Source organism: Chlorocebus sabaeus, chromosome 11 (genome assembly GCF_047675955.1).
Source record: "Chlorocebus sabaeus isolate Y175 chromosome 11, mChlSab1.0.hap1, whole genome shotgun sequence".
NCBI classification, from domain to species: domain Eukaryota; kingdom Metazoa; phylum Chordata; class Mammalia; order Primates; family Cercopithecidae; genus Chlorocebus; species Chlorocebus sabaeus.
In genome coordinates this window covers 37,794,346-38,082,703 of record NC_132914.1, presented here as the reverse complement: position 1 = coordinate 38,082,703, position 288,358 = coordinate 37,794,346, and the positions used below count along the sequence as shown (strand labels likewise).

Genomic DNA, 288,358 nt, shown 5'->3' with positions numbered 1-288,358 from the left:
TCTCCAGCACCTGTTGTTTCCTGACTTTTGAATGATCGCCATTCTAACTGGTGTGAGATGGTATCTCATTGTGGTTTTGATTTGCATTTCTCTGATGGCCAGTGATGATGAGCATTTTTTCATGTGTCTGTTGGCTGTATGAATGTCTTCTTTTGAGAAATGTCTGTTCATATCCTTTGCCCACTTTTTGATGGGGTTGTTTGTTTTTTTCTTGTAAATTTGTTGGAGTTCTTTGTAGGTTCTGGATATTAGCCCTTTGTCAGATTCACAATAGCAAAGACTTGGAATCAACCCAAATGTCCATCAGTGACAGACTGGATTAAGAAAATGTGGCACATATACACCATGGAATACTATGCAGCCATAAAAAAGGATGAGTTTGTGTCCTTTGTAGGGACATGGATGCAGCTGGAAACCATCATTCTTAGCAAACTATCGCAAGAACAGAAAACCAAATACCGCATGTTCTCACTCATAGGTGGGAACTGAACAATGAGATCACTTGGACTCGGGAAGGGGAACATCACATACCGGGGCCTATCATGGGGAGGGGGGAGGGGGGAGGGATTGCATTGGGAGTTATACCTGATGTAAATGACGAGTCGATGGGTGCTGACGAGCTGATGGGTGCAGCACAGCAACATGGCACGAGTATACATATGTAACAAACCTGCACGTTATGCACATGTACCCTAGAACTTAAAGTATAATAATAAAAAAAAAAGTCACCTGCAAAAAAAAAAAAAAAAAAAAAAAAAAAAACCATTTATGCTGGGGGAAAAAAAAAAAAAAGTAACCATGCAAGAAGACACAACTCTTTGCTGCCATCTGGTGGCAGCCCTTTTTGCCATCAGACTGTCTCTTGAGGTCCCGCTTTTAAGCCCCTGTTAAGAAAATCGGACAGTAAAACCAAGAGTTAAGCAGTTTCTTGAGAACCCGAGAGAAATTGCTCCATCTGGGATAAGGCTTCTCTGGTCACTGTAATTCTTGAAATGCTCAGTGGTTCCCCTACTTCTTTAACAACTAGGAGGTGGAAATACAGTAAGATTCATAATACAAGGGATCTTAACAAACTCCTTTGACATAAGGCAGGGCTGACTGGGAATCTTGATTGTAAGCCCAAAACTCATTGAAAACTCCCTCTGACCAGAGAGGCTTCTTCTGGTCTATCTTCTCAAATTGCTTCCTTGTATGAACAAAATAGGCTCCTTGACTATTCATCAACTCATTAATTTAACAGATGGCTGGGATAATGTAGTAAACAAAGGAGTTATGCAGCTTGCATTGTAGTGAGGGTGGCTGACAGACAAATAAATGAAATAGATAAATAAGCAGTTGCAAACTTTAATAATAGTTTTGAAGAGAGCAAGGTTCAGTGGTCATGGAAGGCCTCATGATGATATAGCACTGCAGTTGAGACCTAAAGGAAGATGACGAGCTAGTCATGGAAAAAATTTGAGATGAGTGCATTTTAGACAGAGGAGATAGCATGTGCAAAAGCAGTGAGCTAGGATAGAGCTAGAACACTCAGTATCTAGAAATATTAGAGAGCTGTGGTGGGAGTGTATCATGGTGGGAATAGAGAAATATGCAGCTAGGCCTGGATAATGCAGGGCCTTTAGGCCACTGAAAAGACTTAGGATTTTATTCCGAGTTCAATGAGTAAACATTGGAAAGCTTTAAGCAAAAGAATGGCATGATGGAATTTACATTTTCAGTTTAGTCATTGCTGGCAATGAATGTATTGTAAGAGGACAGGAAAGAAAGTTTATAAAAGTGAAGTAGGAATTTAACACCATGATCTAAGAAACAGGTATTGGTACTTTGTACTTTGTGATGACAAGGGACTTTCAGAGCTATGAGTAGATCCAAGAAATCTTTTGAAAGTCAAATCAATGGGACTTAGGTGAATAAAGAAAAGGGAAGACATTTTGATCATGAGCAATTGACAGGAGCGTGGTTTTGTCACTTGTTGAGATGAAGAAAAATGAAGCAGAAAGATGAATTGGTGGAAAATGAAAGATGTCTGTTTTGCAGACTGTGCCTTTGAGACACCCTAGTGAAAACACTGTGTAGGAAGAAGTTTTTGAGAGTGCTTCCCAGAAGGAAGATCTTGACTTGAAATGTAAATTTAGTAGTGACCAGCATAAAGATATTACTTTAATCCACAATTATTGAAAATATCATCTAGGGAAGCTATAGCAAAAGAAGACAAGACAAGCCAGACTATAAGAATCATCCCTTGTTAGATGGCCTTAACATGTTTTTTTTTGTTGTTGTTGTTTGGGTTTTTTTTTGGGGGGGAGAGTTGTTTTTTTTTGTTGTTTGTTTGTTTTTGTTTTTGTTTTTGCCTTAGCCCACTAACTGTGACCATACAGTATCCCATTCATATTATTTCTAAAGTCCCCAGTTCTATACCAAAATGCAATCTCTATCCCACTGTAGGGGCCATGGGAAAACATCCCCTTTGCCTCTGAAGTTTCACTGAAAATCAACAGACAAAAGACAGATTAATAAGAGAAAAAGCACACAGATTTATTAATGTGCGTGGGGTAAAAGTCACAGAGTGATTGCCCCCTGTCACACACAATGGGGTACAGATACTTATATACCCTTCTTCTTAGAAGAAATTGAGGTGGGGAAATGTGGATTATTTTAGGCAGGTAGTACGGGATTTTTAGGGAAATTCAATAGACTTAAAAAACATACAGTGGCCTGGGACAAAGTCTGTTGGACCTGCAGAGCAGTAGTTTGCAAATGTGTGCAGGTGTGTTGAGACTTTCATCTTTATTCTGGCCAAAGGAGTTCAGTTAATGCAAACTCAGGAAGGTACCAGAGATAATTGCTTTCTTCTTTGGTGTGTCTGGACTTTTGCCAGATAAGGGAACTTCAGAGAATATTTTTATTATGCATATTGGGAGAGAGAGAAGATTTAGTGACAAGGGTTGGAAGAGAGTCAGAGAGACCTTGAGGCTTCTTCAGTTTTGCATGTCAAAGTACCATATTCTTGGGTATCAGTCTCTGAGCCCCAACATCATCTTCCAGGTTTGACCTCTAACCTGCTCCCGTCTAAGAATCCATCAGTAGCCAGTTCAGGCTTATTGGATTTTCTCTCTGTGAACCCTGAATCCTGGGTATATTGCAGAGAGAGGTTTGCATTGAAGCAAATGTTCCTTCTGACCTCTGACTGGGATCAGCAAAGCTTAAGACTACTTCAGCAAATTGAGTGACCTAGAGATTTCAGTGAAGAAACGTTATGCAAAAGCTTCATAAAAAATGAAATTCCTCAGATTCCAATCTTAGAAGTCTGCTCATTTTAAAAACTAGGAATTTGCTAGTAGAAAGAAAATAAGTTCGTGAAACTGGTACACTCTGTTCATTATTTTACATTGTTTCAATTAATGCCATTATATTATGTGGAGATATATATATATATATATATGAAATAGGACAGAGATACATAAAATAGGATATATATATATCCACATGGTATCTATCTCCACATATTATATATCTATATCTATATCTATCTATCCTTTATGGATATTTATATTTTCTGAAAATTATCTTAATCACTCTGAAAACAAAGGTAATTTCTACATATTAAAATTAGAATGGTTTGAAAAAACATAGAAAGAAAGCTTTTTATTTTAGAAACCACATAGAAAACAATGTGTGTTTTTTTAACATTATATACAGCATACCGCAGAAAATGACTTCTCAAATAATACTGTAGGAGTTCACAGCCAGGAACGGTGGCTCACTCCTGTAATCCCAGTACTTTGGGAGGCCGAGGTGGGCAGATCACCTGAGGTCAGGTGTTTGAGACCAGCCTGGCCAACATAGTGAAACCCCGTCTCTACTAAAAATACAACAATTAGCTGTGTGTGGTGGCACACGCTGCCTGAAGTCCCAGCTACTCAGGAGGCTGAGGCATAAGAATTGCTTGAACCCTGGAGGTGGAGGTTGGAGTGAGCCGAGATCACATCACTGTAGTCCAGCCTGAGTGACACAGCAAGACTCTGTCTCAAAAACAAAACAAAATAAAACAAATAATATTGTAGGCGTTCTAAATCATTCACTTGGTTTTTCAACTGGATAATTAATACTAGAAATTGTAAATAAATATTCTTGCTGTTATACTTCAAGTAGGTCTGATTCAACCAACAATAAAAATGAGAAGGTTAAGTTTAAATGTACATGAAGTTTGCAACCTATAAAATCCCTGCAGATTGGGATTTTAAACACAAGAGGAGTTCACTTCTGGAAACCTTTATTCTCTAGCTGGGATAGTAGCACACCTAGTTATAGCCTCCTTTATTTTCTGACTGAGGCTTTTCATGTGAGACCACCAAGCAATTTGAACTAGAGAATACTTTTTTTTCCTTTTTAGTCACATTTACATACTTCTTAAATTTCCCTTCTTACCAAATGAATACTGATGAGTTGGCTTTAAACATTTTGTCTCCAAGTAAGTCAACAAATCTTCGCAACTGAGAAGAGCCAAAGTCAGAAGGATGGACATGTTATAGTAGAAAAGTTAAGAAAGCAGTTCAAGGATTCTTCCTTCTTGGCTTTGGAAAATGTTAAAGGGTATGTACTGTTTTGTTTCATTTAAATTCAAAGCTTGTTTATTACTTCAGGAAAAAAACATTACAAATAGTATATTCCAATTTATGAAAACCTATTGACTTCTTCAGAGCACAGTATAAAAGAACGGCACAGAGGCAGGAAGAGTGACGCTGCAGCTGGGATTAGATCGTGGAAAAGAAGTGTATGCAGAGACCACAGTACGCATGCAGGTTTGATTCCAAGATGCACTTCTGCCGGGCTGTGCATCTTGGGCATCTCATTTAAACTCTCTTAGACTAGGAACATATCTATTACATGGGGGAAATAAAATGTACATGTGGTTTTTGTGAGTAGCAAAGATAATGAATATAAAACATCTGGCATTCCATATCTGGTATTAGACTGATGATTTCCTGGTCAGCATACGTGGGTAAAATGAGCTAAGGATGACTTCAAAGATGTGTCTTTTTACCTTTCAAAGGCAGTCTTTTCATGATTGTGTTTTGTGCTGCAACATAAGAAAGATTTACTACCAATTCTCTTTGAACCAGTAAGCCATGACCCAATTTCCTAAAGCCAGATGGCAAAGCCACTTCCGATGGGGCAGACGGGCCTATTGACTTTCAGTCCCATGAAAATATCAGGCTTGGAAGATACTCTGGGACCCAGTTAATGCCCCGAGAACATAGAGGGATGCCTTTGATATTGGCCTGGGTATCAGAGAAGCAAAACACTATCAGAAAGACATGTGTAGTTTTAGACACTCACACAGTATTTGGGGCATGAAACAGAGTATTCAGAGGAAGCCAAGTTGCTTTCTTTGGCACATGGGATATTCAGCAAGCTTCATCAACTAACCCTCTTTGTGTGAGATTGCAGCAATTCTTCTAAGTAACAGATGTGCTTGCCCTGAAAGGAAATGGAAAAACTGGACACATTCATATTCATTAATTAGGTAATATCAAAGTCAATTTATAAGGGCAGTTATTTGTTGGAGTCACACTGGCAACGAACATTTAAGAGAAACATTACTTCAATGGAAAACATTTCAGGAATTATTTTTCCCTTGAAACAAACATGAATTATATTGAAAATAATAATAACCCTTAAATCGCTAACACTGCAAATAAAAAATGTATCTATTTATCATGGAATGTGTTTAAATTCCAAGGGAAGTTCTACCTTAGTAAGAGCCTTGGTATAAAACAGAAGACAAATTTGAGTCAATAAGGCAAAGAACTTTTCCACAGTAAGATGTCTCTATAAATAGAATTAATTTCCATAGGACACAGATATTCCTAATACAATAGAAAGAGAATTAGAGTGAGTTCCCTATGAATGGCTAAACCATATGACCTTTTTTTTTTTTTTTTTTTTTGGTAAATTCAACCCTTGATTTATCTCTCTTTATATATAGGTGACACTTCATAGTCCTTATTCTTTTTAAGCATCATAAAAATAGGTATTATTTCTACTTTTTTAGAGTAACAAATAAAAATATTAAACATAAGATTAGAACCCAGGTCTGAATCCAGGCATGCTTTTCCACCAAATCATGGTTCTCTGATCTGTTTTATGTACAAACTAACATATAACCATCGTATATACACTATGCATATAACCATGTATATACACCTATTTATGGGTCATTCTTTTAGGCAAATTACAGCTGAGTAATCATTAAATACAAAATTCAGCATACATTGCATCTACAGTGGACACCGTCATTTGCTAGCCCAATATACATTCTTATTTACTATCAAAACCCCAATTTTATTCAGAGCAGAAATATTTACCTACCCACGTTCTTAGCAGTTATGAGTGACCAGGTGACTCAATTCTGGCCAAGCTGTATAAATGGAAGCATATTTATTGAGGCCTTTTGGAAAAAGTAAACTCACCCCTTCAAAATAATAACTTTCATTGTATGTTTTCATTATGAAAGAAATGTATACTATTACAGAAAATACAGATATACAAAAACAAAACTAAATTCATCTACAGTTCTAATCATACAGTAGTATCCCCTTATCTGCAAGGGGATGTTTCAACAACCACAGTAGATGCCTGAAATCTCAGATAATACTGAATACTATATATATACTATGTTTTCCCTGTATGTTTATAACTATGATAAAGTTTAGTTTATAAATTAGGAACAGTAAGAGATCAACAGTAGTAACTAATAATAAAATAGAACAATTATACTATACCAAGAGTGGTATGAACGTAAAGATCCATGGGAGAAGTGTGGTTTCTCAGGAGGGGTTGCACAGTCACTCACCACTTCCCCTGGCTGGGGGTGGAGGAGTTCCTCACACTCCCTCCCTTTCTTTCTCAAAATATCTTAATATTTTTGGACCATGATTGGCCACAGGTAACTGAAACCACAGAAAGCAAGACTATGGATAAAGGGGAACTACTGTACAGATAAACACTGGTTGTCTCTTAAAGCATAATCTGTTAGCGTTTTGTACGTACATGTATACATGTACTCTTTGAAGATAGTATTATAGAACCAGAGCTTGGGGTTAGGTCTTCACTGCCGTGTGTTCTCTGCTTCAGGAGGCTGAGGTGATTCTGCCACAGCCCCCATCGTCTGTGATCTGCTGGTATTGGAAGATCCGTATTTAAGATTCCAGAACACCTGTGAAGCCAAGAAATGAGGCCAAGATGGCTGATTAGAAGCAGTTGCAGTCTGTAGCACCCACGGAGAGGAATGAAAGGGGCAAGTGAATTTGACATCTTCAACTGAAATATCCAGGTTCTCACATTGGGACTGACTAGGCAAACTCAACCCATGGAGAATGAAGAAAAGCAGGGTAGGGCAATGGCCCACCTGGGTGCACCACAGAGCCAAAGGAACCCCCACTCCCAGCCAAGGGAATTGCTGAGTGATTGTGCAACTCCTCCTGCAAAGGCACACTTCTCCCACAGATCTTTACAACACAGATCAAGAGATCCCTTTATGAGCCCTTGCCACCAGGGCCTTGGGTTTGATACACAGAGCTGTGTGGAGTCTAGGCAGAGAAGCCACTCAGGCACACACAGAGACACAGGAGTTTTACATACTTCTGCTCTGGGATCCCTGGCAAGACAGGAGATCCATCTGTACATATCTCTAGGAAGGGGGCTGAGTCCAGGGAGCCAGGCAGAGTCATTCTGTAGGCTCAACTTCCACTGCACCTCACAAGTTAAGACCCACTGACTTTGAATTCCAGCCAGCCAATGGCAGCAAGAGTCTGCCTGAGACTGGACTGAATTTCCAGGGGAAGGGGCGGCCACCATCTCTGTGGTTTGGTCAACTCAGCCATTCCAGTTCGCTGGCTTTGGAGAATCCAAACAATCCAGAAGAAGGGTCCCCCTCAACACAGCATAGCTGCTTTGCCAAACCGTGGCCAGATTCCTTTTTTAAGGGGCAACCAAATCCATTCCTCCTCACTGGCCTGAACCTCCCTGCTGGGGTTGCAGCAACTCCAGCCAGAGTTATATGGGCAGAGTTCTGATCTCTCCCTGAGATGGAGCTCCTGAGGGGAGGGGTGACTGCCATCTCTGCAGTTCAGCCAACTCAGCCATTCCAGCCTGCTGGTTTTGGAGAATCCAAACATTCCAGATGAGGAAGGGTTCCCCCCATTGCAGCATACCTGCTCTACCAAAAAGCAGCCAGATTGCTTCTTTAAGTGGGTCCCTGATCATGTCCCTCCTGACTGGGTGAGACCTCCCAACAGGGGTCCCCAGTCACCTCTGATAGGCACATGTGAGTTGGCAACAAGTCACTACCCATCTGGATCAGAGTTTCCAGAAAAGGCTGCCATCTTTGCTGTTTCACAGCCTTTAATGATGATATCTCCAGGTATGAGAAAAATTGAGGCAACTGGGGCCTGGAGTGGACCCAAGCAAACTGCAGCAGCCCTATGGTAGAGTGGCCTGACTGTTAAAAGAAAAACAAACAAATCGAAAACAACAACATCAACAAAAAAGACCCCACTAAAACCCCATTCAAAGGTCAGCAACCTCAAAGATCGAAGGTAGATAAGCCCACATGGATGAGAAAGAATCAATGCAAAAATGCTGAAAACTCAAAAAGCCAGAGTGCTTCTTCACCTCCAAGTGACTGCAACACCTCTCCAGCAAGGGCACAGAACTGGGCTGAGGCTAAGATGGCTAAATTAACAGAAGTAGGCTTCAGAAGGTGGGTAATAACAAACTTCACTGTGCTAAAAGTGCATTTAGTAACCCAATGCAAAGGAGCTAAGAATCATGATAAAATGATATAGGAGGTGATAGCCAGAATAGCCAGTTTAGAGGAACATAACTGACTCAATGGAGCTTAAAAACACAACACGAGAAGTATATAGTGCAATCATCACAAGTATCAATAGCATAATAGACCAAACAGAGGAAAGAATATCAGAGCTTGAACACTATCTTTCTGAAATAAGACAGGCATGCAAGAATAGAGAAAAAAGAATGAAAAGAAATGAATAAAAAAACCTCAAAGAAATATGAGATTATGTAAAGAGACTGAACCTATGACTGATTTGGGGTACCTGAAAGAGACAGGGAGAATGGAACCAAGTTGGAAAACATGTTTCAGGGTATCATCCAGGAGAACTTTCCTAAACTAGCAAGACAGGCCAACGTGCAAATTCAAGGAATGCAGAGAACCCCAGTAAGTTACTCCAGGAGAAGATCAACCCCAAGACACATAATCATCGAATTCTCCAAGGTCAAAATGAAAGAAAAAATGTTAAGCCAGAGAGAAAGGCTAAGGAAACCCATCAGACTAATAGTGGACCTCTAATTGGAGACCCTACAAGCCAGAAGAGATTGGGGGCCAATATTCAACATTCTTAAAGAAAGCATTTTCAACCCAGAATTTCATATCTGGCCAAACTTCCTACACGAAGGAGAAATAAGATCCTTTTCAGACAAGCAAATGTTGAGGGAATTTGTCACCCCCAGGCCTGCCTTGCAAGAGCCTCTGAAGGAAGTACTTCATATGGAAATGAAAAACCATTACCAGCCTCTAGAAAAACACACCAAAGTACACAGACCAGACCAGTGACACTATGAAACAACCATATAAACAAGTCTGCAAAATAACCAGCTAGTATCATGATGATGGGATAAAATTAACACATAACAATACTAACCTTAAATGTAAATAGGCTAAATGCCCCAATTAAAAGACACAGAATGGCAAGCTGGATAAACAGCCAAGACCCATAGGCATACTGTCTTCAAGAGACCCATCTTATGTGCAAAGGCACACGTAGGCTCACAATAAAGAAATGGAGGAAAATTTACCAAGCAAATGCAAAACAGAAAAAAACAGGAATTGCAATGCTATTACATTAATGCAAAAGTAATTGTGGTTTTTGCCATTGTTTTTAGTGGCCAAACCACAGTTACATTTGTACCAACCTGATTGTTTCTAACAAAACAGGCCTTAAACCAACAAAGATCAAAAAAGACAAAGGGCATTACATAATGGTAAGGTGTTCAATTCAACAAGAAGAACTAACTATCCTAAATATATATGCACCCAATACAGGAACACCCAGAATCATAAAGCAAGTTTTTAGAGACCTACAAAGAGACTTAGACTCCCATACAATAATAGTGGGAAAATTTAACACCCCACTGACAGTATTAGACAGATCATTGAGATATAAAATTAACAAAGATACTCAGGATCTGAACTCTTTGAACTCAGCTCTGGATCAAGTAGACCTAATAGATATCTACAGAATGTTCCAACCAGAAACAACAGAATATATATTCTTCTCATCACCACATGGCACTTACTCTAAAATTGATTACATAATCAGAAGTAAAACACTTCTTATAAAATGCAAAAGAACTGAAATTGTAACAGCCTCTGAGACCACAGCACAATCAAATTAGAACTCAAGATTAAGAAATTTACAGAAAACCACATAATTACATAGAAATTGAACAACCTGCTCATGACTCTTGGGTAAATAATGAAATTAAGGCAGAAATCAAGAAGTTATTTGAAAGTAATCAGAACAAAGAGACAATGTACCAGAACCTCTGGGATGCAGGTAAAGCAGTGTTAAGGGAGAAATTTATAGCACTGAATGTCCACATAAAAAAGCTAGAAATAGCTCAAGTTAATAACCCAACATCACAGTCAAAAGAATGAGAGAACCAAGAGCAAACAAACCCCAAAGTTAGCAGAAGACAAGATATAACCAAGATCAGAGCTGAACTGAAGGAGATAGAGACACACAAAAAAAAACCCGTCAAAAATTCAATGAATTCAGGAGCTGGTTATTTGAAGAAAGAAAAAGAAAAAAAAAAGAAAAAAAAAAAAACAAATAAAATAGATCGCTAGCTAGACTAATAAAGAGAAAAAGAGAAGAATAAAATAAACACAATCAGATCTAAGGGGGATAGCACCGCGGACCCCACAGAAATACAAACAACCATCAGAGAGTACTATAAACACCTTTATGCACATAAATCAGAAAAATTAGAAAAAATGGATAAATTCTTGGACATATACACCCTGTCAAGACTGAACTAGGAAGAAATTGAATCCCTGAATAGACCAATAATGAGTTCTAAAATTGAGACAGTAATAAATAGCCTACCAACCAAAAAAAAGCCCAGGACCAGATGGATTCACAGCTGAATTCTACCAGAGGTACAAAGAAAAGCTAGTACCATTTCTACTGAAACTATTTCAAAAAGTTGAAAAGGAGGGACCCCCCCCCCAACTCATTCTCTTAGGCCAGAATCATCCTGATACCAAAACCTGCCAGAGATACAACAATAACAACAACAACAAAAAAAATTCAAGCCAATATCCCTCATTATCTTCAATGCAAAAATTCTCAATAAAATACTGGCAAACTGAATCCAGCAGCACATCAAAAAGCTTATCCACCACAAACGTGACTTCATTCCTGGGATGTAAGGTTAGTTACACATATGCAAATAAAAAAAATGTGATTCATCATATAAACAGAACTGAAGACAAAAACCACATGATTAGCTCAATAGAGGCAGAAAAGGCCTTTGATAAAATTCAACATCCCTTCATGTTAAAAATGCTTAATAAACTAGGTAGTGAAGGAATATACCTCAAAATAATAAGAGCCATATGTGACAAACCCACAGCCAATATCATACTGAATAGGCAAAAGCTGGAAGCACTCCCCTTGAAAACCAGCACAAGATAAGAATACCCTCTCTCACCACTCCTATCCAACATAGCACTGGAAATTCTGGCCAGGGCAATCAGGCAAGAGGAAGAAAGAAGGGGTCCTCAAATAGGAAGAGAGGAAGTCAAATTATTTTTATTTGCAGATGACATGATCCTATATCTAGAAAATTCCATAGTCTCAGCCCAAAAGCTTCTTAAGCTGACAAGCAACTTCAGCAAAGTCTCAGGATACAAAATCAATGTGAAAAAATCACTAGCATTCCTAGCATATTGTTGATGTGTAGCATTCCCCTACACATCAACAATAGGCAAGATGAGAGCCAAATCATGAATGAACTCCCATTCACAATTGCTACAAAAAGAATAAAATATCTAGGGATACAGCTAACAAGTGAAGTGAAAGACCTCTTCAAGGGGAACTGCAAACCATTGCTTAAGGAAATCAGAAAGGATACAAACAAATGGGAAAACATTCCATGCTCATGGATAGGAAGAGTCAATACTGTGAAAATGGCCATACTTCCCAAAGTAATTTATAAATTCAATGTTATTCCCATTAAACTACCACTGACATTATTAATTGAATTAGAAAAAATATTTTAAAATTCATATGGAAGCAGAAAAAAGCCTGGATAGCCAAGACAATCCTAAGCAGAAAGAACAAAGTTGGAGACATCATGCTACCTGACTTCAAACTATACTATAAGGCTTCAGTAACCAAAACAGCATGGTACTGGTACAAGAACAGACACATAGACCAATGGAACAGATTAGAGAATTCAGTAATAAGACTGTACACCTACAACCATCTGATATTTAGCAAACATGACAAAAACAAGCCATGGGGAAAGAATACCCTATTTAATAAATGGTGCTGGGAAAACTGGCTAGACATATACAGAATATTGAAACTGGACCCCTTCCTTACACCATATACAAAAATTAACTCAAGATGGGTTAAAGACTTAAATGTAAAATCAAAAACTATAAAAATCCTAGAAGAAGATCTAGGCAATAACATCCAGGACATAGGCACAGGCAAAGATTTCATGATGAAAATGCAGAAATAATAACACACATCTACAGCCATCTGATCTTTGACAAACCTGGGAGAAACAAGAAATGGGGAAAGGATTCCCTATTTAATAAATGGTGCTGGGAAAATTGACTAGCCATAAGTAGAAAGCTGAAACTGGATCCTTTCCTTACTCCTTACACGAAAATTAATTCAAGATGGATTAGACTTAAACATTAGACCTAATACCATAAAAACCCTAGAGGAAAACCTAGGTAGTACCATTCAGGACATAGGCATGGGCAAAGACTTCATGTCTAAAACACCAAAAGCAACGGCAGCAAAAGCCAAAATTGACAAATGGGATCTAATTAAACTAAAAAGCTTCTGCACAGCAAAAGAAACTACCATCAGAGTAAATGGGCACCCTACAGAATGGGAGAAAATTTTTGCAATCTACTCATCTGACAAAGGGCTAATATCCAGAACCTACAAAGAACTCAAACAAATTTACAAGAAAAAAACAACCCCATCAAAAAGTGGACAAAGGATATGAACAGACATTTCTCAAAAGAAGACATTCATACAGCCAACAGACACATGAAAAAATGCTCATCACTGGCCATCAGAGAAATGCAAATCAAAACCACAATGAGATACCATCTCACACCAGTTAGAATGGCGATCATTAAAAAGTCAGGAAACAACAGGTGCTGGAGAGGATGTGGAGAAATAGGAACACTTTTACACTGTTGGTGGGATTGTAAACTAGTTCAACCATTATGGAAAAGAGTATGGCGATTCCTCAAGGATCTAGAACTAGAAGTACCATATGACCCAGCCATCCCATTACTGGGTATATACCCAAAGGATTATAAATCACGCTGCTATAAAGACACATGCACACGTATGTTTATTGTGGCACTATTCACAATAGCAAAGACTTGGAATCAACCCAAATGTCCATCAGTGACAGACTGGATTAAGAAAATGTGGCACATATACACCATGGAATACTATGTGGCCATAAAAAAGGATGAGTTTGTGTCCTTTGTAGGGACATGGATGCAGCTGGAAACCATCATTCTTAGCAAACTATCGCAAGAACAGAAAACCAAACACCGCATGTTCTCACTCATAGGTGGGAACTGAACAATGAGATCACTTGGACTCGGGAAGGGGAACATCACACACCAGGGCCTATCATGGGGAGTGGGGAGTGGGGAGGGATTGCATTGGGAGTTATACCTGATGTAAATGACGAGTTGATGGGTGCTGACGAGTTGATGGGTGCAGCACACCAACATGGCACAAGTATACATATGTAACAAACCTGCACGTTATGCACATGTACCCTAGAACTTAAAGTATAATAACAATAAAAACTAAATTAAAAAAAAAAAAAGAAAATGCCAAAAGCAATTGCAGCAAAAGCAAAAATGGAGAACTGAGATGCCATTAAACTAAAGAGCTTCTGCACAGCAAAAGAAATTATCATCATTGTGAACAGACAACCTACAGAATGTAAGAAAATGTTTACACTCTATCTATCTGACAAAGGTTTAATATCCAGAGTCTGCAAGAGATTTAAATTTACAAGAAAGAAGCAAGCAGTCCCATTAAAAAGTGGGCAAAGGATATGAACAAATACTTCCCAAAAGAAAACATACATGTGGCCAAAAAACATATGAAAAAAAGCAGCTCAACATCATTGATAATTAGAGATGTGCTAATCAAAACCACAATGAGATACCATCTCATGCCAGTCAGAATGGTTACTACTAAAAAGTCAAAAAACAACAGATGTTGGCAAGGTTTTAGAGAAAAAGGAATGCTTTTACACTGTTGGTGGGAGTATAAATTAGTTTAACTATGGTGGAAGACAGCGTGGTTATTCCTTAAATACCTAGAGGCAGAAATACCATTTGACCCAGCAAACTTATTACTGGGTACATACCCAAATGAATATAAATTATTCTATTATAAAAATACATGCACATGTATGTTCATTGCAATATTATTCACAATAGGAAGGACATGAAATCGACCCAAATGCCCATCAATGATAGTCTGGATAAAGAAAATGTGGTCCATATACACCATAGAATACTGTGCAGCCATAAAAAATGAGATTATATCCTTTGCAGGGACATGGATGGAGTTGGAAGCCATTATCCTCAGCAAACTGACACAGAAACAGAAAACCAAACACCACATGCTCTCACTTATAAGTGGGAGCTGAATGATGAGAACACATGGACACTTTGGGGTTGGGGACAACACACACTGGGACCTGTTGGAGGGTGGGGGGTAAAAGGAGGGAGAGCATCAGGAAGAATAGCTAATGGATGCCAGGCTTAATACCTAGGTGATGGGATAATCTGTGCAGCAAACCACCATGGTACACATTTACTTATGTAACAAACCTGCACATTCTGCACTGTGCACCTGGACTTAAAATAAAAGTTGAAGAAAAAAAATTATTTTTAGTAAATTTATTTTTTAGTAAATTTATGGAGTTGTACCACCATAACCACAACCCAAAAAGATCCTTCCTGGTCATTTGCAATCACTTTCTGTATTAGTTTTCCATTGACTGTAACAAATCACCACATATTTTAATACAACACATTTATTGTCTAATAGTTCTGAAGGTCAGAAGTCCAAAATGGGTCTTATATGACTAAAATCAAGGTGTTGACAGAGTTGCTTCCCTTATGGAAGCTCTAAGGGAGAATCTGTTCCCTTGCTACTGGCTCTTACAGGGATGATCGGTTCTCTTGCCTTTTTCTAGTTTCTAGAGGCTGTCAGCATTCCTTTGCTCTTGACCTCTTCCTCCATCTTCAAAGCCAGCAGTGCAATATCTGCAAATCTCTTTCTCTAAGTCTGACATTCCTGCTTCCTTCTTAAAAGCACCCTTGCGATTACATTGGGCCCACCTGGATAATCCAGAATAATTTATTCACCTCAAGATTCTTAGCTTAATGACATCATTAAAGTCTCTTTTGCCATGTAAGGTAACATAGTCACAGATTTTGAGTTTTAGGACGTGGACATCTTTGGGGCCATTATTCAACTACCATATTTCCACACTGAGTTCCATGCAACCACTAACCTACTTTCCATTTCTATAGACTTGGTTTTTCTGAATATTAACATAAATGGAATCAATCAATCTGTAGTCTTTGTGTCTGGCTTCTTTCACTTAGTGTAATGTTTTAAGTCATTTATGCTGCAGCATTTCCCCCTTTTATTGCCAAATAGTATTCCATTGAATGGATACACCATGTTTGTTTTATCTGCTTACCCGTTGACGGATTGTTTCTACGGTTTGGTGATTATGAACATGCTGCTGTGATCATTTGCACTGAGTGATCATGCCCACTTTGTGTGGACACACGAGTTCATCTCCATTAGTTAGGTATCCAGGAGGACAATTGCTGGGTCATATGGTAAATTTATGTTTAACTTGCTATGAAACTGCCAAATTGTCGTACAAAGTATTTGCACTTTGATTTCCATTAGGAAGTCACTTAGGAGTAGAATTACTGGATCATATGGCAAATATATGTTTAACTTGTTAAGAAACTGCCAAATTGTTTTAGAGTGTTTGCAACATTTTATATTTCTACTAGCAATGGATGAGGGTTCCAGTTTCTCTACATTTTCACTGATACTTATTGTTGTTCTTTATGATTATCAGCATTCAAGTCAATATAAAGTGATATCTCATTGTGGTTTTAACTTAGACACTTCCCTAATGAGCCACCATGCTGAGCATTATTTCATGTGCTTATTCATAAATCTTTGGTAATATGTCTATTTAAATCTTTTGACCATTTTTTAAACTGGATTCTTTATCTTCTTGAGTTGCAAAAGTTCTTTTCATATTCTGCTTACAAGTTCTTTATCAGATATGTGATTTTCAAATGTTTTATCACTTTCTATGGCTTTACTTTTTACTTCCTGTGGTGTCTTTTGAATCACAAAGGTTTTAATTTCATATTTTTTAAAAAACATTTGGACTTGGTGTCACACTTAAGAAAATTTGGCCTAACCCAGTATCAATAAGATTTACTTCTATGTCTTCTTCTAAATGTTTAGCTTATACAGTTAGGTATATGGCCAATTTTTAGTTAATTTTGTTGTAGGGTGTGATGTAAGGGTCTAAATTCATCTTTTGCATATGGCTAGCCAATTTTCTCAGCACTGTTTAAAAGACTATTCTGTTCCCATTGAATTGACTTAGCACCTTTATCTGAGTTCAATAGGCCAGACACATAAGGGTTTATCTCTATCTCTAGTAGTCTAAATGAGACTACTTGCCTAAGGGAAATTATTCTGTTCCATTTAAGTTAATTAAACAGTAATCCAAGAAAAATTTAAGGGAATTATTATCATTTTACTAGATTTTTTAATACCGTAATGAGATTTTTAAGTAGAAATTGAAGCCATTAATACAATTAGGCCATTTTAATTTTTAACTTTAATAAATTGAATATTAGTTTAAACCCTGATAACCTTAAATAGTCCTTTATATGAACAAAAACTCTGTTTGAATATTAAAAACAACAATAGCTCACATTGATCCTGTTGAAACAATTTCTTTTTAGGTTGCCTTTTGAACGCATTATTTAGATATTTTTGTATATTTGTGTAACGCCTTCCGTTGGCATAAAAAGTAACTTTAGGTATATATCACCACTTAGAAATATTAAAACTGATACAATATTGACAAAGAGGATTTATAAGAGCACACAGGAAATTCCATTTTGCATGGCTTGCTGATGTCTTTTTACCACTCTGTCTTCACATTCTCCACTAATTTTCTTCATAATTTATGTTCAATCACACTCCTTAGATGCTTAGTAACATCTTGATGTTAAGAGAATTCTTCCGAGTGTACCCTTCTGCTTTCCCAGAAATAACTTTTGTAAAGCCCTCATATTTTATCATACCTAATAAAATTGTCCAAAAAGATAAAGACACTAACCATGGCAAGGGTCAGTGACTTGCCTCAGGCTGTTCAGAAAACCAGTGGCAGCACTCTCTTTGATAACTATTCCTTTCGTAGCAGAAATGTTCCTGGCAAAACTAATTTTATAAACATACCATGTGTGGAAAATGATATGCTATTCTTGTTATGTTTAGGATTGGACAGAGAGTGATCAACATTGAGCAATGATAATAATATGCTCAAAAAGAAGCAACTTTGTAAAATACAATGTGGGGTTATGGGAAATTCTAAGCTAATATCTTACTGTTAGAAGTAAGAATTTAGTTGTGAATTTTAAAATCACTAGTGTGTACTATGGGAACATGCAGATATAAAAAATCTTCAGTATTGTACTGTTATGGGAAATGTAACATACACTAGGTGCTAATACTATTTAAAGCACTGGATCAGATTTATATTCTTTCCTTAAATTAAAAGTGTTTTAATTGTGCCAATTCTCACTGCTGCCACAATTCCTCCAGGAATCCTGGAAGTGTATTTGAGTGATGATTTTCATTTCACCATTTGCCCTGCTTAGCTTTTCCTGCTAAGAAATTCACAGCATTCTCAAATCCCTAAAATTAAATGCATCATTTAAATTATTTATTGGACTTTCTAATCTATTCAGTGTTTCCTTTTTTGGCTGAGATGTGTATCTGTAAGTCAGTGAAAACAAACTGTAAGCATCTAGGGAAATAGGGTCATGTTTATGATTATTTGCTTAGGATACAAAACTCAGACATGAATATTCAATAATTAGAATTGAAGAAACAGAGTATCTCACAATCTAATTTTAATATCATCTATAATTAATGGATTATATACACACACACACACATATATATATCCACATATACTTAATGAATAATATTTTTAGAAAAATAATATTTGACATAATTTGACAAAGCATTTTGCCAACTATAAACTCTACTTTTCTAGAATTTAGTTTGGTAGCATAATTATTAGTGTAATTTCCAAGTCAAAATTGATTGTTTTAAAAGCAACACATTTATTTTTCTGACATGGCATATGAAGAGGCAGTGAGGGGTAGGGTCAACAGGTCAATAGTAGGAATGGGAGTGGACTGTCTATTCTCATAGAAACAATCATACCATATTACAATTATTATTTTACCTACTTTTCCTCCCATATTGTCAACTCTAGTGTATTATTTATCTTTAAATTTTTGTCACACATCAGAAAATTGGCATATATAGTACCCTCTCAATAACTGTAGAATAAAAACGAAACAAAATTTTAGAACTTTCTCTATTGTGAGCAAACTGTATGGCTTTGGATGAATCATTTAATCTATCCTTACCTGAAAATTACCAGAAAAATTGATAAAATGTTCCCTAAGTTCCCTTTCAACCCAATAATTCTGTAAATGCAATATATATACATTTCATGCCCTCTCACAAACATCTTCATGATGTTATTGCTATTTTTATTTCACTAGCATTTTAACTCTTATCAGATTATGCCATAGATAACATTAAATCAGCTGTCTAGCCCTGAAACTAATTTGCTTTATAATATCAGGCAAGACCATTATATGTCTAGGTTTTCAAGAATGATTGCCTGTATGATATGGCTGGTGATGCCTGCCACTTTTCTTTAATGTAATAACGTTTGTTAAAAGCTCTTTGAAGACCAGCAAAGAACACTATTATGGGCAGCAGAGAATTAGTAGTATAAAAGCTCATCATAGAGCTATTTCTAAAATAACCATGGCAGAATAATCAAAATGGTTTTGAAAGAAAAAGAGAAAGATAAAAGACACATAAAAACATGCTTTGTTCCCTGTTTTGATGTGAGCAATTTTAATGAAATTGTTGCTACTATTTTACTCTTAGGCTATCCAGGGAAGTTCATAATAACATAAAACGACAGACACTTCATTTATAATAGAAACTCCCTAATTGAATTTTAAAGTTAAAAATTCCTGAATTAAGTCAGATATTAAGACAAATAAAAAATATCCCCCCAATTTAGAGAAACCTGGCTTACCCAGGCTGCCTCTAATCTGGTCCCCACCCTCTCCTTAATTCTATCATCTTGTACGTTAAACATCTTTCTTATGTGCAAGTACCCAGGGGCTGTTCACTGAGACCACCTTGTTATCCCAATTCAGCAATAAGTAATCAAATAAATCACTAGCTGTGGAGGTCCTTGAAACACAACCATTGATCACTGCAGGAGAACCTGGTTATTGAAGGAATTGTATGTTTAAGAGCCACTAGAGCTAATAATTAGTTATTTAGGGAGAACTAGAGATTTCTTTCTTTAACTCTATGTACTATACTCTTTTTTTTTTTTTTTTCTAAAAGTTACCTATAAGCTAGAGACAAAGATGTAAATAAATGATCTAGGTAACATGCTGATTAAGAGGATGGGCTCTGAAATCACATGAGTTTAAATCTCAACTCTGCCACTTCCCAGCTGAATGACCTTAAGCAAGCCATTTAACAACAGTTTTTCCTCAGTTTTCTCATCTGCAAAATGGGGATGCTAACTGTATCCTACTTCATAGTGTTGTTGTGAGAATTAGGTAAGCTAATATAATATCATTACAATAGTGTTTGGCATAGAGTAACTGCTCAATAAATAAACATTGTTATTTTAGTAATTATTATTGGTAAAAAGAGCTTAGAAGATGTCACTGGAAATAGAAACAGTAACTAATATAAAATTTCAAAATATATAAGGTGAGCAATGAATTGGATATGACTTAAATGCTTAGCACAGTTAAAGACTGGTGAAAATTGGCAATATCTGAAGGATAGATATTTCTGCCTTGGAGATACACGTGCAAACCAGATTTTAGGTCCTCTACAGTAATGCACTTTTTTAACAAAGCAGATTAATTTTAATGATATTCTAATGTCTCACATTCTCTTGCCAAAAATAGGAATAATATAGTGGCAGAGAGTTCAATCTGGGATAACAGAAATTAGAGTAAGAGTTACAGATTTCAAAAGTATATTTTCTTTCTTCATGTAATTCTAAAAACTTTGACACATCCTTAATGCTGATTTTTAGAATATGTTGAACCCAAAAAGCCATCTCAGCTATGTGAACGTATATTTTTCCATTTTGAATCTATGTTTCCTAAAGAAAGAACCTTTATATTCCTAAAGAAACATAGATTCAAGATGGAAAAGTATATATTCACATAGCTCAGATAACTTTTAAACCATCCAAATGTATTACCTGTCTACCTATACTATAAAAAATTGCTATACCTGGAATCCAGCAGTGCAATTTGAGGTTACATGATTTAAAAAAAAAAAAAAAAAAAAAAAAAAAACCCATACATCCATCTAAGCTCATGTAGAGTGAGGGAACCAAACCTAATTTTATGATATTTTGTTTTGCTTTGCTTTGCTTTGCTTTACAACTCTTTGAATGACTTGGGAGTAGAAATCATGGATTCTAATTTGCCATCGTATGTGCAGCAGGTATTTTCTAGACAGTATAGCCTTCTTCCATTGGTGAGAAGTAGTTGGTCATTACCAATAAACTGGCACATCAATGGCTACCATAAGATACATTACACTTAAGTGTAAGACCTGAAACTGTAAAACTACAAATGGAAAACATAGGTAAAATGCTTCTTAACATGGGTGTGATCAATGATTTTTTTAATACAACCTCAAAAGTGCAGGAAACAAAAGCAAAAATTGATGGACTGCATCAAACTAAAAAGCTCCTCTTCAGCCAAAGAAATCATCAACAGAATAAAGAGACAATCTATGGAGTGAGAGAAAACACTTGCAAATCATACATGTTATAAGGGGTTAATATTCAAAATATATATGGAACTCAAACAACACTATAGCAAGAAGAAGAAGAATAATAACCTAATTAAAAATATGGGCAAAGGACCAGAATAAACACTTCTGAAAAGAAAACACACAAATGCCCAATAGGTATATGAGAAAATGCTCAAAGTCATTTATCATCAGGGAACTGCAAATTATAATCACAATGAGATAACACTTCATACCTGGTTAGAGTAATTTTGTCTAAAAGACAAAAGATAAGTATGCACGAAGATGTGGAGAAAAGGGAACTCTTGCACACTGCTGGCAAGAATGCAATTTGGTACAGCCATTATGGAAAATAATGTGGAGGTTCCTCAAACTATTCAAAATAGAACTACCATATGATCCAGTAATTCCACCAATTCTATTTCTGGGTATATATCCAAAGGAATTGAATTCAGGATCTCAAAGAGGTATCTGCACTTCCATGTTCATTGCAGCACTATTCACAATAGCCAAGCTATGGAAGCAACCTAAATGTCCACCCATAGATAAATGAATAAACAAAGTATAGTACACCCATACGATGGAATATTATTCAGCCTTGAAAAAGGAAATTCTGTCATTTGTAACAACACGGATGAATCTGGAGGACATTACGCTAAGTGAAATAAGCCAGGTACAGAAGGTCAAATACTGCATGATTTCACATATATGTGGAATCTAAAAGTCAAACTCAGAGACGCAGAGAGTAAAATGGTGGTTGCCAGGGGCTAGGGGGTTGATGGGCAGGGAAGACGAGGAGATTTTGATCAAAGGGTACAATGGTTTAGTTAGAAAGGATGAATAAGTTCTGGAGATGTATTGTATAGGGTGGTACCTATAGCTAATAATAATGTATTAAGTAATTGAAATAGGTGAGAATCTTAAAGGTTCTCACCACCAAAAATTAAGTATATAAAGCAATAGATATGTTAATTAGCTTGATTTAATCATTTTACAATGTATGTACATGTCAAAACATCATGTTGTGCACTATAAATATATGCAATTTTTATTCATCAATTATATCTTAATAAAGTGGGGACAGGGAAGACACATAACAATAATTTTCAAGTTTTAAATTAACTTGTTAAACTTACTTGCCCAAAAAGAAAAATAAGGGGAATTAAAAGGGAGAATTAAGGTGTTCAAAATTTTTTCATAGTTAATATTCCTACTAACGTGTATTCTCATAATTCTCTGGGGATACTTTCTTCAAATAAGATGATTTTAATAAAGCAAATGACATCTTATCAGTAAAAGTGATATTTTTATGAATATTTATATAATTTCCAGTGGAACCCTCTGTTCATTTTAGGAGATTTAATGGCCCTTATAACTAATTAATTCCTTTCTCAGAAACTTCCTTCTATTTAAAAAATCAGTTTACTCTGATGGACTGATTAAAATTATTTTTTAATCTCTTCAAGGGGATGTGACAAAATTTTACATTTTAGAAATAATTAGCCACAGTTTTTAGTATATATTTAACCTTTAAATTTTGTTTTCAGCTTTTGTCATATTTGACATGTTTGCTTCTATTAACATTTCTTTAAATAAAATCTGGTAAGTCCACTGGAAATTCCAGAAATGGAATTTGGGCGCCAGTGGTGGGACAGTCTGTAAGGAAAAGTCAGACTTACTATATGGTTTTTAGTTATTCTTTGGAAGAGTGAGATAAGCAAGTTGATATCTCAATTTATTACTAATATTGTATTAATACCTATTGATATAAATATTGCCTCCTAATGTAGTGATATTTAGAGAAACCGTGATCAAGGAGCCTTTCAGATATTGGATTAGCAGAAACATTCTGGGCATATGGTGTGAAGACTCATGGAGGAGACTCGGGATTTCCTCCTTTCTCACAAGGCACTTGTAGGCCCTGTTTCTGCACTTGTTGGAATGAGCCAGGGATCCAGCCTTCAAACCCTGCCCTGGCTAAACTCAATCCTATAGGTAAACTTATCAAGTACCATGGTTTTAAGATTATCTAGGGTTCAGAAATGACTCCCCAATGTGTATTTCTAATACAAACCATTCCTTGAACTTCAGACTCAGTTACCCAGCCCTCTCTATGGGATCTCTGTTTGATTATTCAGTAAACATCTTTAAGTTAATATATGTAAGCTCTTCCCCACAAACTCCTCTCCCAGTGTTTCCCATCTCAGAAAATGGTCACGTTTCAATTATTCAGAACCAAAACCTTGGAGTCATCACTATGTCTTTTCTATCCCATCCTTTCCACATCTCACTTCCTCGCTGCTACTGCCACGGCCCTCACCAACATCATCTTTTGCCTGAACTACTAAAACATCCAAATGATCCATCTGCCTACTTTCTCTTTTGTAGTCCTCACACTACCATGCATACTACAAGGATTAGTAGTGATCCTTGTAACATTTCAATCTGGTCATGTCAATCTCCTGCTCGAGACTTAAAAATAACTCCAGTGTCCTCCTCATGGCCTTCAATGTCCTCTACAGCTGACCCTTGCCTCCTTTCCATACCGTATTTCCAACCATTTCCCTCTCATCCACTCCTCTAGCAACCATACACACTTGGGAAAATGTCAACCGTACTCCCAAGTCAGTGCCTTTGAACTCAAGTTTGCATTGCCTGGAATACTTCTTCCCCAGGCATTTATAAGGCATGCCTTCTCATTCTTTTCATGTCTAAAGTCCATAACCGCTTTCTCAGAGAGGCTAGCTCAAAAACTCAATCTAGAATAGTCTTTTCCTGCCTGGTTCCAATTCTGTCTATCCCTTTCCCTGCACTTTTTTCTGCTTGTATCAGAGTATAATAGTATGTTATAGTAGTTTGCTTAACTAAAAGCAGTCTCGCTCATCATAATATAAGCTCCATGAGGGTACAGACTTAAAAAAAAATACTATCTCATCAATACTCAGAACAGTGTCTCCTACATAGTAAGCACTCGATAAATACTTGTTGAAGGAATCAGTGAGGTTCCTCAGGACCCATACTTCTAATACAATACCCTTAACACATAACAGATGAAGTGAACCATTCCGAACCACCTCACCTATTAGATCCCAGGAACATGTATTATAAAGAACTGTGCTGCGTACCCAAATTCCAATGAAGGTACATATTCAAAGTCTCACTTTAGCATATATAGCAACATTGACATATCCAAAGAGCAGAGCTGACACAGGATCACCAGATCACATGGTACCTACGAAAGGAAGAACAGATACAAAATGTGGTCAGTAGCTAAAGCAATCACTTTTCAGTGAAGGAAACATGGGTCACGATTTCAAGTTTCACAATTGCATTGACTGGGTTTTTTTTGTGGTGGAAAATACTGTTTCAAGACACCTCAATTCATTTGTTTTGGCACAATACTTCCCAAATAGCGGTTACATTATGGGTTCCCATGAAGCCTGTTTATGATGAGAGACTGATAATCTCGTGAAATAATCTTAATGAAATTTTCTCAACAGTTGATCATTTTTTATTCCATTAGTCAAAATCATACCGTGTTTTTAGAATCTGTCACATGAGGACAATGAAGGACCCATCTCAAAAGGCCCCAATGGGACCAACATGTATAAATAATCACAACATTGAGTAAGGTATATGTGCCTTATTCTCATTATTGGGATTTAACACAGAATTATAAGAAAGTGCAAATCCATTAACAAAGTGTTTATTTAGTTTTAATGGTCTACCATATTCACATCCATGTTTCTCTTTTTGTTGATGACCTGGCACCTGAAATATTGGACTATTACTGGAGTTCTGAGGAGCTAGACTGGGGCTGGAATGCCTAGGTATGGATGTACGGTCTGCAGCAGGTGGATTTAAGGATGTCCTGAAAAAGGGCTTTCAAGGGAATAAAGAAAATTATGTACTGGGCCTGAATACAAAGTGACTATGAGGAGGGTACAGGGTAATGAGAAAAAACCAAAAATCCAAGCAAGAATGTTCAGAGAGGAGGCTAGAGGCAAAACATAGGCACGCTTCTTGGATCGCAAGGGAAAATCTGCTAATCTCTTTTATGGGGTGCTGTTCACCTTGTCTATGCATAATAAGGGGACAGTTAAGGGCCCTGATGTGGCTTCTTATATCTCCTCCTAAAGATATAATAGTTTAACCTATAGAATTTTGAAACCAAGATCAGCCTCGACAGGCTTGTATTAAGCAAACATGGGAGGGCAGACATCTCTTCAAGCTACTGGTTTCATTTCCTTAGGATATATGCCCGTTAGTGGAATTTATGCCCAGTAGTGGATTATATGATGGTTCTAATTTTTCCTTTTTTGAGGAATCTCTATACATTTTTCCAGAATGCAAATACCAATTTACATCCCTACCAACAAAGTATAATAATTCCCCTTTCTCCACATCCTCACCAGCAATTTTTTATAGTAGCAATTCTAACGGGTGAGGTAATATCTCATTGTGGTTTTGATTTGCATTTTCCTGATGATTAGTGGTGTTGAACATTTTTTTCCATATACCTGTTGGCCATTTGTATGTCTTCTTTTGAGAAATGTCTATTCATATCTTTTTGCCCATTTTTAAATTGAATTATCAGGTTTCTTTGCTATTTAGTTGTTTGATTTCCTTACATAATCTGGATATCAACCTCTTGTCAGATGCAGAATTTGTGAATTTCTCCCATTCTGTAGGTTGTTTCTTCATGCTGCTGTTTGTTTCCTTTGCTGTGCAAAAGTTTTTGAGTTTGATGTGATTTCATTTGTCTATGTTTGCTTTTGTTGCCTGTGCTTTTGAGGTCTTATTAAAAAAGAATTCTTTCCCAGACCAATGTCATAAAGTTTTCCCCTACATTTGTTTCTACTAGTTTAGAATTTTCAGGTATTACACTTAAGTTTTCCATCTATTTTGAGTTTACTTTTTTGTAAGTGATAAGAGATAGGAATCTACTTTCATTCTTCTGGAAATGGATAGCCAGTTTTCTCAGTACCACATATTAAAGGGACTGTCCTTTCCCCAATGTGCATTCTTGGCAACTTTGTAGAAAATCAATTGGCTATAAATACATGAATTTATTTTGGAGTTCTGTATTCTGTTCCATTGGTCTATTTTTATTCCAATACCATACTACTTTGGTTAATATTGCTTTGTAGTATATTTCAAAGTCAGGTAGTGTGATGCCTCCAGCTTTTTTCCTTTTTCTTAATCTTGCTTTGGCTATTCAGGGTCTTTTGTGGTTACACACAAATTTCAGGATTATTTTTTCTATTTCTGTGAAATATCTCACTGGTATTTTGACATAGATTGCATTGAATCTGTAGACTGCTTTGGGTAGTATGGATATCTTGGCAACATATTAATTTTTTAATCTCTAAACATTGGATATCTTTTTATGTATTAGTGTCCTCTTCAATTTCTTTCCTCAGTGTTTTGTAGTTTTCATTATAGAGATCTTGGCTATTTTATTCATGGTTTTTTTTTGGTAGTGACTGTAAGTAAATAGGATTCCTTTCTTTATTTGTTTTTCAGATAGCTTGCTGTTGATATACAGATGATTACTGAATATATTTCCAAGGGAAATGAAATCAGTATGTCAAAGATACATCTTCACTCCCATGTTTATTGCAGCACTATTCACAATAGCTGAGACAGAAAATCAACCTGAGTGGCCACCAACAAATAAATGGATAGATTTTAAAATGTGGTATATACACACAATAGAATACTCTTCAGTTATTAAAAAACATGAAATCCTGTCATTTGCGACAATATGGATTAACCTAGATAACATTATGTTAAGAAAATAAGCCAAGGACAGAAGGACAAATATCACATTGTCTCACTTATATGTGGAATGTCAATTATTGATACTACAGAAGTAGAAAGTAGAATAGTGGTTAACAGAGGGTAGGAGAGCAGGGAGAAGGGTACAAAGGTATAGTTAGGAGAAAGAAATTCTGGTGCTCCATTGCACAGCAGGATACTATAGTCCAAAACAACGTATTGTATAAAATATTTTAAAATACCCAAAAAGGAGGATTTTGAAAATTCTGACCACAAAAAATGACAAGTGTTTGAGGTAATGGATATGGTAATTACTCTGATTTGATCATTACACAATGTATGTATGTATCCAAACATCACAATATACCCCATAAATATGTACAACTATGTCAATTAAAAACAAAATAAAACTAAACTTTTAAAAACAAAATAAAACTTTTAAGAAGAAATAATGGCATAAATCTGTTCATTCTTCTGATAGTTTGAGTGTATATTTTGTTTTTTAGACATTTATATAAAGTAATGGTTGTCTGCCTTAAGAATATTTTCTTGAAATTTATAAATTGCTGTTTTAAAATATATCCTGGCTAACACAGTGAAACCCTGTCTATACTAAAAATACACACACACACACACACACACACACACACACACAGAGAGAGAAATTAGCCATGTGCAGTGGCACGTGCCTGTAGTCCCAGCTATTCGGGAGACTGAGGCAGAAGAATAACTTGAACCCGGAAGGCGGAGGTTGCAGTGAGCTGAGATGGCACCACTGTACTCCAGCCTGGGCAACAGACGGAGATTCTTGTCTGAAAAAAAAAAAAAAAAAAAAAAAAAAAAAAAAAAAAAAGCTACACAAACAAAAAACATCATCACTCCTAGTTAATTCCTTACTAATCAGATAAACAAATGAAACTATTTTTCCTTGGCAATTGCATCTCATTCCTATATTCTTTCTTGCATGACAGTTTATAGTTTCCTTCTTGGGTCCCTGAAGGTCTTATTCACTCTGGCCTAGCCCAAAGCCCATATTTGCCTTCAGTGTTGCTTTTTTATATAAGGCAAGATAAATATTGTAAATTAATTTTTGGTCACAATTCTCCACTTCTTCCTGTACTCATTTTCATTTTCATGTAACTTTACAATTCCTTCCATAAAAAAAAAAATGAGTATACTCTGCTGCCCCTTGAGTTTGGATTTGGCCATGTAACCTACTTTTGTCAGTGCTTTAACAGACTTGATGCAGGCTATGTGCATGGGTAGTTAGGCATGCCCCCTTGTGCCTCTGCCATCACTGCGAGAAGATGCTGAGGACACGTGGAGGAAAGCCATCCAGCTAATATGAAATATGGAGCTAAGCTACCTGGGATGACCTGCAAATGTGTGATCTAGAAAGAATGTTGTTGTTTGCCACTGAAGTTTTGAGTTTGTTATGTAACAATAGTTGTCTGTTACACAGACCAAGAGTTGACTCCTTTCCACTCTCAATTCATTCAATTCATTCATTCATTCATCTATTCAAAATTCTTTTTTTTTTTTTGACATGGAGTCTCCCTCTGTCACCCAGGCTGGAGTGCAGTGGCATCATCTCGGCTCACTGCAGCCTCTGTCTCCCAGGTTCAAGCGATTCTCCTGACTCAGCTTCCCAAGTAGCTAGGACTACAGACAGGTGCCACCATGCTCAGCTAATTTTTTGTATTCTTAGTAGAGACGGGGTTTCTAGCCAGCATGGTCTCGAACTCCTGACCTCGTGATCCGCCCACCTTGGCCTCCCAAATTGCTGAGATTACAGGCATGAGCCACTGTGCCCAGCCTCAAAATTCTTATTTTCTACTCTGTGCCATTCACTGTTTGATTCAGATATTGTGTAAAAATGTGTATAAGCATATATACGCACTATATATCTTAATGCATACACACATATATACACACATATATGTATGTGTATAAATTTCATGGTTCATACATGTGTGTATCTATATATGTATATGTAATATACATATATATGTATTAGTTTCTTATTTTTGCCATAACAAACTACCAAATTACTACCAAAATGGGTCTCACTGGGCAAAAATCAAGGTGTAGATAGGGCTGTATTTCTTTCTCAAGGTGCTAGAAGAAAACCTTTTTCTTGCCCTTTTTAAGCTTTCAGAGGCTACTTACATTCTTTGGCTTATGTCCCTCTCTCTTCATCTTCAAAGTCAGCCATGTTGGGCTGAGTCTTTCTCACACTGCTGTCTCTGGTTCTCTCTTTTCTGTCTCCATCTTCACTCATAAGAACCCTTGTGATTACATTGGACCCACCCAGTTAATTCAGGATTATCTTTCATCTCAACATGAGCTAATTGGCAACCTTAATTCATCTGCAACTTTAATTCCACCTTGCCATGTAACTTAACATATTCACAGGTTCCAGAGTTTAGGATATGAATATCTTTGGGGAGTCTTTATTTTGCCTACTGCAATACCTAAAGTCATATATTAAATCCTTAGGACCAGATGTATTTTGCAGTTCAGGATTTTTAGGATTTAAAGATAACACTCTCAGTAGTGTCTGCAACAGCATCCCATAATCAAGCACATTAATCTTTCTGCAGGAAACGTGTGAATATTCACCCCAAGTGAAATAAATAAAGACTATAAATAGCCTCATGTCGGTTGAGGTCAGGTTTTGTCACCAAATGAGTTCAGTTCAAGTCAGGATTTTGTTGCCAAATAAGCTATAAAAAACACTTGGGTTTTGAACTTTGGGGATTACAAAAGTGCAGATAGTATACATGCATAAAATATGATGGGAAATATGCAAAAATATTAATACTCATCCTACATTCTACATATTTCTTAGTCTTGATCCCTGGCTTCTTTTCTTAACTTTCAAGTGAATGCCACTCAAAACCTACATACTAGTCCAAAAAAGCCATGAACACGTTTTGCCTGTTTTTGAACTTTTAAAAATTAGAATCATGTAGTACATATTATTTTGTGTCTGACTTATTTACCTTCATAGTATTTTGTGTACAATTCATCTACATTCTTGCATGTAGTTATAGTTTTTTTCATTCCCATCAATTTATTTAGTATTCCATTTTGTGAATGTACCCTAGTGTATTCATCTACTCCAGTGTTGATGGACATTCAAGTTGTCTCTATTTGAGACTACTATTATTAGTGCTGCTCTGAACATTCTTATTAAACATATGGGCACATTTCTGCTGGGTATATACCTAAGAGTAAAATTTCTGGGCCATAGAGTTCCAGATGCTTTGTTTTAATGAATACTCTAAGCAGTTTTCCAAAACTATTGAATTCATGTATTGTTTGTTTAATCAGGGGTGAGGGGACAAATAAAGATATAAAATAAAGAAAAATTCTGTTTCCTGGAAAGAACACTGGATTGTACCACCAGTGACTTACGTTTCAGGTCTGACCTTGCCACTAACCAACTGTGTGGCCTTGGACAGTCACCTAATTTATCAAGGCTGAGTTTTCTTATCTTTAACTTCGACAGTTGGAGTGGAAGGCTGCATGTGAATCTTCCAATCTCTGAATCTAGCTTTAAGGGACAATACAGTAGAGATTCTAAAATAATTTTATTCGGCCGGGCGCGGCGGCTCATGCCTGTAATCCCAGCACTTGGGGAGGCCGAGGCGGGCGGGTCACTAGGTCAGGAGATCAAGACCATCCTGGCTAACACGGTGAAACTCCGTCTCTACTAAAAATACAAATAATTAGCTGGGCGCGGTGGCGGGCGCCTATAGTCCCAGCTACTTCGGAGGCTGAGGCAGGAGTATGGCGTGAACCCGGGAGGCAGAGCTTGCAGTGAGCCGAGATCGCGCCACTGCACTCCAGCCTGGGCGACAGAGCGAGACTTTGTCTCAAAAAAAAAAAAAATTATTCACTGTTTCATTCACTCGTTCACTTATTCTACAAATATTTATTAAGTATCCAACATGATGGAGACAGATACAAAAAAGTACATTTAGCAAAGGTTAATGGGGGTTGTAAAAAAAAAAAAAAGCACATATAGGACATATGAGTGTCGTAAAGTTGTTTAATGAAGTTGCTGCCTCAGCATCCACTTTTAGGCCCGACATGAGTTGTTTGAAACCCAGTCCTACCCTGTCACTTTTGGCCTAGTTAAAATTTCTCCCACTGCGGTTGTTTGAGATATAGCCCACCTATTCCTTATCTCACTAACTCAAAACCCAACACACCCCACAGCTGCTACCATGATAAAATCTAATGGTCAACACCAGAGTCATGTAAATAGGTTTCCACACTTGCTCGTGTTTTCTTAAACTAGCCAATCCACAACCTCAAGGAAGAGCCTCAAAGGTAACACCATGGACCTTAATAAAGGCATAGTCCCACAAGTTTCATTCCCTTTCACTCCCCATCCACTGGTTGAGCTCCTTGTCACCTCCAGTCTTCCTGTCAGCCTCCTGCCAGTGCCCCTAGCCTCTCTGGGATCTGTAAGTAATACATTTCTGTTTCATATATTTTGGTTTTACCTGCGAATGTGTCTCACCTGAAGGACACACTGGAACCTAACTTTCCCTCAGTAAGGGCTCTCCTAGAGAGTGTATATCTTGGCTTATGCCAACTCTTGACAGAGAGACCTCAAGACCAAATGAGAAAGGAACTATAACAATGGGAATCACAGCAACGAGGCATCTGAAGACAGAGGGGCCCTTCTACTGAGGGAAGGTAGGAAAAGATAGGCATTCTGGGAGAGAGAGGGCTGTCAAAGAAAACTGCTTCAATTAGCTCAAACTGAAAAAAAAAAGATCCAGTAAAAAGGATGGAAGGAAATCTCTCTCTTTGCAGGAATAAAACAGCTTGGGCTCTTGAAAATGGCACATTTGTGGGTTTATTCTCTCTGTGACTCTTTTTCCATAGGAAAATGTCTCTCAATTCTGCTTCTTTCCAGACTTATTTCTCTTCTTTAATACTCTTAGTTCCTGCTTTCCCATTATTTCCATTTTCATGTGTGCTTGGCTTGCTGGTGTCAATTATGCCCACTGTTATCTGGTCTTTTCATTCCCATCACCACCATTGGTTTGTCCCGTTCAGTACAGTATCTGCTTTTGCACTTCCTGAAACTGTTTTGTATAGCCCTTCAGTATTCCAAATCCAAATTCCTGGGAAAGAGAATCTGAGGAGCCTTAGCTGAACCAGTTACTTACCCTGATCCAGTTATCTGTGCCCAGGATGGAGCAGAGATTCTTGATAAGTAACATTTCTTTTCCAGGAGGCAGGCATTCTCATGAGAAAGGGCTTGTGGCACACAAGCAATGATAGGTGAGTTTGCTGGATCTGACCAGCAGACCCTGGCCGAGTGATGGATGGAAAAAAGTACACAGACATAGCTTTTTGCCTGGCTGCATATCTAGGGGACTGGGCCACTTACAGACACCGAGGAGGGTGCCATAAAGAGTCACAGCAGCGGCAGCCATGACAAGTCAGAACTGCAGGCATTTAGTTAGCACAGATTGAAAGATAAAGGCTTTGAGTCAACATACCTTGTGGGTAATTAACGTGGTCGCCCCCTACCCCCTACCCACCTCCCACCCCACAACCGCCCCCTAAGAGACCAGTCCTGCTTGCAGATGATTAAAGACCAGGTTCCAAGGTCTAAGTAAACTAACTTATCCAAACCAATTCCTTTACACTTCCTTGTTATCTACCTTTTGCTCTCAGGGTCCGGATAAGAGAATCTGGCTACCTTCAGCCAAATTATCTTTCGAAGCTTTTGCAAAACCTCGGCCTTCCAAGAAGATTTGCATTTTTCCTATAATTTCTCCCACTACCTTGACTGATCTCCTACATGAGTTCATATTTATCATATGGACAAGGTAGGGAAGAAAAAACTATAAATGATAACACAGATGAGATAGAAGGACATGTTCAAGCAAATGAAAGCACTTGAATATGACTATTTGGAACAAAGCATGCTTAGATATTTAGGGAAATTAAGAAATAGAAGAAAACTGAAAAGATTGAAGACAGTTGTGGTCTCTTCCTTCACATACTGTGACGAGTGAAGAACACCCAGCATAAAGAATCTTTTCACAGAAGGATGGGCACCAAAAGGAGTAGGTTAATGAATTTGCACTGAAACAAAAAATAGAAAGCATAAAAGGTGACATTGAGGGCGAAATCATGTGTATATCCTAGACTAATTCTTTAATTATTTGATTGTGGTTTAGGAGAATTACCTGCTAATTCTACTATTCTTTAATATGCAAAATGTGGTGTGCAGAAAGGCATTGTTTTCTATGCTACTATCATGATGAAATTTAACCATGGATTATAAATTACCATTGGTACTTGCTAATTTGCTGTTGTGTCTATGTTTTCTTAGTTTTTAATTAAACAAAATAAGTTTCTCGTAACAAGAGAGAAGACCTCTGCAGAAATACATGTCAAATCTTTCAGAGAATGTTGAAAAAGTACTGAAGGTTCAAACCTCAGGAGAATTCCTCCTACTTAGCCCTGCCATAGCAATAGACAAAAGTTTCCATAATACTGTATACATTAGTTGCTGGGTCAATGGTAAATAAATTAACCTGCCATACTCTTGCTCTAGAGAATTTGTTAACTTGTCCAAGCAGTAGATAAAATAGTTTCTAAAGTCCTTCAAATGTACATTTACTGGTCTTCTGTCCTTTTATAGAACTGAATGTCATAAAGGAAGAACCTATTTGCCCATACTTACTCTTAATTCTTTTAAACGTCTCTGTTTAAGAATTGAAAATACATACATTGAAGAAAAAGAACTTGGAAGTACTGACTGTTGTGTTGTGTGCTGGTTGTTTACTTTTGATTACTAGTAAATTTGATTACTAGTCACTCAAGATTTAGATCTGGGATGATTTGGATCCTACTTTCTCTTTACACTACAGTTTAGGTATTATTATGTTCACTTATTCCTTGAAATCCAGTCTCCTTAGGAAAATGTTACCGAGCCTTGATTATTTTAATTGATTTTATTCTGCAAATATTTTCTCCCTTTTCTAATCAATCAAATTGAGAAAATGAATTATTAGCCCTATCTTCAGCATAAAATATTAAACAGTTTTTGACAGTTTGTTCAGATTTAAATTTGATCCACATACTAAAGTAAAATAACTCACATAAATACAGGACTAGAGAAATCTAAAATATTATTATTATTTATAGACATTTACAATAATTCATCCTCAGTGGAGCAAGCATCAGTTATGCCCCACTGCCCTTGTTCCACATTTCTTCATGACAGAGATCATGACTAATTTGGATTGATTGTGTCAGCTTGAATTATGACCAACTCATCAGCTGGATTACTGACCTAAAGGTAGGTAAATGCAAGTTGAGAGTTTAGAGAAGACAAAAATGTATTTGGATAATTTGATAGTTTTCATATTTAGCTGCAAGCAATCATGACTCAGTTGTGATCTGTATTCAGGAATACTTCATTGAGTAACAATATGAAAAACTCGTCTGTAAACCAAATGATGCATTTCATAAGTTTCTTCCTTATGAATACATAATATATAAATGCTAAGTTTAACATTTGATATTTCTTCTCTTACCCTTTTTCCAATCCATTTTCCACACAGCCGCCAGTAGGTATGTATATAGGTAGATAGATGAAATTATAATTATAATAAAATTAAAAAGCCATACTTGACATATAACGCCTTATACATTTGGCACCTGCCTGCTCTCCAACCTCATCTCAGGACATTATCTGACTTAATAAATTGAGCAACATGAGCTATTTGCTGTTTTTTGCTTGTTTGTTTGTTTTCTGAAGACGGCAAGCTTTCCTTGTTTCTTCTGCCTGTAATTCTTTTCTCAGTACTCAGCATACCCTGCACTTTCTCATCTTTCAGGTCTTATCTGAAATCTCTTCTCCTCAGAGAGGCCCTGTGTTGTGTGTCATATTTAAAGTAGGTTCCTTTTGATCTCCTTTGTAATCACATCATATAACCACCGATGAATGTAAGAACATGCTCATGGCCCACTTACAGGGCATGAGACACAGATGCTTAACTGAAAGTTGTTGAATAAATGGATATTTAGTAATTATGATGATGCATAAACAGAATGAGTATTCATCTGCTTTCTTGAGATACATTTATTCCTAGTAAAATGTCAGAATAACTTAAATAAGCACAGTTTTCCCCATTATCTCCTTTATAATATTTACATTCTCCATGCCCCTTTTTTCCAAAGGTATTAAAATGAACTCTAAAAATCTGACAAAATTTCTTCTCACGGTACAAAACTAGGACAAAGCTTGTCTCTTCTCAGATCCTGTATAATTTTATATCAAATGGTTAGAGCTATAGAATTCATTGTTTATCTTTGGTGAGACAGCCAAGTAACTTAGATGTGAGCTTGGGCATAATTATTATCTATGTCCTGTCTTTCTTGTTCTGTCTTTTGTATTTTGGTTGTTTGGCACTAGTACAGAAATGTCTAAACCAGACCCTGGGTATGGCTTTTCAAAGATTATGAATGAATGGACAGGGTCCTGACCTCCAAAACTCCCACTTTGGCTCCTAACTCAGTTCACCCACTTGTCAGGCCCTCAGTGTATATGATAGTGTTTTCTTACTCACAGCTGGATACTCTTGGTATTGAAATCTGTTCTTACTCCTTATCCACCCTTTCCAACATTTGCTAGGATCTTACCCAAACCACACATAGGCTTTTTATTGAAAGCTCTTGTAAATAATCTTATTGCAGGAAGATGGGAGTATAATTAAAGTTTTTAAAAAAGAATTATTACTAAAGGATTCATGTATACAACAGTAATTTAGGCTTCTCTCCAAAAAATATAAAACAACTGAGAAATAAGTCTCTCCAATATGCATTTATAGATTTAAATATCATATAAAATATTTGTGTCTCCCCAAAATTCATATGTTGGAATCCTGACCTCTACAGTAATGATGTTAGGAGGTGGAGACTTTAGGAGGTGATTAGGTCATGGGGGTGGAACCCTAATTAATGGAATAATCATCCTTATAAAAGACACCAGAGGCCAGGCACGGTGGCTCACACCTGTAATCCTAGCACTTTGGGAGGCCGAGACAGGTGGATTGCTTGAAGCCAGGAGTTCAAACCCAGTCTGGTCAACATGGTGAAACCGTGTCTCTACTAAAAATACAAAAAATTAGCCAGGCGTGGTAGTGGGTGCCTGTAATCCCAGCTACTCGGGAGGCTGAGCCAGGAGAATCGCTTGAACCCAGGAGGTGGAAGTTGCAATGAGTTATGATCATGTCACTGTGCTCCAGCCTCGGCAACAAGAGAGAAACTCCATCTCAAAAAAAAAAAAAAAATCACCAGAGAGAGACTTGTCACCCCTTATACCAGGTGAGGACACAGGGATAAAGTGCTGTCTATAAAATGGGAAGTTAGCCCTCACAAGACAGCCAATCTACCAGGACCTTTCTTCATAACTGTAGGCAATAAGTTTCTACTGTTAATAGTCTATCCAGGCTGTGGTATTTTGGTACAGGAGCCCAGATGAACTAAGATAGTAGTATTTGACCATTTGATCCACAAAACCAGAAACTTGGTATAACTAAACCAAAAACTTAACACTTCCTCTATGCAAAGTGCTTGCAAGATTATGTTGTGCCCATAGGACATTAACTTCCAATGTATCATGATTTTTAAAGTAAATAACCTACAAACTATTCCAAAGGAATTTTTTGATCCAATTATCATGATCTTCCAAAGAAATAGCCTACAGACTATTCCAAAAGAATTTGTTGAGCTTCAACCATGTCACAGACTCATTTCCCTTCAATATTTTGGTGAAAGGGAAATAGAAAAAATATCTAAGTAGCTATGTTGTTGGGAATACCCACCAAAACAGGTGTAGTAAATGTGACTGTGGCACTTAAACTGTACATCTCAAACTCCATGGGCAGGCTTGCCCATTTTTGCTCTCTGTAAATTAATCGAATATGCCTATTATGACAGCAATGTCAGACAGCGAAACTTTGAAGATGGCACCAAAAATAAATCTCATTTGTATTGAAATATGCAAGAACCTTTGACTTGTGAATGTACAAGCACATAATCAGGGCAATAAAGCAGTCTACAGTGCTGAAGGACAGTCAAGGCACTGGCGTAGTAACAGTAAGGGTAAGATGCTCTCCTCACCCTGTGAGGTGTTGTCACACTGAGTGTGAATATCCTGCAATGTTAATGGACTCGTTTCGTATCTTCTCGGGTCTTTAAATCCCTTAAAGTGTTCAGATAGTAACTATAATAGTTGAAATGTCAAATGTGCACAGAAATATTGAGAACCTAGTATAAGTTTCCTATAAAAAGAAGAAAACAGTCTGGGCGTTTCTCTGAAATTTAAGTGATTTTATTTCAAGTCATTGTGTAGTCAAAGCCTGACATTATTCCACTTGTACCACATTGTCTCTAGAGAATCCCTTTTGCCAAATTCCACCCAGCATGTGACATAAGAAGCACACAAGAATATCACTGTTTTTTGTCCTAGAGTATACTAAAGCAAATGATTTTACTACTAAATAGGAAAATGAATATATCTAACAGATAAGGATTAAAAAAGCATAATCACAATAGCATCATTACAACCAATGTAATTAATACCAGTTCTTTCATATCACTTAGTATACAATCTATGCTCAATTTTTTTTTGTCTCAAAAATATCTTATTATGGTTGATATATTCGAATCAGAACCCAGACCACAGCTACACACACATTTAATTTGTGATTCTTATGTCTGTTTTAATATATATCATTTCCTCCTCCTTTATAATTCTATTACTGAAAAATCTGGGTCATTATTTCTGGTTTCTTCACTACTTGTAATATGAATACTAAAAAAGTGTAACAGGAGGTGTCAGCCTTTATAAAGTCATTCTCAATCTTTTACACAGTGGTATAAGCAGCCATTGGTGGTCATTGTCTAGATTCATTTTTTTACTAGGAGCCTAAAATGCCTATTTTTGCATTCTATCATTTCTCCTACATGTGTGTGTTTCCATTACAAAGAAATTTCTCTCATCAACTATTTGGTTTCTTACCTGTACATATAGAACTGACTGTGAAAATATTTGATTCTTTCTGCTTATCAGTTTCTAGAAAAACAAATTGATACCCAGAAACTGTTGAAATAGAGACTTTATATTAGATAAATTTAACAGAGTTTTTTTGAGCAGCACTCAAAAGTGGAAAAGGTTCAGTGAGTTCTACTTCAGCAGAGTGAGCAGTGGGGCTTTTATGGGTTGAACACAGAAGTAAACAAATTGTCCTATTGGCCACAGCTAGGCATTTGCCTTATTTGGGTACATAACAGGATGAGAGGCATTTGTGATCTTTTCTGCAATCTACCACACCATGCATGGCCAAACCACTACTCTCATGTGGGTGTTTTGCATTAATAATCTGCTTCTCCTTTTGCCTTCATATAAACAATTGTCTTTATATCAGTTCGTTTGTTATTTTAAAAACATAAACCAAAACATGTCACTTCTCTTTTTAAACAAGCTTCAATGGTTTCTAATCATAGTGACGATAAAACCGAACTACTTGCTACATTGTGCCTTACATGGTCAGTTCCTTGACTTCCTCTTTGACAAAAACTCATATCATTATTTCCTTAGTGCACTGATCTTCTTTCTGTTCCCACGTTAGAACCCTTACTGATATGGTTTGGCTGTGTCCTCACCAAAAATCTCATCTTGAATTATAATCTCCATGTGTCAAGAGCAGGACCAGGTGGAGGTAATCAGATCATAGGGGTAGTTCCCTCATGCTATCAGTTTTCATGATAGTGAGTGAGTCTCATGAAATGTGATGGATTTATAAGCATCAGTCATTTCCCCTGCTTGCACCCACTCTGTCCTGCCATTCTGTGAAGACGGTGTCTGCTCCGCCTTTGCCTTACACCATGATTACAAGTTTCCTGAGGCCTCCCCAGCAATGTGGAACTGTAAGTCAATTAAGCCTCTTTCCTTTATAAATTACCCAGTCTTGTATATTTCTTTATAGTAGTGTGAGAATGAACTAATACAGTAATTTGGTATTGAGGTAGTGGGGCATTGCTATAAGATAATTGAGAATGTGAAAGTAGTTTTGGAACTGGGTAACAGGGAGAGGTTGCAACAGTTTGGAGGATGCAGAAGAAGACAGAAATATGTGGGAAAGTTTGGAACTTCCTAGAGATTTGAATGGCTTTGACCAAAATGCTGATAGGTATATGGACAATGAAGTTCAACCTGAGGTGGTCTTAGACAGAGATGAGGAACTTGTTCGGAACTGGAGTAAAGGTCACTTTTGCTATGCTTTAGCAAAGAGACTGGTGGCATTTTGCCACTGCCCTTGAGATCTGTGAAACTTTTAACTTCAGAGAGATGATTTAGCATATATGGTGGAAGAAATTTCTAAGTGGCAAAGTGTTCAAGAGGAAGTAGTACACAAATGTTTGGAAATTTTGCAGCCTGATAATGCAATAGAAAAGAAAAACCCATTTTCTGGGGAGAAATTCAAGCCCACTGCAGATATTTACATAAGAAATGAGAAGCATAATGTTAATCACCAAGACAAGGGGGAAAATGTCTCTAGAGCATGTCAGAGACTTCACAGCAGCCAGTCCCATCACAAGCCTGGAGGCTTAGGAGGGAAAAATGGTTTTATGGGCCAAGCCCAGGGCCACACTGCTGCTGATCTGGGCAGCCTCAGGACTTGGCATCTGGCATCCTAGCCATGGCTAAAAGGGGCCAAGATATAGCTGGGGTCATTGCTTCAGAGGGTGCAGGCTCCAAGCCTTGGTGACTTACACTTGGGTGTTGGGCCTGCAGGTGAACAGAAGTCAAGAACTGAGATTTGAGAACCTCTGCCTAGACATCGGGATGTGTGGAAATGCCTTGATGTCCAGGAATAAGTCTGCTGCAGGAGTGGAGCCCTCGTGGGAACCTCTGCTAGGGCAGTGTAGAAGGAAATGTGGGGTTGGAGCCCTCACACAGAGTCCTCAATGGGGCACTGTCTAGTGGAGCTGTGAGAAGAGGGCCACCATCCTCAAGACTCCAAAATGGTAAATCCACTGAAGCATACACTTGGCACTTGGAAAAGCCACAGGTACTCAACACCAGCTGTGAAAGCAGTCAGAAGGGGATATGTACCCTGCAAAGCCGCAGGGGCAGAGCTACCCAAGACCATGGGAGCCCAACTCTTGCATTTGCCTGATCTGGATGTGAGACATGGAGTCAAAGGGGATAATTTTGGAACTTTAAGATTTAATGACTTCCCTACCAGACTTTAGACTTGCATGGGGCCTGTAGCCTCTTCATTTTGGCCAGTTTCTCCCATTTGGAATGGGTGTATTTACCCAATGGCTGTACCCCCATTTTATCTAGGAGGTAACTAACTTGCTTCCAATTTTAAAGGCTCATAGGTGAGAAGGACTTGCCTTGTCTCAGATGAGACTTTGGACTTGGACTTTTGGGTTAATGCTGGAATAAGCTAAGAGTTTGGGGGACTGTTGGAAAGGCATAATTGTGTTTTGAAATGTGAGGAGATTTGAGAGGGGCCAGGGGTGGAATGATACGGTTTGGCTGTGTCCCACCCAAAATCTGATCTTGAAATGTAATTTTCACATGTCATGCACAGGACCAGGTGGAGGTAATCAGATCAGAGGGGTGGTTTTCCTCATACTGTTCTTGTGATAGTGAGTGAATCTCATGGGATCTGATGGTTTCATAAGTATCTGGCATTTCTCCTGCTTGTGCTCTCACTCTGTCTTGCCACCTTGTGAAGAAGGTGCTGGCTTCTCCTTGGCCTTCTGCCATGATTGTAAGTTTCCTGAGTCCTCACCAGCAATGCAGAACTGTGAGTCAGTTGGACCTATTTCCTTTGTAAATTACCCAGTCTCAGGTATTTCTTTATAGTAGTGTGAGAACAGACTAATGTGCTTACTCTAGCTTCTTCTACCTGCACTGTTTATCACATTTATCTTCAAATGTCTCCTTTTTTCTTGTTATTCAAGCATCAGGGAGACCTTCTGAGGTGGGGTACATATCACTAGTGTTGTGGCTTTTTTGCTCCCATATTTCAGTGAGGGGAGGGAGTGGCACCCAGCAGTCCCTTCATTCCCATAGCTTGGCAAGTGGGCATGTGTGGTGCCCAGTGCCTTTTTCAATCCCATATGTCAGCAAGCAGGAGAGAGTGGCACCCAGTGGCTTCTTCCCTCCTGTTGTTTGGCAAGACAGTTACAGTTAATTTATTCCTGCTGTCTGCAGCTTGGCAGTCAGTAGCATTACAGCTCTTTCTCTCCCACCATTTGGCGAGTTCCAGGTTCTTGCCCCACAACCGAGAGGAATGAGGTACATGGACACTGTGGAATGAATAATGCCAATAGAGTTTTACTGAGTGAAAGAAAAGCCCTCAACAGTGAGAGTGGACCTGAAGTGAATAGCTGTCTGTGAGCCTGAGTCTGACGCTTTTATGGGCTTAGAATAGGGAATTGGATGCTGATTCATCCATGGGTGGTCTTGGAAAAGGCACTAGTAGATTGGTTAAAAGACATCATTCAGAAGGAACCAGTTAAGAGGGAGTAGGTAAGACAGGGAAGTTCTCACTTCAGTTGTGGACTCTATCTGGAATTGGCAGTTTGGTTTTCAGGCTTTCAGCTGCCCTTGACTTGAAGGTTAGGTTTCACTGGAGATCCATTTCTGTCTGCCTAGGAATTTGCCTGTCTCCTGTTGCTATCACTAGCACATACCTCTTTTTGCTAGGCACATGGATGATCATATGTCCAAACTCTGCTGAAAATGACAAGGACATTGGATCAGCTCTGGTTACTAGACTGTGAGCAGAAATAAAATGTGTCATTTCTGGGTTGAGTAACTGGGAATATTCTAATCTCACTTCTTTCTTTCCATCACAACTGGATGGTCTTATATTGAGATGTCAACAAGATTAAAGTGATCTTGATTGCTGAGTCATTACATGGAGGATTACTGTCTTGGAGAGTTTACAAAACTCATAGTAGACTTTGCATGAGTGAGAAACTTTTGTAATAAGCCACTGTGATTTTGGAGTCAATTTTTTTATGACAGCATATCCTAGCCTGGCCTGATATATTTAGTACACAGTATTAAGTTGTTTGTTTGTTTGTTTGTTTGTTTGTTTGTTTGGAGACAGGGTGTTGCTTTGTCCCTGAGGCTGGAGTGCAATGACCTGATCATGGCTCACTAGAGCCTCAAACCCCTAAGCTCAAGCAGTCCTCCCACCTCAGCCTCCTAAGTAGCTGGGACTTCAGGTGTGTGCCACTATGCTTGGCTAATTTTCTTTATTTTTAGTAGAGATGAGGTCTCACTGTGTTGCCCAGCCTGGTCTTGAACTTCTGAGCTCAAGCAATTTCCCACCTTGGCCTCCCAAGGTGCTAAGATAACAGGCATGAGCCACCACACCAGGTCTGTTTTAAATAACTTCATCATGCTCTCACTTTCTGTCTTAGCAATGTGTTTCATTTTTCTCAGAGCTCCTATTTATTTATTTCCTATTATTCCCACTATATGTAAATTACTGGATATATTTATTATATATACTAGTAGCATATAAACTATATGTAAACTGTACTACTATTCTGAACTAGAAGTAAACTCTGTATAAGGAATCTTTGTTTATGAGTCATTGTATTTTCAAGGTCTAGAATAGTAGCTGTTCAGTAAATAATTATTAAACAAATAATGTGGTGTCTATTACATAATACTCTCTGGTGCAGATTGGATTTTACAACTGGACATGATTTGAAAAGCAAAATTGAACAGTAGGTGAATTCTCAGCCAAATATATTATGGGACATTAATGCTAACTTTAATGATGTCTTTTGATAACTTTCCAATTACAAAGTGTGTCAAGACAACTAGAATGCTCATTTCATTATTAGAAGCAGGTGGATACATAGGCATAATGAAAAACGTAAGAGAAATAGCTACACGAACATGCAGGCAGTATTTCACTGACACTCCATTTATTTCTTTTCTGAGACAGCCATACAATAATTGACCATAGACTTGGTATTCAGTTCACTGAAATAGATTCAAATATAGGGAATTAGGAAGATAGGAAAACATTTTGTTTCCTTGTCTGACCTCTATTACCATCCAAAGAGAAGGGAATATTTCATATATGCCACTGGGACAAGCCTGGCTAACAGTATCAAGGCAGCTTGTATCCCACTCTCATTTTTCCTTAAGCATGTAGCTCTCTCATGACCCTCATAAAAGTAATAGTTGATGCTTCATGAAGATTCTGGCATCAATAAGACCTCAATCTCAAATATAGTTAAATGTAATTCTAACCCACAAAGAAAATAGGTCTATTTATGCCTGAAGTCCTTATGGACAAGCTTATATTCTTTGTCACAAGACTTCAGGGCCCCATGCAAATCAAACAATATGGCTGGACAACTCTTTCAATGACCTTCAATAATCTATAACAGCAAAGGTGTTTCGTGAGCATTGTATAATGGGGGAGTTATTGCCCAGGGCAGTAGAATTCTTTTGAGGGCAGTATTGCCTAAGTAACGTGCTAGTTTAACAAAATTACCTGAGTCAAAATACGTTGGGAAATCAAGGCACACTACAGGTAAGAGAGAAGAAGAATGTTTCCTAATAGCAGAATCCAAGACCCAGAGAGTGAGGTGGAGGGGAGAAAAGGAGGAGGAGGAAGGGGAAGGAGGAGGTGAAATAGCAAAATAATAAGGCCAACCCTCTGAGATGGTGCTATTTGGCGAGTGGCCAAGAAAGAGGTTCAGGCTCTAGAAAAATAGAGCCAAGAAAGATGTTCAGGTTCTCAGAGGTTCTATTTTCCTAGAGGTTGAACCTCTTTCTTAGCCAGTCACCAAAATTGGAGAACAAAATGAGTCTAGATTTCAGGAACAAGACGAAAGTTCAGGTAGCAGAGTTGAGGCACAAAGTCAATGCCAAACTAGCAACAATTGTGTAGAAAGTTGGGTGGGAGCTGGTGCTAGAGGTGGAACTGACCCTGTTGATGCAGGACTGTAACTGGAGGTCGGCATCAAGTAACTCCAGCCCTGGAGAGGGTAAGAGAGAGTCGGAGAACCAGCCAGGGTCTCTGAGAGACAAGAGAAGTAAAGCAGGGAAAGCAGTAAGAATGGCATTACATGTGACTAGCTAGCATTTTCTAAGAAAATCCCAAATATCAAGGATCTCATTTAATCCTTACAACCACCCTATGAATTAGCTGGTGTCTTTATGCCATGGATAAAAAGAGAGAATGAACGATGATGTTGGTCCCTTCCTTTATCCTACACGGTAACAAATTTGGAATTTTCTTGCTGGCAAGTTTGGATTCCTACATATAGGTGAAAGAGAAATTGGCTTTTGATAATTCCAGAAAGATGGCATTTCTATCTCAATTATTTACCAACCAGCCTAACAATAGAAATAAAATGAACAAAAATGATTTCCAAAACAAATTACTTCAATTTTGAAAATAGAACCATGGAACATTGTTTACAGGGACATAATAAAATTATTATAAAAGTAATTTAAAATTTTTAGATAGTTATTAAAATAGTGATATTAGCAAGACTGTCACATTTAGAGCATAATGAAACTTTGCGTTGACCTGTATTGCTACCATCTTCTCAATTCCCAAAGTTTGACATATTTCTTTATGACAAAACTTGATTATGATAATACCCTTGTCTAATTGTAGATATTCTTATGAATTACTATCATGAAATAGTTATTTCCTATATACTTAAGAATGTTACGTCTATTTCTGTTTTGTCAATTTCTCTAAGTAGAGATAAAGTAAGCAGTACGCAAATCAGTTCATAGAACTGTCATAAGCTGCTTTGCAAGGTTGAGGAAAAGCAGAATAATCACAGATTGCAAAAATATGATAGCAGATGTTTATACAACCTCAAATCTCAGAAGTAAATATTCTTATTCTGTTTTACAAATAAGAAAATTGGGTATAAAAGGATTAAATAGCCTATTAGAATGGCTACAATTTAAAAAGACAATAATAAGCATTGATACGGATGTAGAGAAACATTGCTAATGGGAATGTAAAATGGTGCAGTCACTTTGGAAAACAGTTCAGCAGTTCCTCAAAATGTTAAAGATAGAGATCCCATATGACCCAGCAATTCTACTGCGAGATATATACCCAGGAGAATTGAAAATATATATCTACGTTAAAACTTGAACATGAATTTTCATAGAACATTACTCGTAATGGCTAAAATATGGAAACAATGAAATATCTACAAATGAATAAACAAAATATATATCCAAATAATGAAATATTATTTAGCAGTATAAAGGAATGACATACTGATGTATACAACAAAGATGAACCTGGAAAACATTATGCTAAGTGGAAGAAGCCAGGCACAAAAGGTCGCATATTGTATGAGTCCATTTATATAAAATGTCTAGAATTGGCAAATCTGTAGAAATAGAATGTAGCTTAGTGTTTGCCAGAGACTTGGGGTGTGGGAGGATGGGCAGTGCCTGCTAATCAGTATTGGGTTTACTTTTGGAGTGATGAAATATTCTGGAATTATATAGAAGTGAGGGTTGCACAACCTTATGAATATGCTAACACCCACTGAATGGCACACTTTAAAAGGATGAATTTTATGGTATGTGAGTTACATCTCAGTAAGTACGTTATTTTTTAAAGCAAGGCTAAGTTATATAGCATTAGGTAGGGGAAACCGATATTTGGACCAAGGCAGTCTGGCTCCACAGCCTGCATATTTAACTGCTCCACATTCTGTATCTCTAGTGAGAAGACATGTACTAGGAGATGTCACCTTCTCATTTATTTACTCCAAGAATATAATTTAGTATATGAAGAATGGCCAGCCTGAATGCGGGCAATTTTCCATGAGTAGTTTTCTTAAAACAGAGTTTTTGACAATAATTAATTAGTTATAATTAATTTTAATTACTAAATAGAACCTTCAATTTCACTGCAAAAAAAAATTTGATGAGTATATTCCTAGATAAGTAACTGAATTGTTTAACTGGCTGCCTTTGCTAGATTTTTTCATTCAAATCTCAACAAAAGTTTATTGATTACCTACTCTATGCCATGTCCTCTTCTAGGTATTAGAGGCAGAGCTGTGGGATAGAGATACAAACTTACTGCCCTCTGAAAACTTACTTTAAAAGGGATAATAAAAACAAATAAATGTTAACAATAACTGTAATTAAAAGTAGATATAGGGCTACCAACTGTAGAAAGGCAGATGATGAAAAGAGAGTGACTAGTATATGGGGGGTGGATTATAGGCAGAGAAAAAGATAGAATAGTCAGAAATATTGAGTTTTCAAAGTGTTTCGACAAAATTACAGTTCTATATTTTGAGTATCAGTAATCAACTTTACTCCTTGTCATCAGTTTTACAGTAGGATCAGTTGTCTTTTGAGCCTATTAAAATAGTCTCATTGGCATATAAGAAAGTAAATATTTTTTATTTGTACAACCGAAGGGGGAAAGGGAATGAGAGATAGGGTAGTAGAGGAGGCTTCACACAATTTAGTTCATTTCAAAGCCACCCTCAAAGACTTGAAAGACATAGGTAGGCCGCTTTCTCTATCCTTCCCCGTTAAATTCTCAGACTTGAATGCTACAAATAATTGATGGACTCTAGAAAATGATGTTAAATTCCTATGAGCAGCACAGGTTGTCCTCCCTAGGAGCAGATTCTACGATGGAGATTTACATGCAGCAGGTTCGTTATAAAGTGTTATTGGAATCCAAATTTGTGGAAGAGAAGGAAGGAAACAAGATTGGGAGGAGGGAGAAGTCAAGGCATTGTGCATCTTCAGTGAAAGCCCCAGCAATTTACTGAGTAGAGAATTCGTAGACCAAGTTGGGGAGAGAGTGCTCAGCCTTTCTACTTTCCCCTACCATTCACTTGATGCCCCCTTTTTTCTCCAGAAGGTGGACATATCAGTGGGGGATGTGTCTGTCTTTAGCTGAGGCAAACCCCTAAGGAGGCTGACGACTGAAAGCAGTCTTCTGGCAGCACTCTCAGCAGCTGTGGAATAAACCCTGTTTTTCTGAAGGGGAATCTGAGCAGTGCATCACAATATCCCTCACAATAAACTTAGTCTGGTGATGACTCAAACTGTAGCTGTTTTTCTAGATGTTTCTGTTACTAAATGGAACAATATGGCCCCTGGAATTTTACTTGCAAAAACTGATTTAGCTACCTGCTTTCTGATCTACTGAAATGGACCTCTCAGGATGAAATTCATAAATCTGTATTTTTATAAAGATCCCCAATGATTATAGACCCTCATTCTGGAAGCATTTGTTGTGGTTCCAGACAGTTGTGTCTCTAATTCTGGTCAATGGAATGTTAGTGGAAGTACGTGTGCCACTTCTGAGTTTTGCCCTCAGAGGAGGAGGAACACACACTCACCTCTCCCATTCTACTTTCCTGTTGATTGGAATAAGAATGAGATGGTAGCAGCTAGTGGGAACCATTGTGGGTCAACAAGATGGAAGCTGGACAGTGCATTCTGCAATAAGACTGAAGAGACTAGGCACAGTCATGCCCCTCTGGGTCACCTACCCAGTTTTGTGTATGAGAGAGAAATACCTTTCTATCTTTTTAAAGTCACTGTTATATTGGCTTTTTCTGTAATCAGCTTAAATCTTAGTAATATGAAGATAGTGGGTCCTCATCATTGAAGTGAAGGACATGCTCTCACACTTTGTTCACCTACACTAGGAAATAGACCCTAGTGGATTTTGGAAACATCAAGATTGATGGATTAGTGGATTTTGGATTTTGGATTTTGGAAACATCAAGAAACCTATACGGATATAAATGTCTTTCTTAGGTCTACTCACTGGATGACCTAAGACCTGATAACTCTAGAGGGACTCAGACAAAGTATAAGATCAGTTCAGATTATCGAGGTTTTGGTAAAAGCTACCTCAATGTTTAACTCATAATCTGTGTTGATCCAATGGTTCTAGAAGAATCTGTAACAGAAAAGTAAAACCTAGCAGAGGGGCCAGTGACAAGTCGTAAAATGGTCACAGCAATAGCAGCTTCAGAGCTTTGGGAGCAAGACCACGCTACCTCCTGAGGCAGTTTTTCTATTTTCAGCAAATACTAGCTTTCTATCAATACTAAAATAACAGATGACTGTGAACCAAAACCCCTCATCCTGGAGGGGGCATTAGCTTTTCTATGTTGCCATAGATTTGGGCATTCTCAGCAGCAATCCATCATCAATCCAAAGTCATATATACAGAATAGAGTCCATTCAGGTCTCAAAGGCACAAGTCAGAAGGTCAGATCCAAGCAACCATTTCTTAAGGCTCACAATGCACTACTATCTGGCTGCCACATTTCTCTGAATTAATGCCTTTTGCTTAGAGGAGGAATTGCTTATAACCATTTAACACAGGATGAAAAGAATCAAAGCTAGATTGCCTACAGACCCAGTGTCAGTGAAAAGTGAGCCTACCTTAGGAGTGCTGTGAACAACAACTGTAAAGGAAAATTCTCTATAGCCACTGTGCTTGGCAGAAGGTTGGCCTGAAGTCAGGATTCACACTGATTTCTTAGACACAGCAAATAATTTGTATAGATAGCCCAGGACTTGAGGAGAGAAAAAATGGAGAATGTCAAGAAGGGTTGGGGGAATTATATGAATAATTCAGAATATATCCATACCTGAACATAAGTGGATGCTTAAAGAAGAAGGTAGCAATTGTAGCAGGAATGAGGGTCATACATAGGTTCAGCAGCCTAAATTCCCTCCACTGAAGCCACTTGGGATACCACCATGCCAATAATCACGGTACTGTGATATAAATGGAAGACAGTGATCTTCCATTTTCATACTATCATGTCACTCAGATACTTGGTAAAAAGGAGACAACTATGATCCTTTTCTGGTGGTGGGAAGACAGCATTTATTTTCTCTGAGATACCCAAGTATGGACTGGCATTTCCTTTTTGTGTCTAATATGCCTAGACTAGCACTTCTATCTATAGGCTTATTGAATAGTTTATTCATGCCGTGAAATGCTGTGCAGCACTGCTTCTAACCAAAGGAATTTATTTTCAAGTGAAGAAAAGAAAAGTTCATACAGCATCAAATCAAAGAAAAAAAAGTTGCGTACATACATCAATAAATGTATTATACCTTATTATTCACAGATGGTAAACCTTAAAGATTAGCCTACTGAGCCCTCCACTCTGATACCAGCTGAGGGATACTACCCTGTGAAGTTGGTGTGCTGTTGGCAGGATGTAATATATTAGCTGGACCAGAAATCAACATCCATTTTATCTCCCTTGTTCTGAAACTCCCAGCTAGCCATTTGGGGTCTCTCATAAGTCTAAAGCAGGCTTACTAAGCAGAAAATGCTGTCAGCTTATTACCTGGGATGATCAATTCTATTAGGTGAAAATAGAGCTGCTACCACGTGGTAAGGACTGTAATATGGGTATAATGTTGACTCTGTGCTCTACTATTTCCCGAGGTAAAAGCTATTAAAGAAACTCCTGCAACCGCACCCATTTGGATTTTCAAGGGCTCAAGCTCCTCATAATTTTGTGAGATGATGAACTCTGGTATGCATTGAGAGGAAGGAAAGCCTGCAACCAGTGATAGACATAGAGGAAAGCCAAAGGCCCTGGGACTGGCTGTAGAAGTGAGACCTGTAATGCCCACTCATAAGGAATTGTTATCCACCTTTGGTGGCAATTACCAATATACTAACACATCTATTTTCTTCTCCACCATTAGACATACAGTGTTTGATGATAGTTAAATTTACCACTAGTCAAAGTGATATAGAAAAGTAAGAACTGGTTCATCAATAGGTTATGATAATTTGGGTTTGCCTTCATGTTAGGAAGGGGATAAGAGTGTTAATAACTGCACACATTTTACCAATGTAAATCATTTATCCAAGGCACATTTGAATATATATGTTCAGGAAGAAGGATGTGTGTGAGATAGCAAGGCAGTAGAATGTATTAAAGATGACAGCCATAATATTAGTCAACCTCAACCTCTCCATTTTTTATTTTTTTGGATGGAGACTTGCTCTGTCACCAGGCTGGCATTCAGTGGTGCGATCTTGGCTTACTGCAACCTCTCACCTCCTGGTTCAAGTGATTCTCCTGCCTCAGCCTCCTGAGTAGCTAGGACTACAGGCGTGTGCCACCATGCCCAGCTAATTTTTGTATTTTTTAGTAGAGATGGGGTTTTACCATGTTGGCCAGGATGGTCTCGATTTCTTTGACCTCTTGATCTGCCTGCCTCAGTCTAATCTCTCTTTTTAGCTACCTACTTCACTGGTATACAATATACAAGCACAGGACTGAGTTAGATAGAGAAAGATATTTATTTTGGTTTTGGTTTTGATATTTATTTTGCTGAGTTTATGGTACCTATAGAGCATCCAGTGAGAGGTGTTAAATTCAAAGTTGTATCAATGTGTCTGAAACTCAGAGGTTGAGGTTGGTGATACAGACTGGAAATCCTAAACGTGTAAATACATCTGCTTAAATTGATGAAATTGGACAGGGACTGAGTAAAATGACAAGCAGAACAGGATGCGACTGGAAAACTAAACTTTAGAGGACTGGCAGAAATAAAGCTGTCCACACAATGTAGGAGCATTAATTTTAAATGATGTCACAGAAAGAAAAAAGAAATGATGTCATAGAAACAAGGAGAAAAATGTCTCAAGAAAGGAAGAATGGAAACGCTGTCAGACCCTGTAGGCAGAATTATAAGAAGGTCACTAGTGTCCTAGCAGGAGGAGTTGTAGTAGGATGGGAGGAGTGATGCAACTGGCATAGGAAGTGAGAAAAGAAAACTAAGTCTACATTTTCAATAAGTGAAGGAAATGAAACAGGAGCAGGGCATAAGAAGCTGAAGGATAAAAGGAAAATATATTGAAGAGTCATGATATGATCCAGTTTCTGCTAGACTTGCAGAATTCGTTTTGCTGTAAAATAAATACCCTTGCTCATGAATTGCTTGTCAGGTTGTGTTTATTTTTCAGATCCAGTCCACGAGAGAGCAAAATTCCTCATAATGAGAACTCATTGTTTTGAGTGAGATATAAATGTCTAGTTATTCCCACTATTTTAATGATTATTTTTCCTCACTTATAAAATAAATACCAGGCCTGTTAAAACTGGGAAGGTGATGTCAGCATTAACTGTACATGGAAGTCGTATATGGTTGGCATATGTCTAAACAAGAGCAGGTTGTGATATGCCTGTATTGGTAAGGGATCGTACTCCCATCAGGACAGTCAAGTACAATGTCTCTGAGTTCATAGTTTTCTTCTCGGCAGCAAAGGCATGAATGTTCCAAGAGTAAGGTATCATAATTGTACCTGAAAGAAAAATTCAGTAATAAACATTTTTAGAATTTTAAAGATAAACTGACATCATTACTCGAACAGTAATTGTCTAAGTGACTTAGCAAGCCTTGTAACCAATTTATTCTTTTTCTAGACCTTGCATTTCCCCTGTCACTGTAAAGCTCTGATGTTGCTCAGTGATAAGAAATCTGAAAAGAAGTTATAATCTCATAATTGGAGCATTATGGTGAAAAAGTAAACTAAATAAAATGTTAAATATAACTTAATATGAGATTATTATCTCTATATTAATCTATACATAAAAGTGTACATAAAGGAAAAACATACTATCTAAATTTCAAGTGTAAGTAATTCAAGAAATTCACTTCTTTGCTTAAATATTTTCTGTAGTCACTGTATGAAGATGAGCACATTTGTTACAAAGGTATCATGCTTAGCATATTTAGAAAACTACTTCAGAATGACTCATCACTATTTTAAGTGAATATTTTAGTTCTCAGATCTTAATATCTTAGATTCTTCTTTCATTTGGTCCTTATAACAAAATAGTATTGCTCTCACATAAAAGTTTTTCCATGTAATATTTTAAAAAGTTTCATTTTCTCCACAAGGTTACAAAGTTAACACACGATACACATTCAAAGAACTCACTTGACAGTCTTTTCACATTCCCCTGCGCATTTTGCCATCTGAACTCTTTTCTTGCAACCACTGTAGATAACCGTCACATTCACAAGGGAAGATCTGCAATTATTCTTACCTAAAACGAAAAGGAAAAGAGAGTCAGAAGTGAGGTTTAACATTAACAGTTGCTAACCCTCCATTTTCTTAGCCTATAAATAATAGCAACTACTTCACAACATGATTGAGGAGATTAACCATCTCAGTGCCATTACAAGGTAGTTGGTTAATACTCAGATTACTGATATCTTGTTCCTGTTATCACTACCACAGGTGAAGGGGTTGAGTGAGGGGAGAAGTAAGAGGAAGGGAGAGGGGAAGAAGTGGGCAGCTGGATTATTTTGACATCCATCCAAAACAGGGGTGGATGAATTATTTTTGACATCCATTTTCTCATCACTGATTATCCTTATGATCTAATACACCATTTACAACACAACTTGCTGATGTCAAAAGAACAAGCTAATCTTTTCCATGAAAATTACATTTGTTCCCTTGTAAACATTGTTTTTTACTGAGAAGAATGTTGCAGTCAACATGAATACATAGCCATAATACATTATGTACAAATATCCAATGGAAGTTTACACAGATAGGCTAGGTTACCTGTTGTGTTAAAAATACAAGATACTTTCTCTTAATGATCTGCCGTTTTGTTTTAAAGAAATTAAACGTTTGTCAACAGCTTACATTTTTCTCTGTGCAGAACTTAACTTTACTCACATGTATAGCAACATTTTTTTGAATCATAGATTCTGTCTTCCTGTAGGGGTAAGAAAAAAAGAGAAAAACGGGAAACGTTGTTCTAAATTTTTCTGCAAATAATACAACACTTCTTAGTTGGTTAAAATGCATCACATCACAAAGAGGAAATGGAACAGATGGACAAACTTACCCCAGATCTAGTAAGCAAAAGGCAGGAAAGGAGAGACATCAGCTTAGTAATAAAAATATGACTAAAATTTTTCAACAATGGGTAAAGGAAAAATAAGCTTTAAACTAAATTCTTGTTAAAGATAACATTAAATAATATTAGATTATTTCTCACTTACTGAAAAATGCTTTAACAATAATATTACTACTACATACTAGAAACTCACAATTAGAAGCTGCACCTTTGAGAAATTGATAGGTTTAAAATTATAACAAAGTAAAAGCATGATAAATATTGAAATCCGGTATTAGAGCTCGAAAATAAAACATTAAACCATATTATCAATTATATCTTCAGAAAGAAAAATGATAACTTAAATCTCCCTTAATAATTGAAACTTAAGCATTCATTAGTATAAAACTCAGCCATACTTGGGGAGCACAGAAATGGAGAAAACTGTGACACAAAGAAAGATCTAAAGTACCCAGACATGATTATATAGAAAAATTGGTATCCTTATAGATAATTATTTGAGCTATTTTTAAAAGTTAGTGAGTTTTTTAGTTTAGAAATAGCAAAATGCTTTCTATAATAACTGACTCCTTCTAGATGAGCACTAAATTAAGTTTTATAAAGCCTGCAAAACATGAGAGCCTTTCTTGATATGAAAAAAATATATACTTAACAATAAAAGATGAGCATATCTGGAATCACCTGGGCTCTGGATACAATGCATTTGTTTAAAGACCTATACAATCTACCAGATATTTATGTCTGCTAGCCAGACACAAATATTTTCTAATGAGATTGATGACAGGTTGATTTTTCTTTTTTTGAGAGGAAGTCTTACTCTTGCTCCCCAGGCTAGAGTGCAGTGCTCGGCTCACTGCAACCTCCGCTTGCTGGGCTCAAGCGATTCTCCTGCCGCAGCCTCCTGAGTAGCTGGGATTACAGGCGCCTGCCACCACGCCTGGCTAATTTTTATATTTTTAGTAGACATGAGGTTTCACCATGTTGGCCAGGCTCGTCTCGAACTCCTGACCTCAGGTGATCCGCACGCCTCGGCCTCCCAAAGTGCTGGGATTACAGGTGTGAGCCACTGCGCCCAGCCAGGGTTTGATATGAGAACTGAACCTCAGTGTTCGTTAGTTAAGATGACTTACTTCTGCACACCAGGTCTGCTTTGGGCAGTCCTGGACTACTGCAGCAAAGCCAGTGTCTTTGCAGGAATAGGAGACACAGGGGTTGCTGGGGTCATCGAATGAAGCACCAATCTGGGAAGAAAAGAGAGGGATGAAAACAAAATAATTATTCACCTTGATTTCTTTTAGAGGTTTGCAAGAATATCAGTTTAAAAATTCATATTCATGTTTAGTGATTTTCCAGAGGCACTTTGTCATTAGGTTAATAGTAAAGAAAAGATGGTTTGAAAGTCTTCCACTTCCATGAATAAACCAAATTTGTTCATTGAGACACAAAATGTGTCAAGATTCTCAATCCTCAAATTAAGATTCACCAACAGATACTCTATTATATGTTCAAGAAATTTTCAAGACAGGTTTTTTTTATAGTGATCAAGCACTTAATTGTTATGTTCTAAGCTTAAGGGGAAACGAGAAATTTAAGTGGGGGAAAAAATGGCACAAAATGGACTTATCATATTAAAACAAATGACAAGTCTCACAAGATGTCTTACTTCTATCTTGGCCTATATTCCTATACTTTTAAAGCTCTCTGCTGTTACTTTATAATTAGCTTATGTTAAATATTCAAACAACAGTTTGAGAAACTGCATTTATTTCATGGCCTCAGACAAGATGAACTTTCTGATAAATTGGAATTTTACTATAAATGATCAGAAGAAAACTTTCCTTTTGTTTCTTAAATATCATCATATTTTTTGTTAAAAAACTACCACAGGTTCAAGTTAGAGCAACTTTGGAAACTAAAAATTTAGGAAGTCCATGTAGAAATGTGAGTGTGATAAATGGGTTATCACAGTAAAACTCTCATAGGATGTTTTATCTATTGCCTAATATACCACACATATTTCATTTTAGATTTTTTAATATTTACTATCACCATTTCAAGTGTGTTAATATCAATTTGAGAATCATCTGATTTTTATGGCTTCGTTATACTTTTTTCTAAAAAGTTAAATTACTGTCCAAAATGTCAAATTAGTTGTCAAAATCCAGCCTTGAATATGTTGTGTTGCTGTAGCTGCATAATAGGGTTCTAGCCCTTTGGGTTTTCTTATTTGATCTCTGACAGCTTGACCATCTGATCTTTCTGGTTATAATTACAGTTTGACTCTGTTCATTGATTTGAATGTTACAAAGTATGTCTTCTCCATCTGGCAAGGCCCATGGGAAATTTTGTTCAGAAGCTCTACTGCTGAGTAGTTAATGATCAAGAATTATGTTTTCCTCCTTTGAAGAGTCCTGGTGAGTGTTACATTTGATATTCCTTTGGAAGTGGGTGTGGGGAAAAAATGAATGGATTCCAATCCGTTGTTACTAGGGTTAAAAATATATATACACATACATATATATTTATTATATAATTTATTTTATATATAATATATATACTTACATATATTATATATATATAATAGGCTGAAAGTCCCTTAATATAGCCGAGTATTAAATTTATTCATATAATTAACAAAAACATTTTAACGAAGAAAAGACCTTACCTCATAGTCAGTATTGTTAAACAAACATGTTCTTGGTTCTGAAAAATAAATATATTGTTTTATTCTAAAATACTATAATTTCTATTTATAAAACAGAAATTGTAGATGAGATCATACATAGCAACCAACTGTAATGTTTCTACCCATAATATCATAGTCTTCCTTTAATTTACTGATTATATTCATAACTTAATTCTGGGTGTCCCCCATTCTGAAGATGGTAAGTTTTAAGAACACAAATATTATTATACTAATTCTGTACTATTTATTACACTTGTCTAGTATTATGTTTGACAAAACTGGTAGCTCAAAAAGTATCTCTTGAATATGTTAATAAACAACCAATGAACATATTCAATTAAAATAATATATTATGAATACACACCACAGTATCCAATTTCACAGCAGGTGTCATTATATTGGAACTTCACAAGCTTTTCACCGGTTTTGCATGTGGGTGGAGAAGGGCACTCCTCAGGTTTACAGTCTATAGTCTTTGCATCAGTACAGGTACATCTGTGGCAATTGGCAGTCCATATGTCTCCAGGCTACATATACAAACCAAGTTTAGACTTCTATTCAAATACAGGAATTAGAGCACATTTGGATTAAAGTAGAGCAAAACTGTGTACTTACAGATTTCTCTTCTCCCAGTGGACCATGACAAACTGTTAACATAAATGATAAATGGTAATTAAATTTGGCAAAATATAGCCATCTGTTATTTATAGATAACCACCAGGTGGCCAGTACTGTAACTGGCATTAGGATTTCAGAGTCACAGAATTATACAAGATTTTATGGTGCCTTAAGGTGAATAAAATCAAGTCCACCTGCTTTAAGCAAACTGTTACCAACAGGCATATCCTATTTTTATAATCCTCAGCAAAGCATAATTCTTAATTTCTCCTGGCAGTGGTCAATCAATCTTATGGCTACTAACTGACTTACTGTTTTGCAGTCTGACTTCTGCTTTTCCAATCCTACAAGTCACCATGGCTTCATAATTACCAGACCCAAGGGCCCTTTCTCAGTTTAAGTTATCTGCCATAGTTGACATTGTTCATTCTTACCTTCTTGAAAAATGTTCTCCTTTCTTCAGATTTAATACTTTGAAATTTTTGTCTTCACTGGTAGTTTGTCTTACTCCCTCTCATTTTGCCTGTAACTCTTTCCCCTATCTCCACAATGTGCACCGTAACATCAAAAGAATGACTCTAAATGTCCAGCTCCAGCCCAGACCTCTCTCATAGCTTTGGAGCCAGTTCTCTCTACCTCTAGACAGAATCCTGGCAGACCTATAGAAACCCAAAACTCGATGTGCACACAACAGATTGTATCATCTTCCCCCCAAAACCAGCTTCTCTTCTAGACTGGCTTCCTTCTCTACAGATAGAACTATATCATTCAAGCTTAAAATCAAGGAGCCATTTGAGTTCTTCCTTCTATCACTGGCATCAAATCTACTGCCAAATCCTATATCCCACATTCATTTCTTCCTTTCCTTATTCTACTTGCTACAATGTCACTCCAAGATCTTACTATGTTTTTGATCTAGCATATTCTACTGGTTTTTTTTAGGGGATTACTCTGACTCATATCTCGTTCTGATCCAATCAGGTAACGTGATTTTTCTAAAGCCCAATTCTCATCTTATTACTACTTTGATGGTCCCTTATAGTTGTGTAAACAAACATTTTATTCTAGCAGTCTAGCTTTCGAGGGCTCTCATATCGTGACTCAAACTGACCTTCTCAACTTTATCTCACTTCTCTCATTTACATGCCCTGGACTGGTCTGTTTGTGTTCTCAAATATCAATATTGTAAAGAAATTCCTGGAGATACCTTAAAATATACAACACAAGTGACAGACAATATGCACTCTATATATAATGCATAGTTTATATTTTTACTTTGAAATTTATTTTCTGCCTGATATGAAATTTGCCTATTTCTCTGAAGACCTTCCTTTTCCCACTATGTACTAAGGTCAGAGAATTATTTTTTAGTAATTTTTTTTGAAGATCTGACTACTTTTTTATTTTATTTATTTTTATTTTTTTATACTTTAAGTTCTAGGGTACATGTGCACAACGTGCAGGTTTGTTACATATGTATACATGTGCCATGTTGGTGTGCTGCACCCATTAACTCGTCATTTACATTAGGTATATCTCCTAATGCTATCCCTTCCCCCTCGTGCCACCCCATGACAGGCCCCGGTGTGTGATATTCCCCACCCTGTGTCCAAGCGTTCTCATTGTGCAATTCCCACCTATGAGTGAGAACATGCAGTGTTTTGTTTTTTGTCCTTGCGATAGTTTGCTCAGAATGATGGTTTCCAGCTTCATCCATGTCCCTACAAAGGACATGAACTCATCCTTTTTTTATGGCTGCATATTTTTTAGTAATTTTGTTTACTTGCTACAAAGTTCCTTAAAATTACTTAACTCTGCTAAACGGATTTTTTTCTACTATAGCTCATCCCTCAAGTTGAAATTATCTAGTTTAAAAAGATGCTTACTATCAAGTGACAATATTTTGGTTAAGGTATCATAATTATATGAAACATTTAGTAGGTAAACCTTGTTTTGATCTGAGTAACAAGGTATATTTGTTTGGTTTGGTTTCATTGGTTTGTGAAGGAGGAAATGAACTATTTACTCACTATTAGGGGAATAAAAGCTAAGTTAATCCAATACATGTTTTCCTATTTTATAACATTTGATTGATGAGAGGAGCCATTAATGCAGAGCAATTCTGAAGTCGTGGTACTCTTACCTGGAGCGGGTGGAAGTGAGGCTAGACATTCTGTGTAAAGACAGGAACCTTAAGTTAGTCTCTGAAGTTACTGGAATAGTATTGTGGTAAGTATAGTTATCTAATTCATTATTCTATTGCTGAAAATAATTGTCTACATAGCTAGTCTTACAAATATATATATTCCCATCTATCTCCCCGTCCTGCTCCTCGCTGCATTTGAAATTCCATTGTACAGTGTTTCCTTTGGACCTCATATTTTAATGAGAGAAAAATATAAGTATCAAAAGGAGAAAACATCAAAGTAAACTCTTCAAAATTTTTTGAAGGCAGTTCTAATGAATAGGACAAAAAGATTTAAAAAGGGGAAATGATAATTCTGCTACAGTATAAAATGAATATTAATTACCCAGTTTTAGTCATTTGAAAACCTTTATTCTCCTTGTCTTCTTGAAATACTTCAATTTTGCTCTATCTTCTCCCCCAACAAATGCTTTAAACTGGCAATATGTATCTTTTTTAGCCTTTACACATCATATATTTTGATCAATCCAACAATTCACTCATAAATTTCAAACTCTATTCCGAAACTTCTAAAAACAAAATGAATATTTTATGCAATCTGGCCAGTCGCAGTGGCTCACGCCTGTAATTGCAGCACTTTGTGAGGCCGAGGTGGGCAGATCACTTGAGGCCAGGAGTTTGAGACCAGCCTGGCCAACATGGTGAAACTCCGTCTCTACTAAAAATACAAAAAGTAGATGAGTATGGTGGTGCTTGTCTGTAGTCCCAGCAACCAGGGAGGCTGAGGCAGGATAATCGCTTGAACCCAAGAGACAGAGCTTGCAGTAAGCCGAGATCATGCCATTGCACTCCAGCCTGGGCAACAGAGCAAGATTCCATTTAAATATGTATCTCTCTCTCTCTCTCTCTCTCTCTCTCACACACACACACACACACACACGTTTTTCTTGGTAGGTTGAGATATGTATGTGTGTGCATATATATATACACACACACACATACACACACGTATATGTATACATATGTGTGTGTGTGTGTGTGTGTGTGTGTGTGTGTGTGTATATCTCAACCTACCAAGAAAAAGGCTGACCTAGGAGCAACAGAATATATGAAGAGAACTTAAAATTTCTACATGTTTAGGTAAAGTGATCCCAACAACTAATAGGCCCAAAATATAGATTACAAAATGAATTAAAGGTATGGAAATTTGGGTAATCAAATATTTCCAACTCTTTACGTAGGGAGGCTAAGCCAGGTGCTAATTATGGATGCTTAGCAAAGTAACAGAAACCAGCACCAGGAGAGAAAAAAGATCAATTAGGCATAAATACAAGAGAAAATATTCCCTGACCAGGATTGCAAGCGTTCGTTGGAGATATTTGTAAGAGGAGCCATAGAGAACAGTCTCCTAATCACCACATTTGTATCAGAGTAATTTCTCAACTATCTGATCATATCAGGCTCTTGATCAAATCCTTAATGGTATCCCATTACTATAAGGATAAAGCCTTGTTGAAGTTTGGTTCTTCATAAAATTTCCTCTACTTACGTTTTTGCTCTCATTTCCTCCCTGAACCTTACGCAGTCATTGCCAATATCTGGTTGATTCCTGAACTCCCCCATGAGGTCTTATATCTTTATCTTTTCCAGGGCTGTTTGGCAGGAATACCGTCTCCATCCATGCCAATTTTAAACTCAATCATGCCATTTCTCATGCCTTTACTCCACACTACCAAGTAATAAGCAGAAATTAACACTACTCTCACTCCACCCCCGGAACCACATATTTTGTGCATATTTTTGGTATCACTAAATATATACTATCTGTGCCCAAAATAATCTCTTCCTCCCACACACACAGAATAAAAAATGGCAAGTGCTGCATCCTGCTGATGTTTTTGCTTTTAATGTCTGCTAGAGAGTTTAGCACATATAAGGTACTAAAGAAATATTAGTTGACATAGTAACAAAGAAATTAGGGCTTTTCCTATACTGACCTGTTTTATTTTCAGTTTCTACTTCTCTGGTTGCCACGACAGTGGTTTCTGAGAGGAAATAAATGGATGGTATTGTGATTTTAAAAATTAGAATAACCTACACATATCAAGTCTGTGTTTATGTACATGCCCAAATGATGGCACAAATTCATACTCAAGGAAAGCTTTGTGTGGAACAGACAATTTATTCCAGTTCATTTGGGTCATCTGATTTTACCTGACTGGGGTACTTGTGGTCTTGTTGGCACTCCAGCTGGAACCAAGGTGGAGCCTCGCAAAAGGAAATATAAGACATTTTAGGACTAGCACCCTTCATAATACCCTGCTCAGAATTCTCAATCTGCATGAAGAAGTCTTTAGGAGGGGAGCCCCAGTGAAAACCTAAACCAAAAACTCCCAGAGGGGGGGGAAAAAAAAAAAAAAAGGTATCCTTAGTGTAATTTCAAAGTTGTGTTCTAAGAGGAAGTTGAATGCCATCATCCTGGCCTCGGTCTTTCACTTCTCTCCTACCTCTCTCCTCCTAACTCAACTTCTTATGTATAATCAAAGCCACACTGAATACTCACTTGTTTGCACTCCAGTTCCAGAAGTTATTTTGACTCCTGTGGAAGCAGTGACTGCTTAAAAAGGAACAAAAGTGGTGAGTACAGGGGACTGGAGAAGCTAGAGCTTAACTTCATTTTTAAAAAATGTTTTATTCTTCATGTTTTAGATGGACAGAAAAAAACTATGTATTTTGTACATGATGTTCTGAAGAACTACATTATGCCACCCTCCTAGCACTTTTCAAGAATATATTATTAACTATAGTCACGATCTTGTGCAATAGATCTCTTGAATTTACTCCTCCTGTCTAAATGAAATCTTGTATCCTTTCACCAACATCTCCCCACCATACCCCTCCCCATATATACAACTACCCCAACCACTGGTAACCATCATTCTACTCTTTACTTCTGTGAGAACTGCAGATAAGCTATCCTGTCTTCTGAGGGGCCACCGAGACAAATGCATTTATTACTATTTGACTTACCTGTGGTAGGAGGTCCAGGAGCAGTGGTTTCGTTAGATGCTTCCTTGGAAGGACCTAAAACGAGCAAGGGAAGAGCAATACACTTTTTCTGATCTCAGAAGAGCATTTACTTAAGACACCTCCATGTGGAACAAGAGTCTCAAAGCAGTTGGAATACACTAACACGTCTACTAATGCTAGCTCACGCCCCTGCCGTGGAAACACTAAGAACTTCCTATTGTAGCAATCCCTTGTTCATAGAGGTGAAGTGAAGGTTCTTCTTTGACCCTGATACATGTTTCTCTTGTGGGTTTCCTTTCTCTAAGTGATGAGAGCTTTTCTCACACTTTACTCTATACATGTTTCACTTCTGGTGCCCCTTCTCTAAATGACAAGAGTTTTTCTCACGCTTAACTCTTCATGTAACTTGGTTTCTTGGTTCTCCTGTATTAATTTTGGAGGGAGAGAGTGGGAAAAAATGAGAAAATGAGAGACCTAATGTTGCCCTTAGCTTAACTACATTTTAGACAGGTTTGTTCCTAGCTATTGGCTCTTAACCTCCCTTTTCTTATTTACTTTAGAAAACTTGCCTTACTTTTAAATTCTTCCTCTGCCCCTTTGAGATGTAAATCTTCTCCCACTCTCTTGTCAATCTTACAATTCATAAATATCTTTCTCAAGGACCTGACAGCCACTCTTTTGAAATATAATTATCAAGAAAAATAATGTCTCTATCTCCCAATCTCTGTGGGAGGGCAGGGGCCTAACTTTGACCTGATTAAGTGCCAATTACCAAACACAGATGGCCTAATCGTATATGTTAAAGTCTCTCCAAACATTCTTCATTACTTTTCCACTAGCTTAGCCAAGTACTAAACAATTCTCCTGCCTTTTGCTTTATCAGAGCTGAGTTCAGTCTCTCTCCCCTATTGCAATGGTTTTCACACTTATTGTAATAGTCTTGAACAAAGTCTTCTTTGCCTGTTTAACTACATCTGGTGCAATTTTATTTTACAGTTGAAGTGTGACATTCATTCATAGAGATAAATACTGCCTATCTGTATTGACTTTGTAAACAGTATTTACTTTGGTGTTAAAGACACAGAAATGTTGAGCATGTAGTCTTCATTTGAGCCAATAATTTATATTACCTGCGATGGAAGTTTCTGGGATTCCAGTGATTCCACTTGATATTAAAGTGCTGCCTGCAAAGGAAAATGAGGGCAAATTCATATCAGCCACAGGCCTTATTCCTATCCTCAGAGATCAACATGAGGAAGAGAAAGCAACTCAGATGACATTCTGGGCCAGTGCTGCAGCTAGCCCACAGGGCACCTTGTGAATTACAGACACACAAATAACTCCTCTGGACAGATGAGAATTCATGGATTTCAGTGTCTGCTCTCTCCTTTAGTGGTGCCCTGTGTGCCTTCACAGCCTGACCTGCGGACTCTGGCATGAGCCTGAGAACCCCAAAACAAGAAAACAACCGTAGATGGCTAGGAAATGTAAATTCCCTAATGGAACTTCCTGAGTCTTATCTTTACCCCCAATATTTCCCTATGCTGAAGCAATGGATAGGAGTCATTAATGAGAACCCAGTGGAGTTAAACAGATTTAACTACTGACAGACACTCATTTAACCCTAAGAAAGGCAAAGAAGAATGAGGTAGGAATTGATGTGTGGATGCTACAGTCAGTTTCACAGAAGGGATCTTAGTTTTCTAGCCTTAGGTTCTTGTAGCTACCTACTAAATATTTACATACCTGTGTTTGAACTTCCAGAAATAATTATGCTAGAGGCTACCTCAGTGGTGCCTGTAATAAGAGGGAAGGACACAATGCCTTTCCCATCATCAGAAATGTATGGCTTTTCCACATAATCTGGTTTCTCTGAAGCAACAGAAAACAATTTAACAAGTTTTCTTGCACTAAATGCTAAGCCTAGCATGTTTTCCAATTGACTCTTTCATAATTGTATGTTCAAGGGAAATATGGGAGAGGAAAGTCACAATTGCCTCATATATCTCATTTCTCTAGATCTAGAATCATCCAGACTTCAATTACTAAATTTGAGAATGTGTTTCTTATACGCACATGATTTACCTCCAGTAAAAATTTTCTACAGTAAATGTAAGAAAAGGGACAAGTACTCCAGAGAAAGAAAACCAGAAAACAAAGTGTGTGTAAACTTGTGATCAAAGGTTAAATATCTAAATCAAAGCCTTAATCAGCACAATTACCTGCATCTATTGAATAATCTCTTAATCAGCAAAATTACCTGCATCCATTATAGTAATCTCACCTTCTTGGCTGCTGGTGACTCCTGTTGATCCTGGGGTATTGCCTGACAAGACCAAGAGAGTAAAGAAAGGACGTGTCTAGATAATTATTAATACATCTACAATATATCTTGGAAAAATCAGAGAATTGATCTAGGTTGGCCTCACGATCTCTTATTAAAGGGAAAGCAACCACTTTCCAGCCACATTCATTTTCATTCAAAATCTGTATGTAGCAAACTCAAATGGAAAAATCGTGGAGAATCTAAAATGTGAAAAAACTTACCTGATGAAATTTCTGCTTCAGTGGTTCCAACATAACCTTTAAAAGTTGTGGCCTCTGTAAGAGCAACTTAAGAAAAGTGGAAAAGATGGAGAGTTTGTCAACATGAAAATTATATGGCAATAGATGATGTTGTTATGAGATAATTTACTAGTTTTATTAATGTTTTTAATTTTTGTGCATACATAGTAGATGTATATACTTATGGGGTACATAAGATGTTTTGATACAGGCACACAATGTGAAATAAGAACATCATTAAGAATGGGGTATCCATCCATTGAGCTACAAACAATCCAATTACACTGCTAACTGAGAGCCATTTAAAGGAGAATTCCTTTCACTACTTGACTTACCTGTTCTGAAACCTCCAGGTAAGGCTGTTGTCCCAGAGCCTGTTACAGTGTAGCCTTGGATGAGAGGGAGAAGGAAGAGGGGGTAATATGAGCAGTGTCTGATAGGATGGAAATCATGGTTTAGAACAAATCCATGTGTTTCCGTGAGACAATGCATTCCTTCTCCAGGATTCCTTTCCCAAGAGGTAAACTAAACATGGTTTTCCCCATTTTATAGTGTTCATTTTGGTTAGCTTCAGTCCTCTGGGATCTTTCTTTTCCAAGTTAGCATCATGAACGAGGGCCTTTCCCATCCTCACCTTTTTCAATTCCCCATGCTCACCTGTTTTACTTTCAGTAGGTTGGCTTCTCCCTGAAATTATGTTGATGATCCCTAAAGGTTAAAAAATGAAAAAGATTGAGAATCTTAATATTTTAATTCTTTCAAGAGAGTTTCCCCCCTTCTACTTTCTACTTTCAAAGTTTCATAACTATGAGGCTAGGTTCTCTGAAAAAATGAAATATTAAAAAATATGTCCCCAGCAAATTCTGGCTGATCCTGTTTGAGATTCTGAATCCCAAAATTAGAGGCAATATGGTCTCCTGGTATAACATGGCATATCCCAGTACTTCAGTACACAGTGCTAAGTCAAACACATTGGAAATTGCTAAACCAGAACTCCTTTCCTTTTTAGGCCCTTTGCCTATGTCCACCCTTTATGTCCTGGAGAGCCCAAGGAACTCTCTTTGTCTGTTTTCTCTTCTCCGTGTATGTAAATAACATACAGTGGGTTATTTAGGGCTAATGTAACCCTAAATAACTCATCAGTACCCATAGTTTCAAATATTATTTGTAAGCAAATGACTGACAAATCTCTATCCCAGTACAGGCTTCTCGTCTGGGCCCCAGTCACCTTCATCAACTCTTCTGGACATCACTACCTGGAAACCTCAGAGTAATTTGAATTCAAATGATCAAAATCAGACCTTACTGTATCACTTATCAAATATTTTTATTTCCTCTAGTATATCAACAAACTTGGTAGATGGCGCCATCACCTATCCACCCAAGCACTCAAATCATGAACTAGAAGTCAGCTAAATTTATTCCTCTCCTTTATCTCCTCAGCCACACTTGTTGATTCTAACTGGCTAACATATTGTACACTCTTTCTGCCTCTGTATCCCCTTATGACTAGCTTATTACAGTCCCTAACTATCTGTCATTTCCAGGAGATTTCAAACTATACAACATACCTCCACCCTTACTCTTACTCTCTTTCATATCAATCTTCTACCTGTGAGTAATTAATATTCCCAAAAAATACAACCTGGGCATGATAATTAACCTATTTAAAAATCCCTTCTCATTGCCCATGAATCAACGTTTTAATTTTTGGTGTTATAATTGAGCCCAATATTATAATAGTCTCATAGAATATAGAATTGATGAGTGATTTTTTTCTTCATTTCATGATATTTCTGTCCCAACTTTGTAATCTAGAAGCTCCAAAAACTTCCCAACATTCCCTCTTTCAATGCTCTCTCAACATCTGGGTTGCGTTCCACAAGTATATTGTATTATTATATTATAGTTCCCTGAAAATTCCATACTGTTTTACATCCCCCAGACATCTGAATAGAAAAGAGAAAATATTCTTTTCCATCATCATTTTTTTCAAGTAAACAAAAGATGCCCAAGATGCCTTAAGTTTATTTCAGTCATCTTTTATTTATCCAGCCTGGAAATCTTGGTTAGTGGTGGCTTTATTTGATATGACAATAGTATGAGCAAAGACAAGTGTGGAAATATTTTACCTAAAAAGATTCCTGTCCCCATTTAGGTATCTACTTCTGGGAAGCTATGTCCTAACAATGATGTTCCTAATTAAATATTTAGTCCAGGGTATTCCACAGCATTAATATGACCACCTTCAACGGACTTCAATAAGTCTTCAAATGAAAAGTTTTATCATCTCCTGTCAGGGCCTAAATTTCACTAGTAATTAATGACATCCTCTGTAATTAACTTCTAGTAGTGGTATTATTTAGTAATTAAGTTGTAGTTCCTGGTAGTAGAGGACAAAGTTGAGATGACTTAAGTTTGAAATCTGGAAAATATTTCATGTTATAGTAGAAGACATATTCTCAAAGAAGATGGCCTTTTGCCTGAGGTACTCATAGACAGCTTTCTTTTGTAACTTTAACTAATCCCTGTTGAAATTTCCAGCAAGTGTGATGAAAGAAGATATTCCAGGGGATTTTAAATGAAAATGAAATTGAGGGAAAGATAGTAAAACAGAGAGAGAGAGAAAGAGAGAGAGAGAGAGAGACCATAGTAATGACTTTTTTTTTTTAACCCAGAGAATAGCATAGACTTGGAAAAATACACATTTCTTATAAGCCATCCAAGGGCTTCTCTATGCAAAGAAAAACAAAAACCACATTTTCTCCCAGACTTTCTCATCTCCCAAAACCAACTGTGGCAAAACTGTCATTCTGGAGCCCCTTTGCTGTGGTTAAATACTTTGGAAAGCAGTGCTTTTCCTTTGCTCATCAGTTTTACTTCCTGCGGTGTGGCTCCCTCATGTTTCAATAGGGACTTCTTGGAAGTGTGGGGTGATTTTTTTTAAATTAAATTTATTGGAACCTTATTCATGAGGATAAACCCATGAGAATAGGTTTAATATGCAATAGAAGTCCAAGATGGGCAAATTAAACAACTTTGCTAACCAAGATATGGCGTTTTCTAGGCTCCTGAAAACTCCAACTGACCATATGAAGGCAAGATGGATAAAGGATTCAGAATAACACATCATTCTTAGTTTCATAAAAATCACATCTAAAAAGCTGGTGTGGAGTGGCAAGTTGGAATAAAACAAAAACAAACAAACGAAAAACAAGACCCATCCATCTGCTGTCTTCAAGAGCTCCATCTCACATGTAATTATACCCACAGAGTTAAAATAAAGAAACAAGGATCCACGATGCAAAAGGAAAACAAAAAAGATCAGAAGTTGCTATTCTTAGATAAAACAGACTTTAAACCAACAACAGCAAAAAAGGACAAAGAAGGGCATTACATAGTGATAAAGTGTTCGATTCAAGAAGATGAATTAACTATTCTAGACATATATGCACCCAGCATTGGGATATCCAGATTCATAATGCAAGTACTTCTAGACCTGCAAAAAGACAGCTGCACAGTAATAGTGGGGGACTCCAACACCCTACTGACGCATTAGGTAGATCATCAGGGCAGAAAATGAACAAAGAAATTCTTGTGCTCACTTCAGCACGTATACTAAAATTGGAATGATACAGAGAATATTAACATGGCCCTGCTTTAAGGATGACACAAAAATTCATGAGGCATTTCATTATGTTTCAAAGATACAGCATACCAGAATCTCTGGGTCACAGCTAAAGCAGTGTTAAGAGGGAAGTTTATAGCGCCAAATGCCCGCATTAAACTGTTAGAAAGATCTCAAAGTAACAACGTAACATCACACCTACAGGTACTAGAGAAACAAAACCAAAGCAACCTCAAAACTAGCAGAAAACAAGAAACAACAAAAATCACAGCTGAACTGAAAAAAAAATTAAGATGTGAAAAACCATACAAAATATCAATGAATCTAGCAGTTTGTTTCTTGAAAGAATAAATAAAATTGATAGACCACCATCTAGACTAATAAAGAGGATCCAAATAAACGCAATCAGAAATGACAAACGAAATATTACCAGACTCCATAGAATTACCAAAAAAAAAAAAAAAAAAAAAAAAACCTCCCAGAAACTACCACAAACACATCTATGCACACAAACTAGAAAACCTGGAAGAAATGAATTCTTGGAAACATATAACCTCCCAAGATTGAACCAGGAAGAAATTAAATTCCTAGACAGACCAATAAAGGGTTCTCAAATTGAATCAGCAATCAAAAGCCTACCAACCAGAAAAAGCCCAGGACCAGACAGATTCACAGATACATACTACCAGATGAATAAAGAAGAGCTGGTACCATTCCTAATAAAACTATTCCAAAAAATTTAGAAGGAGAAATTCCTCCCTAACTCACTCTATGAAGCCAGCATCATTCTGATACCAAAACCTAATGGAGACACGACAAAAAAAGAAAATTTCAACACAATAATCTTGATGAACATAGATGCAAAAATTCTCATCAAAATACTAGCCAACTAAATCCAGCAGCATATCAAAAAGTTAATGCACCATGATCAAGTAGGCTTTATCCCTGGGATGCAAGTTTGGGTCAACATACACAAATGTATGTACCAATAAATGTGATTTACCATATAAAGCTAAAAACAAAAACCACATGATCATCTCAATAGATGCAGAAAAGGCTTTTGATAATATTGAATATCTCTTTATGTTAAATACTCATGAAACACTAGGTATTGAAGGAATATACCTCCAAATAATAAGAGTCATCTATGACAAATCCGCAGCCAACATCATACTGAATTGGCAAAAGTTGGAAGCATTCCCCTTGAGAACTGGAACAAGACAAGGATGCCAACTTTCCCCACTCATATTCAACACAGTACTAGAAGTCCTAGCCAGAGCAATCAGACCAGAGAAATAAATAAAAGGCATCCGAATAGGAAGGAAATAAGTCAAACTATCTTTGTTTGCAGAAGATATTATTCTATACCTAGAAAACCCCATAGTCTCTGCCCAAAAAACCTAGATCTGATCAACAACTTCAGCAAAGTTTCAAGACACAAAATAAGTGTGCAAAATTTAGTAGCATTTTTATACATCAACAACATCAAGGCTGAGAGCCAAATCAAAAAAGACAATCCTATTCACAATAGCCACAAAAAATAAAATACCTAGGAATACAGCTAACCAGGGAGGCAAAAGAGCCCTACAATAAGAACTACAAAACACTGCTGAAAGAAATCAGAGATGATACAAATAGAAAAACATTTTATGTTCATGGATAGGAAGAATTAATATTATCAAAATGGCCACACTGCCCAAAGCAATTTACAGATTCAATGCTATTTAAATCTACCAATGACATTCTTCACAAAATTAGAAAAAAAATCTATTGTAAAATTCATATGGAACCAAAAAGGAGCTTGACTAACTAAGGAAATCCCAAGCAAAAACAGCAAAACTAGAGGTATAACATTACTCAACTTCAAACTATATTACAATGCTACAGTAACCAAAACAGCATGGTACTGGTACAAAAACAGACATACAGACCAATGGAACAGAATACAGAGCCCAGATATTATGTTATACACCTACAACCATCTGATCTTTGACAAAGCCAACAAAAACAAGCAATGAGGAAATGGCTCCCTATTCAATAAATGGTGCTGGCATAACTGGCTAGCCATGCAGGAGATTGAAGCTGAACTCCTTTCCTTACATCATATAAAAAAATCAACTCAAGATAGATTAAAGGTTTTAATGCAAAACCTAAAATTATGAAAACCCTGGAATATAATCTAGGAAATGTCATTTTGGATATAGGCCCTGGCAGAGATTTCATAACAAAGATGCCAAATACAATTGCAACAAAAACAAAACTTGACAAATGGAACCTAATTCAACTAAAGAATTTCTGCACAGCAAAAGAAACTATCAACAGGTTAACAGACAATCTACAGAATGGAAGAAAATATTTGCAAACTATGCATCTGACAAAGATCTAATATCCAGAACCTACAAGGAATGTAAACAAATTAACCAGCAAAAAACAACCCTATTAAAAAGTGGCCAAAGGACACAAACAGCTATTTTTCATAAGGCATACACACATATGACAAGCATATGAGAACATTCACATTACTAATCATTAGAGAAGTGCAAATCAAAACCACAATGAAATACCATCTCACACCAGTCAGAATGGCTATTATGAAAAAGTCAAAAACAAAACAAAACAAAACAAACAAACAAAAAAAAAACAGAAGCTGGTAAAGCTGCAGAGGAAAGGGAATTGATCGTTGATGTGGATGTAAATTAATCCAGCCACTATGGAAAGCAGTCTGGAGATTTCTTAAAGAACTTAAAACAGAATCACCAATTGACCCAGCAATCCCATTAGTGGGTATCTATCCAAAAGAAAACAAATTGTTCTACCAAAAAGACACATTCATTTGCACTTTCATCGCAGGGTTATTCACAATAGCAAAGACATGGAATCGACCTAGGTTCCCATCAATGATGGACTGGATTTTAAAAATGTAGTATATACACACCATGGAACATTATACAACCATAAGAAAGAACAAAATTATGTCCTTTGCAGCAACACAGATGGAGCTAGAGATGCAGCTGGAGGCCATTATCCTATGTGAATTAATGCAGGAACAGAAAAACAAATACTGCATGTTCTTACAAGTGGGAGCTAAACACTGGATACTCATGGATATATGGATAGCAGCAATAGACACTGGGGACCACTAGAAACGGGAGGAAGAAGAGGGCGTTGAAAAATTGACTATTGGGTACTCTGCTCAGTACCTGGATGACGGGATCATTCATACTCCAAACCTAAGCATCATGCAATACACTCAGGACATGTAACAAACCTACACATGTACCCCCCACCGAATCTAAAATAAAAGTTGAAAAAATTTAAAATATTAAAAAAAGACTAGTGTATGGAGAAAATCCATGTGAAGAGTAAGGTCCCAAGCTTGATTTACCTGACATGTCTCTTCAAGTGAAATACAAAATCCTGTTTCAGCTCATCTTCCCATTCATTCATCACTACCACAAACTCAAGCAAAGAATTGTTGAGAACCCAAAACAAACCACTCACCAGTTGCCATTCCAACTCCAGTGGCAACTCCAATGCCTGTAGAAGTCGTAGCCTCTGAGAAGAAACAGGAGAAAGTGGTATAGAACGTAGACATTTGGAAAAACGAGTAACAGTCTTACTTTATGTAATATCCCTGTGGGAGCCATCAGGTCCCCAGAAGTTCACATAGGCAGGTTTCTTCAACTCTTTCATGACTCACTTGTGTTGGAACTCCCAGATACAATGGTTGTGCCAGTAGTTATCCCAGTGGTAACTGCAATCACAAGAGGAGAGAATCAATTTTTGAATTCCTTTTCATCTAAAATTAGGATTTGGTTTAGAAAAAAATAATAGGTTTCTCAAGTGAACTAAAAGGTTTATATCAGGAACTTTTTTGCCTTAAGTGATATATTAGGCATGTTCTCATGATGCCATTGTATTGCAAATAAGCAGCAATTCACAAGGAGTAAACTATTTATATACCAGTAATTTGTACACAATGATTGAGGAAAATGTCCACTCAGTTCATTATAGCCAATTTGATTTAGTTTAAGATGAAAAGAAAAAAATAATTATTTGATTGCTAGTGCCCACCTATTTTACTTCCAGCCTCAGTGGTTCCACCATTGCCCAAAGAAGTTGTGGCTTCTAAGTGAAGGGAGAAAAGAAGTAAATTCAGAAGAATCCTATAACTGAGAAAATCCCGTGGTATTCCCATGGTACGGTAGAGAGTGTGTATGTTTCTGGGGAGGGATTCAGTCATATTCCATGACTAAAACCCCTCATTCCCTATTAGGTTACCTCTGTTGGAACTTCCAGATACAACTGTTGTGCCAGAGACTATACCAGTGGTACCTAAAGCAGGGAGAGGGAAAGAGAGACCCCAAATTGTGATGCATTTACCATCCCAAGAAGAACATGGACGCCAGTGACTGTCTATGACTTGAAAGCAGCAGAAAGCTTGTGCTATCCTGTCATCATGAAGTGTGTTCTCCATTTTTAAACTCAGAGTCACAGTAAACACATTAGTTTGTAGTCCAGCCTTGATTATTTGGCTCCTTAGAGTTTAATGTCAGAGGTTTCGGGGTATTTTTCACGCTTACCTATTTCACTTCCAGGGTTTGACCTCTCAGATGTGCCACTGGTAGCTTCTAGTGACAAGAAATGAAAACAATATTTGTGTAAAGGTATTCAACTGCATTCAATAAACTTATAACATCCAAATTCCAAAATATGACAGATCTAAACCTCTAGAGTAACTTCTATCACCTCTGCTGCCTTAAATAGAACAATACGGATTTATATTTCCTCCGTATGTACTGGGTAATAGCTTAAATGTTAAAAGGGGAATCTTTCTGGACTCTGAGCCTCTTTTTCTATAATTGTAGTATAAGGTTTGGCCCCAGGAGAAATGATATGATTTTTATAAATACAAGCTTTGTTTAACAAATATCTCTATGAAAAGGCAAAAGCCCAATGTAGATTTGTAGAAACTCAAGAGTTGCCAATTCTTTGGCCAGGCGCAGTGGCTCACACTTGTTATCCCAGCACATTGGGAGGCCAAGAAAGGCAGATCACTTGAGGCCAGGAGTTCAAGACCAGCCTGGCCAACATGGTGAAACCCCATATCTACTAAAAAAAAAAAAAAAAAAAAAAAAAAAAAAAATAGCTTGGTGTGGTGGTGCACACCTGTAATCCCAGCTACTTGAGTGGCTGAGGTAAGAGAATTATTTGAACCCTGGAGGTAGAATTTGCAGTAGGCTGAGGTCACACCACCGCACTCCAGCCTGGGCTGGAGACTATCTCAATAGTGAGACTATCTCAAGAAAAAAATAATATATACATTTGTCATTTTTTCTCATTTCTCATTTTTTCTCATGTATATTAATATATGTGTGTGTATATATATATTTATTTGTGTGTGTGTGTGTGTATATATATATTTGCCAATTCCACTTTCATTGATTATGCTTCCTTCCATGGAAGTTATATCTTCTGAGAATAAAAAGGAAGAAAGTAGTGAGGGCTAACAGATAATCATCAAAAGACATAATGTGCCATTGCTGCAGAGTTAGCACCCAACCAAAAAAAAAAAAAAAAAAAAAAACCCAACAGTATCTGTTTCCTCATTGACTCACCTGTGTTGAAACTGCTAGGTGAGATGGTGTTGCCAGAGACCACTGCAGTAGTACCTAAAAACAAAATGGAAGGGTACCACTATATCAATTGTTTTCTTATAATAAAAGCCCATTCTATAATAGAATGAGGCAACGACACAATTCTTTATTATGCAAGAAAAAAACATTTTCAGGGACAGCTTGTTCCAAAGTTATTTTGTATTTCGCAAATGTAATGCTCCATTCTCACGATAAACTTGGTGGGGGAAGGGTGCAATGTGAGGTGGTGGTGGAGTCTCAATGAGAACGTCTCTTTTTCTGGATTCAATGTCAGGAAAACAAAGGTACTTTACTTACCTAGTGGAATGCTAGTGACTTGGCTACCTGATACCCCTAGAAGAAGGAACAAAGCAGGACTGATTACCTGTTGAATTTTCATTTGGGTAAAATATTGGTATTGTAGAAATTGTAGTAGTCTAAAAGAGTTGAGATGTGACAAAAGAGTGTAGCGGTATCATGTAGTGGTGATTTAGTATCATGGTTAAGAGGATGGATTTTGAAGCCAGAGTGCCTGAGTTGAAATCTGTTGTTTGCTCGCTGTGTGATCTTCATTCAGTTAGTGAATATCTTTGAGCCATAGGTTTTTCTCATCTGGAAAGTCTGTGAGAACAATAGTGCTTACCTCACAATTTGCGATGAGGGATAAAAGAAATAATAATGAGAAAAACGTGGAGTACTGCTTGGAACATAGTTCATGCTAGAAAGTGTTAACTACTATGGCTATTATTTTAAGTGAAAAGTGGACAGGTTAGGAAGCTCGTGTACTCACCTGTATTCATTCCACTTCCTGTGGTCTCAGTGTCTCTAAAGGACGTCATAGCTTCTTAGAAAGGAAAGGTAGGAAAATATAAAGTGAGAGGAATTAGCATTGTGAGGAAAGTGAAGGATGCACTGTTTTTGATAATAGTGCCACGGGAGGCACTTTACTAGTAAATCATTCTGTGGAGTCTCACCAGCTGGCTGGCTCACCTGTGTTTGAACTCCCAGGTTTAGATGTGTTGCCAGAAGCTACCCTAGTCTTTCTCTGTCACCCAGGCTGGAGTGCAATGGCACAATCTCTCACTGTAACCTCCGCCTCCCAGGTTCAAGTGATCCTCCTGCCTCAGCCTCCTGAGTAGCTGGGATTACAGGCTCATGCCACCACACCTGGCTAATTTTTGTATTTTTAGTAGAGAAGAGGTTTCACCATGTTGGTCAGGCTGGTCTCAAACTACTGACCTCAGGTGATCCACCCACCTCGGCCTCCCAAAGTGCTGGGACTACAGGTGTGAGCCATCGTGCCTGGCCTGTGTTTTCTCATGCATAGTTTTATTCTCAAATCAAAAAAAGGTACAAATTCCTCAACAGAGGACTCCATTTGTCTGGAATTCAATGGCAGTAAGACAAGCGGCCCTCTTTCCTGACATTTTTACCTATTGTGCTTCCAGTTCCTTGGTTTGCTGACCCTCTAGTGGTAGCTCTTAAAAGGATAAAAATAGAAAAACTTTGGAATATAAATGTAGACTAGAGTTATAGGGATAACTACGGTACATTTCAGTCATTATTGTGCTCAAGGAAAAATATATCGTTTGAGGCAAATCTGTGTGCATTTTGGCCTTCTGTTGACCTGAAATGGAATCCTCTGAGCCAGTAATTCTATGATAACTAAAATGGAAAAAGAAAACTTTTCATACAACTATCACTTTCACTCTCATTTGCAGAGACTTATATATGTGAGGCTTGACCCTGGAAATGGAAGGAAATTTGCCCAAGTTAATTCAAAATTAAGTAACAAAACGCTGATCTTAGATAAGAGTTCCTCAAAAGCTCCTCCTTGAAAAACTATCCTATTAAGAAGCAAAGTATAATTGTAATTTATTATCACTCAAAAGTCATACATGCATGCACAAACACACACCATTAATTCTCACCTGTCTTCCATCCCACTACAGTGGTTCTATGGACTCCTGTGGAAGTTGTGGCTTCTGGAAGAAAAAGAGAAGCAACGAGTAAAGGATGAGGACTTAGAAGGATGGGGAAATATACTGTGATGCTCTTATAGAAGACGAGCAATGTGAAAGACATTTTTGCCATCTTATTTCCAGAAAAGGAGCTTTCTTCTCAGCTTGTTAGTGTACCTGTACTGGAACTTCCAGGTGCAACAGCTGTGCTCAAGGCCACACCAGTAGTGCCTGAAATGAGAAGGTTATGGTGTTATAAAGAATCTTTTGCATGGAGGCAGTCTAGGTATAAACTAAATCTGTATTTCCAAGGCCATATCACTCATATTGTACACTGGCCAGCTCCAGGAGGCACCATTCACACAGCCTGCTTTGTCTATGTGGCAGTCCTTTGAGCATGTTCTTCCACTGGCCTTTTTGTTCCTGGATTGAATTATATATTTTTCCTATATTTTAATTATTTCATTCATTCAATAAATATTTATTGGGCCCTGTTTAGTACTAGGGATCATTGAACAGAGACTTTTTCTCAAGAAGCCTACCTTTTAGTAGGCTTTCCAAGCATATATAATATAAAACCCTCAAATGTGAGACAAAAGAATTTCTTTAACATATTTGCCTGTTTTACTTCCAGTGACTTGATTGTCTGATGCATCAGAGGTTCCTGATGACTGAAAGTAGGAAAAACGATTCTGAGTATGTTTTGACCTATAATCAATCACTGAGGCAACCGTTCAGCCACTTAATACTTAAATCTCAGGATGGAGAGCACACAATTTCTGAGTTCATTTTAGTCATCTGTTCACCTGAGACAGACCTTCTGGGCCAGTCTTGACTCCTGCCTATTCTGTAGTAATATCTATAATATCCACTGGGTTAATTGTCCAGGGAATTACTGCTCCTGCTACCCTCTCCAGAAATCTATGTCCTAAGGCCAGGCATTGGAAAAGGCTGGTTCAGAAGTCAGCTCAGGGGTGTGGATGGGAGGACCTGCCCTCCCTATACGATAATCTTTCAGATCCAGAGGCAAACTCATGATACTACTTAATGGCCATGCTAACCTTTGAGACCCCTAGTTCTCAGTGATTTCACAACAGTGACTCTGATGACTTCTAAGGAAGCTTTGGCCTCTGCAAGAGGAAATGAAGCAGAAAGGATGTTTGGGGTTACATATTCCTCCTTGAAATTAAACAAGTGATGACTGCCATTGAAAATATTCACTTACCTATAACAGAACTTCCAGGTGCAACAGTTGTGTGAGAGATGATGCCACTGGAACCTGGAATCACTAAGAGAAGGAAACTTACATCATTTCCTTTACATTAACAGAAGGGCTAAGAAGAAAAACTATATGTTTTTTGTTAACTCAGAGGGCGTATTCCATTATTCCTCATACACCTTTCAACAAGGACACTTCATTCCAAAAAAAAAAAAAAAAAAAAAGCCAAGGCTAAGGACTCACATTAGAAGTATCCTTATTATCTGAATACTGGTAAATATCAGGAAGATATTTATACTTTCCCATGCTCACCTGTTTGACTGCTGGAGAGTTGGCTCCCCAGTGCAGTGGTCATGGATCCTGTAAAAGAGAAAAGAGAGAGAATATTCTGCTATCTATAAATGTAAAAATTTTGGTAAAACACTCATATTCTGAACTTTGGGGGCTTGGACAAAGATTTCCGTAGGAAATCACTCTGTATTTATTTCAATCAATTTGAATTGTTAGAACTATTTTAGAAACTTCCCATTTTCACCTGAGACTGTTACTGCTTCAGTGATTTTAGAGAAAGTTGTAGCCTCTGAGAAAAAGGGAAAAAGAATAGCAGTGAGGTCAAAGATTTGAAGAATCTGAGAACTCATGGTAGGATCACCCAGGCAGAGACACCTCATTGAGGAGCCCTTCCCAAGCAGTGGTTTCTCCCAGCCTGGTGCTTTACCTGAGTTGGAGCTCCCAGGGGAGACTGTTGTCCCAGAGGGCACTCCAGCTGTGCCTAGGAAGGAAAGAAAAAAAAAAAGATCAACAGATTGACACATTTGTAACCCTTAGAAGAATGTGGCCAGCATCATGTCTACCTGGACCTTGGAGCAGCAAAAGATGCTTCCTGGACCTATGACTGACAGGAGCTGGTATTTTCTATGTTTACCGTGTGCCTGTGTAAGGCCAAGGTTAATGCAGTGGCTAATGGGCCTGCTCTGATTACTTTTGCCAAGATTGAAGGTCATATCAAAGATGTTCTCCAAGTTTACCTGTCTTACTTCCTGGTGCTCTGGTGGTGGCTCCTAATGAAAATGAAAAGAGAGAGGAAGAAGGAGGAGGAGGAGGAAGAGGAAGAAAAGGGAGAAAAGAAAGAAGAAAGGAAAGTTTGAATTTTTACCCCTGAACTAAAATATGACATCTTAATGATTTCTCTGCTGAATACAAGTCAGTACTGTAATGATACACACACTGAGTTATTTTCAAAGGAAAAACCCTTTCAGAGCCAGAGCTACTGTAACTCTCCTCTCTAGAGGCCTCGAACCCTGAGGCTAGTCCTAGAGAAGAAAAAACCTTTTGGAAATTTGGGCCCAAGTTGTTCCAAATCTGAAAGGAAATCCTGGTTGCTTTGAAATAGCTTCAAAAGGAAAGGAAAAACTCTATTCCACATTAAAGAGATTATTTGCATAATCTATTCAACCCTTCTATAATTTACAATTATTCCAAAATAAAAAGTTCATTGAAAAAAATGTTTCCTCTAACAAATTTATCAAAATACAACAGTAAATAATGAAACCCCCATAATCTTCACCTGATTTTATTTCTGCTCCAGTGGTGCTACTTCCTCCTAGGAAAATTGTGGTCTCTTAAAGATGGAAAGAAAACTAAAATTAATTGAGTGCTAAGAAAAAGGGATGAGCTAAGCTGATATCATTACATGAGAGAAGCCCAGTTCAAAATGTCTTGCCACCTACTAAGTTAGAAAAGAAAGTTTCCTGACTGTAAAGGTGATGTAAACCTTCAATTCATAAGGGTATTTTTTTTAAATGGGGAATGAAAGAATTTTAACTCATATGGTTCATAGACTTTAGGTAGTTCTTAATTGGAATAAGATATGTAAACCTCTTAATAAAAATGGTTATAGAAAGGAACTCATCAATGATAGATATGCTCACTACTATTATCATCATTTTCATTGACTTAAGTATTAGAATTTCCTTTTTTTAAAATTATACTATAAGTTCTAGGGTACATGTGCACAACGTGCAGGTTTGTTACATATGTATACATGTGCCATGTTGGTGTGCTGCACCCATTAACTTGTCATTTACATTAGGTATATCACCTAATGCTATCCCTCCCCCCCCACTCCCACCCCATGACAGGCCCGGCTGTGTGATGTTCCCCACCCTGTGTCCAAGTGTTCTTGCTGTTCAATTCCCACCTATGAGTGAGAACATGCGGTGTTTGGTTTTTTTGTCCTTGCAATAGTTTGCTGAGAATGATGGTTTCCAGCTGCATCCATGTCCTTACAAAGGACATGAACTCATCCTTTTGTATGACTGCATAGTATTCCACGGTGTATATGTGCCACATTTTCTTAATCCAGTCTATCATTGATGGACATTGGGGTTGGTTCCAAGTCTTTGCTATTGTGAATAGTGGTGCAATAAACATACATGTGCGTGTGTCTTTACAGCAGCATGATTTATAATCCTTTGGGTATATCCCCAGTAATGGGATGGCTGGGTCAAATCGTATTTCTAGTTCTAGATCCTTGAGGAATTGCCACACTGTCTTCCACAATGGTTGAACTAGTTTACAGTCCCACCAACAGTGTAAAAGTGTTCCTATTTCTCCACAACCTCTCCAGCACCTGTTGTTTCCTGACTTTTTAATGATTGCCATTCTAACTGGTGTGAGATGGTATCTCATTGTGGTTTTGATTTGCATTTCTCTGATGGCGAGTGATGATGAACATTTTTTCATGTGTCTGTTGGGTGTATAAATGTCTTCTTTTGAGAAGTGTCTGTTCATATCCTTTGCCCACCTTGGGATGGGGTTGTTTGATTTTTTGTGTGTAAATTTGTTTGAGTTTCTGTAGATTCTGGATATTAGCCTTTTGTCAGATGAGTAGATTGCAAAAATTTTCTCCCATTCTGTAGGCTGGCTGTTCACTCTGATGGTAGTTTCTTTTGCTGTGCAGAAGCTCTTTAGTTTAATTAGATACCATTTGTCAATTTTGGCTTTAGTTGCCATTGCTTTTGGTGTTTTAGACATGAAGTCCTTGCCCATGCCTATGTCCTGAATGGTATTACCTAGGTTTTCTTCTAGAGTTTTTATGGTTTTAGATCTAACATTTAAGTCTTTACTCCATCTTGAATTATTTTTTGTCTAAGGTATAAGGAAGGGATCCAGTTTCAGCTTTCTATATATGGTTAGCCAGTTTTCTCAGCACCATTTATTAAATAGGGAATTCTTTCCCCATTTCTTGTTTTCTTTTTTTTTTTTTAATTTATTTATTATTATTATACTTTAAGTTGTAGGGTACATGTGCACAACGTGCAGGTTTGTTACATATGTATACTTGTGCCATGTTGGTGTGCTGCACCCATCAACTCGTCATTTACATCAGGTATAACTCCCAATGCAATCCCTCCCCACTCCCCCCTCTCCATGATAGGCCCCGGTGTGTGATGTTCCCCTCCCCGAGTCCAAGTGATCTCATTGTTCAGTTCCCATCTATGAGAGAGAACATGCGGTGTTTGGTTTTCTGTTCTTGTGATAGTTTGCTAAGAATGATGGTTTCCAGCTGCATCCATGTCCCTACAAAGGACACAAACTCATCCTTTTTTATGGCTGCATAGTATTCCATGGTGTATATGTGCCACATTTTCTTAATCCAATCTGTCACTGATGGACATTTGGGTTGATTCCAAGTCTTTGCTATTGTGAATAGTGCCGCAATAAACATATGTGTGCATGTGTCTTTATAGCAGCATAATTTATAATCCTTTGGGTATATACCCAGTAATGGGATGGCTGGATCATATGGTACATCTAGTTCTAGATCCTTGAGGAATCGCCATACTGTTTTCCATAATGGTTGAACTAGTTTACAATCCCACCAACAGTGTAAAAGTGTTCCTATTTCTCCACATCCTCTCCAGCACCTGTTGTTTCCTGACTTTTGAATGATCGCCATTCTAACTGGTGTGAGATGGTATCTCATTGTGGTTTTGATTTGCATTTCTCTGATGGCCAGTGATGATGAGCATTTTTTCATGTGTCTGTTGACTGTATGAATGTCTTCTTTTGAGAAATGTCTGTTCATATCCTTTGCCCACTTTTTGATGGGGTTGTTTGTTTTTTTCTTGTAAATTTGTTTGAGTTCTTTGTAGGTTCTGGATATTAGCCCTTTGTCAGATGAGTAGATTGCAAAAATTTTCTCCCATTCTGTAGGTTGCCTGTTCACTCTGATGGTAGTTTCTTTTGCTGTGCAGAAGCTCTTTCATTTAATGAGATCCCATTTGTCAATTTTGGCTTTTGCTGCCGTTGCTTTTGGTGTTTTAGACATGAAGTCTTTGCCCATGCCTATGTCCTGAATGGTACTACCTAGGTTTTCCTCTAGGATTTTTATGGTATTAGGTCTAACATTTAAGTCTCTAATCCATCTTGAATTAATTTTCGTATAAGGAGTAAGGAAAGGATCCAGTTTCAGCTTTCTACTTATGGCTAGTCAATTTTCCCAGCACCATTTATTAAATAGGGAATCCTTTCCCCATTTCTTGTTTCTCTCAGGTTTGTCAAAGATCAGATGGCTGTAGATGTGTGGTATTATTTCTGAGGACTCTGTTCTGTTCCATTGGTCTATATCTCTGTTTTGGTACCAGTACCATGCTGTTTTGGTTACTGTAGCCTTGTAGTATAGTTTGAAGTCAGGTAGCGTGATGCCTCCAGCTTTGTTCTTTTGACTTAGGATTGTCCTGGAGATGTGGGCACTTTTTTGGTTCCATATGAACTTTAAAGCAGTTTTTTCCAATTCTGTGAAGCAGCTCATTGGTAGCTTGATGGGGATGGCATTGAATCTGTAAATTACCTTGGGTAGTATGGCCATTTTCACGATATTGATTCTTCCTATCCATGAGCATGGTATGTTCTTCCATTTGTTTGTGTCCTCTTTTATTTCACTGAGCAGTGGTTTGTAGTTCTCCTTGAAGAGGTCCTTTACATCCCTTGGAAGTTGGATTCCTAGGTATTTTATTCTCTTTGAAGCAATTGTGAATGGAAGTTCATTCCTGATTTGGCTCTCTGTTTGTCTGTTACTGGTGTATAAGAATGCTTGTGATTTTTGCACATTAATTTTGTATCCTGAGACTTTGCTGAAGTTGCTTATCAGCTTAAGGAGATTTTGGGCTGAGACAATGGGGTTTTCTAAATATACAATCATGTCATCTGCAAACAGGGACAATTTGACTTCTTCTTTTCCCAACTGAATACCCTTGATTTCTTTCTCTTGCCTGATTGCCCTAGCCAGAACTTCCAACACTATGTTGAATAGGAGTGGTGAGAGAGGGCATCCCTGTCTTGTGCCAGATTTCAAAGGGAATTTTTCCAGTTTTTGCCCATTCAGTATGATATTGGCTGTGGGTTTGTCATAAATAGCTCTTATTATTTTGAGGTACATTCCATCAATACCGAATTTATTGAGCGTTTTTAGCATGAAGGGCTGTTGAATTTTGTCAAAAGCCTTTTCTGCATCTATTGAGATAATGATGTGGTTCTTGCCTTTGGTTCTGTTTATATGCTGGATTATGTTTATTGATTTGCGAATGTTGAACCAGCCTTGCATCCCAGGGATGAAGCCCACTTGATCATGGTGGATAAGCTTTTTGATGTGTTGCTGAATCCGGTTTGCCAGTATTTTATTGAGGATTTTTGCATCGATGTTCATCAGGGATATTGGTCTAAAATTCTCTTTTTTTGTTGTGTCTCTGCCAGGCTTTGGTATCAGGATGATGTTGGCCTCATAAAATGAGTTAGGGAGGATTCCCTCTTTTTCTATTGATTGGAATAGTTTCAGAAGGAATGGTACCAACTCCTCCTTGTACCTCTGGTAGAATTCAGCTGTGAATCCATCTGGTCCTGGACTTTTTTTGGTTGGTAGGCTATTAATTATTGCCTCAATTTCAGAGCCTGCTATGGGTCTATTCAGGGATTCAACTTCTTCCTGGTTTAGTCTTGGAAGAGTGTAAGTGTCCAGGAAATTATCCATTTCTTCTAGATTTTCCAGTTTATTTGTGTAGAGGTGTTTATAGTATTCTCTGATGGTAGTTTGTATCTCTGTGGGGTCGGTGGTGATATCCCCTTTATCATTTTTAATTGCGTCGATTTGATTCTTCTCTCTTTTCTTCTTTATTAGTCTTGCTAGTGGTCTGTCAATTTTGTTGATCTTTTCAAAAAACCAACTCCTGGATTCATTGATTTTTTGGAGGGTTTTTTGTGTCTCTATCTCCTTCAGTTCTGCTCTGATCTTAGTTATTTCTTGCCTTCTGCTAGCTTTCGAATGTGTTTGCTCTTGCTTCTCTAGTTCTTTTAATTGCGATGTTAGAGTGTCAATTTTAGATCTTTCCTGCTTTCTCTTGTGGGCATTTAGTGCTATAAATTTCCCTCTACACACTGCTTTAAATGTGTCCCAGAGATTCTGGTATGTTGTATCTTTGTTCTCATTGGTTTCAAAGAACATCTTTATTTCTGCCTTCATTTCGTTATGTACCCAGTAGTCATTCAGGAGCAGGTTGTTCAGTTTCCATGTAGTTGAGCGGTTTTGATTGAGTTTCTTAGTCCTGAGTTCTAGTTTGATTGCACTGTGGTCTGAGAGACAGTTTGTTATAATTTCTGTTCTTGTACATTTGCTGAGGAGTGCTTTACTTCCAATTACGTGGTCAATTTTGGAGTAAGTACGATGTGGTGCTGAGAAGAATGTATATTCTGTTGATTTGGGGTGGAGAGTTCTATAGATGTCTATTAGGTCTGCTTGCTGCAGAGATGAGTTCAATTCCTGGATATCCTTGTTAACTTTCTGTCTCGTTGATCTGTCTAATGTTGACAGTGGAGTGTTGAAGTCTCCCATTATTATTGTATGGGAGTCTAAGTCTCTTTGTAAGTCTCTAAGGACTTGCTTTATGAATCTGAGTGCTCCTGTATTGGGTGCATATATGTTGAGGATAGTTAGCTCTTCCTGTTGAATTGATCCCTTTACCATTATGTAATGGCCTTCTTTGTCTCTTTTGATCTTTGATGGTTTAAAGTCTGTTTTATCAGAGACTAGTATTGCAACCCCCGCTTTTTTTTGTTCTCCATTTGCTTGGTAAATCTTCCTCCATCCCTTTATTTTGAGCCTATGTATGTCTCTGCATGTGAGATGGGTCTCCTGAATACAGCAGACTGATGGGTCTTGACTCTTTATCCAGTTTGCCAGTCTGTGTCTTTTAATTGGAGCATTTAGTCCATTTACATTTAAGGTTAAGATTGTTATGTGTGAACTTGATCCTGCCATTATGATATTAACTGGTTATTTTGCTCGTTAGTTGACGCAGTTTCTTCCTAGCCTTGATGGTCTTTACATTTTGGCATGTTTTTGCAATGGCTGGTACCGGTTGTTCCTTTCCATGTTTAGTGCTTCCTTCAGGGTCTCTTGTAAGGCAGGCCTAGTGGTGACAAAATCTCTAAGCATTTGCTTATCTGTAAAGGATTTTATTTCTCCTTCACTTATGAAACTTAGTTTGGCTGGATATAAAATTCTGGGTTTAAAATTCTTTTCTTTAAGAATGTTGAATATTGGCCCCCACTCTCTTCTGGCTTGAAGAGTTTCTGCCGAGAGATCTGCTGTTAGTCTGATGGGCTTCCCTTTGTGGGTAACCCGACCTTTCTCTCTGGCTGCCCTTAAGATTTTTTCCTTCATTTCAACTTTGGTGAATCTGGCAATTATGTGTCTTGGAGTTGCTCTTCTCAAGGAGTATCTTTGTGGCGTTCTCTGTATTTCCTGGATCTGAATGTTGGCCTGCCCTACTAGGTTGGGGAAGTTCTCCTGGATGATATCCTGAAGAGTGTTTTCCAACTTGGTTCCATTTTCCCCCTCACTTTCAGGCACCTCAATCAGACGTAGATTTGGTCTTTTTACATAATCCCATACTTCTTGCAGGCTTTGTTCATTTCTTTTTCTTCTTTTTTCTTTTGGTTTCTCTTCTCGCTTCATTTCATTCATTTGATCCTCAATCGCTGACATTCTTTCTTCCAGTTGATCGAGTCAGTTACTGAAGCTTGTGCATTTGTCACGTATTTCTCGTGTCATGGTTTTCGTCTCTTTCATTTCGTTTATGAGCTTCTCTGCATTAATTACTCTAGCCATCAATTCTTCCACTTTTTTTTCAAGATTTTTAGTTTCTTTGCGCTGGGTACGTAATTCTTCCTTTAGCTCTGAGAAATTTGATGGACTGAAGCCTTCTTCTCTCATCTCGTCGAAGTCATTCTCCGTCCAGCTTTGATCCGTTGCTGGCGATGAGCTGCGCTCCTTTGCTGGGGGAGATGAGCTCTTATTTTTTGAATTTCCAGCTTTTCTGCCCTGCTTTTTCCCCATCTTTGTGGTTTTATCTGCCTCTGGTCTTTGATGATGGTGATGTACTGATGGGGTTTTGGTGTAGGTGTCCTTCCTGTTTGATAGCTTTCCTTCTAACAGTCAGGACCCTCAGCTGTAGGTCTGTTGGAGATTGCTTGAGGTCCACTCCAGACCCTGTTTGCCTGGGTATCAGCAGCAGAGGCTGCAGAAGATAGAATATTTCTGAACAGTGCGTGTACCTGTCTGATTCTTGCTTTGGAAGCTTCCTCTCAGGGGTGTACTCCACCCTGTGAGGTGTGGGGTGTCAGACTGCCCCTAGTGGGGGATGTCTCCCAGTTAGGCTACTCAGGGGTCAGGGACCCACTTGAGCAGGGAGTCTGTCCCTTCTCAGATCTCAACCTCCGTGTTGGGAGATCCACTGCTCTCTTCAAAGCTGTCAGACAGAGTCGTTTGCGTCTGCAGAGCTTTCTGTTGTTATTGTTTACTGTGCCCTGTCCCCAGAGGTGGAGTCTACAGAGACAGGCAGGTTTCCTTGAGCTGCTGTGAGCTCCATCCAGTTCGAGCTTCCCAGCAGCTTTGTTTACGTACTTAAGCCTCAGCAATGGCGGGCGCCCCTCCCCCAGCCTGGCTGCTGCCTTGCCGGTAGATCACAGACTGCTGTGCTAGCAATGAGGGAGGCTCCGTGGGTGTGGGACCCTCCCGGCCAGGTGTGGGATATGATCTCCTGGTGTGCCTGTTTGCTTAAAGCGCAGTATTGGGTTGGGAGTTACCCGATTTTCCAGGTGTTGTGTGTCTCAGTTCCCCTGGCTAGGAAAAGGGATTCCCTTCCCCCTTGTGCTTTCCAGGTGAGGCAATGCCTTGCCCTGCTTCAGCTCTCGCTGGTCGGGCTGCAGCAGCTGACCAGCACCGATCGTCTGGCACTCCCCAGTGAGATGAACCCAGTACCTCAGTTGAAAATGCAGAAATCACCGGTCTTCTGTGTCGCTCGAGCTGGGAGTTGGAGACTTGAGCTGTTCCTATTCGGCCATCTTGCTCCGCCCCCCCCCCCCCCCCCATTTCTTGTTTTCATCAGGTCTGTCAAAGATCAGATGTTTGTTGATGTGTGATATTATTTCTGAGGGCTCTGTTCTGTTCCATTGGTCTATATCTCTGTTTTGGTACCAGTACCATGTGCAAGAAATTTGCCAGAGGGAGTGGGGACAGTCTCAGGGCTGGCCACAAATTGCCTTTGCTTGGATGTCCTCTCTTCAAAAAAAAAAATAAAATTGCCAGCACCTACCACATTGGAACTTGGAATTAGAAAGTGACAGGATTCATTATCTTTATTCTTTGCCCAAAATAAGAAAGAAAATGGCTGAGGATGAAGGTGAGGAAACTGTGTTTTCTCAATGTGCCAACAAGCTCTTTTTTAGATGTTTCTAGACCCAGGAGTTGAATCTGTATATGTCTTCCATGCACCATTTCTATCTCAGAAAACTTAATGACAAAAATTTCATTATCTCAATTACTTCCTTCCTTTAGATATCAATGAGAGAAAGAAAGACATTTCTCTCCAATCACCCAACTGATTCTCTGTGCCTCAGCTCCATGGTGAAGTCTCCCTGAAGCAGAGGAAAGGACGATGAAGGAGGCTGAGTGTCACATTTGATAATTAGGTAAAATCCTGCCAATATGATAATGCTTGTTCTGAAAATACTCTTCACAGGAAGTACAAACATTAGATGTGATTCAGGCAACGTTGTCTACTGAGAAGCAGGTCGTGCTTCATCAGGGCTCACCTCCAGTGGGTCCAGTGCCAGTCACCCCGCTTGCTCCAGGAGAAGTTGTAGCTGCTGAGAGAGTGAAAAAAGTATGGAAAACATTCTGGGATTTAGAAAGGGAATGGTCTGCTTTTGCACAGAGGCAGCAAAAGGAAAGACACATTATTGTAGAAAGCATCCAAGAAATGGCTCTGTGCCAAATTGTGTACTTACCTGTGCTGAAACTTCCAGGAGCAACTGTTGTGCCAGGTGCTACCCCAGAGGTGCCTGAAACACAGAGGGATTGAGGTGACCATGATGAGTGAGTAAGTCAAATGAACACCTGAATCTAAAAGGTATATACTATATTTATTTTCTATACGAGAAGTCGTTTTCCCTGAGGATATGGCAGTTAGTGAACTAGATGCATTTGCTGGTTGTCAGTGCTTCACAACTAGAGCACATAGACAGTGTCCTCAGCTTCAGGCACTTTTGGAGTTTGATAAAAGGGAAACTAGATGGATTTCCCCAATGCTTACCTGCTTGCTTTCCTGGTGCTGCAGTGATGCCTGCTGTGAGATAGAAAGGAGGGGGGAAATGTTTTAAATGTGCTGAAACCATCAGATGTAGGAGAAGATAAAAAGCAAGAAAATGTGTACGCATGCACACACATATAAACGCCTGTGTCCTGGGTCCATGAGGCTCTTTTGTATTTCACACACTTTCATGGAAAACTTTCTGAATTCCACCTCTAGTGCTAGTGACAGTTGTAACATGAATGGAGAAATTCCATTCCATCCTTAGACATAAAGCTGTCAGTCTCCATTCTAGAAATATTATAATTCAAAAAAAATTGTATCTCCACCAGCAAAACTATCTTGAATCACTTCCAGCATCCCTAAATAAAACACAGACTCTCTCATGCAAAGCTTAAGAGACCTAACACTTATGATGCCAAATCAGGGGCTTTCTTCTCACCGGTTTTGAATCCAGTTCCAGAAGTACCAGTCTCTTCAATGGAAGTTGTGGCCTCTGAGGGAAGAAAGAGAGTGGTAAAGTCTATGAATGTGGAATACTGGGAGAGGATACTCGGGCGAGATTTTATCATAGCAGCCCTAAAATACATAGAATGACATTTGACATTAAGTACAACACATTAGGACTTCCCGATATAATGGTCATTCGAGAAGATTCTCCCGTGATACTTGAAATGGAAAAAGAAAATGGAAATGGAATAATAGAGCATTGTCTCCCAAATTAAGCTTAGAAGGATCAACATGGCAACCCTAAAGCACTGAAGCCCTTTCCTGAGAACATTCTATTTCTATAATGAATGGAAAATGAACAACTTCCTAGCACTTCATTTTCCAGGCCAACCAGAGATGAATGTGTTGCTATTGGGTTTCTCTTTCACTATGTCACAAGGGTAGAATAGAGTTTAAATCACCCTAATCTGTTTGCCTTCTAGGAGCATATCCCCCTTGTACGACAGAGGTGCCTACAGAGGAAACAAAGCATAATTTTATCTTTATAAGTAGAACTCTTGGATACAACTTGCGGTGTTTTATAATCAGTTGTCTTCATGAAGCTTTCTGGTGAGGGGAGAGAGGAAACAAACATCTTGTAAAAGTAAATGAGAAAAATGACAGAAAGTGTCAAGCTGTGGGTGGAAAAGTACACTGGGAAAACAAGGACTGGAAGTTCTGGAAGGTTGGAATACATGCAATAGACTCTCAAGCCTCCTATCAGAAAAAAATGTCTCCATAAGCCAGGATACTGGAGATAGCCTGGCTGAGCCCTTTGGGGTCATGGAATCACAAGCAGAATCACGGGCCAGGTAGATATGACATAATATGGCCCCAGAGAAAATCCCCCTCCCTCAAAAACCTTCATGTTATTGTTCACTGCAGCCACCCAAATAGGGAGATGAGAGCAGGCCTCAGCCTGACAAGCTCACCTGGTGGGCCTGCTCGGGTGGTCCGGTTGTCTCCTGAGAAAGTTGTGACCTCTGAGAGAGAAAGGAATTGGAGGTATAATGACTACACATGACATTCTGTGGCTCTCAGAGACTAGACTGCTCAACGGGTCGTGATTAGAATTCCTGACCTGTTTGGGCACTTCCAGTTTCCAGAGTTTTGCCAGAGATGCCCTCAGTAGTACCTGAAATAAGAAAAGATTATGTAGTCAGTTTGTCAATTTGTCCTCCTTAATGATATGAGAATAAGCTATTAAAGGAAAAAGAAAATACTTATTTGCATCAATATACTAAAAATTTATTTTTCTGGATTTTGTATTTTAGGAGTTAATCCATTTACTGCCCATGGAACATACAGTTTCCTCGGCAAGTTTACAAACATCACAACTGAGGCCCTTTTTTAAGGTTTAGACACAGGAAGATAGATTTGGGCTCAAGTCACCTCTATAACTATCAGGGAATGGGTCCCATGATGCCCTGATCAAGTGCCTTTAGGCCCAAGGCAGATATAAGGAGGGAAAGTTGAAATTTATGAACCATATTTAATGATGTTAAATATTGAACACCTGCTGAATTTGTGTCTAATATGCCAGATCCGGGAAATTCAATGAGTTCTGCTATATTTCTAGCAACACATGGGAAACTTACAAATTACACTTAGTTCCTTAGGAGAGCTCACCTGTGACTATTTCAGCACTTGTTATACCACTTTCTCCTACAGAGGTTGTGGTCTCTGAAAAAGATGGAAAAAGAATAGCAGTGAGGGCAAAGATTAGAAGAATCTGAGAAAAGTATGGTAGAATTGCCCAGGCAGACACCCCACTGAGGAGCCCTTTCCAAGCAGTGGTTCCTCCCAGCCTGGTGCTTTACCTGAGTTGGAGCTCCCAGGGGCAACTGTTGTAGCAGAGGGCACTCCAGCTGTGCCTAGGTAGGAAAAAAGAGAAAGATGGGCACTCTTTTGTAATGCTTAGAAGAATGTGGCAGGCAACATGCCTGTCTTTGACTTTGGAGCAGGAAAAGATACTTCCTGGACCTATAACTGACAGGAGGACAGACATGTTTTGTGTTTTCTGTGTGCCTTTGCAAGGCCAAGGATAAGAAGACTGCCCTGATGACTTATTTTTGCCAATGTTGAAGGTCATATAAAAGGCATTTGTGAAATCTACCTGTCATACTTCCTGGTGCTCCAGTGGTGGCTCCTAATAAAAAGAAAAAAAAAGAAGAAGAAGGATGAGAAGGAAAGAAAGACAAAGGAGAAAAAAAGAAAATTTTGGATTTTTATCTCTGAAGTGAAGTATGACAACCTAATGGTTTCTATGCTGAATACAAGTCAACACTATGATGATAAACAGACTATGCTCTTCTCAAAGGGAAATAATTGCAGAGCTGAAGCTACTGCAACTCTCCTCTCCAGAGGCCTAGAACCCTGAAGTTAGTCTCTAAGAAGGGAAAGCCTTCAGGAAATTTGGGCCCACATGTTTACAAATCCAGATCTAAGAAGAAATTCTGTTTCCCCTGAAATATTACAGCCTTAAAAGAAATTTAGAACTGCACTCCACATTAAAGTTATTCTTTGCATCATCAATGCAAATTTTCTGTAACTTAAAAACTCATTGTTAAAAAATGTTTCCTCTAAGAAATCTATCAAAATACAACAATAAATAATGAATACTACAACATATTTACCTGATTTTATTTCAGTTCTAGTGGTGCCAATTCCACCTGGAGAAGTTGTAGTCTCTTAAAGATGGAAAGAAAACCAAAATTAATTGGGTATTAAGGAAGAGGGATGAGCTAAGTGGATGTCAAGACATGCAATAAGCCTAAATCAAAATATCTTGTCACCTACTATTAAGTCACAAGAGAAATCTTTCTGACTGTAAACGTGATGGAAACCTTCAATATCCAAGTATAATTGTTAAATGGTGAGGTAAAACATTTTCAAATCATATTGTTCTTAATTGAAATGTAAGTGTTTCTTAATTGGAATAAGTTATTTAAACTTAATTTCAAAAGGTATACGGTCAGAACTCATAAATGATTGATATGCTTATTACTATTATCATCATTATTTATTGCTTTAAATATTAGATTTTTCACGTGCAAGAAGTTTGCCAGTGGCTGCCACATTGAAAGTTGGAATTAGAAAGTGATAGGAATCAAAATCTGAATTCTTTACCCGTAATAAGAATGAACATGTCATATCATGAAGGTGTGGGAACTATGTGTTTTCTCAAAGTGCCAAGAAGCTCTTTTCAGGGGTTTCTAGAACCAAGATTTAACCTACATATGTTTTCCATGCACCATTTCTGTCTCACAGAAAATTTAATGACAAAACTTTCCATAACTCAATTATTTCCTCTAGATATCAATGAGAGAAATAAAAACATGTCTCTCCAATCACACAACTGATTCTCAGTGCCTTAGCTTCATGGTGAAGTCTCCGTGGAACAGAAGAAAGAAAAACAAAAGAATTTGAGTGTCGGGCCTTTAGTCATTTAGGTAATATCCCGCCTATCTGGTAATCCATGTTCAGAAAAGACTCTTCTACTGAGAAGGAGGTAGTGGATTGTCTGTGCTTACTCGAAGTGGTTCTAACCCCAGTCATTCCACTTGCTCCAGGAGAAGTTGTGGCTGCTGGCAGAGGAAGGACATGAATAGAAAAGATTCAGGGGGCATGGAATGGAATGGTGATGCTTCTGCATTGAAACACTCAAAGACATTATGGCAAGCACCCATGAAGGGATTCCCCACCACACAGTGGACTCACCTGTGCTGAAACTTCCAGGGGCAACTGTTGTGCCAGGCGCCATCACAGAGGTGCCTGAAACACAAAGGGATTGAGGGGACCATAGTGATTCAATAAGTTCTAGGAAGGCCCAAATCTTAAAGGGATATGCTGTATTTATGTATTTATTTATTTCCTACAACATACATCTCTCTCTGAGCATGAGACTGATGGTGAACTATATATATTTGCCTGCTTTCAAAAATTCATAACAAAGCACATAGAAAATGTTTCCAACTTCAAGCACAACTACAAAGTTGATAAAAGGGAAACCAGATGCATTTTCTCGATGCTCACCTGCTTGCCTCCCTGGGACTGAAGTGATGCCTACTGTGAGGTACGTAAGAAGAAAGAAAAAAGATTTAAATATGTTGAAACTTCAGATGTTGGAGAAAATTTTGGGAAAGCCAATTGTAAGATACATACACACAGATGCATGCATGAACCCTGGTTCCATGGGGCTCTTTCCTACCTCACACACATTCACACATGTACACACAGAAAACTGTGGCTTCCAGCTCAAATGCTGGTGGTAATAGTAACACAACGGGAAAACCCTCCCCATCCTCAGCCTCAATAGAGGGAGACTCAATTTTACAATAAGTAGCCTTTCAAAAAAGATTTCTCCCTAGTAACAAACCTATATTGAATCACTTGCAGTGCCTATAAAAACCACAAACACCCTCAAGGAAAGTTAAAAGACCTAATCTAGACAACCCCAAATTATGGGCTTTTTAGTCTCACCAGTTTTGAATACAGTTCTGGAAGGACCAGTCTCTTCAATGAAAGTTGTGGGCTCTGAGGAAAGAAATAGAGTAGGGAAGTCTGTGAATTTGGAATACTGAGAGGAGATACTGGGGCGTTATTTTATCACAGCAACCCTAAAAGTGATATCATTACATCTGACATTAAATATGAGGCACTTTATTCTTGTTAAGCTATGTGTGTTAGAACTTCCAGATATAATGGTTGTTCCAGAAGATTCTCCTAAAAAGAAAAAGGGGTAAATGCAGCAATAGAGTATTTTCTCCCCATTTATGCTTGGAAGCATCAATGTGGCCCTAAAGCACTGGAAGCCCTTTCCTGAGGATACTCTGTCTCTATAGTGAATGGAAAATGAACAACTTCTAGCACTTCATTTTCCTTGGCCAAACTGAGATGGATATGTTGCTGCTGGGTTTCCCTTTTGCTATAAGGCAAAGGTAGACTAGGGTTTAAATCACCCTGACCTGTTTCCCTTCCAGGGACATATCCTTCTGATGTGCCAGAAGTGCTTACAGGAGAAATACAACATGGTTTTAACCTTAAGCAGGACTCTTTGATACAGCTAGGGGCATTTAAATAATCAGTTGACTTCACAGTTTTCTCATGAGGGGAGAGAGAAAATCAACATCATGTATAGCTAAATGAGAAAAATGATGGAAAGTGTCCAGCTGTGGGTGGAAAGGTAAATTGGGTAAAGGACAGCTGGACATTCTGGAAGGATGGGATAAGTGTAATAGACTCCCGAGCCTCATATCAGAAAAAAATGTTTCCGTAAGTCAAGATACTGAAGACAGCCTGGCTGAGCCATCTGAGATCATGGAATCACAAGCAGAATAACTGACCACATATAGGACACAGTATGGCCCCAGAGAAAATCCCCCTCCCTCAAAAGCCTTCACATTATTTGTTCCCTGTATCCAACCAGAGAGAGAGATGATGAGAGCCTCAGGCCTCAGCCTAACAAGCTCACCTCCTGATGGTCCTGCTCGGGTGGTCCCGCTACCTCCTGAGAAAGTTGTGGCCTCTGAGAAAGAAAGGAATTGGATGTATGAAGAATGCACAGGACATTCTGGGGCCCTATAAGCTGTATTGCCCAGGGTGCCATGTTCAGAATTCCTGACCTGTGTGGGTACTTCCAGCTGCCAGAGTTTTGCCCTCAGTAGTACCTGAAATAAGAGAGGATTGTGATTAGTTGGTCAATCTGTTGTCATTAATGAAATGGCTATAGACTCCTATAGAAAAAAACCATTTTTTGTTAAACACACCAGAAAATTTATTTTTCTAGAGTTTTTGTTTTGTTTTGTTTTGTTTTTAAGAGTTAATCCATATACTGCCCATGGAACATATAGTTCCTTTGGCAAGTTTATAGAGAAAGTCCTCTACCATGGAGTTCCTTATTTAGGGTATTGTTACAGATAGAGAGATTTGGGCCCACATCACCTCTATAACTGTCAGGGAATGGGCTCCATGATGCCCTGATGAAGGGTCCTTAGACCCACAGCACAAGACGTAAGGAGGAAATGTTGATGTGTCTGAACTATATTTATTGATGTTAAATATTGATCATCTGCTAAATGTTTTTCTAATATGCCAAATATGGGAAATTCAGATTTTGCCATATTCTAGCAAGACATGGAAAATCATAGCAATGTATACTTAGTTCCTTAACTGAACTCACCTGTGGTTATTTCAGCTCTTGTTTTTCCACTTTCTCTTAAAGCAGTCACGGCCTCTGCAAAAGAGGGAAAAAGAATAGCAGTGAGGGCAAAGATTTGAAGAATCTGAGAAAAGCATGGTAGGATCACCCAGGCAGACACCTCATTAGGGAGCCCTTTCCAAGTACTTGTTCCTCCCAGTCTGGTGCTTTACCTGAGTTAGAGCTTCCAGGGGCAACTGTTGTCACAGAGGGCACTCCAGTTGTGCCTAGATAGGAAAGAAAAGAGAAAGATCAACATAGAGACCCTTTTATGACCCTTGAAAGAATGCGGCTGACAGCATGTCCATCTGTGACTTCAGAGCAGGCAAAGACGCTTCCTGGTCCTATAACTGACAGGAGAGGCATTTTTCATGTGTATTGTGTTCCTTGGCAAGGCCAAGGTTAACGCAATGGCTAATATGCTTGTCCTTTTTTTTTGCCAATGTTGAAGGTCATTTGAAAGGCTTTCCCAAGTTTACCTGTCTTACTTCCTGGTGTTCCAGAGGTGGCTCCTAATGAAAAGAAAAAGAGAAGAAGAAGGAGGAGGAAAGAAAGAGAAATAAGGAAGAAAAAATATTTTTGAATTTTTATCTCCAAACTAAAATATGGGCATCTTAATGATTTCTACACTGATTTGAAGCTAGTACACTAATGTTATATAGACTATGCTCTTTTCAAAGGGAAAACCATTTCAGAGCCAGAGCTGTTATTGTAACCCTCCTCTGCAGAGTCCTAGACCCCTGAGGTTAGTATCTGAAAAAGAAAAAGCCTTTAGGAAATTTGGGCCCACATATTTACAAATCCAAATCCAAGAAGAATCTCTGTTCCCCTTAAAATATTACAGCTTTAAAGGAAATTTAAAACCACTTCCACATTAAGGTGATTTTTGCATTATCAATGCAAATTTTCTGTAACTTAAAATTATTTCAAAATTAAAAGATCATTAAAAATATTTTTCTCTACAAAATCTATCAAAATACAATAATAAATGTAAATACCCTAAAGTCTACCTGATTTTATTTCTGCTCCAGTGGTGCCACCTCCTCCTAGGGAAGTTGTGGTTTCTTAAAGATGAAAAGAAAACTAAAATTAATTCAGTATTAAGGAAGAGGGATGAGCAAGCAGATGTCACTACATGAGATAAGCCCAATTCAAAATGTCTTGTCACCTACTATTAAGTCAGAAAAGAAGACCTACTGACTGTAAAAGTGATGGAAACCTTTAATACACACATTTAATTGATAAAATGGGGAGATAAAACATTTTAACTCACATGGTTCTTAGTTGGACCTTAGTTATTTCTTAATTGGAATAAGATATGTAAAATTCTTAACAAAAAAGCTTATATAGTAAGGAATGCATAAATGATAGATATGCTCACTATTATCATCATCATTATTTATTGCTTTAAATATTATACTTTTCATGTGTAAGAATTTTGCCAGTGGCTACCAAAAATGAACTTGGTATTAGAGAACAATGGGAATCAATATCTCAATCTTTACCCATAATGAGAAAAAGATGGCCTACGATGGGGTAAGGGAGCTATGTTTTCTCAGCATGTCAACAAGCTCTTTTCAGAGGTTCTAGAATCAAGAGTTAATTTATATATGTTCTTCACACCTTTTATATCTCATGGAATATTTAATGACAACCATTCCAAAAACTCAATTACTTCCTTTAGATATCAATGAGAGAAAGATATTTCTTTCTAATCACCCAACTGATTCTCAGTGCCTTAGCCCCATGCTGAAGTCTCTTTGAGGCAGAGGAAAGGAAGATAAAAGAGTCTCAGGATCTGACATTTGGTTATTACGTAAAATCCTGCCTATCCAGTAATCTGTGTTCAGAAAATGCTCTTCACAGGAGGTACAAACAGTAGATGTCATTCAGATAACCTTGTCTACTGGGAAGCAGTTAGTAGTTCATCAGTGGTTACCTTCAGCGGGTCCAGCCCCAGTGGTTCTACTTGCTCCAGGAGAAATTGTGGCTACTGAGAGAGGAGGGACATAAATGAAAAAGATTCAGGGGCCTAGGGATGGAATGGTGGTGCTTCTGCATATAAGCACCAAAGGAAAGACATTATTGTAGTAAGCACTCAAGAAACGATTCCTGTGGAATCAGTAAAGAAACTGTGGACTCACCTGTGCTGAAAATTCCAGGGGCAACTGTTGTGCCAGGTGCCACCCCAGAGGTACCTGAAACACATTATATCTCTTTTAGAGTCAGGTCTTCACTTGACTTACTGACCATTGTGGCTCAGTAAGTCAAGTGAAGACCTGACTCTGAAAGGGATATAATGTATTTATTTGCCATAACCGAAAACTCTTTTTTTGAGGTTATGGCAGACGGTGAACTAAGTGTATTTGCTTGCATTCGACAATTCATAACCAAAGCAAATAGAGAAATACTGTTTGCAACTTCAGGTGCTTCTCCTGGAAATTTAATAAAAGGGAAACTAGATGCATTTCCCTAAGGCTGACAAACTTGCTCCCCTGGCACTGCAGTGATGCCTGCTATGAGATAGAAAGTAGGGGAAATAAGGTTTAAATGTGCTGCAAACTAGATGTAGGACAAAATATTGGCAAAGCAAAGTTTTGTCCATATACAGATACACACATATGCATGCATGCATCCTGGTTCCATGGGCTTTTTTTCTGTTTCTCACACACACACACACGGAAAACATTCTGAATTCCAGCTCCAATTCTGGTGATAGGGGTAATACCGCTGGAGACATCTCAGCCCATTCTCAGACCTGAAGCAGTGAGGCTCAATTCTAGAATTAGTAGATTTACAAAAAAAATGTATCTCTATAGCAAATTCATTTTTAATTACTTGCAATGTACCTAAATAAAATATAAACACTCTTAGGAGAAGCTTGATTCCTAATCTTGATGACCCTAAATCATGGACTGTTGATTCTTACCAGTTTTGAAGCCAGTTCCAGAAGTACCAGTCCCTTTTGTGGAAGTTGTGGCCTCTGAGGGGCAAAAAAAAGTAGGAGAATAGTGACATCTGGGAATTTGGAATACCACAGAGGATATTGGGGTATTCTTTTATAATAGCAGCCCTAAAAGAGATATCATGACATCTGACATGAAATAAGAGGCATTCCCTTCTTGTTAAGCTACCTGTGTTAGAACTTCCAGATATAATGGTCATTCCAGACAATTCTCCAGTGGTACCTAAAATGCCAAAAAAGGGAAATGGAGTAATAGATCATTATCTCCCCAGGTTAGCTTGGAAGCATTCGTGTGTAGCCCTAAAGTACTGGAAGCCCTTTCCTGAGGGCACTGTATCCCTATAGAGAATGGAAAATGAGCAATCTCCAAGAACTTGATTTTCCAGGCCAACCTGGGCTGTGTGTGTTGCTACTGGGTTTCCCTTTCTCTGTGAGGCAAGGGAAGAATAGGGCTTAAATCACCCTGACCTGTTTCCCTTCCAGGAACATATCCCCCTGGCGTAACAGAGGTGCCTACAGGAGAAACAAAGCACAATTCTATACTTATAAGCAGGACTCTTTGATACAACTTGGAGCATTTTAATAATCAGTTGTTTTCATGAAGTTTTATAGGAGAGGAGAGAGGAAACAAATACCATATGTAAGTAAAGTAGAAAAACGATAGAAAGTGTCTCAAACCATGGGTGGAAAGGAAAACTGGGTAAGGAGAGTTGAAAGTCCTGGAAAGTTGGAATATATGCAATATACTCTCAAACAATCAGAAAAAAATTGTTTCCATAAGCCAGGACATCGAAGACAGCCTGACTGAGACACCTGAGGTCATGAATTCACAAGCAGAATAACTGACCAGGTTGATATGACAAATTATGGCCACAGAGAAAATGCAGGACCCTCCCTCAAAAGACTTTCACTGCATTACTGTTCATTACTGTTCACTGCAGCCACCCAGATCGAGAGCTGATGAGAGCCCCAGGCCTCAGCCTGACAAGCTCACCTCCTGGTGGTCCTGCTCGGGTGGTCCCGCTGCCTCCTGGGAAAGTTGTGGCCTCTGAGAGAGAAAGGAATTGGAAGTATAAAGATTGGACAGGACATTCTGGGTTTCCCAAAGCTGATATTGCCTAAAGGGCCATATTCAGAATTCCTGACCTGTGTGAGCACTTCCAGGTTCCAGAACTTTGCCAGAAGTGCCCTCAGTAGTACCTGAAATAAGAAAGGTGGTCAGTTGATCAACCTGTTGCTTCTCATGAAATGGGCATGGGCTCTTAAAGGAAAGATAATAACTTTGTTTCTTCAATATACCAGTACATTTATTTCTCTGGGCTTTCTAGTTTTAAGAGTTTATCCATATATTGCTCGTGGAACATATAATTCCCTCAACGAGTTTACACTGAAAGTCCTCCACCACTGAGATCCCTTTTTAGGATTTAGTTACAGGGAGATAGATTCAGGCCAAGTCACCTCTATAACTGCAAGGGAATGGGCCCCATGCTAGCCTGATGAAGAGGCCTTTGACACAGGGAACAAGACACAAGGAGGGAACATTGAAGTGTTGGAACCCTATCTATGGATGTTAAATATTGAACATCTGCTAAACATTTGTAATATGCCAAATGTTGAAAAGCCAAAGAATTTTGCTGTATTTCAAGTGAGACATGGGAAGTTATTACAAAGTACACTTAGTTCCTTAACGGAGCTCACCTGTGATTATTTCCCCATTTGTTTTTCCATTTTCTCCTACAGAAGTTGTAGCTTCTGCAAATGAGAGAAGAGGAATAACAATGAGGACAAAGATTTGAAGAATCTGAGAAGAGTATGGTAGGATCACCCAGGCAGACAACTCACTGAGGAGCCCTTCCAAAGCAGTGGTTCCTCCTAGCCTGGTGCTTTACCTGAGTTGGAGCTCCCAGGGGCAACTGTTGTACCAGAGGGAACTGCAACTGTGCCTAGGTGGGAAAAAAGAAAAAGATCAACATGGGAACAATTTTGTGATCCCTGGAAGAATGTCGGTAACAAGTCTATCTGTGACTTTGAAACAGCAAAAGATACTTTCTGAACCTATAACTGACAGAAATATAGACGTGTTGCATGTCTACCATTTGCCTTTGTGAAGCCAAGTTTAACACCATGGCCAATATACCTGCCAATCTTTGCCAAGATTAAAGGTCATATCAAAGCTTTTTCCATATTTACCTGTTTTACTTCCTGGTGCTCCAGTAGTGACGCCTAATGAAAAAGAAGGGAGAAGAGAAGGAGGAGGAGGAAGATAAGAGGAGTAGGAAGAGGAGACGGAAGAGAAAGAAGAAAAGGACGAGGCAGAAGAGGAAAAAAAGAAGCCGGGGGAGAAGAAGCAAGAGGAGGAAGCAGAGGAGAGGAGGAGAAAGACGAGAAGGAAGAGGAGAAAAAGGATGAAGAAGAGAGAGAAAAAGAAGAAGAAAGAGGATTAGGTAGAGAAGGAGGAGAAGAAAGGAACAGGAGAAAAGGAAGACAGAGGAACAGGAAGACAAGAAAAAGGAGGAGGAGGCAGAGAAGGAAGAAGAAGAAAGATTTAGAATTTTTTCTTTGAACTAAAATGTGACATCTGAATGATTTCTCTGCTGAATAGAAATCAGTACTGTAATGTAACACAGACTAAGCTCTTTTCACAGGAAGAACCATTTCAGAGCCAGAGCTATTTTATCTGCTTTCTCAAGAGGCCTAGAACCCAAGGGTTAGTCCCTGAGAAGGGAAAGCCATTAGGAACTTTGGGGCCAAGTGGTTTCAAATCCGAATCCAAAAAGTATTGCTGGTTTCCCTGAAATACTATAGTCCCCAAAGGATATAAAAACTGCATTCCACATGAAAGGGATTTTTGCTTTATCTTTGCACATTTTACATAATGTAATATTTCAAAATAAAAGGCTTGTTTTCCCTAAGAAATCCATGAACTTGGAATCAAACTATAACAATAAATAATGAAAATACCCAAATCTTCACCTGATTTTATTCCTGCTCCGGTGGTACCACTTCCTCCTAGGGAAGCTGTGGTCTCTTAAAGATGGAGAGAAAACCAAAATTAATTGAGTATGAAGGAAGATGGGTGAGTTAAGCTGATGAGACTACGTGAGACAAATACAATTCAAAATGTCTTATCATCTACCACTAAGTCAGAAAAGAAGCCCTTTTCCATGTAAAAGTGTTTATCTTCAAGACACAAGTTTAATTGTCCATTTTTAACTCATGGATCTTCTTTGGACCTTAGGTAGTTGCAATGGTAATAAGGTATATAAAGGCCATATACGATATGTATATAGCAAGGAAATCATAAATGATCAATACGCTCATTACTATTAACATCATTATTTATTGCTTTAAGAATTAGACTTTTCATGAGAAAAAATTCTGCCACTGACTACCAGTGTGTAATAATTCCAGTGTGGGATTAGAAATAGGAATCAGTATCGCAATTCTTTACCCATAATGAGAAAGAAAATGGCCTAGGATGGGATAAGAAAACTATGCGTTTCCTCAATGTGTCAACAAGCTCTGTTCAGAGGTTTCTAGAAGCAGGAGTTAATCTGTGTATGTTTTCTACATATCATTTATATCTCATGGAATATTTAATGAATAAAATGTCAATAACTCAATCACTTAATTTAAATATCAATGAGAGGAAGAAAAACATTTATCTTCAATCTCCTAACTGAATCTCAGTGCCTTGGCTCCATGGTGAAGTCTCCTTGAAGCAGAAGAAAAGAAGGTTAAAAAGTTGAATGTCTGGCCTTTAGTTATTAGGTAAAATCCTGCCTATGTGATAATCTTTCTTCAGAATATGCTCTTCACAGAGAGTACAAACAGTAGATGCAATTCAGGCAACGTGGTCCATGGGAGGCAGGTAGTGGTTCATCAGTGCTTACCTGAGGTGGGGCCAGCCCCTGTTATTCCACTTGCTCCAGAAGAAGTTGTGGCCACTGAGAGAGGAAGAACATAAATAGAAAAGATTTAGGGGACTTAAAATGGAAAGGTAGTTATTCTGCATAAAAGCACCAAAAGGAAAGGCATATTATCATAGCAAGTACCCATGAAAGGATTCCCCACCACACTGTGGACTCACCTGTGCTGAAACTTCCAGGGGCAACTGTTGTGGCAAGAGATACCCCAGAGGTGCCTGAAACACAAAGAGACTGAGGTGATCATGGTGCATGAGTAAGTCAAATGAAGAACCGAATCTAAAAGGAATATGCTCTATGTATGTATATATTTATTTATTTATATGCCACCACAGAAATCTCTCTCTGAGCACGAGGCAAATGGTGAACTACATGTATTTGCCTGCTTTCAACAATTCAAACCAAAGCACATAGAAAATGTTCCCAACTTCAGGCACACCTGGAAATTTGATAAAACAAAACTAGATGCATTTCCCCAATGCTCACCTGCTTGTTTCCCTGAGGCGGAAGTGATGCCTGCTGTGAGGGAGAAAGAGGAGGGAAAAAATGGCTTAAATGTATTAAAACTTGAGACATAAGAAAAAACATACTGAGTCAGCATTTTTATTCACATATACACTTGTAAATGCATGCGTCCTGGGTCCATGGGACTCTTTACTGTTTCACATACACACACGGAAAACTTTCTGAATTCCTGCTAAACTGCTAGCAATAGTTGTAACACAAATGGAGAAATTCCATCCCATCCTCAGAAATGGAACAGTAATGCTCCATTTTAAAATTAGTAGATTTTTAAAAAATGTATCTCCACCAGCAAATCTATTTTGAATCACTTGCAATGTCCTAAATAAAATAAACACAAACTCTCTCAAGAAAAGCTTGAGACACCTCATAATTATGATGCCATAATTATAATTATGATGCCAGATCATGGGTTGCTTCTTCTCACCAGTTTTGAATCCAGTTCCAGAAGTACCTGTCCCTTCTGTGGAAGTGGTGGCCTCTGACGGAAGAAAGAGGAGAATGAAAAAGGCTGGGAATTTAGAATACTGAAAGAAGATATCAGGATATTACTGTATCATAGAAGTCATAAAAGAAATATGACATCTGACATTAAATAAGAATTTACTTCTTGTTAAGCTACCTGTGTTAAAACTTCCAGATATAATTGTCATTCCAGACAATTCTCCAGTGGTACCTAAAATGTCAAAAAAAAAAAAAAGGGGGGGGGGGGGCGGGGGTAAGGAAATAAAGGAATAGAGCATTTTGTCTCCAGTTAAGCTTGAACCATCAACGTAGCCCTAAAGCACTGGAAGCCCTCTCCTGTAGACAGCATTTCTATAGAGAATGGAAAATGATCACCTTCCTAGCACTTGATTTTCCAGGCCCACACGATGGATAGGTTGCTGCTGGGATACACTTTTACTAAGGCAAGCGGGGGATAGGGCTTTAAATCACCCTGACCTGTTTTCTTTCCAGGAACATATCCCTCTGGTGTGACAGAGGTACCTACAGGAGATATAATTCATTGTTTATATTTATAAGTAGGACTGTGTGATACAACTTGGGGCATTTTAATAATCAGTTGTCTTCCTGAAGCTTTCTAGTGAGGGGAGAGAGGAAATCAACATCATGTGTAAGTATATGAGAAAAATGATAAAAAGTATCAAGCTGTGAGTGGAAAGGCTGGGTAAGGGGAATAGGAAGTCCTGGAAGGTTGGAATATATGAAATATTTTCTAATATGTTTAATTAGAAAAAAATAATGTCTCCATCAACTAGAATAGTGCAGACAGCTTGGCTGACAATTCAAGTCATGAAATTTACAAGTCCAATAACTAACCAAGGTTGATATGACACAATATGGCTGAGGAGAAAATGCAAGCCCTTCCTTCAAATGCCTTCATATTATTTGTTCCCTGTACCCACCCCGACAGAGAGATGATGAGAGCCCCAGTTCTGGGCCTGCCGGGCTCACCTCTGGCTAATCCTGCTCGGGTGACCCCGCTACCTCCTGAGAAAGTTGTGGCCTCTGAGAGAGAAAGGAATTGGAGGTATGAAGACTGCACAGGACATTCTGGGGTCTCATAAGCTGTACTGGCCAAGGGGCCATGTTCTGAAGCTGCCTGACCTGTGTGGACACTTCCATCTTTCAGAGTTCTGCCAGAAATGCCCTCAGTAGTAGCCCAGAAAGGAAAGGATCATGGGCAGATGGTCAATTTGTTGCGCCTTATGATATAAGCTTAGGCTCTTAAAGAAAAAAAAAACTTTTTTCTTCAACACAACAGAAAATATATTTCTCTGCTGTTTCTGTTTTAAGGGTCAATCCATATATTATTCATATAAACTATAATTCCCTCAGCAAGTTTACAGAGAAAGTCCTCTACCACCAAGTTCCATTTTTTAGGGTTTAGATCGAGAAAGATAGATTTGAGCCCAAGTCACACATATAGCTGTCAGGGAATGGGCCCTATGATATCCTGATAAAGGGACTTTAGAGCCAAGGCACAAGAAACAAGGAGAAAATGTTGAAGTGTCTGACCTATATTTATTAATGTTAAATTTTGAACATCTAAATTTTTGCCTAATATGCCAAATATGGAAAATTCAAAAAATTTTGTCATATTTCAAGCAAGACATGGGAAATTATAACAAAGTACACTTCGTTCCTTAACAGAACTCACCTGTGATTATTTCAGCTCTTGTTATTCCACTTTCTCCCACAGAAGTTGTGGCCTCTGCAAAACAGGGAAAAAGAACAGCAGTGAGGGCAAAGACTAGAAGAATCTGAGAACAGTATGGTAGGATCACCCAGGCAGACACCTCATTGAGGAGCCCTTTCCAAGCAGTGGTTCCTCCCAGCCTGGTGCTTTACCTGAGTTGGAGCTCCCAGGGGTGACTGTTATACCAGAGGACACTCCAGCTGTGCCTAGGTAGAAAAAAAAGAGAAAGATGAACATGGGAACTCTTTCATGACACTTGGAAAAATGTGGCCAACAGTATGTCTACTTGTGACTTTGAAGCAAGAAAGCACACTTCCTGAAATTATAACTGACATGAGGACTAACAGGTTTCAGGTTTATTGTGCGCCTTTGAAAAGCCAAGGGTGATGCAGTGGCTAATATTCCTGCCCTGATTATTATTACCAAGATTTGGTCAAAGTTGAAGGTCATATAAAACACTTTCCCCAAGTTTACCTCGCCTACGTTCTGGTGCTGTAGTGGTGGTTCTTAATAAAAAGCATAAGAGAGAAGGAGAAAAAAGAGGAGGAGAAAACAAGAAAGAGCAAGAAGGAAGAAAGATAATTTTGACTTTTTATCTCTAAACTAAAATATGACATCTTAGTGATTTCTACACTGTAGAAATCAGTATACTAATGTTGTAGAGACTATACCCTTTTCAAAGGGAAAACCTTTTCAAAACCAGAGCTATTATTGCAAGTCTCCTCTCCGGCGACCTAGAACCCTGATGTTAGTCTCTCAGAAGGGAAAGACTTTAGAAATTTTAGTCTCAAGAGTTTACAAATCCAAATCAAAGAGCAAACTCTGCTCTCTTGAAATATTACAGCCTCAAAGGAAATTTAAACCCACACTCCACATTAAAAAGATTCTCTGCATTATCTGTAATTTAAATTTATTTTCAAATTAAAAGCTCATTTAAAAAGTTTTCTCTAAGAAATCTATCAAAGTACAACAATAAATATAAATACCCCAGAGTCTTTACCTGATTTTATTTCTGCTCCAGTGGTGCTACTTCCTCCTAGGGAAGTTGTGGTCTCTAGAAGATGAAAAGAAACCAAAATTAATTGAGTATTAAGAAAGAGGGATGAGCTAAGCTGGCGTCATTACATGAGATAACCTCAATTCAAAATGTCTTGACACTTTCTATTAAGTCAGAAAAGAAGGCCTTCCGAATTTAGAAGTAATGAAAACTATAAATATACAAGTTTAATTGAGAAAATGTGAAAATACATCATTTATAAATTTATTTGACTAATTGAACCTTGGATATTTTTTCATTGGAATAAGATATGTAAACCCGTAATTAAAAAAACAGATACAGTGTGGAACTCATAAATGATTGACATGCTTATTACTATTATCATCATTATTTATTGCTTTAAGTATTAGATTTTCATGTGTAAGAATTTTTCCAGTGGTTACCACATTGGAACCTGGAATTATAGAGGTATAGGAATCATTATTTTTACTCTTTGCACATAATGAAAAGAAAATGGCCTTTGATGGAGAGAGGTGAATCTGTATTGTCTTAATGTGTCAAAAAGCATTTTTTCAGAGGTTTCTAGAACCCGAAGTTAATCTATATTTTTTCATGTACTATTCCTATAGATTATTTAGTGAGAAAAATTTTAATAACTACTATTTTCTGTACATATCACTGAGGGAAAGAAAGACCTTTCTCTCCAATCACACAACTGATGCTCAGTGCCTTAGCTCCATGGTGAAGTCTCCTTGAAGCAGAGGAAAGGAAGACAAAGGCATTTGAGTGTCCAACTTTTACATATTAGGTAAAATCTTGCCTATTTGTAAATTTTTTTTTAAATGCGCTACACGGGAAGTACAAACGGTAGATGTGATCAAGGCAAAGTGACCTACTGGGAAGGAAGTAGTGGATTGTCAGTTCTTACTTGTAGCTGTAACCCCAGTCATTCCACTTGCTCCAGGAGAAGTTGTGGCTGCTGGGAGAAGGAGGACACAAATGGAAAAGATTCAGGGGGCATGGAATGCAATGGTGGAGCTCCTGCATAGAAGCACCAAAAGGAAAGACATGTTACTGTAGCAAGCACCCCTGAAAGGATTCCCCACCACACAGTGGACTCACCTGTGCTGAAACTTCCACGGGCAACTGTTGTGGCAGGGGCTACCGCTGAGATACCTGAAACATAAAGAGACTGAGGTGGTCACAGTGAATGAGTAAGTCAAATGAGGACCTGAATCTAAAAGGGATAAGCTGTATTTCTGTATTTAATTGCCATAACAGAATCCTCTTTCTCTGAGCAGGAGGCAGGTGGAAAACTTGGTGTATCTGCCTGCTTTCAGCAATTCATAACAAAAGAAGATACAATGTTTCCAAGAACAAGCACAACTGAAAAGGTGATAAAAGTGAAACTAGGTGCATTTTCCCAATGCTCAGCTGACTGCTTCCCTGTTGCTGCAGTGATGCCTGCTGTGAGATAGAAAGAGGAGGAAAAATAGTTTAAATGTATTGAAGCTACACAGGTAGGAGAAAATACTGAGTCAGCATTTTTGTTCAAATATACATGTTAAATGTATGTGTCCTGGTTCCATAGAGGTCTTTTCTGTTTCACACACATGCACTGAAAACTTTCTGAATTCCACCTAAACTACTAGCAGGAGTCGTAACATAAATGGAGAAATGCATCATATCCTCAGAAATGAAACAGTAATGATCCATTTTAGAATTAGTGGATTTTCAAAAAAAAATACCTCCACCAGCAAATCTATTTTGAATCACCTGCAGTGTCCCTAAATAATACAAACACAAACTCTCTCAAGAAAAGAGACCTAATATTTGGGAGACCTAATATTTATGACGTCAAATCTTGGGATGTTTCTTCTCACCAGTTTTGAATCCAGTTCCAGAAGTACCAGTCTCTTCTGTGGAAGTGGTGGCCTCTGATGGAAGAAAGAGGAGAATGAAAAAGACTGGGAATTTAGAATACTGGAAGAAGATATTGGGATATTACTTTATCAGGGAAGGCTTTAAAAAATCATGACATCTGACATTAAAATAAGAGGCATTTCTTGTTAAGTTACCTGTGTTAGGACTTCCAGATATAAAGGTCATTCCAGACAATTCTCCAGTGGTAACTAAAATGAAAAAAAAAAAAAAAAGGAAAGGAAATAAAGGAATAGAGCAGTTTGTCTCCAATTAAGCTTGGAAGCATCAGTGTAGCACTAAAACCCTCTCCTGTGAACACTCGATTTCTATAGAGAAAGGAAAACGAACAACTTCCTAGCACTTCATTTTCCAGGCCAACATGGGATGGATGTGTTGCTGCTGGGATTCCCTTTCACTATGAGGCAAGAGAAAAATAGGGCTTAAATCAACCTGACCTGTTTCCCTTCTAGGAATATATCCCCCTGGTGTGACAGAGGTGCATACAGGATGAAAAAAATCATTGTTTTATATTTATAAGCAGGACTGTGTGATACAACTTGAGGAATTTTAATAATCAGTTGTCTTCATGGAGCTTTTTAGTGTGAGGAGAGAGAGGAAATCAACATCATGTGTAAGTATATGAGAAAAATGATTTAAAAAGTATCAAGATGTGAGTGGAAAGGCAACCTGGGTAAGGGAATAGGAAGTCCTGAAAGGCTAAACTATATGAAATGTTTTTAAATATCTTTTATGAGAAAAAATAATGTCTCCATAAGCTAGAATAGTGCACACAGCCTGGCTGACTATCCAAGGTCATGAAATTCAAAAGCAGAATAACTGACCAGGTTGACAGGACACCATATGACCCAGAATAAAATGCAGGCCCCTACTTCAAATGCCTTCACTATTTGTTCTCTGTAGCTACCAGCTAGAGACAGGATGAGACCCTCAGGCCTAAGCCTGACAAGCTCCCCTCCTGTTGGTCCTGCTCGGGTGGTTCCACTTCCTCCTGGGAAAGTTGTGGCCTCTGAGAGAGAAAGGAATTAGAGGTATGAAGACTGCACTGGACATTCTAGGGCCCCATAACCTGTATTTCCCAAAGGCCCACGTTCAGAATTCCTGACCTGTGGGGGCACTTTTAGCCTCCAGAGTTCTGCCAGAGATGCCCTCAGTAGTACCTGAAAAAAGAAAGGATTGAGGTCAGTTGGTCAGTTTATTGCTCCTCATGATATGGGCAGAGGCTCTTAATGAAAAAAAAATTCTTTTCTTTAATAAAACAGAAAATTTATTACTCTGGAGTTTCTATTTTTAAGAGTTGATCCATGCATTGTCCATAGAACATATAATTCCCTCAGCAAGTTTACAGAGAAAGTCCTCTGCCACTGAGTTTTTATTTTTAGAATTTCGGTCCAGAAAGATAGATTTGGGCCAGTCACCTATATAACCATCAGGGAATAGGCCCCATGATGCCCGGATGAAGGGTTCTGAGACCCAAGGCAAAAGATATAAGGGGAAAATGGTGAAGTATCTGAACTATATTTATTGATATTAAATATTGAATATCTGCTAAATTTTTGCCTAATATGCCAACTATAGAGAATTTAAAAACTTTTGCCATATTTCTATTGAGACATGGGAAATTATAACAAAGTAAACTTAGTTCCTTAGCAGAGCTCACCTGTGATGATTTCAGCTCCTGTTTTTCCACTTTCTCCTACAGAAGTTGTGGCCTCTGCAAAACAGGGACAAAGAACAGCAGTGAGGGCAAAGATTAGAAGCATCTGAAAAAACATGGTAGGATCACCCAGGCAGACACCTCATTGAGGAGCCCTTTCCAAGCAGTGGTTCCTCCCAATCTGGTGCTTTACCTGAGTTGGAGCTCCCAGGGGAGACTGTTGTAGCAGAGAGCACTCCAGCTGTGCCTAGGTAGGAAAGAAAAGAGAAAGATCTACATGGGAACTCTTTTGTGACCCTTAGAAACATGTGGCCAACAGTAGGTCTATTTGTGACTTTGAAGCAAGAAAAAACACTTCCTGGACTTATAACTGACATAAGGACAACCATGTTTCAGATTTAGTGTGTTTCTTTACAAGGCCAAGGTTAATGCAGTAAGCAATATCCCTGCCTTCATCATAATGATTATTATGATGCCAGTGTTGGAGGTCTTATGAAAGGCTTTCCCCAAGTTTACCTGTCCTACTTCCTGGTGCTCCAGTGGTGGCTCCACATGAAAAGAGATTAGGAGAAGAAGAGGAGAAGGAAAGAAGAGGAAAGAAGAAAGAAAATCTTAAATTTTCATCTATGAACAGGACATTAATGTTTTACAGACTATGCTCTTTTCAAAGGGAAAACCACTTCAAAGCCAGAGCTATTATTGCATCCCTCCTCTCCAGCAACCTAGAACTCTGAGGTTAGTCTCCTGAAGGGAAAGACTTTAGGAACTTTGGGCTCAAGAGTTTACAAATTCAAATCCAAGAAGAAACTCTGTTTCCTTGGAATATTATAGCCTCAAAGGAAATTTAAAACCACACTCCATACTAAAGGGATTCTCCACATTATCTGTGATAGTTTTCTGCAATTTCAATTTATTTCCAAATTAAAAACTCATTAAAAAATTTCCTCTATGAAATTTATCAAAATACAACAATAAAAATAAATACCTCAAAGTCTTTACCTGATTTTATTTCTGCTCCAGGGGTGTCACTTCCTCCTAGGGAAGTTGTGGTCTCTTGAAGAAAACCAAAATTAATTGAGTATTAAGAAAGAGGGATGAGCTAAGCTGATGTCATTATATGAGATAACCTCAATTCAAAATGTCTGGACACTTTCTATTAAGTCAGAAAAGAAGGCCTTCTGACTTTAAAAGTAATGAAAAACATAAATATATAAGTTTAATTGTTAAAACCAAGAGATACATCACTTGTAAATTTATCTTCTTAATTGGACCTTAGGTATTTCTTAATTGGAATAAGATATGTAAACCTCTAATTAAAAAAGTAGATATAGTAAGGAACTCATAAATGATCAATGTGCTTATTACTATAATCATCATTATTTATTGCTTTAAGTATTAGACTTTTCATGTGTAAAAGTTTTGCCAGTGGCTACCACATTGGAACTCAGAGTGATAGGACTCAATATTTTTATTCTTTACACATAATGAAAAGAAAACGACCTCTGATGGGCTCAGGGAACTCTGTTTTGTTAATGTGTCAGCAAGCTCTTTCAGAGGTTTCTAGACCAGGAGTTAATCTTTATGTTTTGCACGCACAATTTCTGTAGAATATTTAATGAGAAAAATGTTAGTGGCTATTATTTCCTTTATATATCACCGAGGGAAAGAAAGACCTTTCTCTCCAATCACACAACCGATGCTCAGTGCCTTAGCTCCATGGTGAAGTCTCCTTGAAGCAGAGGAAAGGAAGACAAAGGCATTTGAGTGTCTGACATTTACGTATTGGTAAAATCTTGCCTATTTGGAATTGTGTTTTTTTCCCAACAAAAATGCTCTTCACAGGAAGTACAAATGGTAGATGTGATTGAGGCAATGTGACCTACTGGGAAGGAGGTAGTGGATTGTCAGTTCTTACTTGCAGTTGTAACGCCAGTCACTCCTGTTGCTTCAGGAGAAGGTATCACTGCTTGGAGAAGAAAGACACAAATGGAAAAGATTCAGGGGGCATGGAATGCAATGGTGGAGCTCCTGCATAGAAGCACCAAAAGGAAAGACATGTTACTGTAGCAAAGCACCCATCAAAGGATTCCCCACCACACGGTAGACTCACCTGTGCTGAAACTTCCAGGGGCAACTGTTGTGGCAGGGGCTACCGCTGAGATGCCTGAAACACAAAGAAACTGAGGTGATCACAGTGAATGAGTAAGTCAAATGAGGACCCAAATCTAAAAGGGATATGCTGTGTTTCTGTATGCATTTGCCATAACAGAAATCTCTTTCTCTGAGCACAAGGAAGGTGGAAAAATTGATGTATTTACTGCTTTCAACAGTTCATAATAAAGGAGATAGAGAGACAGTGTTTCAAGTACAAACACAACTGAAAATTTGACAGATGAGAAACTAGATGCATTTTCCCAATGCTCACCTGCTTGCTTCCCTGTTGCTGCAGTGATGCCTGCTGCGAGATAGAAAGAGGAGGGAAGAAAGGTTTAAATGTGTTGAAACTTCAGATATAGGAGAAAATGTTGGACAAGCCAATTGTTAGCTACACAATTATGGATGCATGCTCCCTGTTTCCATGAGGCTCTTTTCTACTTCATGCACATTCACACAGAAAACTTTCTGGTTTCCAGCTCAAATGCTGGTGAGAGTTGTAACTCCATAGAAAAATCCCATCCTGTCATCCGATTTGATGAAGGGAGGCTCAATTCTAGGGCTGGTAGTTTTTCCAAAGAAATTAACAAATAAATAACAGCAATCTTATTTTGAATTACTTGCAATGTCTCTAAACAAAACACAACTCTCTCAAGGAAAGCTTGAGAGTACTAATCCTTATGAGGCCAAAGTATGGGCTGTTTATTGTCACCAGTTTTAAGTTCAGTTCCACTAGTGCCACTCCCTACAATGGAAGTTGTGGCTTCTGAGGGGAAGAGTAGAAGAGTGAAGTCTGGGAATTTGGAATACTGGAGGGGATTTGGGGGTGTTATTTTATCATAGCCGTCCTAAAAGAGATACTGTGACATGTGACGTTAAATAAGAGGCATTTCCTTCTTGTTAAACTACCTGTGGTGGAACTTTCAGATATAATGGTTGTTCCAGATAATTTTCCAGTGGTACCTAAAATGCAAAAAAGGAAAATGGAACTATAGAGTATTATCTCCCCAACTAAGCTTGGAAGCATCAATGTGGCCCTAAAGCACTGGAAGCCCATTCCTGAGTATACTGTTTCTATAGAATAAAAATGAACAGCTGCTTAGCACTGGGCTTTCCAGGCCAACATGGGATAGATGTGTGGCTACTGGGTTTCCCTTTTACTACAAGGCAAGAGGAGAATAGTCCTTTAAATCTGTTTGCCTTCCAGAGACATAGCCCCCTGCTGTGACAGAAGTGCCTACAGGAGAAACAAAGCATGGTTTTATCTTTATAAGTAGAACTCTTTCATACAACTTGAGGGCATTTTAATAATCACTTGACTTTATGAAGCTTTCTAGTGAGGGGATACAGAAAATAAGCATCATGTATAATTAAAGTAGAAAAATGTCAAGCTGAATAAAAAGGAATGAGATCATGTCCTTTGCAGGGACATGGATGGAGCGGGAGGCCATCATCCTCAGCAAACTATCACAGGAACAGAAAACCAAACACTGCTTCTTCTCACTCTTAAGTAGGGGGTTGAGCAATGAGATCGCATGGACACAGGGAAGGGAACATCACATGCCAAGGCAAATTAAAGGATGGGTCAATAGGTGCAGCAAACCACCATGGCACACGTATCCGTATGTAACAAACCTGCACATATCCCAGAACTTAAAGTAAAAGAAAAAGAAAAAGAAAAGAAAATGTCAAGCTGTGGGTGGAAAGGTAAACTGGCTACGGAAGACTGGAAGACCATGGCACACGTATCCCTATGTAACAAACCTGCACATATCCCAGAACTTAAAGTAAAAGAAAAAGAAAAGAAAATGTCAAGCTGTGGGTGGAAAGGTAAACTGGCTACGGAAGACTGGAAGACCATGGCACACGTATCCCTATGTAACAAACCTGCACATATCCCAGAACTTAAAGTAAAAGAAAAAGAAAAGAAAATGTCAAGCTGTGGGTGGAAAGGTAAACTGGCTACGGAAGACTGGAAGACCATGGCACACGTATCCCTATGTAACAAACCTGCACATATCCCAGAACTTAAAGTAAAAGAAAAAGAAAAGAAAATGTCAAGCTGTGGGTGGAAAGGTAAACTGGCTACGGAAGACTGGAAGACCATGGCACACGTATCCCTATGTAACAAACCTGCACATATCCCAGAACTTAAAGTAAAAGAAAAAGAAAAAGAAAAGAAAATGTCAAGCTGTGGGTGGAAAGGTAAACTGGCTAAGGAAGACTGGAAGACCATGGCACACGTATCCCTATGTAACAAACCTGCACATATCCCAGAACTTAAAGTAAAAGAAAAAGAAAAAGAAAAGAAAATGTCAAGCTGTGGGTGGAAAGGTAAACTGGCTAAGGAAGACTGGAAGACCATGGCACACGTATCCCTATGTAACAAACCTGCACATATCCCAGAACTTAAAGTAAAAGAAAAAGAAAAAGAAAAGAAAATGTCAAGCTGTGGGTGGAAAGGTAAACTGGCTACGGAAGACTGGAAGACCTGGAGGGTTGGAATGCATGTAATACACTCTCAATCCTCGTATCAGACAAAAATGTCTCCATAGGCCAGGATACTGGAGATAGCCTGGCTGAGACATCTGAGGTCATGGAATTTATAAGCAGAATAACTTTTCAGGCTGTTATGACATAATATGGCCTCAGAGAATGCCGACTTCTCCTCAAATGCTTTCATATTATTTGTTACTGCAGCCACCAAAATTGAGAGATGATGAGAGCCTCAGGCCTCTGCCTGAAAAGCTCACCTCCAGGTGGTCCTGCTTGGGTGGTCCCACTGCCTCCTGGGAAAGTTGTGGCCTCTGAGAGAGAAAGGAACAGAAGGTAAGAATTAACAGCATTTGCAGTGACCTGGATGAGACTGGAGACTATTATTCTAAGTGAAGTAACTCAGGAATGGAAAACCAAACATTGTATGTTCTCACTGATATGTGGGAGCTAAGCTATGAGGACGCGAAGGCATAAGAATGATACAATGGACTTTGGGGACTTGGTAGGGAAGAGTGGGAGGGGGCAAGGGATAAAAGACTACAAATAGGGTGCAGTGTATACTGCTCAGGTGATGGGTGCACCAAAAATCTCACAAATCCCCATTAAAGAACTTACGTAACCAAATACCACCTGTACCCCAATAACTTATGGAAAAATAAAATAAAAAATAACTTTTTTTTTAAAAAAAAGGCTGCACAGGACATTCTGAGTCTCCCATAAGCTATATTGCCCAAGAGGCCACATTCAGAATTCCTGACCTGTGTGGGCACTTCCAGCTTCCAGAGATTTCCCAGAGATGCCCTCAGTAGTACCTGAAATTAGAAAGGACTGTAATTGGTTAATTTGTGGTCCTTAATTTAATGGGCATGGGCTCTTAATAATAAAACAAATTAAATGTTTGTTTCTTTAATATACCAGGAAATTAATTTTTCTGGACTTTAGTTTTGAGAGTGAATCCACACTTTGCCCATGGAACATATCATTCCCTGAGCAAGTTTACTATGATTTGTTCTGAGAGAAAGTCTTCCACCACTAGTCCCTTTCTTAGGTTTTAATGATAGCAATGTACACTTGGGCCCAAATCATCTATGTAACTGTCAGGGAATGGGTCTCATGATGCTGTGATGAAGGATCCTTAGACCCACAGTGCAAGACATAAGGAGGAAAATTTGAAAGGTCTGTACTGTATTTATTGATGTCAAATGTTGGACATCTGTTAGATTTTCCTTAATAAGCTAATTCTGGGAAATTCAAAAAGTGTTTACATATTTCAGGCCAGATTCTTGGGAAGGTTTCAGGAATAGTTAATATCTTAACAGAGCTCACCTGTGATTATTTCAGCTTTTGTTGTTTCTCTTTCTCCTACAGAAGTTGTGGCCTCTGAGAAAGAGGAAAACAGGACAGAAGTGATGAACAATATTTCAACACCATGGAAAACTTACAGTAGTTCTCCTACCCCGGGTAACACTGGAGGAGAATTTGTCATAGATGGACTCGTGGAGGAATGCGCCACCTCAGGGACCCACCTGTGTTGGAACTGCTAGGTGCAACAGTTGTGCCAGGAGCTACCCCAGTGGTGGCTGAAACACAAAGGGTCTGAGATCATCACAGTGACTTGTTTTTGTCTTCTGAAGACCTGCCTCCAGAAGGAATCTGGGCGTATCTTTGTTATATCAAAGAGCCCTTTCACTGCTTCCTGATGAACTGAGAATTGTATGCCTTTGCTGTGACCCATAGCATTATTAAAGCAGTGGAAATAGTAATGTGCCCAAATTGAGGCCCCTCCACTGAATTTCATACATTCACTCCCAGACAAGGAAACGGAGTGTTTTTTTCTCCCCTTCACTGGTCAGGCTCCCAGTTGCTTGGCCTCCTGAGGCTGCCGTGGTGCCTGCCGTGGATGAAAACCAGAACAATGTTTTCATGTGCCAAGAACACTGGAAAATATTTCACATCATTATTGCTTTTTTGAGTGAGAAAACTTTTATATAGGGTATGCCAGCTTTCAGAACTTATATTGTTTTCTTTCCAGAAATACACTATTTTCCAGCTCCCCTACACCATAGTGGTATGTATGACTTTGCAGGAGAAATCTCTTACGCTGATTGCACCACCAGCCCCTCTTTAGAAAGTTACAGCTGTGGGGCTAGATGTTGGTTTTAAGAGTTTTCCAGAATATGTTCAGTGTGAGAAAACACTGAAAATAAATGCAAACCACTACCCAGGAAAACACACTCCCAAAAGACGAGCCTACGGAGAGTCACGGTGTATGCTAAACCCTAAGCTGTGCTTTGCTCATTCTCACCTAGGCTGGATCCAGATGGAGGAACGCTGCGGCCTTCTATTAAAGTTGTGGCCTCTGGGGAAGGAAGTGATGAATGGTGAGATCAGAATTTGGGATATTGAGAAAAGAATGAGGTTGGTATTTCATCAAAGCAGCTCTAAAACTATATTACATGGTTAAACATGGAGATTTCCTGCTTATCAACCTACCAGTGTGGGATGTTCTAGATACAGCAGTTGTCCCAGAGAATTCTTCTGTAGTAACTAACAGTGGAAAAAGAAAGGGATCAACACGGCATTACCTCCTAAATCAGTTGTGGAAGTAGCTATGTGGCTTTAATCCACTGGAAGAATGTTCCTGAAAGCCTCTATTTTGTAAGGAAATAAACTATAAGCGACTACCACTTCATGTTCTGGCCCACCTATCCATCACTGTTGCTACTGGGGTTCCCTTTCCATAGAGCACACTGAATGTGGATGGGAACACTATTTCCTCCTCACCTGTTTCACTTTCAGATGCTGAGCTCTCTGGTGTGACAGAGGTACCTTCAGGAAAAAAAAAAAAAAAAAAAAAAAAAGCAGATGACATTCATCTTTCTGAATTTTACTCATCAATTACCTCAGGCATTTTGATACTGAGAATTTGAAAACAGAACTTGTCAACTCTAATCCTAGCATATGAGGACTGTATTTAGTCCTTCCTACCTGGGCTGGAGCTCTGTGAACTGCTGCTGACTCGAGCTGAAACCACAGTTGTACCTATTAAAGAAAGTGGAGTGAAAAAATCTTCAAATAAAACATTTCACCTTTCAACTAAGCTTTATTAAATATCTCTTTCATGTGATATTGTTTTAGGCCCTTGGGATGTATCAGTGAGCAAAATGTTCAAAGGCCTCTCTCCTAATGCACCTTACATTCTAGTAGCTGGAGGACAACAATGAACAATAAATGTAACAAAGAAGTCAGTGTGAAAGATGTTAGTAAACACTTTAGGAAAAAGGCAAATTGTATAAAAGGGTCAGGGACCCTGATAAGCAGGGGTTATCCAGCAGCTCACCCTCATCCCTGCTACGTAATAACTAGCTCTGCAAGCCTGGGCTCCCGGAAATCCAGAGGGATAAGTCAGGTGAGGCCAGGGAATTCCTAGGCACACCCAGGTTTTGACTCTGGCATGTTATATACCCAGAGGAAATGCAGGCTCCTTTCCTCTGCCCACTTTCACGCCCATGTCTTCACTGCAGGGAACAGGGATTCGATAAAAGCACTAAGGCCTCAGAGTAAAAAGCTCACCTCCTGGACGTTCTGCTTGGCTGGTGTCACCCCCTACTATGGAAGTTGTGGCGCCTGAGAAAGAAAAGAAAGGAAGGGGCAAAGATTAAGGTTTGGGAGACTATACACAGCGCTGCAGGCAGACTATGTCAACCAAGGTGCCCATGTCCAGATTTTGCATGTATTTTCAGACTCGCCTGTCTTGTAACTTCCAGATTTCAGTGTTTTTCCAGAGACGACGCTAGTAATACCTACAATAACAAAGAGATGGTGTCACTAGTTCAACAGTTTGTCCACTGATTTGAATAGGAATCTCAAATCCCCACTTGGAAGCAAACTATTACTCTGACACTTGCAGTGCTAGAAGTAATTCATATTTGTCCATGCAATATTTCTTTCCCCACAGTTTCACTGAGACAGTTCCCAACTATCATGTCCTTCTTTTTGGCGGGGAAATTGGAATTTTCTCCCTATATTACCTATTTATCTGTCATGGTTTTACATTACGATGCTTTAATGAAAGCCCCTGTAAGCCCAGGAAATAAGCAGGCAATATAAAGATTGTGTAGTCTTTTTCTCTGAATTTTCTCAATATAGCATAGACAAATCATGTAGATATTTTCAGAAGACTATTGAAGGCATCATTAGGAATTACAGGTCTTAGTCTAGCAGCACTCACCCGTGGCTCTTCCAATGCTTGTTGTTCCACTTACTCCTACGAAAGTGGTGGCCTCTAAGGGAGACAAAGGGATAAGAGTTACCTGGAGTATATTTAAGGATTGTGGAGAAGATATGATGTTACTCCTGCAAAAAATAATACAAAGGAGATATCTAATTATGCGAGGGCACATGGAAGATTCCATGTCAACCTGTTGACTTACCTGTCTTAGAACTGCCAGGGGCAACAGTTGTGGCAGGAACTACCCTCGTGGTGGCTGAAACACAAGGGGAAGTGGCATCACCACAGTGACTCCTGTTTGTCTCCTGAAGACCTGCCTCTAGAAGGAATCTGTTTACATCTTTAAGATGTCAAAGGTCACTTTCTCTGGCTGCCACTCTGATGTGTTTTCCCATTCATTAATAAACTACCAAGTTGGGGCATTATAGCTGACATCCCATGACAGTGAGACAGACAGTTTTCTCCCATATTTGCCTGTTTCACTGCCAGGAATAGTAGACAAAAAACATTTGCTTTATAATAATTGTATCTATTTCTAATTACATTTTTAATTGACATATAATTTTACATATTTCCAGTGTGAGGTTTTGATATAGATGTACATACATTGCATAATAGTCAAGTCATGGTCTTTAGTATAACCATAATCTCTGACATTTATCATAGCTTTGTGGTAAGAAAATTTAGAATCCTCTTGATCTGCTTTGGCTGTGTCCACACCCAAATTTCATCTCGAAATGTAGCTCCCACAATTCACATGTGTCACGGGAGGACCCGGTGGGAGATAGTCGAATCATGGGGGTGGGTCTTTCTCCTGCTGTTTTTGTGATAGTGAACAAGTCTCACAAGATCTGATGGTTTTACAAAGGGGAGGTCCCCTGCACAAGCTCTCTCTTGCATGTTGCCATGTAAGTCATGCCTTTTGCCTTCCACCATGATTGTGAGGCCTCCATAGTTACGTGGAACTGTGAGTCCATTAAACTTCTTTTTCTTTATAAACTATGCAGTCTTAGGTATGTCTTTATCAGCAGCATGAAAATGGACTGATACATCTCTCTTCAAGGTATTTTCAAATATATACTGTAATACTGCTTACTATAGGCACTCCACTACACTATAGACCACCAGAACTAATGCCTGCTATCTAATTGTGATTTTGTCCCCATTGACTTATTACTAATTATTTCTATCACTTTAGGGCAAAAAATCTATGTAGGCATGATTCCAAGATTCATATACCTCTACTTCCCAGGGTTAAAACTGCTTTTAGTTCCTACTACTATGCTGAAAATATTTCAATATAATGTTATAGGGAAATTTCTCAAAACAATTACATTCCATTTACACCCCAACTAGAAGAGTCAACCCATTTGAAAAGTGTATATTAAAAGGTTAAGGAAAATATTAGATTAAAAAATATATTTGTCCTTAGACAGATTGTCCCTAAATAAATTACTTCATATTCTGTAGGAAAACCTACTTCCAAACAAGTCATCCTGAAAATCATGATTCTTGGTAACTCCCAAATCTTGAGCTGCCATCCTCACCTGTTTTGGATTCACTTCTGGTACTGCTCCTGTCTCCTGTGAGAGTTGTGGCCTCTGAGGAAAGAAAGAGAAGAATCAAGAGGTCTAGGAAATTTGAGATGCTGGTAAAAAGTACTGAGTTCCTATTTTATTACTGAATTTCTACAAAGTTATCACCCATGCAAGATGATGACGTCTTTCTTATTGAACTACCTGTGTTGGAATCTCCTGATGAAATGGTTGTCCCAGAGAATTTACCAGAAGTCCCTAAAATTAGAAAGTAAAGGAGCTAATAGAGCAAGCAGTACTGGAAGCAGCCATGTGGTCCTGAAACACTGAAAGATCTTTCTTGAAAACTTGTTTCAGAAAATACGAACCATGAATAATTTTTTTGCCAACTTACTCATGTTTTTATACTGACTATCCCTTCCCCTGTACTCTACTGAAAAAGGAAGCTTAACTTCACTTTCTTGATTTTACTTCAAATATTGTGCTTTCCTTGTGCTCCCAGGAAAGAGAAAAAGACTTGAACATTCTAAATGTTCTCATATCGGTAACTGGCGATATTGTGCTTATCAGATGCCGAGCAATGCCCTACTATGAGATATTTATACCTTCCCCTGCTGATTTTAAGCAGTTCATCCTACCTTGCTTCGGACCCTGTGAACTGCTGCTGACACCAAATGAAACTGTGGTGGTAGCTGCTAAATTAAACATAGTGACACTCTGCATAAGAATATACCAGTCACCAATCTCACATTATGGAAGCATTTCCTCTGTGCCTGACATCCTCTTCTCAGAGAAAAGAATAGACAAAAGTCTCTGCCTCATGTGATTTACGTTTATGGGAGAGGGAAAACATGAAATAAACAAGAAGTGTAATAAATATGTTCGAGAGATGGCAGCAGGTGATAGTGCTATGCAGAGTGGTGATGAGCAGAGCAGGGAGAATCAGGGTTCTGGGGAGGCTGCTGCAGGTCAGTGGGCCCCAGACAGGTGTTCAGAGAACTTACACTGTCACACAGGCCATGGGACAATGCCTGACTTAGATAACCCAGTGTCTGAAACTCCTTAGCAGAACTACTCAGGTTGGCCAGAATACATGTTGACCTTCCAGACAAGAATTAAGCCCCTTCCTTGGCCCCGTTTCTCATTTATGTGTTATCCTGAGCACAAAACGGCAATGATGAGAACTCTGAAGCCTGCGACTGATGAAGCTTACTTCCTGGAGCTTCTGATCTGGTGGTCCTGACCCCTCTGGTGGAACTTGTGGCCTCTGAGAGAAAAGAAAGCAAGGATGACATCTACGGTATGGGAAGTACAGGGTTTTGTAACCCTACGAGCCTGTCACCCGAGCAGGTATGGTGTAGCGTTCCCTGTGTGCTTGTGGACTTGCCTGTGTTGTCGTTCCCAGGCTCCAGAGTCTTTCCAGAGAATGCCCCAGTGGTAGCTATTAAGAAGGAGATGGGTAGTCATGGATCAGTACCTTGTCATCATCAAGTGGGCAGAGAATAACAACCTCAAAGTGGCTAAATCTGTATGCTTATTCAATATTTCAGGAAACTGGGCTTTAAATTCCAAAAGGTCATCCATATACTCCTCATTTAATATCCTTCCCATGGTATAGTACCAAAGGAACTTTTACTTATTGAGTCTCCATTTCTCCAGGTTTCAGGAACAGGGTCCTAGCAGCTACCACCCTAGATTCTTTATATAACTATGAAATGGCTGCATGATTATCTTGGGAACTAGTGGGAGGGTCGCTTAAAGTATAGAAAGAAATTAAATTTTGAGTTTCTGATTTGCTATTACTGATTTGCTAATTTTGAGTTTCTGATTTGCTCTTACTTTCAATAGCAAAACCACAGTTACTTTTGCACCAACCTAATTAATGAATGAAGGTAAGATTTTACCTAACAATGCTCAATGTTGCAGAAATGGGGAGCATGCATACATTTCAAGCAATAACCTTTAATGGATATTATTAAAAAGTGAGTCCAATGACCCAGCAATGCTCACCGGTGGTTATTCTACCTCTTGTCGTTGCACTTCCACCTAGGGAAGCTGTGGCCCCTGAGAGACAGAAAAATGGAAAGGCATATTAAGAAATATTCAATAAAACTGAAAAGAACATGATACAACTTCTTGAAAGAACAGCTCCAGAGGAGACATCGAACATCGAAATACGGGCAGAGCTCAGAAGGTTCCCTGGCAACCTGCAGACTCACCCGTGTTGGAACTGCCAGGGGCAACAGTTGTGCCAGGAGCTGCCCTAGCCGTGGCTGAAACAAGGAAAAGTGGGATCACCATGGTGATCAACTTTTCCCTTTCCTGTAGGCCTGCCTCTAAAACTACCCAGATCTATCTTAATTATTTATAAATGGTGCTTTCCATGATCCTCCCTGATGTCATGTCCTGTATATTTTCTCCATATCCATTTTACTAGTAAAACAATCAGAAGGTCCAGTTCCTCAACCTAAGGCAATATTTCTGGTCTTCCATCAGGAGACAGGTGGTGGAGCCCATGTTTACCACTTTACTCCCCAGAATGTGGAAGACAAAAACAATTTTCCTAGGACTCTTACGCATCAAGAATATATTTTATATTTCTGTTGCTTCTGAGGTTTGAAAACCACTATTTCGGTATGTTTCTAAGGCTCATTTCAGTTAATTCTTCTGCCCTAGATAAAAACTGTTTATAGTTCCTAGTAATACCCTTGCAACATTTCCAAGTATCCTCACAGGAGAAATGTCTCAGAACAAATGCAACAGAAATCTCACTTTAAAAGAGGCTATTGGTAAAGTTTTATAAACAGTAAAATCTAAAGAAAATTCTGTGGGACCTAAGATCCATTACACTTAAATATATGCATAATATTCTGCAGAAAAGTCCACGCCCAAACAAGACATTCTAATGAGAGTCAAGATTCCTGGTAAAATGTGAATTATGGGCTGTTCTTCCTCCCCTGCTCTGGAGTCAGTTCCTGTACTGCCCCTGCCTCCTGTGAAAGTTGTGACCTCTGAGAAAAGGAAGAATAGGATCAAGAGGTCTGGGAGACACTGGTAAAAAGCATGAGTTGCTATTTTGTGATTGCAGCTCCTCAAAGTCATCACGCATTCAAGATGAGGATTTTCTTCCCATCCAACTACCTGTGTGGGATCCTCCAGATGTAGTTGTTGTCCCAGGGAATTCACCAGGAGTACCTACAATGAGAAGGTAAAGGAGCTAATAGGACAAACAACACTGGAAACAGCAAGGCTGCCTTGATCCACTGGAAAACCTTTCCTCAGAATCTCTGTTTCTGAAGGAAATGAACCACGAATAGGTTTCCCTGCAATGTATGCACTACTGTTTTTTTTGTTTTGTTTTTTGTTTTTTGCTTTTGTTTTTGTTTTGGTACTGACTATTTCTTCCATCACAGCCTATTCAAAAAGAAGGAAGTTTAAACTCACTTTACAGATTTCATGTCCAGTGACTTGGCTCCCTGGTGTTCCAGGAGCAAGAGAAACTCTTGAATATTCTGAGTGTTCTCCTTTGTGGAACAGGTAATCCTGTGATTACCATGTTTTTAAGAATAAACACATAGGAGACATTTATAGCTTCCTTTAGTGTTTTTCTGTAGCCTATGCCAACTGGCATGGGATCCTGTGAACTGCTGCTGACAGGAAGGGAAACTGTGGTGGTAGCTACTGAAGTGAACAGACTGACATTCTACATAAGACTATGCCTGTCACAACTGGATTAAGAAAATGTGGCACATATACACCATGGAATACTATGCAGCCATAAAAAAGGATGAGTTCGTGTCCTTTGTAGGGACATGGATGCAGCTGGAAACCATCATTCTCAGCAAACTTTCGCAAGAACCGAACACCAAATACTGCATGTTCTCACTCCTAGGTGGGAATTGAACAATGAGATCACTTGGACACAGGAAGGGGATCATCACACACCAGGTCCTATTGCGAGGGCGGTGGGGAGGGATAGCATTAGGAGATATACCTAATGTAAATGACGAGTTAATGGGTACAGCACACCAACATGGCACAGGTATACATATGTAACAAACCTGCACGTTGTGCACATGTACCCTAGAACTTAAAGTGTAATAAAAAAAAAAAAGAAAAAAGAAAAAAAAGAATATGCCTGTCACTTCTCTTATATTCTAGATGCATTTCTACTGTGCCTGATAGTCCTGTCAGTGAGAAGAAAGGTCTCTGCCTCATGTGATTTACATTTGATTTATGGAAAACAGAAAATTAACAAGAAGTATAATAAATATGTTTGAGTGATGGATGAGGTTATAGTACTTTGCGGAATCATGATGAGCAGAGCGGGGAGAATCAGTGTTCCAGGAAGGCTGTTGCAGGTCAGTGGGCCTCAGACAGGTGTCCAGAGAACTAACACTGTCACACAGGCCATGGGACAATGCCTGACTTAGATGGCCCAGTTTCTGAAACTCCTTAACAGAACTACTCAGGATGGTCAGAATACATATTGTGCTTTCAGACAAGAAGTAACCGCCTTTCCTTGGCCGCCATTCTCATTTATGTGTTCACCTCAGCACAACAGGGCAGTGAGAAGAACCCCAAAGTCTGAAAATGATGAAGCTTACCTCCTGGAGCTTCTGACCCAGTGGCCCTGACCCCTCCTGTGGAACTTGTGGCCTCTGAGAGAAAAGAAAGCAAGAATGAAGTCTGCAGTATGGGGAGTGCAGGGTTATGTAACCCTAGGAGCCTGTCACCCAAGCAGCCATGGTGTAGCATTCCCTGTGTGGCTTTGAACTTGCCTGTGTTGTCGTTCCCAGGCTCCAGAGTCTTTCCAGAGAATGCCCCAGTGGTAGCTATTAAGAAAGAGATGGGTAGTCATGGATCAGTACCTTGTCATCATCAAGTGGGCAGAGAATAACAACCTCACAAATGGCTAAATCTGTATGCTTATTCAATATTTCAGGAAACTGGGCTTTAAATCCCAAAAGGTCATCCATATACTCCTCACATAACATCCTTCCCATGGTATAGTACCAAAGGAATTTAACTTATTGGGTCTCCATTTATCTAGATTTCAGGAAGAGGCTCCTAGCAGCTATCACTCTAATTTCTCTACATAACTATCCAATGGCTGCATGATTACCTTGGGAACGACCGGGACGGTCTGCTTAAAGTGTATAAATAAATTAAATTTTGAGTTTGTGATTTGCTATCACTGAATTGCTATTTTTGAGTGTCTGATTTGCTATTAATTTCAATAGCGAACCTGCAGTTACTTTTGCACCAACCTGATATACTTAATAAATTAAGGTAAGATTTTACCTAACAATGTTCCATGTGGAAAAATATGTGGCATGCATATATTTCAAGCAATAACTTTTAATGGATATTTTTAAAAGTGAGTGCAACGACCCAGCAATGCTCACCGGTGGTTATTCTACCTCTTGTCGTTGCACTTCCACCTAGGGAAGCTGTGGCCCCTGAGAGACAGAAAAACAGGGAAGTCATATTAGGAAATATTCAAGGACCATGAAAAGATACAAATGATACAACTTCTTGAAAGAACAGCAGCAGAGGAGACATCGAACATCGAAATATGGGAGGAGCTCTGAAGGTTCCCTGGCTACCTGCAGACTCACCCGTGTTGGAACTGCCAGGGGCAAGAGTTGTGCCAGGAGCTGCCCTGGTGGTGGCTGAAACACAAGGAAGAGTGTGATCACCATGATGATCAACTTTTCCCTTTCCTGTAGGCCTGCCTCTAAAACTATCCAGACCTATCCAAATTATTTATAAATGGTACTTTCACTGATTCTTCCTGATGTGGTACTTTATATATTTCTCATTACCCATTTTACTAGCAAAACAATCAAGAGGTCCAAATCCTCAACTTGAGACCATGTGTCTGGTCTTTATCGGGACACAGGTAGTGTCCCCATTATTTACTATTTTATGTCCAGAATATGGAAGACCAAAATAATTTCCCTGGGACTGTAATGCATCAAGAACATACTAAACATTTCTGTTGTTTCTTAGGCATGAAAAACACTCTTTAGGAATGTTTCTAAGGTTCATTTAAGTTTTTTCTTCTTCCCTAGATCAAAACTGTTCATAGTTCCCAGTAATGCCCTGGCAACGTTTCTATGAAACCTCACAGGAGAAACTTCTCAGAACAAATTCAATAGAAATCCCACTATAAAAGAGGCTATTGGTAAAGTTTTAGAAAATATAAAATCTAAAGGGAGTTCTACCAGGCCTAAGATGCATTATCCCTAAATAAATGCATAATATCCTGCAGAAAAGTCCACTCCCAAACAAGTCATCCTAATGAGAGTCAAGATTCACAGTGACATGCGAATTATGGGCTGCTCATCCTCACCTGCTCTGGAGTCAGTTTCTGTACTGCCCCTGCCTCTTGTGAAAGTTGTGGTCTCTGAGAAAAGAAAGAATAAAATCAAGAGGTCTGGAAGACACTGGCAAAAAGCATCAAGTTGCTATTTTGTGATTGCAGCTCTACAACGTCATCATGCATTCAAGATGAGGATTTCCTTCCCATTCAACTACCTGTGTGGGATCCTCCAGATGTAATTGTTGTCCCAGGGAATTCACCAGAAGTACCTACAATGAGAAGGTAAAGCAGCTAATAGGACAAACAACACTGGAAACAGCAATGCTGCCTTGATCCACTGGAAGACCTTTCCTCAGAATCTCTGTTTCTGAAGAAAATGAATTGTGAATGATTTTCTCTGCAATGTATACACTATTGTTTTGCTACTGGCTATTTTTTCCATCACAGGCTATTTAAAAAGAGGGAAGTTTAATCTGACTTTACAGATTTCGTGTACAGTGACTTGGCTCTCCGGTGATCCAGGAGCAAGAAAAAGTCTTGAACATTCTAAGTGTTCTCCTTTGTGGAAAAGGTAATATTGTAATTATCATGTTTTTAAGAATAAACACATAGGATATGTTTATAGACTCCTTTAGTGTTTTTCTGTAGCCTATGCCAACTGGCATGGGATCCTGTGAACTGCTGCTGACATGAAGGGAAATGAGGGTGGTAGTCATTGAAGTAAACAGAGTGACTTTCTACGTAAGAATATGCCTGTCAGTCCTCTCATATTCTGGAACCATTTCCACTATGCCTGACAGTCTTCTTTCAACGAGAAGAAGAGACAAAGGTCTCTGCCTCATGTGATTTACATTTGTGGGAGAGGGAACAGATGAAATAAACAAGGAGTGTAAAAAACATGTTAGTAAGATAGTAGCAGGTGATTGTACTTTGCAGAATCATGATGAGTAGAGCAGACAGAATTGGTGTTCCAGGAAGGCTGCTGCAGGTCAGTGGGCCTCAGACAGCTGTCCAGAGAACTAACACTGTCACACAGGCCATGTGACAATGCCTGACTCAGATGGCCCAGTTTCTAAAACTCCTTAACAGAACTACTCAGGATGGTCAGTTGTTGTGCTTCCAGACAAGAAGTAACTGCTTTTCCTTGGCCGCCATTCTCATTTATGTGTTCACCTCAGCACAACAGGGCAGTGAGAAGAATCTCAAAGCCTGGGAATGGCGAAACATACCTCCTGGAGCTTCTGACCTGGTGGTCCTGACCCCTCCTGTGGAACTTGTGGCCTCTGAGAGGAAAGAAAGCAAGAATGAAGTCTGCAGTATGGGGAATTCAGGGTTATGTTACCCTAGAGGCCTGTCACCCAAGCAGCCATGGTGTAGCATTCCCTGTGTGCTTTTTGACTTGCCTGTGTTGTCGTTCCCAGGCTCCAGAGTCTTTCCAGAGAATGCCCCAGTGGTAGCTATTAAGAAAGAGATGGGTAGTCGTGGGTCAGTACCTTGTCATCATCAAGTGGGCAGAGAATAACAACCTCATAAATGGATAAATCTGTATGCTTATTCAGTATTTCAGGAAACCGGGCTTTAAATCCCAAAAGGTCATCCATATACTCCTCATATAACATCCTTCCCACGGTATAGTACCAAAGGAATTTTTACTTATTTGGTCTCCATTTCGCTAGGGTTCAGGAACAGGATCCTAGCAGCTATCACTCTAGATTCTCTATATAACTTTCCAATGGCTGCATGATTACCTTGGGGACTAGAGGAAACGTCTGCTTAAAGTAGAGAAAGAAATTAAATTTTGAGTTTCTGATTTGCCATCACTGATTTGCTATTTTTGAGTTTCCAATTTGTTATGATTTTCAATAGCAAAACCACAATAACTTTTGCACCAACCTGACATAATTGATGAATGAAGGTAAGATTTTACCTAACAATGCTCAGTGTTGCAGAAATGGGTAGCATGCATATATTTCAAGCAATAACCTTTAATGGATATTTTTAAAGAGTGAGTCCAATGACTCAGTAATGCTCACCGGTGGTTATTCTACCTCTTGTTTTTGCACTTCCACCTAGGGAAGCTGTGGCCCCTGAGAGACAGAAAAACAGGGAAGTCATATTAGGAAATATTCAAGGAACATGAAAAGAACATGATGCAACTTCTTGAAAGAACAGCAGCAGAGGAGACATCGAACATCGAAATATGGGAGGAGCTCTGAAGGTTCCCTGGCTACCTGCAGACTCACCCGTGTTGGAACTGCCAGGGGCAAGAGTTGTGCCAGGAGCTGCCCTGGTGGTGGCTGAAACACAAGGAAGAGTGTGATCACCATGATGATCAACTTTTCCCTTTCCTGTAGGCCTGCCTCTAAAAACTATCTAGGCCTATCTGAATTATTTATAAATGGTACTTTCACCAATTCTTCCTGAGGTGGTATCCAGTATAATTATCGTTATCCATTTTACTAGCAAAACAATCAGAATGTCGGGTTCCTCAACCTAAGGCAATATTTCTGGTCTTCCATCAGGAGACAGGTGGTGGTCCCCATGTTTACCATTTTACTTCCCAGAATATGAAAGACAAAAACAATTTTCCTGGGACTCTTACACATCAAGAATATACTAAACATTTCTCTTGCTTCTAAGTCATCAAACAACTCTTTAGGAAGGTTTCTAAGGTTCACTTAAGTTTTTTCTTCTTCCCTACAACAAAACTGTTCATAGTTCCTAGTAATACCCTGGCAACGTTTCTATGAAACCTCACAGGAGGAAGTTCTCAGAACAAATGCAATAGATATCCCAGTATAAAAGAGGCTATTGGCAAAGTTTTAGAAACTATAAAATCTAAAGGAAGTTCTACTGGGCCTAAGATTCATTATCCCTATATAAATGCATAATATTCTGCAGAAAAGTCACTCCCAAACAAGTCATCCTAATGAGTCAAGATTCACAGTAACATGTGAATTATGGGCTGCTCATCCTCATCTGCTCTGGACTCAGTTCCTGTACTGCCCCTGCCTCCTGTGAAAGTTGTGGCCTCTGAGAAAAGAAAGAATAGGATCAAGGGGTCTGGGAGATACTGGTAAAAAGCACTGAGTCACTCTTTCACGACTGCAGCTCTACAAAGTCATCAAGCATTCAAGATGCAGGTTTCCTTCCCATTCAACTACCTGTGTGGGAACCTCCAGATGTAAATGTTGTCCTTGGGAATTCACCAGAGGTACCTAAAATGAGAAGGTAAAGGAGCTAATAGGACAAACAACACTGGAAACAGCAAGGCTGCCTTGATCCACTGGAAAACCTTTCCTCAGAATCTCTGTTTCAGAGGGAAATGAACCATGATGGCTTTCCCTCCAATGCATTGACTATTGTTTTGCTACTGACTACTTCTTCCATCACAGCCTATTTAGAAAGAAGAAAGTTTAATCGCACTTTACAGATTTCATGTCCAGTGACTTGGCTCTCTGGTGATCCAGGAGCAAGAAAAAGTCTTGAACATTCTAAGTGTTTTCCTTTATGGAACGGGTAATCCTGTGATTATCATGTTTTTAAGAATTAACACATAGATGTTTATAGCTTCCTTTAGTGTATTTATGTAGCCTATGCCAACTGGCATGCGATCCTGTGAGCTGCTGCTGACACCAAGGGCAACTGTGTTGGTACCAACTGAAGTAACCAGAGTGACATTCTACATAAGAATATGCCTGTCACTCACCTCATATTCTAGAAGAATTTTCACTGTGTCTGACAGTGAGAAGAAGAAAGTCTCTGCCTCATGTGATTTACATTTGTGGAAGAGGGAACACAGGAAATAAACAAGAAGTATAACAAATATGTTTGAGAGATGGCAGCAGGTCATAGTGCTTTGTGGAATCATGATGAGCAGAGCGGGGACAATCAGGGTTCCAAGAAGACTGCTGCAGGTCAGTGGGCCTCAGCCAGGTGTCCAGAGAACTAACACTGTCACACAGGTCATGGAGCAATGCTTGACATACATAAGCCAGTGAATCAAATTCTTTAGCAGGACTACTCAGGATGGTCAGAATACATGTTGTGCTTCCAGGCAAGAAGTAACCCCCTTTCCTTGGCCCCCATTCTCATTCATGTGTTCACCTTAGCACAACAGGGAAATGAGGAGAACCCTGAGATCTGGGACTGACGAAGCTTACCTCCTGGAGCTTCTGATCCGGTGGCCCTGACCCCTCCTGTGGAACTTGTGGCCTCTGTGAGAAAAGAAAGCAAGAATGAAGTCTGCAGTATGGGGAGTACAGAGTTATGTAACCCTAGGAGCCTGTCACCCAAGCAGGCATGCTGTAGCATTCCCTGTGTGCTTGTGGACTTGCCTGTGTTATCATTCCCAGGTTCCAGAGTCTTTCCAGAGAATGCCCCAGTGGTAGCTACTAAGAAAGAGAAGAGCAGTCACGGGTCAGTATCTCATTACCATGAAGTGGGCAGACAGTATCAGCAAATAAAGAGACACAGTTTGCATACTTATTTATTATTTCAGTAAACTGGCAATCTTTTTTTTTTTTTTTTTTTGGAGACAGAGTCTCACTCTTACCTAGACTGGAGCATAATGGCACAATCTCAGCTCACTGCAACCTCCACCTCCTGGGCTCAAGCCATCCTCCAGCCTTAGCCTCCCGAGTAGCTGGGACTATAAGCACATGCCACCATGCCCAGCTAATTTTTGTATTACTATTATGATTATTATTATTTGTAGAGACAGGCTTTCACCATATCACCCAGGCTGGTCTCAATCTCCTTGGCTTAAGTGATCCTCCCACCTCGGTCTCTCAAAGTTCTGGGATTACAGGCATGAGCCACCATGCCCGGCTATTAACTGGGCTTTTTATGTCTAATAGTAATCTGCATATTCTTCATAAAATATACATGTGACAAAATATTTACCAAGTAATTTTTTACTTATTGGGCTTTCTTTCTTCTAGAGTTCAGGACTAGAGAGGTAGAAGCTAACTATCTCACAGCTTCTGTTCAAAGCTGTTCAGAGCAGAGGAAATAAGAACAAAATCTGAGAATCTGAAACCTCAGTCAATGAATAATGGTAAGATTATCTTTAATAATCCTCAGTATTGGAGAAATGATTAGCATGGATACATTTCAGTCTGTAATCCTTTGGGGGTATTAATGGCAGGTGAATGCAATGCTCACCTGTGGCTAATCCACTTCTTGTGGCCCCACTTCCTCTAATGTATGTTGTGGTCTCTGAGAGAGAGAAAAACAGAGAGGACATATTTGGAAAATATTGAAAGGCCATGAAACAGATATATTAGTCATGGATAGAATTGCACCAAATGAGGCGTCTAACTATGTAAAGATCCTTGAAGAGTTTCCTGACAACCCGTAGACTCACTTATATTGGAACTGCCAGGGGCAAGAATTGTGTCAGAAGTTATCCCAGTGGTGGATGAAACATCAAGAGGACTGTGGTCATTATGGTGAAAGAATCTAAGCATATCATCATTATATCCAAAAACCTCTCTTTCTGGTTCTTCCCTGATGACAGGCCAGATGTATTTTCTCATTAACAAATTTATTATCAAACTAGTAAGAGTGATCAATTTCTCAACATGTGGCAATAGTCTTGGAATTCCATGAGAGGAAGACAGGTGGTTTCCTTCCATATTCATTGGCTTTACTTTAAAAAAATTAAGCTTAATGAGAATTTTAGACATTCATAAAATAATTATTATTTGTATTGCTTTGGGTCATTATTATTTGTATTGCTTTGGGTCATAGAAACCTTTACCAGGCATCCCTAAATAAAACACAGACTCTCTCATGCAAAGCTTAAGAGACCTAACACTTATGATGCCAAATCAGGGGCTTTCTTCTCACCGGTTTTGAATCCAGTTCCAGAAGTACCAGTCTCTTCAGTGGAAGTTGTGGCCTCTGAGGGAAGAAAGAGAGTGGTAAAGTCTATGAATGTGGAATACTGGGAGAGGATACTCGGGTGAGATTTTATCATAGCAGCCCTAAAATACATAGAATGACATTTGACATTAAGTACAACACATTAGAACTTCCCGATATAATGGTCATTCGAGAAGATTCTCCCGTGATACTTGAAATGGAAAAAGAAAATGGAAATGGAATAATAGAGCATTGTCTCCCAAATTAAGCTTGGAAGGATCAACATGGCAACCCTAAAGCACTGAAGCCCTTTCCTGAGAACATTCTATTTCTATAATGAATGGAAAATGAACAACTTCCTAGCACTTCATTTTCCAGGCCAACCAGAGATGAATGTGTTGCTATTGGGTTTCTCTTTCACTATGTCACAAGGGTAGAATAGAGTTTAAATCACCCTAATCTGTTTGCCTTCTAGGAGCATATCCCCCTTGTACGACAGAGGTGCCTACAGAGGAAACAAAGCATAATTTTATCTTTATAAGTAGAACTCTTGGATACAACTTGCGGTGTTTTATAATCAGTTGTCTTCATGAAGCTTTCTGGTGAGGGGAGAGAGGAAACAAACATCTTGTAAAAGTAAATGAGAAAAATGACAGAAAGTGTCAAGCTGTGGGTGGAAAAGTACACTGGGAAAACAAGGACTGGAAGTTCTGGAAGGTTGGAATACATGCAATAGACTCTCAAGCCTCCTATCAGAAAAAAATGTCTCCATAAGCCAGGATACTGGAGATAGCCTGGCTGAGCCCTTTGGGGTCATGGAATCACAAGCAGAATCACGGGCCAGGTAGATATGACATAATATGGCCCCAGAGAAAATCCCCCTCCCTCAAAAACCTTCATGTTATTGTTCACTGCAGCCACCCAAATAGGGAGATGAGAGCAGGCCTCAGCCTGACAAGCTCACCTGGTGGGCCTGCTCGGGTGGTCCGGTTGTCTCCTGAGAAAGTTGTGACCTCTGAGAGAGAAAGGAATTGGAGGTATAATGACTACACATGACATTCTGTGGCTCTCAGAGACTAGACTGCTCAACGGGTCGTGATTAGAATTCCTGACCTGTTTGGGCACTTCCAGTTTCCAGAGTTTTGCCAGAGATGCCCTCAGTAGTACCTGAAATAAGAAAAGATTATGTAGTCAGTTTGTCAATTTGTCCTCCTTAATGATATGAGAATAAGCTATTAAAGGAAAAAGAAAATACTTATTTGCATCAATATACTAAAAATTTATTTTTCTGGATTTTGTATTTTAGGAGTTAATCCATTTACTGCCCATGGAACATACAGTTTCCTCGGCAAGTTTACAAACATCACAACTGAGGCCCTTTTTTAAGGTTTAGACACAGGAAGATAGATTTGGGCTCAAGTCACCTCTATAACTATCAGGGAATGGGTCCCATGATGCCCTGATCAAGTGCCTTTAGGCCCAAGGCAGATATAAGGAGGGAAAGTTGAAATTTATGAACCATATTTAATGATGTTAAATATTGAACACCTGCTGAATTTGTGTCTAATATGCCAGATCCGGGAAATTCAATGAGTTCTGCTATATTTCTAGCAACACATGGGAAACTTACAAATTACACTTAGTTCCTTAGGAGAGCTCACCTGTGACTATTTCAGCACTTGTTATACCACTTTCTCCTACAGAGGTTGTGGTCTCTGAAAAAGATGGAAAAAGAATAGCAGTGAGGGCAAAGATTAGAAGAATCTGAGAAAAGTATGGTAGAATTGCCCAGGCAGACACCCCACTGAGGAGCCCTTTCCAAGCAGTGGTTCCTCCCAGCCTGGTGCTTTACCTGAGTTGGAGCTCCCAGGGGCAACTGTTGTAGCAGAGGGCACTCCAGCTGTGCCTAGGTAGGAAAAAAGAGAAAGATGGGCACTCTTTTGTAATGCTTAGAAGAATGTGGCAGGCAACATGCCTGTCTTTGACTTTGGAGCAGGAAAAGATACTTCCTGGACCTATAACTGACAGGAGGACAGACATGTTTTGTGTTTTCTGTGTGCCTTTGCAAGGCCAAGGATAAGAAGACTGCCCTGATGACTTATTTTTGCCAATGTTGAAGGTCATATAAAAGGCATTTGTGAAATCTACCTGTCATACTTCCTGGTGCTCCAGTGGTGGCTCCTAATAAAAAGAAAAAAAAGAAGAAGAAGGATGAGAAGGAAAGAAAGACAAAGGAGAAAAAAAGAAAATTTTGAATTTTTATCTCTGAAGTGAAGTATGACAACCTAATGGTTTCTATGCTGAATACAAGTCAACACTATGATGATAAACAGACTATGCTCTTCTCAAAGGGAAATAATTGCAGAGCTGAAGCTACTGCAACTCTCCTCTCCAGAGGCCTAGAACCCTGAAGTTAGTCTCTAAGAAGGGAAAGCCTTCAGGAAATTTGGGCCCACATGTTTACAAATCCAGATCTAAGAAGAAATTCTGTTTCCCCTGAAATATTACAGCCTTAAAAGAAATTTAGAACTGCACTCCACATTAAAGTTATTCTTTGCATCATCAATGCAAATTTTCTGTAACTTAAAAACTCATTGTTAAAAAATGTTTCCTCTAAGAAATCTATCAAAATACAACAATAAATAATGAATACTACAACATATTTACCTGATTTTATTTCAGTTCTAGTGGTGCCAATTCCACCTGGGGAAGTTGTAGTCTCTTAAAGATGGAAAGAAAACCAAAATTAATTGGGTATTAAGGAAGAGGGATGAGCTAAGTGGATGTCAAGACATGCAATAAGCCTAAATCAAAATATCTTGTCACCTACTATTAAGTCACAAGAGAAATCTTTCTGACTGTAAACGTGATGGAAACCTTCAATATCCAAGTATAATTGTTAAATGGTGAGGTAAAACATTTTCAAATCATATTGTTCTTAATTGAAATGTAAGTGTTTCTTAATTGGAATAAGTTATTTAAACTTAATTTCAAAAGGTATACGGTCAGAACTCATAAATGATTGATATGCTTATTACTATTATCATCATTATTTATTGCTTTAAATATTAGATTTTTCACGTGCAAGAAGTTTGCCAGTGGCTGCCACATTGAAAGTTGGAATTAGAAAGTGATAGGAATCAAAATCTGAATTCTTTACCCGTAATAAGAATGAACATGTCATATCATGAAGGTGTGGGAACTATGTGTTTTCTCAAAGTGCCAAGAAGCTCTTTTCAGGGGTTTCTAGAACCAAGATTTAACCTACATATGTTTTCCATGCACCATTTCTGTCTCACAGAAAATTTAATGACAAAACTTTCCATAACTCAATTATTTCCTCTAGATATCAATGAGAGAAATAAAAACATGTCTCTCCAATCACACAACTGATTCTCAGTGCCTTAGCTTCATGGTGAAGTCTCCGTGGAACAGAAGAAAGAAAAACAAAAGAATTTGAGTGTCGGGCCTTTAGTCATTTAGGTAATATCCCGCCTATCTGGTAATCCATGTTCAGAAAAGACTCTTCTACTGAGAAGGAGGTAGTGGATTGTCTGTGCTTACTCGAAGTGGTTCTAACCCCAGTCATTCCACTTGCTCCAGGAGAAGTTGTGGCTGCTGGCAGAGGAAGGACATGAATAGAAAAGATTCAGGGGGCATGGAATGGAATGGTGATGCTTCTGCATTGAAACACTCAAAGACATTATGGCAAGCACCCATGAAGGGATTCCCCACCACACAGTGGACTCACCTGTGCTGAAACTTCCAGGGGCAACTGTTGTGCCAGGCGCCATCACAGAGGTGCCTGAAACACAAAGGGATTGAGGGGACCATAGTGATTCAATAAGTTCTAGGAAGGCCCAAATCTTAAAGGGATATGCTGTATTTATGTATTTATTTATTTCCTACAACATACATCTCTCTCTGAGCATGAGACTGATGGTGAACTATATATATTTGCCTGCTTTCAAAAATTCATAACAAAGCACATAGAAAATGTTTCCAACTTCAAGCACAACTACAAAGTTGATAAAAGGGAAACCAGATGCATTTTCTCGATGCTCACCTGCTTGCCTCCCTGGGACTGAAGTGATGCCTACTGTGAGGTACGTAAGAAGAAAGAAAAAAGATTTAAATATGTTGAAACTTCAGATGTTGGAGAAAATTTTGGGAAAGCCAATTGTAAGATACATACACACAGATGCATGCATGAACCCTGGTTCCATGGGGCTCTTTCCTACCTCACACACATTCACACATGTACACACAGAAAACTGTGGCTTCCAGCTCAAATGCTGGTGGTAATAGTAACACAACGGGAAAACCCTCCCCATCCTCAGCCTCAATAGAGGGAGACTCAATTTTACAATAAGTAGCCTTTCAAAAAAGATTTCTCCCTAGTAACAAACCTATATTGAATCACTTGCAGTGCCTATAAAAACCACAAACACCCTCAAGGAAAGTTAAAAGACCTAATCTAGACAACCCCAAATTATGGGCTTTTTAGTCTCACCAGTTTTGAATACAGTTCTGGAAGGACCAGTCTCTTCAATGAAAGTTGTGGGCTCTGAGGAAAGAAATAGAGTAGGGAAGTCTGTGAATTTGGAATACTGAGAGGAGATACTGGGGCGTTATTTTATCACAGCAACCCTAAAAGTGATATCATTACATCTGACATTAAATATGAGGCACTTTATTCTTGTTAAGCTATGTGTGTTAGAACTTCCAGATATAATGGTTGTTCCAGAAGATTCTCCTAAAAAGAAAAAGGGGTAAATGCAGCAATAGAGTATTTTCTCCCCATTTATGCTTGGAAGCATCAATGTGGCCCTAAAGCACTGGAAGCCCTTTCCTGAGGATACTCTGTCTCTATAGTGAATGGAAAATGAACAACTTCTAGCACTTCATTTTCCTTGGCCAAACTGAGATGGATATGTTGCTGCTGGGTTTCCCTTTTGCTATAAGGCAAAGGTAGACTAGGGTTTAAATCACCCTGACCTGTTTCCCTTCCAGGGACATATCCTTCTGATGTGCCAGAAGTGCTTACAGGAGAAATACAACATGGTTTTAACCTTAAGCAGGACTCTTTGATACAGCTAGGGGCATTTAAATAATCAGTTGACTTCACAGTTTTCTCATGAGGGGAGAGAGAAAATCAACATCATGTATAGCTAAATGAGAAAAATGATGGAAAGTGTCCAGCTGTGGGTGGAAAGGTAAATTGGGTAAAGGACAGCTGGACATTCTGGAAGGATGGGATAAGTGTAATAGACTCCCGAGCCTCATATCAGAAAAAAATGTTTCCGTAAGTCAAGATACTGAAGACAGCCTGGCTGAGCCATCTGAGATCATGGAATCACAAGCAGAATAACTGACCACATATAGGACACAATATGGCCCCAGAGAAAATCCCCCTCCCTCAAAAGCCTTCACATTATTTGTTCCCTGTATCCAACCAGAGAGAGAGATGATGAGAGCCTCAGGCCTCAGCCTAACAAGCTCACCTCCTGATGGTCCTGCTCGGGTGGTCCCGCTACCTCCTGAGAAAGTTGTGGCCTCTGAGAAAGAAAGGAATTGGATGTATGAAGAATGCACAGGACATTCTGGGGCCCTATAAGCTGTATTGCCCAGGGTGCCATGTTCAGAATTCCTGACCTGTGTGGGTACTTCCAGCTGCCAGAGTTTTGCCCTCAGTAGTACCTGAAATAAGAGAGGATTGTGATTAGTTGGTCAATCTGTTGTCATTAATGAAATGGCTATAGACTCCTATAGAAAAAAACCATTTTTTGTTAAACACACCAGAAAATTTATTTCTCTAGAGTTTTTGTTTTGTTTTGTTTTGTTTTTAAGAGTTAATCCATATACTGCCCATGGAACATATAGTTCCTTTGGCAAGTTTATAGAGAAAGTCCTCTACCATGGAGTTCCTTATTTAGGGTATTGTTACAGATAGAGAGATTTGGGCCCACATCACCTCTATAACTGTCAGGGAATGGGCTCCATGATGCCCTGATGAAGGGTCCTTAGACCCACAGCACAAGACGTAAGGAGGAAATGTTGATGTGTCTGAACTATATTTATTGATGTTAAATATTGATCATCTGCTAAATGTTTTTCTAATATGCCAAATATGGGAAATTCAGATTTTGCCATATTCTAGCAAGACATGGAAAATCATAGCAATGTATACTTAGTTCCTTAACTGAACTCACCTGTGGTTATTTCAGCTCTTGTTTTTCCACTTTCTCTTAAAGCAGTCACGGCCTCTGCAAAAGAGGGAAAAAGAATAGCAGTGAGGGCAAAGATTTGAAGAATCTGAGAAAAGCATGGTAGGATCACCCAGGCAGACACCTCATTAGGGAGCCCTTTCCAAGTACTTGTTCCTCCCAGTCTGGTGCTTTACCTGAGTTAGAGCTTCCAGGGGCAACTGTTGTCACAGAGGGCACTCCAGTTGTGCCTAGATAGGAAAGAAAAGAGAAAGATCAACATAGAGACCCTTTTATGACCCTTGAAAGAATGCGGCTGACAGCATGTCCATCTGTGACTTCAGAGCAGGAAAAGACGCTTCCTGGTCCTATAACTGACAGGAGAGGCATTTTTCATGTGTATTGTGTTCCTTGGCAAGGCCAAGGTTAACGCAATGGCTAATATGCTTGTCCTTTTTTTTTTTTTTTTTTTTTTTTTGCCAATGTTGAAGGTCATTTGAAAGGCTTTCCCAAGTTTACCTGTCTTACTTCCTGGTGTTCCAGAGGTGGCTCCTAATGAAAAGAAAAAGAGAAGAAGAAGGAGGAGGAAAGAAAGAGAAATAAGGAAGAAAAAATATTTTTGAATTTTTATCTCCAAACTAAAATATGGGCATCTTAATGATTTCTACACTGATTTGAAGCTAGTACACTAATGTTATATAGACTATGCTCTTTTCAAAGGGAAAACCATTTCAGAGCCAGAGCTGTTATTGTAACCCTCCTCTGCAGAGTCCTAGACCCCTGAGGTTAGTATCTGAAAAAGAAAAAGCCTTTAGGAAATTTGGGCCCACATATTTACAAATCCAAATCCAAGAAGAATCTCTGTTCCCCTTAAAATATTACAGCTTTAAAGGAAATTTAAAACCACTTCCACATTAAGGTGATTTTTGCATTATCAATGCAAATTTTCTGTAACTTAAAATTATTTCAAAATTAAAAGATCATTAAAAATATTTTTCTCTACAAAATCTATCAAAATACAATAATAAATGTAAATACCCTAAAGTCTACCTGATTTTATTTCTGCTCCAGTGGTGCCACCTCCTCCTAGGGAAGTTGTGGTTTCTTAAAGATGAAAAGAAAACTAAAATTAATTCAGTATTAAGGAAGAGGGATGAGCAAGCAGATGTCACTACATGAGATAAGCCCAATTCAAAATGTCTTGTCACCTACTATTAAGTCAGAAAAGAAGACCTACTGACTGTAAAAGTGATGGAAACCTTTAATACACACATTTAATTGATAAAATGGGGAGATAAAACATTTTAACTCACATGGTTCTTAGTTGGACCTTAGTTATTTCTTAATTGGAATAAGATATGTAAAATTCTTAACAAAAAAGCTTATATAGTAAGGAATGCATAAATGATAGATATGCTCACTATTATCATCATCATTATTTATTGCTTTAAATATTATACTTTTCATGTGTAAGAATTTTGCCAGTGGCTACCAAAAATGAACTTGGTATTAGAGAACAATGGGAATCAATATCTCAATCTTTACCCATAATGAGAAAAAGATGGCCTACGATGGGGTAAGGGAGCTATGTTTTCTCAGCATGTCAACAAGCTCTTTTCAGAGGTTCTAGAATCAAGAGTTAATTTATATATGTTCTTCACACCTTTTATATCTCATGGAATATTTAATGACAACCATTCCAAAAACTCAATTACTTCCTTTAGATATCAATGAGAGAAAGATATTTCTTTCTAATCACCCAACTGATTCTCAGTGCCTTAGCCCCATGCTGAAGTCTCTTTGAGGCAGAGGAAAGGAAGATAAAAGAGTCTGAGGATCTGACATTTGGTTATTACGTAAAATCCTGCCTATCCAGTAATCTGTGTTCAGAAAATGCTCTTCACAGGAGGTACAAACAGTAGATGTCATTCAGATAACCTTGTCTACTGGGAAGCAGTTAGTAGTTCATCAGTGGTTACCTTCAGCGGGTCCAGCCCCAGTGGTTCTACTTGCTCCAGGAGAAATTGTGGCTACTGAGAGAGGAGGGACATAAATGAAAAAGATTCAGGGGCCTAGGGATGGAATGGTGGTGCTTCTGCATATAAGCACCAAAGGAAAGACATTATTGTAGTAAGCACTCAAGAAACGATTCCTGTGGAATCAGTAAAGAAACTGTGGACTCACCTGTGCTGAAAATTCCAGGGGCAACTGTTGTGCCAGGTGCCACCCCAGAGGTACCTGAAACACATTATATCTCTTTTAGAGTCAGGTCTTCACTTGACTTACTGACCATTGTGGCTCAGTAAGTCAAGTGAAGACCTGACTCTGAAAGGGATATAATGTATTTATTTGCCATAACCGAAAACTCTTTTTTTGAGGTTATGGCAGACGGTGAACTAAGTGTATTTGCTTGCATTCGACAATTCATAACCAAAGCAAATAGAGAAATACTGTTTGCAACTTCAGGTGCTTCTCCTGGAAATTTAATAAAAGGGAAACTAGATGCATTTCCCTAAGGCTGACAAACTTGCTCCCCTGGCACTGCAGTGATGCCTGCTATGAGACAGAAAGTAGGGGAAATAAGGTTTAAATGTGCTGCAAACTAGATGTAGGACAAAATATTGGCAAAGCAAAGTTTTGTCCATATACAGATACACACATATGCATGCATGCATCCTGGTTCCATGGGCTTTTTTTCTGTTTCTCACACACACACACGGAAAACATTCTGAATTCCAGCTCCAATTCTGGTGATGGGGTAATACCGCTGGAGACATCTCAGCCCATTCTCAGACCTGAAGCAGTGAGGCTCAATTCTAGAATTAGTAGATTTACAAAAAAAATGTATCTCTATAGCAAATTCATTTTTAATTACTTGCAATGTACCTAAATAAAATATAAACACTCTTAGGAGAAGCTTGATTCCTAATCTTGATGACCCTAAATCATGGACTGTTGATTCTTACCAGTTTTGAAGCCAGTTCCAGAAGTACCAGTCCCTTTTGTGGAAGTTGTGGCCTCTGAGGGGCAAAAAAAAGTAGGAGAATAGTGACATCTGGGAATTTGGAATACCACAGAGGATATTGGGGTATTCTTTTATAATAGCAGCCCTAAAAGAGATATCATGACATCTGACATGAAATAAGAGGCATTCCCTTCTTGTTAAGCTACCTGTGTTAGAACTTCTAGATATAATGGTCATTCCAGACAATTCTCCAGTGGTACCTAAAATGCCAAAAAAGGGAAATGGAGTAATAGATCATTATCTCCCCAGGTTAGCTTGGAAGCATTCGTGTGTAGCCCTAAAGTACTGGAAGCCCTTTCCTGAGGGCACTATATCCCTATAGAGAATGGAAAATGAGCAATCTCCAAGAACTTGATTTTCCAGGCCAACCTGGGCTGTGTGTGTTGCTACTGGGTTTCCCTTTCTCTATGAGGCAAGGGAAGAATAGGGCTTAAATCACCCTGACCTGTTTCCCTTCCAGGAACCTATCCCCCTGGCGTAACAGAGGTGCCTACAGGAGAAACAAAGCACAATTCTATACTTATAAGCAGGACTCTTTGATACAACTTGGAGCATTTTAATAATCAGTTGTTTTCATGAAGTTTTATAGGAGAGGAGAGAGGAAACAAATACCATATGTAAGTAAAGTAGAAAAACGATAGAAAGTGTCTCAAACCATGGGTGGAAAGGAAAACTGGGTAAGGAGAGTTGAAAGTCCTGGAAAGTTGGAATATATGCAATATACTCTCAAACAATCAGAAAAAAATTGTTTCCATAAGCCAGGACATCGAAGACAGCCTGACTGAGACACCTGAGGTCATGAATTCACAAGCAGAATAACTGACCAGGTTGATATGACAAATTATGGCCACAGAGAAAATGCAGGACCCTCCCTCAAAAGACTTTCACTGCATTACTGTTCATTACTGTTCACTGCAGCCACCCAGATCGAGAGCTGATGAGAGCCCCAGGCCTCAGCCTGACAAGCTCACCTCCTGGTGGTCCTGCTCGGGTGGTCCCGCTGCCTCCTGGGAAAGTTGTGGCCTCTGAGAGAGAAAGGAATTGGAAGTATAAAGATTGGACAGGACATTCTGGGTTTCCCAAAGCTGATATTGCCTAAAGGGCCATATTCAGAATTCCTGACCTGTGTGAGCACTTCCAGGTTCCAGAACTTTGCCAGAGGTGCCCTCAGTAGTACCTGAAATAAGAAAGGTGGTCAGCTGATCAATCTGTTGCTTCTCATGAAATGGGCATGGGCTCTTAAAGGAAAGATAATAACTTTGTTTCTTCAATATACCAGTACATTTATTTCTCTGGGCTTTCTAGTTTTAAGAGTTTATCCATATATTGCTCGTGGAACATATAATTCCCTCAACGAGTTTACACTGAAAGTCCTCCACCACTGAGATCCCTTTTTAGGATTTAGTTACAGGGAGATAGATTCAGGCCAAGTCACCTCTATAACTGCAAGGGAATGGGCCCCATGCTAGCCTGATGAAGAGGCCTTTGACACAGGGAACAAGACACAAGGAGGGAACATTGAAGTGTTGGAACCCTATCTATGGATGTTAAATATTGAACATCTGCTAAACATTTGTAATATGCCAAATGTTGAAAAGCCAAAGAATTTTGCTGTATTTCAAGTGAGACATGGGAAGTTATTACAAAGTACACTTAGTTCCTTAACGGAGCTCACCTGTGATTATTTCCCCATTTGTTTTTCCATTTTCTCCTACAGAAGTTGTAGCTTCTGCAAATGAGAGAAGAGGAATAACAATGAGGACAAAGATTTGAAGAATCTGAGAAGAGTATGGTAGGATCACCCAGGCAGACAACTCACTGAGGAGCCCTTCCAAAGCAGTGGTTCCTCCTAGCCTGGTGCTTTACCTGAGTTGGAGCTCCCAGGGGCAACTGTTGTACCAGAGGGAACTGCAACTGTGCCTAGGTGGGGAAAAAAGAAAAAGATCAACATGGGAACAATTTTGTGATCCCTGGAAGAATGTCGGTAACAAGTCTATCTGTGACTTTGAAACAGCAAAAGATACTTTCTGAACCTATAACTGACAGAAATATAGACGTGTTGCATGTCTACCATTTGCCTTTGTGAAGCCAAGTTTAACACCATGGCCAATATACCTGCCAATCTTTGCCAAGATTAAAGGTCATATCAAAGCTTTTTCCATATTTACCTGTTTTACTTCCTGGTGCTCCAGTAGTGACTCCTAATGAAAAAGAAGGGAGAAGAGAAGGAGGAGGAGGAAGATAAGAGGAGTAGGAAGAGGAGACGGAAGAGAAAGAAGAGAAGGACGAGGCAGAGGAGGAAAAAAAGAAGCCGGGGGAGAAGAAGCAAGAGGAGGAAGCAGAGGAGAGGAGGAGAAAGACGAGAAGGAAGAGGAGAAAAAGGATGAAGAAGAGAGAGAAAAAGAAGAAGAAAGAGGATTAGGTAGAGAAGGAGGAGAAGAAAGGAACAGGAGAAAAGGAAGACAGAGGAACAGGAAGACAAGAAAAAGGAGGAGGAGGCAGAGAAGGAAGAAGAAGAAAGATTTAGAATTTTTTCTTTGAACTAAAATGTGACATCTTAATGATTTCTCTGCTGAATAGAAATCAGTACTGTAATGTAACACAGACTAAGCTCTTTTCACAGGAAGAACCATTTCAGAGCCAGAGCTATTATATCTGCTTTCTCAAGAGGCCTAGAACCCAAGGGTTAGTCCCTGAGAAGGGAAAGCCATTAGGAACTTTGGGGCCAAGTGGTTTCAAATCCGAATCCAAAAAGTATTGCTGGTTTCCCCGAAATACTATAGTCCCCAAAGGATATAAAAACTGCATTCCACATGAAAGGGATTTTTGCTTTATCTTTGCACATTTTACATAATGTAATATTTCAAAATAAAAGGCTTGTTTTCCCTAAAAAATCCATGAACTTGGAATCAAACTATAACAATAAATAATGAAAATACCCAAATCTTCACCTGATTTTATTCCTGCTCCGGTGGTACCACTTCCTCCTAGGGAAGCTGTGGTCTCTTAACGATGGAGAGAAAACCAAAATTAATTGAGTATGAAGGAAGATGGGTGAGTTAAGCTGATGAGACTACGTGAGACAAATACAATTCAAAATGTCTTATCATCTACCACTAAGTCAGAAAAGAAGCCCTTTTCCATGTAAAAGTGTTTATCTTCAAGACACAAGTTTAATTGTCCATTTTTAACTCATAGATCTTCTTTGGACCTTAGGTAGTTGCAATGGTAATAAGGTATATAAAGGCCATATACGATATGTATATAGCAAGGAAATCATAAATGATCAATACGCTCATTACTATTAACATCATTATTTATTGCTTTAAGAATTAGACTTTTCATGAGAAAAAATTCTGCCACTGACTACCAGTGTGTAATAATTCCAGTGTGGGATTAGAAATAGGAATCAGTATCGCAATTCTTTACCCATAATGAGAAAGAAAATGGCCTAGGATGGGATAGGAAACTATGCGTTTCCTCAATGTGTCAACAAGCTCTGTTCAGAGGTTTCTAGAAGCAGGAGTTAATCTGTGTATGTTTTCTACATATCATTTATATCTCATGGAATATTTAATGAATAAAATGTCAATAACTCAATCACTTAATTTAAATATCAATGAGAGGAAGAAAAACATTTATCTTCAATCTCCTAACTGAATCTCAGTGCCTTGGCTCCATGGTGAAGTCTCCTTGAAGCAGAAGAAAAGAAGGTTAAAAAGTTGAATGTCTGGCCTTTAGTTATTAGGTAAAATCCTGCCTATGTGATAATCTTTCTTCAGAATATGCTCTTCACAGAGAGTACAAACAGTAGATGCAATTCAGGCAACGTGGTCCATGGGAGGCAGGTAGTGGTTCATCAGTGCTTACCTGAGGTGGGGCCAGCCCCTGTTATTCCACTTGCTCCAGAAGAAGTTGTGGCCACTGAGAGAGGAAGAACATAAATAGAAAAGATTTAGGGGACTTAAAATGGAAAGGTAGTTATTCTGCATAAAAGCACCAAAAGGAAAGGCATATTATCATAGCAAGTACCCATGAAAGGATTCCCCACCACACTGTGGACTCACCTGTGCTGAAACTTCCAGGGGCAACTGTTGTGGCAAGAGATACCCCAGAGGTGCCTGAAACACAAAGAGACTGAGGTGATCATGGTGCATGAGTAAGTCAAATGAAGAACCGAATCTAAAAGGAATATGCTCTATGTATGTATATATTTATTTATTTATATGCCACCACAGAAATCTCTCTCTGAGCATGAGGCAAATGGTGAACTACATGTATTTGCCTGCTTTCAACAATTCAAACCAAAGCACATAGAAAATGTTCCCAACTTCAGGCACACCTGGAAATTTGATAAAACAAAACTAGATGCATTTCCCCAATGCTCACCTGCTTGTTTCCCTGAGGCGGAAGTGATGCCTGCTGTGAGGGAGAAAGAGGAGGGAAAAAATGGCTTAAATGTATTAAAACTTGAGACATAAGAAAAAACATACTGAGTCAGCATTTTTATTCACATATACACTTGTAAATGCATGCGTCCTGGGTCCATGGGACTCTTTACTGTTTCACATACACACACGGAAAACTTTCTGAATTCCTCCTAAACTGCTAGCAATAGTTGTAACACAAATGGAGAAATTCCATCCCATCCTCAGAAATGGAACAGTAATGCTCCATTTTAAAATTAGTAGATTTTTAAAAAATGTATCTCCACCAGCAAATCTATTTTGAATCATTTGCAATGTCCTAAATAAAATAAACACAAACTCTCTCAAGAAAAGCTTGAGACACCTCATAATTATGATGCCATAATTATAATTATGATGCCAGATCATGGGTTGCTTCTTCTCACCAGTTTTGAATCCAGTTCCAGAAGTACCTGTCCCTTCTGTGGAAGTGGTGGCCTCTGACGGAAGAAAGAGGAGAATGAAAAAGGCTGGGAATTTAGAATACTGAAAGAAGATATCAGGATATTACTGTATCATAGAAGTCATAAAAGAAATATGACATCTGACATTAAATAAGAATTTACTTCTTGTTAAGCTACCTGTGTTAAAACTTCCAGATATAATTGTCATTCCAGACAATTCTCCAGTGGTACCTAAAATGTCAAAAAAAAAAAAAAACGGGGGGGGGGGGGAAGGAAATAAAGGAATAGAGCATTTTGTCTCCAGTTAAGCTTGAACCATCAACGTAGCCCTAAAGCACTGGAAGCCCTCTCCTGTAGACAGCATTTCTATAGAGAATGGAAAATGATCACCTTCCTAGCACTTGATTTTCCAGGCCCACACGATGGACAGGTTGCTGCTGGGATACACTTTTACTAAGGCAAGGGGGGGATAGGGCTTTAAATCACCCTGACCTGTTTTCTTTCAAGGAACATATCCCTCTGGTGTGACAGAGGTACCTACAGGAGATATAATTCATTGTTTATATTTATAAGTAGGACTGTGTGATACAACTTGGGGCATTTTAATAATCAGTTGTCTTCCTGAAGCTTTCTAGTGAGGGGAGAGAGGAAATCAACATCATGTGTAAGTATATGAGAAAAATGATAAAAAGTATCAAGCTGTGAGTGGAAAGGCTGGGTAAGGGGAATAGGAAGTCCTGGAAGGTTGGAATATATGAAATATTTTCTAATATGTTTAATTAGAAAAAAATAATGTCTCCATCAACTAGAATAGTGCAGACAGCTTGGCTGACAATTCAAGTCATGAAATTTACAAGTCCAATAACTAACCAAGGTTGATATGACACAATATGGCTGAGGAGAAAATGCAAGCCCTTCCTTCAAATGCCTTCATATTATTTGTTCCCTGTACCCACCCCGACAGAGAGATGATGAGAGCCCCAGTTCTGGGCCTGCCGGGCTCACCTCTGGCTAATCCTGCTCGGGTGACCCCGCTACCTCCTGAGAAAGTTGTGGCCTCTGAGAGAGAAAGGAATTGGAGGTATGAAGACTGCACAGGACATTCTGGGGTCTCATAAGCTGTACTGACCAAGGGGCCATGTTCTGAAGCTGCCTGACCTGTGTGGACACTTCCATCTTTCAGAGTTCTGCCAGAAATGCCCTCAGTAGTAGCCCAGAAAGGAAAGGATCATGGGCAGTTGGTCAATTTGTTGCGCCTTATGATATAAGCTTAGGCTCTTAAAGAAAAAAAAAACTTTTTTCTTCAACACAACAGAAAATATATTTCTCTGCTGTTTCTGTTTTAAGGGTCAATCCATATATTATTCATATAAACTATAATTCCCTCAGCAAGTTTACAGAGAAAGTCCTCTACCACCAAGTTCCATTTTTTAGGGTTTAGATCGAGAAAGATAGATTTGAGCCCAAGTCACACATGTAGCTGTCAGGGAATGGGCCCTATGATATCCTGATAAAGGGACTTTAGAGCCAAGGCACAAGAAACAAGGAGAAAATGTTGAAGTGTCTGACCTATATTTATTAATGTTAAATTTTGAACATCTAAATTTTTGCCTAATATGCCAAATATGGAAAATTCAAAAAATGTTGTCATATTTCAAGCAAGACATGGGAAATTATAACAAAGTACACTTCGTTCCTTAACAGAACTCACCTGTGATTATTTCAGCCCTTGTTATTCCACTTTCTCCCACAGAAGTTGTGGCCTCTGCAAAACAGGGAAAAAGAACAGCAGTGAGGGCAAAGTTTAGAAGAATCTGAGAACAGTATGGTAGGATCACCCAGGCAGACACCTCATTGAGGAGCCCTTTCCAAGCAGTGGTTCCTCCCAGCCTGGTGCTTTACCTGAGTTGGAGCTCCCAGGGGTGACTGTTATACCAGAGGACACTCCAGCTGTGCCTAGGTAGAAAAAAAAAGAGAAAGATGAACATGGGAACTCTTTCATGACACTTGGAAAAATGTGGCCAACAGTATGTCTACTTGTGACTTTGAAGCAAGAAAGCACACTTCCTGAAATTATAACTGACATGAGGACTAACAGGTTTCAGGCTTATTGTGCGCCTTTGAAAAGCCAAGGGTGATGCAGTGGCTAATATTCCTGCCCTGATTATTATTACCAAGATTTGGTCAAAGTTGAAGGTCATATAAAACGCTTTCCCCAAGTTTACCTCTCCTACTTTCTGGTGCTGTAGTGGTGGTTCTTAATAAAAAGCATAAGAGAGAAGGAGAAAAAAGAGGAGGAGAAAACAAGAAAGAACAAGAAGGAAGAAAGATAATTTTGACTTTTTATCTCTAAACTAAAATATGACATCTTAGTGATTTCTACACTGTAGAAATCAGTATACTAATGTTGTAGAGACTATACCCTTTTCAAAGGGAAAACCTTTTCAAAACCAGAGCTGTTATTGCAAGTCTCCTCTCCGGCGACCTAGAACCCTGATGTTAGTCTCTCAGAAGGGAAAGACTTTAGAAATTTTAGTCTCAAGAGTTTACAAATCCAAATCAAAGAGCAAACTCTGCTCTCTTGAAATATTACAGCCTCAAAGGAAATTTAAACCCACACTCCACATTAAAAAGATTCTCTGCATTATCTGTAATTTAAATTTATTTTCAAATTAAAAGCTCATTTAAAAAGTTTTCTCTAAGAAATCTATCAAAGTACAACAATAAATATAAATACCCCAGAGTCTTTACCTGATTTTATTTCTGCTCCAGTGGTGCTACTTCCTCCTAGGGAAGTTGTGGTCTCTAGAAGATGAAAAGAAACCAAAATTAATTGAGTATTAAGAAAGAGGGATGAGCTAAGCTGGCGTCATTACATGAGATAACCTCAATTCAAAATGTCTTGACACTTTCTATTAAGTCAGAAAAGAAGGCCTTCCGAATTTAGAAGTAATGAAAACTATAAATATACAAGTTTAATTGAGAAAATGTGAAAATACATCATTTATAAATTTATTTGACTAATTGAACCTTGGATATTTTTTCATTGGAATAAGATATGTAAACCCGTAATTAAAAAAACAGATACAGTGTGGAACTCATAAATGATTGACATGCTCATTACTATTATCATCATTATTTATTGCTTTAAGTATTAGATTTTCATGTGTAAGAATTTTTCCAGTGGTTACCACATTGGAACCTGGAATTATAGAGGTATAGGAATCATTATTTTTACTCTTTGCACATAACGAAAAGAAAATGGCCTTTGATGGAGTGAGGTGAATCTGTATTGTCTTAATGTGTCAAAAAGCATTTTTTCAGAGGTTTCTAGAACCCGAAGTTAATCTATATTTTTTCACGTACTATTCCTATAGATTATTTAGTGAGAAAAATTTTAATAACTACTATTTTCTTTACATATCACTGAGGGAAAGAAAGACCTTTCTCTCCAATCACACAACTGATGCTCAGTGCCTTAGCTCCATGGTGAAGTCTCCTTGAAGCAGAGGAAAGAAAGACAAAGGCATTTGAGTGTCCAACTTTTACATATTAGGTAAAATCTTGCCTATTTGTAAAATTTTTTTTAAATGCGCTACACGGGAAGTACAAACGGTAGATGTGATCAAGGCAAAGTGACCTACTGGGAAGGAGGTAGTGGATTGTCAGTTCTTACTTGTAGCTGTAACCCCAGTCATTCCACTTGCTCCAGGAGAAGTTGTGGCTGCTGGGAGAAAGAGGACACAAATGGAAAAGATTCAGGGGGCATGGAATGGAACCATGGAGCTCCTGCATAGAAGCACCAAAAGGAAAGACATGTTACTGTAGCAAGCACCCCTGAAAGGATTCCCCACCACACAGTGGACTCACCTGTGCTGAAACTTCCACGGGCAACTGTTGTGGCAGGGGCTACCGCTGAGATACCTGAAACACAAAGAGACTGAGGTGATCACAGTGAATGAGTAAGTCAAATGAGGACCTGAATCTAAAAGGGATAAGCTGTATTTCTGTATTTAATTGCCATAACAGAATCCTCTTTCTCTGAGCAGGAGGCAGGTGGAAAACTTGGTGTATCTGCCTGCTTTCAGCAATTCATAACAAAAGAAGATACAATGTTTCCAAGAACAAGCACAACTGAAAAGGTGATAAAAGTGAAACTAGGTGCATTTTCCCAATGCTCAGCTGACTGCTTCCCTGTCGCTGCAGTGATGCCTGCTGTGAGATAGAAAGAGGAGGAAAAATAGTTTAAATGTATTGAAGCTACACAGGTAGGAGAAAATACTGAGTCAGCATTTTTGTTCAAATATACATGTTAAATGTATGTGTCCTGGTTCCATAGAGGTCTTTTCTGTTTCACACACATGCACTGAAAACTTTCTGAATTCCACCTAAACTGCTAGCAGGAATCGTAACATAAATGGAGAAATGCATCATATCCTCAGAAATGAAACAGTAATGATCCATTTTAGAATTAGTGGATTTTCAAAAAAAAATACCTCCACCAGCAAATCTATTTTGAATCACCTGCAGTGTCCCTAAATAATACAAACACAAACTCTCTCAAGAAAAGAGACCTAATATTTGGGAGACCTAATATTTATGACGTCAAATCTTGGGATGTTTCTTCTCACCAGTTTTGAATCCAGTTCCAGAAGTACCAGTCTCTTCTGTGGAAGTGGTGGCCTCTGATGGAAGAAAGAGGAGAATGAAAAAGACTGGGAATTTAGAATACTGGAAGAAGATATTGGGATATTACTTTATCAGGGAAGGCTTTAAAAAATCATGACATCTGACATTAAAATAAGAGGCATTTCTTGTTAAGTTACCTGTGTTAGGACTTCCAGATATAAAGGTCATTCCAGACAATTCTCCAGTGGTAACTAAAATGAAAAAAAAAAAAAAAAAAAAAGGAAAGGAAATAAAGGAATAGAGCAGTTTGTCTCCAATTAAGCTTGGAAGCATCAGTGTAGCACTAAAACCCTCTCCTGTGAACACTCGATTTCTATAGAGAAAGGAAAACGAACAACTTCCTAGCACTTCATTTTCCAGGCCAACATGGGATGGATGTGTTGCTGCTGGGATTCCCTTTCACTATGAGGCAAGAGAAAAATAGGGCTTAAATCAACCTGACCTGTTTCCCTTCTAGGAATATATCCCCCTGGTGTGACAGAGGTGCATACAGGATGAAAAAAATCATTGTTTTATATTTATAAGCAGGACTGTGTGATACAACTTGAGGAATTTTAATAATCAGTTGTCTTCATGCAGCTTTTTAGTATGAGGAGAGAGAGGAAATCAACATCATGTGTAAGTATATGAGAAAAATGATTTAAAAAGTATCAAGATGTGAGTGGAAAGGCAACCTGGGTAAGGGAATAGGAAGTCCTGAAAGGCTAAACTATATGAAATGTTTTTAAATATCTTTTATGAGAAAAAATAATGTCTCCATAAGCTAGAATAGTGCACACAGCCTGGCTGACTATCCAAGGTCATGAAATTCAAAAGCAGAATAACTGACCAGGTTGACAGGACACCATATGACCCAGAATAAAATGCAGGCCCCTACTTCAAATGCCTTCACTATTTGTTCTCTGTAGCTACCAGCTAGAGACATGATGAGACCCTCAGGCCTAAGCCTGACAAGCTCCCCTCCTGTTGGTCCTGCTCGGGTGGTTCCACTTCCTCCTGGGAAAGTTGTGGCCTCTGAGAGAGAAAGGAATTAGAGGTATGAAGACTGCACTGGACATTCTAGGGCCCCATAACCTGTATTTCCCAAAGGCCCACGTTCAGAATTCCTGACCTGTGGGGGCACTTTTAGCCTCCAGAGTTCTGCCAGAGATGCCCTCAGTAGTACCTGAAAAAAGAAAGGATTGAGGTCAGTTGGTCAGTTTATTGCTCCTCATGATATGGGCAGAGGCTCTTAATGAAAAAAAAATTCTTTTCTTTAATAAAACAGAAAATTTATTACTCTGGAGTTTCTATTTTTAAGAGTTGATCCATGCATTGTCCATAGAACATATAATTCCCTCAGCAAGTTTACAGAGAAAGTCCTCTGCCACTGAGTTTTTATTTTTAGAATTTCGGTCCAGAAAGATAGATTTGGGCCAGTCACCTATATAACCATCAGGGAATAGGCCCCATGATGCCCGGATGAAGGGTTCTGAGACCCAAGGCAAAAGATATAAGGGGAAAATGGTGAAGTATCTGAACTATATTTATTGATATTAAATATTGAATATCTGCTAAATTTTTGCCTAATATGCCAACTATAGAGAATTTAAAAACTTTTGCCATATTTCTATTGAGACATGGGAAATTATAACAAAGTAAACTTAGTTCCTTAGCAGAGCTCACCTGTGATGATTTCAGCTCCTGTTTTTCCACTTTCTCCTACAGAAGTTGTGGCCTCTGCAAAACAGGGACAAAGAACAGCAGTGAGGGCAAAGATTAGAAGCATCTGAAAAAACATGGTAGGATCACCCAGGCAGACACCTCATTGAGGAGCCCTTTCCAAGCAGTGGTTCCTCCCAATCTGGTGCTTTACCTGAGTTGGAGCTCCCAGGGGAGACTGTTGTAGCAGAGAGCACTCCAGCTGTGCCTAGGTAGGAAAGAAAAGAGAAAGATCTACATGGGAACTCTTTTGTGACCCTTAGAAACATGTGGCCAACAGTAGGTCTATTTGTGACTTTGAAGCAAGAAAAAACACTTCCTGGACTTATAACTGACATAAGGACAACCATGTTTCAGATTTAGTGTGTTTCTTTACAAGGCCAAGGTTAATGCAGTAAGCAATATCCCTGCCTTCATCATAATGATTATTATGATGCCAGTGTTGGAGGTCTTATGAAAGGCTTTCCCCAAGTTTACCTGTCCTACTTCCTGGTGCTCCAGTGGTGGCTCCACATGAAAAGAGATTAGGAGAAGAAGAGGAGAAGGAAAGAAGAGGAAAGAAGAAAGAAAATCTTAAATTTTCATCTATGAACAGGACATTAATGTTTTACAGACTATGCTCTTTTCAAAGGGAAAACCACTTCAAAGCCAGAGCTATTATTGCATCCCTCCTCTCCAGCAACCTAGAACTCTGAGGTTAGTCTCCTGAAGGGAAAGACTTTAGGAACTTTGGGCTCAAGAGTTTACAAATTCAAATCCAAGAAGAAACTCTGTTTCCTTGGAATATTATAGCCTCAAAGGAAATTTAAAACCACACTCCATACTAAAGGGATTCTCCACATTATCTGTGATAATTTTCTGCAATTTCAATTTATTTCCAAATTAAAAACTCATTAAAAAATTTCCTCTATGAAATTTATCAAAATACAACAATAAAAATAAATACCTCAAAGTCTTTACCTGATTTTATTTCTGCTCCAGGGGTGTCACTTCCTCCTAGGGAAGTTGTGGTCTCTTGAAGAAAACCAAAATTAATTGAGTATTAAGAAAGAGGGATGAGCTAAGCTGATGTCATTATATGAGATAACCTCAATTCAAAATGTCTGGACACTTTCTATTAAGTCAGAAAAGAAGGCCTTCTGACTTAAAAAGTAATGAAAAACATAAATATATAAGTTTAATTGTTAAAACCAAGAGATACATCACTTGTAAATTTATCTTCTTAATTGGACCTTAGGTATTTCTTAATTGGAATAAGATATGTAAACCTCTAATTAAAAAAGTAGATATAGTAAGGAACTCATAAATGATCAATGTGCTTATTACTATAATCATCATTATTTATTGCTTTAAGTATTAGACTTTTCATGTGTAAAAGTTTTGCCAGTGGCTACCACATTGGAACTCAGAGTGATAGGACTCAATATTTTTATTCTTTACACATAATGAAAAGAAAACGACCTCTGATGGGCTCAGGGAACTCTGTTTTGTTAACGTGTCAGCAAGCTCTTTCAGACGTTTCTAGACCAGGAGTTAATCTTTATGTTTTGCACGCACAATTTCTGTAGAATATTTAATGAGAAAAGTGTTAGTGGCTATTATTTCCTTTATATATCACCGAGGGAAAGAAAGACCTTTCTCTCCAATCACACAACCGATGCTCAGTGCCTTAGCTCCATGGTGAAGTCTCCTTGAAGCAGAGGAAAGGAAGACAAAGGCATTTGAGTGTCTGACATTTACGTATTGGTAAAATCTTGCCTATTTGGAATTGTGTTTTTTTCCCAACAAAAATGCTCTTCACAGGAAGTACAAATGGTAGATGTGATTGAGGCAATGTGACCTACTGGGAAGGAGGTAGTGGATTGTCAGTTCTTACTTGCAGTTGTAACGCCAGTCACTCCTGTTGCTTCAGGAGAAGGTATCACTGCTTGGAGAAGAAAGACACAAATGGAAAAGATTCAGGGGGCATGGAATGCAATGGTGGAGCTCCTGCATAGAAGCACCAAAAGGAAAGACATGTTACTGTAGCAAAGCACCCATGAAAGGATTCCCCACCACACGGTGGACTCACCTGTGCTGAAACTTCCAGGGGCAACTGTTGTGGCAGGAGCTACCGCTGAGATGCCTGAAACACAAAGAAACTGAGGTGATCACAGTGAATGAGTAAGTCAAATGAGGACCCAAATCTAAAAGGGATATGCTGTGTTTCTGTATGCATTTGCCATAACAGAAATCTCTTTCTCTGAGCACAAGGAAGGTGGAAAAATTGAGGTATTTACTGCTTTCAACAGTTCATAATAAAGGAGATAGAGAGACAGTGTTTCAAGTACAAACACAACTGAAAATTTGACAGATGAGAAACTAGATGCATTTTCCCAATGCTCACCTGCTTGCTTCCCTGTTGCTGCAGTGATGCCTGCTGTGAGATAGAAAGAGGAGGGAAGAAAGGTTTAAATGTGTTGAAACTTCAGATATAGGAGAAAATGTTGGACAAGCCAATTGTTAGCTACACAATTATGGATGCATGCTCCCTGTTTCCATGAGGCTCTTTTCTACTTCATGCACATTCACACAGAAAACTTTCTGGTTTCCAGCTCAAATGCTGGTGAGAGTAGAAGCTAACTCTATCTCACAGCTTCTGTTCAAAGCTGTTCAGAGCAGAGGAAATAAGAACAAAATCTGAGAATCTGAAACCTCAGTCAATGAATAATGGTAAGATTATCTTTAATAATCCTCAGTATTGGAGAAATGATTAGCATGGATACATTTCAGTCTGTAATCCTTTGGGGGTATTAATGGCAGGTGAATGCAATGCTCACCTGTGGCTAATCCACTTCTTGTGGCCCCACTTCCTCTAATGTATGTTGTGGTCTCTGAGAGAGAGAAAAACAGAGAGGACATATTTGGAAAATATTGAAAGGCCATGAAACAGATATATTAGTCATGGATAGAATTGCACCAAATGAGGCGTCTAACTATGTAAAGATCCTTGAAGAGTTTCCTGACAACCCGTAGACTCACTTATATTGGAACTGCCAGGGGCAAGAATTGTGTCAGAAGTTATCCCAGTGGTGGATGAAACATCAAGAGGACTGTGGTCATTATGGTGAAAGAATCTAAGCATATCATCATTATATCCAAAAACCTCTCTTTCTGGTTCTTCCCTGATGACAGGCCAGATGTATTTTCTCATTAACAAATTTATTATCAAACTAGTAAGAGTGATCAATTTCTCAACATGTGGCAATAGTCTTGGAATTCCATGAGAGGAAGACAGGTGGTTTCCTCCCATATTCATTGGCTTTACTTTAAAAAAATTAAGCTTAACGAGAATTTTAGACATTCATAAAATAATTATTATTTGTATTGCTTTGGGTCATAGAAACCTTTACCAGGCATGATTTCAAGGTTCGTTTACCTTGTCTCTACTTCCCAAGAACAAAACTGTTTTAAGCTCATACTAAAACCCTGGAAATGTTTATAACCTTATAGGGAGAAATTTCTCAAAACAAATTCAAGAGGCATCACATTCAAAAGACACTATTGGTAATTTGTGTGTATTTAAAAATAATAATAATAATAAAAATAAATGTAAAAAAAGTTCTTCGGGCTTAGATTCATTTTCCCTAAAAAAAAAAAATGCACAATGTTCTGCAGGAAAGTTCACTTCTACACAAGTCATAATAATAAAAGTCATAATTCAAATAACTCCCAAATCATGGCCTGCTCCTCACCTGCTATGGATTCAGTTCCAGTACTGCCCCTGCTTCCTGTCACAGCTGTGGTCTCTGCAGGAAAAAGAGAATCAAGAGGTGTAAGGAATTGAAGATACAAGGAAAAAGTTATTTTATGATTGCAGCTCTAAAAAGTTATCATACATTCAACATTAAGAATTTCCTTCTTGTTGAACTACCTGTGTGGGGATCTCCAGATGTAATGGTTGCTCCTGGGAATTCACCAGAAGTACCTAAAATGAGAAGAGTAAAGTGCTAATAGAGCAAAGAATAGTAAAAGAAGTTATATGATCCTGAACCACTAGAGGCCTTTCCTAAGAACATGTGTTTTGGAAGGAAATGAACCGTGAATGACTACCCCTTTATGTCTTTGCCCCTCAACTGAACATTGTTGCTTCTGGGGTTCCCTTTCCATCGATCCCAGAGAATGTGAAAGGAGACTTTATCTCCCCCTCACCTGTTGAACTTCCAGAAGCTGGGCTCCCTGATGTGACAATGATGTGTTAAGAAGAAAAAAGCAGACTACCTTCTATCTTTATAAATATTTCTCATCAATTACTTGAGGTATTTTGATACTCACATGTTTAAAAAAGAACTCTCTAACTCTAATATTGCCATGTGATGACTTTATTCAATCTATTCTACCTGGCTTGGAATTCTGACTTCTGGTGAAACTATAGTTGTACCGATTAAATAGAATGAACTACTTCAAAATAATTTATTTCATCATTCCACTAATATTTATTAAGCATCTCTTCTGTGCAATATTGTTTGGGACCTTGGGATGTATCAGTCAGCAAAATGTTCAAAGATCTTTCTCCTAATGCACCTTACATTCTAGTAGCTGGAGGCCAGCAATGAACAAGAAATATAATAAATAAGTCAGTGTGAAAGATGTTAGTAAACACTTTGGGAAAAAGGCAAACTGTATAAAAGGCAAATTGTATGCCCTGATTGGTGGGGGCTATCCAGCAGCTTGCCTTATCCCTGCTACATAATAACTAGCTTTGCAAGCCTGGGCTGCTAGAAATCCAGAGGGATAAGCCAGATGAGTCCAGGGAATTCCTAGGCACAACCAGCTTTTGACTCTGGCATGCTGTGTTCCCAGAGGAAATGTGGGCCCCTTTCCTCAGCCCACCTTCACATCAATGTCTTCACTGCAGAGAACAGGGATTTGATAAAAGCACCAAGGCCTCAGAGTGAAAAACTCACCTCCTGGACGTTCTACTTGGCTGGTGTCACCCCCTCCCATGGAAGTTGTGGCCCCTGAGAGAGAGAGAAAAGAAAGGAAGGAGTGAAGACTAGTTTTTGAGAGAGTACACACGGCGCTGTGGGCAGACTATGTCAACCAAGGTGCCCATGTCCAGATTTTGCGTGTATTTTCAGACGTGCCTGTCTTGTAACTTCCAGGTTTCAGTGTTTTTCCAGAGACTACAACAGTAATACCTACAACAAGAAAGAGATAGTGTCACTAGCTGAACTCTATTTCCACTTGGTTTCTATAGGAATCTCAAATCCCCACTTAGAAGAAAACTATTACTCTGAATTCACAGTGCTAGAAGAAATTCATATTTGTCCCACGCAACATTTCTTTCCACAGCAATTTTACTGAGGCAGTTATCAACTATCATGTCCTTCTCTTTGGGGGAAAGATAAGAATTTTCTCCCCATATTATTTATTTATCTGTCATTGGTTTGACGTCATGATGGTTTAGTGAGGGACTTTGTAAGCTCAGGAAATAAGGAGACTGTCTAGTCTTCTTTATGAATTTTCTCAATATAGCATATACAAATCATATAGATATTTTCAGAAGACTATTGAAGGTGTCATTAGGAATTACAGGTCCTAGTCTAGCAGCACTCACCCGTGGCTCTTCCAATGCTTGTTGTTCCACTTACTCCTACGAAAGTGGTGGCCTCTAAGGGAGACAAAGGGATAAGAGTTACCTGGAGTATATTTAAGGATTGTGGAGAAGATATGGTGCTACTCCTGTAAAAAATAATACAAAGGAGATGTCTAATTATGGGAGGGCACGTGGAAGATTCCATGTCAACCTGTTGACTTACCTGTCTTGGAACTGCCAGGGGCAACAGTTGTGGCAGGAACTACCCCAGTGGTGGCTGAAACACAAGGGGAAGTGGCATCACCACAGTGACTCCTGTTTGTCTCCTGAAGACCTGCCTCTAGAAGGAATCTGTTTACATCTTTAAGATGTCAAAGGTCACTTTCTCTGGCTGCCACTCTGATGTGTTTTCCCATTCATTAATAAACTACCAATGCAGTCAAAGGGGCAAAATTTGGAGATTACACCTGACATTCCATGACAGCAAAACAGGTGGTTTTCTCTCATACTTACCCATTACACTGCCAGAGCTAGAAAACAAAAAATTCTTTATTTCATGATAATTTAATCTATTTTTACTTTTCTTTCTAATTTTTATATAAGTATACATATTTCTGGGGGTTGTATGGGAGGTTTTGATATATGTATATATTATGTAATAATCAAGTCATGATATTTAGCTTATCCATCATCTCACTTATCATTGCTTTGTGGGCAGAACATTCAGAACCTTCTTGTCAAGGATATTTGAATGTACACCATAATATTGTTGACCATAGGCACCTCACTGCTACAAAACACCAGAACTAATTACTCCTAATTGCTCCCCATTGACCTAATACTATAATTATGTCTCTTGCTTTGGAGGCAAGGAAACATCTATACAGGCATGTTTTTAAAGTTCATTTGTGTTATCTCTACTTCCTGGAATCAAAACTGTTTTCTAACCTCTACTATTACACTGGAAATATTTATATATTATATTATGTGGAAATTTCTCAAAACAATTACATCCCATTTACACCTCATCTAGAAGAGTCAACCCATTCAAAAAGAGGATTTTAGGATATTTATAGGAAAATATTAAATTAAAAAATATATTTGGCCTCAGTTACATTGTCTGTAAATCCATATTTCATATTCTGTAGGAAAGCCTACTTCTAAGCAAGTCATCTTCATGAGAGTCATGATTCATGGTAACTCCCAAATTGTGGGCTGCTCTTCCTCACCTGTTCTGAATTCACTTTCAGTGTTGCCCCTGCTACCTGCAAGAGTTGTGGCCTCTGAGGAAAGAAAGAGGAAAATCATGAGGTCTGGGGAATTTGAGATATGAGTGAAAAACATTGAGGCGCTATTTTATGACTGCAGCTCTACAAAGTTATCATGCACGCAAAATGAAGATTTCCTTCTCATTGAAAACTACCTGTGTGGGAACCTCCAGATGAAATGGTTGTCCCAGAGAATTTACCAGAGGTACCTAAAATGAGAATATAAAGAGCTAACAGAGCAAGCAGTATTGGAATCAGCACTGTGGTCTTGAACCATTGGAAAATTTTCTTGACAACTTCTATTTTAGAAAAAATATACACCATAATTTTTTGTGAACTTATTGTTTAATGTTCTCGCACTGACTATTCCTTCCACTGTACCCTAGCAAAAAAAAAAAAAAAGAAGGAAGCTTAATTTCACTTTACTGATTCCACTTCCAGTGATGTGGCTCCCTGCCATTCCAGTGGGAAAAAGAAGGAAACATTTTGATATTTCCAATGTTCTTATTTGTATAACTGGTGATAGTGTGATAATCAGGTATTTAAGAATACACTTATGTCGGTATTTTTACACTTCCATGGTGTTTTAAGTAGCCTCCTTGACTTCCTTCAGACCCAATAAACTGCTGCTGACACCAAGTGAAACTGTGAAGTAAACAGTGACTCTCTACATGAGAATATGCCTGTCACTCATCTCATATTTTGTAAGCATTTCCTCTGTGCCTGACATCATCCTCTCAGTAAAGAGAACAGACAAAGTATCTGCCTTGTGAGATTTGTGTCTGTGAGAGAGGAAATAGAAAATATGCAAGAAGTGTAATAAACATGTTAGAGAGATGGCAACAGGTGATAGTGCTTTGTGGAATCATGATGGCCTGAGTGGGGAGAATCAGGGTTCTGTGGAGGCTGCTGCAGGTCAGTGGGTCTCAGCTAGGTGTCCAGAGAACTAACATTGTCACACAGGCCATGGAGCAATGCCTAACTTAGATGACCAAGTGGCAGGAATTCCTTAGCAGGACTACTCAGGATAGTCAGAATACATGTTGTGCTTCTAGACAGGAAGTAACCCCCTTTCCTTAGCCCCCATTCTCATTTATGTGTTCACCTCAGCACAACAGGGCAATGAGGAGAACCCTGAGGTTTGGGAATGGCGAACCTTACCTCCTGGAGCTTCTGTTCCAGTGGCTCTGACCCCTCCTGTCGAACTTGTGGCCTCTGAGAGAAAAGAAAGCAAGAATGAAGTCTGCAGTATGGGGAATACAGGGTTACATTACCCTAGTACCCTAGGAGGTTATATTACACCTGTGCAGCCATGGTGTAGCATTCCTTGTGTGCTTTTTGACTTGCCTGTGTTACCATTCCCAGGTTTCAGAGTCTTTCCAGAGAATGCCCCATTGGTAGCTATTAAGAAAGGGATGGGGCAATGGGGGGTCATTACCTCATTACTATGACGTGAGAAAAGAGTATTAAGCAAATAAATGGACACAGGCTGTATACTTATTCATTATTTCAATAAACTGGCCTTTAAATGCCAAAAATAATCTCTACACTTCTCAGATAATATTCTTCCCATGGTCTATTTACCCAATTTTTTTTTAACTTATTAGGCTTCCTTTTCTCAAGATTTCATGAATAGGGAGATAGAAGCTAACTCTAGATTTTCTATGTAACTGTCAGTCAAATGGCTGCATGATTACCTTGGGGAGCAATAGAAGAGTCTGTTCAAGCACAAGAAATAAGAATGAAATTTGAGATTCTGTATTTAGTCAGTGAAAAATGGTAGGAACTTTCCTAACAATGTTAATATGGGAGAAATGAGAGTATGGATACTTTTCAAGCCACAGGCTTTATTGGATCTTATTAGCAAGTGAGTGCAATGAACCAGTAATGCTCACCTGTCGCTATTCCACCTCTTGTCTTTGCACTTTCTTGTAGGGAAGTTGTGGACTCTGAGAGACAGAAAAACAGAAAAGATATATTTGGAAAATATTCAAAGGTCATGAAACAGACAGGGAATTACTCTCACAAACAATAACACCAGAAGAGATATCTAATTATGAGAGGAGCTCTGAAGAGTTCCCTGTCAACCTGCAGAACCATTAAATTCTCAATGCAATCAGGGGGGCCAGTTCTTCAGCTTGAAGCAATATACATTCCATGAGAGGGAGAGACACAATTTTCCATACTCACCAATTTACTGCCAGGAATGAAACACAAAAAATTAAGTTTGCTGGCAATTTGAGATGTCAAGAAAGCACTAATAATTATATTGTTTTTAGGGCACGGAAACCTCTATTTACAAGTATTTCTAGGATTCATTTACATTATCTCTCCTTCCCTGGATCACGAATGTTTTTTGCTCCTACTAATATCCTGGCCATACTTATATATAACATTACAGGAGAAATTTCTCAGAACATTTACAAGAGCCATTTCACTTCTAATAGGATATTGGTAAATTTTCGGGAAAATATTTAATTTAAAGGCAGAACTATTTGTGCTAAGATGCATTGTCCAGAAATAAATGCAAAATATTCTGTAGGAAAGCCCACTTCCAAACAAGTCATGCTTATGAGAGTCATAATTCACGGTAAATCCCAAATCATGAGCTGCTCCGCCTCACCTGCTCTGGATTCAGTTCCAGTACTGCCCCTACCTCCTGTGAGAGTTGTGGCTTCCAAGGAAAGAAGAAAATAAAGAGGTCTGGGGAATCTGAGATACTGTGGAAAACTATCACAGTGCTAGTTTTTTATTGCAGCTCTGCAAAGTTATCATGCATTCCAGATGAGGAACTCATTCCCATTCAACTACCTGTGTGGAAGCCTCCAGATGAAATGGTTGTCCCAGAGAATTCTCCAGAAGTACCTAAAAAGAGAAAAATAAAGGAGCTAATAGGACAAATAATACTGGAATCATCAGTGGGTTCCTGAACCACTAGAAGACCTTTCCTAAGAGCTCTGGTTTCCGAAGGAAATTAACAATGAATAATTTTTCCCCAACTATTGACAGATGATTTGCTACGGATTATCCTTTCCCCTGCAGCTTATTCAAAAACAGTAATAGCTTAAATTCAATTTAAAAAAGAAGGATACTTAAATTCACTTTACTAATTTCACTTTCAGTGATGTAGTTTCCTGGTGTTCCTGGAGGAGGAAAAATGTCTTGAACATTCTAAATGTTCTTGTTTGTGTAATTGACAATATTGTGATAATCGGATGTATAATAATATACTTCTATGAGATATTTATACCTCCCGCTGGTGATTTTAAGTAGTTCATCCTACCTGGCTTGGGACCCTGTGAACTGCTGCTGGCAACAGGTGAAACCGTGGTCGTAGCGGTTGAAGTAAACAGAGTGACACTCAAAATAAGCATATACTTGTCACTCATCTTATATGCTGTAAGCAATCCTTTGTACCTGACATTCTCTTCTCAGTGAAAAGAACAGACAATGGTCTCTGCCTTGTGAGATTTCCATTTGTGGGAGAGGGAACACAGAAAATAAACAAGTATAATAAATATATTCAATAGATGTCAGCAGGTGATAGTACTTTGGAATCATGAGGGGCAGAATGAAAGAATTGGGGGTTCTGAGGAGGCTGCTGCAGGTCAGTGGGCCTCAGCCAGGTGTCCAGAGTACTAAAATTGTCACACAGGAAATGGAGCAATGCCTGACTTAGATAATTCAGTGATAAGGTTTGACTCTCAGTCCCCACTCAAATCTCAGGTTGAATTATAATCCCCAGTGTTGGGGGAAGGAAGCTGGTTGGAGCTGATTGGATCATAGAGGCTGGATTTCCCCCTTGCTGTTCTTGTGATAGTGAGTTCTCATGAGAACTGCTTCTTTAAAAGTGTGTAGCACTTTCTCTTTCTCTCTCTCTCCTGTCAGCAAGTGAAGATGTACTTGCTACCCCTTCGCCTTCCACCATGATTGTAAGTTTCCTGATGCCTCCCCAACCACGCCTCCATACAGCCTGCAGAACTGTCCATCATTAAACCTGTTTTCTTTATAAACTACCCAGTCTCAGGTAGTTCCTTAAAGCAGTGTGAGAATAAACTAATACAACCAGTTTCTGAAATTCTTTAGCAGAACAACTCAGAAGATCAGAATACATGTTGTGCTTCCAGTTAAGAAGTAATTGTCTTTCCTTGGCCCTCATTCTCGTTTATGTGTTCACCTCAGCACCCCACAACAGGGCAAGGATGAGAATACTGAAGCCTGGGACTGATGAAGCTTACCTCCTGGAGCTTCTGATCCAGTGGTCCTGACCCCTCTTGAGGAACCTGTGGCTTCTGAGAGAAAATAAAGCAACAATAAAGACTGCAGTATGAAGACATACAGGGTTATGTAGCCCTAGGAGCCTGTCGTCTGAGCAGCCAAGGTGTAGCAGCCCAGTATGCTTTTGGACTATCCTGTGTTGTCATTCCCAAGTTCCAGAGTCTTTCTAGAGAAGCTACCATGGTATTAAGAAAGTGGGTAATGGGCAACAAGCAAATAGATTGATAAAATCTATATTCTTATTCAATATGTCAGTAAACTGGGTTTTGCATGCTAAAAGGACATCTGTGTATTTCTCATATAATATCCTTCCCACAGTATATCTACCAAAGACATTTTTACTTATTGAGTCTCTTTTTTTTTCTAGAGTTCTGAAACAGGGAGATGGGGGCTATCTCTAGATCATCTATGTAACTATCAATCAAATGACTGATGACTGCCTTGGGTGTGGAAGGAGAATCTGCTTACAGCACAGGAAATAAGAATGAAATTTGAGTTTCCGATCTTTCATCAATGAACAATGGTAATTTCTTGATCAGTACTCAATATGGGAGAATCCAGTCACATGGATTCATTTCGCACCACAGTCTTTATTGAATATTACTGGCAAATGAATGCAATGACCCAGCAATGCTCACCTGTGGCTATTCCACCTCTTGTTGATGTACTTCCTCCTATGGAAGTTGTGGCTTCTGAGAGACAGAAAAACAGAAAAGACATATTTGAAAAATATTCAATCACTATGAAATGAATAAGATATTACTCTTAAAAAGACAAGCACCAGAGAAGATATCAGATTATGGGAGGAGCTCTGAAGAGTTCCCTGCCAACCTGCAGACTCACCTGTCCTGGAACTGCCAGGGGCAAGGGTTGTGCCAGGAGCCACCCCAGTCGTAGATGAAACACCAAGAGGACTGGGATCACCATGGTGATTAATCTTTCTTTCCTACAGACCTGCCTCTAGAAAGAATCTAAACCTAACTTATATCTAACTAGCACTTTCCCTAACTCTTCCCTGGTGATGAGCCCTGTGAATTTTCTTACTAACCATTTTATTACCAAAGCAACCAAAGTGACAATGTTCTCAACCTGTGATAATCTTCCTAGTATTCTCGGTCAGGAGGACAATGTGGGTTTCTCCCATGCTCCCCTGTTCTCCTCCCTGTGTCTTGGCTGTCAGATGCAAGAGTGGTGCCTGCTGTGGGGTGGTTGCTGAGAATGCCATGAGAACTCCAGACGTTGTGAAAATATTTAGCTCTTCATTTGTGAAAAGGAAGCACTAACACAGGGCAGGTGTGTTTCCTGGGTTCTTGTAGCTCCTCTGTGTTTCTCAGCAAGTTTTATCACCCCCTCCTCTTCTAAAAGCTTCTAATGTTTGTAATCTCACAGCAGAAGTTACTCAGAACAATCAGTATAATTGTCCTATCTTCCAGGATTAGAAGTATGATTCTGCACTCTGTAATTAGTAGCTTTTCTGGAAAAATGTCTAAACTTATAAAGAATTTGTTGGCCCAAAATGTAGTATATTAGTAAAGTAAATACAAACTGCTCTCCAGAATCCTCCTCTCTCTAGTCTCGCTATAAGTGTCAAAATCAGTGATAACAAGAAAGACATGAGTTGCCCCTTCTCACCTATTGTGAATGAAGCTTCAGTGGTGCCAACGTGTTCTGTGGAAATTGTGGCCTCTGAGACATGATTTGGAATTGTAAATTCTGGGGAGTTGCGATAGTGGGAAGAGAGATTTTGTGTGTGTTCATCAGAACAACCTACAAAAAACATCATTTCATCTGCGCATCCATAGAGATGGTTTTCTTTCAGCTTTACCTGTGTTGGAAATTCCTGTTTCAACAGATGTCTCAGAACCTACTCCAGTGATACCTAAAACAAGAAAAGTAAATTTAGCAAATTCATCATGGAAGCAACTTAAAAGGGCATTTCTCAGGACTTAAAGTTATAAATGGTGCAAATGCTAAATTAAGAGTGTCCTTCTCTCATTTCATCTCCTTGGCCCATTTATTTGCAGGCGACTTGCCAGTGAACACCCCTACATTCTAGTCTGCTGACAGAGGGATGGGGGCTCATTTCATGCCTGCCTGTTTCACTTCCTGTTATGTCTTCCTGGTGTACCAGGGATGACTACAGAGGGAGGAAAATGAAAGATAATGTTCTTTATAAATATCTCTGTGATACTTTTGTGGCTGATTTCATGTCATCCCTAAAGCATACCCATGCATACACATACACATGCACAAAACTCATAAACGAGTAAGAGCCAGCCTACATTTTCTTTATGGAATTTTACCTGTGTTGGAAACTTCTGAACTGGTACTGACTTCAGAAGAAATGATAGTGGTGCCTGTGGAAAAAAAAAAATTGTGTGAACTTTAAAGCAATGGCGGTCTCATTCCTGACTTCAGATAACTAGTTCTGAAAGCCAGGACTCAGGCACACTTGCCGGAGGGTCATGAAAATGTCAGTTCCAGAGGGATTCACAATTTGACTTAGCCTTGCGTAAAATGTGTCCTCAACCTTCGTATTCTTCTGTTTTAAGCTGCAATCCCAAACAACGAATCAACAGAACCCAAAGTCTTGGAATGAGAACACTCACCTCCCGACTGTCCTGCTCCAGGAGTCCCTGTAGCAGTTGTAGCCTCTGAGAAAGAAAATAAAGGAATGAAGTAAGAACATGCTGGACGGTTGGGTCTCGTGGATCACATCTCTAATTCCACACTTTGGGAGGCCGAGGCTGGCAGATCACTTGAGTCCAGGAGTTCGAGACCAGACTGGGCAACATAGTGAAACCCTGTCTCTACAAAAAAGAGCCTGTAGTCCCAGCTACCTGGGAGGCTGAGGTGGCAGGATCACCAGAGCCTAAGAGGTCAAGGCTGAAGTGAGCCAAGATTATGCCCCTGTACTCCAGCCTAGGGAGCAGAGTGAGACCCTATCTCAAAGAAAGAAAAAGAAAGAAAGAAGAAAGAAAGAAAGAAAGAAAGAAAGAAAGAAAGAAAGAAAGAAAGAAAGAAAGAGAGAGAGAGAGGAAGAAAGAAAGAAGAGAGAGGGAGGGAGGGAGGGAGGGAGGAAGGAAGGAAGGAAGGAAGGAAGGAAGGAAGGAAGGAAGGAAGGAGAAAGAAAAGAAAGAAAGAGGAAAGAAAGAAAGAGAAAGAAAAAGAGAAAGAAAGAAAGAAAGAAAGAAAGAAAGAAAGAAAGAAAGAAAGAAAGAAAGGAAGGAAGGAAGGAAGGAAGGAAGGAAGGAAGGAAGGAAGGAAGGAAGGAAAAGGAAAGGAAAGGAAAAGAGAGAGAGAGAGGAAGGAAGGAAGGAAGGAAGGAAGAAAGAAAGAAGAAGAAAGAAAGAAAGAAAGAAAGAAAGAAAGAAAGAAAGAAAGGAAGGAAGGAAGGAAGGAAGGAAGGAAGGAAGGAAGGAAGGAAGGAAAAGGAAAGGAAAAGAGAGAGAGAGGAAGGAAGGAAGGAAGGAAGGAAGGAAGGAAGAAAGAAAGAAAGAAGAAAGAAAGAAAGAAAGAAAGAAAGAAAGAAGAAAGAAAGAAAGAAAGAAAGAAGAAGAAGGAAGGAAGGAAGGAAGAAGGAAAGGAAAGGAAAGGAAAGGAAAGGAAAGGAAAGGAAAGGAAAGGAAAGGAAAGGAAAGGAAAGGAAAAGAGAGAGAGAGAGGAAGGAAGGAAGGAAGGAAGGAAGGAAGGAAGGAAGAAAGAAAGAAAGAAAGAAAGAAAGAAAGAAAGAAAGAAAGAAAGAAAGAAAGAAAGAAAGAAAGAAAGAGAAGAGAAAGAAAGAAAGAGAAAGAAAGAAAAGAGAGGGAGTGAGGGAGGAAAGAAGGAAGGAAGGAAGGAAGGAAGGAAGGAAGGACGGAGAAAGAAAAGAAAGAAAGAAGAAAGAAAAGAAAGAAAGAAAGAAAGAGAAAGAAAGAAAGAAAGAAAGAAAGAAAGAAAGAAGAAAGAAAGGAAGGAAGGAAGGAAGGAAGGAAGGAAGGAAGGAAGGAAGGAAGGAAGGAAGGAAGGAAGGAAGGAAGGAAAGAAAAAAGAAAAGGAAAGGAAAGGAAAAGAAAAGCATGCTGGGTCAACTGTATTACTTAAATGGCTCCCTCCAGGATGTCCTGGTATGTGGTGACTTACCTGAGACATAAGTTCCAGGTTTGAGGGTTTTCCCAGAAATACTACCAAAAGTTCCTGAAATAAAGAAATGGTGGTCCACATGCCATGACTAGGGCATTGCTTTTTCAAAAATGAGTATTTCTTACAATATATTAGGATGCGCTTTCTTTGAGCTTTCCAATGGCAAAAATTTATCTGTGTTTCCAATGTAGCATCTCTTTCTTATAGCAAATTTTCTGACAACATTCTAGATGCGTTAGTGTCTTTGAGATTCAGTGCTTGGAAATGGAAGTTTTCTCAGTACATGTATATCCAGTGGCCAGGGACTTGACTTCTTAGGGCATGGAATGAGCTCCTTGAGGTAGAAGGAAGTCAGGCTCCTCAAGCTTGACATTTATTACCTAGTAACTGTTTTGCATTTTTTAAAGGTTTAGTTTATGGAATTAAGTAGTGTGGCTACATTTTAGGCAACACTGCTTAATGAAAGATGATCAAAAATGCAGTAATGGCTTAGCAGGCTGAGCTGGAGCTATTCTACCTGCAGAGATTCTACTTCCTCCTAGGAACTTGTGGCCTCTGAGGATGAAGAAAAGAACAAAGACACAATTGGGAGGACATTAAGGATTTGGGATTATTATAGTGATAATTTTGCCTAGAAATAAAACCTGAGGAGATAGCTCCTTGAAAGAAGTTCCAATGGGAAAATTCCACTCAGCTTGTTCTCACCTGTGTTAGAACTTCTAGGGGCAAGAGTTGTGCCAGTGGTTACCCCAGTGGTACCTGAAACACAAAAAGTCCAGAGGTCACTGACTCATTCTGCCATGAGAACATCTGAATCTAGATGCCATCTGTGTGTTCTTTGCTATAACAAGTAGCCTTTCCTGGGTACTTAAAAAATCTATAATTCTACGAGTTTTTCTGCTTGAACTATTCCATTTGTAAATCACAGGGAGTGGCAACGTTCTTTACTTGAGACGTCCTTTCCTGGCCTTCCCTGACAAAGATGAAAGATGATCTTCTCTTGTGTTCACCTAGTTTGATCTCAGTATGCCTTAGCTCTCTGCTACAAAAGACAGTTTATACTGAGTACCTGAGACAACAAGAAACTGCTGAGCATTACTCCTTAATGGGGTCAAAGAAGGCTTTCTGGAAAAGACAGCATCTAGATCTTTACTATTGCTTAGGATTTGTCTATGTGAAGTCCAGGAAGGGAACATCAGGCAGAAGTCATAGTGAGAGCCAAGGTTTAGGGAAACATAGCAATATGTGTTGTATAAACATAGAATGAGTGAAAAATAACTGGAAATTTAGCTCAAATTCAGTGAGAAAACAACTTCCTAGTGATCAGTTTGTAACATTTTATAAAGGAACTTCTAACAGTGCCACCAACTAATTCAAGTGACGCTAAAAGTTGTTATGTAAAGGGGGCTAATGAGAACTTTGGAAAGTAGATGGGGTCTCCAAAAGCTCTAATATTACACTAAAGCACTTAGAATTTACTTGAAGGGAAATGGGTAGCTGCTACCATGGATTGATGACAGAAATGATATGAACAGAGATAACAGTCAATAGAGGACCACTGACTGCTGTTTCAGATAGAACACATCTGAGAATAGAGAAAACTAGAAGAGAGGAAAGTTGCCTACAATAGTCTAGACTAAAAGAAATGTAGAGGAGTAGAAAGAGCTCAGGTGTTGGAATCAAAAGAGTTGTGTGGTTTTAAACAGGTTAAAAATCTCTGAACCTCAGTTTCCTTACCAGCAAATTAGGGAAAATAATGCCTACATTATCCAAATGAGATAGTGAATGAAAGCTAAACATATTTCAGCTGTATCGAGTGTTTGTTATATGCAAAGCTCCCCAGGTAAGACATTAATGATACATAACACTTGGTCCCCTTTCAACAAAGGTAGAATCTAGTGGATCAGGGAGACAAGTATTGAAATCAATCACCTCATCAGATAAGGGCCATAAAGAGGTTTTAAATCAGTGAAAAATAAGACAAAAATGCCTGTTTTCATGGAACTTATATTCCAATGTAAGTGTTAAAAGGATCAGAAGGAGAAATCATTTTTTTTTTCAAAGTGAGATATTCTAAAGAATCAGCTTCTAGGCCATCTGTGGTGGCTTATGCCTGTCATCCCTGCACTCTGGCAGGCCAAGTTGGGCAGATCACCTGAGGTCAGGAGTTTGAGGCCAGCCTGGCCAACACAGTGAAACCTCATCTCTACAAAAAAAATGCAAAATATTAGCCGGGCGTGGTAGCGCACACCTGTAATCCCAGCTACTCAGGATGCTGAGGCAAGAGAATCGCTTGAACCCAGGAGTTGGAGGTTGCAGTGAGCCAAGATCGTGCCACTGCACTCCAACCTGGGCGACAGAGCAAGTCCCTGTCTCCAAAAACGAAACAACAACAACAAAAAACCCAAAACAACAACAAAAACTCGGCTACTTTTGCTTATCTTTTAAAACTGTTTTTAAGTTTAAAAAAGAGATACCAGGATACATTAAAAGCTAAATAGTTTTCTTGTAAATAGTAGGTGACTAGTAATATGCTGAGAAATATGATGCTACCTCTTTTTAATAGGGGAGATGTTTTGGGAGTTATTTTGGTTTGTCTGAGTTTGTATACTTGTATACAATCAGTGTAGAATTTAAGTGTTATATAAAGGATTCAATACACCTTTATTATGATTTAAGAAGACATGAGAATAGAAAAATCAAAAGCCCTATGCTACAAAAATCAAATTTGAAGTTCATGTTTTATTAATCAGATAATAAAGACTTCTGGTACCATGTGTTCTATTCCATTAACGTAACATTATTTTTTCAAATGCACATTTATAAACTCTTATTTTCTCACCTGCTACTTCAGGCTGTTTTGATGGCACTGAAATTTAAAAACAAATATATTTATAAATGTATATATTTGATTAATTTCCATTTACAAAGATTAATTTGTATGTTAGGTTATAATTTAAGAAGCATGTCACACACAATCCTTTAAATGTTTTTCAGTGCTCAAATGGAAAAAATAGAAATTATAGTTCGAGCACATTGTACAGAAATAAATTTTCATGTCATTGAATTTCAGCTTACCTACAATGAGTTGTGGTGGAATTCTAACTCAGCTTACTAAAGGATAAATTAAATCCATATTTAAATTAAAGAATTTATTTGAATTTCATTTAAAAAATTTGCTTCCGTGGGTCAAATGCCTTGATAATTAAATTTTGTTTAAAAAACAGATGTTATTTCCCACAGAGGCTTATCTTAGAAATTTAAGTCAGATTAAGTGTTCTCTTGTGAGACATATTGTAAAGTGCTCTTTTAAAGAATCATGTATGATTTCTATGATTACAGATTATCAAACTGAAAAAAAAAACTGCCTTTTTTCCAAGTAAAATATTTATACACAGCTAATTGTTATTTGGTTACATTTAATTAAAGCTGTCTTGAAATTATAAAATGCCAAAAATGATAAAATACATACTGTGCCTCCATAGTTACACACCGTGTCCCAATGGCTACCTGTTTGTGGCCATGTGTTAACTTATAATTATGTTGCTCAATATATAATATGAATCATGCCAATTTGTTTACATTTGCATAACCATAGATTGAATAAAGAATTAATACAAATTTAGTTTGAATTAAATTATTGAATTATTTTCTAGCGATCAGTTGGTAAAATTAATTTACACAGGAGACTTTATAACAGTAGTTACAATAATGTGGCATAAATCTTCATCAGAAAAAAAAAAAAAAGGTAAGCATTCTATTCCTTAAACTATTAATGAGCAATGTAGTCATTAGAGTATGGGTTCTGTTAGGGACCTGCACATTGAGAAATGACGTATTTCTCAAGTACTGTCATACTAAGTATATTACTAGTTGAGAACCTTAAACAATAATATACTGTAGCCTTGAAATAATAATTCTGTTAATTTACTCAGTGTTAGGAATAAGAAATTGCCCTGTAAGTATTTGTGAATCATTTTAAAAAAGGAAAGTTATAAAATTTGGACTTATAAAACAATAATGTTATAGTTTTGTCAAATAAAATTCTCCGAATCTTATTTCAGAATAGGAAGTGCCATAGTTTATTACATTAAAAAACTTATTTTTCTTACCTGCCGCTCCAATTCTTTTAGTTACAAATGGGAAACATTTAAGCTTTGTGATTTTAAAAGCGAGCTTTATTGATGATTTTGTTTGTTTGTTTGTTTTGAGATGGGGTCTCGCTCTGTTGCCCAGGCTGGAGTGCAGTGACCTGATCTCAGGTCACTGCAACCTCTGCCTTCCGGGTTCAAGCGATTCTCCTGCCTTAGCCTCCTGAGTAGCTGGGACTACAGGCATGCGCCACCATACCCTGCTAATTTTTATATTTTTAGTAGAGATGGTGTTTCACCATGTTGACCAGGATGGTCTCCATCTCTTGACCTCGTGATCCACCCGTCTCGGCCTCCCAAGGTGCTGGGATTACAGGCATGAGCCACCGCACCCAGCCTATTGATGGGTTATTAAATATCACTGTATATTTTGCTTTAGCAAAGGAAGGCATCACATTGAAGTGCACAGTTTTGGAATAAATAATCAAGAAAAAATATTGATTTCACCATTTGGTGTACTGTAGAAACCTATCAACTTAGGTAATATCTTTGCCTAAGTTCCTCATGAGCAAAATGAGATAATCATGTTCATTCAAGTAATTTGTGAGATAATATATTTAAATACATTATAATTAACTGGCATTATTATTATTAATGATATTGCTGTTTTAAAATAAGCAATGAGCATGAAAAAAAAATCAAAAACACATCTGACATCCCCCTGCTTACTTACCAGTAGTGATACTTCCTGGTGCAATTGTTGACCCAGGGATGGCTCCCGTGGCAACTGAGATTAAAAAGCTTAAAGTCAGGAGTAGTGTTCTTATTTTATTGGAGCACTATCCAGATATTTATCAACATAACTACTTTGAGCCCAGTTGTGGTTCCAGTACCTGATGTGGAAGCTATGCTTTCACCTTCAGCTCCTAGGGAAGTTGCAGAAGGCACTCCAGTTGTAGCTGAATTTAAAACAAATGAAAAAGAATCTTAGTAGAATAATTCGAAATTTTCATATGGACTTCTCCCTAACATCTCAAATTCAACTTTCAAACATGAACCTATGATCTTCCCACCACAAACTGCTGCTCCTTCACATTCCCTATTTTAATAATTGATAGAAACACCATCCCAGCAACTAAATATTAACCTGAAAAATACCCTTAACAAAATCCCCATCAAACCACTGCCATATCCCCTTGATGGTTCTCCAAAAATAGGTTTTGAACTTTTCCCTTTTTTTCTCATCCACCACCATAATTTATTTTAAACCATTGCCTCTTACCTTGATTGAGCAATAACTTCCTAACAAATTTCTCTGCTTCCGTTCTCGCCTTACACAATTCTTCACATTTGCAGTCTTACTGATCTTTTAAAAATGGGAATCCTGATCATGTCACTCTTCTGTCTCACACCTTCGGTTAACTTCCCTCAGCTCTTAGCAACAAGTCTACAATCCTTAACGTGTGTGGCAAGGCTCTGTTCTATGTGATCAGGGTCCTTCTGACTTCTCTGGGCTTATTTTGTACACCCTTTGGCTTCCTAACAGGGCACTGGGAACCCTGGCCTCTTTCCACCTTAAACTTTCTAAGAGCCTGTGATTTCCCCCACGGAGCTCTTCTTAGCATTTCCCTCCCTGTCTTATCCTCTTTGACTACTGCCTCTTCATTCTTTGGGACACCAGGTGGAAAGTCACTTTCCTGGCACCCTCACCTTATTCTTAGCACTTAATATTAATTTTAATACTATTGAGAAACTTTTCTCTTACTGGCTAAATCCCCCACTAGACAGGATGTCCTGAGAGCAGTGACCCTGTCAGACTCATTCACTTCTGTGCCCACACACTTATCACAGTGCCTGACACACAGATGACAATAAAAATAATTAAACAACATTTAATTAAACAGTAAATGTGAGACACTGCTGTTACAATAGAAAATGTCCAAATACTTCTGGTATAGCAGACTTTTCATTAATCTGATTTTCTTTGGGAGGCTGGCATTTGGCATATCTGAGACTCCATCGAGATATCCCCTCCAGGGAATATATTTCCTTTCTGCTCTAGTTTATACCCACTGCCACACGAGGGAGGATGATGTAGAAGGTAAGGAATAGGCTCTGAGGACAGACCTTCCTGGTGTACATTATCACTTACAGCAGCTAACTAAACTTCTCCTTGACTTCCTCATTTGAAAATGTGAAAATTTAGCACTTTTTAGCTAAATGTGAAAAAATAGCACTTATCTCAGTAGTTGCTGTGAAAATTAGTGACATGTTTACACATCTCATAACAGTTCCTGGTTGCCCAAAAAGTGCTCAAATATTTTCTTGCTTTAAGTTTCTTCATGTAAGGTTTGTTTCCTGATAGAATCAGCACTGTAAAGACAGATAATTTGTTTTCCTTCCATCCTACTCCTAAAACACCTAACAAAATTTAAGGTCCTAAATACTATTAGGTTGGCGCAAAAGTAACTATGGTTTTTGCCATTACTTTTGCACAAACCTAATAGATGATTTGGATCTGACTTTCTAATTTCCTTATTTACAATATACTCATTACCATAATTACATTGACCAGAAAACCTTATGTTCGGTTTGGGAGGCCAAGGCGGGCAGATCATTTGAGGTCAGGAGTTCGAGACCAGTTTGGCCAACACAGTGAAACTCTGTCTCTACTAAAACTAAAATAAAATAAAAATAAAAAATAGCCGGGCACAGTGGTGCGTGCCTGTAATCCCAGCTACTTGGGAGACTGACGCATGAGAATTGCTTGAACCTGGGAGGTGGAGATTGCAGTGAGCTGAGATCTTGTCACTGCACTCCAGCCTGGGTGAGAGTGAGACTCTGTCTTAAGAAAAAAAGAAAAAGAGAAAAAAGAAAAGAAAACCTTACGTTGAGCCACAGTTGGGACCAAATTCTTCCAACCCCACTTGCCTGATTTTCCAGGTGTGGTTAATCTGGTCCTGCTTTCATCTGCTCCAGGGCTGGTTACATACGGTTCTTCAGTTTTGCCTGGTTAAAGCACTACTTGATTATCAGCTTTACATGGTTCATCTTAGTAAATATAATGAACTTACTGCCCCTTATGTAAAATTCGAATTTAGACATTGATAAATCTAGGTCATCTCTTAATCATTTCTCCCCAATTTAGGTCATTGGTTAAATCATAATTGATTCATCTTACAATCATAATTGGAGGTCTTAGCCAGGTTTATGTTGAACCACACCAGAGTACCCAGGTGAGCCATGCCTGCTGGGTTCCCAACTGTAGTGGCCCCAGAGTCTGGTGCTCCAGCTGTGCATCCCTTGCCAACACCTACAGTAGCCCCCATGAAAACATAAACTCAAAAAGTCTAATATTCTGGAAAGCCCCCTCATTGTTCACCAATTTGAGTTCTTAATAACAATTAAATAAATTGTGATAAATTTACACAGATTCAAGTCTGGAAGACCAAAAATTACGTTGTTCATATTAAATGACCTATCTTTAGCTAACTAGACTTGCCTTCAGGGACTGTAACCTCACTTCCTGGCTCTCCTGTTCTTCCTGTTACAGTGGTTGTGCCAACTGATGGTCCAGTTGTCCCTGTCACTTGACCTGATAGTCCATTTGTACCTGTTATTCCAGTGGATGGTCTAGTTGTACTTGATTCTTCAACTGATGTTCTGGTTGTTCCTGTTTTTCCAGCTGATGGTATACTTGTCCCAGATTTTGCAGATGATCCAGTTGTCCCTGTCACCCCAGCTAATGATCTGGTAGTCCCTGTCACCCCAGCTGATAGTCCAGTTGTCCCCGTCACTCCAGCTGATGGTCCAGTGGTCCCCGTCACTCCAGCTGATAGTCCAGTTGTCACCGTCACTCCAGCTGATGGTCCAGTTGTCCCCGTCACTCCAGCTGATGGTCCAGTTGACCCTGTCACTTCAGCTGATAGTCCATTTGTACCTGTTATTCCAGCTGATGGTCTAGTTGTCCTTGATTCTTCAACTGATGTTCTGGTTGTTCCTGTTTTTCCAGCTGATGGTATACTTGTCCCAGATTTTGCAGATGATCCAGTTGTCCCTGTCACCCCAGCTAATGATCTCGTAGTCCCTGTCACCCCAGCTGATAGTCCAGTTGTCCCCGTCACTCCAGCTGATGGTCCAGTGGTCCCCGTCACTCCAGCTGATAGTCCAGTTGTCACCGTCACTCCAGCTGATGGTCTAGTTGTCCTTGATTCTTCAACTGATGTTCTGGTTGTTCCTGTTTTTCCAGCTGATGGTATACTTGTCCCAGATTTTGCAGATGATCCAGTTGTCCCTGTCACCCCAGCTAATGATCTGGTAGTCCCTGTCACCCCAGCTGATAGTCCAGTTGTCCCCGTCACTCCAGCTGATGGTCCAGTTGACCCTGTCACTTCAGCTGATAGTCCATTTGTACCTGTTATTCCAGCTGATGGTCTAGTTGTCCTTGATTCTTCAACTGATGTTCTGGTTGTTCCTGTTTTTCCAGCTGATGGTATACTTGTCCCAGATTTTGCAGATAATCCAGTTGTCCCTGTCACCCTGGCTGATGAACCAGTTGTCCCTGTCACCCCAGCTGATAGTCCAGTTGTCCCTGTCACTTCAGCAAATGGTCCAGTGATCCCTGTCACTCCAGCCGATAGTCCAGTTTTCCCTGTTGCTTCAGCTGACGGCCCAGTTGTCCCTGTTACTCCAGCTGATAGCCCTGTTTTCCCTGTCACTCCAGCTGATAGTCCACTTGTCCCTGTCACTCCAGCTGATAGTCCAGTTGTCCCTGTCACTCCAGCTGATAGTCCAGTTGACTCTGTCACTTCAGCTGATAGTCCATTTGTACCTGTTGTTCCAGCTGATGGTCTAGTTGTCCTTGATTCTTCAACTGATGTTCTGGTTGTTCCTGTTTTTCCAGCTGATGGTATACTTGTCTCAGATTTTGCAGATGAACCAGTTGTCCCTGTCACCCCAGCTAATGATCTGGTAGTCCCCGTCACCCCAACTGATAGTCCAGTTGTCCCCGTCACTCCAACAGATTGTCCAGTTGTCCCTGTCATCCCAGCTGATAGTCCAGCTGACCCCGTTACACCAGCTGATGGTCCAGTTGTCCCTGTCACTCCAGCTGATAGTCTTGTTGTCCCTGCTACTACAGCTGATGATCCAATTGTCCTTGTCACCCCAGATGATAGTCCAATTGTCTCTGTCACCCCAGCAGATAGTCCAGTTGTCCCTGTCATCCCAGCTGATAGTCCAGTTATCCCTGTCACTTCATCTGATAGTCCAGTTGTCCCTGTTACTCCAGCTGATACTGTAGTTGTCCCTGTCACTCCAGCTGATGGTCCAGTTATCTCTGTCACCCCAGCTGATAGTCCAGTTATCCCTGTCACCACAGCTGATAGTCCGCTTGTCCCTGTCAGTCCAGCTGATAATCCAGTTATCCCTGTCACTCCAGCTGATGATCTAGCTGTCCCTGTCACTTCAACAGATTGTCCAGTTGTCCCTGTCACTTCAGCTGACAGTCCAGTTGCCCCTGTCCCTCCAGTTGATAGTCTTGTTGTCCCTGCCACTCCAGTTGATGATCCAATTGTCCCTGTCACCCCAGTTGATAGACCAATCATCTCTCTCACCCCAGCAGATAGTCCAGTTGTCCCTGTTACTCCGGCTGATAATGTAGTTGTCCCTGTCACTCCAGCTGATGGTCCAGTTATCCCTGTCACCCCAGTTGATAGTCCAGTTATCTCTGTTACATCAGCTGATAGTCCAGTTATCCCTGTCACCACAGCTGATAGCCGAGTTGTCCCTGTCACTCCAGCTGGTGATCCAATTGTCCCTGTCACTCCAGCTGATGATCCAATTGTCCCTGTCACTCCAGCTGATGATCTAGTTGCCCCTGTCACTCCAACAGATTGTCCAGTTGTCCCTGTCACTTCAACTGACTGTCCAGTTGTTCCTGTCACCCCAGCTGGTATTTCATTTGTCCCTGTCGCTTCAGCTGATAGTCCATTTGTACCTGTTATTCCAGCTGATGGTCCAGTTGTTGTTGATTCTTCAATTGATGTTCTAGTTGTTACTGTTTTTCCAGTTAATGGTATACTTGTCCCTAATCTTGCAGATGAAATAGTTGCCCCTCTCACTCCAGCTGGTGATCCAATTGTCCCTGTCACTCCAACTGATGATCTAGTTGCCCCTGTCACTCCAACAGATTGTCCAGTTGTCCCTGTCACTTCAGCTGACTGCCCAGTTGTTCCTGTAACCCCAGCTGGTAGTCCAGTTATCCCTGTCACCCCAGCTGATAGTCCACTTGTCCCTGTCACTCCAGTTGATGATCTAGTTGTCCCTGTCACTCCAACAGATTGTCCAGTTGTCCCTGTCACTTCAGCTGACTGTTCAGTTGTCCCTGTCACCCCAGCTGATAGTCCAGTTATCCCTGTCACCCCAGCAGATAGTCCAGTTGTCCCTGTCACCCCAGCTGATGGTCCAGTTATCCCTGTCACTTCAGCTGATAGTTCAGTTGTCCCTGTTACTCCAGCTGATAATATAGTTATCCCTGTCACTCCAGCTGATGGTCCAGTTATCCCTGTCACCCCAGCTGAGAGTCCAGCTATCCCTGTCACCCCAGCTGATAGTCCAGTTGTCCCTGTCACCTCAGTTGATAGTCCAGTTATCCCTGTCACCACAGCTGATAGCTGAGTTGTCCCTGTCACTCCAGCTGGTGATCCAATTGTCCCTGTCACCCCAGCTGATACTACAGGTAGCCCTGTTGCTTCAGCTGATGGGCCAGTTGTTCCTGCCACTGCAGCTGATAGTCCACTTGTCCCTGTCACTCCAGCTGATGGCCCAGTTGTCCCTGTCACTCCAGCTGATGATCCAGTTGTCCCTGTCACTTCAACTGATGGTCCAGTTGTCCCCATCACTCCAGCTGATAGCCCAGTTTTCCCTGTCACTTCTGCTGATGGCCTAGTTATTCCTGTCACTCCTGCTGATGATCCAGTTTTCCCTGCCACCTCAGCTGACAGTCCAGTTGTCCGTGTCACTTCTGCTGATAATTCAGTTATCTCTGTCACTCCAGCCAATGGTCCAGTTGTCCCTGTCACTTCTGCTGATGGACCAGTTGCCCCTGTCTCTTCAGCTGATGGTCCAGTTGTCCCTCTCACTCCAGCTGATAGTCCAATTATCCTTGTCACCCCAGCTGATAGTTCAGTTGTCCCTGTCACCTCAGCTGATGGTCTGGTTGTCCCTGTTGCTTCAGCTGATAGTCCAGTTGTCCCTGTCACTCCAACTGGTGATTCAATTGTCCCTGTCACTGCAGCTGATTGTTCAGTTGTCTTTGTCACTTCAGCTGACTGTCCGGTTGTCCCCGCCACCCCAGCTGATGGTCCAGTTTTCCCTGTCACCCCAGCTGATAGTCCAGTTATCCCTGTCACTCCAACAGATTGTCCAGTTGTCCCTGTCACTTCAGCTGACTGTCCAGTTGTCCCTGTCACCTCAGCTGATAGTCCAGTTGACCTTGTCACACCAACTGACTGTCTAGTTGTCCCTGTCACCCTAGCTGATAATCCAGTTGTCCCTGTCACCTCAGCTGATAGTCCAGTTTTCCCTGTCACCACAGCTGATAGTCCACTTGTCCCTGTCAGTCCAGCTGATAGTCCAGTTTTCCTTGTCACTCCAGCTGATGATCTAACTGTCCCTGTCACCCCAACAGATTGTCCAGTTGTCCCTGTCACTTCAACTGAGTGTCCAGTTGTCCCTGTCACCCCAGCTGATAGTCCAGTTGACCCTGTCACACCAGCTGACTGTCCAGTTGTCCCTGTCATTCCAGCTGACAGTCTTGTTGTCCCTGTCACTCCAGCTGATGATACAATTGTGCCTGTCACCCCAGTTGATAGTCCAGTTTTCTCTGTCACCCCAGAAGATAGTCCAGTTGTCCCTGTCAGTCCAGCTGATAGTCCAGTTATCCCTGTCACTCCAGTTGATGATCTAGCTGTCCCTGTGACTCCAATAGATTGTCCAGTTGTCCCTGTCACTTCAGCTGCCTGTCCAGTTGATCCTGTCACACCAGCTGACTGTCCAGTTATCCTTGTCACTCCAGTTGATGATACAATTGTCTCTGTCACCCCAGTTGATAGTCCAATTGTCTCTGTCACTCCAGCAGATAGTCCAGTTGTCCCTGTCACCCCAGCTGCTGGTCCAGTTATCCCTGTCGCTTCAGCTGATAGTCTAGTTGTCCCTGTTACTCCAGCTGATACTGTAGTTGTTCCTGTCACTGCAACTGATAATCCAGTTTTCCCTGTCACCCCAGTTGATGATCCAGTTATCTCTGTCACCCCAGCTAATGATCCAGTTGTCCCTGTCACCCCAGCTGATAGTCCAGTTATCCCTGTCACCCCAGCTGATAGTCTGGTTGTCCCTGTCACCTCAGCTGATGGTCTGGTTGTCCCTGTTGCTTCAGCTGATAGTCCAGTTGTCCCTGTCACTCCAACTGGGGATCCAATTGTCCCTGTCACTGCAGTTGTCCCCGTTACCCCAGCTGATAGTCCAGTTATCCCTGTCACCCCAGCTGATAGTCCACTTGTCCCTGTAACTCCAGTTGATAGTCCAGTTATCCCTGTCACTCCAATTGATGATATAGTTGTCCCTATCACTCCAACAGATTGTCCAGTTGTCCCTGTCACTCTAGCTGATAGTCTGGTTGTCCCTGTCACCTCAGCTGATGGTCCAGATGTTCCTGTCCCTTCAGCTGATAGTCCAGTTGTCCCTGTCACTCCAGTTGATAGTCTGGTTGTCCCTGTCACCTCAGTTGATGGTCTGGTTGTCCCTGTTGCTTCAGCTGATAGTCCAGTTGTCCCTGTCACTCCAGTTGATGATCTAGTTGTCCCTGTCACTCCAACAGATTGTTCAGTTGTCTCTGTCGCTTCAGCTGATAGTTCAGTTGTCCCTGTCACTCCAGCCGGTGATCCAATTGTCCCTGTCACTCCAGCTGATGATCTGGCTGTCCCTGTCACTCCAACAGATTGTCCAGTTGTCCCTGTCACTTCATCTGACTGTCCAGTTGTCCCCATCACCCCAGCTGATAGCCCAGTTATCCCTGTCACCCCAGCTGATAGTCCACTTGTCCCTGTCACTCCAGCTGATAGTCCAGTTTTCCCTGTCACTCCAGTTGATGATCTAGCTGTCCCTGTCACTCCAACAGATTGTTCAGTTGTCCCTGTCACTTCAGCTGACTGTCCAGTTGTCCCTGTCACCCCAGCTGATAGTCCAGTTGACCCTGTCACACCAGCTGACTGTCTAGTTGTCCCTGTGACCCCAGCTGATAGTCCACTTGTCCCTGTCAGTCCAGCTGATAGTCCAATTATCCCTGTCACTCCAGCTGATGATCTAGCTGTCCCTGTCACCCCAACAGATTGTCCAGTTGTCCCTGTCACTTCAACTGACTGTGCAGTTGTCCCTGTCACCTCAGGTGACAGTCCAGTTGACCCTGTCACACCAGTTGACTGTCCAGTTGTCCCTGTCACTTCAGCTGATAGTCTTCTTGTCCCTGCCACTCCAGCTGATGATCCAATTGTCCCTATCATCCCAGTTGATAGTCCAATTGCCTCTGTCACACCAGCAGATAGTCCAGTTGTCCCTGTCACCCCAGCTGATAGTCCAGTTATCCCTGTCGCTTCAGCTGATAGTCTAGTTGTCCCTGTTACTCCAGCTGATACTGCAGTTGTCCTTGTCACTCCAGCTGGTGATCCAATTGTCCCTGTCACCCCAGTTGATACTATAGGTAGCCCTGTCACTTCAGCTGATGGACCAGTTGTCCCCATCACTCCAGCTGATAGTCCAGTTTTTCCTGTCACTTCTGCTGATGGTCCAGTTGTCCCTGTGATGCCAGCTGATGGTCCAGTTTTCCCTGTCACTCCAGCTGATGATCCAGTTGTCCCTGTCACTCCAGCTGATAGTCCATTTGTACCTGTTATTCCAGCTGATGGTCCAGTTGTCCTTGATTCTTCAACTGATGTTCTAGTTGTTCCTGTTTTTCCAGCAGATGGGATACTTGTCCCTGATCTTGCAGATGATCCAGTTATCCCTGTCACTCCAGGTGATGATCCAGTTATCCCTGTCACTCCAGCTGATAGTCCATTTGTACCTGTTATTCCAGCTGATGGTCCAGTTGTCCTTGATTCTTCAACTGATGTTCTAGTTGTTCCTGTTTTTCCAGCAGATGGGATACTTGTCCCTGATCTTGCAGATGATTCAGTTATCCCTGTCACTCCAGGTGATGACCCAGTTATCCCTGTCACTCCACCTGATGATGGCCCATTTGTATGTTTCACTCCAGCTGTTGGTCCAGTAGTCCCTGACCTTATAGCTGATGGTTCAGTTGTCCCTGATTCTTCAACTGATGATCCGGTTTTTTCTGTTTGTCCAGATGATGGTCTAACTGTCCCTGATACTGTAAGAGATTGTACAGTGGTTCCTGATATTGCAGCTGATGACCCAGTTGTCTGAGTCACTGTAGGTGATTGTCTAGGTGTCACTGTCACTCCAGCTGATGGACCAGAGTTTTCCGTTAATCCCGTAACTGGCCCTGTTGTCACTGATCCTGAAACTGATTGTCCAGTTGTCTCTGTTCCTCTAACTAATAGACTCGTTGTACCCTGTCCTCCAGATGAAGTTCCAGTTGTCCATGATTCTGTAACTAATGGTATGGTTGTTCCTGATCCAGTAATAGATGGTCCAGTTTTCTCTAATCCTTCAGTTGATGGTCCAGTTGTCCCTATAGCTTCAGCTGATAATCCAGTTGTTCCTGATCCTACAAGAGATTTTCCAGTTGTCCCTGAGCCATCAACATTTAGTTCTGTTGTTACTACCACTCCAGCTGATTGGACAGATGTCATTGTCACCCCAGCTGATTGTGCAGATGTCCCTGTCAATCCAATAAATGGTCCTGTTGCCCCTGATCTTTCAGGTGATTGTCCAGTGGTCCTTGTTCCTCCAACTGATGATGTGGTTGTACTTAATCCTCCAGATGAAGTTTTTACAGTTGTCTCTACTCCTGTAACTGATGGTCCAGTTGTCACTGATCCTACAACAGACTGTTTAGTGGTTCCTGTTACTCCAGCCAATGGTTCAGTTGCCCCAGTCACTCTATCTGAATATCCAGATGTAACTCTCACTCTAGCTGATGGTACAGTTGTCTCTCCTACAATAGGTGGTCCAGTTGTCCCTGATCCTTCAGCTAATGGTTCAGTAGTGTCTAATCCTACAACAGATGGTCTAATTGTCACTAATCCTTTACTTGCTGGTCCAGTTGTTCCTGTCACTCCTACTGATGGTCGAGTTGCCCCAGTCATTCTAGCTGATTGTCCAGATGTCACTGTTACTCCGGCTGATGGTCCAATTGTCTGTGCTTTTACAACAGGAGGTCCAGTTGTTCCTGATCCTACAGCTGAAGGTCTAGTTGTCTCTAATCCTACAGTAGATGAACCAGTTGTCACTAATCCTTCAACAAAATGACCTGTTAGTGCCACTCCAGCTGATTGTGCAGATGTCCCAGTCATTCCAGCTGATTTCCCAGATGTTCTTGTCAACCCAGTAAATGATTCTGCTGTCCCTGATTTTACAACTGATTGGCCAGTTGTCTCTGTTTCTCCACCTGATGATCTTGTTGTACCTGATTCTCCAGATGAAGTTACAGTTGTCCTTGTTCCTGTAACAGATGGTCCAGTTGTCCCTGATTTGACAACAGATGGTCTCGTTGTTTCTGTAACTCCAGCTGGTGCTCCAGTTGTCCCAGTCTTTCCAGCTGATTGTCCAGATGTCACTGTCACTCCAGGTGATAGTCCAGTTGTTCCTGATCCTTCATCTGATGGTCCAGTTGTTCCTGATCCTTCATCTGATGGTCCAGTTGTTGCTGATTCTCTTGATGATGATTCAGTTGTCCCTGATCCTCCTGATGATGGCCTTGTCCCTGTCACTCCAACTGATGATTCAGTTGTACCTGATTCACCAGCTAATGGTCTAGTTGTTCCTGATCCCACAACGGATGGTCCAGTTGCCCCTGATCCTTCAGTTGATGGTCCAGTTGTTCCTATCACTCCAGCTGATGTTCCAACTGTTTCAGTCACTCTGGCTGATTGTCCAGATGTCACTGTCACTCCACCTGATGATCTAGTTGTCTCTGATTCTAAAAGAAGTGGTCCAGTTGTGACTGATCCTTCAGCAAATGATCCTGTTGTCACTGCAACTCCAGCTGATTTTTCAGATGTCACTGTTACTCCAGCTGATTTTGAAGATGTCCCAGTCACTCCAGCCAATTGCCCAGATGTTCCTGTCAATCCAGAAAGGGGTCCAGTTGTTTCTGATCTTGCAGTTGATTTTCTGGTTGTCCCTGTTGTTCCATCTGATGTTCTTGTTGTACTTGAACCTCCAGATAAAGTTCCAGTTGTCCCTGATCCTATATATAATGGTCTAGTTGTTTCTGATCCAATAATAAATGGTACAGTTGCAATTGATCCTTCCGTTGATGGTCCAGTTGTTCCCGTCTCTCCAGCTGATGGTCCAGTTGCCCCAGTCACTCTGGCTGATTGTCCAGATGTCATTGTCACTCCAGCTGATGATTCAGTGGTCTCTGATTCTAAAAGAGGTGGTCGAGTTGTAGCTGACCCTTCAACCAATAGTCCTGTTGTCATTGCCACTCCAGGTGATTTTTCAGATGTTGTTACTCCAGCTGAATTTGAAGCTGTCCTAGTCACTGTAGAGGATTGTCTAAATGTTCCTGTCAATCCAAAAAGTGGTCCAATTGTTTCTGATCTTGCAGTTGATTGTCCAGTTGTCCCCATTCCTCCACCCGATGATCTTGTTGCACCTGAACCTCCAGATGAAGTTCCAGTTGTCCCTGATCCTATAACTGATAGTCTAGTTGTTTCTGATCCAATGACAGATGGTCCAGTTGCCTCCGATCCTTCCACTGATGGTACAGTTGTACCTACTGTTTCACCTAGTGGTCTACTTGTACCTGATCCTGTAGCTGATGGTTCAATTCTTCCTGACACTTCAGCTGATGTTCCAGTTACATCTGTCACTCTAGCTGATGGTTCAGTTGTTCCTGATTCTGCACCTGATTGTCCGGTTGTCCCAGTTCCTCCAACTGATGGTCTTGTGGTACCTGATCTTCTGGCTGATGGTGCAGTTGTTCCTAATCCTGCAGATGTTGGTCCATTTGTCCCTGATCCTACAAGAGATGGTCCTGATTCTATAATAGATTTTCCAGTTGTCCCTGATCCTTGGCCTGATTGTCCAGTTGTTCCTGTCACTAGAACAGATGGTCCAGTTGTTCTGGAGTCTTCAACTGATCGTGTAGTTGTTCCTGTCACTCCAGGTGATGTTTCAGTTGCTCTTGTCACTCCAGCTGATAATCTAGTTGTCCCTGATCTCACAACAGATGGTCCAGTTGTTCCTGACCCATCAGCTGATGGTCCAGTTGTCCCTATTTCTCTAGCAGATGATCTACTTGTACCTAATCCTCCAGTAAAAGACACAGTTGTACCTAGTTCTGTAGCTGATAATCCAGGTGTTCTTGATCCTGTAACCGATTGTCCACTTGTCCCTGAACCTTCAGCTAATGGTCTAGGTGTCACTGATTCTCTTGATGAAGGTCCAGTTGTCCCTGATCCTCCAGCTAATGATACAGTTGTCCTTAATCCTGAAACTAATGGTCTGGTTGTCCCTGATATTTCAGCTAATGGCCCAGTTGTCCCTGATACTCCAAGTGATAGTTCAGATGTCTCTGTGACTCCTGACGATTGTTCAGAAGTCCTTGTCACTGCAACTGATGGTCCAGATGTTATATCTGATGGCCCCAATGTCCCTGAAACATCAGATGATGATTTAGTTGTCCCTGGTATTTCAGATGATTGTCCATAATTCTCTGTTAATTTAGCTGATGGTCTAGTTGTCTCTGTCTCCCCAGTTGATGATCCAGTTGCCCCTGTGACAAACACATAGTAAAAATAGAATGATGTTAATAGCTATCTTGGTCCTTGGTTAACCTTTAAGACTCGTGTGGCTTTGTTTCTCTAGTACAGCTTTTATACCTCTTCATCTCCATAACCACCATATTATTTCATACTTTTCTTTTTGCTACATCGTAACTTCTTTTAACAAAAAGAGTCTCACTTTGTTGCCCAGGCTGATCACAAACTCCTGGGTTCAAGTAATCTTCCTGAGTACCTGGGACCACAGTGATCTTCACTGTGCCAGCTCTAGCATAACTTCTTTTTGTTTGTTTATTTTCATAAAAATAATTTATCCAATATCTATTGTGTGTCAAAGAAGTTGTCAGCAACTTATAAGTATCACCTCACTTTACCATTTGAGTAATTCTATGAGATACATAATATTACTTTTTTATAAAATAGGAACTAAAGCAAGATTAAGTTGCTGTTCTAAGGGGATGCAGATAAATGGTTCTCTGCTCCATGGGGCATTCTAGTGGGAAGAGAGAGGTAGACATAAATAAAATAACTAGCCAACCAATAACCAAATTCACAAACAAGAAAAGCTTCAGAGCATTAATATAAAGTGACTTGATACTAAGCAAATGGAATATTCTATTTTAGACTGTCTTGATAGTAAAGGCTTCTCTGAGAAGATGGTCTTTATTTTGAAGTCTGATAACAAGAAGCAACCTGCTAGTGAAGCTCTAGGAGAATGGCGTTCCAGGCAGAGGTAACAGCCAGTACAAATCTCATAAGTCTAATGGAGCTATCCTTGCTAGAAAAGCAGAGCTAGAAGTTGAGTATAGCTGGATAATGGGAGCTGAGGTGGGGAATATTATAAGTTAAGGTCAGATATGTAGGAGCAAGTGAAATGTTTATGAATCAGGGAGGAAGATTGAAGATTTTTCTAAATGCAAGGGGCTATAATTTTAAACAGGGGAGAAATAGCATAGAATTGATATACATTTAAAATCCCTCTTTACATTTTGTAGAAAATGTATGGCAGGGGTGCATTATAGAATTAAGAAGAACAATTATGAGGTAATTTCAGAAGTTCAGATAATTTATGAGTGGCTTGGGTTAAAATTGTGATAAAAGAGACTGAGAATAGTGGATAGGGTCGGGATATGTATTGGAAGTAGCATTAACAGGCCTTGTTTAGATATGGGAGGTACAAAAAAAAAAAAGAGAACCATCAAGGATGACGATAATATTTTTACCTGAGTGAATTGAGTCAGTGATGGTAACATTTTCTAATATGGGGAAGACTCAGAGAAGAGGTGTGCGCATAAAGGGAAATCCAGTATCACCCAGAAGGCTCTGGTTCTGAAGATCCTAATATATCAAGAATACCACTAAGGAACCAGATAAAGATGGAAACCTTGGATCTGTGGAGACATGGATCTGCACAGCGGTGTGTCTGTGTGTGTATGGGTACATGTTTCCAGCAAAACTCCACTACCTGAGTAGAGCAGAAAAGAGTTCACTACCCCTTGACGGCTCCAATCCTTCCAGAAGGTTCCTTTCCATACAACCTGTTATTTTACCTCATTGATGAGAATAAAACCTCTCTATCCCTTACCAGCCTGGGAATTACTATTCACTTACTGAATTATTTACCAGATATCCACCAGATACTTATCAAGTAGCCAAACAGAAACTGAGCTAGGCACTAGGAACACAACTGTAAACAAAGATAGGCAATGTGACAAGATCTTCCTCCAGTTTTAACCGAAATCTACCATGTTGGTGGTCTGTCTAGTAAACGATAATGACTGGATGAAGAATCAACAATCCACGCCCAGACTTGGCCTAACAACATACTCATCCTGTGACTTTGGGGTAAACACATGGAGTTTTCCTAGATAAAATGTAAATAATTACTAATATATTATTGACTGCATAGGGTGTCTGTAAGATTTAAGTAAGTTAATACATGTGAAAACATTTGTCCATTTTATACTTTATATAGTTGTTTACTGATGATCGTTTTTACCTTTGTTAAAACAGATTAAGATAACTTATACATAATATTATATAATGGTTAATGACTGCTTCATATGTTTACATTACAAATAATATTGTATTAAATATATCCAGTAGAAACTAAGATATAAGTGGCTTTATCTACTAATATTTTATCCTACTAATTACATTTTTCAGGCATTTTTTGGCTTATTTTCTGAGAAGTATTTAAATATAAATAAATAAATTGATTGGTAATGTATCTCTTTAGTCATTTCAAACAAGTTAAGTCTTATGAGGCACAAACATTGTTTAGAAAGGGATCTGCAACACCCACTGTATAGCTTACGTATTTCCTCAACAAGTCAGCTTTGAACAAATGAGTTATAGACATGCCCTACTTGCAAATTCTAGAAAAGAAGACTTTTAAAAACGCATGTGTAGAGGTTTCAGGAAGAAAACTGATTTCTGAATTTTTAAACAATTCAGAAGGCAGTGTTACTTTCTAAATTGTTCTTAGAAATGGGGAAAGCTGTTCATTAAGGTTCTAGATCTCTGTTCAATAAAGAACATATGGGAAAATATGCTAATACTTTAAACCACAATAATTTCTAATACTAAAGACAGTGGGGTTTTGCAAAAGATTGCAAAAAAAGAATTCTAGTTTGAAATTTGAATAATCTGCTGATCTAAGACAATCTTTTAATGCCCAACAGCATATTATATTATTCGTGGCAGAGAATTTATTGAACTCTTAAATATTTGTATTATGGGAAAATCATATAATCAATGATTTGCAAAAATAACTAGCATATTATTTTGTAATTATTTATTACTTTTAGCTTATATTGAATTATGTTAGCTTGTTGCATAAGTTATTTTGTGTGGAAAAATGCAGAACTTAGACAATGAAATTGTAACTAAATGAGCAAATACACCCTAAGAAGCCCTTAACTCAAAAACAACAATTATGGACCAACCGTGAGATAGTGTTAGAGGGTCACTATTGCTTTTTTTTTTTCTAATTTAACTCCATTATGGTTTTATCAAGTAACATTCCAGTGATTTCTAAATTGGCCATGTGACAACATCAGGTTTAAAATGCTGCACTAGTTTAGTTTAATAATGGAAAATATCTAAACTATCAGATCATTTTTATTATCTGTGATTTGAGGTAATGCACTAATTGATACCTCCATAGTGCATAAATACTGAATAACAAAGCATGCAATGGCAACATCTTTAATGGATTCACAGAATATTTAAATAACAGTGCTCTAAGTTTCAAGCAGGAAAGATTTTCAACGGAATTAATGCCCTACTGAATAAGCTTTTATAAACAAGTTTCTACATTGACTCCCATTTTTGTGACCTTTTAGCGCTTTGCTAATCTCACCTGGTGTATTTGAAGAGCCTGTGGTGGTACCACTGCTGGACTGCCCAGATGTAATTTCACCTCCACTAGTCGTACCACCCGGTGTTCCAGGTGTACCTGTGGCAATGGCAGAAATGGAAAGGACACATTCACAGAATTTCTTAAGCTATGAGATAACCAATTCTCACTTAAACTAACTTCCACCTAAAAATTACAGAAATCTTCAGTTTTCTGTATCGATAAAAATAATGATCCTTTCCACATTTAAAAAACGTACTTTGACATACACTATTCATTATTTCCTTGGCTCCTCATCCCAAGCTCACAAAGTAGATCACTTTGACCCACATTTTACAGATAAGAAAACAGAGGTTACAGAGCTTAAGTGATTTACTTGCTTAACAGCATGACATTGATTCTGAGGAACAGTATTACACGAACATCCTATATTGCCCCTTGGCAAGTGCTGGGTCCCCCATTTTACCTACCTGGTTTGCTTCCAGAGATTGTCACTGCTGAGGCTGAGGCTGCATTGGTGTGTTTACTCACAGGGCTACTGGTAGTTGAAGCAGCAGATACTGTCGGGGTCCCTGGTTATCAACAACAATGGTTCAGGCTCACTGCTGCAAATATACTGGTCCCTACTCCATGCTGATAGCACAGAACTGAGATTTCTAAAGTATAGTGGATTAACGGCATCTTCTCTACGCTTTCCCTTTGCTCTGACATTTAATGTCAGTTATAGCCTGACCAATAGTCCACATCACACACTGCTGAGGAAGGTAGGATTGAGAACTGTTAAGGAGTCATGTCCAGACTTGCCTGATTTTCCAAAACTGGTGGCCCCAATGCCTGCTTCCCCAGGGGTGCTGCTACCTGGAGCTCCAGGAGTTGCTCCAGGTGATACCACAGGTGTGCCTGAGACTTTCAGAGAAAACCGTTTAAGAAACTCACTTTTATTCAATCACTGTGACCTGAAACAACTTGGAAATCTCTTCCAGCATATTTATACTCATAATATTTACACAGTTTAGTGATATTAGGACTTCTTGCTTAGGAAGGGTATACATGTTAATCTGATAAGGCACTATTACACCATCACAATCCTTGTTTGCCTTTGACACTGAATGTGCCTCTTTCTAGAATTACCTACAAGTTATAATTTCAGAGTAAATTCTTCTCCAAACTGCACCATTTACCCATTGCTATATTCCTTAACTTTTTGCTTTTTTCATGTGTTTAAATATTACTTTCTTCTTAAAAATTCTAAGCTTTGTAAGTATAAGAGCATCTTCTGGTACCTAACACATTACTAAGCTCTCAATAAATATTGTCTCGTCAAAATACAATGGTTTGTGTTAAGGTAGGCAGATAGCCAGAAACGAGCAGGCAAGGGAACCCCCTGGGAAAACACGTCCTGGAGATGCTGTCACCTCATAGTCAGTGCCACCCATTGACAGGCAGCAAAAAGACAACAGCTACACTGGCTACTTCTGGCCTTGTGGTTGAGCTCCTCTTGCCTTGAAGGGGACTTACCAGGCCCTAGCTGGAGATAATCAGGTGAGGGACTTTCCCTCCTGATGAGCACACACACTCCTCCAAAAAATTGTCCTGGAGTAGACTTTTGCTCATTATAATAGTAAAAAGCGCATCCCTGAGTGGAGATTTTAAATGCTAATGAGACATGCAATGTGTGTACTAGCATGTACAACAACAGAGCATGGTCACCGAAAAAGACATCTTGAAACATGCATGCAAGTAACACCTCCCTCACGCCCCTTCATGAATAATCAGGTAAGATTCTCATAAAAGCAGTCCCCCAGCACTAGCTGCAGCTGGCTCATTCTTTCAAGCAGTCCACTCTGTCTTGTGTTTCAGAGTGTACTACATATTTAAATAAACCCTGCTACTACTATTTTTTCAACCCTACCAGCTCAGAACTGTTTTCCACTCCTCTCTAAGAATGTACTTCATCAGGATTCCCGCACTTTCCGGTAACATTTGCATTTATCTATTTACAAGTACTAAATTCTTCATAATCTCTTGATAAATTAAATTTTGATATCAGAGCTCACACTTCTGCTAATTAAATATAACTTTAGATATAAATAATATTTCAAATGCGACTTCACGGGAGGCTAAAGAGGTTGCGGTATCTGATCTTCCAATTGTATCCAATTTGAAAAATAACGAGGTTCTGCCTATAGATTGCTGCAAATGCTTTTTGACAAAAGTTCATTATTAAACTTATTATTGCTAGAATTTTCCTCATTCTCTTATAATTAACTCGTTTTTTAAAAACTCACTTGGACTTGCACTAATTATATATAAGATCTTTGTGTTTGACCATTGCTCTGACAACAAAATGTGCTTTGTCTTACCTGCTGTGTTTCCAGGACCAGTGGCCCTAGTACCTGATGTTCCAGCTGTGTTTCCACTGCCTGCTCTGGTGGTGGCTTCCACGGACCCTTCTGTTGAACCTGGTCAACATACAAAGGCAGCTAGGATTACATTAATTTCCAAAGTTTCTAGGAAATTAAGGCAACGGTTAAATATTCTTAGACATCCCCATTATTTATCCTTTTGTCTGAGTATTTCAATAGCTTTGTTTCTGATCAATGCAATTGATTTGAATGAATAAGCTTCTGTGATTATTTAGCTATTTACTCAATACGAAATCCCAACTCACTGCCTGGCATCCCAGTCATCCTTCCTGCCAGTGTAGTCAATTCACCCGATATTCTGGTTGTTCCTGTTTTGTTTTGTTTTGTTTTGCTTTGTTTTGTTTTGAAGAAGAGGGAGGATGAGGAGGAAGAGAAGGAGGAGAAAGAGGAGGATAAAAGTAGTATGAAAAAATTGTTAAACTCAACTTCATTATTTATGAATGATGTTTCTATGGCTACTTCCACCACCCAAATTCATGTCTTCCTTCCTCCTACCTAAAATATTGCAGTTGTTTCCACTTTACCCAATTAACAGGTCAATATTCTTCATCACAAATACCTTCTCTGCTTAAGAATATGGAATGTAGTAATTCTTCAACATTAACGTGTGTAAGAATCATCTGGTGAGCCTATTAAAAATGTAAATTCCCTATCTCTCCCAGCAGAAATTCTAATTCTATTTTATAACATTGAAAAGGTTGGTCTTGTATTGCAATTAAACTCTTATATTCATTTTCAGTTTGCAGAGCATCCAGAGGATAAAAGAATAAGTTAATTGACATCATGGATAAGAGCTAAATTTAGAATATCTAGAAAGGGATATAAGAACTTGATTCCTTTCAGGTTCATCATTTTGGGCAGGAATAATTTCTAGGATCACAAAAGGAGACACATAACATCAAGTCCCCACTATCAGTGATGCTATGTTTGATCACTAGGTTTAGGTGGTGGCAGCCAGAACTCTCCAGTATAAAGCATTTTTCGATTCTGCAATTAGCAAGTAATCTGTTGGGTGATACTTTCACATCAGGCAAACATCCAAGTCCTAGTCAACCTTTCACCCAATGTTTTCAGCATTTATTTATGCTCCTTGTCTATTTTATTCAGGGTTTCAAAACAGCGATTTTTCCAATTGTGTCTTTTTTCAACATTTATTAGTTGGAATTTTTCTTTAAATAGATTTCTCTGATCAACTGGAACTATTTGAATATCTTGATCCATAGTTTCTAATAAAAATAGGTGATAATTGATTAATTTTTCTCTTTAATTACCAATCTCCAGAATAAGGACTCGACATGATAGTCACCACCACCATTATCAAATGTTGCTGTGGTGGTTTCTTTTTATTAATTATCACTGGGGGTATGTATGTTTCAATATTATCAACAGGTCTCAATCTATTACAAATAATTATTTTTTCAGTGCTCAAAATTCTCCAAATTTGGTCAACAAGAACTCATGCAGTTTAGCGCCCTTGTCATTTAGGCAGAGCTCCCTTAGTCCTTGAATGCTTCCTCATTTTCTGACTCAAGAAGTCCCAAACTGACCTTGTACTTTTCTTGTCCAAGGCCTGGAATTAACCATTTCTCCAAGCAAGAGTGAACACAGAAATTTATGACTGCAAACTAGCTGACAAAGGGTGCACACTACTGTTAGGGTACCACTGCTTTTAGGCCATTTCAGTGGCCAGAAGTGGAAGATACAAAGATTAATAAATATATAGATAATAAATGTATTATATTGGAAGACATATATTTCCATATGTTAGAAGTATATATATTTATACCTATATTTAGGTATATCACACATATTTGTGATGTTTGTATATATTTCTAGTATATAAAAATATACATTTTCTATATATATCATATATTTAGATTTATATAAATGATATATAGATCGTAAGTTTATATTTCCCACTCAAATGGAACATTACAGAAATTTACTTAATTATTTGATCTCTTTTTTTCTTTTTTTTTTTTTGAGACAGGATCTCACTCCTTCTCCCAAGGTGGAGTGCAGTGGTGCAATCACTGCTCATTACAGCCTCGACTTCTGGGCTCAGGTGATTCTCCACTTCAACCTCCCAAGTAGCTAGGATACAGGCATGTGCCACCATGTGTAGTTAATCTTTTGTATTTTTTATTTTGTAGAGATGGGAGTCTCACTATGTTGCCCAGGCTGCTCTTAAGCTCCAGGGCTCAAGCAGTCTGCTGGCCTCAGCCTCCCAAAGTACTGGGATCACAGGCGTGAGCACTTTGTCCAGCCCTGATTTAATTATTGTATTTCTTTTCTCTTACATTTAAAATCTTGATTTCTAATAACACTTATATAACTACTAATTGTTTTATTCTGTAATATATAGAAAACCATTTCAAAGTGAGAACACTCATGTAACTACTGAGAAGAAAATTACTGAATGAAGTTTAAAATTTCCTAGCAGTCTTTTTGCCATTAAAATACATGACACTAGCATATACTGTCTGATTACTGTGTTTTAAAGTCATGTGAAATAATTATTTTCTCCATGTGATTATAATTTGATATTCAATTAGGTTCACTTGTTTTGGTTGGTTTTCAGTTTTAGGGTTTGCTTTTTTTATTTTGATTTAATTGTGTTTTTAAAAATACATATGACATTTTCCTTTTCAAAAGCCAAAATTCTATCTAAAAGAATACTCTGAGAACTCAAAATTCTGCTGTTTTGGTTTATTCCCTATAAGTAATGACTTTCACTAGTTTTTAGTTTATCTTCTGTGTTTTTTGTATGCATATTTGCATATGTATATATAATTCATATCCTTACAAAACATATATACATATATGTACACACACATACACACACCCCTCTTTTTTCATAAAGGTATAAATGGTATATACAATTCTGATTTCTTTTTTTCCTTTACAATAAATTCTGGAAATAACTAGATCAGTACATAGAGATCTTTCTCACTCTTCTATTAGGATGGCCTAGTGCTGCTTTTTGTCATCTTTTATTCAATGTGTATTTGATGAGTTGTTTCCAGGCTTTCTCTATTAAAAAAATGCCAGTATGAAAAGTTTATGTATGTTATTTTATATTTTGGTTGTCTAGCTTCAGGAGTACTAAAAGTGGGATTTCTGGGTCAAAGGATAAACAAGTCTGTAATTCTGTTAGATTTTGCCAAGTTACCCTCGTTGGAACTGTAACATTTTGTGCTCCCACCAGCAATGCGTAGAGCACCACCTGTTTCTTTCCAGAACTGTCAACAGGGCTGTTGTCACACTTTTGGATTTCTGCCAATCTAAAAAGTGAGGAATGGTATCTCAGTGTAGTTTTGGTTTACATTTTTCTTGTGTGAAGTTGATCATTTTCTCAGAGGTTTAAGAATCACTTATAGTTCTTGTTCTCTGTAATTGAATTCGCATCTTCTATTATTCTAGTTTTTGATTTGCTTTATGCACTTTTTCCCTTTGCTGATTTTGCTTGGCAATAAATCACAGCCATGAGTGTGATTCTATATTGAGTCTTGTGAGTCCTTCTAGCGAGTCTCAAAACTTGAAGGGGTCTTGTGCACACTGATACATATTGCCTTTCCATTTGGTCAAAACTGCTTTTGTGTCTTTAAGTAGAGTTTTAACGTTTTCCTCATGTAAGTTTTATCTTGTTTGGATTATTCCAGGGTAATTTATCTTATTTGTTGTTTATATAAATTGGACTTTGCCCTTCAAATATATATTTTAACTTGTTATTTGTATTTATGTAGACTTAATTTTTATAGATTAATCTTGTGTCTTGGTACCTTATTAAATTATTTTACTGCTTATAGTTTTTCCATTGATTCTCTAGGGTTCTGCAGGTACACTATTATGCCATCTGTAAATAGAAATAGTTTAATATTTTCTGTTTCAAATTCTATGCTTTCAATTCCTACATAATCCAATTTATTAATAACCAGAAAATATTAAATAGTAGTATGATTGTATGTCTCTTTATCTTGTTCCTGAAGATAGTGGAATAAGTTTAGAAATTCCTTATTAAGATGCTACATGTGTGGCTGAGGTATATGTACTTTACATTTATTTATTTATTTATTTATTTATTTATTTATTTATTTATTTTTGTGAGACAGAGTCTCACTCTGTTGCCCAGGCTGGAGTGCAGTGGTGCGATCTTGGCTCACTGCAACCTCCGCCTCCCAGGTTCAAGCAATTCTCCTGCCTGAGCCTCCCGAGTAGCTGGGATTACAGGCGCCTGCCACCACACCTAACTAATTTTCATATTTTTAGTAGAGACGGGGTTTTGCCATGTTGGCCAGGCTGGTTTCAAACTCCTGACCTCGGGTGATCTGCCTGCCTCGGCCTCCCAAAGTGCTTACAGGCATGAGCCACCAAGTCCAGCCCTGTTTTAAGGAAATATCCATTCATTCCTATTATTTTAAGTGGTCTTTTTTTCCCATCAGAAATGATTAGTCAATGTTTATCAAATACCATTTTAGCTTCTGTGGGTTGTTTTTTTTTCCCCCTTAGATCTACTATTAATATTATGAATTACATTAAAAGATGCCTTAATTTTGAAAAAGTCACTAAAAATCAGTATTAATAAAAATAATCGAGCATTAGTTTCTTCCTGATAGCTCATTTTTCCTTTTTTGTAAACTGATGCTTCTTGTACTTAGCTCATGAGATTTAAACAATTCGCTTGACTACTTACTACCTGTTATCTATGAGTAAAGCGAGTCCAGTTGTTTTTCCGAATACTTTACAGAATTGACTCTTCAGGATTAATTCTTCCAGGTATATGGTAGGTTCTTTCACTACATAGATTTAGGGATTTTTGTCTAAATTAAGACTATTTTTCCTTATTTATAATTTTAAATATTAGCTCTGTTTCATTGCTTTTTCTTCTCCAGATATGGCAATAATATATCTTCGATATTTTTGTTTGTTTCCTAAAACTATATCCTTCTCTAGCCCATTATACCTTTTTTGAAAGTATCCGCAATATTTCAGGGGTAGGGTACCTCTTCTCCGTTCTATCCTCTAATAGCCTTGCTGTATTTTCAGTGTTATTTATTCTCAGCGGAGCAATTTGCTATTTGGTCTTTTGAGATAATTTTTCTTTTTCTTCCATTTTCTCCTGGGTTTTCACCAATTCCAATGTAACATTCCTGCTGTTTATCTATTTCCACTCTTAATTTTTAATCTATAATTTTGATGTCTCTTTGTAGCTGCAGTTGTTTCCTTAGTTGTTTTTTGTTTGTTTGTTTGTTTTTTGTTTTTTTTTGAGACGAAGTCTCACTCTGTCGCCCAGGCTGGAGTGCCGTGGCGCGATCTCCGCTCACTGCAAGCCCCGCCACCTCCCGGGTTAACGCCATTCACCTGCCTCAGCCTCCCTAGAAGCTGGGACTACAGGCGCCCGCCACCATGCCCGGCTAATTTTTTTGTATTTTCAGTAGAGACGGGGTTTCACCGTGTTCGCCAAGATGGTCTCGATCTCCTGACCTCGTGATCCGCCCGCCTCGGCCTCCCAAAGTGCTGGGATTACAGGCGTGAGCCACCGCGCCCGGCCAGTTGTTTTATGTTAATGTTATGTTTTTGTATTCTTTAGCTTCATGACTAGATTTTTACAATTTGCTTGCTACTGCTGCAAAGTTTTTGAAAATGTATACAAAAGAATAACTGTGTATCGATATTGGAATTTCTTTTTTTTTCTTTATTATTATTATTTTTTTCAATGCTTTGTGGGCCAGTAATAGTAGGAGATTCTATGCAGGGGGCAGCAGAGAGGCTTCCATACGCTTCCCAGATTCCTCAGATAAAGGGCTCCCCTCTTATGTTCTTACAGTGAGGAAGCTTTGTTTGTAAGTGGCACTTTTTCCTTGTCTGTCTTCTGATGCTTTCATTATTATCCTGTTTTACTGAGACCTTTATTTTTACATACTTATTTTTTTCCTTTGACACCCAGGTTCCAAGGGTTGCTCCCCCTTCCAAAGACTTCCATGCACTCTCCAATACTCTTTCAACTCCATTCATGAGGGCTCTCTGACCTGCCAGGTCCCAGATTTTCTCTCAGCATTTTCCACTCAAATTGGGGATCTTTCCTTTTGAGGCTCAACTCTACTTGACTGAACCACTAGAATTATAGTATTCTACCACTATTAGGACCTCTCTATACTTCTCTATTTTCTATGACGCCCTTACCTATATCTCAGCCCCACGGTGAGCCTCAGAGCCATCATTCCCAGTGTTTGGAGTCTGGCTCTTCTCTGTCTCCACTAAACACCGTAAGTGTGGGCTCTGTTTTGATCTTTATGATTTGAAGAAAGAGGTACCTATAGACTCCAATTTATGCAGCCACCATTTTCCTGTTTTTGTTTTTGTTTTTGTTTTTTTCCATTGGTTTCTTGAGCTTAAATCCTATTCGAGTCTACTAGTGTCAGTGCAAATTAAGGATCAGGTTGATACTCTGACTAATTAAATTACATTCTGCTTGTGATAAAAGGATTTTTGGTGTGTTTGAATATTTAACCAGGTCATCAGATATTTACAACAGAGATACAATATGTAAGAAATTCGGTTAAGGAAGGCTATTCACTGATTCAGCTGTGAACAACTTACTCACTTGCTTCATTTCCAGAGACGAATTTAGGATGAGCTATGTGTAATAAATGGTGCTCTCAAGTCCTGCTACTTGAAGACTATAATCATTTATATTGAGAACATGTGTGTAGTAGGTCATATCTGCTTGGCTATATATTATAAAAGAGTGATATATTGCTTTGATTTTGCAATCTCTTAACAGACTGCCTCTGATGTGCATCACATTCTGTTTTAATGCTTATTCAATAGTTAACCTATATTTTATTCTGTACTACTTTTGTGCAGGGGGTTCTGGATTTGAAGAATATTTTGTTTTTAATCCTCCTTCCCCAAAACCTGAATAACTGCTTTTTATTCCCTTGCAGTTGAATAGATTCTTAAAATTTCACTCAGCTTCCTTGTATTTTGAGTTTTTGTTCAAGTTGGGGCATATAGACATAGCTCATAGTGCACTGATTATAATATATTATTTTCAAAATAGAATAATTCCGTTGTTTTAAACAAATTAATCAGTCACTTTACTAGAGTTGACTCTCAAGTCTTACCCCAATGCGTGTTATTGAACAATTCCTCCACTTTGATTATCTTTTGCCTTGCACGATTTTGCTTTGTGTGTATTATAAATATTAATTTCTTTTGCTCAGAAATGAAGTTCTATGAGAACAAATGCCTTACTCTACTCCTCTTTTACGTTGTCTGTATCCCCCAGGATGATATTGAACACACAACAAATATTTCTTGATTTATTTCTGATCTTCTGCAGTTTTGACATTACACAAATAATAATTAAATTCCCCAGGCAACCTTGTCTCTGACAAAATTTTAAGTAAAAAAATTACACTTCTACTGTCTGGATTTATTCTAATTATGCTCTTTCCATACCCGATGCTCCAGAAGTGTTTTCACCAGCAGCTCCAGTGGTGGCTACATTTCCCCCTTCAGTTGTTCCTAATTGAAAAGAGCAACAGTGCTCAGTCTGCATCAGAGTTTTCAAAATCACGAAATAAAAATACAGGACACCCAGTTAAAAATGAATCCCAGACAAACAATCAACACCGTGTTTTGATCATTGCATGGGACATACTCATCATAAAAAAAAAATTGTTCCTGATTTGTGTGAAATTCAAATTAACTGGTATCCTATATTTTCTCTGGCAAGCCTAGTCTACATAAATGGTTATAATGAAGTACTCTTCGAACAAATTTCAGGGTTTCTTTAAAGAGGTAGGGGGTCTACTTAAACTATCCATGATCATTTGTTGTAAAATTAGATCCCTTATAAATTCGCTTAAATTTATAAGAATTTGAGGTTCCAACTAGGTTTGTGACTCACCACCACTAAAGTGACCAGGTGAGCCTGGGCTTGGCCTGGTGAGTTTCCCAGGTAAGCTGGAACCAGTGAAAGATGTTCTCGCTGTGATTTCACTGTCAGATCCAGCGGTAGATCCAAGAGGCTGTCCTGTTCCACCTGGCAAACACAGTGTTGGGAGGGCACATACATTATTGTGACAACCCAGTGCCATAGCAGTTTTGAAGGAAATACTTGGAGAAAACCTAAATTAAAACTTTTCTTGAAAATGTTAATAACATATACCTTTCTATCTTCTGTTGGATGGCATTTATACTTAGTGAAATTTGCAGAGGTCTGATGAAAGATTGTCCTTTTCACCAAAAGCCATGGCCTCGGAATGACATCCTCTACTCACCTGACACGCCTTCAGATGATGTCGCTTCACTGCTTGTGACTCTAGTTTTTCCACCTACTGAGGGTCCAGTAGTTCCTTTCAAAATAGACAATAAATATGTATCGTGATCTTTGATTTAGCAGAACAGAGGGTGCTACTCTCTGCTTTCAAAATATCTTTTGTTTACACTTCTTCATTTCCAGGAATGGTTCACTCTTTCCAAAAATTCATTATGAGAATCATATACAATTGTTGGCATCCCTGAGAGTGCTTATTTACTTCTTCCTTGTAAATAAGCTTGTTTATTATTTACTTGTTTAATATTCAGATATTTGAACCTAGTGGTTCTCAACCCAGGTTGCATGTGGGACCCGTGAGGCTTTTTAAAAATACTTAATGCCTGGTCCCTTCTTCCATGGACAGATTCAATTAGTCTGTGACGGATTCTTCAATATGTATTTTCAAACATTTATCTAGTTGATTCTAATTTGTAGTTAGGATTGCAAACTATGACCCTAGCCCCACTCCAGACTCACAGACTCAGAAGTTCCAGAACAGGAACCTCTGTCTGAATCTGTATGGCCGATTACTACCTGCAATACCGGTGGTCAGTAACTGGGCTTCCTAACTCCAGTTCTTTTCGTTCTTTACAGCACTGCTAAATAAAGAAAATGTGGAGATCCACACGCTCCATTTTACTCCTGCATACTCACTGACTTTTCCCTTTTACTTACCTGATTTGCTGCTTTCAGAGGTTGTGACTGAGGCTTCAGGGCTGGCAGTGGTGGAGCCTGCAGAAACTCCTGTGCTTCCTGAAACCAAGAGAGGAGCAGGTATATATGTTATTACTTCTGTTACTATGACTACTTGGAAGGTTCCAGAAAAAGGAAGTGAAAGAAACTATCCCTCCAACTTTCCTCAGCCCTGCATCCTAATACTAGTTCTAGCCTGAATTTACAGAGCATTACTTAGTGTAGAAGGTATGGTTGGGAACTTCTGAGACATTATGTCCAGCCTGGTCAATCTTACAGAAACTGTGGCTCCAGGGCCTGCTTCCCCCAGGGTACTGCCACCTCCGACTACAGGGGTTGCTCCAGATACCCCCAGTGTGCCTAATTTTTTATCATGGAAAAAAACAATGTCTGCTAAGAAAGTTAAATCCTTATAAAAGTGACCTAAAATATACATTTTTTTCTTTAAAAAATGAATCTATCTCATATAAATACACATTTTTTCTTTAAAAAAATGAATCTATCTCATAAACGTCATGACAAGTTCTTGTTCAAGGTAAATCAAATAAATCAGGAAACTCTGATATTGTACTGATTACAATAAAGGAGTTTTTCTTCGTAAAATAGAGTAATCGTGCAGATAATTCACTGTTCAACACTGAATACTTCAACACTGAATTATCTTGTCTCTTCTTACTAGAATTGCCCTATGCTCCAGCATGCACCTTTTATTTGCTTAATTAACTCCTGCCTTTCTTAGTCTTTATCATCTATGTCTGTAGGAATATTTATTCCTTCCTCTCCAAAGTGAAGTAGAGTGAGAACAAATATATGGCCCTATTCTTTTCCTGTATCCCACAGAGCATCTATCACAGTATTAGGTATACAGCATATCCTTGTTGGTATAGTTCTGATCTTCTGCACACACAGCCTTACGTAATGTTTGGATTCCCCAAGAAACCTTGTTTCTGATTAAATTTTGAGCAGAAAGCTCACGTGTCCACAGGACAGCATCGTAATGTTTTTGCTCTTCCAGTACCTGCTCTCTCAGATGTATTTTCACCAGCAGCTCCAGTGGTGGCTGCATCCACTCCTCCAGTTCTTCCTACTCGGAAGAATAATGGTGCTTAATGTATATGGATAGTTACCAAAAAAATTATTTCAGGATATTCAGTTTCATGTTGTTTTCCTAAAATATTGCCCTTGGTTATATTTACTTAATCTCATTATCGTATTCTGGGGTCTTGGCAAAGCTTATGTTGGACCCTAATTACAGCCCCCAAAAGAGTCTTTGTCTTGCCTGCTGGGTTCCCAGGGCTGGTGGCCCCACTGCCTGATGCTCCCGGTGTGCTTCCCCTGCCTGCTCCTGTGGTTGCGCCCAGGAATCCTCCAGTCGTACCTAACACACACAGTAGCAGTAATTTCAACATATGATACTTCTAAAGGAAAAGACTGGGAGATTCCAGTCGCATTTCAAGCTTCTTGAGCAGCTTATATGTTTTGATTATGCCCATTTATCAGGTGCTAAAGCATGTTTTGACTACGCCCATTTAACAGGAGCTGAAGCACATGTCCTAACTTGCCTGATTGTCCAGGGCTTGCAGCTCCTTTGCTTGGTTCCCTGGGTGTGGGTCGGAGGGCCTCCGGTTACTTTTGATTAAAAAAAAAAAAAAAGTATTTAAAAAAATGCCCTGGCTGGGCATGGTGGCTCATGCCTGTAATCCCAGCACTTTTGGAGGCAGAGGCGGGTAGATCATCTGAGGTCAGGAGTTCGAGACCAGCCTGGCAAACATGGCAAAACCCTGTCTCTATTAAAAATACAAAAATTAACCAGGCCTGGTGGCAGGTGCCTGTAATCCCAGCTACTCAGAAGTCTGAAGCAGGAAAATCGCTTGAACCCGGGAGGCAGAGGTAGCAGTGAACTGAGATCGCACCACTACACTCCAGTCTGGGCAACAAGAATGAAACTCCATGTCAAAAAAAAAAACAAAAACAAAAAAAAAATGCCCTACACATAAACCAACTCATTTGCTCTTATTAAATTCCTCTGAAACAAATCATATTATTATTCTTATTTATTAGATGTGATTAAATGACTTGCTCCAGGTCACCAAGTTGGTCGACAGCAGATCCAGGAGCCAAATTCAAGCAGTCTAACTACAGTTAATACTCTAACCTGTGTTTCTCAAACAATCTGTAGCAAAAGATCAACTTTGTAAAATTTCCAATCTGTGCTAGATTAGTACTTTGAAAAAGGCCATAAAATAGAGAAATGAAATTTTTAAAAGTAAAACCTTACAAAACACAAGTCTTTATTTAATAGACATAAAAATCATCCTGTAAAATTGCTATGTTTTTAAATACTTACTCTCTGTTTCAGTTCTTAATACATCAAAAACTGGTAACAGTCTGGCTAGTATCCATCTGTCGACCAAACTTTGAGTAGCCCTGCTCAAAATCCTTATATATACTGCCTCATAACCAAAAGAGATAGCTGATTGGCTTATCATTATTATCCAAGTAATTTCCATGCAGGTTTTAAGAAATGTAAACAAATGGTCATCACTCTAAAATTTAAGTTTACTGACCTGATTGGAACCAACCACTTTCTTAATTTGTGCTATTGTACATTGATTATATCCTTTAAACCATTAATTTTTATGTAAACTATATCTTATTCCATAAAGTGTTTAAGTTATAATGTTTAAATCAGGAAAATTGCTAAGGGATAGTAAATGTAGAAAAAATAAAATTAGGCCATGGATTAGTTAGCAAGTGCATAAAGAGAAATAGTTCCATGTATACACTAAAGAAATGGCTTTTAACCCAGTATATATGTAAAGAAGTTTTGATTTATCTTAAAAGCAATCAGAACAATTGAAGAATTGTAAGTAGTGGAGTGACATGATGATAGTTGAGATTTTCGAAGTCCATTCTGTCATGGTATTGACTGCAGCGTAGATTGGGAGGGAAGTGAGGAAGGAGTGGAAATGTTAGAGCATTTGTTTTCCACTTTGATGAGCATCAGATGCATGGGCTTGCTAGTAAAATGCTGGGCTCCACTCCAATAGCTTCTGATTTTAGGAAGGTGGGCCCAGACATTTACATTTCTAACAAGTTCCCAGAAGATGCTGATGCTGCTGTTCCAGAAACCACACTTTAAACACCATTGTGTTGGAGGAAGGTGAGCAAGGTGGAGGCTAGGTGGAAAATGTTTAACACCTGAACAAAAGCAGAGGCAAATTGATGCAGAGAAGAAACTTAAGAGATACTTGAAATTAGTAGCTGATAGCATGGTGGACAGGGGTGAACTTACGCTTTTTTGTTTTCTATCAAAATGATGTCTCGTTAAGGAAACCAATAATATTTTATTCATGAAACCAACAGTAGTTAAAATTCAGTCAATGATATGTAGGGCAAGCATATTCTCATTGGCTTTTGTTGGATCTACGTTTTTATACACACACAGAGCTGTGGAGCTAGCTATTCCACACCAGACTTAGGATTATGTGTTCTAATCCTGCCTCTTCCAGCTTGGAGACCTTTTATTATTTTCTCACCTAATGGGAATAACGACAGATAACTACCATGGTGTAATTGTTGATTAAATTACATACTATATAATTGTAGACAATTCAGAAATATTCCTGTGCCATAGAAACATATCATTAGTATTTTATTAAATATTAATCATTGAATTTTTCCCCAAGGTCATTTAGCTGACTTCTATAGCTCTGAAGTCAGCTATTGTACTCAGGGGAAAGTTGTTGCCAAGTTGAAACAGAGGATTCCTAGTAGAAATAGGCTGTGGAAGAGATAGCATTTGACTCATTTCTTTGTCTCACCTGTTCTGAAGTCACTTAAATTTCCATGTTCAGCTCCTGTGGTTATACCTGGTAACACTCCAGTTGTCCCTGACAAAGGTAAAGAAAAAACAAATATCTGGCTAAAAAAATGCATAGGCACCACCAACTGTCAAGGTCATCAGCACATATAATTTTAACATTATACTTTAAGGAAGCAACTTGTGAAAAGACTAAAGATACGATATTTCAATTACATATAAGGAATAATCACCTAGCTCTAATACCTTTATTTTGCAAAATATTGTTCTGAGTCACATCACTGAGAAACTAAAATGAGTTTCTTAGCTGAGACTGGTATACTTTGTTCTGAATTTAATTTACCTGCCACGCCTGCAGCACCAGTGACGGTGGGGCTCACTACTCCTGTCGTGCCTGCATTTCCAGATGTTGAGATGATGGGAACTGAAGTTTCAGTAATGCCTGAGAAAAACATAAAATAAACGTCTCATCTAAAGTCTATTAGGACTTTATCACCATGGAGTGAGTTAACTGTTTAATCAGTTTTACCATAGAAAATAGAATCAATAAAGCCAGTGACTTTCTGCCTAGAGTTCCCTAAGAATTTGTTTTAATATCATTGCCTTTTTTTCTTTTTTACAAATACGGCTTTCTGCATCTTGAACTGAGCCACACTAGGTCTTCATATATTTTTCTAAATAAGTGTTTTAAAATAAGCAGAACCTACAGCCACTGTGGAGAAAAGTTTGGAGGTTCCTCAGGAAACTAAAAATTGAGCTACCGTATGATCCAGCAATCCCACTGCTGAGCATATACCCAAAAGAAAGAAAATCAGTGTATCAAAGAGATATCTGCACTCCTACATTTGTGACAGCACTGTTTACAATAGTTAAGATCTGGAAGCAAGCTAAGTGTCCAGCAACAGATAAATGGATAAACGATACATGAAATGGAGTACTATTCAGCCATAAAAAAGAATGGGATCCAGTCATTTGCAAAAACATGGATGGAATGGGAGATCATTATGTTAAGTGAAATAAGCCAGGTACAGAAAGACAAACATCACATGTTCTTATTTTATGGGATCTAAAAAAATCAGATCCATTGAACTCATGAACATAGAATGTAAATGGATGGTTAGCAGAGCTAGGAAGGGTAGTCAGGGGTTAGGGAGAGGTGGGGATGGTTAATGGGTATAAAAACATTTAAAAGAATGAATAATACCTACTATTTGATAGCACAATGGGGTGACTATAGCCAATAATAATTATACATTTTAAAATAACTTAAAGAATATAATTGGATTATTTAGAACACAAAGGGTAAATGCTTAAGGGGATGGATTCCCCATTCTCCATGATGTGCTTATTTCACATTGCATGCCTGTATCAAAACATCTCATGTATGCCATATGTGTATATACCTACTATGTATCCACATTTTAAAAAAAATAATTTTTAAAATTTAAAAATAAAATAAAATAAGCAGATCCTTATGCCTTAATCACTGTGGCCTGGGGCTGATAATAACAATAAAGAAACACTATCATGAAATAGTTAATTGCTACGTTTAGGCTTAGAACAGCTAAGAGAGCTATTATTAGATGTGCACATGTTTAAACTTTAAACATCTAAGACAGTAACGTATGTTATTAGATGTGCAACCCATAGTCTTTAAAAAAATTTAAAGATATTTACTACTGTTGCAGATATTATGTTAATAGTTAATGATAAAGAAGAAAATAAAACTAGAAACCATGTTTCTATAGCCAGTCAATATAGACTGATCAAAAACAAGTAAAATTCAAGGTTTTTAAAGAAAAATTTAAAGTCAGTGGTAAAAACCTAGTAAACTACTTGTTTGAAATATTTTTTCTAAAGTCAAACTGTCCTATACATTCTTTCTTTAAAACCCAAAGTGACTAATGATTTAAACTATTGAATATTTTTATTTAACATATAAAACCAGGAATTAGTATACTGGCCTGTAGTAAAAGGCTCGGTGAGAGGACCTAGAGTCGTTCCTGAAAAGGAAAACAGAAATGATGTGAATTTTTCCAACCTCAAGGAAAAAATACTAGAGAGATTGTTCAGCTGTTGTGTAGTTTTCAATATAGAGTAATTTGTAATATATTTAGTGTTTAGAGTTAATAAAAAATTTGTATTTCATTTTTAAAATAGTGACATACATGGTGTACTTTCCAATGTATACATACACACACATACACATATGCTGAATTCTACTAAATACAAAGTAAATGGAATGTATATCAACAACGGCAATACATCCTCTGATAAGCAGAGGCTGATTTTGCAGTTTATGGTTTCTTCAACTTTTCTCAGCTTCTGGTTGTCTGCAGCTTGGATATTTTTATATTGAGTAACACTTAGTCTATAAGGACTTGGAGGGAAAAGGATAAATATTTTTTAAGATTTATGTTTATGATTTGACATAGCAGGTTTATAAAAATAAATTTGAATTTACCCTAAACAGCTGTTGTGGATTATCAGTGAACTCCTGAAGGAAAAGGCCATGTTTTACCTTTGTATTCTCAATGTCTGTCCATTGCTAGGGATGTGATAAAAGCTCATCACATGTTTACTGAGGACCTGTGCACTTAAAAATAAGCCTTTATTAATTTGGGGTTTTCATAAATAAAAAAATAGTCAGGTATTTTCTCTATTTCAATGTTAATTTTCATTGAAAATCCATGGAAATCCACTGCTTACTTTATGTAAACAATACTACTTTGCAATTTTATAGTGTTTTGGAACTTCAGAAAAAGAAGGAGAGAAACAAACTTCTCACACAATCTATTTGATCCTCACTCCTCGTCCAGCCACACTTGCCTTTCTATCTTTTCTACCTGCTGTTTGCAGTTCTCTGTACTTGGAACATGGTTCTTTCCTCCTCTTCTCCTACTTGAGCTTTCATTGGTCAGTTCTCAACTCAATCATCTTTTCTTCAGTCCTTCCTGAGCTCCTTGACTGGATTAAATCCCCTGCCTCTCATCCCAGGCCCTTTTAGATGCCCCATAGCTCTTGTGTTGATGTAAATTTCCATTTGTTTTTGTAATTACTTAATTGATATCCACATTCCTGACTAGGCTGTAGGCTTTATAAAGGCAGAAACCATGTCAATTTTAATTCACTTTAGTATCTCCAAGGCCTATAAGAGTGCCTAGCACATAATAAGAGCTTGAGAAATATTTGTCCATAGAATGAATGAATGAATGAATGAATGAATGAATGAATGGAGTAAAAATATTTTACCCATTTTTCTATAAAGAATGGGGCTCAGAAAGGTTGAGTGATTTGTTCAAGATCACACTGCTGATTAGTGACAAAACTAGGACTTAAATGTAAGTCCCCCAGTATCTAGGACTGTGACCCATACTGTTTTTTATGTTATTCTGCCTGTATGTATAACACATCACCTCCTGCAGTTTTCAAATTTTCTTAATTACCCATTCACCATGTTAATGGAAATATTAAAAATTAGACTAGAAATTATAGAACACAATATCAAGTAAAGAATAAAATATCCTGTCTCCCCGAATTACTTTACAGAATGTATATTTAAATAAGTATGGTAACTAGTTTGAGAGAAAATTTTTGTGACAGTTATCAAGAGCTGACAAGGTTTAGTTGAGAAGAATTTTCAAAATCGGTATTACACAGACTCCACCAACTGACCAGCTCAGATCTTGATCTTTTCTCACTAATGAGCACAATAGTTGGACATTTGAATCAAAATATCTTGCTGATCTAATTGTAAGAATAGCATGGAAAGACTGTTATGCCATGAACCCCAGAGACGATCAAGATTAGAATGATGTGGAAGAATAGATAGACCCTGATATTCCCAAAGATTTTGGTGCAGATTCCATTTCCTAGTATTGATTTAACCTTTATGGAATTCCAGTGATCCAATTTGAGTACTTTCAAACTGAAGACAATTGCATTTAATTAAAAACAGCATTATCATATGGAATAAAATCAAATCTCTGAAATTTACACATCTAAATAAATATGCTCTAATCAACATGGATTCAAGAACATAGTTGCACACCATAGGTGGTAGTGCTCTGATCATCACTATTTTTGCCATATGCACAAGAGAACATATTTATAGGCCTTTCCTTATAATTGATGTTGCTGAGATGGCAACATGCTCATGTGCATCTCAAGGACCGATCTTTAATCAGGGTCATAGAGTTATTTAAACTAGGCACAGATTGGAGTACAGACCAGTCAGGCTACTATGATATAGCTCCTTTTCCCCATGAATGAACTTCAGAAGATGTAAGTCTGAAATTATTGATACAGCAATAAAAGTAGGGATAAGCCTTTACTAACAGGAATCCGTGAGAACTCACTTTTCTTCTGGGTTTAATTACCAAAACTGATAGAGACTGCATTCTCGTTCTCATTAATTCTGACATCCATAACCATTACAGTTTCAACTGATTTTTCTGTTACTTGCAAATGAACACACATGCTGGAAGTACTTGATACTGTCAATTATTATGCGTCAGCTTCTTTGTGTACGAGACATAAATAGTAATAGGAGGAGCTGCCTTCACCAAAACACTAACTCCACCCTAAAACATTTTTTCAAGTGGCTTTGTCCACTTGGGTTTCACCTCGCTACAAACGTAATATAAAGTCTTTTAATTAATTTTCTAGCTACCACTAAGTTTTTAAATTAATTCTAAGAATCATTTTAATTTTTACAAGGAAAAAATATTTTGACATTTTTTTCAATGAATTTTATTTTACTTAAAATATATGTCTGAAAGATAAACTTCAGGAGTATCCATAACATTTCCCCTCATAAACAACAAATTCAGTACTGCAGAGTCTACAGCTTTTGCAAAATATCTTATTCTGAAAAAATTTAAAAATTCATAAAATTGGCTTTAATTCAAGAAGCAGTATGTTTCTGATTAGTAACCTATAAAGTATTAAACTCCCCAACTAAAATATAAACTCATTCACCTAGTTAATCATTCCTTATAAAATTCACTAATAGTAAAGTTGCCTTTACTGAATACTTCCTATGTATTACACTAAGCTGCACTATCACATTTACTGTCTTCTCAAATCTTTCCATGTAGAGATTACTTTTAGTTCCCACTTCACAGATGAGAACACTAAACCTCAGGCTGCTTGAGGGACTTAAAACAGGGTCAAACTTTAAGGGGAGGGATTCAAATTCTCATTTTTCTAATTCCACATTCCACTATACTCATCTACCTCCCTTTGCCTGATGCGATTTTTTTTTATGATTGATGCTATTTTATAATAAGCACATTGTATAAACAAAATTTATATATAACTTACAGTTGTAACATTCTAAGTTTTTAAATTTTTGAGTAAATATGCATTTTAACAGATTATATTGTTGTGTAACAGAAACCCACTTCTAAATTATATGTCAGTGTCCCACGTATTCATTCACAGGGGGGATTTTTTGTTGTTGTTTTAATATAAACCTACTAAACAACCTATGATTTTAACATAAGTTCCAATTTGAAATCAGAATCTGTAATTATATGTTGCTTCTTCAATAACTGATGTAAATTAAATTCAACTTCATCCTCTTCTTTAAACATGGAAACACAGGGGCATTAGGACTGGCGTCTAGAAAATATGTTCTGAATTTTAATTATCTCTGCAACTTACTAGCAAGTAACCTTGAATGTATAACTTAACCTCTTTGTGTTTCCATTTACTCATTTGTAAATAGGGAGAAATGATGGCACCACTTTAGGGAATTTTCTGTATCAAATCAGATAATATATGTCATATAGGTAGAGTAGTGCTCAGTAAATATTAGCTCTGTATCAAGATCAGTCAATCTAAAAAGGAAAAGCCCCATAACTGCATAATGTTTCTTCTAAAAATAGCATGCTTATTAGAATGGTTAGCTAGGCATCTCTCAGGGTATTTTAGCCCTCTGAAAGCATTCACTGTACGGAAAAGATGATAGATACAGAAAGCATGTGGAGAAATTAAAGTCTGCACACTGCTTCCCTTTCACTTTAGAGTTTTCTGCAATGTTTTTCTAAATCCCTCAAAAGTACCCTTTACTTCTATGCTATTTACCTCAACAAAAAAGTTATGGTCTATTCAACAATGAAGTCATACCTTGTCTTCTATGCAGTACTTGGTCAAAAGTACTTTATCCAGAGAACAAGTCAGCGGCAAAAGCCTGCAGCCCCTACCCCACTGCCCCGCCGAGACTCTTTTTAAAATAAATGTTATCTTTGTGTTCAATAATTATAGGTTTTTATGTTAAAATGATTTATTTTTAAGACAAAGCAAAAAGTAAAAGTAGGAAAGTTTTAACCAAGTTAATTTATCCCACTTATCATATTGGTTCTGCTCAAAAGCACTAATACATTATCCACAATGAAATAGGTTTCCATGTCCAAGAAACAAATCCTTTCATTTATTATAGATAGTTCATGGAGAGGAAATACATATTTGAAATAAAGTGTCTTCTTAGCTATATTATATCTGAAATATAATCTTTTACTTTTCAATCTCTAAGTATCTACTATATTTTGAAAGAAACAGAAAAAAACACCCTTTGCTAGTGATGATGTCAAAACACTTATTTTAAAATAAAACAAATATGGGATTCATTGTTCTCATAACTGATCAAGTGAGGCTTACCACCAGAAAACTTGAAAACAAAAATCATTTTGTAGTTAGGGATTCATCATAATTTGAAAACGCCACTTTTAAACCACCAATGTCAGTGAAAGAAATAGGATGCATCTTTCAAGCCTACAATTTGTGCAAGACAATTGCTCTACAAAAGACCTTTATTTTTTTAAAAAAAAATTCTAAAAGCAAACAATTTAAACTGTTTCGTTTTCACAATGACATAATGTTTATTGGATGAATTTAGAAAGAAAAAGAGTGTGAAAAGAAAAAATAAGTTGGTGTCTCTTAAAGGAAAATGTTTTATTCTTACATGAAAAATGAAAAATAATAGATGTGACTTTTTCCTTTGGAGCTCCAAAATAAAAATAACAGTAAACCCTTATCTAGCACTTTCTGGGTTTCTTCTGATTACCATCCTCACTTTATATAAATTATTATGATTCCTCAGCCAGAAGAAAATTGGCATATCATCTCTTAGTTGTTAAAATTCAGAAATACCACATTTTATCTTGAATAGTTTGTACTCAGTCCAAGTCCCTAGCACAAGTTGAAGTATACTATTTATGATTTCCACTTAATTGAATGAACACAGATGACCAACTGGCATGTGCCAAACCCTCAAGTCACAGGTTTTAAGGAAAACTAAGTTAATCATTATTTGAATGATTTCTAAATTCCCATCTGTATAGTGTGATATGGTCATAGCCTCAGAAAAGATAAGGAACTAAGAATTACCTCTAATTCTTACCACTAATCGTTATTTTTTAATTGAAATTTGATACATTTAACTAAAATTTAATTAAAGTTTTGTATGCTTCAGTTTATCTGGAAAATTAGCACTTCCTAATCTGTTCCAGCAACAAGATAAGCTATACATACACTATTAATAAATGCTGGGAATATATTATTAATCTGACAATCAATGTTTTCTGCACATTGGGATTACTTGATTAACTTTATTTGAAACACACACATTTTGTGGCACAATTGGAAAATTTTAATATGAGGGAAAAAAATAAACATTTTTATACTTCTTTGTCTCCTGATTTTATAATGATGTTGACTACAGTTTCTGGCTCTCATGGATAACAAGAAAAAGAAAACCAATCCTGACTTCTCTCTAGATCATGCCAGAAAGTCCTTTTCTTTCTGATCCTTATAACCCTGAAAATGTTAGTTAAGCTCTTTGCATTTCCTCACTTTTAAAATGATGAGGTGAGGAAGACTGTGGAGAATAACAATCAGAGGATTAAGATTTAATGAGATACTGAATGAAAAATATTTAATATAATGACTAGAATAAGGTAAATCCTCAATAAAAGTCATTTTTAGCATATCTTTCAATAAAATAGTAACATAGCATTTGGTTAATTATTAATATTATACTTACAGAGCATGAAATATCTACCAGAATTTCAGGGAAATTAAATAAAACATTAGGATTCAGTAAGGCAAAGCACAAAAGTCATAAATAATACCAAATGAATTCAAGGAAAAAATCACCCAGGTAATCTTTCCTATAATTCAACTCTGCATTTGATTTATAATTTTTAAAATGCTACCATGAAGATGATTGATAAGTTTTTTTAGTGTTTTATGGTAAATGGGACAAAATATTACATCTAAAACTTAATCAGTTGCTCACAAAAACCTTATCAGGGTAATCTTCTCATGATGTTCTGTTTTCCATGGACAGTTAACTTACTACAGTACAAAGTGTTGACAAAATAAAATTGAATATTACATTCAAAATCAGGTGTTTGAAAAGGAAATTATATATTTTATATATTTATATACATACAATTTATATATTTTATATATATGTATATAAGTTAGAAAAATTAAACCACTTTTAATAGTTCTAGGTAAGTATTGTATTATAGGATATAGATATCATCATGATACTGAGGAAATAGAAATAGTTATCTAAGCTGCTTATGATTCATGCGTATCTATGCAGTTCATCAAATCAAGGAAAAAAATATTTCTTTAAATGATCACAAGATACGAAAGTTTTAATAGCTGATGAACGACTTTGACTAAAGCAACGCTTAGTAACTGAACCAAATTAATCATCTTAGAAACAGAGCCAGGCTGAAAATTAGGGATTCAGTCCACTGCTTGCAACTGAGGTAACACGTAGCTAGAAAATTACTCTGCGGTGCATAAGAAATAATTCAAAAACCTATTGGGATGAAATTGTTATTAGTCCTGGGAAATGAATTTATGATTACAGACTGCAAAAGAACATTTTTGAAATGTGTCAGGCTTTCTGAGATTTACATTGAAAGAGCCAGTAATGCTTTGTGTCACGAATGGTATCCAACATAAGAGAAAGTTTGACAGGAAGTAGCATGTTGTTTTCGGTATTTTTAATAATATTGTGCACTATGATAGCTGATGCTTTAAGATATACATATGTATTTACTCCTTGAATATAAAAATATATTAATTTAAAAATAGACAACACTAAGATTTACAAAATGTTCAAAATTATAGTCACAATTCTATATTATGATATCAATTTATAATCCAATAATAGCCTTGGTTTTATACTGTATCTTTGTATTGAAGATTAGCTCTAATTAGTGAAATGTATGAACTGTTGGATTTATCAGTATAACTAATATTTAACAAATAGTTTAACCTTCACCAGAAATACTGAGCTAAAGTTCTAAACCTGAGTTCTAAATTTTTGACAGGGAAAAAGAAAAGTCATTCATTCACTCTGTAAATACTTACTGAATACAAACTAATCTGTATCTTGACATTAGGTACAATTGGGAATACAAGGATGGCGAAGCATGGCCTGTGACTTGAAGTAATGTATTCATTTAAGACTTGATAGGTTAATAAATAATAAAGAAAGAGAATTAGTGCTAAGTTGGGGGTAAAGACTGTAAGTATAGAAAAGTGAGTATATGAAAGATAGTGCAGAGTTGGAAGGTTGAAATCTATGGATGATTTTCTCAGACACATAGATTCTAGAAAGAAATGACATACACTATGCATGTGAATCTTCAATTAAGTAAAATTGGCATCTTTTTAATTGTATAATTAATTAAAGAAAAGAAGGTGACTATTATATATTACAAACAACAACAACATGTAGAGTCACAATGCTAAACTGTCTGCTAGCCATTTTTTGTGAATTTTTAAATCACATTTTCATATGCATTAAAGACACTGAAACATACTGAACACATTTTTAAATTTAGGTGGAAAGATAAAATAGCAAACTAAATTAGGGAAACTGGATGGTCAGAGGGAAAATTCAAACCCAAATATTTTAATGTATAATCAAACTGATGTTGATTCTAATATTTAAGTTGTTCAAGGTTTCAGATACAAACCTTTATTCAAAACTTTATTCGTCACTTATGGATTTTCTGATTTACCTACCTGTTGTTTCACTGCTTGATGTTGTAATCGCTGGAATGGATGCTGCTGAATTTGAGAAAACAATGGGAAAAATAAGTTTTGTATGCAGGGGAAATTATACTTCCAAGAACATCTATAGTCACATGCAAAATGGATCAACTTGAAATGACTGTTTCAGACAAAAAATCATCATATAGGTGAAAAGAAGCCCAAATATTAGTTTTAAAATGTATAAGCCCCAAGTAAAAGGTCAAAAAACCTTATCATTTGGTATAACGCTTTTTTTCCCCCAAAAGCTTTCTCTAAAAAATTCTTTTTTAAAAAAGAAACTTTGTCTATTTCTTCTAAAAATGTCATTACAAAGATATAATACTGCAAAGGAAGTTTTGGGTGTTTTTAAAAATCCCCCATTGATTAAGTTGTGGCTTAGAGGTTACAGCTTACCTATGCCTGGGCTACTGGTAACCAGTGTAATTGCTATGCAAAGAAGACAAATATTTGGAAATATACATTAAACTGGTATTGAAAGATGAGGTTAACCATACCTATTTAAACATGTTTCAAGATCTCCAGAATGCAAATAAATGATTAAATGTAACAGTTAAGTTCACTTATCAGATGTTTACACATTTCAATATACTTTTGTGCTCCACTAGCTACTGTTTTAATGACAAAGCATCCAATTAAAGTTAAAGATTTCTTGGTGTTAATAAAAGAAATTGTAAATTACTTTCAAGGAATTTAACATAGAATTTTCTGACATAGCCACTTTCTCCAAATCAGTAGTATGTAGAATGTTCTTCTTAGGACAGACAACCTTTGAAAAGGGAAGATGTTCTTTAATAATGTTACAATTACGTACAGACCTGCTATTTGGCATGGGCCTTTAGCAAATACATAAATGGAGAATGAAAACTTTGAAAAAAGTACCATGATTCCCAAACTATCAATTATTTTTGCTGCTCATTTAGGAGCTATAAAAATAGTTAGCACTTTTTAATTTATTTACCTGCTCCGGTGCTTAATATGGCGGTAGCCGTTGTAGTGGAAACTGTTTAGGAAACACAATATTTATGAAAATAAATTAATTGAATAATTTTTGCTGGGAAATATAGCTCAAAAAACCAGTTATCATAAACTAAAAGTAAAATTTCTGAAACATGTGCAGACGTTAAGTGACAAAATAATTTTTTATTTACATCTGCACAAATAACATCATATATTTATATATGTCCACCAAAAATAACTATTTCCTGTTATTATCACTTAACCAAAATCTCATAGGAACTTTATAAGGTCTCTTTATGGGCCAATAACGACTTTAAAGGAATGTAGTTCAGAACCCTGGTATGATCACTTCAGGTAAGTGACCAAAAATAACTAAAATTTAACTAGCATTTTAGAGCAGATTGCATAATTTTAAATAAATTGTCAAAGCCTCGCTGTTGGAAGCTCACTGTTGGAAGCAGTGAGCCCTGATCGTGCCACTGCACTCTAGCCTGGGCAGCAGAACAAGACCATCTCTACAAAATAAAAAATTAGCCAGGCATGGCAGCGCATGCCTTTGGTTCAAGCTACTCAGGAGGCTGAGATGGGAGGATCACATGAGCCAAGGCAATAGAGGCTGCAGTGCACTGTGATTGCACCATTGCACTCCAGCCTGGGTCACAAAGTGAGACCCTGCCTCAAAACAAGAAAGCAAGCAAAACAGGAAGCAAGAAAGCAGGCAAGGAAAGAAGGAGGGAGGGAGGTAAGGAAGGAGAAGGAGGGAGGGAGGGAGGAAGGAAAGAAGGAAGGAAGGAAGGAAGGAAGGAAGGAAGGAAGGAAGGAAGGAAGGAAGGAAGGAAGGAAGGAAGGAAGGAAATAATTTTTTATTTCTGTTTTCAAATCATCTTCCAGCATGATGATGGTTTTAAAATATTTACTTCACAGAAGGCAACATTTACTTCTACTTCATTCACTTATTCAATTATTATCTAAAAATATCAAGCTTTGGACAATGATATTTAACTAATGTGCAGAGTTAAAATATTAATGAATTAATAACATAAATATTAACTAATAATATCTATTGTACGTTTAATCATATTCCTAACTTAATTCATAGGAATATAATGAAAGGGTATTCTGACATATTTCTAGTAACTGTCCATTTTAATTCACAATTTTTGTATCAGCAGATTTACCATCATACCTTTTACTGGCACAGATTCAAGTGAAACCATAAAGGATTAGCTACACAAAGAAATCAGAGAAACAACATTTAAAGTATAATGATGATTTTACCTGCAAATGTTGAATTGGTAGGAGCAGTTTCTGAAATAATCACACATTACTGTTATTGACAGGAATTTTTATATCTTGAAAAAATTCTACATCTCAATTTGTCTATAAGTCATGTCTCTTTTTATTTTACTTCTTGCAATTTCTAATATAAAAAGGAGTAGCTCACATATTCTTTTGAAGGTTTTTGGAATTTATTTTTTTAAGATGTGTGTTGTGGCTGGGCACGGTGGCTCATGCCTGTAATCCCAACACTTTGGGAGGCCAAAGCAGGTGGATCACCTGAGGTCAGGAGTTCGAGACCAGCCCGGCCAACACGGTGAAACCCCATTTCCACTAAAAATATAAAAATTAGCCAGGTGTGGTGGCTCATGCCTGTAATCCTAGCTGCCCAGGAGGCTGTGTCAGGAGAATCACTTGAACCAGGGAGGTGGAGGTTGCAGTGAGAGATATGTGTTGCTCACGAAAAATCCTTCAGTTTTTTAATTCTTTTTATATTGATTCTCATCTTCTATTCCTCCCTTTCATTATCAGTGGGGAGGAATCATCCTTTCACTGATGCCTCACTCCCTCAATTCCCAGAACCTACAGTTAGGCAGGGGCACGTATGCAGCAGGTGCACCCCCTGAGTATCAGCCATGGCCCCATCTGACAGTCGTTCAGCATATCTTGGCAGCACTGGTTTCCAACAGCAACTCATCATGGACAATCGCTCTGGGATGGAATTGTGCCAGTCCTCTGAGGGACAGCCTAATGCATTCAAGTCCCTGCCCCTCTGGTGATTAGTCTAAAAATGATTCCCAACCCCTCCTCTGATTTTTCCTAAATCAATTAGTGTAAAATTTAATGACTTACCACTGCACTCCAACTGCCCTGCAATACAGTAGCTGAAAGTTAAATGTAAAAAGAAAAAAAGAATGAATTGGAAAATTTGACTCTTAATTGCATACAGCTCACAAATTTAAAACAACAAATTGTCTGATTGAAAACAAGCAGAACCAAATAGAAGTAAATATTTGTTTCCCCAAGAGAAATACTATTCAAATTGCTTGTTTTTCCATGTGCTGCTATACCCAATCATTTCACTGAGGAGCTCCGGGCACCTGAAGAAATGGTGTGCAGGTAACCCTTAGAGGTAGTTCTTACACAGTCAATTTCAAACACGATGTTATTTGATGGCCGTGGTGACCTACTATGAACCCGTCAATTTGCTTCCATGTAACTCTTTGAAAACCTGTGAACATAATCTTACATTTAAAGAATTAAAATTCTTTTCCTCTAGAACTACACAATGACATTTTCTGTCCTGTGTTCTGCGTTATTAAGTATAAAATTCCACAAACCATTTGTTGACATGTGAATTATCTGAAAATAAAAATAACCAACATAACTGATATAAAATGAACCTAAAGCTGGCCTTCTCATTCAGAAATGGCATGATCAAAAATTATAGAGATATATACATGTATACATGACATATATGTTATTAACATAATATATTCATACACATATTTAGTTTTCTTCCTAAATGAAAAGGCAAAAGTCAAAATTGCTTATTGAAAAGTTAGTAGAGAATATACCATGTTCTTCCACAATTATCTTCAATCACTTCCCCTGCTGGTATGATATCATTATAGAAGCAGCTGCACTCAGATAAACTGACACATTTCATGGTGTTCTCATCCAGGTAAGGAGCACTATCTGGGCACTTAGCATAACAACCTGTGTGTAAAAATGACCCACAGTTCATCTCTATCTACTGAAACTCATTATACTGTATATTATATATTTGTAAAGTTACTTAAATGACTCCATGAAGTGAAGTAGACAATAGCAAAACAATATCACACTCATCATGAAAATATATAAATAAAACAAGGTTCAGATCTTCTTGCAGTGAAATGTCAGACTAAGAACTTACAGATTTTGGTTGATTTATTTTTTTCTAAAATGATTCTTGAAGTAATTTTAAATGATTTGCTACTTTCATAATGGGCATGATGCTGTAACATAAAATAGGCTCTGGTAAATACATATCCTGAAATGTGAATGCCAGTTTCAAATATCTGTCTTTGCAACAGTAAGTAAAGATAAAGAAGTCATAGCAAAATAAGCTAAAAATACACCAAAGGATTTAACACAGTTGTGACTTTTGGAAGAGTTTCATGTTATACTGTTTTCTTGCCTGCTTTTTGTTTATCTCTGAAATAAATAATGCTAAGAATAAAATGCTGCTTAAGTGTAAGATATAGTTAATTACTACAGTAATTATACGACTCAAGCAAGATTGTATTACATGTTGCATTCTGAAACTGCATTCACACTAAACAACATTGTCTGATCAAAGATATAAAAGTGACAATAGGATCAGAGTGCTGTCCCCATCCCCCACTAAGCTTATGTTTAGAGAAAGTGTTTCTAATGTAGAAACATTAATGACATAACAAAGATAACTATTCATTAAATTACAAAATGTTAGACACTAAATTGGGAGAAGCAATCCTTTCCAGTTAAGAGGAATAGCATTTGCACTACTTTATGGATATTCTTAAAGTATGTGTTACCTTCTAAAAGTGAAGAAAATTTCTGGCCAATGACCTGATCTTTGCATGTTTTTGCGGTCACTGTGCCACAAGGTTCATAATGCCATCTGCATTCCCCAGGTGCATTGTAATAATCACAGTAGACAGCTATAATTGAATTACATCAAATTACTTTCATTCATTATATGACAATTTTCACCTTTCATTTTCCAAAGCATTTTAATAAGGGATTTGGGATGATATTAATAATAAACATATCTAAACTATATCAGGTCTTATCAAGTTCCTTTGGCTTTATCTAAACTGTCATATAAGCCAAAATAGGTCACAAGCGGGGTAGACATATAAACTCAAAATAGAACTTTGTTTTGCCATCTCACACTCTGGTTAGTTTGAGATTTAACAGGTAAACTTTCATTTTATCATTTGGAGATATTTTAGGTCATAGCCTAGATTCATGGTTTCAATTTCAACTTTAAATTGGAAAACTAAATCCTAGACAATTAAGCTCTTTAGTATGTAAATAGCAGTTCCTAAATGAAGTAACTAAAGATATCAATATAATCTAATCCTGTGTATAAAAAACTGAATAAGATGAGGGTTCTGTTTTAACACTTATCATATTTTCTCTCATAATACTTAGAAGGAAAAGAGCTGACTCATTTCTATTAAGGTTATTACATTCCATATGTATCGAGATTCAGTCTATACTCAATGTACAGTTCATCTTCAATAGGGCTCTATGAAAGTTTTCAAGGAAACATGTGTGAGCACTTTAAGGAAAAGTAATATATTCGGTAAATATTGAAGGATATGTAAATATATCAAGATAGGTAAACAGTTCATCATCGAAGTATGAATGAGAAATATTCTCCATCAGTATTCATTTTTCCCCCTGTGAACACGTGAATTTTTAAACTAAAATTGAACTTGAAGCACTAGGCCAGGTGCTTTATTTTTTATGTTAGGTATTTTTGCACACCATAAACAAAAATATCAACATGTTTCTAGGTACACAAACATGTGTTTTATAGAAAATATGAGAGGAAGACTGAGGGTCTAACAAAATACTTCTATCTAATTACATTTTGAAAGAACAACAACATATGGACTTCACTTACGACACAGATTTGGTTTTCTCCATGAGACACAAACTCCAACTGCACTACACGCCTCTGCGTACATAGCCACGGCAGTGCAGAATCCCAGGTACTTCCCCTCCATGTCACAAGCGCAGGCTTCTTCAATGCATGCGTCATAGTAAGCACTGGGGTCAACCTAGGCAGAGCACAGCACATGAGTCTCTGGGAGGAAACCCTGTGTAAGTCACTGCTTTCAGAACAATGCTACCTTGCTGTGGCAGTCTCTGAAGGTGCTGTCTCTGAGGATCTCACATTTTCGCACAGCCCAGGCTTTACAGTACGGGTTTGAATCACATGGGAAAGTCTGAGTCACTGTATCTGAGCACTCTTGGCTTGTTTTCCAACTATTCCCAAATTCCAGTGCTCCAGAAGCTACTGAAGAGTATCTTGTTGTGAAATCATCCTTGAGATCACCATTGTTATTTCCACAAAGACCACACACCTTGCCCTGTATTGATCAGAAAAGGAAATTTAAAAATTAGTTGTACTAGGGACATTGAGATAGATAAACAGATGATAGATGAACAGATAGATATCATGATTATGTATATTGGAGCATGAATCTATGTAAAATTCCAATTTTCATGGATAATATTCCAGAATTTGTGGATAAGAGTATTCTCCCATTTAAGGTACCCCATATCACAAAATGATCTAGTACCACACAGAATAAATGTCTAAAGAACCAAAACAGGTATGTCTGCTAGTTTCAAATTACACGAGACTACTTTGGCTTCTTAAAATATTTGCTCCAAGGAACACATTTAGTTCAAAATATATCAAATACCTGAAAATCACATCATGTGATAATCTCAAGTAACCAAATATGGGTAAACTACAATGCCTCAGGTTATTGCATTTACTTTTTTTTTTTTTTGAGACAGAGTCTCGCTCTGTCGCCCAGGCTGGACTGCAGTGGCCGGATCTCAGCTCACTGCAAGCCCCACCTCCCGGGTTCACGCCATTCTCCTGCCTCAGCCTCCCGAGTAGCTGGGACTACAGGCGCCCGCCACCACACCCAGCTAGTTTTTTGTCTTTTTTAGTAGAGACGGGGTTTCACTGTGTTAGCCAGGATGGTCTGGATCTCCTGACCTCGTGATCCGCCCGTCTCGGCCTCCCAAAGTGCTGGGATTACAGGCTTGAGCCACCACGCCCAGCCTTGCATTTACTTTTTAACCAGATTTTGTTATCTTTGATTACATTTCATATTTCATAAGAAGGTTGAAGAAAGGTGGAGGGCATGTTACTCTAACACAGACCCTGCCATTCCCCTATACTCTGCCTATGAATACCTGTCTTTAATTTTTAGTAACAGAAATGATTTTGCTTCCCCGTTATTCACTTGTTAGCGATATACATACATGCCAGTTTGGATCCAGAATAACAGACAGTCTTGTATTTTTGTCCCAAATCATGATTATTCCATTTTGAAATTTCAGAATTAAGTACAGGCCAACAGTATGTATGGAGTATGCATTTGTATTGAGTTCACATTTCTTACTTTCTGTAGATTTGACTGCTGTTACTTTACCATCTTGCAAGACAACATTCTGATCCTGTAAATTCAGACAGATTTATAATAACAGTTTTATTTGGCTGTCACAATGTGAGAGGAAAAAATAAAGAAAATAGTACTGTACCTGAAAAGAAACTATAATTTTTCTTGAGCATGTTAGTCCATCTTCACAGCATGGAACACTCTCCGTTAAAATACGAAATGTGCCATTTTCATGACCACAATAATCCTTTAAAATAAAAATTATAATAGTTTGTAAATATTAGAGACACAGAAATCAACTACAGTATTTGTGTCAGACAAATATTCTTAGAGAAAATATTTGCCTTAAACTCAATAAATTGCCGTATGTTGTGTTATGGAATTTCCAAAAAACAATAGTTTAACACATTTACAGATAGTTAGCCTTGACCAAGTCCACTCTAGCTAATTTGTTTTGACTCAGTTATTTTCCCATTACTTCTGCACAAGTTCAGAATTATTCCATAAACATGTAAGTATTTAAAGTATATACATTTGTAATCACAGATTTATTTCTAGACTAGCTAGATAAATTTGGCCTTATTTCCTCAAAGACTTATATGAAACTTGATATTCAAACAAAACTAATGCATAAATACAACAAATTTTACCCCTTAAATGTTTGTTAGGAAGCTTGCAGCTTGATAAGATGAACTCTGGAATGTATGTAACAAGCATGAACTCTGTAATCAGACAGGTCTAGGTTTACTATGACATTTTCAATTTGGTAGCTTAAGTTGCTTAACCTCTCTAAACTTCAATTTCTTCATCTGCATCATAGGAATAATAATATCAGTCTTATAGTATTATAATTATTAAATGTAATGAAATATATAAATTTGCTTGGCAAAGAAGCACTCATAAATGTTAGTTGTAATTTTTGCTGCCGGTGCTGTTGTTGGAAGAATCATATCTAGCATTTATTTATTGAGCACTAGTATGTCCTCCAGTGTGTGCTCTAGTGTGGTTTCAAGTAGGGGCTATTTTCACGCCCATTTTGTAAATACAAAAACTGAGACACTGAGAGGTTAAGGAATGTCCCCAAAGACATGCATGTGATAAAAGATGGAGCCAGTATTGAAATCTAGTCCTAGCCTCCAGAGCCAGCAGTACACAATATAACCTTTTACTGCCTTCTGGAAACATATAAGGGACATATAATATTTTAAAAATATAACATATAATATGTTGTTATATATGTTATATATAATATATATGTTTTATAGATGTTATATATTATATATGTTATATATAATGTTATATATGTTATATATGTAATATATATTATAATGTTATATTATATGTTATATAACATAAGATATATATGTTAAATAACATATATAACATATAATATTTTAAAAATATTTCCCATTTGAAAATAAAAGTATTTGGAACTAATCTACAAATGAACAATTAAGAATTATAGAAAAATTTTAATAAGACATATTCATAATTACCTCAAGAAATGAATACTGGCAGAGACCGTCAAAACTGTAACTTTTCCCATCAAAAGTTCTAACATGACCTTCCCCATAGATGTGGCAGATGGTTTGACATTCATTTTGGGTACAACTCCAAGACCCTTTAATGCAGGTACTAAAAGGAAAAGATGACACAGTGTAGTGATTATATTATGCCGGGATTCATACACTAATATTGCTTTTGTAAAGAAGCACAAAATTATGTTTCATATTGATTTAAATTTTGTAGTTGTCTTCGTTATAATGTAGGATGTTCAATATATACAATGCTACATAAACTTCTGTTTTAAAAATAGCATCTTGGCCAGGCACGGTGGCTCACGCCTCTAATCTCAGCATTTTGGGAGGCCCAGGCAGGCAGATCACGTGATCAGGAGATCAAGACCATCCTGGCTAACATGGTGAAACCCTGTCTCTACCAAAAATACAAAAGATTAGCTGGGTGTGGTGATAAGCACCTATAGTCCCAGCTACTCTGGAGGCTGAGGCAGGAGAATGGCGTGAACCCGGGAGGCCAGCTTGCAGTGAACCGAGACCATGCCACTGCACTCTTGCCTGGGTGACAGTGCAAGACTCTGTCTCAAAATAAATAAATAAATAAATAAATAAATAAATAAATAAATAAAATAGCATCTTTTTCTAACTGTATTTGGTCATTTTTTTTCAAATATTCCAAAGTGTGAATTCTTTCCTATGAAAATAAGAACAGACTGCATTTTCTAATATCTAAAACAAATAAAATAAAAATCCATTGTTAAGCACCATTCATTGCAGCCAACAGAAGTGACACTTCCTTCATCATATTCTCGTCCACCAAAAGAGCACGGACAGTCATCAGGAAGGATGCATATCCCTTTAGAATTTCGAACCATTCCTTCTGGACAAAAGCACCCACGTTTGCAAGGCAAGTTCTCCTACAAGAATAAATATAAAATATATACCATGAGGCACCATTCTAATCATGTCATATTATCAGCATTAATTTAAATGCTTAAATATATCATGTATGTATGTGGAGTCAATCTTTGACAACTGAAAATAACACGCAAAAAGAGTATGACCTTCTAATTGTTTTTCATTAAAATTATAGCTTTCCTAGGACCTGAAACAAAACCTTTCAATGGCTAAACTCTAATACTATGTTACTTACATCAAAAACAGGTATGTTCCAAGTACTGCATGTTCTGTCGGTTCTTCTCTGTGCCTTGGGATCCCTACAGTCTACATACTCAGCCCCTCCAGAACAATTTTCTGCAGAATAAGAAGAATTATAATTGATCAAGAGCCTGTCGATCTGTTTTCTTTAGCAAAAGTGGATATTTTAAATTTGCACCGTGATTTTAACACTTACGTAGGGTTAAATCAATGGGAATCTGGCAAAGAAGAATTCCATCCCGACAGACACTGGAAATAAAACAAAATTATAAATTTAGACATAAGTTTCAAGGACAATTAGTTAAATGAGTGAGACACCATCCCCAGAAGAGGCATAAAATGTACCAAAGGATAAGATATCACCTTGTAAATATTACAAGAATGTACAAACAAGGTTTTATGGGCATCAGAGAAAACCTTGTGGAAAGGATGGCTGGATCTTGATGAGAAGTGAAATTTAATACTTCTGATAAGATGCCAAACTGTGGTGTAGGAGAGAACAAGATACGTTCCAGTGACTCAAATGATTCATGTTTGGATGGAAAGAAGGGAAAATGGGGGGAAGCAGTATATGTAGATTGGGGCCAGACTTTAGATGGTCTTAAATGACTTGCAAGTTTGTATTTGTTCTCCAGGTAACTGTCAGTCACTAAAGTTTCTGAGCAGGGAGGTGGCCCTATCAGAATACTGCTTTAGGCTACATATTCTTTATTGTTGTTGTTGTTGTTGTTGTTATTATTATTATTATTATTATACTTTAAGTTCTGGGATACATGTGCAGAACGTGCAGGTTTGTTACATAGGTATGCGCGTGGCTTTAAGCTACACATTCTTGCAGTAGTGCAGGAAGCAGGAGACAGAGAGACAGAGCAACAATGAGCAACCAAGTTAGCTATCACAGTGGTGCCAGCTAAGGAAAGTCTCAAATATGGTGAAGGGAACATAATTTGGAGGTACTGGCCTGATTCATTGAAAAGTTAATGTATTGATTCCCATGAAAATAAGAGCAGACTGCGTATTTTCTAATGTCCAAAACAGATAAAATAGTAATTCTTTATTAAGCACCATTAAAAAGTTAATCTATTGATTCCCCAAAACTACAGAGAAAAAGAAATTATCATTATCAAACCCCAGCCAAAGGCTCATGGGCTTTGATATAAAGGGGTTTCCTTTTGAATGATCAAGAAAAATTACTTATTGCTAAATGATAGCCTCATGAAACCAAAGAAAAGAGAGGAGGTGTATTCAAAGTATTTTTGAATGACTATTTCATTTTGGCAATTATGTTGTCAAGAATTCCTACATCTCTCTATGGAATTAGAAACATGCTTAAATTACTTTGCTCCAGGCTGAGCACAGTGGCTCATGCCTGTAATCTCAGCACTCTGGGAAGCCAAGGCAGGTGAATTGCTTAAGTCCAAGAGTTTAAGACCAGCCTGGGCAACATGGCAAAATACCGTATCTAGTAAAAATACAAAACATTAGCTGGACATGGTGGCATGCACCTGTAGTCCCAGCTACTCAGGAGGCTGAGGTGGGAGAATCACTTGAGCCCAGGGAGGTTGGAGCTGCAGTGAGCCAAACCTGTGCTACTGAACTCCAGCCTGGGCAATTGAAGTGAGACCCCGTCTCAAAAAAAAAAAGAAAGAAAGAAAGAAAGAGAAAAATTACTTTGCTCCAAACTGTAGAAATCATAGCCTCCTCGGCCAAAATAGTCAAAATTCTTCAATTCTTCAGAAACTAATTCCAAATTCTCGGTTATGATCTGACCACTCTCAGTGTTTCTAACCCAATCTTGTACAAAACAACCCACATGTGTAGTTTTTTTCTAACATTTCCTACATCTGTGCGTTCTGTTTACAGGAAATCATCCTCTACATTTCATTTTTGTCTGGAAAAAGATTCATTCCCTCGTACAATTTATTTGCCTGTCTTCTCTGAGAAGTTTTCCTTAATCTCCTCAGGTAGTACCTGGCTCTTTCTGCTACCATATTCTAGTATACAAACCTCCTTCTAATAGTTTGTGCCCTGCGTAATACAATTACTCTAAGTAATTGGAGTCCAAGACAATGTTCCTTCAGCTTTGCAACTCCAGCACTCAGCACAAGGCCTGGCACACTGCAGACACTTAATAAGTGTTTGTTGAATGATGACTACGGAGAGACAGCTAGAGAGCATCTTCTGAATATGAAATCATTTCACATTGTCTGTATATAGAATTTACCAGAATATTTTTCTACTGGTGTTTAAAACAAAACCAGAGTGGGATAATCTATATCCATTAGGATGCAATGAGCCTTCCAGAATAAAAGAGATTTTTATTAAGAAATAAGAATCATAAGTATGACCAGTCTAAAAAGACTTCATACTGACAAAAGACCATTTCTCTGAAAAGAACACAGTCTGTTGATTTCAGTGTCATAGCAAGTATACATGTAATTTCCATACCATTTATTGTCATCAATATGGATGAGTTTGCCTGGTTGCATGACCTCGTCATTTATGTAGCAGTCACACTGAGATTTCAGTACACAATTTCCTTCATTATTCTGGTACATTTCATCAGGGCAGGTGCATCCATCAACTGGAACATCTTCTACATCACAGCTCCTATCTCTCTCTGACAATGATCGGCAAGAACTATTACAGGCTTTTACATTGTACTTGAAAACTAGTCCACTTGGACAAGAATGTTCTGTTGGTACAGAGACAAAAGAAACAATGAATATGTACATATTCAGGGAAATAAACAATTTTATTTCAGCTCGATGTTTATAGATATCATTGTGAATTTTCATAAGAGAGATTATGAATTTTTTAAGTCCTTGTTCACTGGGTTTTTTAAATTCTTTTTTGTTTTCAGTCAATACTGAATTCCCATTAATGTGTTTAAACACTTTGCTGGGGGTTAAGCCCATAAACAGGAGAAGCAATACATTGCTTTCACGTGGCTTATATTCCCAGTGAAAGGACAGTCATGGTACGTGCTATGAAGCAACAAGAGGGGAAGCACTAACTGTGTACAGATGAGGACCTACACTTAGTGAAGAGTGTGAGTAGATGAAGAGCAAGGAGACAGTCCAGGGAGAGGTGATTCTGTCTGAAGAATCGCCTAAATCAGAGGGACAATGAGTCTTTGAAAGAGTACATAGAAGAATAGAAACTATATGGCCAGAGACAGAATGAATCAGTGGTTAAAATTTACAGGGTCCCCTTAAGGAGTTTGGTATTGAGACTTAGAGCAATGAGACACCATTAACTTATTTTAGCCTGGAGTGTCACATGGTATGCTTAGTTCCATTTGGCTTGGTTTTAAAGATTACCCTGGTTTTTCTGTAGAAAATGGATTAGAGGAAGCCAAGAGTAAATATTGAAGGAGGCTACTGAAATCACCCAGGAGAAAAAACAATGGTAGTTTCTTGAACCTCGTTGGTGGCAATATAGATGGAGAGATGTGAATAAATTTAAGAGAGATTTTGGAGGTGAAACGGACAGATCTTATTGATTAACTAGATACAAGCAATGAGGTGTTAAATATGATCTACAAGAGGTTTGTTTCTACAAAGTTTGTTGTTTGTTTTTGTTTTTGTCTTGGTAAATCAAGCGTTTTTGTGAAGTCATAGTCAAACAGTGCAATAAATATTTTAAAACAAAGCAAGGTTTTAAAAATATCATAGTTGAGCCCTTAATTTATTGGTTCATTTTTGTTTTTTCTCAACATAAATAATTCATATTAAAATGTCATTTACAAATGCATTAGCAGTCAGAACATTATTTAAATTTCAGAACACAATAATTGAACAGAAACATATATTTATATATAAATACGTATATATTCTGGTTTTTCTCTATATGTGAATATATTAAATCAAGATCAACAAATCAAGAAGTAAAATATGTAAGGATTGCACAAGGATATTAAAAATAAAACAAAAAAATCATCTTTGAAAGAACTAGTTAAAAATTTGTAAACACATATGCCTACACACAGACACAACACACACACACACACACACACACACACACACTATAGCAAAACTGGGACGGAAGTAGTTATTGAAAGCTTCTCTGCGGCTTACCACATAAGCCAGTTCTCCATTCTACTATGTATGTTTCCTTCTCAGCACATGCTTTCACATAGTTGCCTAAAATTGTACATAGGCAGTCTTGACTGTTTTCACAAGAGCAAGTATATTTTTTGCATTCCTTGAAAATAAGAAACAAATTTATATTACATTATGAAGTTACGCAGAAGAACAGGTAAACTGAGTATAATTTAGTTCCTAACCACTCTTCTACTCAAAAAAAGCTTTTTTGAATTGTTCGAAAACATTTTTAAATATTCAAAATAGTAAATGAATTATTAGCCTGCTTGTCAAAACATTTTTAAAAAGGCAGAAAGAGAAACTTATTCAAGATTTTCTTATTTGGGGTTATTTTCCAGCACCCCGCTTTTCTTGTGAAGTTGGCATATCTAACACAAGAATGAATTAAAAGAATCATAATACATATCGAAGGATATACTTTAATCTACTGACAATGGCTGTTATTCGTAAATATTTAATATCTACATGCTTTTGTCAATATCAGCAAAGTATTTGTCAACAAGAAGTGTTAATGTTAGAGCCTCACATACCTCATGATAGTGTTTAGGGTTCACAATTGGGTGGCAAGAAGCAAAAGGCCCACTTGAATCAAGAAGAATTCCACAGTGCCTTTCAGCAAACTTTCTGGAAGAAAATCAGTGCACCCAAAACTAGTTTCAATAATGTCATAATCCTTTCCTTTTTATTTTTTTTTTTGAGATGGAGTCTTACTCTTTCGCCCAGGTTGGAGTGCAGTGGCATGATCTCGGCTCACTGCAACCTCTGCCTACTGGGTTCAAGTGATTCTCCTGCCTCAGCCTCCTGTATAGCTGGGATTACAGGTGTGTGTCACCAAGCCTAGCTAATTTTTTGTATTTTTAGTAAAGATAGGGTTTCACCGTGTTGGCCAGGTGGTCTCGATCTCCTGACCTCGTGATTCAGCCACCTCGGCCTCCCAAAGTGCTAGGATGACAGACGTGAGCCACTGCACCCCGGCCATAATTCTTTTTTTTTTTTTTTTTTTTTGAGACGGAGTCTGGCTCTGTCGCCCAGGCTGGAGTGCAGTGGCCGGATCTCGCCTCCCGGGCTTACGCCATTCTCCTGCCTCAGCCTCCGGAGTAGCTGGGACTACAGGCGCCCACCACGTCGCCCGGCTAGTTTTTTGTATTTTTTTTAGTAGAGACGAGGTTTCAACGTATTAGCCAGGATGGTCTCGATCTCCTGACCTCGTGATCCGCCCATCTCAGCCTCCCAAAGTGCTGGGATTACAGGCTTGAGCCACCGCGCCCGGCCCATAATTTCTTTAATTGAAAGAAAAGATGTACAATTTTAACTGTTCTCTTCTATTAAAACAATTTTTAAAGTGTTCTGCTGTGATACATCTAACTTGTCACTATATGCAAAGATGGCATGCTATAATTAAAAAATCTTACACTAAGAGGCAAAGTCTTTGTTAGCTTTGGAATTTTTGGATTAAATCAACTTACCTTTTTCTGAAATGCAGTTTCTATATAAAAATGGAATTAGGGGACCGTATTATATCTTTAGATTCCTTTTAACTTTAAAATATATATTTATAGCTAAATTGTGATGAGTTGGTAAATAAAGCAACCACAACAACGCCCCCCCCACCCCCCCCCCCGCCACCCAACCACCACATGATCCCAGTCACCTCAGAAGATTATAGAAGATTATATCAGTTTTCCTGAAGGTCATATATTAGCACAACCAGTATCAATAATTCCAACCCACCAATTTTGTTTTGTTTTTTAATCGATATTTCATTGGCCTATAAATAACTAGCATAGTATTAAATTAACAAAAATAAAAATCATAACAATAGCATCTGAGTAATAAGTGCTTGGCCTAAAGATTTTTGGTAATAGAGGAAGCTGTCTCTATTAAAAACAAACTGAGACCAATTATTTCCAAAATTTTAACAAATTGGCAACCCAGTATCACCACTTTTTATCTAAATATTACTAACGGCTTATTAAAATACAGTTTAATTTTCTGTATTTTATGTTAAGTTAAATGTAAAGCACTGAAAATTAAATTTAATTAATTTCTATATCTCTCCAAAGTGGTGGCATATAGTCTGCTTAACATAAATTGACTTGGTATCTTATGAGATATACATTCTCATTATAACTATTTTCATTGCAACACTCCAAAATCAAAATAATATGATAATCGAAACCCTGAAATATGTATTATGATGTTTACATTAATGCTTCTACCAACTCTTTTAAATCAAAATTAGTAGACAAGGCTTTCAAAAGGAATTGCCTTAGTAATGTTAAAATATTATTATAATCTGATAAGACTATTTCAAGTATATATTAATTTAGAAACAACTAATTAACATGTCAATATAATATATTTTAACTTAGCTTCCACTGCACTCTTTTTTTTTAATGAAAGAAGCAACACAAAATGAAGCATTTATTAGTATCAGCAATACCAGAGGAGCGACCAAAGCATGACTGGGATTCAAAATACTTGAATTTCTCATCTGTCATCCTTATTCACTAGGGATCTTTATTAACCCTCTCTGTGCTCCATTATCCCCACTATCTATATTAGTGGGGATAATAGTCCGCCCCATGCTGCTCATGAGTTTTGGTAGAAATAAATTGAACTAATATTTTAAAAGCCTTTTGGTAAGCATAAATGTAAGCTGAATCATACCAGTGTAAAGTTTAATTAATGTCTGTATTGGGGCTTGCACAGCAGTAGTTAGGACACCTGGACCTAACCACAGCTCTATCATCAAGTGGCTTCACCAGTTTGGGCGAGTCTTGCTAGTTCAACCAATGACCATTTTTATAACTAAGTTAAAGGAGGGAATAATTGAAGAACTAAATGTGCCCCAAATCTCTTCTAATCTTGTTATTCTATAGTGATGGTGAAAATTGTGTAAGAAGGAAAGGAGTAGGTATAGAAAAACAAACAACCAAGATGAACTCCCATGAACTATTTGTTTTGTAGGAATAAGATCAGCCAACCAGACTGCTTCTCTGCTGTGTCCTCCAAAATTCAGACTGTACAACAAAAACTAACTAAAGCCAGGATTATCTGACGTGTTCATATTATTACCAAAAATAAGTACATAATTCCTAGCACCAAATATGTAATTACAGATTTCGATAGTCAATTAACATTACCTTTTTCTATACTAATACATGAAGAGGGGTTTCCTTTAGGACAGGACATCATTTCCCAAGAATGAGCAAATGCTTGAGATGTTTTCTCCAATATATTCTGACTTGACATGAAATCATCCTCTGCTTTGTTGTTGTAGGAACCACAGAGTCCTGTATAAGAGCACACAGCAAAGTTTCACATCTCACCTACTCAATTTTTTGGATTCACATCCTCACTGCACATTCAGTTCTTTGCCCAAGAGAAAACCTGTAGAAGCTACCTGAGAATATGCCTTGTTTAGCCTTCATACATTAAGTAAAATGTCATGGCATTTCAGATTTCACCCAAATTCCCTTTCATTCGCATTCCAGGAGCACTGAAACACCATTTGCCATGAATACTGTCTTTTTCCTATTTGTCGCTGTAACTTGTATCTCTTTGGAGGAGCCAACAGAAAGTGTGCTTCTAAGTAGGAACTTAACGACTCACATTTGCATGATTTCAGTGTGGATAGTTGAATCATGTTGAGTGCTATATGCCTTTTTAACCCAGACCCTTCTGACCTACGAGTTACATCTATTCCTTTGTGTAAATAAGTTACCTTCTCAGGTACAGGTGTGTTACAAAAGCTTCTGCTGTTTATTAAGTAATAGTCTTTGTGGCACTTGCCATAATCTTTGTTTGTTTTGCTCAACATTTATGGCTGTAGTTAATAACTGATTTATAAGACAGAAAACATCAGTGAAAGAAATGACCTATGATCTCCCAGAAAGACAAGTCACAGTGTAGCTTTTATATAAACTGTGATTTGCAAAAGATTTATATCTATAATATTTTCATTTATTCAACTACGGTTTAAAGCCTTAGTAGCACACACTAGCAAAGTGGTACATTAACACATATATTATCAAATCTCATTTAAATAAAAGTATTAATTTAAAATGTTTAAAAATTTAAATTGTTAAAATCTTTAGGGAATAGATTTTGTAATAAGTAAAGCCATCTTTACTATGATGGGTAAGTTGGAATTATTTTACTACAAAGTGGAAGGAAAGATTAAGTCAAAATGGTTTATTGGCTTAGTGTTATTAATTAATTATCTAATTAAGAAATTAGAATAAGTGATGGTAATATTTCAGCCTTGGGAATAAAACTTAATCCAGAGGACTTACCCACAGTGTCTGTGAACTGGTTGGGTGGCATAGAAACATATAATTGCATCACAGGAACAATTTGTATTTGTAGTTTTACGTGAAAGTATGTTTCTACTTGAAGGTATGAGGAAGATGCGTTGAAAATCTGTATTTTATCTGTTAAAATAATTAAGAACATTAATTACATGTTCAACAGTTCTTACTTTCTTAAAATACTTTAATATTTTGATATCTGTTAAAAATCAGAAATGTAATAGCTTTAAAAATTGAAAAAATGACTGCATCTTACACTTATTTTAAAATGCTGTTATTAAACTTACCTGAATAGTAATAACCTTGATTTCTAATCTTGTCATTTGTGACCGTTCCATCACTGCTGAATATGTATTTGTCAACTGGAACAGACTAATATTTAAAACACTTTGTTAGTTAATATTAACTTACAGTATTAATTTTAATGTAATATATGAACCCAAATTTTTATGTCATAAGATGTTTAATGCTATGGGATTAATTAATAAATATCTAAAATACATTTTTAAAGCATTTTTAAGGCACACTTTGCTTCATTGTTTCTCATACCAACTCTGTGTACCAGATTGTAAATAAATCTTCATCCCCAACATGTGAATGCAGAAATGGAAACCCAAGACGGTAACTTGGGTATCCAAAGGTTAAACAGCCTGTGAAGGTCAAAGTCCAAACTACTCGTCCTCCCTTCCCATTTAGGTCTATTTCCACTTATAATGTCAATTCCAAATAAATAAAGCTCTAAACAAATGCCATTGCCTTCCTTCATAAATGGTCTGCAAAGTTTAACATTTCAATGAACACATAAATTTGATCCATAATCAACATATTAATTGTATATCTATGGTAATTTTGATATACTTCAGGACTTTTGCAACTAGCTGGCACTTCCAGAGACTTTATCAATTTTCTATGCAATTTTACTTAAGCTTTGAGTATACATAGTAAAGCTTCTCTTCTTCAACCTCAAAAATCCTGAATTTATAAAATAAGTGATATGATTTGACTCTGATTAAGCCTTAGGAAGCTGATTACTTACAGAATTCAAAAGAAGTGTAACGCTATTTAAGCATGTTCCTGTCTGACCACTTGGGCATGGACGGAGCTCAACACTAATAGACCAATCTTCATTCTGTAAAAAATACATTTCATTAAAATGTTTATTAGAATGTCATTTAATGCTATTTATGGTATGCTATTACTATGTAATTCATTCACAATGAGTGTTTGAATTTTAAATATGTACAATTCCTACTATAATCAGAGTGCTCTAAGAATAGAAACCAAGTTCAGCCCATAGTACAGCCTCAGGACTGGCCAAGAGCTTAGTATCTTGCATAAACTATATCCATGCAGTTTACCATTGATGAATTTTCATAGTCATCATTTTTTAACTTTATTTTTACTTTTTGTCTTCCCAAAGGGAATGTACTGCCACATAAGGACTCTTAGGAATTACCAGTAACATAGTTTGCTTCTTCTCTGGACAGTTCGCGATGTCTATTTAAATCCAATGTGAGAGTCATTTAATTTGTTAAACTGTAATATAAGTCATATCAAACATAGACTTCCAGATCTTATTTCAATGTCTGGAAATCTGTAATCTATAAGAAGCAAATGTTCCTTATGCTTTGTCATTTTCCCCTCTTACTTTCCCCTTCCCCATCCTGTATCCTAATGGATTTAGAGGAGCATAAAAAGAAGGAATGGCAGGCCTGGCACAGTGGCTCACGCCTGTAATCCTAACACTTTGGGAGGCCAAAGTGGGCAGATCACCTGAGGTCAGGAGTTCGAGACCAACCTGGCCAACACGGTGAAACCCCGTCTCTACTAAAAATACAAAAATTAGCCAGGCGTGGTGGCAGGCGCCTGTAATCCCAGCTACCCAGGAGGCTGAGGCAGGAGAATCACTTGAACCCAGGAGGCAGAGGTTACAGTGAGCTGAGATCAAGCTATTGCACTCCAGCCTGGGCAGCAAGAGTAAAACTCCATCTCAAATAAATTAAAAAAAAAAAAAAAGAAGAAGAAGGAAAGGCAGATTATGTTGGTAGGCAACCAAGAAGCTTTATTTTGGAAGAGTGACTTTTAGTAGCAGCAACTACATTTTGTAGCTTACAGGACATTAATCAACATTTATCACTTCAGGATTCACAAATTCTATTCATCTTCATTTCTTACCAAAAAGATTATATAAAATCACTAACTCTCAGGTGGACTAGATTGCTAGTTCTTTGTAGCACAAACTACAAAACGGAATCACTCTTTTATTGAAATTCAAATGACTTAAAATTTTAGTACTGAAAAGAATGTAAATGTAAGAATAGCCTCTATCATAGTGATACTGTTGTATTATAAAAACTAAAAATAAATTTAAGGAAATAATAATGAAAGCAGAAGATGCTTCATGGAATGTAAAAGATTATTTTATTTGAAGCAGTAGTGACCACACACAAAGAAAAGTAGAAGAATGAAATAAATTCCCAGTGTATTCATATGATTATGAGTGAATGAAAAGGGTTCTATTTGTTAGGTTGTTTTTTTGCAAGGAATTTCCAAGGAGGACAGGTAATGTTAATTTAATACTGACAGGTAATACCATCAGTGCCAGTATGTGATAGAAAACATACTGAAATACATAACCAGTAATTGAAGGATTGTTCATTTTTTATTTCTTTAAATACTAATTCAAGATGAAGACTGTGTTTTTAATTGGTTGAAGAATAGCTTTGTTTGTATATCAGTTTGCTCAAATATTGCAGGCTATTACATACGTGAATGGCCAGGAAGTGGCAGTTTCCAGGAAAGTTGTACTTAACACCATCAAAGGTGGTAAGGGAACTTCCTTCCACCTTACATCTTCCAGGGCATAATGCTTCAGTGCAAGACCATTTTGCATCTTGGCATGTGCTGTTAAAATGTAATGGTTATATTAAGGGTTATCAATTGTATTTTCTCTATGGTTAAAATAAAATTTCACACAAAAAATTCATCACAAGTTAAGACATTTGGTTAAGCTTTATTCGACCATTTTTATTTTCCACCCAATATCTCAGCTCTAATAAAACGTCTCATTGATGGTGGTATCCTAATATTTTAGAAGCCTTGACTGTAATGATAACTTCTCATGAATTAAGTATATAAAACTTATAATCTGGATTTCAGAGATTTTTTTAAATGGAACACAGTTCATTATCAGTGTTAAAATACCTGCTGCAAAACACATTGTAGAATTGCACCACACAATACATAGAGCGAGCTTTTGGAATGTGTCTCATCTCAGTTGAGACCCACTATAAATGTAAAACACATACAGATTTTGAAGACTTATAGGAAAAAAATATTGTAAAATCCCTCACTAACTTGATTTCATATTAATGTTATGTTTAAATAATAGTATTCTAGATATATTGGGTTATATAAAATACATGACTACAACTAATTTCACCTGTTTCTTCATGTCTTTTTTTTTTTTTTTTTTTTTTTTTTTTGAGACGGAGTCTCGCTCTGTCACCCAGGCTGGAGTGCAGTGGCCCGCTCTCTGCTCACTGCAAGCTCCGCCTCCCGGGTTCACGCAATTCTCCTGCCTCAGCCTCCCGAGCAGCTGGGACTACAGGCGCCCGCCACCTCGCCCGGCTTATTTTTTTGTATTTTTAGTAGAGACGAGGTTTCACCATGTTAGCCAGGATGGTCTCGATCTCCTGACCTCGTGATCCGCCCGTCTCGGCCTCCCAAAGTGCTGGGATTACAGGCTTGAGCCACCGCGCCCGGCTCTTCATGTCTTTTAAAAATTTGTCAACTAAAAACTGTTAAATGATATATGTGGATCATTTTTGTAGCCTACATTATATTTCTCTTGAACAGTACTGTTATAGACATTCAATAAATTACAGGTACTATTATTTATAATTCTTCATACAAATTAAAATTAATTATTAATATAAACATAATATAAATTAATATTGATTATTACTACCAAAATAAAACATTTTCCATTCATAGAGAAAATGCATTTTGTATTGAGCCAAATTATGTCCCCACAGAGACACAATACATTTCAGGAAAAGGAAGACAACCAATATTGTGAAAATGGCCATACTGCCCAAGGTAATTTATAGATTCAATGCCATCCCCATTAAGCTACCAATGACTGTCTTCATAGAATTGGAAAAAACTGCTTTAAAGTTCATATGGAACCAAAAAAGAGCCCGCATTGCCAAGACAATCCTAAGCCAAAAGAACAAAGCTGGAGACATCATGCTACCTGACTTCAAACTAAACTACAAGGCTACAGTAACCAAAACAGCATGGTACTGGTACCAAAACAGAGATATAGACCAATGGAACAGAACAGAGCCCTCAGAAATAATACCACACATCTACAGACATCTGATCTTTGACACAAACCTGACAAAAACAAGAAATGGGCAAAGGATTCCCTATTGAATAAATTGTGCTGGAAAAATTGGCTAGCCACAAGTAGAAAGCTGAAACTGCATTCTTTCCTTATGCCTTATACGAAAAGTAATTCAAGATGGATTAGAGACTTAAATGTTAGACCTAATACCATAAAAACCCTGGAAGAAAACCTAGGTAATACCATTCAGGACATAGGCATGGGCAAAGACTTCATGTCTAAAACACCAAAAGCAATGGCAACAAAAGCCAAAATTGACAAATGGGTTCTCATTAAACTAATTAAACTAAAGAGCTCCGCACAGCAAAGAAAATTACCATCAGAGTGAACAGGCAACCTACAGAATGGGAGAAAATTTTTGCAATCTACTCATCTAACAAAGGGCTAATATCTAGAACCTATAAAGAACTCAATCAAATTTACAAGAAAAAATCAAACAACCCCATCAAAAAGTGGGCAAAGGATATGAACAGACATTTCTCAAAAGAAGACATTCATACAGCCAACAGACACATGAAAAAATGCTCATCATCACTGGCCATGAGAGAAATGCAAATCAAAACCACAATGAGATACCATCTCACACCAGTTAGAATGGCAATCATTAAAAAAATCAGGAAACAACAGGTGCTGGAGAGGATGTGGAGAAATAGGAACACTTTTACACTGTTGGTGGGACTGTAAACTAGTTCAACCATTGTGGAAAACAGAGTGGCAATTCTTCAAGGATCTAGAACTAGAAATACCATTTGACCCTGCCATCCCATTACTGGGGATATACCCAAAGGATTATAAGTCATGCTGCTATAAAGACACATGCACACATATGCTTATCGTGGCACTATTCACAATAGCAAAGACTTGGAATCAACCCAAATGTCCATCAGTGACAGACTGGATTAAGAAAATGTGGCACATGTTTTTAATACTATGCAGTCATATAAAAGGATGAGTTTGTGTCCTCTGTAGGGACATGGATGCAGCTGGAAACCATCATTCTCAGCAAACTATCGCAAGAACAGAAAACCAAATACCGCATGTTCTCACTCCTAGGTGAGAACTGAACAATGAGATTACTTGGACACAGGAAGGGGAACATCACACACCGGGTCCTATTGTGAGGAGGGAGTAGCAGGGAGGGATAGCATTAGGATATATACCTAATGTAAATGACGAGTTAATGGGTGCAGCACACCAACATGGCTCATGTATACATATGTAACAAACCTGCACGTTGTGCACATGTACCCTAGAACTTAAAGTATAATAAAAAAAAAAAAAAGAAGAGAAAAAGTATTTTGTAGTATTGCAGAAATTTAGAGCTTCAGAGAAAAGCCATAATGAAGAATGGGGAAATCTCAATGGTCATTACATTGTTGTAGAACTTAGAAGGAAGACTCAAGCTGAGTATTCAATTAATAGTGAAATAATCTACAATAACTTTTGGTACATTAAAATTTACTGCTGAATAGATATATTATTCATCTTCACCAATCTCGTCACATATAAAAACTATTTGAAAAGTATTTGGCTCTTTCTAACTGTACGTTTTATTAAATATTCTTGGCAGAATTAGCATCACTATTGTTTCATTATTATAACCAAAATCTTTTTTTTTTTTTTTTTTTTTGAGACGGAGTCTCACTCTGTCGCCCAGGCTGGAGTGCAATGGCCGGATCTCAGCTCACTGCAAGCTCCGCCTCCTGGGTTTACGCCAGGGCGGCCTCCCAAAGTGCTGGGATTACAGGCTTGAGCCACCGCGCCTGGCCCAAAATCTTATACTATACTTTGCTCTATATTTGCAACTACCAAGTGGTTTACTATTGAAAACACTGTTTCTGTTAGTGAGCATTATCTTCTAAAGATACACAGAAAGATCATATATTTTATAATAAAAAACACACTGAGTCTAAAAACAAAACACCAACAACACAGAAAATGCAGTGATATTGCTTTTGATTTCTAAAAAGTTTATTTTAAGGGTGCATTTAGGAATCTTTCCAAATTATGTAAAAATATTGGTATTATTTTACCATCAATAATATGTGAACAAAAAGCACACACGTACCACTGAGAACCACAAGGACCTTCTCGGATTTCTCCTGGCTGATATACGTTTCCACTGGATTCACAGGGACATTCAGCTTTTAATACACATTTTCCTTTCTCTCCAATATCATCCAACAGATAACCTAGAACACATTGTATAAAGTTGACCTCAAAACTCTACAAACATCAGTAAATTGTTCAGCAGTGTATTGTGAAATCACTCTTGAGATAGTTCTTTCAAGCGTAACATGCACCGAAAATGATAATTTCTTGTTAAAGCAATTACTCCTAATTTGAGAACTGGCAAGAGGATAGAAAACAATTTTCTGAGTCTGAGTTACTGCTACACAGTGCACAGTCCAATTGCACTCAATTTGGGACTAAAGCATATTCTGTGTAATACAGAAGCCCTCAGGTATTGTAGAGATGGAAATACACATTAGCTTTAAAATTCTCTCTAACCCTCCTCTGCAGTTTGCTAAGAGAGTATATTAGAAATAGTTAAATTGTTGGAATGTCATGCTATAAATAAGATATCACTCTGACATGACTTGAGTCCCACTTTCTTTTTAGCTTTTGTTTTGTTTTAGTGTAAATACTCTCATTGGTGTACTACCTTCCGGGCACGTGCAGCCGCTCACACAGTCACTGTCTTGAAAAGGAGCCACATTAGAACAAGTTGCAGGGTTGGAGGGTCCACATTCTTTGTAGATATGTTGTTCTTCTGGACATCTATGTGTTTCTGAAGAAATATAAAAATATGTATACACGGATATTAGAGGAAACTAAATATAAGAAATACACACTCTTCTAAGGAGGAGCTTCTCAAATGGAACTCTTTGAGTCTGAGTTACAAGGTAGAAGTCAGTCTTTAAAGATACTCAATACAACTAAATTATGCCAATTTCTTGTGCATTATTTATGACACAATATTTAATTTAGAGGAAATATATTTTTTCTGTAATTTCATTTCATCTTAAGTTGATATTTATATTCTACTTGTATTATGAGAATTGACTTAAGCATATGTGGAAAGTATGTTTGCATATGAAGCTCATATTTACATTTTTTATTAATCTTTTTGAAAAATGATAGTACTAATCAGTATACATTTGATAAACTTTCCAGTTATTTTCTATAGAACTGACTCATGGTTTTCCGTGACTTTAACTGATTGTAACAAGTACAACATTTTAAATTAAGATCTTAACACAAAGCACTGCAACTTGAGGCGAGTCACATCACCTAAACAAATCTGTTTCCTTGTAAGTATATGTGACAAACAAGACTTCATCATCTCTACGATCCCCTTCCAGGGCTTAGAATCATTTGAGATTACATTGCAATACAGCTTAACTTTAAAGTACTGTATACCTATGTATCAAACCTGCACGTTGTGCACATGTACCCTAGAACTTAAAGTATGATTTAAAAAAAGATAACTAAGAAAAAAAATAAAAAATAAAGTGCTGTAGAAACTTACAGAGTTGTAACCTGCAATGAAGGTAAAAACCTACCACAAACCACATCGGAATCATTTCGCCAGGATTCAAAGGTACCAGGACCATCTGAGGCACAGAGGCGGGACAGTTCTGAGTAAGTGTCACATGTAGATGTTTTGTCTCCAGTTTTGCAGTATTCATCAATGCAAATCATTTTGTAGTCATTGGATAGAGCGGCAACCTTTCCACATTTCTCAAAGTAGGTTCCAATAATTTTGTTACAGTACTACAAAATAAAGCATGATATTTTATTAAAATGGGCAACAAAAGTAAGAAAAATGGGCAGTAAGATGAATTTTTAAAGCATAAATACAGAAGTTTTGTTTTTGTTTTTGTTTTGCATCATATCCTGTAGCTTTGACAAGGAAAGTTCTTGGATGCTGTTTGAAATAGAGCTTTTGGAAGTATTATAGTTGGTAAAATGACTCCTAAAATGAATACTGTTGGATTCTCGGCATTTTGGATTGTTGTATAATGACGTTGGTTGAAATTGAGGTTTTTGAAGTATTACAGCTAGTAAAGTGACTCCCAAGAGAATACTTCTGGATACTTGGCATCTTGAATTGCTATGTAATGACTTCAAAATTTATTGTACTTAAACTTATCCAAACTGTCTTTAAAGGTGACATGAATTTTAGAACAGAGAAAATGGAAGGGGTGAGAAGAGAGTTGATTAATGCCAAAGACTGGGATGGTACCTGATAGAATACCATAACAGACAGAAGGGATATTGTCCCTTTAACTGTTAATCTGCCCGTAGTTCATAATCAAACAGATGACCATAAAATAAAGTGACTCTGTCCTTTCTTAGTCAGAGTCATGTGTATTTGCTCTGGGAAAAACATATTCCATTTCAGTAAAGGAAGTAATAACATGTATTATTGAATGAAAAAAAGCTCAAATTTCAACCACAGTTCGACCACCATATAGCTGTTTTCTATTTTAACAATTTGTTTATTTTTAGAGAAACAAAAAAGCTACTGTAGAACAAATGTACAATTTTTTAAATTATTGTTATTTTTGAGATGGAGTCTCGCACTGTCTCCGGGGCTGGAGTGCAGTGGCGTGATCTCGGCTCACTGCAACCTCCACCTCCTGGTTCAAGCAATTCTCCTGCCTCAGCCTCCCAAGCAGCTGGGATTACAGGCACCCACCACCACGCCCAGCTAATTTTTTGTGTTTTTAGTATAGACAGGGTTTTACCATGTTGGCCAGGCTGGTCTTGAACTCCTGACCTTGTGATTCACCTGCCTTGGCCTCCCAAAGTCCTGGGATTACAGGTGTAAGCCACCGCACCCGGCCCAAGTGTACAATTTGTACCAGCTAGGCTGGAGGCAGGCTGATGACATTCTCCAAATGACGTATAAAATTAAGTGAAATAAAATCTTCAAATATTACTCTTCATCTATTATTTTTTGTACATTTTTGTCACTATATTACAGATTTCTCTAGAGTAAGAAATACGACTTTTTATGCTCTGGGCTTAACACAGTATCTTGCACATAAGTTGGTCCTTAGTAAATATACATTGGTTTGAATGTAAATTGATGTAATCATTTAACTAACACTTTTGAGCAACAAGGAATAAGTTTTCAACATATTATGCAACTACCACAATGCATAATCCCTATTATCATGGAACATCTAATTTTATAGGGAACATATGAGAAAAACTTGGGCAATTTTTATAGATGGTATCTTATTATAAGTACCAGTGAGAGCCATAAGGTAACAAAAGAAAGAGAAAGCAATTCCAACTGCAACGATCAAGTAAGATTTCACAACGAAGATGGTAGATGATCTTGTATAATGCCATGGTGTAATTTGCTTTGCTGTAAGATGACAGGATGGCTATAATTGCAACACCCTCTTCCAATAAAACAAAAACATATTTTATTAATGCTATCCACACATTTCTTGATCTTGAGAATTCTATTCTAGTTGAAACAGGAATGTGTGAACATTCATTCAGTCACCAAATGGATGCAGTCAATCAAATTCAACATAATAGCTTACATAAGTGCAGAAAATCCACAAAGTAAATGATAACTATCTGCAAATGCTGTTGTCAAAAATATTATCTGTAACTTTCTCAAAAAGAAAGTAAAAGATATGAGGGATGACAATTCAGAAAGGATATCTGGGGCAAAAGTAAGGGAGTACATGGGAAAAGTAAGGGACATAGTACATGGATTTCCAAACTGTAAGACAGGAATCAAGACAGTACCCATCAAGAGATGATAGTGGAAAGGTGAAGCATGTCAGTTTCCATACAGACAAACTAAAACACTATGCAAAGGAAATTATAATTGTTACACTAATATACGGTAAATATCATAGTATTTGGGGGGAAATTATTTTGGCATGTGCAGCTAGACCAAAGCTGAAAAACAGAAAATAGGAACATTGGAGAGGAAGTAGCTGCAGAATTCTAAGAAGAAGATATGAGTGCTTAGGAGAATATGGAACCAAGGGCTTAAATTGGAACCAAGGGTTACAAAGCCATGTTAATAAGAACAGCGTAATAATGGCGTAAATACAGACACACAGACCAATGGAACAGAATAGAGAACCCAGAAATAAATCCAAACATACACTGCCAACTATCTTTCACAAAGACACAAAGAAGACACAATGGTGGAAAGGATGGGTTCTTCACTAAATGGTGCTGAAAAAACTGGTTTTCCATACACAAAAGAATAAAATTAAACCCATATATTATACCATACACAAAAATCAATTCAAAATTAATCAAAGACCTAAATTTAAGACCAGAAAATATAAAATCTCAAAAGGAACATAGGAGAAAAGGTCCTGCACATTGGCCTTGGCAGTGATGTTTTGGATATCACACCAAAAGCTCAGGCCACAAAAGCAAAAATAAACAAGTGGGACTGCATCAAAACAGTGCTTCTGCATAGCAATGAAACATTTAACAAAATTAAAGTGTAGCCTAAAAATTAGGGGTGAAATTGTAGACCATATATCTGATTGAAGATTAATATCCAAAATTTATATAGAACATATAAAACTCAAAAGTGGAAAAAGAAATAACCCAACTTAAAAATCGGTGAAAGACTTAAATAGACATTTCTCAAAAGAAGACATACAAATGGCCGACAAGTATATGAAAGGTGCTCAACATCATTAATCGTCAGGGAAATGCAGCTCAAAACCACCAAGAGCTATCACCTCACACCTGTTAAGATGGCTATTATCAAAAAGTTAAAAGATAACAGAACTGGCAAGAGTGTGGAGAAAAGGCAAGACTTACACACTGTTGGTGGAAATGTAGATTGGTACAGCCATCATGAAAAACGTCATGGAGGTTTCTAAAGAGATTACAAATAGAACTACCTGCCAGGCGCAGTGGCTCATGCCTGTAATCCCAGCACTTTGGGATGCCAAGACGGGCAGATCACTGGAGGTCAGGAGTTTGAGACCAGCCTGGCCAACATGGTGAAACCCCATCTCTACAAAAAATACAAAAATTAGCCAGGCCTGGTGATATGCAACTCTAACCTTAGCTACTCGGGAGGCTGAAGCAGGAGAATTCCTTGAACCAGGAAGGCGAAGGTTGCAGTCAGCAGAGATCATGCCACTGCACTCCAGCCTGGGCGACAGAGTGAGACGCTGTCTCAAAAAAAAAAAAAAAAAAAAAAAAAGGAACTACTATATGACCCAGCAATCACTCTTTTGGGCATATATCCAAAGGAAATGAAATACCACCTTGTAAAGATATTTGCACTCCTGTGTTCATTGCAGCATTAATCATAATAACTAAGATATGGAAACAACCTAAGTGTTCACAAATAAATGGAAAAAGAAACTGTGGCTCATATATGCACAATGGAATATTATTCAGCCCTAAAAAACAACAAGATCTTGCCATTTATCATAACATGGATAAGCATGGATGACATTATACTAGTGAAATAAGCCAGAAACAGGAAGAAAGATGTTGCATGACCTCACCTATATGTGTAATCTTTTTTAAAAAATTTAAGTCTGTAGAAATAGACAACAAAACAATGGTTACAGGGGCTGGAAGAATCTTGAGATCTAATGTACAATCTGAAGACTATAAGTAATAAGATTGTACTGTATCTGTGATTCATGCTAAATGAGCAGATTTCAGCTGCTCTTACCACAGAAACAAACAAACCAACAAAAAAAAGTTGAAGTATCTTTCAGATGAGATGATGGATATGTTAATTTGCTTCCCTATAGTAAATATTTTACTATCCATGTGTATCACATACCAGACAAACACGTACACATGTTGTGTACCCTAAATATACACGATAACATTTATTTTAAAAAAGAAACCAAGGGAACTATTGCTAGAATTTGCTACACAATGAAATATAAATTTCTTACCTGTATTCCATCTTCACAAACTTCATAGCTTTTACCAACAGCATTGGGACAATCACCAGGAATTTTACTATTGGCAATGTGCTCATTAATATCTTGCCCTTAAAAAAAAAGCATTGTTTAGTTTAAGTTATTCTTTTTATGTGTGCATTATTTTCAAGCTACATATGGACTTGGCAATGTAAAATTTTTTCATTTTAACAAGTTCTCATTCTTTAGACAAAGGCAAAATTGAAAAATGATTTGAGTTTTTAGTTTCATTTTGGAAAGCAGGTTCTTAGGAATGATACATTGGAATGTTACCTGGAGTGCTGTTGAAGTTACCACAAAGACCACAAGTTGGATACTGCTTGTGAAGAGTGAGCTTTAAAAATAAATTACATGTATATGTTCATGAAATGTTAAACACATCTCAAAACAAAATGTACCCAAACCAAAGGGCCATGCCTCCTCAAATTCAATTCTATCTAAGCTGCTTACTTAGAGGTGTTGGAGGGCTTTTCCTTAAGGACCTGGTTCTGGAATTTGAATAGGTCCTAACTCCACCATTTACTATGTGTCTGAAAATATGATTTGGTGCAAAAGTAATTGCGGTATTTGCCATTTCAAAGTAACGGTCAAAACTGCAATTATTTTTGCACCAACCTAATAACTTTTTTTACTTTGCATTTCCTGAGTTTCATCATCTGTAAGATATGATTATTAATAGCATGTATTTTAAGATGTTTTGAATACTAAATGAGATAATGTTTAGTATAATGACTAATACATAGAGATTTCTCAGTAAGCCTTAGCTCTTAACTTCCCTAATAATGTATTGTTTTTGTGACTTAACTAAAGGACAAAAAGCACAGGATTACATGAAAATCATAGATAGACTTACTGAGAGTTTGTTATTGTTGTCCCACATTAAAGTCAGGATTCCTCTACGGCTATTCAGAACATTATATTCTCCATATTTTTTAATGTGAATCAACTTATTGTTATATGGTATCTGTATGCTGAAAAATATAAAATATAAGTATATGTAAAAAGGTAAGAATCATACTATTATAATATGTTTTCTGATAATTCATGTCACCCAACAATTTAGTATCCTATAGATAGAATACTTGCTGGTAAATATTAAAGGTTTTTTTATCAATTCAGAAAAAGAGAAACAGTGGCTTTTTTGAACACTGGAAGAACTTCTAAAAAACGACTAATAGATCCTTGGTGCTTTGGAGAAATTAACAGGATGAAACATTGGTTTGGTGTCAGAAAAAAATAAATTGAAATGTTCCCAAGTAGAATATCATGCCTCATTTTCTTATTCTGGAAAGTATTCAAATATGCCTTCCCTTCCAAATCTGAATTGCTCCTTCTAAAAATCATGGACTAAGAGTTTTAATCTCCTCAATTTCTAACTTATAAAATCTTAAACTTATACTTGGTGTTAAACTTGCAAATGAAAACTGAAATATCCTGAAACATTCAACAAAAATAATCGGATTTGTTGAATACACACATTTCCCATAATCTAGATAGTCAGTATACTCAAACAACAGAATTTTTTTCCGTCTTGTTATGGGAATAAATACAATATCTTACAATCCCAAATATGTCAAAGTCTTACACATTTATCAAACTCTTGGCCAATAATCAATTAAAATATCAATATGAGCATCAAAATGGGAAGAAAGTATCATCTCCCTTTTTGTCTTTTTCTTTTTTTTTTTTTTTCTTTTTTTGCTCAGGTCACTTTAAATAATTTTATATCATTTACCCAAAACACTACGGTATTTACCTTTCTCCATTAACTAAAATGGTGTCACCAAAAATAGAGATGTCGTTATTGTCAATTAGAACTGTTATTTTTTCAGTCTCACTATCATTGTTTCGTTTTATTTCAATATTGAAATCCCCTCCAGATTCAACGCAGTGACGGCAGAAAGTGTATGGGCATGAAGATTCGAACACAAAGATGCGGCCATTGAAAGATTTATATGCTCCTTTGCTCCAGGTAGATGCTTCACCTACAAAATATTCAGAGGAACATATACATAATTATTTAGAACAATTAGCATACCTTCTAGGTCTGTTTTAAAGCATTTTTGTCCTAAGGGAAATAAAATCACTGAAAGGTTCAATTCTCACAGCCACCACCTTAAATCAGTGCTTGCTTTCTTTCACTACTGCAAAGACTCACTAAAACTAGTACATGAGTACTTCTTTAGTGTACCCTAAGTTGGCTATTCCAGCTAAAATAAAGCAAGATTGAAAACATCTTGCTTCCCATAGGAAAACAAAAATTGTCTCTAATATGGGATGGAATATATGGAAGGAAGTAGTGGTTTGTTTGCTTTCTTGCTTTGCTTTTTTGGTAGAGATAGTTTTTCTAAGTCTGAATGAAGTCCCATTTATATTGAATGACGATAAAGAATTATATCATTTATCTCTATACATATAAATGTGTGTATATATGACTGTGTATAGGTATATGCATATATATGTGTGTGTGTGTATACATGTTTTCTGGAGAAAAAAATAGTACAAATGTGGTATCATTCAAATATACAATGATTAAACAGACAGATGATGGGGACATTTTCAAAACTAGTTTCAGGTTGGGCACAGTGGCTCATGCCCCTCATTTCAGCATTTTGAAAAGCTGAGGTGGGAGGATCATTCGAGGCCAGAAGTTCAAGACCTGACTGGGCAACATAGCAAGACTCTGCCTCTACCAAGAAAAAGGAATATCCAGGCATGGTGGTGCCCTCCTATAGTCTCAGTTACCCAAGAGGCTAAGGCAGGAGGATTGCTTGAGCCTAGGAGTCAGAGGTTACAGAGAGCTATGATTTTACCACTGCCCTCCAGCCTGGATGACAGAGTGAGACCTTGTAAATAAATAAATAAACAAAACTAGTTTCAAATTTTGTAAATTTGTTTCTGTGAACTCATTAGGTAGTGGCATGGGTGTAAATATATGAATGAATATCATAACCATTTTTACTTACCAATAATTGCATTTGTTTCTGAGTATTTTGGAGTTGCTTCTGGAATGTGGGATCCTTTTTCTATTCAACACAATGCATAGATTATTTCAATGTTAAGACATATATTCATTTTAAATATACAAGATATTGGAACTTCTACATGGGAACTTAAAAATTGGCATTGAAGGCCATCAATGAATTTTTTATACTGTATATTATATAACATATATAATGGATAACTCTGTGAGAGCTGGGACTTGCCAAAGTCACATACATGATTAACTCTGCAGTCCACACTTTTTCAGTATGTTCATGAATCATTAAGAGCTTATGTATTGGGGGTCCTGTACAATTACTAACATATGCTGCACCCCTTACAGAAATATTTTTCAACTTTAGAAATAAAACATTGCATGTTCATTTCTATCAGGAGCTGTGGCACAAATAGGACAGAGGTACATTTTAGTCAATCAGTCTATTATCTAATACTAATAATTTATCTATATATGAGGAAAAGTCAATTCTCCCACTCACAGGGAAAAATCTGTATACTTTAAAACTTTACATTTCCCATGATTGTTTATATCTAATGACCCTGGTATGTAACCAAGTAAATTTATATTCAATCGTAGGGTAAAGCCTAAAAACAAGCAACAACAATAACAAAAGTGGATGTTTTGATAGAATTGTAAACTCTTTTCCAAAATGCTCTTTATCATCTATCTTGAAGTTTCTTCTCTTTACTACAGGTTGTATTTACTCAGACTGAGTGGAAACAGATTGAACTCCTAATTTGTTTATGCAGGCATTTTAAAAATACCATGTCTAAAATAGTAAAGGAGTTGTAATATGTTTTATTCAAATTCCCTTAAAATGTGGTTTAATCTCTCTTATTCATGAAATTGTTTCAAATACTTAGTTGGCCATCTAAACTTTAGTATCCAAAGAGAAGTAGCACTTAAGAGCTCAATATGAGAAAAAATAGTAACAAGTCCTAGTAAATCAATAATCAGCAGAACATTACAACATTGTAAGTGTATGTATGTGTGTGTGTATGTATATCTTTTTAAACACCCAAAGTCATAAATCAGATTACCTGGAGTATTGAGTGGTCCAGACGTACTGTATTCAGACGAGTTTGTGACACCTATTCAATACAAAATGATTAAGCTATTTTGTGTGTATAATTTTACTTGGTGAAGTGATTTTTAAAGAAAATCTGATGGATAGACCATAGATCCTAGTCCAGCAATGCTAATGCTAGCAGACTAAGACCGTGTAAAACTGTACAAGAAAAAAAAAAATGTCAACTCAAAACTTTGCTGGAGTAAGAAAATTAAATGCCTTGCCTCTAAATTAACTGACACCAAATCAATTTTTTTCTAGATCATTTGTCTTAAAACTTGTCAAGGGTAAGAGGAAAAGGTTCATTAGACAAAGTTCTAGGTCTCCTATCCCACTGTCAACCAAACTATTTCCCATTCTGAATTGTTTTACTTTTAGGAAACCTGGGTACTATTTCAAGAGGTCAATTAAACAAAAGATTCTGCACTCACAGAAACTAGAAATATGAAAAACACTAATCTAAATGAACTGACACCTTCATTAATGTCAACAGATTCAGACTTCCCATTGCAAAGCCACTAGATTTACTGCCATTAGAAACACTACCAAAAATAACACTACTTAATAAAGTCTATCTCACATGGAAAAATCAAAGCAGTTAAAATCTAACATCCAAATAGCAAAAAAAAAAAAAAAAAAAAAAAAATCATCAAATCAGTAACCACTCCACACTAAGAAACATAAAATATAACTATTCTGAATACGTTTCTCAGGAAGAAAACCTAAATTTGAATACCTGAGCTAATGGCAGCCTAGCTGGAGTTCCTAAATTAGGTGTCTTTGAAACCGTTTGTAACAACTGTGATTTTTTAAAAATCCATGTCAATAAATAATAAACGAATTTCTTAGTTCTTTGGAAGTGTTGACTTCAAAATTGACGACCAAAGTTTAAGAACAACCAAAATTAAAATTATTATTTCTGTATGACCAAGCCTTTCTTGGAATAGGTTAATTGATAGTCAATCCCGTGTCACGTCAACCATTACTACACTAAACTGTATCTCTTGCTAATTACATTTCACTTTTTAAGAAAAAGATATTAATCCTGAAGCTGAGTTCTAAAGATGAATCCTGAATATTTTCCAGAACCTCCATTTTACTGTAAGTGATCCACTGTGCCCAGTTCTATTGTCATCTACTCTAATGGTTCCCAGGACGTTCCAGCCCTGGTAACAGCATCAAAACAGTTTCTGCATCAAGAGTACATATTATTTTAAAATTTTTTACTACAAATTCCAAGACCATGCAATTGAATGTTTTCATTAAGTGGAAATATTAAAATGTATAAGGATTTCAAAAGTGGATGCAAGTCTTACTCTTCTCAGCAATGGGCTTGCAAAGAAAACTAAAGCCGCCAAGTCCTGATTCGGGATACAAAGTTTGAGACCAACAGTTCAGCTGCTACTTTATCTCTTCAACTGACTCCAAATCAATTTTACATAAAGGCAACAAAAAGAATTCTACATTGATATACTCACAGCCATGAAACCAGTTCCACATCTTACGCCAACAAATGTTAAACATCATTTGCCTGATTATATCTAAGAATATTTCAACATTCGAGAATGCAGAATTCCTTTTAAATTACTATTAATAATGTTTACAATTTTTATTGTCATTGTAAGATGTTTCTTAGAATTCTGATTTTCTGATAATCGGAAATCTCAATGCCTATGCCATAGGAATAAGATCCAGTAACATTGCTTCCATTATCACAGGTACCTGAACCACTAAGGCCAGTTTCACCAAATTCATTTAGTCCAGAAGCACCAACACCAAGGCCATCTGTACCCTTACTTCCTCCACTACTTCCAGAACCAGAAGACCAAGTGTTTCCTCCTAATGGAAAATCAAAATATGATTAAAAGAAATAAAGAAGAAAGAAATTTATTGGAATTTCTTGGAAACAGAGTCCAGGTTAGGATACCTGAGTCACGGACATCAGATCCAGGACTCAAGTTTCCAGCCTCAGCAGGTTCACTGCTTCTCTTTCTATTCCCACCAGTTCTACTGACTTCAAATCCATGTTGATCAGATGACCCCAATATGACTCCTGAATCTTCAGAGATATCACTAGAATTTTCAAACCCGTTTCTTGCACTTGAGTCACCTGTTGAATACAAAATTATGATCACTAGAATTACTTTCAATGCATACCATGATTCAGAATTGTCCGTGCACAGAAATTAACAATCAGTACCTAGCACTATAGCCTCTAGAACTACCTACTCCATTTCCATCGAAATCTTTACTACTATTGCAATTGTCACCAAATTGATTTAAACCAGAATCTCTAAAGTCAAATTCAGCTCCACCCTTCATTTATCCAAGCCCAAATTCAAACAACCATGACTTTCCCACTGGTGAATAAATAAAATGTTAGTAAAATAATGGATGAAAGGTTGAAATCAATTTAGATTTCACCAGAGCAGAGTCCAGGACTAAACCACCTGTGCCACTGACATGAGATTTACTGCTGCTCTGCTCATTCCAACCAGAGCCACTTCTTCCAAATCCCTTTTGACCAAATTTCTCCAAACCAAAACCCAAATTTTCTCATACATCACACAAAAAAATCCCTTTTTTATTGTTCTGGTACCAATTACATTATATAAAATGATTATCATCAGAATGCATTTCAATAAGTTTATGATTCAAACTTTTATGCAAATAAATTAAATATTGATACCTAACCACCGGAACTAGATTCTCTTGTAACTTTTATTCCATTTTCACTAAGCTCATTATCACCAAATTTCCTTGAATCAGAATACCTAAAGTCAAATCCAGCTCCAAGTTTTTTTCCTCCAAGTCCAAATTCAAGAGACTCAAGCATTCCCACTAACAGAAAATCAAAATAGTTTTAAATAAATGAATATTTGGAATTCAGGTGTTTATCTCAGGAACAGAAACTGGCTAGAATACCTGGGCTACTGGCATCAGATCCAAAACCTTTGAATCCAGCCTCAGCAGATACACTGCCACTCAATCCATTCCCTCCAATTTCATTGATTCCAAATCCCTCTTGACCAGAATCCCATAAATTGGATATCGAATTTCGAGAGCCACCACCAACAAATTGATTCTCACTTCTTAAACTGGTATCACCTGCAGAATATAAAATAATTGTCATGGTGTATTGAAACTATTTTATGATTGAGACATTTTTATGCACAAAAGTCGGATATTAATACCTAGATCAATGGAAACAGATCCTCCAGAACTACTCATTTGATTTCCTTCAACTGTTTTGCTACTAATGCCACTGTCACCAAATGAATTCGAATCAGAAACTTCAAAACCAAATGCAGCGTCACCTTTCCCTGCTCCAAGTTTCAAACCAGAATAACCAGTTCCAACTAATGGAAAAAATCAAAATATGATTAAAGTTAATATTAATTAATTAATCTCTTTGCTATTAAGTGACATTAAAATAAAAGTATTTTAACCAGTTAATGAACTGAATCAATCTAAAATTTTGAGGAGTGAGTCTTGTTGGAATACCTGAGCTACCTGCATCAGATCCAAAGACTATGGTTTCACCCCCAGCAGATCCGCTGCCTCTAGTTTCACTCCCATCAGCTCTACCGACTTCCAATCCCTTTTCATCAGACGTCCCCCAACCAAATCCCACATTCAGAGAAGCACCACTGCTACTAACGCCAGCACCAGATCTTGTGTTGGTGCTATCTGCTGAAAACAGAAAAAGAAAGAAAAATAGAAAAAAAATCATTGTGGCCAAGGGAGTATTTTAACACATCTTATGATTCTTTATTTTGATGCAAAAACCTGAATAGTAATATCCACATCACTGGAACTTGATTTCCAGTGTTCTGTATTTCATTTTCACCATAGCCTTTTGTTGAAGACCACTGACAACAACTGAGCCAGAATTTCCAAAACCAAATCCCAATTCATTCTTCCTTTCACCACCAACTCCAAAATCAAAAGCCAAAATGTTTCTGCCTAATGAAAAATTAAACTGTTATTGAGAGTAATATACAAAGAATAAGAATTATTTGCATTTTGTATTAATAGTCTCTCAATCAGAATTCCTTAGTCACTGACAGAAGCACCAAGTTCTGTGGATTTACCACCAGTGAACTCCTTGTTTTTCCTGTTTCTACCAATGTCCATGTCTTTTATGGTAAATTGTTCTAAATCAAAAATACCTAGAGTTACTATACTTTCTTGACACTCACTTCCTTCATTGTCTCTAGTTTCTGAATATGAAATGCTATTCATCCATACTTTTGTAAATTTATTTTCTCCAGCCTTCTTTTTCAAGAAAACTAGTTCAAATATGAGTAATGGAATTTTAAAAGTTAATGTGGTAGATGTCATTCAAACCCAAGAGCACAAGATTTATCTGTTCCAGATGACAAAACCTGTGAACAAGAGAGGTTAAATGGTTTCCCCAAAGGTTAGTGTGAAAGACTGGGGATAGAAACTCTTTGTCCCAGGTCTAAGCTCCTGGGAAGCTTCAAACCTACTTGCCTCTTCACTAAATTGTTTAAACTGCTGATTTCTGTTGAAGTTAATATAGATTTTTGATGAACCAGACAAAGAGTTTACAAATATTTTTCATGAATTCCTCTAACATTAAATCTGTATTTGTCCAAGAAAACCACCAATTCTTGCTTTGCTAATTAAATCAGTCAGTTAATTGATTATTCTGACAAAAGCATAAACTAAGAAACAACATAGAATGCCTGTTTCCCTGGCAGCAGAATCAAAGTCAGCTAATCCATTTACTGCACCTACATCTAATACATTTTGATCGGGGACCCCTACCAATTTTATTTTGATTTGAAGCAGTACCACCAAACAGTACCATCTGCTGAACTGATTTCATCCACCAAAATACAATCATTACCACAGAAAAGTTGTATTCATTCATACAATACAAGAAAGTAATCCCTGCACACTGCTTGAATCAGAGCTGCATTTTAGTTTCTGATATAATCCTTGATGTCCCTTATTCCATATCTTTCCATGTATATTTCTATGTAGTAGAATCAGGAGTAAGAATGGCAACCAATTTATCATGAGATTTGAAAGATTCCATAAGAAAGATGAAGCTTTGGGGCCGTTGATGATAAGCTTTTATTGTGCTCTACGGAACATGAGAAAATGACTAACACCTAATGTAAACAAGAGTAGATGGATCTGTCTTATCTCCTTAGTCCTACTGAGTTTGTCAGTCCCAAAGCAGGTGAGTGGAAAATAAAAAACTTGGTATCCTTCATAAAGATACTACATCCAAAGCTGTTTCTGCCTTTTCACCTCAGAGACAAAACTATTAATTTTTAATGTAAAATATAGAATTTATTTTCCTCACTGGGACTGCTTCCTTCCCATTTTGTAGAGGTACAAACTATAGAGATTTCAGGGGCCAGGCAAGTATAGTAAAAATTTGAGTAGAACAGTAGGAAAAATTGTATTGAACCAGCAAGACCCCAACTCACCTAAAGAAATTTAAATTTTTTCCCCCAAAAAACAAAATTGCAGGCCACAAACTGCTTAGGAACTCTTCCTTATCATATCACTCAGCAAACCGGGTATATAAGTTCAGTAGAGAATCTTGATATGGAAAATCAATTGTGGTTAGATACAGAAACATGAGTGGAGAGAACCTACTCTACATTTGGGCCCAGGAATCATTTTTGATTATTAACTTATACAGTAAAAAATGCCAGAAAAATAAATCATCATTAGAATAATAATACCAAGTATGAAGAGCACATATGAAAATAATTATCAGGAGAACAATTAATTTAATGTATACATCTTTACCAAAATTCTCTAAAGACAGAATTTATCACTCTCATTGGCCCTGAAATCAGTGCTTTTAGAGTAGCTCTGACTATTAAAGCCATGTGCTTCAAACAAAAGAAAGATTCTCGGATTATCCAAAATGACAACCAAAAGCACTTGTTTGCTAGGTACATATTTTTTCTGGAACAGTACCTGCTGGGCTGTCTTCTGACCTTGAATTCCCAGCATCCCGACGTTCTCTGGACTTGTCTTCAGCCTCTCCTGTAGCACCAAATTCAAAGCTAAAGAGTGACTTTTTTCTGTCTGAGTCACCAGAGGATGGACTACCATAAAAAAAGTCACCTACAGTGAAGAAAAAAAATTTACATTGCTAGCACAGACTAAAAAGGTAGTCTAATTATGACACCATAAAGAGCCACATTTTATTTTCAGTAGGTCTCATTATCCTGACAACACTTGGAACAACATACACCACTGGTTGACTTAATCACCTTATCTGTATCTTTTGTCATGTTTCTAAAACTTCAATCGAGGAGAATCGAGCTATGAAGATTCAATAATAATTGATGTGTACTAGATACGCTTCTCCTGGGCAGAGCAGAAACTCCCCAGTCTGCTTCCTTCCCCATTCCTAAGCCCCAAGTTCCAGCATCCCATTTCCCCCAATCAAAATTTTCTGCCTTGTTGAATCCACATTGTCCTTGGCTACTGTTCCTTATAGCTGATAAAATTGAGATGACATGCCTGATTCTCTTTTCTGTATTTCTGCAAGGAAGAAAGCATGTAAACACTTACTCATGAAGTAATTGTACTATCCACCTCCTTAAGTTTCATCTCAATGAGTCACACTCTGACAACTTAAAATTGTAACCTCACTCCATTGTTACACTCCCAGTTACCATTATATTATTCTATTTTATCCCACAGATTTGTCACCTTGTAATATACAAGGTAAAATATATCCCCTTGTGATACACCTTTTATCACTGTCTTTAATACTTATGGAGTATTGACTGTATCCTTCTTGCACATTTTAAGCTCCATAAACTCAAGTTTTCTTTGCCTGTTCTATTGAGAGAGGGATTTCAGGTGTCTAGACCAGTGCCTCAACAATAGAGGGCACTCAGTATTTATTTAATAAATGTAGTCACCAACAAAGACCACTTCTTAAGGTAATAAACACCTTGTTACATGAAGTATATATGCTTTCTATCATGCCATTTGTATATTTTTTGAAATCTCTATATAAAATTTAAATATTTCAGAATTATTAACATATTAACTGTAATATTCCTGTAGAGTTGTGGCAGACATAAATTTTGGTCACCAAATAGACAAAAAAATGAAGTGAATGATTTGTAAGTAACACTTGAAGACTATGTAATCACAAATACAAATAAAATAAGTGGCTTAATTCTGCATTAAAATAAGGAAAGAGACTTCTCCCTCCACAAATACCTTTTCTTTGATCATTTCCTGAAGAAAACTTGTGAGTACTTTCTCTAGCTCTCTGAAATGTACATAGACATTTTTAAAGACTAAATAAACACCCCGAGAATGTTTCTTCAAGGGGCGGGGGCCAACACTTTGAAATGTAGTCATGAAGGAAGATGCTTCCCTATATCCTAAATTCCTGGGAGGTAGGAGCCTAACTTCCACTGGTGTTTGGCTACAAATCATAAACCTACCTCCGGTCATAATACACAAGAAACTTCTTTTTTCTTTTAAAAGCAATCAGCAAACACAGGTGGTTACCCAAACCACCATGCAAATGTAGGATGAACCGTATGGCTAATGATGCTATCAAATCCACTCGAGAACTAGTTATTTCTTATATTCATAACTTACATGTAATGGGTTTTATCTGCTTGTTTTATAAAAGAGAAATATTTCTGTGTGTCTGCAATCTTTTTAGTGAGATGCCTGTCAGGACAGGTTTTCAGAGGGGGCAGGAGATCATTTTTAAAGACATTTCCCCAACAACCTCTCTTGGAATTCTTAGCCATTTTCCATGTTTCTATCAAGTGTATCTCTACTTTTCTAAAGCAAATAGTAAAAATAAAATATGTCTGTGATTATGAGAATAGTCAAAATAATAATCTATTATGTAGTATTAGGGAAAGGCATTCAACATTTAAGAGATTTTTAAATTATAAAATGTGCATGTAGGCGTTTGTTTTAGGACTAAAACAATGTTTAAATTATGAATAGCCAATATATACTATTGTTTAATTACCTAACCCTTCAACCACTGCTACCTGTACTACTCTTCCTATATACAGTATTTCGCCTCTTTCTCTCCTCTTTCCCTCTATCTACCCTTCTTCACTATACACTCTTCTTCTTTTTCTCTTTTACCATCTTTCTCATTGTCTTTTTCAATGTCATGTAGTTTCAGAGCTGCACCTTAATATATAAATATTTTAGTTTGCTGGCAAAGCAGAAGGAAGCAAAGCAGTATTCAGTCACAGCAAAAGTATAAACTCTTAATGCAAACCCATCTGGTTCCTCCATTTGCAATTGGTAGCCTTGGATAGTAGCTCTCTTGCTCTCAGGCAACAGGGATTCTTGTTCTGTTCTAACCACATCTTCCTCTGGCCTTCCTGAGGTCATGACACTCATCAGAGAGCACAGAATACAGGCCAAGAGTGAAGGGATCATGCCTACCCAGAGCCTGTGCTATCCCAGTCTCCCTTTCTGGATCACATTTTAGGGCCCCAGGGCTGCAGTCCCTAGTTTACTACATGGGCATGCATAGGCATGTTTCCTAAGACCTTCTTCTCCAGGTGAGACCACATTGCAAATACAATCCCCTAGGTCTGAGGGATGGGGAAGGAGTGGTCAGTGTGCAGAAGGAGATGGACTGAGATAGAAAAGCTGGGATGTCCCTCCCAGTATGCGAATAAGCCAGAGACGGAAGGAGCATGACTGTGGGGACCTCAGCTAGGGCGCAGTCAACATTGATCTTGCATTGAATTCCAATAAACCCGAAAATCCTGCATTGGATCCTGCCTTCCAGGTTTTCACAAGTGTACTTTTGTCAAGGTAGAAAAAGCAACACATTTTATGTCCTATTATGTTTCTTTTTGGTAACTTTTAATTATGTATATACCTGCATTTATACTCTTGACCATGACTGTGCCCTTGGCCTGTCCTTGGCTAACCAAATTAACATTTCTAAAACAAAGTTTCTTTAAACAAAGTTTATTTCACCATTAAATGGACACTACATAATATATGCGGATAAAATATTGCCAAACTCACGAAAAGAGTTTTTTATGTCCTGCCTAAAGATATTACAACCACACCCCTACACCCAAAGCTTTTTCTGCCTTTTTATTACATGGACTCAGATATCAACTTTTCATATAAAATATTGAAGTTGTTTATTTCACTGAGCCTCTTTCTTTCCCATGTAGAGGTATAAACTCTAAAGATTTCAGAGACGAGGCAAGTACATTGAAAGTTTAAATAGGCCAGCAGGGAAAGATATGTCAAACGAGATTAAATGTCTCACCTAAAGATACTTAAAATTTTTCTTTAAAAAAATAAATAAATAAAAATAAATTGCAGTCTACACACTGTTTAGAAACTTGGCTTTATGCTACTATTTAGTAAACTAAGTGTGTAAGAGAGAATCCTAGTGTAGAAAATGAATGGTGATTAGATTATAGAAATGTGAATGGAGAGATTCTACAGTACATTTGGGTCCAGGAAGCATTTTAAATAATTAATTTATATACTGAAATTGGTCATAATAACAATAAAGATACTAAATATAAAGATAGAATTAAAAATAAATTTTATCAGGACCATAATTAATTTAATGTAAACTTTTTTACCACAATTCTCTAAAGACAGAATTTATCACTCTCATTGGCCCTGGAAATAGTGTCTTTAGGGTTTCCACTATTTCTATGCAGGCTTTGTCTTCAATAAAATGTAGGGTATCAGATTATCCAAAATGAAAATCAAGAGTACTTGCTTGCTAAGTACGTATGTTTTTCTGGAACAGTACCTGGTGGGGTGTCTTCTGACTTTGAACTTCCGTCATCCTGACGGTCTCTGAACTTGTCTTCAGCCTTTCCTGGAGCACCAAGTCCTAAGCTAAAGAGTGGCTTTTTCCTGTCTGAGTCATCAGAGGATGAACTACTGTAAAAAAAGCCACCTACAGCAAATGACAGAAGATGTTATTTGAAAACAGCATTATCAGCACAGAATATAAAAGTCATTTGATTATGACATTATGAAAAGCCACATTTTATTTTGTATAAATCCCATTTTCCTAGCAGCACTTGAAAACATATACCACTGGGACTTAATCATCTAATCCAAACATTTTGGAAGTTCCTAATCTGATCTATGGAAGTCTCACTCTGGCCTTCCTTGGGTCATGATGCTCCCCAGAGAGCAGAGGCTACAGGCTGAGGGTGAAGAAGACATGCCTACCTAGAGTCTGTGTCATCCCCTACCCCATTTCTGGACCATGTCCTAAGTCCCTAGGGCTACAGACAAACCGATGATCTGGGCCTACATGAGCATCTTTCCCAAGACCTTCTTTACCAGGTGAGACCACATTACACTGATTGAAACCCTAGGTCTGAAGGATGGACAGGGGATGGCCAGAGTGTGGAAGAAGATGGACTGAAATAGTAAAACTAGGGCATCCCTCTCAGTATGGGAGTAAGCAGGAGATAGAAAGAGAGGGGCTGTAGGGACCTTGCCTAGGGCACAGCCAACCTTATTGAATTCCAATAAACATGAAAATTCTACATTGGAACCTGCCTTCCAGGTTGTCACAAATATATTGTTGTCAAGGAAGGGGAAAAAAGTATTTTATGTACTATTTTGTTCTTTTATTTATAACTTTTAATTTTGTGTATACCTGCATTTATACTCCTGACCCCTGACTGTGCCCTTGGCCTGTTAAACAAAGTAACACTTCTAAAACAAAGTTCCCTTAAACAAAATTTATTTTACTATTAAATGAAGACTACATAATGAATGTGCATAAAATAGTATCAACCTCATGGAAAGATACACAATTTTATGTCCTGCCTAAGATATCATAACCACACCCCCACACCCAAAGCGGTTACTGCCTTTTCATTACATGAACTCAAATATTAAATTTTCATATAAAATATTGAAAGTATTTATTTCACTGGACTTCCTTCTTTCTCTTTTTTGTAGAGGTACAAACCATACAGATTTCAGGACCAGGAAAATAAAGAAAAAGTTTGGACTGGCCAGGGGGAAGAAATGTGTTAAACAAGTGATAATGGTTTGGCTCTGTTGCCACTCAGATCTCATCTTGAGTTGTAGTTCCCATAATCCCCATATGTGGTGGGAGGGACCAAGTGGGAGGTAACTGAATCATGGGTGCAGTTTCCCCCATGCTATTCTTGTGATAACGAGTAAGTTCTCAAGATCTGATGGTTTTATGAGGGACTTGCCCCTTCACTCAGCTCTCATTCTTCTCTCTCCTGTTGCCACGTGAAGAAGGATGTGTTTGTTTCCCCTTCTGCCATGCTTGTAACTTTCCTGAGGCCTCCTCAGCCGTGCAGAATTGTGAGTCAATTAAACCTCTTTTATTTATAAATTACCCAGTCTTGGATATTTCTTCATAGCAGCATGAGAATAAACTAACACAAAAAGAGATGAAATACCTCACCTAAAGACATTTAAAATTTTATACAACAAGAGATGAAATACCTCACGTAAGGACACTAAAAATTTTTCCTCCCCAAAAAATTGCAGGCCATGAACTTTTTAGAAACTCTGCTTTATAATATTGTTTAGCAAATTAAGGGTGTAATTTAAAAAGAGAATCCTAATGTAGGAAGTGAATGGTGGTTAGATTACAGAAATGTGAATAGAGAGATCTTATACTACATTTGGGTCCAGGAAGCACTTTAAATTATTAATTTATATGCTGAAATATATTATAATAACAATTAAGATACTACATATAAAGATAGCATACAAAATAAATATCACCAGGACAATAATTATTGTAAACCTCTTTGCCAGAATTCTCTAAAGACAGAATTTAGCACTCTCTTTGGAGATAGCATTAGTGCCTATAGGGTCTTCACATTTCTATTAAGGCTATGTCTTCAATAAAACAAAGGTTATCATATTATCCAAAAAAAAAAAAATGCTTGCTATGTAAGTGTATTCTCTGTAACAGTACCTGCTGAGGTGTCTTCTGACCTTGAACTCCCAACATCCTGATGTCTGGACTTGTCTTCAGCTTCTCCTGGAGAACCAAATTCCAAGCTAAAGAGTGGCTTTTTTCTGTCCAAGTCACCAGAGGATGAACTACCATAAGAGAAGCCACCTACAGCAAATAACAGAAGATTTTATTTGAAAACAGCATTGTTAGCACAGACTATAAAAGCGGTCTGATTATGACACTAAGAAAAGCCACTTTTTTATTTTATACAAGTCTTATTATTCTGGCGGCACTTGAACAACCTATACCACCTATCCATGTCTTTTTGTCATGGTTCTAAGACCTTAAGGAAGAGAGGAGAATCGAGCTGTGGAAATTCAATCATTGATGTGTGCTAGAGGGACTCTTCTTCTCCTGGACAGAGCAGAAACTCCCCAATCTGCTTTCTTCCCCATTCATAAGTCCCAAGTTCCAGCATCCCACCTCTTCCCACTGCTATTGTTTAGGAGTTTGTCTCCCCACAACCCATGTTGAAATTTGATCCCTGTAATGGAGGTAGGGCCTGTTGGGAAGTGTTTGGGTCATGTGGGCAAACCCCTCAGGAATAGCTTGGTGTTGTCCTCCTGGTAATGAATGAGCTATTGCTCTGTTAGTTCCCACAGAACTGTCATTCCTCATCTCTCTCTCTTTTTCTTGCTCTCTCATGGTGCACAGGCTAGCTGCCCTTGGCTGTTGCCATGAGCGGAAGCACCCAGAGACCCTCACCAGAAGTAAAGGCTGGTGCCATGCTTCTTATACAGCCTTCAAATACAGGAGATGAATAACCCCCATTCTTCATAAATTACCCAGCCTCAGATATTTCCTTATGGATAGCAAGGCAAATAAACTTAGATGCCCAGCAAAATACTCTGCTATGTTGAATCCACTCTGTCCTTGGCTACTGTTCCTTATAACTGACAAAATTAAGTTAACATATCTGACTCTCTTTTCTGTATTCCTGCAAAGACGTAACCATTTACTCATAAATTAATTGTAGAGTTAGCCTCTTTCAAGTCTCAGCTTAAATTTCACCTCAATGAGGCACACTCTGACCAGTTAAAACTGCAACTCCACCCCCACCATTATACTCTCAGTTACCACTATATTTAATATTACTCTATTTTATCCCACAGATTTTATCGCCTTGTAATATAACATGTTTACTGCTTATAATGTTTTTTGTTTATTGACTGTATCCTTCCAGGTTTTAAGCTGCAAAAACTCAATGTTTCTTTGCCTGTTTAATTCACTCAAGTATCCCAGGTGATGAGAGCAGTGCCTGAACTACAGAGGACACCCAATTCATATTTATTTAGTAAATACATTCACCAACAAGATTACTTTTAAGAGAAGAAATACTGTCTTACATGATGCATATGTGCTTTCCGTCATTCCCTTTATTTTTTTAATCTTTACAATAAAATTGAAATGCTTTAGAATTAATGTCATAATAATGATGATATTCCTGTAAAGTTGTGGAAGACATACATTTTGATCAATGAATAGAGAAGAGAATGAAGCACATCACTTGTAAGTAAAATTTGAAGAATAAGTAAGAGCAAATATAAGTAAAACTAAGTAGTTTAATTCTCCATATTCAAAATAGGAGATGAGATTTCTCTCCCTACACACTTTTGCTTAGATTATTTACTTTAGAAAACTTGTGTTTTCAGCCGGGCACGGTGGCTTATGCCTGTAATCCCAGCACTTTGGGAGGCTAAGGCGGACAGATCACAAGGTCAGGAATTCAAGACCAGCCTGGCCAACATGGTGAAACCCTGTCTCTACCAAAAATACAAAAATTAGCTGGGTGTGGTGGCGCATGCCTGTAGTCCCAGCTACCAGGGAGGCTGAGGAATGAGAATCGCTTGAGCCCAGGAGGTGGAGTTTGCAGCGAGCCAAGACTGCACCACCCTACTCCAACCTGGCGACAGAGTGAGACTCCCTCTCAAAAAAAAAAAAGAAAAGAAAAGAAAGAAAGAAAAGAAAACTTGTGACTTATTTCTCTACCTCTCTGAAATGTATATAAATATTTTTAAAGACTGGATAAGCACCCCAAGAATGTTTCCCCAAGGGCCTGGCACCATCACTTTGACATGTCATCACAGAGGAAGATAACTTCCCATCTCCTAGGTTCCTGGGAGGTAGGAGCCTAACTTCAGCTAGTGCCTGGTTACAAATTGCAAACCTACCTCCAGTCATAAGATACAAGAAATTTATTTTTTTTCTTTTAAAGACAATCAGCAGACACAGGTGGCCACCCCAACTACCCCGTAAATTTAGATTGAACTATATGGCTAATGCTGCTATGAAATTCACTTGAGAATTACTTGTTAATCTTGAGAACATGTATGTGATAGATTACATCTGCTTGGCTATGGCTTTCTGTTTTGGTAGTCTCCTTAACCTGTATGTGCATCACATTCTGCTTTAATGTTTATTCCATAATAAAACTTTTTATTGTAGGAATACAAGTGCTTAAATCATGTACAGTCGATTTATATTATTACCTATATTAGGTAACCTTCCAATGACTACACAGACAGTGTTGCCTCTCATTGTCTCCTCTTTCCCTCTATCAACCCATGTTTTCCACATACTCTTCTTCCTTTCCTCTTTTACCCTCTCTCTCTCATTGTCTTTCTTCGATGCCATGTAGTTTCAGAACCACACTTTAATATATAAATATCTTAGTTTGATGACAAAGCAGAAGGAAGAAAGAAGTATTCAGTTGTGTGTAAAGTATGCACTTTTCAGCAAACCCATCTGGGCTCCCCCTCTTGCAATCAGTGTGGTCTTGGCCACTACCTCTCTTAGACCTAGCAACAGAGGTTGCTGCTCTGATCTATGTCAGTTTCATGCGGCCTTCCTGGGTCATGGCCTTCCTCAGAGAACACAGAATACAGGGCGAGGGTGAAGAGCCTTTGTCTACTCAGAGGGTGTGTTTGCCACTCCCCATTACTGGACAATATTCTAAGTCCCCTGGGCTGCAGCTCCAAGCCTGCTACCTGGACCTGCATGGGCATCTTTCCTGAGACCTTCTGCCCCAGGTGAGACCACATTGCAAAAATTGAAGCCCAAGGTGTGAGGAATGAACAGAGGGTGGTCAGTTTGCAGAAAGAGGTGGACTGAGATAGGAAAGCTGGCCTGTCCCTCCCAGTGTGACCAAGCCAGAGATAGAAGGAGCAGGGCTACTTCTTGGATAGGGCACAGGCAACCCTGTTCTTGCATTGATTTCCAATGAATCTAAAAATTCTGCATAGGAAATGTCATTCCAGCTTGCCATGAATGTATTTTTGTCAAAGTAGAAGAAAGAAACACATTTTATTTGCTACTTTGTTCCTATTATTTGTAACTTTTTTATTATTTACACACTTGCATTTGTACTTTTGCCCCTGGCTGTGTTTTGTGTTCTTGACTTGTCCTTGGATAGACAATTTAACATTTCTAAAACAAAGTTTTCTTATCTACTAAATGGGGAGTACATCATAAACAAGGCTAAGATTGTGTCTACTTCATAATAGAAGTATTAATTAAATGACAGTGTTAAGTGAGGTGAGTGCACCTAGTCCAGTGTCTTACACACAGCTTCAACTGGAATAAACCCTGTCCTTTAATACATTTGACTTGTCTCAGCAAACTTACTGCATCAAACTCATTTAGATGCATTTTATTTCACTTATTTAATTCATGATGTGTTTGTTCACCATACTCATCATACCTCTACTGAGTTCAACCCCGGAGATATATTAGATTCTTCATTGTATTAGACCAGTATTTCTCCATTCTAATGTTGACATGAGTAGACCTGGCATCCTAGATATTCAATGTGCCACATTTGTCTTCACTAACTTTATTAACTTTATCCCTTTTGTTTTTATTATATAAAACTTGCTCAGAAATACTTGCTGCTGAAGTTATTAGGAGTAATGGTCAGTATGTTTTTCAAATGTACAACATCTGTATAACAGTACTTTATATACCTTATCACTTTAATAGCCTCAATTCTATGGGATAGGTGCCATTAAACTACTTCATTTGTAGATGAGAAAATAGATATTTAGAAGAGACTGAATAATTTGTCCAAGATCACGTGGTTAGAAAAATCTGCCAAGAAATCCTTTGCTCTTAACTGCGATGTACACTGCCTTCATCTTGCTTAAAGACAGATTGCTTATACAATACACAAAGATAAATAAAATGTTTACTTTATAGCTTAAGGATAAATGAAATGTTTATATTTTTCATAATAAAGTCATATTAGATTTTGAATACATTTTGCACAAAATTTTGGAAGGGTTAGCTTATACTTTAAACCATAGAATGGAGTAGAAAATAAAAATAGACATAATTCTGCTTCTTCATCCCTACCTCATGGAGAGAAAGGGCTGGATAAGAGAAGTGAACATGATTCAGCTGTGTGGATAGGAAGATTTTTAAAGTAATGGGAACAAATGAATTATGTTTCTGACATCAGTAAAAATCAGTGGATATCAAAAAACATGAAGTCCTGTATTGACCTATAATCCTTTTTCTCAAATGTAGGAGTCTTGATCTCATTAAAGAATGAAGAGTTTGAGGGATAACAATGCCCTGAAGTTTGTCCAGTTTTTTTGTTTGTTTGTTGTTTGTTTGTTTGTTTGTTTGCTTTTGGAGATGGAGTCTTGCTTTGTTGCCAGGCTGGAGTGCAGTGGCGCAATCTCGGCTCACTGCAAGCTCCACCTCCCGGGTTCAAGCAATTCTCCTGCCTCAGCCTCCTGAGTATCTGGGACTACAGGCCCCCACCACCATGCCCGGCTAATTTTTCTCTTCTTTGGAAGAGACGGGCTTTCACCATGTTGGCCAGGATAGTCTCAGTCTCTTGACCTCGTGATCTGCCTGCCTCAGCCTCCCAAAGTGCTGGGATTACAAGCCTGAACCACCGTGCCTGGTCAGTTTGTCCAGTTTTATGTTGACTGGTTGAGGAGATGATGGGGACTTTCTTGCTTGCCATTTTTATTCACTTAAGACAGCTCTAGCCTTGGAGAACCTCATGTGCCTCCTAAATAATACCCAGACCTGGAAGTTCTCTGAGACACATGGGAATAAATTCAATTCCTCAGAATTTTAAGGAACTTTCATAGAACTATAAAATCCCAAGCATACCCTTACCTCCCTCTCATTTGTGAATGGGGGCTTCTAAAGGAATGCTGAAGACTCATATACCCCCATTTACAAAAGTAACAACCAGATTTTGTAGAGAAACTCTTACTATATCACTATGATGCAATTTAATGAGTCCCGTCCATAGTTGTGAAAAATAATCTTGCTGTCTTCCTGACTCAACTGAGCGGCTGCTTAATCTCAGTTTATATTTTCCCTCAAAGAAGACTTTTTGAAATTACATTTTATTTATGTTGTAGAATGAGGTAGGGATGTAAAATGCCTATAAGAAAAGCACAGGAAAGCATATTGGGCTATTTTGATTGTGTACAATAGATCAGAATAAAATTGAATCTAAGTTGATATTAGCAATAATCTTAATGCTGGATTTCAGAAAAACTTCATTAAGCAGTCTTGTTGATTTGCTATGGCTCATTTTTTCATTTCAGTGGGTAGAGAAACAAAAAACAGTAAAGGGTAATGGTGATATTCAATCACCTGATAGGATCTAGTAAAACTGCTGAAACTAGATTGATTTTAAAGCAGATCACTAAGGAATCAATCTTGGAAGAGAAAAGCAACAGCATGTCCTGCCAATGAAAATATAGGAAAATAAAGTCTTAAATTTGCATACACATTTCTATCACAGGTTTAAGATATTTTAGGTTAAGCAAATAACCAGAGCAATTTTCCATTTTAAATTTCACCACCTGTAAAAGTATTGATCAAAGATTAAAATGTCTGGCCCAGATTATACAAAAACACATTAAAGCATGTCTGTAATAATAAGAGAGATTATATTTTAAGCATCTGAAGGATTTTTCCAGGGGAGATACGCCCTAGGTCCAAAGCAAAGCACTACCATTCTATTGCTTTTGAGTATAAACACTATAAGAAAAGAGAACAAAGTAATTTACCTGATCTGCTTGCCGCTATTTTACCATCTGAACAAAGAAAGGAAGAACTGCTGTCATTAGTGGTGTCTCTAAATGATAGATTTGCCAGTAGAAAGTGAATATTGATTACAGTCATTTCTTGTCTTTGGGAGGTGCTCCCAAAGAGATATATTCATTGAATTTAATACTCAGGCATAAATATGGTAATTAGCCATTGCCCATGGTACATTTCTGCATCTCCAGAACACTGCCATAAAGGAGAAAGTCTGGGCTAATCTTCCAGTCACTCTCATGCTCAGTCTAAATGCATAAATTAGAATGCAGCAAAACTCAATAATTTTTAGATGCCTGAACAGGTGCTTCAAAAGACTAATTATTCTTTTGGTAAAATGCAGAAGTTTTAGTTAAAAGATATTTTCATGTGACAAAGGTACTGAATAAACTACAATTACTTAATCTGAATCAAATGTCTACAATTTCTAGTTTACAGCTGAATACTAAAATTTATGTATACACGACTTACAAATTATTTAATTGTCATTATTGTAAATCAAGGTAAACTTTCTCCATACTTAAATAAATGGCATGTAAATGTACAACCTTGTCAAGCTATTGTAAGTACAGCTGAGTCAAAAACTCACAATAAGAATGGGTACTTTACAACAAAAGCTATAATTTACATATACACGCACTTAAGATTTACAAATATAAAAATATTTGTATTAAATACATCAAGTCATTAGTTTCCAAAATAATTTTCTCAATAATTCTGTGCCATAACAATGGCAATCGAATTTTGCATAAAGTTGCATGTTGATTGCATATTAAAGAAACTTCAAAGATGTTTTCGGTAACATTTTTATTCGGAGATTTACAGGATTGTGGTTTGTTTTTAATGCTTCTCTATGCTCTATAACCTTTAAATTTTCTAAACCCAAACTGACTGCATTATTCAAATAAAGAGTCAAGGCACATGGTCTGATACTAAGATAAACTTTTAGAAATTTGAACTAAAATCCAATTCAGGATCATCCAGGACTTATGGTTAGTAAACTTATCCCAGAGATGAAGGGGTAAATTAAGACAAACAGTAAATAGCACATTTAAAAGATAAAGTATTTCCCATATGTTCTCATAAATTTGTTGTCAAAACCAAATCTCATGTATTGCACAAACAAATGCACACACACATGTCTAGCCAAAGGCTAAGAAGAAATGGTTTATAGATGTGGCTTGGAGACAATTAATATAAATGCTTCAAAAGAAAACTGCACAGTAATATTCTCTATGTAAGTTAAACACCTGGAAAATTCTAACTATCTGAAATGTAGATTGCAGTTAAGAAGTTGTCCCGAAATCCTCTTGTGGCAAATAGAGATATCATCAAGCCCACGTATAAATTCTTGCTTATTCAATGTACCCATCAGGAGAAATCTTTTGAGGCCTCACTCAGAGTGCACATCCTTACCACAGGTACAAGGCTAATGAGCTTGGATCGATGGTGTTCTCAGCCCAGTGGACTGAAAACAATGAATAAGAATTGGAACTGACTGCTAAAAGTAGACATGATGATCCTATGAAGATAGAGTTAGTTGTTGAACAGAAAAGAGAGGACAGAAAGGCAAATCAAAAGCAGACACAGAAACTCAGAAACAATCTCTGGAACAGGGACAAACTGTTTACACAAGTCAGTAGATTCCAAGGGCATCTTTGTATAGAATATAATATGATAATGGACATGCATTTTCATGCCCTTAAAAAAGATTAGGCTATTTTCAGAAGTTCCTCATCTTCTTTGGTAAGAAGTTAGGGCATCCTTGGTTTATTTCAGAAAGTTTACCTTGCAAAGCATTTGGTTACTTTCAAGTAGAAAATTCTTATAGGCAAAATAAATCTTATATTGATAATCCCAATTTATTTTATTCATTTAAAACAAAGATGTACTGAGGACCTACTCCATTGCAGCCACTGCTCTTGGCATTATGAATACAGGGTGAACAGCATAGACCAAAATCTGTCCTTAAGGAGTTCAGAGTCACGTGGAGTAAACGGGGTGTCATGGGAGCTCATTCACAAAACCAAGTGTGTAGGACACACATTAATTTTCTGATTCCAAAAGCAACCTCACAATGCAGCATAATGTTTCAAAGCAAAGATTAATTCCTGAAAGATACTGACCTGATTTTTGTCGGTAAAGTCGGGCTTCCACATCTATTTTTAAATGAAAAAAAAAAACAAAAAAAAAAACAAGTCATTTTATAATTCTCTATAACATATTTTAAGACAATCAAAAAGATGTTCTTTTTGTTTTCATTCTTCCTTAAAATTCAATATTAGTAATCCACTGTTTTTATCTGGTAAGTGTAATATTTTAATGGTAATTTATTATTTTGCAGCTTTTCTATTTAATAGGAAATGATCTATGTAACACAGACCTACCAGCATACTTGATATCAAAATTTTCAATGCCAACTCAGACTTGAAAATATGTATGACCAAACAGATTAAGTTCACAAATTAATATTAGCCAGTACTTTATATCTTTTTCACACAACTACAGCTGTTTATCTAAAGTATGTTTTCTGATCTAAATTTCACATGCTTTTATTTCCCCTAAACATTTTCTGGGTAATGTGTTCATAAGCAGTGAATTATACAAAAAAGAAACAAGAATAAAAGAACAGAATCAATTATATGGACTTTAATGAGAATATAGGATAGCCTGAGGAAAAAAAAAATAAAAGTAGATTATGCATATTCACGCCTGAACTATGTCTCTTATAACTGTTTTTTTCTACTTAACTAGAAAAATTGTTTTTCAAATTTTTTTCTTTCTATATAGTTATGCTTGATTAAACAATGCAAATGTTTCTTCCAATTGATTATATGGATACTGACTAAATATTTGCCTTCAGCAACTTCCAGGCCCCAAGATTTATCATCCTATAACCTACTGAAAACTATAAGAATCTGTATTTGAAACATAAATCACACTAACAGCAACAAAAATTCATTTCAAATAAGGCACCTAGGATTTCTGCAAAGAGCAGTTTTCCAAGTATGTTTCTCATTTCCCACAATGACATCTTGAATAAATACATAAAATCTTTGAATTTTGTTGATAAGTCGCCTGTCTATGGAAAGCCTGTTGAAATACTCATAATCATTTTCCAGATCTACAATGGATGGATATATAGGAATTTACCTTAGAAACATGAACCAACTCTTCAGGAAATTTAATATACTTACAACAAGTACTTTTAAAATTATATTTATGGTGATATGACATATAATAAATGTTTTGAAAATAATGTACTCGGGCCGGGCACGGTGGCTCACGCCTGTAATCCCAGCACTTTGGGAGGCCGAGGCAGGCAATCACAAGGTCAAGAAATCGAGACCATCCTGGCGAACAAACACGGTGAAACCCCGTCTCTACTAAAAATACAAAAAACTTAGCTGGGCGAGGTGGCGGCACCTGTAGTCCCAGCTTCTCGGGAGGCTGAGGCAGCAGAATGGCGTGAGCCCGGGAGGCGGAGGTTGCAGTGAGCTGAGATCGCGCCACTGCACTCCAGCCTGGGCGACAGAGCGAGACTCCGTCTCAAAAAATAAAGAAAAGAATGTGCTCTGTGCTCCATTACTCAGGAAACAAGAAACACATTTATGCAACAGGAAAAAAAGAATATAACAAAGCACTATGTAAGATTTTGAAAATCACTGTTACACAAAGTAATCATTTTCTAATGGTTCATCAATTTCCCAGAGAGTTGGATTAAACGTAGAAACATTTTATCTTAATTATAACAAATAATTGCAGTTCTCTATATTCTGGCATCTCAGAGAAAAGTAAGATGTATGTTTTGTGTTCTACTTTCAGATTTAGAGAATAGATTTTTAAGTTTAGATATGGAAAAAAATCTCCTGCTCTTTGCAGACTTTTCCCCTTACGTTTGGATAATGTTGTCTTTTCTGCCCTTTTCAGGAACAGAACAACGTTTGTTTCTAGGCACTTTTTCATTTTGCTTAATGTTTAATTTTCTCAAAATGAATGACATCTTACCTTTAATTTGTGAAAGTAATTAATGAACTTTCTAAAATATCCAGGAAAGTCATTAGTTTAAAAGTGTTGCTTTTGATGATGACCCTGTTTTTAATTGGTGATAAATTCTTGATTTGTGAAAAACACGATTACCTGTTTGTGTCTTTAGTCTTAGTAGGGATATGCATTCAAAATAGAAACATCAAAGCATAAACTGTGATGAAAATCAGTAACAAACAACTCTGAATGTATGTTGCGTGATCTGCTTAGTAATAGTTCTAGACAGTTGCTAAACAAATATATCTAAATGTGTATACATATATTTAAAAGCATCCTTCATTTTATTGTGCTTTACTTTACTGATGTTTACATATATTGTGTGCTTTACAAATTGAAGATTTGTGGCAACCCTGTGACTAGCAACTCTGCTGACACCATTTCTCCAACAGCACGTGCTCACTTCAGGTCTTTGTAACGTATTTTCACAATTCTCCCAATATTTCCAATTTATTATTATTGTTATACCTGTTATGGTGATCTATCATCAGTGATTTTTTGATGTTGCTCTTGTAATTGTTTTGGGGCATCACAAGCCATGCTCAATAACATGGCAAGCTTAATAGAGACTTATGTTCTGACCTCTCTACCAATAGGTCATTGCCCCCATCTCTCTCCCTCTCTTTGGGCCTCCCTTTTCCCTGAGACACAACAATATTGAAATTAGGCCAATTAATAACCCTACAATGGCCTCTAAGTGTTCACATGAAAAGAAGAGTGGCAGATCTTGCATTTAATATCAAAAGTTCAAAATGATTAAGCTTAGTGAGGAAGGCACGTGGAAAGCCGAGACAGGCTGAAAGCTGAGTCTCTTGTGCTGAACACTCAGCCAATTTGTGAATGCAAAAGAAAAATTCTTGAAGGAAATTAAAAGTACTACTCCAGCGAACACATGAATGATAAGAAAGCAAAACAGCCTTAGTTCTGATATGGAGGAAGTTTGAGTAGCCTGGAAATATCAAGCCAGCCACAATATTCCCTTAAGCCAAACTGTAATCCAGAAAAAAGGCTTTAACTCTTTTCAGTTCTCTGAAGCCTGAGAGAGGTGAGGGAGCTACAGAAGAGAAGTTTTAAGTTAGCAGAGTTTAGCTCATGAAATTTAAGGAAACAAGCAGTCTCCATAAGATGAAAGTGCAAAGTGAAGTAGCAAGGGCTGATGGAGAAGCTGCAGCAAGTTCAGAACAGAAGATCTAGCTAAGATAATTCATGAAGGTGGCTGCACCAAACAATAGATTTTCATTGTAAACAAAACCGTTTTCGATTGGCAGAAGATACCATCTAGGACTTTCGTAGCTAGAGAGGAGAACTCAATGCCTGGTTTCCAAGCTTCAAAGGACAGACTGATTCTCTTTTTAGGGTCTAATGCAGCTTCTGACTTGAAGTTAAAACCACTGGTCATTGACCATTCTGAAAGTCCTAGGTCCCTTAAGAATTATGCTAAATCTGTTCTGCCCATGCTCTATATATGGAATAACTCAGCCTGGATGATAGTACGTCTGTTTACAACAGGACTTATTGAATATTTTAAGCCCATTGCTGAGATCTAGTGCTCAGTACAAAAGATGCCTTTCAAAATATTACTTCTCATTGTTAAGAGTTCAAGAGCTCTGATGGAGATGTACATAGAGATTAATGTTGTTTTCAGGCTGTTAACACAACATCCATTCTGCAGCCGACAAGTAAAGGAGTAATTTTGACTTTCACATCTTCTTACTGAAGAAATAAATACATTTCTTAAGGTTATAGCTTGCCCTAAATAATGATCCCTCTGATGAATATAATCAAAGTAAATTGAAAATCTTCTGGAAAGGATTCACCTTTCTAGATGCACATTCATGATTCATGAGAGGAAGCCAAAATATCAACTTTAAAATAATTTGGAAGAAGCTGACTTTTAGGGGTTCAAGACTTCAGTAGAAGCAACTGTGGATGTGGCAGAAAGAGCAAGAGAACTAGAATTCAAAGTGGAGCCTGAAGATGTGACCAAATTGCTGCAATCTCATGAGAAAACTTGAACAGATGATGAGTTGCCCCTTGTGAATGAGCAAGGAAAGTGATTTCTTTAATTGAGAGCTACTTCTGGTGAAGATGCTGTGAACATAGTTGAAATGACAACAAAGGATTTAGAATATTAGACAAAGTTAGATGCTAAAGCAGTAGCAGGATTTAAGAAATCTGACTGCAACTTTGAAAGAAGTTCTACTGTGGGTAAAATGTTGTCAAGCAGCATTGCATGCTACAGAGAAATCTTTCATGAATCGAAGAGTCTATCAATGTGGCAAATGTCATAGCTTTCTTATTTTGAGAAATTGCCACAGCTCCCCCCTCTCCACCTTCAGTAGCCACCACATTGGGTACTCAGCAGCAGTCAACATCAAGGCAAGACCCTTCACCAGCCAAAAGACTACAACTCAGTGAAAACTCAAATGATCATAGCATTGCTTAGCAATAAAGAATTTTTAACTGAGGTATATATACATTGCTTTCTGTACATAATGCTATTGTACACTTAGTCTACAGTATAGGGTAAACATAACTTTTATACATGTTGAGAAGCAAAAAAACTGTGTGTGACCTGCATTATCACAATATTCACTTTATTGCAGTAATCTAGAAGCAAACCTGAGATATCTCCAAGGTGTGCTTGTATCCACACCCTTAAGACAGGATTGTTAAAGCTGAGGTAATACACAGTAAGATGAAAAATCCAGTTTTCTTATCCTACTCTAAAGCGTAGTGTAAGAAAGATTGCTAGGAAGAAAAATGTTTAATGTACAGAACACTAAACATTTAAACAAATATATACTTGGGATCATCACATTTGAAAGAATTCTTTAAATTAGTTTCTTACCTTTGCAGAAGCACCAAAGAGCCACAACCAAGTACCATAATATCAACTTCATGGTTGTGATTTGAGACCTAGAAATGGAGCATAGTCATTCTGGAGAGACAAGTCTACAAGGGCCCCTGTAACTTTGGTTTTTTATACCCACTCATCCCACTGTCTGCCATCATGGGCTAGGTGTGGTAAACTTGGTGACGAGAGAGCAAAGGTAAATGTCATAGCCTGCCAAAGATGAAATCCATTTTCAGCCAGTTTAGTTCCTTGCTCCTATGACATCTTCTGTCTTGGACCAAATCCAGCTCATACCAAACCCAGAATATGCCTTCTTGCCGCCCTGTGCAAACAGCAAAGCCAGGAACTAAAAGCCCCAGGATTAAAAACTAAATAAGCTGAGGATACACACATTTATCTGTCCTCCATTAATCACTGCAGAAGTCTTAATACCTCAAGAAACTCAAATATTGTGATTAAATATTGTAATTGTCTTTCCCTTAACAACAAAATGTGTTTTAAACATTAACCTACTTTGAAACAAAGAACTCTTTACTTACCAATATGTTAGAGAAATGCATTGCGTAAGTATAGGTATAGATGCACTAAGATGTATAAATATACAGTAAGAGCTTTATAATTCAAAAGGATATGTAAAACTCTAATGATATGTTTTTATTTTACAATAAGATATATAAATAAGTAGAAAATATATTAAAATTAAAACAACATAAAAAGAATGTTTTAGGACAAAAACAAATTTAAATAGAAAATGTCATTCATCAATACATATCTAGATATCCTGGCTAAAGAGATAAGTTCAAGTTAGAATCTCAGAGAAGTTCTGATCTGGTCTATGATGAACAGGGTAGAGAGGATTGACAAGGGAGGAATCTCTTGGGCCAGTCAGGTGGACCTGGAAAATGGAAAGGCCAACTCCACAGCTTCAATGATGCAGCTAAAGTGAAAGCAGTCCTTAGTTTATTCTCCCCAGAAAAGCAGAAGAATCCAGGAAAGGGGGAAAAGGTATGGCCCAACATCCTTTTTCTTCCCCTTTATTCACTCATGACTCAACTAACTAAGAACAAATAAATAATTCCTACCTTTTCAGAGGGCCTCACCAATGCATATTGAATGCTTTTACACATGCTCCTTGGCTGGCCAAATCTGTTTAGTCTATTTGTTGAGTCTTAAATTATTTCCAAAGGGGACAGAATTTAACAGATTTAAACATTTTAATTGCATTTGCCTGATCAAGGTGGCACATTTACTGAAGGCCGTGCAATATTAAATCTGACACCAGTATAAGTATCAGAGCTTTTTCTGAGTCAGGCTTTTGGAGATGGTAAACAATAGATATTTTAGTGCTGGAGAAGAGGACTCACTCCAAGAACAGAGAAAGAGGTAACAAATGGAGGTTAAAGAGACTAACAACTGACTCACTGACTTGTCATTTTTCCAAAACCCAGCCTTGTTTCTTTCAATGATTCACAAATGTATTAAGATGGTACATAAAGGACTTTTCTCCAATACAGAAAAAAATATAGTTCAGAGGGAACTATATTATACATTGAGACATGTGACTCTCAGTAACACTGCCACTGATGATGTTCTTTTCTTTATCATACATGACTTCATTGTGAAGAAGATTTAATCCCAGGAAAGCCATTTTTTTAGATTATCATTATGACATAATTATTCTGCTATATGCTTCACAGTAGGCTTAGACATGTAAGAGACTAGAATGATACAAAGTTATCAGGGGCTGTTAAGCAACTAAGAATATATGCAAGATAGAACATTTCAATAAGCAAGATTGAATGGAAATGGTATGGAAGCTCCAAGGAAGGTGAGATTACTTTTAGCTTAGAAGAATCAGGGAACATTTCATTACACTTGCTTGGCACAACCCTAACCATGGCTTAAATTAAACTCTTTCCTGTTCCCAACTGCACTATGCAGATGAACACAACTTGTTCATCTACGAACCACATGCTAACTTGTCTCTCTTAAATTCATTACCCCAAATTGACCCTTAAGACAACTAGGCAATTATATTTTCTAGTCCATTTGCTGTCACACTCTTCCATTTCATATCTTCTCTCCTCTCAACATCCAACACCTCCTTCCCATCATCCCTTTCTGTTAATAGCATTATTTCCAGTTTTACTGAGAAAACAAAAGCTATCAAAAGAAAACTCTACCAGATTTCTACTCCATTACCTACCTTCTTATTTATCCAGATGAACTCTCTGTGCCACTATCAAAGGCCAACTCTTTCATTTGTATACTGGATTCTATCCAAGAATATTATGCCAGCAATTCATTCATCTCTAGTTTTTCCCCCCTTTTGGATTATTCTCAACAGTATAAATGCATGAGCTTATTTCTCCTAACTCAAAATAAATAAATACATACATGAGACAGTGCTATGAAATGTGAATTATATCTCAATAAAGCTGTTTAAAAAAAAACTGTGGAACTCACTTCCTTTCTGGCTCTCTTCCCATTTCTCTGTTCCCTTTAATGATTAAATATCACAAAAGAGGTATTTTTGCTCATGGATTCACTCATGAACTTTGTTCCTTCAAGTTTTCACTCCATCACTCCACAAGATGTGCCCTTGGCAAGGACACTGGTGATTGATCCCCTTTTGTGAATATAATGCCTTTTATTAACCTCTCAACAGCAGCATTGAACACAGTTGATCAATTCCTGCTTTTCAGTACACCTTATGCCACTTCTGCAAATTCCACGCTTTTTTCTATTTCCTTTGTTGCTCCTTTTTATCCTCTGTTGATTCCTTCTCATATCCCAAGGCCTGTTAACATGAGGACCCTGAGGTTCAAATTTGCATCTCTCTTTTTGTTATTCACTCCTTGGGAAAGATTCTATTCAAATTCTATGAATTTAAATACCATGCATATGCTCCTTACTTTCAAGTTTATATATCTAGCCTGGCCTTTTTCTCTGAGCTCCAGGCTCATATTAATCATCTTCACTTGAATGTCTGCTAAGCAGCTGAAACTCAGTGTGTCCAACATGAAACTCCAGTGCTATGTTCCATCCCTTCCACAGATGTGCTTCTCCTAATGTCTTTTCATCTCAGTTAATGGAGCCTCTGTTCTTCCAGTTACCTCTACCCACAATTTGGAGCCATCCTTGACTCCTCTTTTTCTTTCACCCATCCCCTACTCATTCCATTGGAAGATCCTCTTAATTTTCACTTTCATCTTGAGTTCAACCTCTTCTCAGCACTCCCACTACCACTACCCTGATACCCCTCATTTGTGCTGCCATCACCTCTGGCCTAGATTACCATAATGGACTTTCAACTAGTCTCTCTACTTATCTACTTATTCACTGTGGCTAATCTCAAGACATCACCCAGCATGGTCCTGTGCAAACTGGCTCTTATGCTGTTTCTCCACTCAAAACTCTCATGGCCTTATTTCATTCAAAATAAAATCAACACCATTAACATGGCTTACAAGGTCCTGCTCCATCAGCCCCAACTCTCTCATCTCACCTTCTACCTACCTACTCTTACTGCCTCCACTCCAGTCCCAGAGGCCTCCCTTCTATTGGTAGAGCTTACCAGGTACAATCATACCTCAGAATCACACTCAGAATCTGATGTGGTTTGGCTGTGTCCCCACCCAAATCTCATCTTGAATTGTAGTTCCCATAATCCCCCTGTGTTGTAGAAGGGATCCAGGGGGAGGTAATTTAATCATGGGGGTGGTTACCTCCATGCTGTTCTTGTGATAATGAATGAATTATCATGATATCTGATGGTTTTATAAGGGCCTTTACCCCTTTGCTAGGCACTTCTCCTTCCTGCCACCATGTGGAGAAGGATATGTTTGTGTCTCCTTTTGTTACCAGTGGGTCTTTGCTCCTAGGGCTCTCAAGGTGGTGGTAGGCTGCTCCCAAGATGGGGTGGGCCGTTCCCAAGATGGCAGCAAGCCTTTTGTTCTCTGACTTGGGGTTCTTGGCCTCACAGATTCCAAGGAATGGAACTTTGGGCCATGCGGTGAGTGTTATAGCTCTACTAGAAGCTGTGGGTCACAGAAGAGAACCGTGGAACCCAGTGACTAGTGTTCAGCTTGATTAGGATGAATCTGTGCACTTAGCTGCACAGGAACAATGGTGAACCTCTAGTGTGATAGGGAGTGGCAATGATGCCTTGCTAAATCAGAAGCACAGAGGACACCCTGCCGGATCTGGAGGGGTGGGAGTCAATGGTGGGTCTGCGACAGCGGCATTCAACAATGGTTGACAGTGAGCGAAAGCTTAGCTTGAGCTGGAACAAACATGGACCAGAAGAGTGTGCAGTTGCTAGATTTAATGGAGTCAAAACAGAGCTCCCATTCAATGGGAGGGAACCCAAAGGGGGTTGCCACTACTGGCTTAAATGCCCTGGGTTTGTATTCCTATCATTGTCCCTCCCCTTGTGCTCTCACGCAATAGATGATTTGACTATTTCTTTATCTCCTGCTCTTAGCCTAATTTGTATTTTAGTGACCACTCTTTACTATCTGATTGGTTGGATGTGAGCTGAGTTACCATCCTTGTGTTTAAAGGTGGGTGCCATCACCTTCCCCAGCTAGGCTTAGGAATTCTTATAGGAAATTGAGCTAGTCCTGTCTCTCAGTACTCCCTTTCAACAGGAAAACCCAAGTGCTGTTGGAGAGGTCGGCTGACGACCACTCTAGCTGCTTCCTGCTGAATTAGAGCATAGCAGGGGTCATGCAGTTGACATTTCCTTGAGAGGGGTACCTTCAATGTTATCAACATTGGAGCATGGGCTATCAGGCTGGCCCAGGGTTCCACAGTAGATCTTAGTCATAGACTGCATCTGGAGCTCCATTTGAAGAGCCATTTGTACTTTTACAGCTTTGATTCTGGAAGACACAAACTTAACAAGGAGGTTAAAGATACAGGGATGCAGAAAAAGGCATCCATAAGGTCCAGGACTGTAAACCACTCTCTTTCTCTGGTATTTGGGAAAGCAGGGTATAAGGGTTAGGTACAGTTAGGTATAGAGGGACATTGGCCTTACTGATAATCCTGAGACCTTGCACTAAACTCCACTGTCGGTTGGGTTTCTGTACTCCTAAAATTGGAGTATTGCAGGGGCTATTGCATGGTTGTACTAGGCCTTGGGCTTTTAGGTCTTTAACAATCTTTTGGAGCCCTTGTTGGGTCTCTGCCTTTGTAGGAAAAGGAGGTGGAATCCTTTAGTTTAGCTTGAACAGGACGGGCATACTTCGCTTGTCCATATTGTCCTTCTGTTGCCCAGACTTCAGGATTAATTCCTTCCTCAAGTAGGGGACAACAAATGGGTGTTCCTTCTCCTATGCTCAGGTGTATAATGGACCTTGCTTTTGCTAGGATGTCTCTCCCTAACAAATAAGTGGTGCTTTCAGGCATAATTAGAAAGGCATGTGAAAAGAGTAAAGTTCCCCAGTCACAACTTATGGCTGGGAGAAGTATCTAGTGACTGCCTGTCCTAGGACCCCTCAGATAGTGGCAGATGTAGAGGACAGTTGTCCAGGACAAGATAGTAAGACTGAGAAGGGGGCGCCAGTGTCCAGGAGACAGTTAACCTCCTGGAGCTCAATGGTCAAGCATACCCAGGGCTCTGTGAGGGTGATGGCATGGCCTGGCACTTGCCCCAAGCACCCTCAGTCCTGCTGCTGGATTATCTGGTTAGTGTCTTCTGACTCAGAGGACCTTAGTCCCCTGGGGCAGTGGGCCTTCCAGTGATTCCCTTGACATAAGGGGCATGGACGATGGGGGCATCTTATTTCTATTCGGACAATCTTTTTTAAAGTGTCCTTGTAGACTGCACTGGAAGCAACCCCTATTAGGCATTTGATTTGCCCAGCCTTTCCCTGTTTCAGAGCCTGTAAAGTCCACTTGCCTGAGGGCCATACCTAAAGCAGTGGCCTTTTTCTTATACTGTTTGTCCCATTCTGCCTGCTCCTCCTGATCTCTATGATAAAAAAACCAAGGTTGCCAAGTTCAGTAGGGTTTCCAAGTTTTGTTCCAAGCCTAAGGTGGAGTTCTGAAGTTTTTTTCTCATGTCTGCAGCTGACTGAGTGATAAACTTATACTTTAAGATTAGTTGGCCTTCAGTAGAGTCAGGTGACAGAGAGGTATGCTTCCTCAATGCCTCCCTTAGTCTCTCCAGAAAGGCATTAGGATTTTCTTCCTTTCCCTGTGTTATAGTGGACATCATTGAATAATTCATAGGCTTCTTCCTAGTTTTCCTTAGTCCTTCTAGCACGCAAGTTAGCAAATGTCTGTGGCACCAATCTCCATGTTTTGATTCTGCGTCCCAGTGAAGGTCTACACTGGGAACTGTCTGCTGGCCTGTGGGGAATTTTTCTCTTTCCTCTGCTGTCATCCTATTATTGACCTGACTGAGATACCAGAGACTGCCAAACTCTTGGGCTGCAGGTATGGCAGCACTTTTCTCATTTGGGGCTAGTGTCTGATGTAGCAGTAACATTATATCTCTCCATGTCAGATCAAAGGATTGTCCTAACCCTTGTAAAACATAAATATAGCCATCAGGGTTATCTGAGAATTTACCTAGGTCTATTTTCATTTGCTTCAAGTCTGAAAAGCAAATGAAAATTGGCACTCTGACTGGGCCAGATTCTCCAGAATACATCTTAGGGGCTCTTTTGCCTTGGGGGAATGTTTCCCATCTGAAAAAGTAACATAGGAATGCCAGCACCCTTAGTCATTTTCCAATGAGCATCAGTCTGAGAGCATCCTCTGTGGTCCTAATGCTTATGCCTTTCCAGGGTGCATAACCACCCATGGACCTCTGCTTATCAGATTATTTATGCTCACTGATGTAGCAGTCCTGCACCGGTTTTCCGCCTTTCTTGACCACAAACAAAGGGGTCCAGGCTGCTGGATTCTAGTGGTCCTTTACCAGCATGCCCAACGTTGCCTTTGTGCTCAGGAGTGACTTCTAGAGCTGGGCTGGGTTTCTGAGTATTTCATAACAACCCAGTTGCCCCATCAAGATGCATTCCCATAAACAACAGTTTTATGCGAATTCGTTTCAGAGATTGTGTAGGTAACCTTTTGAGTCAGGATTGAGATAGAGTTTTTGTCCACCAGGGCTTTTGTCCTTCTTTTCCTTTGTAGGAATATGCCCTAATTATCGATCTTAAACTTTTGTTGTCCTGGATTAAGTCCTTTTGGGTACAAAATATGAGAGATGGATCCTGTTTATCCTATGCCTTTTTCCTATAAGAAGGAGAGTGAGGAGAAAAAGATGGGTTTGCGGGTTTTGTAAGTACTTTAAGGCTTGGCTGAGTGCGAACAGCTCGCACATTTGAGCAGACCAATTATCAGGCAATTTTCCTAACTCTACTTTTACAAGAGTTTCCCCCAATTACTGAATACCAATTGTGTTTTTTTCCTCAATCACCCAGGAGGAACCATCTATTGCCCTGTCCTGAAGGGAGTTCCTCCTAGGTCTGGTTGGACCTTTACATGATAATTAAGATTTAAATCCCCTGTTAGGAAATTTGCTGGGTTAAGGGAATTATCAGTGGTTAGTGTTAAATCACCTTTTTCTAACAGAATATTCCTATACTTTAAGATTTTTGAGTTAGTAAGCTACTTTTTTGCTTTTTTTGACTTAGAATAGCTCTGAATTGGTGAGGTATGCTCACAATGAGGTTTCCTCTAAAAGTTATTTTTCGACTTTCTTCTGTTAGCAAAGCAGTTGCTGCTACAGATTGAATGCATTTGGTCCATCCATGGATTACTGGGTGAAGGATTTTTGATAGGACGGCTACGGGTTGTCAGTGGTCTCAGTGTTTTTGGGTTATGTCCTTGTTTACACTGACAGCAAGGTAATATTAGAGTGTTATAGGGTCACGGAGAAGACCTTCAATTATCAATTATAGGTTTTAAATTTACTCTGGCTTTTAAAGGAATAGGGCACACTTTTTATTCTTTACTACTTCTATCTTTCTCTCTCCTCCCACCCCCCCCCCCCGCCGCTTTTCCCTTTTTTCTCTCTCTTTTCTCTCTTTCTTTCCTCTTTCTGCCTTTCTCTCTTTCTCTCTCTCCCTTTTTCTCTCTTACTCTCTTTTCTCTCTCCCTCTCTCTACCTTCTCTCTTTTTCCTTTAATTTACTCAATTTGCTTTCATCCTGATCTATTATGTTGTTGTAGACCCAATTCCAGCTGCTAAAGTACTGGGTCATCAGTTCTAAGGCCCTGGCCAAGGAGCCAAGACTTGGAGATTGTATTGGGAGAGGGGGGTAAGCTGGGTAGAAATTGGGGGAGGAGAGCATCTTGCACAATGAGAGAGCAATTCTCCTAGCCATTTACAAACTTGGGGCCCTGGTAAGGGTGATGGGGAATGGGTCCCACATAACTGCCCATGTCGAGAGCTGTATACCTAAATTAGGAGGGAAACGAGGGGCAAGACTCCCTGGATTCATAGCCTAGATGCCTAAGGATGCAGCATTGAGCTTCCTTAGATCACTTTGGCGATACAACTTGCTCTAGTACTTGGGATAGGAAATGAAAGTCTGAAACATTAGTACCTAGGAGGCAGGGATTGGAGGAAGTAGATTCAGAGGTAAGGAGAATTTTGGGGCTACACTTTCAAGAAAATCATGGTCAGGACCAAGGAGGTATGGGTCAGAGGAGAGGTAGGGGCACACGCATGGGCAACTGTGGAGTAGAGACTTCTGTCTGTGCCATGAAAGTGTTCGGAACGACAGCTTTTTCTGCCTCTAGTTGGCCCTCGGCTTCCCCCAGGAAATTGGGAAAGCAGAAGCTGGTTCCAGGCAGACCAATGCTCCCAACCCAGAAGGGTTGAGGGTTGTTAGAAAGCCTTTTTCCAGGAAGCCTCACACCTGAGTCTTAAGTCTGGTGGCCATGCTAATACAGGTGCCTGGTATTTCCTCCAATTCTGAGGAAGAATAGGACAGAATAGCAAGCGAAAGTGGTCCAATATTACCGCTTTGGAGAATCCCCGTACAGGCCACCAGATGTTACCAGAGGGTCTTTGTTCTTAAAGCTCCCAAGATGGTGGCAGCTGCTCCCAAGATGGCAGCAAGTCTTTTGTTCTCTGACCTGGGGTTCTTGGCCTCATGAATTCCAAGGAATGGAACCTTGGACCGTGTGGTGTTATAGCTGTATTAGAAGCTGTGGGTCATGGAAGAGAACCCGGAACCCAGCGACTAGTGTTCAGCTCAATTATGATGAACCTGGGCACTTAGCCGCAGAGGAACAATGGTGAGCCTCTAGCCTGATCAGGAGCAGCAATGGGCGCCTCGTTGGATCAGAAGCACAGCGGACACCCTGCCAGATCGGGGTGGGATTTAACTGTGGGTGTGTGACAGCAGCATTCAGCAGCGGTTGGCGGCAAGTGAAAGCTCAGCTCTAGCCGGAACAACACGGACCAGAAGAGTGTGGAGTTGCAAGATTTAATAGAGTGAAAACAGAGCTACCATACAATGGGAAGGAACCCAAAGGGGGTTGCCACTGCTGGCTCAAATGCCCTGGGTTTATATCCCAATCATTGTCCCTCCCCTTGTGCTCTCAGGCAATAGGTGATTTGACTATTTCTTTACCTCCTGCTCTTAGCTTAATTTGTATTTTAGTGAGCCCTCTTTACTACCTGATTGTTTGGGTATGAGTTGAGTTACAAGCCTCATATTTAAAGGTGGCTGTAGTCACCTTCCTCAGCTAGGCTTAGGAATTCTTATAGGAAATTCAGCTAGTCCTGGCTCTCACTTTCGCCACGATTGTAAGTTTCCTGAGGTCTGCCCAGCCTAGCTGAACTGTAAGTCAATTAAACCTCTTTCCTTTATAAATAACCCAGTCTCAGTTATGTATTTGTTAACAGTGAAAGAACAGACTACTATACCATCCCACCTTTATACTGCTGCTTCTGCTCCTTAGAATACCCTCTTCAGATATCCACACAATATGCTCCCTTACTTCACTAAAACTCAGATTTTTATGACATATTTTACAAATAGCTAGTACTTACTTCTGTTCCCAGATCAAACTGAGGATTGGGCTGCTGATTCTCGTGGCCCAATAATGAGATGCAGATGAACTGGGGAGGAAGAGAGTTTTAATTTCTGCAACCAGTTACAGGGAGAAGGCCTGGAAACCATCACCAGGCCAACTCCAAATTACAAATTTTTCGAGAGCTTATATACCTTAATCTATATACTATATAAACTATATGTCTATGTGTAAGTGTGTATTCATCTAAAGACAAGTGATTAACCTCTTTTTTTTTTTTTTTTTTTTTTTCCAAGATGATGTCTTGCTCTGTCGCCCAGGCTGGAGTGCAGTGGCGCAATCTCAGCTTAATGCAACCTCCACCTCCTGGGTTCAAGCAATTCTCCTGCCTCAGCCTCCTGAGTAGCTGGGACTACAGGCATGTGCCACTATGCCCAGCTAATTTTTTATATTTTTAGTAGAGATGGGGTTTCACTGTGTTGGCCAGCATGGTCTCAATCTCCTGACTTCGTGATCTGCGTGCCTTGGCCTCCCAAAGTGACGGGATTAGAGGCATGAGCCACCACACCCAGCCAAATTTATTTTAATCTCTAACATCTGAGTCCTGAAGGCGTTCCTGTGAAGCCTCAGTAAATTTACTTAATCTGAATGGGTCCAGGAGCTGGGGTGATTACTCTTGTCTCCTGCTAAATCTCAGAGGTTTGAGGAGTTCCTTCAGACTCCCAATAAACTTGTTTATGGAGGCCTGGGGAGTTTCTTTAGACCCACAATAAAACTTATTTAGTCTTCAGTGGTCCTATTAAGAATTCCTTCATTGTTTTGTCATGCTTTAAGGCCCAGGAAACCCCTAGGGAAAACTAATGATGGGCTTTTGTTACATCTCGGCCTTTGTCTAAGGGCACTGGCTTTTAATGTTGAACTTCACCGCTCAGTCAGCACTGAAATAGTTGTTTTGGAGGCCTGCGTTAGTGAGACCTGGCCTGCTACACTTCTGCATACTATAATTAGTTCTTCCTCCAAAATAACTTTTTCAGAGTTATAATTAGACTTTAGCTTTAATGAGGTAAAACCTCTCTATATGTAAGTGATTTAAAATGTGGATAATTTGCATATGTTTTAAGCAGATGTCTAAGAAGATGGATAGGTAACATAATAAGATTATATTATCAATATTCTGGCTGGGCACCGTGGCTCATGCCTGTAATCCCAGCACTTTGGGAGGCCGAGGCGGGTGGATCACGAGGTCAGGAGTTCAACACCAGCCTGGCCAAGATGGTGAAACTCTGTCTCTACTAAAAATACAAAAATTAGCCGGGCGTGGTGGCACGTGCCTGTTATCCCTGCTAATCAGGAGGCTGAGGCAGAGAATTGCTTGACCCCGGGAGGCGGAGGTTGCAGTGAGCTGAGATCGTGCCCTTGCCCTCCAGCCTGGGCAACAGAGCGAGACTCCATCTCAAAAAAAAAAAAATATATATATATATACACACACACACACACACACATATATTCTATACCAAATTCTGAAATAAATTAAAAGACTTAAATTTCTTGCCGACCCTTTTATACTTTTGTGTAATTGCTAATTCTCCCAGATTTCACTTTCTCACCCCATTTATGTCTTTGCTCAAATACTAATTTCACATGAAGACCTTTCCTGAATACCTTACTTTCAACTATAAATATCACCCCACTCCACTCCTTCCCTATACCTATTTTCTGTTTTGTTTCTCTGTAGCACTCACCACCAGTTGATGTATACATCTTAATGTAATCTATTTACTACACGTGTTTATTATCTGTCTTTAGCAGTAGAATGTAAGTTTGATTAGGGTAGGGATTTCTGCATGTTTGTTCACTCCTGAGTCTCAATGCCTGTAAGAGAACTTGGCACAAATAAGTGCTTAATAAATATTGAATGATTGATTTAGTGAATAATTTTATTGGGCTCAAAAATAGGTTACATTACGGTTGGGCACAGTGGCTCACACCTGTAATCCCAGAACTTTGAGAGGCCAAGGGAAGGCAGATCCTGAGGTCAGGAGTTTGAGACAAGCCTGTCCAACATGGTGAAACCCCGTCTCCACTAAAAAAAATTCCAAATATTAGCTTGGCTTAGTGGCAGGCATCTGTAATCCCAGCTTCTCCGGAGACTGAGGCAGGAGAATTGCTTGCACCCGGGAGGCAGAGGTTGCAGTGAGCTGAGATTGCGCCACTGCGCTCTAGCCAGGGTGACAGAGTGAGACTCTATCTCAAAAAAAAAAAAAAGTTACATTAAGTAACAATGGCAATAGTAATAGTCATAATAGTCATTTAGTCTTAAATAGACTTAAATAATCTATTCAAAAAACCAATTCTTAAATAGGTTTTATTATTGCAGATATTTACATTGAGACATGACTCAGTTTAATACAACTTGCAGTTATTTCACACAGCACTGAAACTGGGAATACATGATGGATAAGAAGAGGTTCCCACCATTAGAAACTTCTAGCCTAGATTCACCCTCAATGAGTTATCACAAAGGACAAATATACTGGTGGTGTTAACAGTCTTTGTTTGATTTTAACAGTTCAAAATTGTCTAGTAGTGAAAAATAATCACTAAATTTTAATGATGCTTTCTAGAACTTCTATACTGCAATGTTAATAACCATAGATAAAATTTGGTTTACATTGGAACTGAAAGTCAAGATAATAATAAAATGGCAGCATATTATATTTATATTTGTTGCTTTTCTATGAGTATTTTAAAACTTTCATGAAGACCCTGATAATTTGATGATATGTGTGAAAGCTTTATCGCTCAGATTTCAAAGCACGTGTAATTGATAACATAATAGAAAAAGTATATAATATATATACATGAATTAATACTATCAACTTAGCAAATGTTAAATAGGATGCTTTAAAATTTTTTTTTTAGGAAATGATTCATTTTGTTCAGGAACTTCTCACTAGGTAGCTTGTTTTACAAGGACATTAAGCATTTACCTCTTTTGTAACAATATATCAATTGGATAAAGTCATCTAATAATATGAAAACATATACCGCATAACTTCTATACATAGATTAAAGGCATATCCATCAGAAAGAACAATAGTCAAACATCTCCTTCTTGTTTTAAAATGATGTGGCTTAAGTGTTTGCACACTTAAAGATACAATGCCAGAGAAAAGGTCAACTGTTGAAAGAACAATAGCATCAGTATGTGCAAGGCATTTTTTAAATTTTATTTTATTTTATTTTAAGTTCCTGGAAACATGTGCAGGTCGTGTAGGCTTATTACGTAGGTAAATGTGTGCCATAGTGGTTTGCTGCACCTATCAACCCATTACCTAGGTATTAGCTATTTATCCTAATGCTCTCCCTCCCTCCGCCCCACAACAGGCCCAGTGTGTGTTGTTCCCCTCCCTGTAAGTCAGTTTGTTTTTATGAAACGTTTTTGACAGGAGAAAATACAGAAAATGCTAAATAATATCTATTTGGATTGTGAGAAAGAAGCTCCCCATTTTCTATACATTATGAGCTGAAATTACATTTGAAAACGGATTGTCTGAAAATTTAAAAAATTTTTGTTATATGGAAAGTTTCATTCCAAGAGAAGTAAAAGTGCAATTACATTTTAAAATAAATATTATTTAAATTGACATTAATTATGTAAAACATAAATAATAGTTATTAGATGTAAACAATAAATAATTTTCTAAAGTGATTTATCTCCTCCAATTAAAATTTTCAGCATTTTCCTAGAGTAGTATTTAGTATGCAGAAGAAATTCACAATGTTGGAATGGACTTTCAGATAGTGATTTTTTAAAAGCATAAATGAGAAATGTTGTCAGTGTTCTGAATAGAATATTATAGTGGTATTGATACTTGCAGTTGCCATGTGAACTTCCCTTAATAACATTTTAAGAGAAATTTGAACACTGGCCTTCCCCTGGTAAATAGGTCTATAATAAGCTGTATTCCTGACAAAAGTTCTATACCTGCGTCTTCTGTCTGCATTTGTATCATTGAAATGATTTCTTGTGCTCAATCATAAGCCATATTTTAATGGTCACTCTATCATTTGTCCTACACAATCACCCACAAGTTATTATATCAGCTCCTTCTTTCTAAATCTCCTCTTCTAGTTCTTAACATTCATTGCTGTTTTTCCATTCTCACTGAGCCTTTTTAGATGTACTCCTTTACCCATTTCAATCTTTCTTCCACTCCTTCCCACTCCATAAACTCTGTTGTATCAATGGTCACCACGTATAGCGTCATCAAGTTCATCTGCTTTACTAAGTCCAGATAGATCCTCATTGACTGTCGTGCCATTTTTTACTTCACTGATTATCTCTTTAAACGATCTCCTTCTCAGCCTCTGTCCTCTTCTGTCTCTTCTGAATATGGCTTTTTTCAGAGCTCTTTTCTCAATGTGCTCTGCACATTGGCCAGGTCATCTTGTCCGAGGGTTTAATTGATGTGTTATGGGCTAAATTTCCTCGTACATTGAAAAAAATTCCTATGTTGAAGTCGAAATGCCTAGTGCCTCAGAATGTACCTCTGTTTGTGGATAGGATCTTTAAAGAAATAATTAAAGTAAGGCCATTAGGGTGGACCCTAATCCAATAGATTGGTGCCTTATAAGAGGAGAAAGTTTGGACAAAGACAGGTGCAGGGGGAAGACGATGTGGAGACACAGGAAGAAGACAGCCACCTACAAGCCAAGGAGAGAGGCCTGGAACAAATAGTTCCCTCACAACCCTCAGAAGGAGCCAACACTGACAATACCTTGATCTCAGACTTCTAGCCAAAATAAATTTCAGTGTTTAAGCCATCCAGTCTGTGGTTTTGGCAGTCCTAGAAAACAAATACAGATGGCCTCTCAACAGATGACTTACAAATCTGTTTCTGACCCACCAGTCTCTTCTG

The 288,358-nt window shown here is 38.1% G+C and overlaps 1 protein-coding gene, 1 long non-coding RNA gene and 1 other non-coding gene across 3 annotated transcripts; 1 reads left to right on the top strand and 2 right to left on the bottom strand.

The window, feature by feature from the left end:
- Window positions 1-51,174: 51,174 nt before the first annotated feature.
- MUC19 (mucin 19, oligomeric) lies at window positions 51,175-287,761 on the bottom strand. The gene is given in 184 exon segments (XM_073021301.1): window positions 51,175-51,757; window positions 52,397-52,505; window positions 53,150-53,185; window positions 54,460-54,574; window positions 55,999-56,036; window positions 56,384-56,546; window positions 56,635-56,666; window positions 58,781-58,810; window positions 60,781-60,828; window positions 60,998-61,051; window positions 61,347-61,397; window positions 61,814-61,867; window positions 62,944-62,997; window positions 64,098-64,139; window positions 64,714-64,767; window positions 65,036-65,086; window positions 71,508-71,561; window positions 71,707-71,760; window positions 72,081-72,134; window positions 72,288-72,341; window positions 72,590-72,637; window positions 73,625-73,678; window positions 74,433-74,486; window positions 75,076-75,122; window positions 75,561-75,627; window positions 75,781-75,834; window positions 76,223-76,267; window positions 76,829-76,891; window positions 77,135-77,182; window positions 77,358-77,402; window positions 77,541-77,594; window positions 77,851-77,883; window positions 78,390-78,443; window positions 86,975-87,028; window positions 87,170-87,223; window positions 87,475-87,507; window positions 87,914-87,967; window positions 89,781-89,834; window positions 90,077-90,109; window positions 90,597-90,650; window positions 91,494-91,547; window positions 91,681-91,734; window positions 91,996-92,028; window positions 92,443-92,496; window positions 92,928-92,969; window positions 93,431-93,487; window positions 93,585-93,629; window positions 94,142-94,195; window positions 94,333-94,386; window positions 94,639-94,671; window positions 95,170-95,223; window positions 96,099-96,149; window positions 96,304-96,357; window positions 97,089-97,142; window positions 97,294-97,347; window positions 98,119-98,172; window positions 98,271-98,324; window positions 98,823-98,876; window positions 99,014-99,061; window positions 100,098-100,151; window positions 101,018-101,071; window positions 101,215-101,268; window positions 101,537-101,569; window positions 102,000-102,053; window positions 102,195-102,248; window positions 103,028-103,081; window positions 103,734-103,787; window positions 103,925-103,972; window positions 104,247-104,286; window positions 104,777-104,826; window positions 105,698-105,748; window positions 105,892-105,945; window positions 106,653-106,706; window positions 108,371-108,424; window positions 108,561-108,614; window positions 108,884-108,913; window positions 109,367-109,420; window positions 110,283-110,333; window positions 110,478-110,531; window positions 110,793-110,825; window positions 111,431-111,484; window positions 114,344-114,397; window positions 114,544-114,597; window positions 114,864-114,908; window positions 115,511-115,564; window positions 115,802-115,846; window positions 116,006-116,059; window positions 116,591-116,644; window positions 117,249-117,302; window positions 117,451-117,504; window positions 118,796-118,849; window positions 119,997-120,050; window positions 123,565-123,618; window positions 124,192-124,245; window positions 124,405-124,458; window positions 125,327-125,380; window positions 126,341-126,394; window positions 126,515-126,568; window positions 127,145-127,198; window positions 127,355-127,411; window positions 128,094-128,144; window positions 128,276-128,329; window positions 129,275-129,328; window positions 129,449-129,502; window positions 154,290-154,343; window positions 155,205-155,258; window positions 155,384-155,437; window positions 156,417-156,470; window positions 157,070-157,123; window positions 157,272-157,325; window positions 158,278-158,331; window positions 158,472-158,525; window positions 159,478-159,531; window positions 160,212-160,265; window positions 160,940-160,990; window positions 161,125-161,181; window positions 162,555-162,608; window positions 163,233-163,286; window positions 163,438-163,491; window positions 164,420-164,473; window positions 164,898-164,951; window positions 165,204-165,248; window positions 166,717-166,770; window positions 167,422-167,475; window positions 171,541-171,594; window positions 171,701-171,766; window positions 174,310-184,770; window positions 188,142-188,237; window positions 188,609-188,710; window positions 188,943-189,044; window positions 190,502-190,600; window positions 198,029-198,094; window positions 198,480-198,614; window positions 198,853-198,927; window positions 199,566-199,651; window positions 199,868-199,943; window positions 200,602-200,667; window positions 203,750-203,848; window positions 205,371-205,409; window positions 213,466-213,510; window positions 213,889-213,921; window positions 214,454-214,495; window positions 215,731-215,760; window positions 216,583-216,614; window positions 217,308-217,449; window positions 218,292-218,417; window positions 219,392-219,548; window positions 219,621-219,860; window positions 220,774-220,968; window positions 221,053-221,157; window positions 222,407-222,545; window positions 223,193-223,344; window positions 223,581-223,681; window positions 223,782-223,834; window positions 226,034-226,280; window positions 227,665-227,791; window positions 228,222-228,311; window positions 230,833-230,987; window positions 231,990-232,127; window positions 232,292-232,376; window positions 233,041-233,133; window positions 234,773-234,908; window positions 238,484-238,607; window positions 239,081-239,206; window positions 239,982-240,192; window positions 244,347-244,444; window positions 244,647-244,707; window positions 245,227-245,344; window positions 246,130-246,358; window positions 247,340-247,399; window positions 248,415-248,465; window positions 250,241-250,282; window positions 250,371-250,553; window positions 251,369-251,551; window positions 251,638-251,802; window positions 251,948-252,133; window positions 254,414-254,563; window positions 258,240-258,389; window positions 260,418-260,564; window positions 266,498-266,524; window positions 268,655-268,687; window positions 278,191-278,329; window positions 283,456-283,524; window positions 287,633-287,761. Coding segments are annotated over 184 exon segments (23,643 nt in total). The 3' UTR covers window positions 51,175-51,573.
- On the top strand, window positions 67,976-68,079 carry LOC119623956 (U6 spliceosomal RNA). The gene has a single exon (XR_005240057.1). It is a non-coding gene; the product is annotated as a U6 spliceosomal RNA (small nuclear RNA).
- LOC140712852 (uncharacterized) lies at window positions 137,196-138,286 on the bottom strand. The gene is made up of 4 exons (XR_012094658.1): window positions 138,236-138,286; window positions 137,705-137,737; window positions 137,383-137,436; window positions 137,196-137,245 (listed from the first exon to the last, which is right to left on the bottom strand). It is a non-coding gene; the product is annotated as an uncharacterized lncRNA (long non-coding RNA).
- Window positions 287,762-288,358: the final 597 nt, after the last annotated feature.